This window comes from Anoplopoma fimbria, chromosome 1, assembly GCF_027596085.1.
Source record: "Anoplopoma fimbria isolate UVic2021 breed Golden Eagle Sablefish chromosome 1, Afim_UVic_2022, whole genome shotgun sequence".
In the NCBI taxonomy this organism is placed as follows: Eukaryota; Metazoa; Chordata; class Actinopteri; order Perciformes; family Anoplopomatidae; genus Anoplopoma; species Anoplopoma fimbria.
In genome coordinates, this window is record NC_072449.1 from 18,756,308 (window position 1) to 19,042,755 (window position 286,448).

Sequence of the window (286,448 nt, forward strand, 5' to 3'; positions counted from 1 at the left end):
AGCCAGACGCCATATGCACGCCTCCACTAGACAGCCCAGTTTGGACTGGACTGCCTCTATCCTTTTTTCCAGGGTTTGAAAATCTCTAAAGTCTGAATCTCGTTTGTAGGCTACTTGATTTTAGGACTAATTGTGCATCACAACCGGGTGAACATGTAGAAATGGATTTTATGAAGCTGTTTGGCACCGTTATCGCCGTTTTGTTCCACCCTGGATCCGCGTCTAAATTAAATGGTAAGAATTTACTTCGGAGGAACGAAAACTCGAGAACTTTTCAAACTCTGCCGAGACAATGTAATGTTGTGTTATTTTTTTTTTTTATTCAAAGGTTGGACTCCAGCTTGTTTGTTTGTGTGAGTGGATTAAGTTAACGAGGTTGATACCAGATCGACCGTAAAGAAGCCTGAAGCAAACAGTGTGTACGGTACTGTAATTATAAACAGGCTGCAGACACACAGCAGCACGTGATGTGGTGGAAAATGAACATCAACAGGGGGTTTGCGATTCAGATCACTGATTTGAAGTCAAGGGCTCGCAAAGTTTTTCTAAATGTAATGCTAAAGTACAATATATATGCCTTTTAGACAGGCTATAATGATATTAATGGCCTTACTAACTAAACCCAATCTTCAGCATTAAAAAACAGACGCCCTAATCGTTAAAGTGGCACTATTTTTCTATTATCTGTAAGATGAAAATATACATGATAGAAGCATTTTACAGAGAAAGCTGTCTGAAGTTTTTTTTTTTTTTTTTTTTTTTTTTTTTTTTTTTTTTTTATTCTTTATATGATTTTTTTGGGGAAAAAATAAATCGGTTCTCTCACATCATAAACTCAAATGTCTTAAACTCTAATGTGATTTTCTGTTAATGAGTCACAAGCAATACAACAGTATGGAACCAACTGGTTAAATCTATTACCTGTCTGCTTATAAGTTGGCATATTTTTTGGGGGAAAAAAACTGTAAATGAGGTGCCTTTAGACAATCAAGATGCATTGTGTAAAGCCATAATTGTGCTCTGCAAACCACTTCAGATGTGTTCAAACTCACATATTTATAAATCTGTCACAGTGCACCACAGCATCAAAACTATTTTGAATGAAACATGACCAATCCAGAAAAAACAAACGCATCTTTTTTTAGCCCTTAAAAATAAAGATTTTACACTGCAATTCATCTACCATATGGTTTACCCAACCAACATTGCAGGAAAATGTGGGCTTTGGCAAACAAATTCTGGTTTCTTATTTTTCTTCGATGCTGCAGGTTGCTTATAGTCTTCCTGTCACGGTGCGATGGGAATTCTTCCGAAAACAAAACAAAACTTCACTTATCATGTTGTTATCTCCCTGATGCTGACTGTTGTGTCCAGGACAAATGATCTGTCGGCGCGGGACAGAGCGCCCATGCTACAAGGTGTCCTACATCCAGGACAGCAGGCGGAGGCTGACCTTTGAGGAGGCCAGGAAGGCCTGCAGGACGGATGGAGGCGACTTGCTCAGCATTGAAACAGAAAGCGAGCAGCGACTGATGGAGAGGTTCATACAACAGCTGCAGGCTGGAGATGGAGACTTCTGGATCGGGCTCCACCGCAGCCCACAGCTCTACAGGGCAGGGACCACAAACCCAGGTTGCCCTTCGCAGTACTATTGGCTGGATGGAAGCAAGGCCAAGTTCAGGTCCTTCCCATTTTAGAAAATATTATTGGATTAAATTGTGCCTGTGTGGGAGTGATGGAATCTGTGCAGTTCTTTGCACGAATTTGAGAATGAGAATTCAGATTTGAAGTAAAACTGCATGCAATAATGTAAATTGTCCCATTTAAATGCAATACCAGTTTAAATTTGTGCATATTTTTTGCTGTAGGAACTGGCATTGGGACGAGCCATCGTGTGGTGTTGAAATGTGTGTGGTTCTGTACCACCAGCCCTCTGCACCACCCGACGAAGAAGGTCATTTCCTGTTCCAGTGGAACGATGACAACTGTAACTCCAAGAACAACTTTGTCTGCAAATACCCAGAAGGTGAACCAGGAGATCAGAGACACTGTGCTTTTGTACACGGCTACACAGTGCTGGGAATTATTGACAGTTGGCCCTTTTTGCTTTTATTTGGTTCTTGAATCCACAAAATCTGAATTTTGTCTTCTAAAAAACAACTGAAATAGGGTCAATCGCTGTCAACCACATGCACTAAACAAGTAAAATACAATTTTAAAATTGGTTGCCTGTATTACTGTAATACATTTAAACATTTAAAACCACTGAATATTGTCAGGGCTAATTTTTATGTTGTTGAATATAATTTTTCTTTAAAGATTCTTCCTGTTGTTTGTCTTTTCTCTCTATTTTGGATGGGAAGCAGTTATCAAATGCTTGCCTATATTAATCTTTTTTTCTTTTTGAGCAGAGTGAAGTAGCATTAATTACATAATTTTACAATGATTGAATGGCTGAATGAACGTACTTTTTTCTTTCTTTTGCAGAAAAACAACCAGTATTTACTGAGAAATGGAACAAAGCACATGCAGGTACAACACATACTTGACTATCCCACACATACTGTCCTTGCATGATGTTTCTATGGGGTATAAATAACAAGTGTCTGCAGATGCGTTTATACTAAGATCACGAAAAGTCCGCCTAAACCATCACACCACTTTTCAATCACATACTTTTAACTTCCCTGTTGTGTATTGGGGGGGGGTATTCCAATGAGCCTGCATGCGACATAAAAAAGAGAGTTAATAGCTTGTTGAATCACATGTTTTCTGATCAAGTCAGCCAACAAAGAACTCGGTTGTCTTATTCCAGAGTTTGTGGGATGGTAAGCACTTCAGATTCCCAAATGTGTGTGCACAAGCATGTCACTTTAGGGTTTTGGTTGTTTACTTAATATAATCTGCAGGTAGTACAGTACAGAACATGTATAATATATTTACTTTTGTAGCCAATCATTTTCTGTTTACATTAAACATTGATAACTTATCATTCAGGAAAAAAGTAGTCAAAATCCTACAAAAGTGAATCAACACATATTTAATTCTTATACAACACATGTATTCACATACATTATAAAAATGTTTAAATAGGCTACTTAACTAAATGTGCTTAGAAATGCATTTGACGAAATCATCTAACAACAAGGACATTTAAACAGGGTCATTCAAACAATTACGCACAGTACATGTCATTTGTAAAACATAATGATTTTAATATTTCAAATCATACTCTCACATATTTGTTTACTGTTTATTTTAATCAGTTAGAAATCTGCAATGATTAGACGCCATGTGTCAAAGTTTTTCTTTTTATACGAAACTGATTATGTTAATTTGTTTTCTGATTGTTCCAGTTCCATCTCTGAGGCCAAATGTGTTCTCAACTACAGAAAGTGCTGAGAGGATAAAAATAGGACTATCTGAGTCATCAGGTAAGAAAAGAAAAGAAAACTTTGTGTTAAAGCCCCTTATGCTTCAGGGAAACTTCTAAAAAAACTATGCTTTAAGTAGCAACAGAATTGTGCTGTGCCCTAACTATTTCATGATAAAGTTATATTAAGGGGAGTTATATGCCATTAATATCCTGTCCTTTGCAGTATCTTTCTCAGACAACAACCTGTATGTTTCCTACATCCTTTATGCAACTATTCCGGCTCTGCTGCTGCTGCTGTTCGCTGCTGCTGGGTTTTTCTGCTACAAACATCATGCTAAGAGGTAAAAGAAGTACACGATTCTGCATGCGAAGCAATAAAATTGTATATTAAAAAGCATTTTTGAAGAGATAATGTCCTTTTTCTTTTACAGAACTTCATTATTTTTCTTGAAGAGTTAATATATCTTTGTAAAATGCATTCATTTAATATTTATTTATTAATATGGCAAATCAATGCAGCTCTTCCATGTGCACACATTTCCTATTTTACTTATATACTTCTTGTATCTTTGGTCTTTGAAAAGTTTGTGGTCCAAAACATGTAGGGGAAATGGGTTTTCTTACTTTATGTGACCTTTACAGAGGTCATTTCACTGATGAGCAGCATGTTGTGATGATTGCATTGAGCTCTTTAACGTTATGTCTTTCGTATTTAGGAGGAAAACAGAAACAGAAAGCTACCCCAGCAGATCAAAACCATGGATGTCACAAACAGCTTCACCTTATGCCGTACAAGGACCTTACGCCTTTAGTGACATTACCAAACTGCCTCACACTGCTCTGGACAGCAGCATGCCGGCAGACATCGTGACAAAGTACTCCTGTGCTCCTTCCGAGGACTTCCAGTGTGACGATTATGAGAATGTGTCATGCGTGATCAGGGAGAGCGGCTTTGTGACCAATGACATCTATGAGACCTGCAAAGCTCAGAACCGGCAGGCTGGTTGGGTGGAAAATGAGATCTATGGATAACACTGTTGATGCCTAACTGATCTCTGTGAGTGTCTGTCTGCCTCATACCAGCTATCGAATAGGACGCAGTTAGACAGAGGAATACATTTTTCTCCACCCCTTTCTTCTTGTACACACTAATGGTTACTTGTGTTGTGCAGGATTACTTAACACATGGCTGTGTCGGCCTGGACTTAGACTTATATTCCAATAACTTCTCACCTGTCTGTATCTTCAGTTTGGCATCCTGAGCATCCAGCATCCAGTTTGTTAAATGCTTAAAGCAGGGTTTCCCAAAGTTTTTCACCTGTAAGACAACATTTAGGCCCCAAACTTCCCAGAACCCCACCAATAGAGAATCTGAGCGCGGCATATTTTGGATACAAGAGTAGTAGATGAGTTGTATAAAAAGTATAACAATTATATAACAAGACCTTAAATCTGCAGCTCTGTGAGGCTTTGCTAAGGCCCAGCAGTGCTTTTAGCTGAATGCTAACGTCAGCATGCTAACATGCTCACAAAGGCCAATGAAAACATGTTGATCTTTAGCAGGCATTACGTTTACCGTGTTCACCATCATAGCTTTGTGCATTAGCATGCTAACAATTGCTTAACATAGAGTACAGATGAGGCTGATGGGAGTGTCATTTGTTTTGCAGACTTATGGTTTTAAGTATTAAATGATGTTTAAGCTAGGGGAAGGCAGGAGTAAGGGGATCCAATCCGATAGTTGTTAAGACACTTCAATCAAAACAACAAATGCCAACCTTGACGCCATAACATTAATATGTTTTATCCTGAGCAAACTCTTTGACAAATTATGTAACTTCACTGCAGCACAAAGGCTTTGGTTTCAAAGAAGGATTCATGAATTAAAATAAGCATTACTGAGTCAGGTCAGGTAAGCGGTGCAGCAGTGCTGCTATATTTGGCACAGTGGATTTCACTTTTAACCCTGAGAATTAGTACAAGTTTTGAGGACTCACGCAAGGTTTACTCATCTTGTAAACAATCCAAAATGAAAAAGCCCTTTTCCAATCACGTCACTAGATATTACGAGACACAAGGACAAAACGATCCTGTTGTCCTATTCGGGGACTATTCTCACCCTTACTCTAAACCTGAAGAGTGCTGTCAGCCAAGTGTAAGGTTTCCTGTTTGGACTCTGATGTCAGGGAACAGGACTGTACATGCGGAAACACTGATGACAGAACTCTGCTGACCCCAGTAAACCTCAAAGCTGTGGCCTTTCACCGACTCCACCTGACTGTGGGAAACTCAACCCTTACACAGATGTGACAGTACAGAGATTTTTTAGGAGCAACCAGTTTTGAATATGTAATAGATTCATTTAACAGTGTTTGCTTTTAAAAGCGTATGCATACCTTGTAAATCTGTAAAATAATAGTGGATATACATTGCTGAACACAAATGCCTGTGTTATTTCTGAGTGGGCTGCTGGGTCTTGGAAAGATGTAGCAAGCCCAGTAAGGAGAGGCTGAGCGTGTTCTTGGAGAATGTTAGACAGGAAATGCCAAAAGCACATCTGGAACTCTTACATTCAGGAAGTCGATGCGTGACAACCGAGGCCTTCGGTGCGCTGCTCTCCCTGCCCGCTTAGTAATCCACTGCTAAACTGTCACTGCATGAGCAGAAGAGAACAACTACTTTGCGCTGAATCTTAAAACATGGCATGATCTTTGGGAGTCACATAAAGTTTTGTGGTTTCATTCCTCATTTAATAATAATATGAGTATATTCAAATGTGTTTGTATTCTTCTAAGTGACATTAGATGTGTGTGAATGAAAAATGCCTGTTACTAAAGCACAAAACTGACTGTACTGGGAACAGTATGTGTAGCCTTGCTTCAATTTTCTATGTTTTCCAACAGATGGCGCTGTTATGTAGCTGACCAACATGTCTTTGTTGCTTATAATATGTCTAGTTTCACATACGGTTTTGCTTTGTCACATTATATAATGTTATATGATAATATGTGGGATTTGTAATGGCAGTTGCACATTTTTATGGATTATATCACTGAAAGTAGACATGCTGTGAAATGTATTTTTCTTTGAAATGTTTAATACTTCCATTTAATTTTGTTTAAATATTCTTTCCTTTCATTCTCGCAAAGCACATTACTGTGTGCAAGTCTAATGGGCAGTTTCAGTCTGATATAGAATTAATTTAATTATTATTTTTTCAATCGCAGCCTATGAAACACCTGCAGGAGGAAACTTCAAAGTTGCCTAAGCGTGCAATCAAGCAGGACAGGCAAGCAAACAGATTTCAGAATAGCAATTTCACCGGTTGACGTAAGAGGTGGGTCTGGTTGTCCTGGCAACCAATTGGCACTGAAGTGTGGAGCGGCCTCGTGGCCCCGCCCCCTGTACAAATACCCCTATGGCTTTGACGTCAATACACGTCAACCGGAGAACATGATGCCTCTTTGCGAGTCAGCTCGTGCGCTCTGTAGCCGATAGAGGTAGTAGCGCGAGCTGAAATATTATATAGCTCCATTGTATTTGGAGAACGTGGTGTGTGTGTGTGTGTGTGTGTGAGTGTGTGTGACAGCCCCTACCCCCCCCCCACCCCCCACGGGTTCAGCAAATGGCCTGCTTCGTACCGCCGCGCTGACGGGAGAGTGTCGCCACGTTTTAGGGCGACACAGAAAACAACTTTGTCTGTTTTTAATGGACACGCTTCGGGCGGCGGCGGCGGCGGCAGCAGTGGGCGGTTTGTTTTCCTTTCGTCTTTATCTGTAGCCCCCCCCCCCCCCCGTGTGTGTGTGTGTGTGTGTGTGTGTGTGTGTGTCCCCTCTGCTCGTCCACACAGCCAGTCCCACCAGGAACAGCATGGTCATGGCTGACAGTGTGCAGAAACCGCTGATCCGGGGTCCGGTCCGAGTGGGCTTCTACGACATCGAGCGCACTTTAGGAAAGGGCAATTTCGCAGTCGTGAAGCTGGCTAGACACCGAATAACCAAGACTGAGGTGAGTGTGTTGCATGAACTCGTTAGCCTGAAAAGCTAACTTGAGCTACTGTTCGGCTGAGTTACATAACTTTTATTGCACTAGTTGACACCCCCAGATACCGAAATACTGTCCCACACATCGTGCAGTAATAGGAACTTGGATCAGGGAGCTGTTAACTGCCCGGTGCCGCTTGGCTGCTCCGGTGCGAGGAGCAACAGCTGGTGTGTTTGAATACCTGCAGGTACGGGAGAGACGTCTCCCTGCACGTTCAAACCCCCCTCCTCTCTCAGCCAACATCGGTGCCTGTAAGAGGTCTGACCACCGGTGCTGCTGGGAAACACAAACTGTAAATATCCACCAGACCAGCATCATATACACCTGCACTCCGGCACTTTGGTGCCACAATGTACCGACTCCCAAAGTCTGGATTGCTGTTATCGTCTGCTGTATCTGGGGCACGCATGCAGCATGGGTCGGTGGTCCCGTTATGTAATCCAAATAATGATTTGATTTAGTGGTTTCTTGTGCCAGCAGTGCCGAGAGCTTTGTGAGGAGCAGGATGTGCCAGCCAGAGCTCTGTAATTGGAAAGCAAAGTGTTCTGCACGCATGCATGCAGACAGCAATTCACTGACACTGCTTTTGGGGTTTCTTCACTTAGTTTGGAGAAGGTTTGATATTGCAAACACTGAAAAATGTGAGGCGATGCAGCGTGAGCACAACAGGAACAGGGCTTGGATTTGTCTAATGGTTTTATGTCAGCTCTGTACAGAGAGGCCTTTCTTGACCAGTACCACTGAGTGCCATGCCTTTTCTATTGTCATGACGGAAGACACGGGGAGTAAATGTGAAGAGTGTCCAGTCTGTGTGTGAAGAAGACAGAGGGAGTGCTAGAAAAATAGGCGAGGGAAATACTGTTGTACACTTTTATCTTTGACCTCACAGAGCCTCAAACTGTTTATCGTTTTGAACTTGAGCAATCGTGCCATACAGGAAAAACAGAAGATTTACATCATCCAGACGATGCCCCTGGTTTAATCAAAGTTTAATGAATAACACGTAAATGCCTCTTAAGACTGTATTCGTGTTAATCTTGTTATAAGAGCCTGAGAAGTGGCGCAGCGTTAGTCTAGCCGGGTAATCTGCAACCGTGTGATACTAAAAGCTATGTGAATGCAGGTTTTAATTTACGCCAAACATGACACCAGGTGATCTCACTAAGTGGCTGCAGCTCTCCCTCAGCTGGTGTGGTATTTGCGCTGAATGAAAACATGCATGTTGATGCTGTTTTGTTTTTTTCTTCAGGCAACTGGTTTGGTAGAGGTCACTCGGTGCTGGTCGCTACAGAGAGCCACTGCAGCGGCTTAGCTCAGACAGGCCAATGGCCAGAGCCAAGCTGTTTGTTTAAGTGGCCAAGGTCAGCTGGAGAGGCAGGCTATCAACTTTATGTGATGCCATCTGCCTTGTGAAATTGCCAGGGTCAAAAAAGGAGATGTTAACCTGGAACGTGTGTGTAAAGAAAAGCGGAGTTTAATGACACATGAAACAGCAGATCTGATGTGTCTCTGTGCATATTCCTAGATAGGTGTATCTGTGTGCATAACCTACTTTTTCTACTCATAGCCCCGGCGTGTTATACTGACCCATTCATCCCATTATGTACATACTGCAGCCTGTGGGTTCACATAGTGCTGGCTCATTCCCGTGGGGTCCTGCCTGTCAGCTCAGTGGGTCATACTTTTATCCATTCCTGTCCACAGTATTGTCCAGCCTTTCTGCTCTCATTACTTAATGTATGAGCTAAATTCCCCCCGTAACTCATTGTCCTCAAATGACCTTGTGCCAGCAGCGTACACAAGAAATCTTATGTTGTGTGTATGTGTGTGTGCGTAAAAGTATTGTTGACAATGTAATCAGTTGGTTGGCTCAGATCTTTTCATGCTAACTACCCTGTAATCCAGTCGGCTGGCGATTTTAAAGTTTATGCCCTAGAGGTCTCGACTTGTAGCTGGAGTGCCATTAAAAGATTTAGATTTCTTTACAAGATATGATGGCAAAATTGCATACCTGTTTGTACTGTTGGCAGGGAGATGTTAATGGATTATTGAATTTAATTATTTAAACAGCCATTACTGCACATCTAAAAGTGCTAATTACAAATATGCTCAATAGGATTAAACACGGTGTCAGTGAGATTGAGGTGTCCGATTAAACTTTTAAGATTAAAACCAAACATAAGGCTGTTTTCAGACTATTTATACTACTGCAAATATACAGGACCTGGCTCCACTTTGCTGCAATACAGTGCGAGATCAGCTGACGTCAACGCACTGTAGCCAGTCAAACACACGCAACCTCACACTGTAACTTGAACAGGGTAATTCTGCATTTTTTGTGACGTAAAGATGGAGGATAAAATCATTGTCTCTAGTTTCTAGAAGGAAATCGTGTGTCACAGACGGTATTGCATTATATGTTTTTGTGTATTGGCAACCAACAAACCTTCAAACTCATGGGTCTATTAATCAAACCTGCCTTCCTGGATCCTGTTTTATTATGTGACCTGGGGCTGCAGCTAATGATTATTTTCATAATTGATTTTGCAACTTCCCAAAAGCCTATTCAAACAGGTTGTTTTATCTGACCGAATGGTCCAAAAGTGAAAGACATTCAGTGTATCACAGAAGACACAGAAAACCATTAAATATTTACAAAGCTGGAACCAACTGTTTCTTTAAAAAATCTATCCAAATAGTTGTGGATTAATTTTATGTTGATCGACTCATTTATTAAGTGATTATTTCAGCTCAAGTCTCACCAGCAACTGAAACAACAAAGCCCCCCTGTTTTCAGTCTGAACGCTCTCAGTAAGTTCTCTAACTTTATCTAAAAGTGGTGCAATTGCTGGGAGGCGAACTGGGGTCTCCTGTTGTTTACTCCTCCGGCTCGGCTCACAGACGCTTGGAAACACTTCAGATCACACTGATGAAATGTTGTTTATGAGACAGTCTGAAGGAGAGATGTTAATATTGCCTTGTTACCCACCGGACATCATTAATCAAAGCCAAGAGTGTTGAAAGTTTGAGTGTGCGATTTGCACATGTACGTGTCATTTTGGGTGTTTGTGTATATCCAACGAGGCCTGCGTCTGTGTCTGCTGTACCCTTTTTATGTGACATTTCATCTTGGCTCAAATTTCAAGAGTGTTTATAATGAAGGACGTCCGCACGATCTGTATTTAAGTATTTATCTTGTGTCTCAGAAGCAGTTCTCTGAGAAGAACAGACTCCCAGTCTGGTTCTTGGAGAATATTAAATTCCTATCTCTACTAGTGTGTATGTGAGTGTGGGGAGTGTGTTTATTTTTTTCCAATGAAGTCTGATGAGCCTTAACAATGATTCTATTGTATTGTATTGAGAAACTGACTGATTGGAGCTGTATTGTTCTGCAGGTGGCCATTAAGATCATCGACAAGACCCAACTGGATGCTGTCAATCTGGAGAAGATCTACAGAGAGGTTCAGATCATGAAGATGCTGGATCACCCCCACATCATCAAGCTGTACCAGGTGAGTCGCTAGCTTCAGTACCTGTTATCTTTAGACTGTCTAGTACAACAGATGTGGACAAACTAATCTTTTTAGTGGGGCTGACTTGGTCTCTCAGCTTTCACTGATTTAGACTGCAGTACGTCATGGTTTTTTCTGGGCTCTTGTGCATTTTTTGTCTATCTGTAATGGTTATATTGTGTAACTTGTTATTCCCCATGTTGTAATGCTGTGTAAAGATTAAATGGTTGAGTCTGGTTTTGGTTTTGTTCTTATTTTCTGTCCCTTGTCAATCAAGAGATTTTCAGGAGATTTATTTCTGTCCAGGGTGCTTCAAATCGAAATTTTCCTTTGACCCATCCCATGACAACTGCTTGTAGTCTGTCTATGTCAATGTAGCAGTGATGTTGGAAAAATGTCTCCATACTATATATTTAATATAGATGAAAGTTTGTGCAAATTAGTAAAATCAATAATGTCTCAAAAAATGACAGAGATTGTAATTTTGTTTGTAATTGTAATTTGTGTTTCTTACACTGATTTGGCCTATCTTAGGTTTGACAAGATCATTTGAAAAAAATATATTAATTTGCCAGAAATTCATTGAAAAGTAATCCAGTTTAAGACTATTTTAACTGCACAGGTTTGTGCAAAATATGAATGTAGATGTCATTTTTAAGTAAGATCTTTGTATTTCAGTCTTTATGAAACCAGCCCGTGGTCAAAGTAGGCCCTGCAGAGAGCAGGGGCAATAATGTAATGTGTAACTACATTGCAGTGGGGACCCAAAGTAACATCTGTTGAGGGGACCTAGAATTAGCCAGGCCTCTCTGGCTAATCTGTGAGCAAATCAGTTTCCTGCAGCACAATTTCCCGCTGCTCCTTGTTGATCTTCTTTTCTGGTTCTTTAGCAGTCGAGGTGTTTAAGCGCAAGACCATGCCAGGTCATTTTCTAATGCATTAGCAAACAACTGCTGCCTAGCAGATCCTGCCACCCCTGGATAGTTTAAGATACGAGAGCAAAGTTAATGACTGACTGACATTCAGCGCTGTGTTCATCCGTGTGTGTGCGCTTTACCATGTGAAGTTTCTGCTGTTATGATTCAAACTAAATGTTAGTTGTTTGAGGTATAAATTAAATCTTTAATTATTGTTCTGGGACATCAGATCTGACCTGTACTGCAACATCAGGCTCTATTTTAGCCTGCATTTTAAATCAGATATTGATCTATTCTACACTACACTTTTTATGGACTTAAGACATCTAATTTAGGCCAGAATGGAGCCATTGCATGTTAGAAACAATTATTATTTCTTGTCAGTGCCCCTGACCTTATGGGACCTTCAAAAAGTATTTATTTGAATGTGGGTACACCATATCCATGTTTATTTGCACAATGATTTAGCTAAAAATGACCCAACGTGATAGTCATATGTTAATGCCTGAAAGACATCTTCTAGTTTTTAAGGATGTTATGGTTTCTAATGTGTATTGAACTTAAGGGCTCTGTTTTTTGTGGCTGTACATCAACCACAACAAGAACTGCTATAGCATGACCAGTGTCCTTTGGTCTTTTCCTGCCCTGAGTTACAATCTGATGGGAGTTTGATGCAGATGAATCAGTGCAAAGCAAGTTTAAAACATAAAATTGATAGTATGTAGATTTTGTGTATGTGAGAAATGTATACTAGATTAGCAAGAATTTCTGCGCATGAAGAGTGAGCATAATGGACACACTCATTCGCCCCAAAATGCATTGCGGCTCTTCAGACTGTCCAATGCCTGAATGGGGAACAGACGCTTTTAATAATTAACTGTTGGATATATTAATTACAAACGACGGTGAGTGATGTTAAGGTACCAATTAAGGAAAAACTCAGAAGCTCACATACAAAACTTCCTTTAGAAAAACACATTTAACACTTAAATATAAAATTATTTGAATTTGCACTAAAATTAGACGGGAAAATAAAAAAATTGAGAGGAAAAGGTAATGTTGATTTACATTTGTGATAAACAATTTTCATTAAACATTAGCTTGGACTGTTGACGTCATGATCGATAGTCATATAATGCAGAGAAGACATATCGCTTAAGTTTACTCGTTATGGTAGTATGTTAGTATAAGATTTCAGACAGACCCATAGTCTTTCTCTTATCCCAAAATGCATTGCACACCATGGTTTCTTTCCAAACTGCAAAGATGTGTATCATGGCTAATTCTTAAAATGTATTTTTGTGATATGATTTCATGCAGCAGAAATGTGTTTGGATTTCTTAAGGTAAAGAAAATAATCTGGCTGTTTTGGTGGACCTTACACATGTGCTATGGAAATAAGGCCCATCGTCGGTAGTATGACGTGTGCCAAAGGCATTGTCAAGCCACCATGAAACCTTTTTTATAGTAGTTGTATGCATGTCCAGTTGTGCAAGGGCAAGTTCACATATATTTCTACGTGACTCAAAAATAAACTTTTATCACTTTGTTGCCGTGATGTCTGCTGTCTGGCACAAAACAGCCTAACTGTCAATAACTCAACAATTTTGGCGATTCCGTTGTATTACATAAGCCTTGGGGGTCCTGTTAGTTTGTTTAGGAAAAGTAAATGAGTGTTCATTATCATTACACAACCCTGTGGCACTGCTCCAGCTTTCTGCTGTGTTATTTTGGTTTGTATCATTATTTCCAACAGCCCATCCATCCAATCAGCTCAGGTCAATTAGTGATTTCCTTTCTAGTTTCATGAACTAGGGTTGGCCCAAAGATAAGCCTTAGCTTATGAGTACACACAGAGACAACCCAACTGTGTTGTATGAACTCTTCGCTCACAGTCTGCAGTCATTTTCTTCACATCTGTTCCGCTTTTGCAACTCCCCATCATCTGACTCTCTTAGGTGGTCAGCTTTTCACTCTTATTCTAGTTTCTCTACAAGAACAAAGATTTTTAACAGTCAAAATCACCACTAGATATATTGTTTGGATAATAACAAAACCACTCTCTGTCTATCAATACTTTTCAATACAAAATGAAGGCCCCGTTTGAATATCAACCATGTTACAAAAAACGCTTGTATAAATTGAGGATATTGGATGAACCATGACCCTAATTTTGATAACGTCCACACTACAGTTAATGCCTACATTGTTAAAACCATTAACCAGTATTGAATTGAAACGTATACAGCATGTGTTTCACTACCGGGACTACAGCTACTCTTCCCCATGACCTGATATTCAGACTGGATCTTTCGAAAATACATGTTACTTTAGATGCTCTTCAAACCTTCTCATCGGCAGTGACAGACCCATGAAGAGCTCAACACAAAGTGATGCTTTCATTTCCTGGTATCTGGAATTCAGACTGTGTATTCACTTCTATTATGATTTACTACATGACAAAGACTTTGCTTCAGTTGTTTCCCTCATAGCAGTTATTCACAACTACTATGGCAGAAATGCTTAATTTGGAGCCAGAACATACTTGCAGTATAATACCGTATACAATGAATTATATCTTCTGTATTAAAGTGGTGTAGTGATAATCAGTGGTGGAGGATAGCAAATCTGTTAAACATTTTTGGGTATCTCATTTGTTGATAGGAAAGTTACAGATTAAAATAATAATGATTCCAAATTTTTTCCTTCGATTTGGCAAGGTTCTCGTGCAGCTGCTTGTGTTTTGACTACAACTTTGGCTTCTTTTGTTAAATGAAAAGAGTGTTCTGTAATGTAATGAAAAAAGTGTTGCAAAGGGATTGACCAAAACTGTCAATCTTATATCATATCGATGTCAATTAATGTGTGTTGTCCGTGATAAAGAAATGAATAAAGTAAAAGTAAAGAAACTCTGGTATTGACATTAGTATAAAAAAATGTCAAACAACACCCAGCAATACTTCAAAGCTGCAGTACTGGACTTTTACATTTCTCAAGAACACCTGGAGGTTTTTTTCAAATATACATAAATGTCCACCTGCATTCAAAAATGAACTGATTTTTGGTGGTAAAAGGTCAAGGTCACTGTGATCTCACATTCATCCACTTCTTACGATATCTCAAGATTGCTTGGAGGGGATTTCTTCACACAACCATCCAGATAAATGCAGTTAATGTGATACTATAGTCAAATGCAGCTGAAATCAAGAAATGTAACAGCAACCAAACTCATGGTTAAAACATTAACCAGCACAAAACAAGCTCATCTAGTGAACTTGCTTTCAGCTCAGCTAGTCGAAGCTCGAAGCACATCAAAATAGGTGCAATGCTGAAACTGTGGACTATGGCCATCCTTTTCCTACACAGTTGAGACTAACACTAGGCTAAGAAAGACAGTTTAGACCTAAGGTTACTATTTTGTTGAAATTGTCCGTTTATTTAGCCTATATCTTCCCATTACTGTGGATGGGGGAGAAAGAGAGCACTCTGACAGCTTCTAGCTGCTCTGAGCAGCAGGATCAGCCTCTTGGAGAGCGCTGCGGATCTCAGTCTTTACAATTGTGCTACTATGACATTGGTCGTTTGCGGGTGGGGGTTCTCATAAGGGTTTTGGTGAGTGCAGGTATAAAAAAAAAACCCTGATCTGCACATCACCACAGCACACTCTGCTTCACCGGTTGCAAAATGTGGATAGATAAATCATTTTTTTTATGCGCATATTATCAAAAAGTCTTGAAACGTAAATGGTTACGTGAGACACATTGGAGAATTAGCAGCACAGACTCACACAAACTAAAATGTGAGTGTATCTGTAGAAGAGCAAGTAAAAAACACTTATGACATGCACGGGCTGGACAGTAATGATTTTTTTACTGTTTTACAAAATAGTTACAATAATTGCGACTTAAAAAGAAAGTGGGATAAGGCTTTAAACTGGTGGCCCTTGGCTCCTCTACTTCAGGTGCCCATGTCTGGCATACACATCAATTTGGATTGAAGGATTAAATGATTAGGATTTGGTTATCACAAATTTTACACAAATGTCTATTTGGATAAAATGATACAGAGATGACATTTTTGACAGACATGGATGTAAATGGCGGAGGCATAAAACTGCGAGTTTGTAATTTTATTTTGACTTTAATCCTTCCTCTGAATGCCAAGTTTATTTTCTTTATCTGGAGCATTCACTCAAGAAACTCTTATTGTGCACTTCTAATGATTTTGCACCATTACTCCTGCCATACTCCCAGCTGATGTTCCATCGCTACAGTCTCTCTTATATGGTAATTACTCTCCCCTTCCAGAGGGGGAAGAAATGCTGCCCAAAATATCTGCCATGTCTCCCTGATTTTTACCCCAACCTTCCCAGAACTTTATATCAAACGTATGAAGGAACAATTTATGAAAGCTAATAGATCCATGTCAGACAACATATGACGCTAGTGAGCATGTAGCTGACTGTAAGAACAACAAACAATAGAAAGATATCCACCATGAATTAAAGATAGACCTCTCTCGTGGTGGATATTTTGTCTTGTCAAACTCGGGGTTAATTAATAACATTAATAATGGCTGCCTTCTACTCAGGTGTGCCAGTGCCAGGGACCTGCTATTGTCCATGCTGGTTTACTGGCACGACTTAATGAAACAGAGCCATCGTTAATACTATTAGTTACACCTGTGTTTTTCCTGCTGTGACAAGTCAAAATGTCCGCTGTGAGAAAGGTGCATTTCCCAGATTAGATGCTGTATTGGCTCACAATGCTACTAGTTTTAATTGATGAATTAAGCCTGGGTATAGGAACTCTGTATCATTCAATCAGTTGTATTCCAGCTTCACAATACAGAGAGGACAAAATGTGCTTATTACACAACCCCCCCCCCCCAAAAAAAAACAACAACTGGCTTTCATTTCCTAAATCCATGAATCGGTCAATGTAACAGATGGAAAATTGATCACAAACAATGAGCGTGGGATTTCTACTGTGAACGTCTGGCTCGCTGTGTCTGATTCATCCTCCGCTCTCCAACTGATTCTCCCCTCCGCATTTAATTCTATTCATCTCCTGAGTGTTTCTGCTTCTAAATCGGTTCTCCTCCTCCTACACAACACAGCGCCGTGTGAGGGCTGAAAGGTTTTAAGTACCATTCAGATATACTCGGCAACACCAACTGTCCACCTCCATTCTCTTACATGGATACCATATTTAGACCCTGGGCCATTCATGCATTTTGTTTTGCTCATGACTCTGTTGATGCTAGACTCTGCAGTTGAACCTCAGAAAACCATGTGGAGAATTGTGTAATATTTGGGTCATTTGTATGTGTTACAGTTTTTTTTTCTTCCTTTTCTTCTAATTTTTTCTTGTTGCAGGGGACTGTAAAATCAAATCATATTGCTATTGATATTGCTACTTAAAAGTGGTCTTATGTCTGTATTCACTCTCCCACTCTTTTCTCCCCTCCCTCGACCCCTGTTCTTTCGTCCTCTCCCTCTCTCAGGTGATGGAGACAAAGAACATGCTTTACTTAGTGACGGAGTATGCCAAGAATGGGGAAATCTTCGGTGAGTGATCTTTTCAAGTACAGGATCAAACTGACCTCAATGTCTTTAAAACATCGCCCCACCCAATTCATAAATGTCCTCTTCTTATCAGTTGGACAGAAAAATGCTGCACTCTTATGACGTAAAAGGACCAAAGTCTTAATTGAGTTTGCTTTGTTCTTACACTTGTGCCAGCCACAATCTCAAAGGTCACATGATTGAAGGATTGATCCTGATGTGGGCCTTGTTATGTGCTGCTAGTGATTGCTGTTTGAAATGTGCTGACACCCCCTACTTGTGTAAAATTACATCAATGAAGCATTGAGTCAACCTCAAAGAGAAAAAAAAAAAAGATTTATGACGGTAAGTGGTGCAGAATCACTTTCAATTCAATTCAGTTTATTTTGTATAGCCCAGAATCACAAATTACAAATTTGCCTCAGAGGGCTTTACAATCTGTACACATGCGACATCCTCTGTCCTTCCCTCACATCGGCACAGGAAAAACTCCCCTAAAAAAACCCTTTAACAGGGAGAAAAAAGGAAGAAACCTATGGGAGAACGACAGAGGAGGGATCCTTCTCCCAGGATGGACAGAATGCAATAGATGTCATGTGTACAGAATGAGCAGCATAACAGAGATACAACACATTCAATGTATATGACATAAATGATTCATATAATAAGACTACTTATAATAACAGCAGCAATTATTATAGTAGAATTATAATTATGAAAATAGGGATAGTAATGTGATTAATAATAATAATCGAAGTAGCAGTGGGTGTCAGTCGGCTCACAGCAGGAGGCACGACTACGGTCCAGGTACCACAACGATTCATGGAAACCTGCAGAGCGAGAAAGCAAAAAGGGCTTCAGGGTGGAAGTAAAGCTAAAATGCTTAATGGTACAGGTAATAGTAATGTGACTAGTAATAATAATAGTGGTAGCAGTCGGTGTCAGCAGGGCCGTAGCAGGATGCATGACCACGGTCCAGGTACAGCCACGATTTATAGAAGCCTGCGAAGCGAGAAAGCACAAAGACTCCAGGGTACAAGCAAGTCAATAAGCGTAATAGTACAGGCAATAATAATAGTAATGTGACTAATAATGATAGTGGTAGTAGTAGTGGGTGTCAGCAGGTGGCACGATGACAGTCCAAATATAACCCCGATTCCTGGGAACCTGCGAGGCGAGAAAGCACAAGAACTCCGGGGAAGAAGCAAAATCAGTAATGTGCATAAATAGGAGATTAATACATAAAGAGGGAGTGAGAGAAGAGGAGAGAGGAGCTCAGTGTATCCTAGGTAGTCCCCCGGCTGTCTAAGCATATAGCAGCATATCTAGGGGCTGGACCAAGGCGAACCTGAGCCAGCCCTAACTATAAGCGCTATCAAAAAGGAAGGTCTTAAGCCTGCTCTTAAAAGTGGTGAGTGTGTCTGCCCCCCGGACTGAAACTGGAACCTGGTTCCACAGAAGAGGAGCCTGATAACTGAAGGCTCTGGCTCCCATCCTACTTTTATAAACTCTAGGAACCACAGGTAACCCTGCATTGATTGAGCGCAGCTTTCTAGTTGGGTAATATGGAACTATAAGTTCCTTAAGATAAGACGGTGCCTGGCCAGTTAGAGCTTTGTAGGTAAGTAAAATAATTTTAAATTCTATTCTTGATTTAACAGGGAGCCAGTGCAGAGAAGCTAATACTGGAGTAATATGATCTCTTTTCTTAGTTTTTGTTAGAACACGTGCTGCAGCATTCTGGATCAACTGTAAAGATCTAAGAGACCTATTAGAGCAGCCTGATAATAAGGAGTTACAGTAATCTAGCCTAGAGGTAACAAATGCATGAACTAGTTTTTCTGCATCGCTTTGAGACAGGATTTGCCTGATTTTCGCAATGTTGCGTAAATGAAAAAAGGCTGTCCTTGAGATCTGTTTTATATAAGAGTTAAAAGACAGATCCGGATCAAAGATAACTTCAAGGTTCTTAACGGTAGTGCTGGATGCTAGAGCAATGCCATCTAGAGAAACTATATCGTTAGATAATTGATTTCGAAGGTGATCTGGGCCTAGTAGGATAACTTCTGTTTTTTCAGAGTTTAACATTAAGAAGTTACAGGTCATCCAGGTTTTTATGTCCGTAAGACATGCTTGAAGTTTAGAGAACTGGTTAGTTTCGTCTGGCTTAATTGATAGATATAACTGGGTCTCATCTGCATAACAATGAAAGTTTACTGAGTGTTTTCTGATAATATTCCCCAAGGGAAACATATATAAGGTAAATAAAATAGGTCCAAGAACAGACCCCTGTGGAACTCCGTGACTGACCCTGGTTTTCATCAAGCTTTCATTGTTTACATATACAAACTGAGATCGGTCTGATAAAGTGCGGTTCCTTTAATGCCTATTAGATGCTCCAATCTCTGTAATAGGATTTGATGATCAATGGTATCAAATGCAGCACTAAGGTCTAGCAATACAAGTACAGAGACAAGTCCTTTGTCTGAAGCTATTAGAAGGTCATTGGTAATTTTCACCAGTGCCGTCTCTGTGCTATGATTCACTCTAAATCCTGACTGAAAATCCTCAAATAAACTATTGTTATGCATAAAGTCACACAGCTGATTTGCTACTGCTTTCTCAAGGATCTTAGAGAGGAACGGAAGGTTAGATATAGGTCTATAGTTAGCCAACACCTCTGGATCAAGAGTAGGTTTCTTAAGAAGAGGTTTAATTACAGCTAGTTTGAAGGCCTGTGGTACATGGCCCGTTAGTAAAGACAGATTGATAATTTCTAATAAAGAATTGCTAATTAAAGGTAAAACTTCCTTAAGCAGCCTAGTCGGAATCGGGTCTAAGAGACAGGTGGAAGGTTTAGACTTAGAAATAGTTAAAGTCAATTGTTGAAGGTCGATGGGCGAAAAGCCATCTAAATATATTTCAGGTTCTACAGCTGTGGATCGATCGGTACTGGTTGAGGGCAGTAGATTATAATTTTTTTCTCTAGTAGTTAGAATCTTATCATTAAAGAAGTTCATGAAGTCACTACTACTGAGGTTTATAGGAATACACGGCTCAACAGAGCTGTGACTCTCTGTCAGCCTGGCTACAGTGCTGAAGAGAACCCTGGGGTTGTTCTTATTTTTCTCTATTAATGCTGAATAATAGGCTGCTCTAGCATTACGGAGTGCCTTCTTATATATTTTAAGACTGTCTCGCCAGACTAACCGCGCTTCATCCACATTGGTGGAACGCCATATCCTTTCAAGTTTTTGCGATATTTGCTTTAAATCGCAGGTTTGAGGATTATACCATGGAGCAAACCTCCTTTCTTTTATTAGCTTCTTTTTTAGAGGAGCTATAGAGTCTAGTGGCATTCGCAGTGAGCATGCAGCACTATCAACAAGATGGTCAATCTGAGCAGCTTTCTGCTCACCGGTTTATTACTCAGATTATACAAGATTACTTTCCATATGCTGGTGAACAAGGTCATTCCTTATTTTCATTGACAGTTACCGAGCAATTTGAGTCAACTCTCAATATCGTCAGTTAAACTTTTGTTTCGCTTTTAAGAGCAGATCTCCAAAAAGTAGCAATAAAAAGGACCGCTCTTTTTAGCCACCATTTCAAAAACACATTTGACATTTTCTTGGACAGTTACAGCCATTAGTTTACTTTACTTTACTTACATTTGAACTGTACAAAAAGCGTTAGAACCCATAACAGACATGAAACAGGTGACAGGAAGAGTCTAGAAATTGTAGGCTTATGGGGTGGACCTTTTACACAAATCATGAGTTTAAAAAGTATATGTGGAATAAAATGAGTTGACAAAATAAGTCCAAGAAAGTCAAGAGAAAACATTAGGCAGAACAAATCTGATTGTAATCAAAAGGAAGAAAAAGATAAATTAGAGATCATCAAGAAGCTCTGGTCCAAACCTGCACACATTATAGTAAGTTCCTAATATGTAAGCGCTCCCTTTCAGTGCAGCATATGTGTTTATTAGAATTTAGGGCTGTAACTATAACAAATATTTATTTTCATTATAAATTAATGTGCCTATTTTCTTGATTAATCAACTAATAGTTTGCTCTTAAATGCCAGTCATGATTTGTTTTGTCCAACCACCACAAAAATCCAAGGATAGTCAATTTAATATCTCAGCATATCTTCACATTTCGAAGCTTGAATAAGGGAATGTTTGCCAGTTTGACTTAAGAAATGACTTAAATGATTAATCAACATCTAAATGTTTGCCAAATAATTTACCTGACGATTAATTTGTCGATTTAGGATTAAAACAGATTGGGTTAAAAGGAGAACACCACAAATCAAGCTGAAGGCATGAAAACTTATTTCAGTATTCTTGACTTTCCACAACAATCACATTAAACGGTATTCTTGAACTCACTAAATAAGCAGTGAGCACTCCAAAGGCAGCCGTCCTAATAGGAGCCAAATACAAACATAATCAAAGCATCTATGATTCATCCTGGCTGCCTGAAGGTCTGTCATAATATTTTTTTTAATTACTAAAAAGGACCAGATGTTGCATCTTTGGTGGGAGTAGATCAGAGAGAAAAACACACCTTGCCTTTTTTTAACCTTCGGGACAGATAAAGGGAAAAAAATATTCCTTTGGTATACACAATAATTTCCAGTCAGTCATTTACCAGGCTTTTATCAGTCAAAACCTAAACTATAAGGAAGTAGGCTCAGACTTGCAATATAAACATAATACAAGTTTCTAAGTTGTTTTGAACATTGGTTTGCACACTGCCTAACAGTAAAGCCCAAATGAAGACACTTGTGCTAGAAAGGACAGAAAAGTCAGAACATAGCAAAAAAAGTACATGAAGATAAGAAATTATCTTAGACTGCCATAGCACTGCATGCGCTCTATCGCTACTTCACAACACACTAAATGTGTAAGATGTGTACACACTGCGCTCTCAATCCAGTACAGTGGACATGAGCCAAAAGAAAAAGCCTTTGAGCTGCACTTTAAAGAAACATATTTATTAAATATATCAGGATTACTCCAGTTCTGAAAATTCTGACACAAACTGCACCATACATTCAAAAATGTAAAGAATTTATAACTCAAGTATAGACCTGTCTGATGTGGACAAGTGGCCTCCCCTATTAGACAGTCTAAGAATGTTTGCGCTTAGCCTACTCCCAGACACAGTATCCGAAAGGTTTACTCTGGTAATTAGTCTACAGCAAACCTAATGGGCATATGTGTGTGTGCGTTTTGTTTGTATCCGTTTGTGTGCGTCTTTGTGATTCTGAGGCCAGTGTTCCACTTGTGATGTTGATTCAGCAGCAGCAACTCCTGCTCCTGTGACCCAGAGAGAGCTGTGAAGCAGAAGCAAGAAAAAATTTATGAGAAAAGAATGTGGTTAAATATGAGAAGGAAGTACAGAAGCACACAGAGATAAAACGGAAAGACTCATCTGTACCCATGCATATGCTACTGCCACTACAGCTTATTGTGGTTAGACCAACTAGCAGCTTTTGTTAGCCTCCCACTGTGCAGTATACTCTTAAAGGTAAAGTTCGACATTATGGGAAATATGCTTATGTGTTTTCATGCAGGGAATTAGAAAAGCGATGCCGCTCTCATAATTTTCTTATATCACTTTTTTAAAGTTTTGAACAGATCTTTGCTAGATGTGTCCCCCTGTGTCCAGTCTTTTTGCTACAATAAGTCAACTGTTCCATGGCTGTGGCTTTGTACTTAACAGATATTTATGAAAGCTTGATTGATCTCATCATTTAACTTTTGGCAAAGTCTATTTTGTATTTTTTCCCAAAATGTCAAGCTATTCCTTTTAAATAACCAATCATGATTGGTGAACCTCATTTTCCATAATACATAGATTTTTCCTCATAAACCCATTGTGTCCTGATTCCTCAGAACCCTCTGCCCTGATTGCACAATGTAATGCAGTTATGTAAGACATTTATATGCCATCATCAGCTGCAGCAGGAGAAGCTTTGACTAAGCCAGACAGACAGCGACTGTTAGCTGCAGCACTAGACAAGTGTTTCAGTATTCAATCTTACAAATTTAACAATCATTTCTGATTTCCAAATATGCTGTCTGGAGATGGATCAAGTTGCACTCAGACTAGATGGATATTCTGCCAAGCCAGATCTCCAGCATCTTCCTCCACTATCGCCCTCCAGAGAGTTGCCTCTGCTTTTCTGACATGATGAATTTCTCATGTCTGCTCCTGGCCATAGGTTACAAAGAGCGGAGGATGTGAAGTTGTTGTGGATGCTCAGCAGCCCACCCTGTTTCAGTGTATCAGTGAGACAATGGATGAGCCTCCGATTCCCTCTTCAGACCAAACCTTGAATAGAGTTTGTGTGTGTGTGTGTGTGTGTGTGTGTGTGTGTGTGTGTGTGTGTGTGTGTGTGTGTGTGTGTGTGTGTGTGTGTGTGTGTGTGTGTGTGTGTGTGTGTGTGTGTGTGTGTGTGTGTGTGTGTGTGTGTGTGTGTGTGTGTGTGTGTGTGTGTGTGTGTGTGTGTGTGTGTGTCTTGCAGCCGTAAAGACAAAGAAGCAGAGCTGGGTTCGGCACAAGGAGGCGGAGAGTGACTGGTTCATTTTTACGAAGGGGTGGGTGGGCACAGTAATGGGCACAGCAGAGGCATCCATGCCAGCTTGTTGATGTGCCTTTGTGTCTGTCTGTCTGCCTCAACACCGCAGTATGGATCAAACCTGGAAATTGGGTCAACCGCAAATAAATCGGAGATGCAGAGAGGAGAGCAGAGGCAGGAGGGGAGAGGAGGCAGAAGAGAATAGAGGCGAGAGCAGGGGGACATCCATTTGATTTTGGAAGGTGGTTGGGAAATGTAGGGCATGCATATTTAAGAAAGCACTGCTGGAGAGAGGGGAGTATTATAGCTGGCAGTGAGTAGAGTCACTCATGCAGATCTCTTGTCTGACTGATGGGAATGAAATGAGACAGGGAGACTGTTGACTTCAAAGAAATACTTTGAGACACATTCTTATTTACTTAGGCTGTCAGCTTCTGCTTCACCACAAACCATCCATCATATTTACTGGGTGAGTTTTCCGCAGATTGGTCAGTCGCCAAGGTGGGGCTGCTTTGACTTTGATGACCAGCATAAACGTTTCCATGACTCACCAAATCCCAAGAGATAAAGTTGATATCTTTTTTTTGGTGATGAAGGGAGCAGATTTCCTCCCTTTTTAATATCGACATAACATGTTTTCAGTGGAGCCAAATGCAGCATTTTACATGGCAGCTTTCAAGGATCCACCTGCTGAAGGAAAAATTGCAAGAATCAGGATGATTAGATTTATGCATTCCTACAGTATAATAGTCAAATTAAAGTGAATAGGTAAACAGAGCCATAGCCATCCTGAAATGTCATAACATGTCATTAATTCTATGTAAATATTTCTTAACCACCTCCCTGGTTAATCTACTGGCTCCTGGTTGTCTTCTGCAATCACCTCATATAGTATTAAGAAAGCTAAAGAGTTTTAAACCAAATAAATCTATTTGCTAACCAGGGAAATGTAATCTACATCAGTGGTTTTCAAGGACCCCGGATTTGTTTCTTGTTGGGTCACAGACCCCCATTTGTTAGGATTTTGCCTCAGGGACATCCATCTGAAAAATTATTTTGGTTGTTAGATACGGTCAAGACCAGAGCTCTGTAGTTGTCAACTAGAGTTCAGGAGAGGAAATCTATGAACACAGTAGACACTCTTCTGAATGTTACACAGATTGGACTCCCTGTTGTACTATCACACCCACAATAGACATGAGGAGGAGATTATCACATAACCTGATTGCCCTTTTTTCACCTAGAAAAAAAAGTTGAAATGTCTGTCTCTCCAACAAATCCACTAAATGCACAGTTAATTGCACTTATGTTTAAAATAAGTAATTAAAAAACATTCATAAGCCAAAATGATAGCCTCCACTACCCAGTGTGACAGACGCTGGTGAGATGGAGTCTCTCCTCTATGAAAAGAGGCCTAAGATTCAAAGAGATAAGATGCAAATAGATAAGAATAAGTGAATTAAGCCGTCTATCGCTCACTTTGGCAAAAGGCAGGTGGTAAAATGCTGGCGGCTCCAGTGTGGGACAGCTGTAAGAAAACTTACTAACTGCCAGTTAGAGCGTAACATCACCCTGGATACATTCACAGACAAAGCATCTCATTCACTTATCCGCTTGGCTGATGTCAATGCCAGCAACAGGATAGTTTTAAGAGAAAGCAGCTTTAAGTCTGCACACTCCAGTGGCTCAAAAGATGAACTTAGAGTGCCTCCAGAACAATGGGCCCAACAGGGAACTTAACATTTACATACAGGCTGCAGCCGGCCGGCACCCTTCATAAACCTCATTATGAGGGAGTGTTGACCAACTGGTGCATTACCAAAGTCCACATGGCAGGCTAAAAATGGAGCAAAATTAACCTTAATAGTGGAAACTCTTCCCTTTGTCCAGCAAATCCTGTTGGAAGCATCACAAACATTGAAAGTAACTCATGCCTCACAGCGTCTCTCAAACACGCTGTACTGCAATACGGCCAGTTGATAGCCAACCTGGCTGCAGCCTACCTGCACACCTCGTCCAGGATCAACCTCAAGGGGTGCAGGCAAAGCCTCCCTGCTGATGGGGTTGCTCAGTGTATCCCTGGGTTTTTGGGGGTACAACAGGATTGGTGTCTGAAATGACGGCTGGGCATGCTTTACTCCAATACACGCGATACAGATATCATGGGGGTCTTCACCAGAGATGGGGAAAAAACCCCAAGCGGCTGTGCAAGGGAGTTACACAACATCCATAACCTTACCAGTGTTCCCCTGATACATTGGTAGCCATGGTAGCTAATGATTTACCTTGAAAGCTAGCAGTAGCTGCAAACACACAATCTCCACTTGACGTGCTAACTTCTCAGTTAAGGTAGTATGAACAAGGTAAAAGTCCACACTATGAAAATATATAGTTATCCTGACACCAGATAATCCAAGTTCGGAGACTACCCTGATTGCTGCATCTGTGCACGGCTAAGTGGAAAATCCATAAAACAGGACAGCTGGAGACTTAAAGGGATCTTCACAGGAAACCATGCAATAATTCTACTTTTGGAAAAACTTTTGTTTTATTTTGAGTACCTCATGAATTGATACTTATCCCATGGAAGAGAAAACTGTCACAAGCTGCAGCTAATCCTTGGCATGATATAACTTGGATGAAAGGGCAGTGTGCACCTCTAGCTGGCTCCCGCCTAATTTAACCCTAGAGGGTGTCGGTGTTACCACCATTAAATCACCACCAACAGCTATCAACATTCACATGGACGTGACTTTTACTATGGCTGCTGTATTTAAGTGGTTTTGGTATCGGTTACTGATGTGGAAACAGTGTGTGTGTGTTTGCCCCTTGTCCTCTCTCACACACACACACACACACACACACACACACACACACACACACACACACACACACACACACACACACACACACACACACACATTAATTCACTCCCCATGCCTGCCCCACGGTGTTATCTCAAGTCCAGCCAGAGGTCTAGCCAACAAGCCAGTTTGTACCCATGATGTTTGTCCCCTCCAAACCTGAGCAGCTGCTAAGAGACTTCGGTCATCACCAAGCTCTCAGAAGTGGAACACAGGGATTGTTGAGCTGTTTCCTAATACCCCTATGATTCATACTTGTTCTGCTCGCTTTCCCAGAATGCTGCTTTGCATGCCTCTCTGTGCTGAGGTCCTTGCCATAGCCAACATTGTATCAGTGGATTACTCATCCCTCCACTGGGGCAACATACTGCATTGTGCGTCTTTGTGCATGTGTTTGTGTGTGTGTGTGTGTGTGTGTGTGTGTGTGTGTGTGTATATATGTGTGTCTGGGTGTGTGTGAGTCGCTGTGCAGTGTTCATTGCTTTGACAGTAATGGCTTGCTACTGTGTAACAATCTGTAGTGCTGCTGTTTATACAGAATTTAGTTTAGTTGTTTTGTTCAGCCTTTGTTTTGTTGAGCATTTATGTGTTTACAGTGTTTAATCAGTCAGGCAGGATTCTTTTAATAGCTGAAAAAAATAGAATTAGTCAAGTTAGTCAACAATTTTAATAATTTATTAATCTGTTAAGTTTTTAAGCCAAACTGGTTCTTGCTCCTCGAAATTGAATATTTGCTATTTTTTAACCTTGTATAGAAGCAAACTAAATATCTTTGGGTTTTGAGCTGTTGGTTAGACCAAACCGGCAGTATGAATTTGGCAAACTAAACTCTTGGAAGTCGTGAATTTGTAAACCAAATGATTTATTTAAAAAAAAAAAGAGTGTGCAGTTAAATTAATAACCAGTTGCAGCCCTAGATTTCTTATTTTACATTACATTACATTACAGTCATTTAGCAGACGCTTTTATCCAAAGCGACTTACAATCAGTAGTATATTACATATCATTCACCCATTCACACACTGATGACAGGCTACCATGCAAGGTGCCACCATCAGACTCTAACTAACATTCATGCAACATCTTGGGGTTAAGTATCTTGCCCAAGGACACATCGACTGCCGAAGCCGGGTATCGAACCACTGATCCTCTGAATGGAGAACTACCTTGCTCTCCACTACGCCACAGCCGCCCCCCGACATCTTTTATACTCAAGATGTCCCTCTAGTTATGTCTGTAGAGAATAACTGCACATGCAAGTAAGTAAATGTTTTGGTCAGATGTGGTCGGACAACGTGACCAAGAAAAGGAAAAGTTTGATCCCAGAAGGGTTTATTACTTTAGAGTCTTCTTCTCCTCACAGGTGCATACTTGGACCTCCGTGATACATTCCCCTCCCCAGTGTGTTTTTTGATTAGCAGCGTTGCATGAAAGCTGTCCTGGTCACTGAATTGCCTACTCTGTGGAATTTGCCAGCCACTATCTAATCAGGTTTTCTCACTCTGTCAGATGTTAGTTATTGATCAACCACGCTGTTGACGACAGAACGGCATCATCTACCTTAGAAGAAGCTTAATAGTGCAGCTTATCGGCCTTTAGTCATTTTTTATTGTACAGTCTTTTTCCCAACACACAGATGTCCCTTTGGTCAACCCTGAGTTGAGACAATATAGAGTTGTTAAAATGAGGTGTTTACAACGTCATGATTGTCACTGACCTCAGGGATTATGTTGCTCTACTTTTAAATATCTTATGTTGAGGCAGAATGTTTTTGATGTTAATGGGCTGTGAAATTTGCTTAGTGTGACTTCTCTGTGCATCTTGACAGAGGCCTAGTTTAAAAAATTCTGTCGGCAATCTTATCTTTACATAAATGTGTGTGCAAACCAGGGAAATCAAAGCAAAAATAATGTGTAAAAAAAAAAAAAAAAAAGAAAAGGAAGAGATGTATGGTATTTCTAACAAATGCAAAGACGAGGCAAAAAGTTGTTTTTTTTAATGTCTCTAACAAATTTAGCTGCAAGTCCCTTTCAGCTTTGTGAGTACAAAAATGCTCTTTTATGAGATTGACCTTATGGGTCTCCATATATTTGTGTTCCTTATACTTTGCACACCTAGTTTGCTAGTATATGAAGTTTTGTTAGCTGGGTTTGTTGTGGTTGTTTTGCATTGTCGCTAGGTTTGGTCGGTGGTCTGTATCCATGCCAGCTGGAAGGAAAAGCCACCACTCAGTGTCCTATCTTGTTTGCCACAGAGTGTGAATTGAAGAGTTAGCAAGCTATCTGGACAAAGAGGTGTGAAGAGGAACCCTGCCGACAGCAACAAACAACACACCTCCCAAAGTTCACAGGGCTGCAAAAAATCATGCGTCATGTAGAATAATCTGTCACCAACTTTGCAAAAATAAGTGAACGCTGTGTGTGAAAGGTTAGAAAAACTGAAAGGACGGTGTGGGAGCTGGCCATGAGAGAAAGGTCAGTGATCTGGATGCTTGGAGAAAGAAGACAATAAAATGTATGACTTAACCAGCCGGAGACTACATAGACCTTGGTTTAATGCGTCTTTCAGAACATCCACAAACTCAGTCTGTCTTAATGCTCTGTGCACAGCAGATAAACGGATCAATCAGATTTAGTTCATTCTCATTGGTTGAGAATCAAGGTTAATATTAAGACTTGTATATTGTTTTTTTCCTATTAATTGTCAAGTGTGTTTGTATGTCTATGTGTACACTGCAATCGTACACCGAGAACCTCCCATTAACCCCCAAACTCACACCCTGTTCGAACTTGTACTAGTGTGGACAAAATGTAGCAGAAGACCAGTTCTCAGAAATCCCGTCCTCCTCCGGCTATGACAACACAGGTTCACCACTGCCCACTCACACAAGCGCACACACACACACACACACACACACACACACACACACACACACACACACACACACACACACACACACACACACACACACACACACACACAGGGTTTCCGAAGAAAAATTACATTGTTCATCTTGCACGGAATGACTTCACAAAGCATGCTGTAATGTAGAGCAGCTGTGAACTCCTATTGGCACCAGGCATGCACCTCATCAACAGTAGAGTATCCTTTCAACACAACCACCAACCAACACTTTGTACACCTGAAAAGAATGCAGCCGTTTTTCATTACACTTTACTACTCATACTGATTTGATATATAAGTCGATGTTTAATATGACTTGCTAATACTTCTAACATGATTAATCACCCCTATCCACCATCTTTGTTGCTCTCTCTCTCTCTCTCTCTCTCTCTCTGTCTGGCTACAGACTACCTGGCAAAGCATGGCCGTCTCAGTGAGCTCGAAGCCAGGAGGAAGTTCTGGCAGATCCTGTCAGCGGTGGAGTATTGTCACAACCGCAACATCGTCCACAGGGACCTGAAGGCGGAGAATCTGCTGCTGGATGGCCACATGAATATCAAGATTGCAGGTACCGTAACAGCTTTGTGCAGGAGAAGCCATATACTCATTAATGGATGAGAAATGCAAGATGTCGGATTAGAATGATTCATTTTTGATCTATTGCCTGCCATGATCTCAGTGCCGGCGTAGTTCAGAAATGTCTTAACTACCTGCCCAGGCCATTTGCACGGTGTTGAGAAGTGGTTGGAGGTTGTTTGCGAGATAGCTGCTGGCTGAAAGATGCCAGGTCTGACGTCTTAAAATCCAAACCAAAATCCAAAGGCATGTGCCTCCTTTTTCAACTTATGATCAGAGGAGATCAAACATCCCTCCCCAATTACCCGTTGCTTTAATTTTGAGGAGGATAATTTAAGATTGTGGACGAAAGAAAGGAAGAAACCCAGAGGTAGATAGTTGAGACTAAGCTGGAGGTCTGTAGTACAAGCTTCAAAGTGAGATTATTAAGCAACTGGCATTTAGAACTAGCTAGTGAGAATGTCAACCTACCGCTGTTTCACAGAGTGGAGGAGGGGGAGGCTTGGGGGGAGAGAGGGGGATGAGTTTGGGTTTAATTGGAAGGAGAGGGCAGGTGATGTATTGGATTGGCTACTTTGGAGACGGAGTAGGGGGTGAGAGGATGAAGGGAGAATGATGAGGAGCGGTGCGTAGCAGGGTGGCAGGGCTGCAGCTGTGACAATGCTCTGAAAGAGGCCGAGGTTTATCTAAGGCTTTAGTCAGAGCTGATACTCAGATCCATCTAAGGTGAGCTGATCACATGAGGAAGGCTAAAAATACAGGTGTGAAAAGATAACAGACCAACTGAGTGTGAATGAGTGCTACTGGGAAAATGGCCTCTTGTCCTCAGAGGACTTAATGTCATGGACTCCAAATAGAGATTAAAGTCATTGTTTATTGGTTTGATGAATGTTACTTAATGGGGGTAAAATGACAGATGAGCATCCTAGTTAACCCTCATACAGGTCATGGCCAGTGTCTTTTCTTTGTTCAAAAAGGTAAAATCAAATATAAAAACAAATTAGACAGAGAGCTGAGTGTTTCACCTGCATCATTACCCTGCATCATCCTGTCCACTGTTTCTCCGAAGAGTCCTAGATGATAACCTGGAGATGTTATTACCACAGCAGTAATTTTCATAAACATGTCTGACTCACAGCCGATTGTCCGAACGGCAGATTAGATTTGAAGACAATGAACAGAACATTACCTGTTTTGTGATTAGAGAAAACGTCTCTGGGGAGGACATCAGCAGCATTCTGTACTTATCTTAGTCACAACAAGCACTGACTAATTTGCTAAAAGGAACATGAAGTTTAGATTTGTGCAGGACACAAGGAAGACAGTCCTCACTTCAAATGTCCTTAATGCATCAGTAACATTGATGTCAGTAAAGATCATCCATTCAGCCTTTGTGAAAGAAAGGTAATTATCTCCCTTGTTTTGTATTCATGCATGGTTGGCTAATTTGCAACTAGAGCTGCATCTGGTGAATATTTTATTATCAATTAGATGGTTGATACATTTTTTAACTTAAAGGTTTTTATAGTAAACACACAAATCTGTGCTTAAACTGGCATATGAACGTTTATACTCACAAATCTGGGATTCATTAATATTTTCTTACCTGAATTTGTTCTTACACTGCAATCAGATTTAGAACTGCCTCAGACCATGCATACACACAAATTATGAAGGCCTGGACAGCTTTCTTTAAGTAAACACACACATTATAACTAAATGCATATTTTCATATTACAACCACATTCACTACAAAATGTTTACTAATGCATTGACCAATTGTATTAAGTTACAATTTTAATTTAACTATTAAATTGTTACCATTTCATCCTAATCAATTAATGTTATAATTAAGATATATTATTCAAGTTTCTATTAAGGATATTGAATGCAGCTTTAAATGTCTGTCGTCATATATTATGTAGCCACCGCCCTGAAAAGGAAAAAGTTATTTGATTTTATTGTTCTGATACAAATATAATTCATGGTGCTGTTAGATTGCTGCAAGATTACCCAGTTATTACAGAAGAGGGATAAGAGGGAGAGCAAACTGTTTTTTAACCGCAGTGAAAATATACATTTTTGAAATGTTAACCACCAACAAATGTGGATTGCAAAAGAATGTTTCGTTCGATAAAACATGTTGTGAATTTTAGAAATGATAACATCCCGGAGATAACATCCCACACACCACTGGCATCTAATTGTACAAATAGTATACTAATAATATACGTGTATATATATTCAATTTACCTGTTGTGTAAAAAATGTAAAAACATCAAACCTCACAAAATTTTAACCCAGCACCGGTGAATGTTTTGGGGTGTTTGCTTGGTGAATGACTTGACCAGTTAATAAAGTATTAAACATTTTCTAATAGTTTTCTGTTTCTTGACTTATTAGCTAAACGCTTCAGCTAGTCTTTATATGCGTGTTCTGACAGAGCAACTATGCTTCTGGGTTTTTCCTGCCGTCCAGCGATGTCTTCCTGTTTTCTAAAGGCCACCTCTGGTCAGTCTGTATGAGGATTTACCAAGCAGCCAGTCAAAGAAAGGTCATGCTCATGGTGGCTGCAGAGGAGAGGGAAAGTGGCAGCAGGGGGTGCCCTTCATGTTTTTACTTCAAACAGCCCCATTACGTTGGAGTTGACGGATTGAAGGGGATGGAAAGAGAGGAGGAGAAATAACCAAAAACAAAAGCGAGTTGCTGAATCGGAAGAGGAAGGGAGAATGTCTTTGTGGCTTAGAAGAAAATGTATATTATGTGTTTTGTGTTGTGTTGTGTGTCTATGGTAAAAGTAAATAAATTAATAAACAGCGCAAAAAGGTTTTAGGACAAACACGCTCAAAAACATCCCTTTTGTCATACATTCTCACATCACCAAATAGTTTACAGGATTTTTGGGTTCGTTAATTTATATTTTTCAAGTTGAAACCGTCCACAGAGTGATGTCATTGGAAATGCACCAAACCCTAAAGGTGTTTCATGCTCAATTAAATGATGTACAAACAATCTCCAAATCAAGGACATCTGTTGGAGAACAGTTTCTAATTCGTTTTTGTATACACAATAGGTTGTTATTAAAATCTAGTAGGGGGGGGGTGAGGAGGTTGGCGTCAGTGGATCTAAGGTTGCGGGTGGGAGTGTGTTGGTGTAGGAGGTCAGAAAGGTATGAAGAGCCCAGGTTGTGAAGGGCTTTGTATGTAATGAGGAGAATCTTGAAATGTATTATTTGTTGTATGGGGAGTCAGTGGAGGTTTTGAAGGACTGGGGTGATGTGTTCTCTGGTGCGGGAGTAGGAGAGCAGACCAGCAGCGGATTTTTGAATGATTTGTAGTTTGTTAATGATTTTTTCGGATATGCCGTACAGGATGCTGTTGCAGTAGTCCAGTCGAGAGGTGATGAAGGTGTGGATGAGGAGGAGAGGGAGGATGGGAGACGGGCGATGTGTTTTAGATGAAAGAAGGCGGTTTTCGTGATGTGATTGATGTGGCGTTCGAAGGAGAGGGTTTGAACAAAAATGATACCAAGGTTACAGACATTTGTGGAAGCAGGAACAGTGACGCCATTGATGCATGGGGGGGGGGGTGCATCTTTTCATACCAATTATTGCATTATGACTGCAGAGAAGAAAAAATACATTCACCATGGGCTCATGTGACAACAATGTGATAATGGTAAATATCACATTGAGTTCAAAAGAGTAAGTTCAAAAGAAACAAATAGAGAATAGTCCCCAAGTCAGCAAAATAACTTGGTTATAAAATATCCAACTCACCGTTTGCTAGCATTAGCCACCACTGTCAAGTACATACCAAACACCAAGTAAGGTTTTATCGCAAAAAACTGAGTGTATTTTCCTGAGAAAGTTTATTGCTTACAGATGAAATTAATTTGTAAGAGAAAGAATTGGCAAATTCCTTTTTAAAAAGTAACATAGTGTCGCTTTGATCAGTCAAATGGCCCTCCTTCCTAAGAGCTGAGGTCTAATGCATATGAGGAAACCGACAAGCGTTAGAGAAGAGACGGTTCGCATGGTGAGAGTGAATCCCAGGGCAATGCATCCTGAGCGGCACCCATTATTATATCAATGCTCATACCTTATTGGAAATGACACTGTTACATTGTGACTGCGGATACTGTTCTCTTACTGCGTCACCATGATATCACTAATACAGTTGTCATATCCACACAGGTTCATAAGACGTTTGCTGCAGTGTGACATGTTTAGGAGAATATTACGCTAATACTTTTGTATGCGACATACACACACAGACGCAGAAAGAAACGCTTCCCCACCCCCATCCCACCCTTTCTGTTGAGCTATGAGTGCAGTTAGTCGCCTGCAGCGTGCCGAAGCCTTTGACGTCAACCAGTCTGCTCAGTATTCAGCTCCATGAAATGGGTCACAGCTTCTGACGCTAAACCAACTGCACTGCTCCGCACTGCTCTGCCTGCATCTCACATCTCACCTTCACAGCAGCATCAGACAGTAAACATACTTGTAACAAACCCCACTGTGACGCTCCGCATTACCCTCCACTTTATGTCAGCCACACCTGCTGCCAACCGCACTGCAGTAATTAATCGGATTCAATACATGCACTCCCATACAGTGTCAAACCTGCCATTTCAGTGTGCACAAATCTCTCCAACCCAATTCCTAGAGGTATTTTCCAGTGAACAAAAAATCCCTGCAACTTTTTCTGTATTGCATTAACTGACTGGTGTTTCTGCTATTTTGTCCAAAATACCAAACTCTTCTCTGTATAACAAAGTGCAATTCAACTGCAGACTCCAAAATGACCATAAGCTTGAGTCATCATCTCTCCAAAAACAGTTCCAATAAAATTTAAACATTATGACCTACAACAAGGTGGAATTAATTGCATGAATGTTGTACTAGACTGCATTATCATTTAGCATTAGCGTGTTGTACCTAATGAAACGGCCAAGGGGGGGGTCAGCTGAATATCTTTAGGGTTCTGTCTGGATTGGCTTTGTTCATCAGACAAAGTGAGAAATTTTAAGTGGACACCTTGTCATTCAAGAAATTGAGTTTTCACTCTTTTCTGGCATTTTGTAAACTACACAGTTATAAAAAAAAAAAAAAGAAATCTACAGATTTTTTGTAAATGAAAAGCTGATGAATGCAGCCATGTGAAATGTGTGGCTGCTAGTTGCCTGTGTAGATTGTTCCTTGTTAATTGTGAATCATCATGATGCAGAACAGATTATAGAAAAGGAATTGCTTCTAAACACTTTTTGTGTGTGTGTGTGTGTGTGTGTGTGTGTGTGTGTGTGTGTGTGTGTGTGTGTGTGTGTGTGTGTGTGTGTGTGTGTGTGTGTGTGTGTGTGTGTGTGTGTGTGTGTGTGTGTGTGTGTGTGTGTGTGTGTGAGAGAGAGATAACTCTCATCCCCTCCAGCCCCATTATGTAAGCAGGATCTTGTTTTTTTTATATCAGTGTTATTTATTTGTTTTGCAATAAAAATATTCTGTTTATGTAACTGTGTCGAATTATGGAGGGTTGGTGGGGGTGGAGGGTTAAGTGAGCCTGATTGTCTGCTCCTGTAGCTGTAAGGTCCCATGACATCATCAGAGTGCCCCATTGATGATGAACAAACCAAGCATGGAATTATTTTCCTTACCCTTGAACTGTCGATTCATTTTTTTTAATTCATCAGTTAATCAATTAGGCTATAAAATGTCACAAATTGAAAAAATTCCATTCACAATTGTCACGATGCAGAGAAAACCATCACATACTCATTCTTTAGAATCTAAAACCAGCAAGTTTTAAGGGGTTTTGAAATAAATATATATAAATGACTAAGAATTATGAATTCATTGATGCACTGATGGATTAATCATCCCAGCACAAAGAGTAAACACCAGCAGCAAGAGGAGGGGAGGTGAAGGATCATTTACTGGAGAGGGTTTGAGAAAGAGGGAGGTGGGATGGGCTGAGTAATTGCAAGTGTGATTTGGCAGATATTACTGTAGCTCTTAGTTGGATTTTAATGAAAGGCATAAGTGAACTTCTCACCATTTTGTGTGTCATTGTGCTAATTCAAGTCAGACTTTTCTCTCTTGTTATTAAGTATCAAATCTGAGTTTTAGTCGGTGTACAGACCAATCAGGGCACAGCATTGATGACCTCATGCCAGTCTCCTGGGGAGGAAACCTCATACAAAGACCCGTTTCCTCAGCCTACAAATATGTGGATCACATATTACATGCAGACCCCATGTAGACAACCCTCAGTCATAAGGCATAACCCACCTTGGTTCTAGACCAAGATCTTTTTGCAGTTAACCACATCAATCATCACAGATGCACTGGACATATTCACAATGGGCCTTACCTTTTCCCTTTTACAGTCACAATTAATACTAACAGTTACAGGTTGCCTTTGGTTACAGCAAAAGGCCTTTACAAGGACTTGACAGTTTAATGAATTTTGCCTTTCCTCCCAACCCCCCCTACCACCTCCCTGCTGTTTTGCACTGTGTAGATTTTGGATTTGGGAACTTTTTCCAGCCTGGGGAGCCTCTGGCCACATGGTGCGGCAGCCCACCTTACGCTGCTCCAGAGGTCTTTGAGGGCCAACAGTATGAGGGTCCACAGCTAGACATCTGGGTAAGATGAGTATTTACATGAAGTAGACAATTGTACCTAATTCTTTTTAATATTTTTAACTAAATACAATGAGAAATGCATTTAACTCGAGTGTCTATCTCTCGTTCTGTGCAATATTTACTTTACTAAGCCACAGTTAATCAGCTGATGCGATTCACTTTTTCTTATATCGTATTTGATATACTATATCTGACAATGGTGATTGCCCAACCAGTTTGTAGTCTGTTGTAAATTGCAAACATTTACCATATATTTCTGTGTTTGTGTGTCTTTGAGTGTGGAGGACTATGCTTTTGTGTGTGTAGTATCTATGTTTGTGACTGCAATAATCTTTTAACCTTATATACATCCAGACAACCCTGTTTGATTAATCTACTGCCCTGACCTTGTTCTCTGTGTGTGCATCTTTTCATGTTCACAGAGTATGGGGGTGGTGCTATATGTGCTGGTGTGTGGTGCGTTGCCCTTCGATGGTCCCACTCTGCCTGTACTTCGACAGAGAGTCCTAGAAGGAAGGTTTCGCATCCCCTACTTCATGACTGAAGGTAAGAAGAGACTCCCTGGGATACTGAACACAAAATAAAATTAAAACAATGCCCACCAACTCCCACCCCGCCGAACCTTAACATTCCTGTAAATGTACCCGCTTGCAACGTATTTGTGAGATAGATCTCCTGTGCTGCCGGGTTGAAGATATGTGTGTGGGGTTCATGTTTTAGAATTTGTAGCATTTTTGCTGAGAAAGCCATATTTTAAGCATTGTCTACTGTCATTGTGATGACAGAAGTGATTTGCCAAGCATGTGAACACATACAGGGAATTTGACTCTGTTTTTGTCTCTCACGATGAACTTCTACACTTATAGACATGTAGCAGAACATGAAGAACAAAGCTTTATAAATTTGCCTCAAGGGGCTTCACAATCTGTACAACAAACAACAAGTCTTTACTACAAAGCACATATATAATGTGTTTGGACAAACATGGATGTAAACTGCAACTTGGCTGGTTGTCGGAGTTTATCACGGTATGTAGTCTAATGGAGGCAAAAATCTGATGAAAATTCCTGCGATGGACACTGCTGCTCAGATGAATAGATCACGCTTTACTATTTGAGTCACCATACTGTTGAATGTCCGCTGCAATCAGTCAGGGCGGCATTTCATTAACGAGAGAGCATCACGCTCATTTGAAGGGGACACAGTAGAAGACACTCTGTCATTGTCGTCTGTAATGTGTGTGTGTATATACGTGCGTCACTGTGTATGTGTGTGCATGCTGGCTGCAGGGTGAGTCAGGTTGGCTAACCGTCTCAAAGCAGCCCTGCTGTTAGCGGCTGTGCTAGCTAGCTGGCAGCAGATTAATTCCAGAGCTGGAGCCGTTTATGTAACCTAGGTAGGAGCCAGTGAAGCCTTCCAGCAGCTCGCCTGTCTGTCTCTCTGAGCAGACTCTGCCTGTCTTTGTGTATGTCTGACTCAAGCTATCTATGTGTGGTACATCTTCCTGTCCGTCTGTTTTTCTTGTCTTGTTTCTCTGTGACCCATCTGCAAGTCTATAGCACTTTCTCCACAGGGGTTGTGGTGAGGGAGAGTCGACCAAATTTGCTCTGGACCTTGAAACAATTAAGAAGTAAGGGGAATGTAGGAGTGTAATGTCATCTCCGTGGCCAGATTGACACTCAAACCCGCCTCCCCACCCCCAGTCCAGCCCCTGTTCCCTGAAAAAGGAGAACAGAGTGTGCTGATTACTTAATCCAGAAACAGTCCATCTCATCCTCTCACCGGCCAACGCTGTGGTACACAGCACAGCCTAGCACCGAACGGTGAACTCTCACTGGAACATCTCCGCTTTGTAAACGTTTTGGTCTCCTCCCAACTTACTGACTAAGTAACAACAGTAGATGTTGTCCCATGTCTCCCTTGCTGTTGCATATTACGCAGACCAGGAAGCCAGTCATACTGAATAGCCTAGAGTCATATTATCCAGAATCATTTGGTCTACAAAATGTCGAAATAGAAAATATCACAAGTCCAAGGTTTATGTCCTCAAACATCCAAAATATATTCAATTAACAAAATAGCCTTCTGTGATTATAAACTTGATTATCTGCTACTTTATTCTAGTCCAATTTACTCCTATTTGAAAATAAAAATCCACACTTTGCCTTGTGAAGCTCAGCTGCTTGTGGCATTTTCTTCTGTCCTGTGTTGCAGAAGTACACCTAGCCAATCAACGCCCACACAAACAATATAGGGTGTTGTTTTTAAAATTCAAGTCTAATCAGGTGATGTTTGAAAGGCTTGAATTGCAGTTTGTGTTGCATTTCATTTATAACTGTCTGTATTTAGGGTAATGTTCATATTCACAGTCATACATTATGGTTACATTTTATTTGTATTGGTTACAGTTATTTTTTAGCTGATGTGTCTGATAAAGTCAATGAAATGGAAAGAATAAAGTCAGCCACAGCACTTACTCTCTGCTTTCCAACTCCTTGCAACAGAGTGCTGTTCTCCTTCATTGGGGGACTTGCTGCAACTCTACACCACTGGGACATTGCAAGTGTTAACTGGGATAGTTTTGTGGTTAAGTCATGATGGTGTAATGTACTGGCCAAGAACAGTGTGTCAATCAATCAGCTGGCCAGCCGGCTAGACGGTTATGCAGTGCCGACCCTTTTACATAGTGCAACCTTCCCTGGTGGTTCATAGCTTTGAAAAATGTATTCAGCTTAAACTGTTGCTATAAACATGGTAGTAGTAACTTCTTGGTCAAACAAATTGTAATGTATTGTACTGTATTGTATTTTAAGCATGTTGTAACTTAGCAGCTGCCAATATGCTGAAATGCCACCGCATGGGGCGAAAGTGCACCAAAGGGCAAACTGGTTTTCTACATAATGGAGATAAAATTTAGGTGGCTGAACCGCCAGGCACGAGGTAGAAAATATGTGGTAGCAGCAGCTGGGAAGAGTCAAAGCAGGAAGTTGCTGTATGCAATCTTTGATGATTAATCTGATGATTATTTTCTCTATTAATAGATTTTTGGTTTGGTCTATAAAACGTCAGAAAATAGTGAAAAATCTAATAAATCAGTGTTTCAAAAAGCCAAAGATGACATGCTCAAATGTCTTCTTTTGTCCACAACTCAAAGACATACAGTTTACTGTCACAAAGACGAAAGAAACCAGAAAAAACATTATTTAATTTAATAGCTAAAATCAGAGAATTCTGACTTTTTTTCTTTTAAAGAAAAATTACTCAAACTGATTTGATTATCAAAGTGGTTGCTTATTTATTTTTTAGTTTACAACTTATCCAATTGTTCCAGCTGTATTATGAACTGCTCACTCTCTATTATGGGACAGAAGAAAGGATGTCTGTGTCTGTGTGAGAAGGAGAATAAGGGATTCCAATGTATATAGACAACTCTTTGTAAACTCTAAGATCTCTAAAAGTTTAATACCATTTACCATAAATGACTGACCTGTGAAGTTTATTCTTGTGACTGTAAAATTTCAAAATGTATACAAAACTAAAGACGATATTGTGATTCAATTTTCAAATATATTACAAAAAGTGAATGAGCCTCATGAGTTTCATTTTCAATCAGAATAAAAAAGAGGTGATTCATTTCAAATACATATTTTATATAAGTATTTTAGATTAAAATAAATAACCAACAGCAGGACCTATTTTTGAGAACACACCTGTTTTACTTTCAGATTTTAGCAGCAGGGTATATGGGTAAAGACGTATGTGGTGGGCAGGAATGCAGTACGAGTGCAGGCAGGCCAAAGAGGCACAGCCATGGGAACTATAATCCTGTTAAGAACCCAGCTGTGTCTGACGTCAAACTCATCTAGCCACAAACTAGAGGTGAGGAGCTCTCATTAGGAGGGGAGGAAAGTTAAAAGGAGTCTAGATGTGCTGCTCAGAATTGACGTCAGAGGAAACAGAGAAAAGGATTCAGCAGACTTTAAGCTCCAAATTGTTATTTCTGCCCCACTTCTTCTGGGCTAATTTGACAAGGACATAGTGCTTTACGGCTCAGTTTGCTTCATCATAGCTTATACAAGAAGTGCTCTGCGTTATCGAACATAAACAACCTCTACTTCTAAAAAGTGGTGATCCTAGAACCTAAATGGCTATAAAAACCTTTTCACATCCTCTGATTTTTCTCTCCCACCACTCGCAGACTGTGAGCACCTGATCCGCAGGATGTTGGTACTGGACCCATCAAAGCGTCTCTCTGTGGCCCAGATCAAGGAGCACAAGTGGATGGCCCTGTACGCTCCCGTACAGAGGCCTGTTCTGTACCAACAGCCTCTGTCTGCTGAAGGCGAGGCAGGTGTGGGAGAATACAGCGAACAGGTCCTTCGCCTGATGCACAGCCTTGGCATCGACCAGCACAAGACCATAGATGTGAGGACTTAGCTGGTTCTATTTATTCAACAGGGATATGATGGAATGAGTTTTAAGGTCAGAGCCTCAGACTGTGACAAAGAAACGGTTATACTATATGCGTCCAAGCAGCATGGTGAAAATGTCCAGGGGAACAACATAAAAACAGATACAAATATACAAATATGTGGAATACGGTCCTCATTTACTAGATCAGCCAGTGGGGAAAAGAAACAAATCAAAATTAGTTCAAATTGAAAGTTCTTGTAGTTGAGTATGCCTATTTTAACCCACTTTTACACAACTACTACTTTGCTAAATTTCAGGGACAAATACTGTTCATATAGCTTCACTTCATTTTTTGACAGCTATAGATACTTTGCAGAATGAGGTTTTACACACAAAAGATCTGATTCGTTATCTGCATCATTGAAATGCTGGTTACATGTTAAAGCAGCAGCAATTATCCATGTACATTGAAAAAAGGTATGAATAAAATGTAGACTAGGAACATCATTTTAAATGTGTTAGATCTGAACCACATACTGTATAATAGGGGTATATATATATATATATATATATATATATATATTACATTACAGTCATTTTTAGCAGACGCTTTTATCCAAAGCGACTTACAATCAGTAGTATATTACATATCATTCACCCATTCGCACACTGATGACAGGCTACCATGCAAGGTGCCACCATCCGACTCTAACTAACATTCATGCAACATCCAGTCCACACCGATGGCAAGCCTTCGGGAGCAACTTGGGGTTAAGTGTCTTGCCCAAGGACACATCGACTGCCGAAGCCGGGTATCGAACCACCGACCCTCTGATTGGAGAACTACTTTGCTCTCCACTACGCCACAGCCGCCCCCTATATATAAAAACACATATATGCTCTTATTGGGGGCCATGGTAGTTGGGTGCCCCAGACATTTGCCCGCCTTGCCTAAAAAGTAAAGTCTGCTCCTGGGTGGAGCTTTGAGTGCTGTATTGCAGACCTCACATCATGTGCCTCTATTGCTCTGTAAGAAATGGGGCCAAAAAGATACTGAAATAAAACAGATAAATTGCAACACTGGAGAAAAAAAGGCCCTGCACTCTTCTGGTCTGTGTGCTAATCAGTCAGTGGACAGAAGAGGATTCACATTCTTATACTGACATCAAATAGTGCACCTTTGTGATTGATCATTATGTGCAGTGATTTCCTGTCTATTTATCTATTTGTTTGTTTATTTTTGTGGTTCTTCTGTTTATTATTCTTTTCTGATCAAAGATATACCAACATGTAATGATGGATTACAAATACATTTTAATAAAATGTCTGTAATCGGGGCGCACATTTTAGCCATTGAATTGATTTAATACTAAATTAATTTAATTAATTCATGACTGAATCACAAAAATAATTTTGTAATATACAGCAATATACTTGTATAATTATATATTAAAATGTATCTACTCCTAACAGTATTTCAGTCAGTGTGAAGAAGAGGCTGTAATTCATATGTAGTATATTCTTTGTACTGACTTTTCTTTTGATTTATTCTGTGTATTGTATTTCTTATCTATGCTCTGCTCTTAAGCTGCTGCATTAATTTCACACAGGGAAAGAAATGAAGTATTTTCTCAGCATATCTTAAGAGCTGTCAAATTGAAGTAATCCACAATGGAAGGTGTGGTTTTGTAATGACTTCGATTAGAGACACCGCCTTTTATCTTGTCTGTCATATTTCAGTCTCTTCAGAACAAAAGCTACAACCACTTTGCTGCTATCTACTACCTGCTGGTGGAGCGGCTCAAGGCCCATCGCTGCAGCTTCCCCGTTGAACAGCGGCTTGATGCTCGCCAGCGACGGCCCAGCACCATTGCCGAACAGACTGTCGTCAAGGTAGCCACAGGGCATCACAGCGACGCGGGGGTTCTGAATAATGTGAACAGAGATTACCATCCACGCCTCCCTGATCAAAGCTCTTTTATTCACACCTGCACCCACGAACAAACAAATGGACAGACAAGACCCTTTCAGTTATTTATACAGCCATGTTCTGTTTTCATCTGCTTTCTCCCAGTATTTTAACGCCAAGCCTTGATCTTAACGTGTACCCCTCAGTTACATTATTCATTATTTTATTTTCTTTGCACACTCTTTTCTCAGCAACACTTTGCAACTCTATTCATTTCCTTCACAATCTCGGATCCGGCCTTTTTGTCTCCTTTGGATTACAAAGTCAAATTCACAGCAGCTAGATTTAGTCGTAATTACATTATTATCAAGGGTGATGTTAAGTATTGGCCATGAATTTGAGCAGGCTTTTTTTTTTTAATGTAATGTCAAAGTCTCTGTTTTCTCCCTCTCTGCAGTCGAACAGTGGTTCAGCCCAGGTGGGTTTGCTCCCGCAGGGTGTTCGTCTGTTGCGCTCCCCTGCTGTGCCCCAAGCCTCCCCCGATGCTTTCACCTTCCCCCAGACTGCATGTCCCCTGGAGCAGAATTTCCTGGTGGAGGATGTCAACACACCCAAAGTAAGTCCAATACCAGGGAAAACAGCCCAAGGTTTCAGGGTGTCTTTTTGTTTGCGTGTTCGTCCTCAGCTCACATCCAGCTTTTTCGGTAAATGCAGTTATTACGGTCATTATCAACTTTCAAGTATGTCCAGAAAAATTATCCCTTTGAGCTTGACAGTGATACACTTTGATAAGCATACCCACTTACATTTAATCAAAAGTGTGTGTGTGTGTGTGTGTGTGTGTGTGTGTGTGTGTGTGTGTGTGTGTGTGTGTGTGTGTGTGTGTGTGTGTGTGTGTGTGTGTGTGTGTGTGTGTGTGTGTGTGTGTGTGTGTGTGTGTGTGTGTGTGTGTGTATGCACACTCCTTTGAGGTTTCAAGCGCAGGGTTACCCTGTCAAACTGCCAGAGAGCAGCTGACTTGTTCTCTTATGTAAGATCTCAGCTCGCACTCACATCAGACAGGACAGCTGCCTGTCCTGCATGGCTTCCCCACACACACACACACACACACACACAGTGCTCTCACTCTCTCTTTTTATTTGTGCCAACCAGCACAGTTTCCTTCAGGCCTGTTGTTGAGCTGACCGACAATTACAGAACACAGACACCAGTGGTCTGAGTTGGCAGCCTCACTCACCTGCAGAGCTACACACACACACACACACACACACACACACACACACACTATCATTCTTCAACATTGTTTTTTCATTCCCACCTCTTCTCCTGGCTCCAATAAAGCGCGATGTGTACGTTGTGTATGAATCCTGAGTGTGTGTACAGAGACAGAGTGTGCGTTATCTGCGTAAATGGAGCCTGGTTATGTAAGCGGTCCTGTGATGATGATATGACCTAATGCGAAGCTGAGTGAACACACATGGACAGGAAGCTGCTGTGTTGCTCGAGCAATCTCGCCGCTGTGACCTCTTAACCATAAGCCCAACAGCTCATCTTTTCTTTTTTTGTTTTTGGCTTTCTTTATCCTTTTTCTTCTCCGTTCAGCTTCTTCTCTCTGCACTTCTTCATCCTCTAACCTCACTTTCCCCTTATGACCCCCACCCCTTTTCATCGTCTATTTCTCAAAGTTGTTTTCCCCTCCTGTCCTCTGTGTCTGTGTGTGTCAGTCAATTGAGTAACAGCATTCCTATCCCAGCACACTACAGAAAACAGATGGAGAATTGGGCAAAGTTGCTCTTTCTATACCAACACCAGGCTTTCCGGTTACTTCGGCCACTCATGCAGATGATCTTTGTCTGTCTCTGTGTGTCTGTATCTGTGTGTGTGAGTGTGTGAGTGTTAATGTGTGTGTCAGTCACACAGCCCTTTCAGTCAAAACTCACTTCCTGGCCCTGCATTCCTTTATCCCCACCCTCCACCTCTACGCCAACACACACAGGCCTGCATGCTCTAGCAGACACACACACTCCCAGTATGAAACCAACTGTGATGAGTGGAGGGAAAACAGAGGGAGGAGAGCAACTAATGGATCCCATGTTCTCAGTGTGGTGGTCGCCTTTGTGCATGTGTGTTTAAGAAGCCTGGTTTCACCAACGGTGTTTGATTCCTTTAGCTTGGAGCTGTTTTCTGCAGTCAGTTTTTAATGTATAGTCAGCTGTCTCTCTTTCTGTCCCTTTTTATTGCTGCCACTCGTCTAGGTTAACGGCTGTCTGCTGGACCCCTTGCCTCCCCCCACTGTCCTCCGCAAGTCCTCCACCTCGTCGCCTAGCAACATGATGGAGACGTCTATCGATGAGGGCATCGAGACCGAGGAGCCCGACACAGAGGATGAGCCGCCCCACCTCCTCTCGGCCTATCAAACAGCACGGTTTGGCCAGCGGCGACACACCCTCTCTGAGGTGACCAATCAGCCCGGGCCCTCCAACCAAGGTTTGATGTCATCTTTTCAAATACACACATTTAGGGTCCTTCACATGCATCTAATGCTAAAACGAAGCTGTTTAATAAAAACAATTTTGTCCCCCAGGTAAATTATTTGCTATAGGCCACAACCCCTCCATGGGCAGCATGGATTCGGACATGGGCTACGACATGGGCTCCATGCAAAGTGACCTCGGCCTGTTGGAGGATCCCCCATCTCTCAGTGACGGGTTACCGAGCAACACCATTACCCCAACGCCTTTCTTGAGCACCCGGCCCGCAAACCCAGCAATGGCTGTCCTGACTTCTCAGCACAGGGAGACGCACAATCGATCCCCCATCAGCTTCAGAGAAGGACGCCGAGCCTCCGACACCTCTCTCACCCAAGGTCAGAACCCCCAGTGTTAATTTGTCGTCTCTTTCCTCTATATTCATCAATTCTTCACTTTGGACACTCTTTCAAATCACACACACTATGCGCTTAGTCTATATTGACTTCATAATGGGTTAAGTGCAGGGGTGTAAGTAGATTGAAGTTTTTGCCGATAATACCCCCTAAACCTTCTTTGCTTCATATTGTTTTCCTCCCGCCTCTAGCTTCATGCGTCACTGAACACACACATTTAATTGTTTACCGCCTTAATTGTGTAGAAAGAAATTAGAAAGGCTTAAATAATGTATAGCAACTCATTGATTAAACCTTATCCTACCAACTGGGGCCACTGAAGACCCCTTAGGTATATTTTTTGTTATATCTCACAGGTGCTTTATTCTTTCATTCCAATTGTTCATGACTTTCAATTGATTTGTTCCTCAATACTTAATATCATATTTTTTTCTGTTGCTATTTTGATTACTACATTTAAAATGATAATTTTAAATACCATTGGTTTGGGCTCCTAGGGGACCCTAGTCAAAAGCACCCAATTGCAGACTATGCCGTTTTATTAGATACTATAGAATATATAGATAAAATGTTTGTCATGGGTCCTGAAGTAAATTATTAGACAATATCCAAGGGGTGGTTGAGCACGTTGTCAGTCATTTTAAAGGGGGCAGTCAAATTTACAGCAGACACAGATTTCCTTGTGTGATCCACCTGTTTTTTATATATATATATATATATATATATATATATATATCTCTCAGCCCTGTCTTTCACACACTTTTTTTCTTCCTGTCTCTTCTTCCTCTCCAGTCTCTCGATGACTAGGACGGTGATGATTCACGTTATGAATCACAGACAGATATTTTTGAAGGTTTCAGCCCACATATCTCACTCTCTTCCCCCATCTCTCTCTCTCTCTCCCCCTCTCTCCCTATCCATCTCTTTTTCACTCACTCTGCCTCTGTAAATGATCATTCTCTGTCTTGCTTTTCTTTCTCTTTAAAGTTTTCGTCTGTGGTAAAATAAATAAAAAGATTTGAGGAAGAAAGTTTCAGTCTGTGGTTGGCAGGATTTGTCTTCACTCCACATCAGAGAGAAAAAGGAGACAAAATATAAGAGTGAATGTTAAACAACCTCCCTACCATTTTTTTCCTTTACAGCTACATTATTCTGTGCCTGCTGGTTGTGAATCACCTGTGCTTAGGCCAAGTAGAAACTATAATTAAAGATTAAAAATGCTACTTCCCTAGCACTACATTGACAGCCTGCACTGTGCACTCCCAGTTGGTATTTGTGGTTATTCTTTTTGCGTCAGACTGCTGACTATGGTTTTAAATAACTCCCACCATCACGGTGAGTCAGGTCCTATCGTTCACAGCAACAGCTCGTCACCACTGGATGGGTCTTATCAGAGCTTCTTGCTGTTGCGCACACACACACAGACCTGTCACATGTGCACACACCCCCACACACACACCCCCACAGTGGCCAATGACGTACATCCAGCCAGATTGTCAGTAGGGGCGATGAGAAGTGCTAACCGGTCAGTCAATTTGCTTACGTCAGTGAGGATTAAGCCTGACTTCCTGGGAGGATAGAGCAGCAGATATCCTATAATGAAGAGAGGGTGATTTTATTGATCAGCTGCAAGAATCAAAACTGACTTTATTGTATGGATTTTTTTATGCTCTTAGGTCTGGTTGCGTTTAGGCAGCACCTTCAGAACCTTGCGAGGACCAAAGGCATCCTAGAGCTGAACAAAGTCCAGATGCTGGTGGAGCAGATGGGGTCCGGGGAAGGGGCCTCCATGGGCCCCCTGGGACCACAGCACCACTTGCACAACCTCCTGGAGGTCAGTCTCACTGCATAATCACAAAAAAAAAAAACACACACACACACATATCCTTCACTTCACAAAATCGTTCTCTTCTCAAACGCGTTCTCAGTCAGCATCAGTCCCTATACTATCCTCACCCGTGTGGCCCAGAAAAAAAATTATTAAAAAAACGGCACCCAGTCTGTTGTGTAACCCGGGGAGAGGCAGCCAACGTTGGCTTGTTTACTGTCTCCCGTCCTCCTGCGGCCTCGAGCCTAGGCCAAAGTGAATGCAGCCATTGTTGAAGTCAGTCAGACTTACCCATAGTAGTGACTGGTACTCAATGGGCCCAAGCTGCAATCACACACAAAGACAGGCACACACATACACAAAATGTTACACACACAGAAACACTGCAAGGGCCATTTCTAGGCTTTCCTGTAAAAATGAACACAAAATCAATGGTAGAAGCAGACAACATTTAGTTGTTTTCCTTTTGTCCATCTCTCATAATGCAATAACGCAGCTCTTTGTTGGATATGATGATCTGGCTCCATCATCCTTTTAATTTGCTTTCATTTCATTTAACTACTGTGTAATCCCTGTGGTACATGCCATTTAGAGAAAAGCATCTGGCTGATCAGTAACAACACAGGCATTTGGGCAGGAGACAACATGGATAATCCAGTTAGACCCCACGATGAAGCACCCAGACCCTGACACAGCTCTATTAGCCGACAGGGGATTTGGGATAAATGTGTCCACATGCATGTGTGTACATGAGCATAAACATCCCTTGTTCTAACGCTTTATGTTTTTAATTGAAGGGTGAGGCGTCCAAGCAGCAGGAGGGTCTAGCTTTATACCAAGGTGGGCCGCAGCCGCCTCTCCTGTCCCGCAGACAGAGTTTAGAGACACAGTACCTCACTCATAGACTACAGGTACAGTCTAACACAGTCTGTCTTCCTCATTTAAGCCAAACGGCTGTTTTGAAAAACATTCTGTGATATTTTTGGAAATGAAATGGTTATGGGATCTGCCATGATGCAACAATAATGAAACGGTTTGTAGCCATTGTCACCATGGTAATTATCCTGAACATAGTCATCAGTCCAGATCTCTCTTTTCCCCTAAAGGCCAACGTCTTGGCAAACAGTCCTGCTAGCTGCCAACTTTTCTGTAAGGACACTCGGAGTTTAGAGCAACAGCTGCAGGAACACAGGTAAACAACACGGTATATGTTTGCTCCACACATTTCCTTTTCAGTACTTTTCTCTTTTGTTCATTTAGCTGTGGTGACGTTTCACTGCTGAAAGATTGTATTCAGAGCAAAAATGCATTTGCTTTAATTCAAATAAATCCAATTAAAAACAGTTGGTTATAGATTGCACTCCACTGACAGAGCTGAACTTTTTTAAACGCCCAGGAATGCAACTACAGTAGGTGTCAGATCAAAGCTTGTTGGCACTTCCTTGTTTGCTTTATTTCTCTTTACTTGCCCTATTGGGTAATTGGTAGCAGCAGTCAACGCTTTCACATTGATCATAGCAACATGTCAATTTAAGATTTGTTATTTCTGTACAGCTGCGTCAATCTCATCCATGCTTTTCACCATTTCTATGTTGCTATTTTTCTTGGATGTAGCGTTGTGGCAAGCTAGCTATGTAGGAACATGGTATCCCCAGTCTTAATGCCATCTACTAAGCTCTGATTGGTTGACTGTTTCTCCAACTGTCAATGCGCAAAACAGGCATATTGCTATTGCTGAACAAATTGACAGCGATCATACCGGACAGAAAGTACCATGTTTGAATCTGTCATTTTTGCAAGCTTTTTCTTAGTCCTTGTGTTGATTTAATGTGTTGTTTTGATCTAAGTGGGATCTACTGCGCTCCCCACAGACTGAACCAGAAGAGGATGTACCTGCAGCAGTCGCAAGGCATGGGGCTGCCGGTCTACTTCAACCAGATGCAAATAGCTGAAGGATCCTACCCGACAGGAGGACCTGCTCTGGACCCGGCGGTGTCTCAAAGTTCCCCCCAGGGTCCCTCCATGTCAGCTGCCCACCAGCCTCAGCCCCAGCAGCAGGGCAGTCCTCAGGCCTCGCCTCCCTTCAGCCACCCCCATAACCTGAGCCCCTTTATGGAACCTGGCGAGGGCCTAGTTTATGATCCCTACATGAGCCACCACCACTACACCCAACACCTGCCTCCTGGATCTCACCTCCACCACCAGCTCCACCAATCCATGCCTCATGAAGCCTCTGTAAGCAGCCTGGGCTTCAGCTACCCTGCAGGCTGTGAGCAGCAGGCCTTGGGGCTTCCCTATGAGGGTCTTCACCCAGAGCAGTATGAGTTCCCACTGGACCCCACCCTGTTGCCCCTGCCTGCTCCAGGAGAGGCTGTGGCTGGGATTTTGGCTGGTCCGGGCCAGTCAGACGGCCTGGGCCTGCCTGAGCTGCAGGGCTCTCTCCTGGACAGCGAGATGATGGAGACCGTGGACTCCCAGCATGGCTTTGTAATGGTCAACTAAAGCCAGCTGAAGGGGTTAATAGAAAGCAGTATTAAGCAATGAGAACCTAAGCATCACTAAGGGCAGAGAGAATGGAGATATAAGTGGAGGCCACAAGCGTAGCAACAGGGAAGGAAAAGTGTTAATTTCTCTACGACTAATACAAACTTTATTTCTTAGTTGTGATGAACCTCAGACAACCTTTCCACTGCGATCCTCCCTTATCCAACTTCCCTTTCTCCTTCTTATCCTCTGTTCTTGTTCTCATCAGCTCTGTGAGGCAGGAACAGGTCCGATATGTGGCTCAATGTGCGCTTCGCCGTACTAACTTGGCGAGGCTGCTGTTGTCATGGACGTTGTGACACCTGTGAAGATTGGGCCGTACAGCCCGGGGAGGTGCTGCCAGAGTGCAGCATTTCACCTAGAAAGGGTTTGGAAGTGAACTTATTTAGGACTAACTGTCAGGCAACCATAAGGAAAATGGCTGGCAGTGTTTTTTTTTTGTATTTAAAATAGGACACCATCAACATCAATAGACTGGTTCTCAAAACACTTCTGTGGATTTTCTTTTATTATTTCAGTAGATTAAAAAACAACAGAAAAATGGCCCTCATTTATCATGGTACCATGGATATCACCGCAAATTCAAGTGTTAAAAGTATTTTTTGTCCATTTTATAGAAATGATGTTACAAACTAATGTGGTGGCAAATGCTAATGTCATGGCCATATTTATGAGTGCACTGGTTTCAACACAAACATAGACAGAACAACAGGTAACTTTAGTTTGTCATTTGCCTTAATAAATATGCTAAACATGCAGAATAAAGCACCAGATTGGGGAGTTATGCACCATTTGTTAAGCATGTGCTTTTAACAGTGCTAAACTCTATCCAAGCAATTTTTGTAGTTAATTGATGATTGAAAATAATAAATTCAACATAACTCTGTAGCTGCAGGCTTTTGTGTGGGCCACCTGACATAAATAATATTTTTTGTTTTCTTTGTAAATTGTAACTACTGATCCTGATTTATTTCTTACACTACTGAACTGCTTTTTTCCAACTTTACATCCAATTGCACACACTTGCCAGGTGGCAAGTGGCCACACTTCTATTTAACAGTTGAATTGTGGGTCATACGTTTGCCTGATAAATGAGGGCTGATGTAATTAACGTGTGTTTGGTTAAGAAGTTGTGGTGTTTTAGACAGTCAATATTATTCTATTTTTGTGGCAATACTGAAGCAATATTAATCCTTAATGTTGAGGGGTTATGGATGGAAGCCTCACCTGTACAGCCAACTCTGATTGGTTCCCGGGGATCTGCATCGTCAGCAGTGACATCACTTGGGCTGATGATGTAACCAGGACATAATCTCCCCCTCACTCGCCCTGGAAGTGCAGGGACAAGCCTGGAAACAGAGAGTGAGTGTGATAATGTTTGTTTGCACAACTCGTACTGCAACTTTTCATCCTCCATGACATCATTTGTTGGACAAAGACAAAACACTGTATTGACGTCTCCATTCAAAATAACACAAACTGTGCTTTCCCCCTCAGTGCACAGTCGTAGCTTTTAGAATAATTCTGGTTTACATCCTCGATGCTCCAGTCATGCCTCTGTGTTGTGTTAATGATGAATCATGTTTATGATAGTGGAGTGACCCCTTAAAGATTCCTGCATTAGACTTCATGAAAGAATGTTTTTTCTCTCTGACATTGTGGCGGCTGTGAGACAAAGACCAACAGAACATCAGTCACCTGACACTGGATTTTGACTAAATGCTCACCACTGCTCCTTGACTCTTTTTTTTTTTTTACAGCACTTAAACTGTGTTCAAACTACTTGAAGCGCACAGATGTATTCTCTCTGACAGATGATGATGATTTAAAAAGGAAAAAAAGTTCTTTCCATTGGAATAACAGGACAGCGAACGTCAGAATGTTACGACGGGATTATTGGAATGTGACCATCTGCCAAACTGCCTGACCTTCAGTGATCTTGGGTTAAACTCTACAAGTGTTTTTGTCTGATTAGCCTTCAAAACAAGACCATCTCTCTCTGTCTGTAGATTGGACTGAACAGATCATTTAGAGTTCACAATCAGACTCTAAAGTACAGATGTGGTTTCACTAGAAGGCTTTAGAGTTGCAGTTAACGGTCTTAAAATGATGGCTGGAAAATGTGGACCAACTGTTGTTGCAGTCCTGTGCAAGACTTAAAGGAAAAATCCACCCTAAAATGTTTTTAACACGATCTCACAACAGATTGAGCCTGCAACTAATGATCAGATTATATGCTGATTTATTTATTTCATTAATCATGTATTTGTTTGGTCTTTAAAGTGTCAGAAAAATGTGAAAAACGACCATAACAATGTCTCAGGGCCCACGTTGACATATTCTGTTTGGTCTGACCAACAGTCCAAAATCATTTTTAGGCTTATTTGGGAAATTTTTAAAAATGACGTTAACAAAATGTTGATTATCAAATCAAATTGCTGAAGATTTTAAGTATACTTGCGTCAGCTCTACAACAGAACAATTTTTCAGTCTTCAGTTTATAATCTAATTATCATTTTTAGTATAATTGATCAATATGACATCACATCAGATATTTCTCGCATATAACACATCTATCAAGGAAACACCAAGTTTTGATCTCAGGATCCGAGAGTAAATGCTTAGTAACTCACCTTTTAGCTCTGACATTGAACAGTCAAAAGGACAGAGATACTAATAATTCAACAACAATGTCCTTGATGGACCAGAGTGCACCGCAGCCACAAGACATGTTGCTAAACAGGTCCTGTGGCTGCATTAATAGTTCCACCCTTAGATTTATAAATGCTGGATATGTTTATATGGTCATACACCCACATTTTTTTGACAGGAATGAGCTCACACCCAGTATGTGGGGCATGTTGAAAATGTCCTTTAGAAAGAGAAGGAGCTCAAGTATGAGTTAGAGGCGGGTTCAACATGAAATGATAATTTTGAAATTTGAAATTTGAAATTGTCAATACATGATAGTATAAGAGTGTCACAGGTTGGATTTTGCCTTTAAGTGAATATCTTGATTGATTTTTGCTTTCATTTTGTCAATGGTCAGGCTAGGACAGCTACAGGATGATCTGTGGAGGTTGATTACTGGAGCACTTTGACAACAAGGGGAAGAAGAGATGTAGCGAGAGAGGAGGAGGTGGGAAAAGGTTTGTATCGCTCTGCTGTTTCTTGGCAGATGAAACAAACCGAAATCTGTAGGAAACACCTTTCTCCTCTCTCTTCCCCACCAATAATGGACGCAAAACAAATTTCTTTCAAAGAAAGACCAGACACAGTTATACTTTAGCTTATTGTTGATTTTAATCCAAGAAAGAGAAACACATGTCAGTTTACGACGGGTGTTCTTTGTACAAATTAGTGGTGTAGTGAATCTTCGGTGCACCGAGGTGAATTTTGTGTTGAACGTGTAAAAGTGTTCAGTGTGCCTTTTTACTTTTCCGTATTTTCAATCTAAATTAAGATTTTGAATAGCACTATTATTTCTGGTTGAACCCTTCTATGATTTTTTTTTTTTTCTGATTTCTTTTTTTTTCCCAGAAAATAAGTAGAGCCGGGTTTTACAAAGGTACAAAACCAAAGTCCCTCAGAAGTTTCCCTGTACAACCCACCGTGTGGAGTTTTGGAGCTTCTTTGTCAGCTTCTCTACCATGCTTTTTCTTGTTGGTCAATCAGTGTATGCCATTTAAAAGTATTATAGCAATATTTCTCTAGTTGAAGACTAAAGTCATGACGATTCTAGTGGATGTTTCCAAGTATCATAATTTCACCTCCTGCTGATAAAACAAAACATCAATCTATCAATAGAAATCCAGTTTTATATTTACCTTCATTGATGTTGACCACACATAAGCTAACTTGCTGTTGAGATTAAAAAAGATTTATTGAACATAAAAATATTTTGCAGGTGTGTGTTTTCTTTTGTGTCTCGTCAAGTCACATTAGTTGTCAGTGTGTTGTGACAATACTTAAAAATCATGCTTTTGTGTTCATAGGGTTATTGAAACATGGTTACAGAGCTGACGCTTAAGTATTTTCTACCACACTCACTCTGCTATCTTCTCCACATAATCCAATTGTCCTGCAACTACAAACAGCAGCCGTCTGATAGCGCCCCAGGGTTGCATGGTGTAGGCGTTGGTTAATGACCTGGAAAAATGAATCGCACCAAGTGCCTCATATAAACTGTTGAGTCATAACTGAACCTGAAGTCATTTCAACCAGAACGAAAAGCTCCCGAGGCGGTCAATCAAGCAGGAGCTCAAGGACTGGTTCTGTTGCATCGTTCAAAGACTATGATTTTCAAACTAAAAATTTTGTTGACAAGGTTTATGCTGTCACAAATGTGTTACATATTTCCTGTCTGACTATAGAGGAGTTGACAGTTGTGTAGTTCTCCACTCAATACAAAATATTAAGCTGTCAAGAGGAAGTGATTAAAAGATAATGTGTTAAACTGTCAGCAAAATAAAGCGTACCTGGACAGAATTAACCCAAGGCAGTGAAATCTACCCAACCCTAAAGTATAATATGCCTTAAAAAGTTGAATGAAAATGTCTTAGTATAGTATGACAAAATCAATGAAATGTGATAGTAAATTACACTATATAAAATGTCATTGTATAGTATGACATACAAACCATTAAATAAAATACTATATTATACCACAAAAAACATTAAAATTCATAGCATAGTATGCCTTAAAAATGTCATAGTTTTGTATGCCATAAAATAATTTAAAGTATCCAACTAAATTGTGCAGTATGACATCAATAGCATGCCATAAAAAGTCACAAAAATGACATAGTATGGTATGCCGTAAAAAATATTAGTCATAAAAAAAGATTAAAAATGAAATAGTTTAGAATACCATAAAACTGCCATATTATAGTATGCCATAAAAAACATTTAAAATGTCAAGAATAGTTTGCCATTAAAAAAGTCATTTCATAGTATAGTTTGCTATAAAACAAAACAAAAAAATGTCACAGTATAGTATGTTATAAAAATTATTTAGAGATGTCATTATGTAGTATGCGATGAAAATTATCAAAATATTGTCAATAGTATATTACGCATGAAAAAACAAACTAATAAACTGAAAAGATCCACTCAGTAGAGTAGAGCTCTCCATCCAGGTGTGTCTTTAACAACCACTGCTGTATTGTGTGATTGAATTAATGCAACCCACAACTGTCTAGTCTTCTGTCTAGATTGCAAGTGCATCAGATGGGTTTTTCATTTGCATGTCGCACACAACAGATACATTTCATTCAATCAAACAAAGGTAAACTCACCAAGCTGTCTGGTCACAGTCACAGTCACACACACAACCAATTGCATGATCTTCCCAGTATAGAATGCACATAAAATATATTTGTGTAGTATGCCTTAAAGACATTTTTTAAATATCATAGTACTTTCTTTTGTACACCCAGATGTGATCTTTTGTACCCTCTTTTTACAAGCAGGATGAGGGACTGAATAATTCATCCCCACTGATAGCCCTGACCGGTGGTTAAGATCAATGATCTGATCACCATTTAGTTCATCTCCATGGCAATCGCCTGTCAATATTTATCAAACAACAAGAAACTCAAATACCTTTTTCCGGTAGTAAAGTGCGGGTAAAAGGGGGCCTCTGCCTAGCCGATCTCTGATTGGTTGACCTCAGTTTCACATCTGCGAAAAAGACTGCAGACTGAAAATACATCCAGAGCAAAATATGCTACTAGAAAGGCACTTTGCAATGCTGTTTGAGAGCATAGGTTTGTCCCTGTTGTGTGGAAAGGATCATGTAGAGAGAACATGTCAATCCAATCAGCCCCCTCAGACAGAGAACCGCTAATCCCACTAATACACCACCAGAGGTAGGTGAGGAGAGGAGAGGTCAGTCTGTTCATAGAAACCAGGGTCTCACTTCTATTCTTTGAATCAGACGATTTTACAACACACTGTTTGGTACTGCTGATCCAAACTGATCTTTCTGAATGGGTCACTAATACTGACCAGATTTCTCGACGTAGCCTCACATTTTGCATGTGTTGCCTTCAATGCAAAGTTAATTTGATTCTGTGAAAAGAGCTACAATACAGACGGCTAATATAGGATCCACCTATGAGCCTTCTCAACACCTCTTGCTCTGGTATGAGAGAAAAAAAACTCAGATAAAACTAGATAAAAGGGAAATGTTGACACACTTTCCTTCTATATTTGAAAAGTGCCACAGAGCAGCATATATCCCTCAAAGACAGCAGCATTTTCCGCTTAAATGTAGTTATTTATAGTATGTATTCAGTGCCATTGTCTGCCATGTAGACCTTCAGCTGGCTGTCTGTGACAGACTCTTGGGGGAAGAAAAGAAAGCTGATACGAGGACAGACAGTGGTAATCTTCTTTTTTTCAGTAAAATATCTCAATATCAGAGGCCTATTCACTCGTAAGGGGCAAAGTATTCTGTAATGACATCAATGGTTGCCATGACAACAAAAGGAGGGTGGATGACAACATCCTACTGCGTCTTTTTTAAAGCAGGAGATCACAGCCCTGTTCAGGATTAGAGCTGCACACAAAAATAAGTACATTTTTATTTTTTTAAATTAGCTTGGAGACAAATGCTCGAGCTCTGAATGCAGAGAGAAAATGTACTTTTTGTAACATTCTGTGATATTCACCATGCAATACACACCAAAGCCTCGTGCAGCATATGGGCTGACGTAAATGCTGTAGCTCTGCATGGCGTGTGTTTTGTCCCCCATTATTCAGCTTCAATCTTGTATCGCTGAGTTCACGCAGAATCCATGCTGGCCAGCAGATGGACAGAGTCTAAAATCCCAGTACAGATGACCCAGTAGTGCCTGGAAAAATCAGCTCCTGCAGGCTGTGGGCTGGATGTTACAGCCAAGCCAAGACTCACACACTTGAGTGAACCTCATGTTTGCTCCGATTTTATCTGGAGAAATTTTGTATGGTTTATAAACCTTTGCTGCATCGCCCAAATATGAGCTAAAGTGACAAGGTGACTTAAAGAAAATGTGTGGGCCCAGACTGATGTTTGTCATTTGTCACCTTGAGAGCATCTGACCTCACTGTGTGTGTGTGTGTGTGTGTGTGTGTGTGTGTGTGTGTGTGTGTGTGTGTGTGTGTGTGTGTGTGTGTGTGTGTGTGTGTGTGTGTGTGCGTGTGCGTGTGCGTGTGCTGTGCAGTGTGGGGGCTTTGCTTGACTCCTTTCATTATAAATGACACAGTCCTGGGAGGCAGCTGCATTGACGTCAGGGCTCTCAGCGCTGTCAAGGGCTCTGGCTGCTGAAAATCCCCCCCAAATAACAGGATCTAAATAGAAAGAAATAGGTTGCTGCTGTTTCATTACTGCCTCGTGAACTTGAGTGGATTTAAGGGGGCCCTCGCCCTCAAGTAATCATGTTTTAATGAAGATTTTTGGCTGTAGAAAAAATGTAGTTCAAATCTTTGGCAGGTTACTCCTGAGTCTTGATCACCAGCTTAAAAAAAACGTATCTAATATGGCATACGTGAGGAAAAGGCAAAGTATTGTTTTGTAATCTCAAAGGATCAATAACAAGTTTCCTACTTCACATATTGCTATAGCTCTCAAGGTGGTCTCGCTGTAGCAGAATGTGCTGACACATAGCAGCTGTACAAACCTGTGCATTACAGTATTTGTGCATAATGTGCTCTGGCTATCAGGTATATACAGTCAAAGGGCTGGGTGGAGGATTGGGAGGGCACATGGCTCAGAGGAGGGGTGATGGGAGATTTGAGGAGATTAAAAAAGGAGAGATTCACATAAAGAGTCCTGCCATGTGATTTATTGCCCTAATCATATGTTGATTGCTCATTTGGAATTAACAGAACGATGTCTGGTGCATGTGGCCCAAATCAAAGAGCAGCTCAATTTGCTGATTTAATATTGCTTTAAGACCCTGAAAAATAAGATGTAAACTTGTTTTTCATACATTCAAACTACACATGGTTGAGAAAGACAAATATTATTTCTCAGCCCAGCCTGTATTTTGCTGTGTTACTCTCCCCGGCAGTAGTCAGGCTGGAAGCAGGTGTCAGCTGCAGATCCTGCCCTGCTCTGCATGGTTCCCTGTGGACAAAACAGCCCAAAGGACCGGCGCTTTCATCTCTACAGAAGCAGTCGACCAGGTTAGAGCTGACCAAACAAGAGACCAGAACATGTGAAATTAATCCCAGATTTTATGTTACAGGCTGGGAAGATAAACTGTGCGCTTAAAATTATATTGTTACAAAGCGGACAAAGAGTATTTAATATTCCTGGACTTCAGGCTTTATATCACAAAGTCACAGAGGATATAGTTAGGCCTTTCATGATAATAAACATTGATACGCGATTGTCCAACATGATGTAGTATGCCATAAAAATCATGCAAAATGTAATAGTACAGTATGACTAAAAAAACATTTAAAAAAAAAAAACAACCCACTAAATTTGCTGAAAGCAAATCACCAGAAACCCATCATCTCAATGATGAAGCCTGGTGGTGGCATCATCATGCTTTGGGGACACTTCTCTACAGCAGTCCCTAGTAATTCTTGTGAAGGTAGATGAGAAAATGAATGCAGTAAAGGACAGGGAAATGCTCGCGGAAACCCTGCTGTAGTCTGCAAGACAACTGTTGCTCAGGAAATGTATTCCCCAGCACGAAAATGAGCCCAAACATAAAGTGAGAGCTACATGGAAATGGCTTCAAACAACATTGTTAAATCTTAGATTAGTTTAGTCCGAGTCGAGACCTCAAGCAAATCGAGAACAGTTGGCAGAACTTAAAATGTGTTGTGCACTCTTGGTCACCGTGTAGCTTGACTAAACTTAAGCAGTTGCAAAAATAATGGTAATAATAATAATAATAATAATAATAATAATAATAATAATAATAATAACAATAATACCAAAGCAGCCCTTTGTCTTTAAATATTGAAGGAAAGGGGGTGAATATTTCTACAGTTATGAAGAAATAATAGTATAGTTTGCAATAAAAAAAAGTCATGAAAAAGTCATGAAAAGGTCATACTTAAGCATGCCCTAAAAATATATATGTATAGTATGCCAAAAAAAAGTAACGTTAAATCTTACTCAGATTTAGGTATGCTATAAAAAAGTTATGTCATAGTATAGTACATCATGGAAATGTAAAGGTATAGTATGTGATAAATAAGAAATAGAATTGTGTGTCATGAAAAATGTAATTTCATGAAAAGTCAAAACAAGTAATAGCATTTTTTTATCATAAAAAACAAAAAATGTCATAAAATAATGTCATAAAATAATGTCAAAAAAGGTTGTAGTAAGGTATGTCATCAAAGTCATAAAACGTCAGAGGATAGTATGTCTAAAGAGGTCATAGTTTATGTCAAAAAAGTGATAGTACAAAATGTTAAAAAAAAAGTCATAGTATAGTATGTGGAAAAAAAGTCATAGTATAGTATGTCGAATAAAAGTCATAGTACAGTATGTCGAAAAAAATTCATGGTATAGTATGTTGAAATAAATGTCATAGTATAGTATGTTGAAAAAAAGTCATTGTATAGTATGTTGAAAAAAAGTCATAGTATAGTATGTCGAAAAAAAGTTATAATATAGTATGTCGAAAAAAGTCATAGTATAATATGTTGAATAAAGTCATAGTATAGTATGTCAAAAAAAGGCATAGTATAGTACGTCGAAAAAAAGACCGTATAGTATGTTGAAAAAAAGTCAGTATATTATATCGAAAAAAAAGTCATAGTGTGTCGAAAAAAAGTCATAGTATAGTATATCGTATAAAAAAAGTCATAGTATGTATGTCGAAAAAAAGTCATAGTATAGTATCTCGAAAAAGTTAGTATAGTACGTCGAAAAAAAGTCATGATATAATATGTCGAAAAAAAATGAAGTCACAAAGTCTAATATAGTCATTTGGAAAGAAAGGTCATTTTAAAGTATGTAAGTAAAGTACAGAAAAGACTATGTCAGGGAGAACAGATTCAGCAATGTATCCTAACCCAGCCTTGCACATGGGTCTTTTGGGTCAGTTATCACTTCCCTAACCTGTTGAGCTAAACAAGCACTCAACATTAAGTTAAATATGTTTTTCATAGTATAGTAGATATAGTAGCCCGGAGCCCCGGCGTCGGCCATCAGACCTCTGGAGCTTGTCCAGAAAGCTGCAGCTCGTCTGGTGTTCAATCGCCCCAAGTTCTCCCACACAACTTCCCTTCTCCGTTCTCTACACTGGCTCCCTGTAAGAGCTCGCATCCAGTTTAAGACTCTGGTGCTAGCCTACAGGGCAGTGAAAGGAACAGCTCCTTCCTATCTCCAGGCCTTGGTCAAGCCCTACACCCCCGCCCGACCACTTCGCTCTGCTGCCCCGTCGCTCAGAGGTCCCTGCGGCCGATCCACCCGGTCACAGCTTTTTTCTGTCCTGGCCCCTCAGTGGTGGAATGAACTCCCCACTGACGTCAGGACAGCAGAGTCGCTGCCCATCTTTAGGCGCAGGCTGAAAACTCACCTCTTCATGAAATACTACCCTGAGCCTTCCTCGTAGCACTTATTTGCATTCGTATCACTTCGTTGCACTTAATGTATTCGTATTAATTTGTTGCACTTATTGTTTTCGTAGTCATTTGCTTCTGCACTATACTTTTGCTCTGGTTTATGCTTTTACATGCTTGTTTAAGAAAGGAGATGCACTTATGACTTCTGGTGACTAGTAGTTCTCTTGAATACCTATGTTGAATACACTTATTGTAAGTCGCTTTGGATAAAAGCATCTGCTAAATGACTGTAATGTAATGTAATAGTATAGTTTGTTGAAAAAAAGTCAGTATATATCAAAAAAAAAGTCATAGTATTGTATGTTGAAAAAAAGTCAGTATATAGTATGTCGAAAAAAGGTCATAGTATAATATGTCGAAAGAAAATGAAGTCACAAAGTCTAATCTAGTCATTTTAAAGTATGTAAGTAAAGTACAGAAAAGACATCATGAGTGAGAACAGAATCAGCAAACTGTCCTAACCAAGCCTTGAACATGAGTCTTATAAGTTTCAGTTTTCACTTAACCTGTTGAGCTAAACAAGCAGAAATTAAGTTAAATGTTTTTCATAGTACAGTAGACATAGTATAGTATGTTGAAAAAAAAGTCATAGTATAGTATGTCGGAAAAGATGTCATAGTATAGTTTGTCTTCAATTTCATAAAAATACTTCCAAGCAACACATTAACTTGACAGAATATCATAATAATATAATATAATAACTAATTATACAAGCCGGCTACATTGGTTCCTTTGTTTATTCAGATCAAGATACAGTAGTACAGCATCCCAAATGTGGAGGGAATTCAAAATAAAAGCATACAGGACAATTAATCAAGGTTTATTGAAGAACAAAATGAGGGGAGGGGGTGGAGAAGGGAACAGCGGGAGTAGTTCGAGGAAAGACAGAAGTTTATTTTATCAACACAGAAGATACATTTATTCAACCGGCCCATAACCACCCCAGCTAATAACCCTTTAAAACATTATGCAGCCTTACGTACACATTCTCCATGTCCCCAATCCCACTTTCTTTGAAAGCATGCATTTGTTCTCCATCGTGTTGAGATTTGTAAGCAAGAATCCTCGGATGACCGTTTACATTCGCTGACCTTATGCTTCTAAATCTCATTTACAGGGAAGGACTTAGCATGGATTTAAGGGGAAAACTTGATGGCTCTAGGACAGAAATAGGACTGGTTTTGTTAATCCCATGGTCTTCATTAGCTGTAGTCAAGTTAGTTTTACCCTCCTATTAACATCCAAGGAATAAAGTGTCCCTTCAAGAAAAAAGGACATTGTAGTCTCTTTACAGGAAAACTAGTTACCCAGGCATACTAAAAGAAAACACCACTGCTTATCAAAGTCATTGGCACAAAGATTAAGAGCAACGCAGAGACTATTTTGAAGAAAATCACTACTGACAACCATTTCCCACCCTAGCACATCAACAAAATCATTGAAGATTTAGAGGAGGGATAATTATGAGCTCCACTTCCTGACGTAGCTGGTCTCTATAGGCTCTTTTCACAGCAGTCATTTTGACGCGTCATTGCAGAGTAAACGCAGGTGGAATTAATAACATTAATTATGGCCGTGCTGCATTTAAGGTGTGCCAGGGACCTGGTATTTTGCAAGCTGGCTCACTGGAATGACTGTGACACTAAATAGAATGAGACATCATTCATTTCATCAATTACACCCATGTTTACCCTGCTATGACATGTCAAAATAGATGCCGTGAAAAGGGCCTATTGCAATGGGCCGATGTTATTCAATTGTTTGATCAATTAAATCTGCGTTGCTGCGGAGGGGTGTGTCAGTCTGGTTGATAGGGTTGGGAAAGGACAGTTTGAGATTGATTAGTAGATGCAATCATCGAGAGTTCATCGGATTACATGCAGTAATGGACACCCCATCATTTCTTTGTCAGAGCTTTGTATAGAACAATCCTGTGAACCATTTAGGAAACAACAAGTTTGGTCAGGTGGGAAAAAAAAAAAAAAAAAAAAAAAAAAGACAGCCTAGTAGACCTGCACAGACTTCTCAATCAGTTCTCTGGAGAGCTACAAGGAGTGTCTCGTGGAAAAGACAACTATCAGAAGGCAGGAAGCTCAGCTCAATAAACAGCTTGCTGCACCATCTGCTGCTCAAAGTTTGCATCTAGCAATGAGATAAAAGCGCAGCAGTACGGAGAGCTAGCTCAGCCTTGCGTTCTAGGTAGCGATCATAGACATGTGGTAAGCTGCACCGACTGTGGCTAAAGAAAACAGTGGCCGAGGATTTAAAGGAAGGAATGTGAGGAGGGGTTCTGGATAGTGATGCTTAGCTAGAACAGTAGCACATTAGTCAGCATGCATTACCAAATGCAATTTCATCACACTTTGCCTTTGTTAAAGCACCCATTTACAGCAAAGAGGGTTAACGAAGAAGCCTGTGATAGGCCTGGACATAGTCTACTATTGGACAGTAAACAAGAGGAAAAAAGAAAAATGGATAAAACAATTGTTAACAGATTTCTCTATACATTTACCAGTTGTTCCTGAACATCAATAAATATCTTGTAAAAGTGTTTGCGTTGCTGTCTTGGGTGGTTGTCTGTTGAAGCCATGTTGGATTGGTTATGCGAGGGCCAGAACTGTGTGAAAAAAAGAAGGAGAAAACAAGAATAAGAATTTCTTACTGCCTTAAGCATTAAATGACATGACAATGATGAAAGAAGAAGGAAATGCGTACCACTGATGGCCTCCTGGGCAAAGTACTTGACATCCATGTCTGTGTCTGTGGCAAGCTTCTCCAGCACAGGCTTCACTTCTGTTTGAAGGGCACTTTAGGACAAAGAGGATGACAATTATTAAACACATTGTCATTTATAGTTCTTGATTTTAGTGTAATGGCACGTTTCTGTCACTCTGCAGAGAAAAAACATCTGAAGCCAAAATTACAAAAACAACATACTTGCTGTCAAGGACCGGGCCAATCTTCTGAAGGGATTTGGCCACGTTGAAGCGTACGTTAGCCACCTGGTCATTGGACATCTTGAGGACCACTGGTAGCATCTGCTTTGTGGTGATGTCCTGGCCACACGCCTCTGACAACGCCTGAGACACACAATACAGATGGTCACCAGCAGTACACAGCATTTACAAAGGATGGACAAATACTTTATTTAAAGACAGACTGATAAATGGTATGAAATAAAAAAAAATAAGTGCCATAAAACCATTATGGGACGTTAACCCCTTCAGAGTAACCAAGGACCTAAACATGAGAGCAGTTAATGAGAGCAGTGGACTTACATTGATGCAGAATAGAGTGGTCATCCTGTGGAGGTAATTGGGGTCGTTGGCCATGCCCAGCACTTTGGGCACAATGGTGTTCTGCGCCCACTCCGCTCCAAACTTCTCCACCAGCTTCATGAGGTTACAGGTGGCCGCCTCACGGATGGCATACACTAGAATAGGACAGTGACAACATTCTTTGTGAAAGGTATTCCTGAGTTTGTCCATTTACCTGAATGTGTTCAGTGACCTTGAGGATCACATTCTTCATATACACAGTCATTGTTTGCTTTACAGCTCGTAAAATCCACTTGAGGCAAATTCGTGGCAAGAGGCTATGTAAACAATATTCACTTTACTTGCAATGAATATATTTAAATGATTGAAAATCTTATTTAAAAAAAAAGAAAAAAGAAAAAAAAAAAAAAAAAAGAAAAAAGAAAAAAAAAAGAAAATCACTCAATATATTGGGTGAATACACCGATATTGACTTTCAGAACTCATGAAATTTGCATGTGTAATGTTAAAATGAGTCAGGAAGGGAAAGATTCTGGGCTGTTTTCTCTAGTCCTTTTTTAGATTTTTTTCTAAGGGGCTTACGCAAGGGTGGCACAGCCCTAACCCCAGCCGTGGCAAAAAAACAAACACACACACACACGGTAACTCACACCAACACCAGCAGCATTCCAATGATGTAACCCCGTTGGCCCTTTGTCCTTAATACCGTGTGTGTGTGTCTCACTAATTGGAAACTTGATTCGGAGTGAAAAATGTACCCAAAAGACAATGTCCAGAGTTATAAAATGGAGCACGTGTGTTGTGAATCTCTACGGGTACACAGCTCTTCCAGAAATTGATTATGGGCGATAGTCTCACAGAGCAGTTTAAACCAGAGAGAAGACTCTAGGGCAAACCAGCACAGATATTGCCATATATCACCTTCCTTAGCCCTCAAATTTCTCACTTTCACTAATAACACAGTATCAGGAGACCTGTCTGCCAACTGGCCGAGCTCAGGGGTGTAAGACAATATATATAGCCAAGAAATGAATAGTCAAATAGAACAGTATTGGTACTAATGCAACATTGCCCCTATGTGTATGGAATATAAGCAGTTAATTTAAAAAGGACTAGCTAGTGTATTATACAAAGTGTCTCAGGGTGCTGCGGAGCACTAAGGGCCAGAGCAAATAAAACTATCACAACTGGAAAATGACGAGGGATGGGGGCTCCTTCCTCAGAAAGTAACGTGATTTTTGGGAGGTTTTTTGGGTTGCAAGAACGGAAATAAAACTCGGACAATATCTGAATTCAAATATTGCCAAACTTTTAAGCAACCACTTGTAAAATGCATGTACCATGTCATACCACAAAACAGTAGGTTTTTATTAGTACTTTCAATCTGTTCATTTCTTGTAAAACTTTAACCCATAAAAGTGCCTTACCGTGGTCAATAAGCCAGGCCATACAAAGGGTGTTGAGCTTCTCGTCAAAGAATTCCACTCCCTGAGAAAACAGACACATTTCAATTAGATTGCTTTCCTGGATGTTTACAGTCAGGCTTGATTTGGCTGCATATTGCCAATATTTTTGGTTTGGAGATGGTGCTAATAAAAAAAGACCTTCAAAACATTCTATAAAAGTTTCAGTTGAGTTCCTAGACCCCATGACTTACCAGCTGTCCTGCCAACAGAGGCATGTACTCTATGATGGCTAGGCGGACCCTCCACTTTGCATCCTCTGCCAGCTCCACAATGGCCGGCAGCAGTGACTGGGAGAGCTGACGGATGCCAATCACCTCGTTCACACAGTCTAGGTTGGAGATGATGTTGAGACGCACCTCGGGGCACTGTGACAGAAAAAACAAGAGGAGAGTGTTAAGCACATGGCAGCAAGCCTTTATCACAACAAAGTATTTTGATATTTAACAAATCTCACTGTAGTAACAATGGGTCTTAAATTAGGGTTATAAGGATCTTTATGTTCCTTAAAGAGCCCTTATATTACAGGAAGTATAGGATATGGAACCTGCATACAGCCCAATGCAACTTGCAGCATTTGATCAATCTTTGATTTATGGAAATCCAGTGTGAGGAGTTGTTGCTGATAATGTTGAATATTGTGGAACTGTTGTAGGAAGAATCCAAGATCACAGTAGTCCTTTATTAGCAGGCTTGATTGTGATATTTTATTGTCAAATCTAATAGGATGGGCCTTTATCCTTTTCTAGCAACTCAAAGTATTTTAAGCTTTATATTGAACAACTCTAGCACTGTTTTTACCATCTCCCAAGTGTTATTGTCTACAGCCAAGTTACTTGAGTCACAGTAAACAAAACAGACTTCCAAGTAGTTTAGTCTAGAACAATGTAACCCAGGTTTATATAAAATTGGCTTAAATGTAGATCTGCAACAGAACAACTGGAACAGCTAAAGAAAACTTTTTATCCTCATCCCTCCCAAAAAGGAAACCCTGAACTGCACAATGATTGAACACTCTCACTCAGGCTTGTTAACTAAGTGGGAACATGTAGCCAAATAAGGCATAGTAACAATTTGGAATAAATTGGCTTTTAAATCTGCAGAACATTCTCCTTCTTGCTCCCTTTAAACTGTCCTCAGCACCTTGAATTACTGAAATTTGCAAGTCAAATCTGTCAGTTTGGACATAAATCTAATTAGACACTCTTAGTCTTGTCTTTGCGCTGTGAGCAAATGGGGCCATCTTTAAATAGGACTAAGGAAAGAAGCAGTGGAAGAAATGACAGACTCAAACCTTCCAAAACAATATAATTGTGTGTCTAAGCTGTCAAACTGATGTGATTAATCTCAATATGCAAACTTGTGTCATTGAAATGTATTCATAGGACAAGATTCCTTTGGGCCATAGTTTTCGTTGAACCTGTTACTTTAGCTGAGGAATGCCACTGTACGTTCTTCCTCTAGAATCCAGCCCATTGTAACATTTTGCAGACTCACTTAACACATTGCTCTACAAATTTGTTTCTGTACCAGCCCCAGGAACAAACCATTTCAAAAAGGTATGTCTAATACCGACAGGAACAAAAATAACTGAAATACATTTTGCAATATCATATCTAGTTGCACTGTGTCCAGCTTTTGTTTATGCTTCACTCAAGACACTGCAATCCGGTCTTCTAATTGTAAGGCCTGGTTGGCAACTGCATATTTAATCCTCCCACCCAGCCAGGTGGCAGCCAGGTACATCTGGTGTCTGCAGCTAAGTTGGTTTACCCTGTCTCAGAGGTGCTGATCCCCAAAGGCCAAAGAAGTCGGTCAAAGTCAGGAGCTTCACATGAAGCTTTTGTTGTGCATGTTACCAAACTAAATACTGCCTCAAGGATTTTAAAAGCTAGCTGTGTAAAATGTCATCAAGAAATTCAGGCCGGTAATGACAAGTCTGCATTCCCTTTACCTCGTCCTTGAGCTGAGCCAAGAAGAGAGGCAGTAAGTGCTCTATTGTGTTGTCCTTTCCCAGGATGGTGGAAAGGCCCATAATGACGGAGGCCAAGGCTGACTTCACATGCTGATTGGTGTCTGAAACAAGTTCCTGGTCAGAGACGGGACACACAGGAGACAGAGAGATCAGACAAACAAATGGTTAAGACAGAATGTATGCAATTAAACATATAAAACTACTGCTATGGGTAATATATACACAACACACTACAGAGAGGGAGGCTATAATCTGCTGGTGTGTAATACACAGTACGGCTTGAAAACGCGAAAAATGAAGTTTGAATATTATAAACATAACACAATATGTCCTATCATTTTTCAAAGATAACTGATCAAACCAATATCATACAGAGCTACAGAGTAAAACGAAATAAGTACTAAAGAACTGTATGACTTAACAGCGTTCTGGGGTTGTTTGTCAGTTTTTTGCTACCTGTGTAGCTTTGTTCCACAGTTGATATGTTAACAGGATAAGCAAAATCACCCTTTGTGACATGGGCTGTACCTTTTGCATGAAATATATATAGGCTACAGATCCAGGAATTTTGATACAGGTCTACCTTAACTGCCACTTCTATTAGTATAAGGTTTTGTAATCAGTAGCACTACAACTGAACTTATTGTTGGACAAAAACAACAGTGCCACCTGCTGTTCAAAAACAACTGGTACATAGACAATGTCTTACTCAATGTCAAACATTGTATAACATGCCCCCATTAAAAGCCCTTTATGGTTAGGGTACCTTTAGGGGGCATCTTCATGGCTCAGGAGGTAGAGCAGGACGCCCACTAATCGGTTGATAAACCCCTCGCTCCTCTAGTGTGCATGTCTAAGTGTTCATGGGCATGAGACAAAACCTCAAATTGCTCTCGAAGGCTATGCCATCGATGTTTTAAGAAGCATTGGATTAAATCCTGACAGGTAGTTTTGCACCCTCTGCCATCAGTGTGTGAATATGTGCATGATTGGTGGATGTTGACTAGTAGTGCAGTTTGAGTCGACGGAAGACTAGAAAATAGCTTTGTAACCATTTGCATTTACCTTCTTTGGATATCTAAATGTTTTAAGTGTGTGTATGTGAATGCTGTCAACTTTCGTGGGTGATGATATACTTTACTCTTATCAAGAACCACAAATCAAAACACATAGTTTATCAGTGTAGCACTGTGGAAATATCTCTATTCCTGAAAATTTGCCAATATGAGGTTTCATCCAAGATATTATTCATCATTTATTTTAACATCTCAGTTCTTATCTTAATAGTTTTGGCCAGTTTAAATATTTTATGTATCAACTGCTGATATCTGGGAGGATCTGGGCAAATGAAGTCAAGGAAACAATGTATAGCTTGTTAGCAAAACCCCAGCTTCACCCGAAGATAATACCTAAATAATTTGAAACTTAAATCATAACTGTGTGTTGTAAATGTGCATTAAATTTGACAGAGCAGCTTTCTGGCTGAACCTACTGTACTTAGTCTAGTCAACTGGCAATTGTATAATAGACATAGTTAGTGTCCACACTCCCAGTTTCATATTTTTATGAGTAGTTTGTGTACTGATGTTAAAATGTTTTGACAACTTCTGTTGCTAATCAGCAAATAAGATTTAAAGTGAGTTCTGTTCAACTGAGAAGAGTAGCAGCAGAGAAATGTGGTGATATGGTGAAAAAAATGGTTTTTTTTACCTTGACACAGGGCAGAATATGAGTCATGATGATTTGCTCACGATTGTCCTCTGGGAGGTTCTCACAGAACTCTAACAAAAAGGAAGAGAACACAGTCAAACACTAAAACAAGTTGTTCAATTTAACACAATTTTAGCTATTCTCGCTCTAGTATTAAGGCTTAAGTTATCGGTGTTCATGTTCTTACCTTTGACTTTGTTGGCCGCAGCAGCACGGACCTCAGCTTCACAGTCCTTCAAAAGATTCTGGAAGGCCGGCACCAGATCATTCTTGGTGATCTCAGGCCCAACTGCTTTCTGGAGCTACATTTGGACAGAAATCAAAATGTCTCAATATCCAAATAAGCATGTGGGGAAAATATCAATACAAGACATTGATGAAGAATCAAAAATAAAAGTCGGGTAATTAAAGCTATTTTACAGGTGACAAAACAACTATGATGATTTACAAAGTTTAGGCTGTCATTTAATTAGGTTGGGAGATTGGCTCCTACAAGAAGCGTACTTACATGCAGATAAATCTGCCAATAATTTATTTCCTAATCATTTGAATCAAAATAACAATAAGTATATTGAATTTTTGATGGTTTACAGCGACTTCGGGACAGTTGGATTATTATCAACAGTGTTGGAAAAAGTCTGTCTGGACCCTTGCTGTTAATTAAAGTTCTTAGAAAGAAAAACGCAAGGTCAAACTTTAAAAAAAATAAAATAATAATAATTGGCCAAAAATATTGCTATTGATGAATCTCCAATTCCGAGAAATTGAAACCCAGTGAAGGATTCTATTGTCCATTAAATAGGTTACTATTTTATGTAACAATTTTTCAGCGCTCTTTTTTTGGGTAACTGTCTGCAACTGAACAGCTTCATGGATACATTTTGGTGCCAATATAAAGCCTGAAAGTATAGTAAGTACTCTATACTCTTAAAAAGCTAAATGCTGAGAAACATTGAGGGCAAAAGTATGTCACTTAGTAACTGAGTGATAAAGTTGCTGAGTGATGAAGTTATACTGTAGGTCAAAGTGAGTGATGTTACATCATCAACTTTGCAAACTTTATTTCTGCTGGTAACGTCTTCTTTGCCATCAATCAGCTGATCCACTACCTCAATACATCATAGTGTGGTAATAGCTGTGTGGTCAAGCGACAGAGAGAGAGGCACTCAGAGCAGACAGGGTGTCAAGTGGTAGTAAATGAACAGTGTAAGTGTCGTCAGGGGATGCAACCGAGGCCAGGTTTGGTCTGATTAACAAAGATAGTTCAATTACAGAAAAACACTTTAGTTGAATAATCCTGAACATTGTTATAAATAGCATGATTATATTGTTGAATTCTAGCAGCCCTCGGTTACTTATCTGAAACGCACCTTTACGATGTCATATGATATCTGTTGTAATAAAAGTGGTTGTGACATCTCACATGTTTTGACTTACAACTAAACATTTAGCAGTCAATGGTAGAAAACACCAACATATTTACTGCGTATTGCCATTCAGCCTAAAATATGATATGATTTTTGGTCTAAATTACCAGGACCTACATCAGCCACGATAGCAATAAACCAACATTCCTACCAGACTCATGTAACCAACAGTTGGCTTAACAAAGTGGAACATCACATTTTGAAAAATGATATAAACCTACAAAAATCTGAAATAAATAGAAAATATTTTTGGTTAAGATTAACTGAAATGAGCTAGATCCATTGGATTGACTGAGTTTCATCAAAGTGCTGTCCAGTCAGAGGGATGACCTTTTATAAGACTTTTAATTACCTCTATATAGATATCAATGCTCATCTATATACTAATTATCAATCCTATTTGGAGAGATGGATAATACAAACTGTTTTTATTGCTTCATTTTAGTTTTCCTTACAGTTGCAAAATATTCAATTTAACCCTTTTAAAATTTCAATTGTGCATTTATTTTACAATAGAGGGCAAAAAAACAAACCAAACTACCAACAATTTTGTAACCAATAATATTATGACAACCATTAGCAACCTTTAGCAATAAGAGAGGTGAGTGTGAAGCCTAGGGATGGGACAATATAGGATTTTATCTCAGAGGGTAATTAAAAAAACACAAAAAAAAACAAACACCATGGGTTGATCGTGGTGAATTTCAATTATCGGGATAATTATGAATAAAGATAGGTCTGAGTCATGCTTTTCCCAGCGTTGCACATGATCATAGAGGATCAGAACCATTAAGCCTAACTCTGTCAAAGACATAGCTCCAATTTAAAAAAAAGACCGCAAACAAGAGACTGTTGTGCACCTGGGAATGCATGTAATCTCTGTTCATAAGAGCCGACAAATGAAATTCCAACATTCAATTTATCTAGCAATTGGTAGCAAATTAGTTTAAATGTCTAGGTTTCTCACACTCCAACTTGTGCATGGCCTCTTTTTCTTGCTCAATCAAAAGACAAATATGGTCGATTCATCAATTATGTTATTGAAAAAAGCATCCGCAACAGCAAAACCAATTAATTAAGATAATGAAAAAAGTTCCATTTGCCAAAGCTGAAGTACCAGCTTTCTGGAAGTACTTGTTGCAGCCCGACTCTGAATCCAATGTTATGAAAGAGTCAAACTGGGGCAATACTAAGCTACAATGCATCCACTGTTTTCTTTCTTCAAAAAAGGCATTGATATTCAGGAATCCTTCAGCAATCTTAACTGATAAGATTTTCAAATTAAATTTGACCTAAGGTCATAGGTATACTTGTACCATCTTGAGGGAAAACGTCACATTCATGTATTTCATAGGGTGCATTGTTCAATAATTACATTGTAATGTATTTTGCCCTTACCCTTCACAATAAAATGTGCCCACACATTCAAACATAATTGTGTCACTGACTTGGAGCATGTATGCGCCTTGGAAAATAAATCATGACCACATGTCAATATTGTTCGAGTTCAATGGTTGTTAGGAACTAGACAACTCTAAATATGACTTGTTTCTCAATAGAATTTTTTTGAAAAATCAACATTTAACCAGCATGCCAGTAACGGAAGGAAAAATTTGGAAATAAGTCTGCTTCTTACCTCAGAGAATTTGTCAGCAACCATGTAGCGGACCCTCCAGGATTTATCTTCTGCAGCTTGGCGCAGTGTTGGCATCACCAGGGACTCAAGGTCCTCCTGAGGCAGCAGTGTGGCAATGCTGACACAAGCTTCCACAGCAAGCAGACGTACAGAGTCCTGATTGATAAAGGTAAAGTAATTAATTTGGCCATTCCTGGGTTTAACAGATTTAGGGGAATGCAGAACACAGAGTACAACAGCAGTTTAAATTGAGAAGAACAAAGACAACCGCACATACCTGCTCATCAGAGGCCAGAGCGGTGAAGAGGGAAATTATGTCACTTTTTACATAATCCAGCTCCAGGACTTTGGCAAACTCTCCAAGTTTAGAAGCTGCAGCACGACGCACCATAGGAGTGTCATCTGAGCACAATGTGCGGAAATGCCTAGAGATAACCAAAGTCATTTTATTAGAGAAAACTGAATAATCAAACCTGCTGAGCCTAAAAGATCACCTCAGGTATTAAATTACTTGCCTGATATCAATTCAAAACATAATCAACAACACTGCAAATAAGTATTTGACGCACTATAAAAAGTATTTTTAAATTTTTGTTAAGTCGTCACTTACTGGCGGATCTCTGCCTTGACAGTGCTGGAGACACGAGGATAACAGACACTAAAGAGACCACAGGCAGATGTGCGAGAAGTGAACCAGTCACCACTGGCCAGACGCTTGACCAAAGGCTCAAAATGCACCTCTAGGTCAACTGGAGAATGCTCCTGAGAGATCTTCCGCAGGGACTCAACAGCTTTATCTCTGACTACAGTCTCCTCAACTGTAGCAAGGCTCTCCAGAGGAGGCTGTGTGTCAAAAAGAAAGAAGGTTAGATAGGGTTATTGTTCAACTATTCACAAATACAAGACATTTACATTTCAGAAATGTCCATAACTAAATCAACAAGACCAAACCCAAAACTGAATTCCTTATAAATACAAGTAATGTCTGCAAGCCACAGACTGATATCTAAAAAAACAAAAACAAAAAAAAACCTCTCAGATGACTTACCAAGAGACAGTGGACATACTCTGGCCCTCCCACCAACATAGTGAAATTGCCAAGCTGCTCAGCCAAGGCCAAGAGCACCTCATCTTCGTCATAGATGGTGTCTAAGGGATTACAGGAAGACTTGTGAACATTTATATTTATGTAATACAAAGACTGATGCTTAGGGAGTTAGTGTCAGTACAACACAGTCAGTAGGAGGATTCATGTTGTTACCTGTGAGGAAAGGAAGGAGCTCAGTGCGAGTCCTCTCAACACCAAGAGCCAAGGCGATAGTAGACAGCTTCTTGATGCTGTTCAGTCGTAACTGTACACAAAAAGGGCATTAAGCAATCACAATACAGTGTAAGAACATTTCATTAACAGTCACAATGGTTAATGTTGAGCTTCATTATATCCAGCTAATCAGGTCTACCCACTGCGGCCTGGGACGCCCTGCTGTTGTGACGCCTGACCCGAATCTATCAGCTAGCATACTGTGCTAACGCTAGCTGCTAACCCGACTGGCCGGGTTAGTTTGTATTAAAACCTGACGTCAATGCACAGCTTTGACTTGTTAAGTTCACATAGGTGGCGAAAAGACCATTAAAGGTGTCTCCAGTTCACCAGGTAACGTGTTAAACCAAGAAGGAAACCCGACTATATTGTCGCCCGTTCTTGATAGGCCTCGGCCGGGAGCGTCAGCTAGCCTATGTGCTAGCTAGTTAGCTAGCGTTAGCTGCTAATCACGGGCGACTAGAAATAATGTTACGTAAAAAATATATTTGAAGAAGAATATAAATGCCGATTCAAGTCGAAACTGGTGTTACTAACGTACCTGGACATCCTCATTTCGCAGTTCATCAATGAGAACTGCGATGGGGTAGAGAGAGTCGTCTCCATCAGCTCCTGCCATTTTGGATTTTGTTGCGGTTAGAATGGCGCTGCTGTGTTGCGCTACGGGGTTTCTGCGTTCGAAGAGCGGCTGCAGGGCCCTGCCTTCTCCCATTCTGCTGCCTTCAAGAACCCACCGAGAAAACCGTCAAGGAACAACAACAACAACAACAACAACAACAACAATTAAATACTTTATGAAAAACAAAAAAAACAAGCAGACAGTACCAGTCAAAAGTTTGGACACACCTTCTCATTCAATGGTTTTTCTTTATTTTTATTTTTATTTTTTTCTACATTGTAGATTGATATTGAAGACATCCAAACTATGAAGGAACACATATGGAATTATGTGGTAAACAAACAAATGCTCAACAAACCAGAATAGGTTTTATATTTTAGATTCTTCAAAGTAGTTGAATGAGAAGGTGTGTACAAACTTTTGACTGGTACTATACGTTCAAGAATGGTAGAACCAACGAAATGTTTATTAATCAAGCATTGCAATAGTTACAGCTGTTAAAGTATGAAATTATCTATTTACAGCCCAATAAGTGAATTTAGAACGATAGTTTATTCACATTTCACCATATGATTAAGCAGTTTACAGGAAAAGTAGGGCCACACTGGAAAATAACGACTTACAATGATTCAACATGAACACATGTATCTGTAACCAATGAGGAGAATATTTTAATTGATAAAATGCAAAAATAATAATAATATTGAATACAATGTATTATAGTATTACAATGCATGATTATACAATGAAAAGTCGTGGTAGTTCCAACATGAAACACATATTAACTGTATAACGTTAAATATGACAAACAAGTTCAATTCAACATATATATATATATATATACAGTACCAGTCAAAAGTTTGGACACACCTTCTCATTCAACTACTTTGAAGAATCTAAAATATAAAACATATTCTGGTTTGTTGAGCATTTGTTTGTTTACCACATAATACCATATGTGTTCCTTCATAGTTTGGATGTCTTCAATATTAATCTACAATGTAGAATAAAAAATAAAAAAAATAGATAAAAAGCATTGAATGAGAAGGTGTGTCCAAACTTTTGACTGGTACTGTATATATATATATATATATATATATATATATATATATATATATATATAGTATTTATATAGTCTATGAAACTATAGTCTATGGCAGGGGTGCCCAAATTCTTCCCTCTGGAGGGCCAAAATTTAATCGGGTGGAGGCTCGTGGGCCAAAATTGTAATTTTTCAGTATATTAGGTTAAATATGGGTATAAATATATATATATATATGAATATATATATATATATATATATATATATAAATAAATTTGGCAAGTAGTATTTCCAAGAAACAAAGTATTGGTTGGAATGGGTGGGAAGGGGTTTGTACTTGCACGAGTAAACATCAATATTCATATTCGAAACTATATAGTCTATGGTTTGAAACACAGGTTTGAAAGTGTGCGATGTAGTTACCAAAACGCTTTTATTTTGAAAAACGACCGACCGGATATTAAACTCAGCTTCCTGTTTTTGCACAGTAGCCGGTCAAGATGGCGTCTCAGCAGCAGCAGCAGCCTGGCGGGCCGATGTCTCAACCCGGGTTACAGCCTACTTCTTTACAACAACAACAACAGCAGCAGTTGAACCAGCAGCAGGACTTTGATCCAGTGCATAGATTTAAAATGCTTATTCCGCAGCTGAAAGAGAGTCTGCAGGTAACTGAGCCCCGAGCATCTGATCACAACAGCTGGAGTTAAACATCTGTCGCAATGTGCCTTAAACATGCTGCTTTATTTGTCTCTTTCAGAATGTCATGAAGATCGCATCCCTGAATTTGGCCCACAACACCACGATTGACAACGGCATGTAAGTGGACCGGTATAGTAGCAGTGGTACTGAAGATCCTTCATTCCTGCTGCTGTCAGGTTGCACAACCAGCTCTGCTCCCAGTAGACCACATGCCACTTAAAACCTGTGCAATACAAATACTCTGTGCAATACAATAGTTATAATAGTTTATGTCTGTATATATAGTATTTCAGTTACTGTGGATTCTTTACTGTTTTTTTATTGCTCATTTGCTTATTTATAATACTTATTTTTGATCTTGTTTTTACTATGTCTCTTGTTTGCACTATCCTCTATGCTACTGTAATCCTGTAAATGTCCCCGCTGCGGGACTAATAAAGGATTATTTTATCCTATCTTATCTTATCTTATCTTAAGATGTTTCTGTCAGCCAGGTCTCTGATTCTGCAGCGTGTCTTTTTGTTTCTTGTGGTTCAGCAAAAGCAGCGACACATCTGTTCAGCGCTTTGACAAGAGCCTGGAGGAGTTTTATGCCCTCTGCGATCAGCTGGAGCTGTGTTTGGTAAGACTTCAACACAATACACACTCACGACCCAAATGTTGTCCACGTACCAGGACTGATGTGTCAAGGCGTTCATTTGTCAACACAGATCATATTAAGGAAGCTGACTGCATTATTTTATTTCTACTTATATTTTCTGTTTCTTTCTGTACATACAGTACCAGTCAAAAGTTTGGACACACCTTCTCATTCAATGGTTTTTCTTTATTTTTATTTTTTTTCTTTACCAACTTTACCATTTAGTTGATGTGGGAATTTAGTAACTATCCTATAAGACCAACCTCACAAGGAACATTGGAAAGGTATTTGAATCAACACTACTACGTGGAATACAGCACTGCTTTAAATGAGCATAGATAAATGCAGTAATGTAAACACTGTAGTCACAACACACTGTGCCTACTGCATCAATATTAGATTGTATACAAGTGAGATAGTCCTTTGAAGAATTTCATTAACGGTGGTTCAAGTTTTCCTGTCCAATTGTCCACATGTTGATTGAAAGTGTTTTTCACCTTGTAAAGAACAATACACAGCAGCACAAGTGTCCGTCTTTGTGTAACAAAAACTCACGTTTTGTCTCCCCTGTGCAGCGGCTGGCATACGAGTGCCTCTCCCAGAGCATTGACAGCGCCAAACATTCACCCAACCTGGTCCCAACCGCCACCAAGCCGGACACGGTGCAGACGGAGTCCATGTCTTACGCCCAATACCTCGGCATGATCAAGTCTCAGATCTCCTGTGCCAAAGACATACACAACGCTCTGCTGGAGTGCTCCAAGAAGATCTCAGGGAAGGGACAGCCTCAGGGAATCATGTAGACCTGAATCAACTATCCCAAGTCTTTCTACATCTGGTGACATTTTTGAGAAGGATGATGGATTTCATATATGGGCCCTTCCCATATTTAGATCTTAGTATGGTCAAGATACTGTTTCATTTCTCAAGATCCTGTATATTTGGTTATGATCTTTTTTAAGCAAGTTATGTCTCCTGTAAACTCTATGTAAATATGTTCCAGATAAAAAGTCATGTTCCAAGATGACCAGAAGGTGGTGGCAGAGATGTAACTGCCAACTCAATATTCACAAGTCTTTTGTAGCTTATTTGTATTGACTATTAAAACCTTTTTTACTGCTTCCTATGTTGAAAAAAAAAGAGTAAATTAATATTTGTTAAACTATACAGGTCAATTACAACACAGTTCAGTTTTCCATTAAATTTGTTTACCAGAAGCGGATGGATAATAAGTTTAAAGACTTTATGCTGGAAGTAGTCAAAGAGAAGGAATGTCAGACTCTACAGAGGCAGTAGAATAAAGTATCTTTACAATAAAATCGGTCACATGCTTTGAGTAATAGCCGCACTCTTTGTGCTTGGAGGATCCTTTAAAATATTTAACTCCTATTGAAGCTGAAGTGTTGATATAGTGGGGCAACAGAACAGTCGCCTGGGGGATTTAAAGAGAAGACTTCTTGAAGGGTGGGGTGATTTTTAAGTGTGCAATCCGTTTCAAGGATTCATTCTTTATAAGTGCCTATACCAGTATAAATTATTCCTTTTTACCATGAATGACCCATTTAAGTGTGCTCCCTCCTGTCACATGACTCATCAGAGAGGCATTGGATGGTTCAACACCCTGAGAAGTTCTCTTGAGTGACTCCCCTTCCATGTTAGAAAAACATACTAAGGAGAAAGGAAACCAAGGATACAGGTTACACTTGCATCCCTCTTGAGCTATATATTGTATCTTGGTCCCTTCCTATCTGTATGTTGAAGCTACGGGATTAATGAAGTCTGAAACACAGGCTTGTGAGAGGGGAGCCTGGTGGGCTTGCAGCTGTGCAACATCTCAGATCAATCTGAGGCACTGACAAGTTCTTAGATCCCAAAATAAAACTGTGGGTCACTACCAAACACAAAACACACTTGGGCTCTCATAGACCCTCTGCAGGCCTGCAGTTACATAAAATACAAAATTTAAACAGATTTGCACACTAAGTAGCTCCTATTAGAAGGATTTGTATTGCTGTGTGGAAGAGATCCTCTGAGGGAGTGTCAAAACGTTACACAGCAATAAAAACCCTTCGAATAGGAGCTACACAGTGAGCGGATCCATCTGTTGTAATTATGCTAGACTAGTATCTTTCTTACATTTATCATCGATGGAAAACAAAACACCAGATTCATCTTTATATTTTTATTTTCAGACCATAATGTGTGTTGACACAATTTATTTTTAAAGCTTGAAAAAATATACAATAAAAAAGTTAGAATTATTGAGAATAATCCAGACTTTTTCAAGATATCGTGCTATGCAGCACAAAGAATCAGATGAAAAACAAGAGAAACCAAAGTAACATATAAAAAGCGAAAAGTATTATTTTTCTTTTTACAAAGATTACAGCAGATAAAATACATATATTTAGAGCATCATGTTCTAGACAATATAATTAAAAAAAGTGAATTCAGACATTGTCTAAGTGCATTAGTGGATTTCAAACAGTCAATAAGTCACTAAATTGTGTGCCTTGTTGCATTATGAAAATGGCAATGATAAAAAACAGATGGTATCATCCGAATGCCATACATAAATATATTCTATGAATCTGATGCCAAATCATATAAATGAATTGCTCTTAGACTGTTAATGTGTTATGATATAAGTAATGCCAACCACCCCTACATCCATAGCAATACTAATGACCCTTTCAGCTTCCTGGTCGTAGTGAAAGATTAAGGACCTGTTTGTAACTTTATTGTGATATTCTATAAGCATAGAAAAGAGGTAAAGGATTGCTGCTGGTTTGCATGCTGTACAACCAACACGCTTCAGATTCCTGATTCTTTCTGTTAATGTTTTCGAATTCAAATGTGAGCCATGCTAGTAATTTGACCCATGAAAAAGCAGAAAATGTTCACGGTAATTGGGCAGCCGTCTTCTTCGGGTTTCAATTCCTATTGTTTAGTATGCTTTGGAAAATGGGGAGCAGAAATGTCAAACGTATAGTCTTATATATGTCCCAAAATCTGGGTCAGTGTCTTCTGATTCTGTCCATATGATGACAGGGGTGTGTGTGTGTGTGTGTGTGTGTGTGTGTGTGTGTGTGTGTGTGTGTGTGTGTGTGTGTGTGTGTGTGTGTGTGTGTGTGTGAGAGAGAGGGGCCACAGAGCATCCAAGTGTATTGCATGATTCTTCAAAGACTTTAATAAGCACACAAACAGATTTTTCACTGCTTTGTCGAGCCTGAGCCTTTCATGTTGCTTTTACCCTCAGCCTTGCCTTTTGATTGGTCACTGTGGAAAATACAAAACGTAGTAAATAATCACAGTTCAATAACAGTGAATTAACTACAGTATAATAACATGATAACAATATACTTAACAAAGCACACTGTGTGTATTTGCTATCAGCGCCTCCCACTTGTTTGTCATTTGATCCTGAACTGCAGATCCAGGCCTGTCTTCAACACCACATGGGGTCTGAGATTGTTGTACTGACCTGTGCTCCTGCTCAGAACCTGTGAGGGCAGCCTGGTGAACACCACAGGGTCGGGGTTCCTTCAGAGAATCCATTGGGCCCTTGGACACCTCCTGCTGCCACTCATCGTCAAAAGTCTGTGCTTCAGCTGGGGGAAGAGGATCAGGGTCATGTTAGGTCTGTCTGTGGACTGATGGCCTAGAAATACATACAAATCATGTTGTGTTCCACTGGCCGGTCTACTTAACAAGTCCACTGGCTTTATCAAAACACATAAACATGTATGATCCACATATTTCATGTTTAACTAACATTATAATGGTGCCTTGTTTTTTGAATATTGTGAAAAATGGTACATTCTTCCATTGACAAAATTTGTGAAATAGCTACTACATACATTTAAATTGTTTAATGGTGCAACAAATATGGCCGTCCCCTCTACATTTACAGAACAGCCATGCGTAGCTACTGCAACAACTCTATAACAGTCCATCATTTGACATACATTCATCCATATTCTGAAAGTCCTGGTTGAACTCCTTCTGTCCTGTTTTCTTGTTGTATTTCTTCTCAACAACATGTCCCCTGTCCTGGATGTGGTGACCAATGGACATCTTCTCCAGACCGCTCTCAGAGTCTTTAACTGCTTGCCGGGTCTCCTTGATCTGGTGATGAAACCCATCAGACACATCAGTTGGTCATTGAGCCATTGACATATTCATTTCCTTCATTCCTTACATAAAAGAGTCCAGTCAGAAAGTAGACAATGGAACAGTTTGACCAGTCAAACACAAGTGTAGCTTATAATAGTAGTAATGTCTGCAATCCATTTAGGAGTACCTGTTCCAGGGCCCTGGTATTGTGTATTGTCTATGACAACAATATCTTTACAGCATACCTCCACTCTAAGCATCGCTCCTGTGCTTATTATTATCTATTCAGGATATCTAGTTGTTTGTTTTTTCACCTCGAGCACCAAACGGAGGATGTCTGCTTTATATTTGGTATAGATGAGCTTGTCGCCACTCACAGCTGTAACGTTAGAGCAAGGCCACACAAGGCGTACGGTAACAAAAGCACAACACCCACCACTAACATTCAGTGTGCGCCTTGCGGATCTGCTTTCACAAATGGGCGTCTTGGTCTGCCCCAAAGTTAGACAGACACGGTCAAAACAAGCTTCTCCTCCATTTACTACACTGAGATCACCATAGCTTTACTGAAAAGTTCAGAGATTTTCACCTTGAAGCGTTCTGAGCGGTCTCACAAACAAGGCAGAGCGCTCAGAGACATGATGCTGAATACAGCGCATTTTCTGTAGGTGGCTGCATCTGGCCACTATCTCCTCATTGGGAACAATTAAAAAAAGATGCTTGCGCTATTCGGACACAGGGCCTTACATGATTTCTGGAACACCTTATTGGAACAGAGGCATCTATGTCGCTGTGAGAAAAGTTTGCTTGCGCTAATGTTTTTGTAAGGAAAGGCCAGGGGGAAGTTGTCACCATGATCACTTATCTACCGACAGTTTTACTTCTCTGAGCTCAATGTACTGAACTGTATTCTAATGTACTGTGATATGATGTAGTAACACATCTGATGGAGTGCTTACCCCTCCAGGGGCACGGCGTGTCGATGAGCTCGCCTGGAAGACCTTGGGAGGCTCATTTCCAGCCTTTGAATATGTCATGACTGATGAGGAGCTAAATGAGTAGGTGTTTGAATCCATGTTTTCCTGAAACACACAAAAAGTTTCTGTTAAGCAGCTACAGTTAATGTACCACAACAGTCTCAAAAAGCAGCAAAACACAAGGAAGAGAACACAAAATGACTAACTCACAAAGTTTTTGTGCATCTCCTGCATCCTGTTTTTCATGCTGGACATCATGTTGTCGAACATGCCGAAAGGGTTCCTGGTCATTTCCTGCACCAACACAAAGGGAAAAGAACAGCTAAAGGTCAGAGGGGTTGGATGGTTGGGCGTGCATGCCGCGTGGTCGCAAAGCATTATCAGCTCATAAACGATTCCATCATGTATACAAACATACAAACACAGAGTACAGTGAGCTAAATGTGGCTTACATGTGTTCCATGGGACATTGTAACCAGTACATTCACATTTTATCACCTCACCATCTGTGACACGGATTAATAACAGTCATTGTAAAACTACTAGACAAGTCCAGCATGCAAGTATGTCTTTATTTAGTATTTTATTTCTTTCTGTAAGGATCATTTAAAGGTTGCCAACTTGCTCCAATGCTGTGTTGCTTTTACCGAAAACATACCAAGTTCATTTTTTCTGAGTTAAATGCATCAACTTGACTGCACGTTTAAGGTTGGCTTTATTGCAGAACATTAAACAGATAAGATTACCTGGAAAATAAATCTTGCTTATAACATGTGGTAACAGCCATGTAAACTGTATTATTAAAACAATAAAAGCCCCTTTTAATCACGGTCATCCTTATATAAATGTAAAGCACCGCATATAACTGGGTGGTGACTCAAACTTTTCTCAATTCTTGAGAACCTGTGCACGTTCACATTTTCCTAACAAATAAATAAATTAAATGTCTGTAGGTCACAGTTGAGGTACCACCTTTGCCTCAGTCTCAAGACTTTGACTCAAGTCAGTCATGCATGTTGCAGTGAGATGCCATCATTTACCATGCCTTCAAATGAGTTTGCATTAGATATTCTGTATGGGTGCAGCCACAAAAAAGACAAACTTGCAGACACTGCCGATCTCTACACTTTCATTCTTGTATTGCAAAAGCAGCTAAAGATATAAATCTTTCTCTTGTCAAAGGAACAAGGGTGACGATGCTGCACTTAAGGACAGCACATATAAGATTACAAACCTAAGAAAGTAACTCACTGGTCCTTCCTTATACTGGTCACAGTGTTTCCACAATAATTATTTCTTAAGTGTCTCAGTAGTGTATGTGCTTTTTGGAGTAAGTTAATTGTAGGGTGCATTCAAAAATATTCCCTAAATTCTTCAAATTAATGTTATTATCATTGTAAATGTTTATTATTGTTACGTAAACTTTGTTTCACAGATAAACTTGATGCCCCATTATACTGTTTATTGAACAGGCATTTTGCTTGTAATGCCATTTTTGCCTATGGAGTACAGTAAAAGTAACATGTCTGTCCAGTACCTGTAAAAAGTAATCCTGATGTTGGGTGATAAGTAACTTTACTTACCACTTCACACAGTGTCTGTGGAGGGATGAAATTTAATATTTAGTATTTTATTAGCATTTCGCAAACAGTATTTTAGATAGGACTCTTTCCATTCAGTATAGTTTCTACTATACCAGTGCTCTGGTACAGCCTGTACATGCTGAGGGTGAAGTGTTGGTGCCCTCAAAGAGAACAGATAAGAAGAGAGCAATGGGTTCAGGTTAAACCTTACTGTACCTGAGTCAAAAGGATTGCTGGCAATATGATAATGAAAAATATCGCAGTCTCGTGTACATGGATTGGCCTGATGGTTTAGAATAGATATAATGTAGAGGAATACACTGTGACACTTTTAGTGACCGCTTCTAGTCAATAAGCGACGGGCAGAGTCAGTTATGAAGTTAGAGCATGCACTTCAAAGTATTTGGATTAGAAACTCATACGTTAATGCAGTTGAAGAGCAGAATAATCTACTGACCGTGCTGTCAATACTGCCAAAGGGCAACAATGACCGGCTCATGTCCTGAGGATTCAAACAATATCAGTTTAGCAACATAGCATATATCGTATTTGTAGAGCATGTTACACACACGTACACACGTTAAGCAATTTGTTGAGGTCGTTGCCAGTTAGCTGTTCGTTTGTCTTACATCAGTCACTAAGCCCGTGACAAACAGCTACACAGAGCTCTCCCCACGGCCTTAAGCACCACCCTTCACGGCCATGAACCTTCTCCGAGTGAGGAGGGAGCGGCCTGCAGCCTTCAGTCCGACCCTGTGTTCTCTGGTCCAAAACCGCAGGTGTTTATGACCTCTGCAGCTTTGGCTAAGCATCTGAACAGCCGTCGCTATGCGGGTGTGTGTATTTTCTTGGGGTTTGATGCACTGGGGTATTGTGGGTAATCAGTGGGGTGTTGAATGACTTGTGTTCCATGTTTAATTGGGTCGCATTGCCAGAGATTAGCAAGGGCTCAACACTGAAACTGAGCTTCATTCTAGGAAGGTTGGATGGAGCAGTCAGGACAGGGATCTAGCAGGGGTCAAAGAGTCCAAGGCTGCTCTCTCAGCTCTTTTCAAATGTCAAGCTGATGTAAAACGCTCCTGACCAGTATCCATGAAGCCTCACAGCCCATTTTATCCCAGAGTGGCATCTATGAACTAATAAACGCCTGTTACATATCTACCAGCATTATATTTAGACTGGGGGTTGAGCAGGGGAGAGATTGAGGGTGCAAGATGAGGAATGTAGACCCAGTGGTCTTAAACACATTATTTTGAGCTGTCTGGACTACTGCAGATTTGCAGTCTCTATCTGTTTCTGAATCGGATATTGATCTGCCACTGTGCCCTCTGAGGCAGGCTGCTCCTGAGGGGGCTTTGAGTTACACCTTAGGGGACATGGGTTGTGGATTCGATTCATACTTTAAAGTAAAAAGTGAAAGTTTTGCTGCAAATGCATTGCTCCCATGAAGTGCTGCATCACCAGAAAAATGAAAGTCATTGTGTTAAATTTATGCTCAAAGTACTAGAAGACCAAAGAGAAGGAGGCATTGATTCTGATCGGGGGGACTGTGATATTTCTAAAGCTGCTGTGGGTGAAAAGGGGGTGTAGGAACTGCTCAATTTCACATTGCCACACATGTTATTTTTGTGCCAGTGCAAGAGGAAAATCTTTCATAAGGCATTATCATATTCCAACCCAGTCATAAACCATAGAGTCAAAGTAACTACACTACTACTACCACTACTGTAATACACAACTGCCCTGCTGAATGAGTGCCTTGGTAGGTGATATGAACCAAGAAGTGGACATTGGCAAGAAACTGTGAAATATCAGAACCCATAGCAGCCTTAAAAGGAAAGATAAGGCTTATTGTATTATTGGGAATCTAATGCTCAACAAGTTCATACAAGACATACAAGCCTTCCAGCATCATGCGGGCCATATCGTCACCTTCCTAAAATAATGGCCTAAGTCATTTTTTGACAAAATGATTTTGTTGCCTAAGTCATCTCCTCATGATGCTGGCCACCTCTGGTAAAATCGCCTACATCCTCAGTTGAACAGATCATGCGATTCTACCCCTGTAGTATAATGGCCATTTTTTTTTGTGTTTTCTGAAAAACCTGAAAAAATTACTTGGGCCCTTATTTTAGGAAGGTGATGATATGTATGTGCATTTCTTTGTATTTGCATGCCAGCGTGTCCGTCTTATTTTGCATGCTGTGACTGTGTGTAACTTTACTTGTGTTTTAATACTGTATGTGTCTGTCTATGTATGTATTTTTGTGTGCACACTTGTGCCTGTGATATTGGAGAGCAGTGTGAGGGTGAGCTGTCTGTCATCTAGCTGCACCAGCACTGCCAAGGCATGCTCTGCCAAACAGATGGACCAAAAGAGCAACAATGAGAAAACAGAGTGTCCATGACATCCGCACACATGCCTTTCCAAAGCCAACAACACAGCGGCAGAGCTTCAGCCCTCTGACCACTGCGACTGCTCCTCGTCTTTAGATAAATGAGTGTGTGTGGGAGTTAGAGTGCAGAGTTGTGTGAGAAAAAACTGTGAATTCTTATGGTAATTCAGTTAACCTTAGTTTCATGTATCTTAATAGAGAGTAGGTATTCTGTTTATTGTTTGTGACAAACAAAGCAGCCTAGGGATCGGGTTTGGCTATAAAAAATGTTTTTCTATCAAAACCACAAAGATCTCACATCTGCATCTCCTATCCAAATGTCTGTGTATGAATCAAGAAAAAAAAAGATCATATGTTTGACATGATCCTTCTTCATATCACAGAGAGACCTCACCAATGATTATTGTGCTAATTGCTATTGACGCAACTCAACAGAACCCCAACTCCTCATATCTTATAGTTCCCTTTAAAAAAGAAAATAAAACGATATCTGGACAGACTAGTCCAACAACGTTTGAGACGTATACAAAACAGTATGTTATTCCTAATATTAGATTAAATAATTAGTTTGGATATACATTCTGCAGTGTAGCTCCATTTCACCCACTGTCACTGAGGTCATTAGTCAAGTACGCATTGCTCCTCCTCAGCTGGCATTAGCTAGTTAATGGCATGATGCTAATAAAGAGAAACGCAAGCTGCTGGCTATTGAGGCCAAGCTTCCGATGAAAGTCTTTATCAAGGATATATATATATATACAGGCTATCATGAGATAGTGGGATTAAAAGCAGGTGACAGGGACTAAATTTGACTTAGCAAGGATATAGCAGTACAGGGGCTGATTTTTGAAAGGTGAACGGGTGCAAAACATGGCAGACCAAACTATCACCCTGCCTTCCTGCCTTTTTCATTATTATGCTGCACAAATTACATCGAAATTTTTCAGAAGCAAATAATTATTGAAAAAGTTCATTATTACAAATACTGAATGGCTACAGCGTTTAAAGCCTTATTCATATCCAATAACACAGAAGTTGTTATATTTGGTTAACATGACAACTGGGCCATTTAGAATGATATCATATAATAAACTGTTATTTTTAGCAACAGCTCATCTCAGGAGAGCGAAGCAGAATTCTCTGGGGTCCTATTGGTTTGAGTGTTAAAGAAGTCTGTGTGTGTATTCACAAAAAAACAGTGTGTCAGTGGAACAATGCACTATAAATAGGGCTCCTAAGGGCTGGATATAACTGTCCAGAGAGGCCAAGGGGGTTGCCCTTCTACTAAACCAACGACTCACATGGCCCCATACCTTAGTGAGCGGGGCTCCAGTTACACTGCTAGTGGCCAGCTTCCACTATAACCTTAGTAAACTTAGCACTTCCTGCAAACACTAACCTTCTGTGGTTATACGCCTATGAGCAGCTTAATTGTACGAGCAAAATGCTGAAGCAGGGCCTTCATCTTTCTTCCCTCTTAGACCCAAAATGATATATGTATGTAGGTTAGTCAGTCATGTGTCTGTACACTGGGTGAAACTTTATTTCTTATCACTGAGGTCAACAAGCAGACAAACCACTCATGATTGTAAGAGGTGTGCTTTTTAAATTGCATGTTCTCACCCTGTGTTCGCCCCTCAGTGCCAGGGACGAGCTTGGCTGTTCTGACATGTCACGACCACAGTTTCTCCCATCCGTCATACTGGGAACTACGGGCCCACCGTATGGCTCCGAGAAGCTACGCATCATCTGCCTCATATGATCCCTGTGAGCCCGAAATGGATCCCTAAGGCGGAGGAAGAGGAAGCAAAGACAAAGTCAATCTCAACATCCACTAAAGAATTCTTAGCAAATCTCCATGATGATAATTTCGATGGACCGCAAAAACCATCATTAAGGTTCCTGGAGAGGAAAATGAAAACGCCTCTACACCAGACACAGGACGCCCTGTAAATCCTTTGCCACCTTGGAGCAATGGAGATATATTCTTAAATAAACACAATAAATTGAAACAAGAGGCACACCTAACTCAGAAGTCAGGTCAAGTGTGGCCACACTAACTCTGCAGGTGTTTACTCATGCAATAAGTCTTATTTCTTAAAATAAGATCAAGTATTATTGATGACTTTCTCTCATTTGTACTGGAAAGCCTCTCACTAAAAACTGTGCTTTTTATTTTCTTCCTAAAACGATGCAAACATGAAACTACATTTTAAGTAGCCTGTATGGATGGAAACGCTGGAATCTCTTGCAAAAAAATACAAGGTACATAAAAAAACAGTGTCAGTGTCAGTCGTTGCTAGGTAACCGTTTACTCAAACCCCTACAGAAATGGTTCGAATTCGGTGTAATCTCGCGATAACAAGTTATGAACGCGTGATTCCCGTTAACTTCGGTCCAATTGATTTACTGTTAACTTGCTTTTTATCTGTGCAGGCAGAAATATTTAATTATTTCAAATGTTACAAATCTGGTGAGCAACATTACCTTTCAATGTTTTAAAATGCCTCTTGACCGGAATATAACTGTAGTTACGTTACCATTTTAAATGCAAACGATCCCCCTTGATAAACAATATAATAAACAATAACTATAATAGATTTAATTCAACAATTAATCTTAGTTACTCACGAGAAGAACGGATCCTCATCAAACTCCCTGCGATTACTGTTGAACATTTCCACGGATTTTGAGGCTGTTAACAAAATATAAGATTGTGATTTTTCAAAAAAATAATATTCCGTTCAGCCACAGGTGTCCCAGCAACACCACTCAGCCTCGGTTCAAATGCTACCATAGGGGGAGGTCGCAATATGATTCGGACCCAAACTCACCGTGACACCAGCCACGTGATGCGAACCTGGCCGTTTGATTGGCTGGTTATTTGGAGCGTTGGACAGCTCCTATGTGTGTGTGTGTGTGTGTGTGTGTGTGTGTGTGTGTGTGTGTGTGTGTGTGTGTGTGTGTGTGTGTGTGTGTGTGTGTGTGTGTGTGTGTGTGTGTGTGTGTGTGTGTGTGTGTGTGTGTGTGTGTGTGTGTGTGTGTGTGGCTTCAAAACGTCTCCCAAGACATTTCTGAAACTCAAATGTTCGTATGTTGCGCTTGTGCAATGACGTCACTACGACATGAGCGTACCTTCACAAGGGCTGTGTTATTAATGGCTTTTATGGTGAAGGCAACTCTCTATTTTGTTTCTAAAGTGATTCTTGGTTTGGTTATTGTAGCTGGTTTAGACATTTGGTGACCCCCCCTGTCAGGAGGGCATTCACACAAATGTCAGTTTAATTTGTGTGCTTTCCTTAGCAAATATTTTTGTACATTCTGATTAAATTTTTTCAATACAACACAGACTATTTGGAGGGTGCTGGAGTGACATACCGTGTCCCAGACTCGGTATAGATTTCCCATCTGGCTGTTCCATAAATAGGCCGAGTGTGGACTCGACACTGCCTTGACTCCCTCTCAAACAGGGACCCAGCATTCAGTAAACATAAACCTTGTTTATATATTTAAGAAGAGAGAAAAGTTAAGGAAAAGTGACATTAAGTCCAGTCTTGTGTCAATCCTGATGCATAACAATAAGATAAGGGGACCTAAGAGTGAGTGAGGCTACTTTTAAGTTACTGGATGGCAGGGTGACTCATTTATCTATATCTATCTGTAGATATGGCTTATTTACTTTAAAAGGTGTCACAGGTTTTTGGTGAAGAGACAGATTCTGTTTCTATCAATTACTCCCACTTTAAGGTTTATTGATATCATTCACCCACAAAAGCACAAGACAGTTTTCACACAAAAAAATCTACCACCTTTATTGAACTAGTTGATTACAAAAGACAAAATGTATAAATGCTACATCTAAATAGTAAAACTTATCACCATATCTGACTGTTAGATCTCTCCATCATTAAAAATAAATGAAGTCAGATTAAGAAAGGCAGATAATTTAATTGAACTACATTAATAAAATAATAAGCACATCAGGACCAAAATCTGTTCATTTGCTCAAGTCACTCTCCTTAGTTTTTACAAAAGGAGGAGAAGTTCGATGAATGGTAAAGTAATAAACATTGTGATGTGCTAAAACAAGACTGAGATAAAATAAAAGCAGCATAAACTGCTCCGGTGAACATGGCGGATCTTCTGATGTCCATCAGGTCACAAGGTCACAGGACTTCCCATGAGCCTCTCCTGCCGCAGAAATATCAATCTGTTGTGCCACAGCTCCTCTGCCTTCTCCTTGTCCATGAACAACTGCAAGACAGCGAGATAGGACATGTTAGTGCGCGTACAGACAAAGATACTAATATGGACAGACTGTAGTTTAGAGTGCTGTTCAACATCGGGCCCTGCATTTAAGAACCAGTGTCGCTTTATTTTGTTTAGAGTGCATTAAGATAGACATAAAAACAGCTATGGGTGGATAAATCTAATCAGAACAAACCAGAAGTATCAAAATCATTACATTTTACATCATCGGGCATGGTATTTGTAAAAAAAGTAGTCTACTGAAAAAGAACAAAATTAAAATTGCATTTCTGGTAAGTGAAGGTACTGTATAAAATCTAAATCTGAAACCATACAATACAAGATCAAATATTGTTTTATAAATTCATTATCAAAATAGTTTTGATCAATGTTTTTAACTAGCTTGCAGCCAGTTCATAACATGTTAATGATCTTTGTCTTTGTAGCCCTCTGAAAGCAAACGTGTGTTGTTTTTTTAATTTCACTGCCTATCTAAATAATGGTACACAGAAATACATTATACACACATTCTGTATATTGTAAAGATTGAAAAGCACTTTGTAGCAAATTTGTAATCTTCTACTGCTCCACAGTCTTCTCTGGAACTTGAGTCATTAACAAAGTCCCCGTGACTGAGTGTTACTAGTGTTACCTTACAAAACATGTTAGGTCAAGAATGGGACAGAAATGAACGAGCCATGCTTCCTAGGGAGTTCATGAGTCTGGAACAGAGTTGTCAGTACGGCCCATTGACACCCATGTGACCTTGATGTGAACTTGAGTCACAGTTATGACGCTCTAATAGCTGTGGTATCTTATATGTCATATAAGTCTTTCCCTGTCTGCTCACTTCAAAATGCACATTAGAAAAACACTTTATTTAAAAAAAAGAAAACGTGGGCCTAGCAGGGTGTTGATAGAAAAGGCCTACACATGTGACTTATATTCATCGCAGTACATCACCAGCGGTAATGATATTGATTGTACGAGGGCTATAAAACTGCTGCTGCAAGTGTCTGATGAATGAAGGCATCTGTTTATTAGGAAGTAACATAATGACTGTGAGACCGAGCAGCAAGGCGTATCTCTGTTTTCACAATGTGTTTTTGTGTGAGGGTGAGAGATAACGTTGACATGATGCTGGCTATGTGTACATACTGTATATCTGTGTGATGATGTGTGTCTATTATTATGCAGATTGGAGAGCAGAGACGGCCGCCTCGATCCTTCATTCCTAACCTACGCTGCTTACAGCTGCACCGCATGTTATCTGTGTGTTAGATTCAACACCAGTGAGTTCTTGTCTGTCGGCAGTGCACTGGTGTCATGGTGCTAATGAGGCTGTGTGTGTGGGATGACAGTATCTGGGCTGGGCTAATGGGACTCATCTGTTCTAATTGGAAGCGGAGCTGGAGCTGAAGCTGATGTCGGGGCCCGCCTGGGGCATATTGCTACCATACATCAGCCTGTCTGAGGGGGTGTATGTGTGTGCATTTGAGCTGGGGGGCAGTGTGTGTTTGAATGCGTGTGTTTATTTGAGGGGGTTATCTGCATACGTCAGGGCATAACTTAGTTTCCCCCAGTGGAGATAGATGACTGGGAAGCCCCAGGGAGCGTTATTGGAGTTTAAAGTTTTCCTTCTCGTTTTTCATCATTCGTCTGCAGGCAGGGGGAGGAGGTGATGTTAGGAGGCTGTAATCTACTAGACGAGGCACAGTGTCAGAATGTGCAGGAATGGTGTAAATAGCGGTGGTGGTGTGAGTAGCAGCAGAGGGTTTTTTAAAGTTTTTCTAACATCATATTCATAAAAACAAGATGGTAGCAAAAGTTAAAATGCCAAGAAGCAGGATCAACTTGAGCTGTCTCCGCAGTTTGGAAGTTGTTCATTGGTGCAGGGGGTGTTTAAAAAGTCTGCAGTAAAGCATACAGTTAAAGGGTGAAAGGGTTTGCCGGATGAGAACTTACACTGGGATGGGCGAGCGTGTCATTGTCATTGTAGACTATGGACAGGGGAATAGCGACGTCCTGAGTATCTGCACCCTCTGGCTCCTGTTTAACCTCAGCTGGTTCAGTCTGTGCTCACAGAAATACACAAAAATGACTACACAATTGCGACACAATCAAATTAATTTGAGCACATTTAAATAAGCCACAAAAGAGAACTAAAACATTTACTTATAAAGAAACACGATTAAATAGAAGCATATGAATTGTAGATGCAAATCGTTTTGAAAAAGAAGAAAAAATACTATTAGAATACATTAGTGGAAGCAACAGTATAAACATATACATCAGTTGAGCCACAAAAGAGAAAAGGAAAATGGAGGCACTACTCATGAATGCAAAATATCAAAAATGTTTTTCCTTACATTCAAAATAAAAAATATAGTCAAGAATGGTATATATTACATACACACAGAAAAGAAAAGCAACATGACATTTGTCCAGCAGATGGCAGTGAAAGTCAGGATCATGAAATGGAAAGCAGTGTATTTATCGGAATCCGCTTGTATTCTGAATCTAACTTTAATGTCTCATTTGCCTCATACATCTATCTGTGTATGTGTTTTTCTACCTTCATATACTCCACCCTATATTTTCTGGAAGTGAGTCTTAATTGTGCTAAACCACTAACTGCAGTGTGAGTGCTTGTGTAAATATTCAAACACTTAAAGGAATCAGCTTGCTTGGTCAGTGGCGCGCCACGTTTTATTACAATTAAAGGAAATTTATCTTAAAGTAAAGACGAGGGTTCTCTGTTCTCCTTCGTGTTTACATCTGTAGAGTCCAAGCTGATAGAAGAAAATGTGATATTTAGAAGTGATTCTTCCTCCATCCCTTGAGGTATTACTTAAAAAATATAATAAGCCCCTTATTTGGAGGGATGGTCTGTTCTCCTTGTTGTACTTGATTAAGAAGAAATATAAAAATCAACACTTTTCCAAGTCCATTAATGTCTCAAACACTCCTAAAACCAGCCCCAGTGAAAATGTTTACCCAGCTGGAAAGATTTATTCAAAATTCATTTGGCAGGATACAAAAAGTAAGCCAGATAGAAAACACTCTGGCTAATAAGTAAGTTGATGTGCCAAATACACAATTATTGGTAATAAAAGCTGAATGTACATCACATTTTAAATAATGCGGCTTGCATGAAAAAATAAAATAAAATAAAAGATATACTGTATCAGATATCAAAAGTTTCACTGGGTTCTCCTGATAAACAGTGGCTTAAAAATCATTTAAGGTCACAACTGTTGGCTAAATGGTTATTAATACTAAAACCAAACAAACATACATCTAAAATAAATACTTTGTAGGCATGTATTCTCACACAATATTATGTGAATTTATGTCAGCTATATTTAGTTATTTTGGTTAAAAATGTCACATTAAACAACAAATCACCCAAATATATCTACTGCAGAGTTGTACATTTTTTATAAAATGTACAGTTTATTCAACCTTTATTCTCTTCATTGCAGCCAGAGATGTGATGTAGCTAAAAGACTATGAAATCTTCCGAACTAAGGACCAATCGTCTGGATATGTTAAGTATTATTTGACTACTGATGAGGACAACAACCAGGAGATTAATCTAAAAACCAATGAAGAGCCGCTATAAAAATGTGTGAAATTGAATTTGTATTTCATTGAAGCACTTCTGTTCTCAAAAAGCAACTGATTCAAATAAATCGAAGTTATATTTTTAAAGAAAATATATTCTTCTACATTATATTTTGTGCAGTGATTTTATTGTATGGATCTAACTGGATACACATGCTAGAGCAGATCTGACATGTGGGTGTAACAATGAAAGCTACTACCCAGCTGGATAGTAGGACCTGTTTAACTTAAGAAAGGTAAATTAACACTCTTCAGCAGAGAAGGCAGATTACACTGTGCTTGTGCAAACTGTGCAGTCCGAGCTGCCGCCATGTTGGTCTTGACCTTTGTCAGACTCGGCAGGATGTGTCCCAAAAGTCTGTGCAGGTTTTGCCGTCACAAGTTGTCGCCTATCTTTTCAAAACAGCCCTGAGCCCCAACAAATCTAATTCCTGCTCCTTCAGAGACGGGGACATTTCAATAATGACTTCTGTGTTTTGTCTGCATCTGCACAACCAGAGGGGGGAGAGAGAGAGAGAGACAGAGAGACAGAGAGAGGGAGACAGAGGATGGCTGTTGCCTGCTGTGGCTTTTGTGTGGGTGCTGCCGCTTTGGAGGCGGCGAACAGTGGAGCGTCTGATGAAACCGTCTCAGGTCGGAACAAACGGTGCTGAATGAATGTTTGATTTGGTCTGGGCTGTCTCTGGACAGACGGCGCAGCGTTGCAGCGAGGGAAATTCAATAAGAGACAGAGTGAAAAGATGGAGAGAGTGAGGGGTAGGGAGAGAAAGAGGGACAGAACGCACCTTTATATCATCCCTGGATGATTTGAAAGCCTGAGGAACAAAGGAATCACTCTCGATAGCCTCAATGTCCTTTATCCTTCGCACTTGCTCCTCCAGAGAAGTTCCCTCTGAAACACATGTTACACAGAAGAGAGGTTATGAACAAAAATGTGCATGCATGTCCAGAAACACACACACCTACACACGTGCACAGACACACAGAGGGTCAGCCATCCCTTGTCATTTTCTGAAAGGCACCAGATTTCATTTGGACTGGGCTTAGTTGATTATATGTTATCTCTCTGTATAATGCCCCTTGACACATACAATACAAACTATCTCATATTCCCCTATTTTAATCTTGGGCTTCTTTAAAAAAAGGACTCTTGCTAAGCCAAGGGCATAGAGTCACTACAAAAGGAAAGTTAGAAAGGAAGAAATACTAACAAGATCATAGCCAGACAGTGAATTACACTCAGATAATGCATTCTAAAATAATCAAAATATGAACACAAACTCACTGCAGTGTAATTTCATTATGGAGACTAAATGTGATTAGGTGTCATACACTTTTCATGTATCAGAAAGTATTTTGCTCCGGCTTGTCCAATCAAACAAAAAGACAGAAAGGGTTTCCAGTAAATTACTGTTGGATATAAACACATCAGGATTGTGCATATCAGATAACAAATCACTTCAAGAAATTCAAGAGCAGTCTTTCGTAGCGTAGGAGGGCAAAAAATAGGTGTGCCAGGAAAGTTAGCAACAGCAGTCTGAATGCTCCCATTCTTCTCTGGCTGTCAATCTCTCCACTGATCAGTCAATATTCATCCCTCTCTCCCACATCCATCCGTCCTCTCCTGCACTCTCCCATCTCTCTAACTGTCAATCCAGCAGACATCCATGTTTCTCTGCTCCAGTGATGTAGGCTGGTGTCATGAAAACAAGTACACAAATCGGAATAGACACACACACACACACACACACACACACACACACACAAAAAGAGCATCGGGATGCGATACAACTCCTCCCACATGTAGACGTGTGTTTGCAAACTTACATACTTTGCACTCACGAGTGCCATAAACAAGTACATGCGGCATACCCCAACACACACACACACGCACGCATGCACGCACGCACCCACACACACACACACACACACAAACACAGACATAGCCTGCAATTGGAGCTAATAGCAGGAATTAATTCAATACATTAGTGGCTACAGAGAGGGTGTCACAACAGATCTTCATGGCCCTGGTGTTTAATGAATAAATGAATATTTGTTCCGGCTTTCACAGCAAAGCATCACATGCTAGCTTACACACACACACACACACACACACACACACACACACACACACACACACACACACACACACACACACACACACACACACACACACACACACACACACACACACACACACACACACTAAAGGCCCACACAACCTATTATAGTTCATAATAGCACTCAAACAAACTCGGTTTTGATTTAAATGCACTGCAGAATTGGACAACTGAGTGACAAGTGGAATTAAGCCATCCTATGTGACAGATTATCAGCTTGTCATCCTGTGCTGGGAAGACGCGAGCAGAGACGCATTGCACAGTGGCTCCAAAAATAGTCATTACCTTGACTGGGCTGCTAGATGAAGTCTGTACGCCGGACCAATATCCTCCTGGAGACTGTGGCCTGTCCTTCACACCACTATCACCACCGCTCACTGCACACAGCTGCATGAGCGGTGCAGGCGTTCCAATGAAAACTGAAACGCCTGTGACTGGCCGACAATTAATTCAGCACAATTTAATTCACTTTTTCAATTACCCCTTCTCTGCTGTCCTTTGAGCATGAATGCCCTACATGAAAAACTACCACACAAACTGGCACACTGGCATGTATTGCACACACACACACACACACACACACACACACACACACACACACACACACACACACACACACACACACACACACACACACACACACGCCACATATCTGCAAGCATCTCCTTGGCAGGCCCGTCTGTTTATGGGATGTCCGTGTGCACTGCAGGAATCCATTAAGACCTCAGAGTTTTTGACAAACACATTATTGGTAGATAAAATGACTTCCATATGCTGTTTGTCAGATGTCAGAGGGAAAAGATATGTATTTCATGAGAAAATCAAAAATAATGGACTTTGAGTGCAGGCCTAGCGAGCTTAGAGACAGACAAAAATCAATACTCTAGCTGGGCGAGCGTACTCCGCAGCTCGGCGAGGTCAAAGTTGATATTTAATATTGACACATTATCCGGCAAATTAATTTAACAGACCAACTCAATTGTCACTGCATTAGGAACGCATCTCTGTCAGTGATGAGAGGAGGATGAAGTGAAAGCTGAGAGAAAGAAAACAGACACAAAATAGACACAATTAAATGTTTGTACTGTATGTACTGCTTTCAATGACATCATTTGGCTCTCTATGGCGCTTGTGTCTGCATACTGAAATGCATTAGAACATTACTGTGAATCAGGATATTGGATCAAACTCAATCAACAAACATTTTTTTTGTGACTGCTGATGAGCACAATGGTGACTGAGCAATGTATGTTAAAGTGTATATTGCATAGCCTTGCATGTTAACATCTGTGTTTGTCTACGTGTATAAAAGAGGCAGTCAGAAAACTCACCTGCCGTCTCATTACTGAAATTAGTTGGACGGACAGCACTGCTGATGAGTGGCTCAGAATCAATAGGCTATTGTTCTCTCTAAATAGCTGTTTGTCCACTTCATTGATTAAGACCAGAGGACGAGGAGAGAAAATCAAACCAGCCAATGAAAACAGATTTCTGCTCATCTTCTTAAGCCTTGAAGACGAGAGCGTTATGCAGCAGATACACTTCCCCACCAGAAGAGGGAGCTGTTCAACAACACATGTCTATACACCAGCAGAGGCCTCTGGCTATGGCAGCATTGTCTTTGTAAACTTGACTTTGGTCTACAGTTTGTCAATCAAGACCAGCGGAGCTGAATATATTGCTGCCGCTGATTAATTCCAGTAATTGAGTGCACTAGCGTGCCAGCTAAATTACCGCAGCACTTGTTGTTGTTGTGTGGAGGAAAATAAATAAGGAGAACTGACTGCTTGTTTTATTGAGGTCAAGCAAATTGTGGCAAATCTTTGACTATGTTTTGTAATTATATGGCAAAAAGAGAGCATTTAATACATTTATTAAAAATGAAGAAAGGGCAAACTCTGCTGCAGTATTTATGGTGGGTGGTTGGCTCCAGCACGATAAAGAAATATACATTTCTGACAGGTTGTGTCAGAAAAAGTATGACTACCGTTTTAATTCAGCCAGTTTAATCAGAGAATATAATATTCTTAAATTTGTCAAAGAAAGGGATTGAAATTCACAAGGTTTTTGTTTTAAATGTAATTTTTGAATATATTTTGAGTTGTTTTCTCTACGTGTTTCTACGAGCATCACATCAATGACACACGGAGTAGTGTGAACCAACAATGATATAAACTCCAGTTCTTAAAATACATGAGGATAAACATTTATCTAACTTTTGTAATCGATGCCCGGCTTTCACATGTCCACACACACACACACACACACACACACACACACACACACACACACACACACACACACACACACACACACACACACACACACACACACTCTTGGTTTCCCAGGTTTCAATAATGTGCTCTCCCCTCCTCTGCCCCATCTCTCTCCCTGCACCGCGGTAAAGATGTGTAATTCAATGCTCAATTTAGGCCCGTCTCAGTGGAGATTTTTTTGCCTGCTAATTGATAGAAATTAAGCCATTAATCAAGCCACTAGCCATCATTCAACCCAGGGAAGATGAATACAAACTTTCATAATAACCACCTTCCCCATTTTAGCCCTCATTAGCATTAATTTTTAATGTAATTATGCTATTCTTTTACACTGAGCTCATAAATTACTGCTCTTTTGTTGCTGGCTGGCCTTGTAAAATCCAAAGTAATGCTTTGTAGTCTGATCTTTAAGGCAATTACTGGCTTCTTCACTCTTTTATCTCCCTGCATTTCCAATAACCTGCTCTCTAATGATTTATCTCCGCTGTACCCCCCCCTCCAATCCCCTTCCCCGCTCTTTCTCTCTCTGCACCAGCGGCCAACTGCCCCGCTGCCAGCCTCCGCCTCCAATCCCCCATCCGCCCACATTCTCCCCATCTCTTTACAGCAGCCCCAGATACATCAGGGATGCACACAAACACATGCACGGATGCTTGCCTCCACCAAGTTAACTATATTAACACACACACGCGTGTATGAGTGTATTCAATGTCGGTCTTTGTCTGTGTGTGTGTGTGTGTATGTGCAGTAACTTTGTTTACTATCTCCTTTAGTCATTTTCCAGCTCGCCCTTCATTAGTGAATATCCAGCTCCAGCAATGGCGACAACACCGGGGGAATGCCAAGGTAAGAGACCGGCGCTCCATCTCTCTCTCTTTCTCTCTCCTGGCTGGTCTCCTGTGGGTCTTACCTGTAGGCTAGCTGCTCTTGTTTATGTAACCCCTGAGCTGGGTAAACACACACACATACACGCATGCACGCACACAGGCACACACTCGCAGAGCTTGGCATCAAACAGCTGAGTTAAGCTTAGCAGGGATGCGTGCTAGGGGCGATAGAGGGGCTCCGGTCTGGCCCTGTACTCAGCAGCAGCATCCTGGCTGCATCAAAGTCTTTACCGTACCATTCTCCAGGCCCAAACAACAGGCTGCTCCAAAGCATGCCTGAGAATTGGACTGAACAATAAGCAGGAGAAAAATGAAACAATAGGTTACATATTAAATTCCGACTGATGGGATTTCATTATCACCACCAAATGACTCTCTGTGAGACATTTTGTTTTTTTGCGGATGAGATTTCCGTTACACTTTCACTAAAACAAATAAATAATTAAACCTAATGTGTCTGCTTGGAGTCTAGGAATGTTGCTGCTAATGAGATATTTAGTTGATATGACATAGAGGTTTAAGCTTGTCCTACTGAGGCCCAGAGCCATTGAGTTAGACCCCTTCTTGCCCACAGATAGCCAGACATTCATCCTGCGTTGTTAAAAAGCCGTCTGTTGTGGGCCTTGGTTAGGTAATACTTTTAGACTGTATTGATTAGGGGCCGCTGACAGGTTCTGATGTTAGCCCTGGAAATGCATCAAGTGGCTAATGAGCAGCTATTAGTCCCATTGATTTGCTGATTTCAATTGATAGCTAGCAGGCCAAAGCAGCACGTCAATATTTGCATAACTAATACCCGGCAGCTTAAGGCATTGAAAAATGAGACCTCGATGAGTAAGTGAGACAGAAAAGAAAGAGAGAAACATTCTAAGAGAGAAAGAGAGGAGATGTGGATAATGAGAGCAACCCAGAGGTAGGAGTAGGAGAAACACCTGAACCATCAAACAATCCAAATGTCAAGAATAGCTCAACCACACTCCTCTGCACAGATCGGTGGGTTGTCTGTAACGCTGCGAACAGCCAATGGTGCCGCTGCATCAATGACAAGATGTGACGCTCATGCCTGTCTGACGCCTGTGGCTGCCGGGGTCAACAGGTCACACCAAATGAAGGGGAAATTCTGACAGGCTGAGCCAGATGTCCCGAGTGTTTCCCTGAGGAGTGTGCGTATCTGTATGTATGTGTTTGTAAGTGCGTGTGCGAGCGGGGAGATGTCCAATGACAGAGCAGGTGGCTAAGTCTAATGCACGTTCCCACGAGACCACGCAAGCACATAATACGCACAGTCCCCCCACCTCCAAAAAAAAGCCACATGTCTCCATAACCCGTGTCTCCAAACAATGCACCTTCAACCACAAATACATTGGCGGGCCGAGTGATCCCCTGCGGTGGTCACCTTGTTATCGTAGTGTCAACTGGTCTCCGCGGAGTTTGCGTCCCGTCGACTCCGGTCGCTGCCATCAGGGGCCTGTCACACATCACTAACGCTCAGCTGTCTCCCCTTAACCTCTTATATTTGATAGTCAGGTCTATAGGTTCTCTGGAACTCATGCAGAATACCATATTTGATCAAATTCTCTGGATAATGTAGCCTTCAGCATTAGTTGACCCTAGCAGATTGAGGCATGCGATATGTTTTTGTTATATCTTATGTGATATCTATTTGGCATCAGGAAATGAAGAGCAGCTGGTGACTGAGTGTCACACACGCGCTCGCTCTTCTAGTGTCTCCCAGTGATAGTGATCTCCCACTCTCCAGTCAATAAAGGTCTGAATGATGAATTAAAGACCCAAACAACCTGCTAATGACAGGATGACATGGCAGCCACGCGCTGTGCTCCACTATCTTCTTCCACATCTTTGCCTACCCCCCCATTCTTCTCTCACCCCTTCTCTCTCTTCTGTCATTTAACCCCTTTCTACTCATCTATCCTCTCAACTTCCTCTCCTCGACTGACCCCAGTTCAACTACTCTACAGTATATTCTCCCCATGTGTACTAACAAATCCTGGTACTAAAATTAACTGCATGTGTTTAGACTCCGTCTGTCTGCGTCCATTATGAAATCATAGGGAGGACCAATAGATTGGCCCTGATCTATCCTTACATACCTCTATCTATCATGCACACGAAATGAAGGCTGATGATGCATGTAAGTGCTTGATTCTGCCATCAAAACTGCACTCACTCATCTAAAGATTTGCTTCAGTATTTATTTGTTCATATAAGTGTCACGCAAACCCTCAGACATAACTTATGAGACTTTGATGAAACAAATCTTTCAGGAAAATGCTTTCAAATACAGAGTTTTCATTACAGCTAAAAAAAAAAGTAACATACAGTATTTACTCGCAATTGACGGCGGTAGAATTTACCATTCATCAAGGATGACATGTTTATTGTTGCGTTGTTGACATTATACCTATCACTATCACGTGTATAAATAATGCATTCATTGCCAAAAAAACAAGCGTCTACCTTTTCGGAAAATGAGTACAAACAAAGCTTAAAAGCATCTACTGTATATTTACTGCATATAAGTCAGCTATTTATCTGAAATCCTAGCTAAGACCTGTCTGCTCCTGCTGACCTGACTGCACAGCGCTAACTGCAAACATAGTGGGCTAACCAAAACCAGGTGGATGTGTTTCCCTCACTGTGTGTGTGTGTGTGTGTGTGTGTGTGTGTGTGTGTGTGTGTGTGTGTGTGTGTGTGTGTGTGTGTGTGTGTGTGTGTGTGTGTGTGTGTGTGTGTGTGTGTGTGTGTGTGAGGGGGAGAAAGAGAGCAGTATGAGTGTTAGCCGATGTCCTGTGTCTGGGCAGCATCACAGAATCTCATTAAATAGTGAAGCTTTCACAGGCTGAGTGGTGAGATCTTCAAGATCACAGCCACTTTCTCTGTCGACGGGCTTGAAAGGGGACTGGTGGCATTCTTAGCATTTTGTATTCTATTTAGCATCCTTATAATCTATCAAATTCTGAGCAGAGTACATAGTTCTGCTTTTGTTGATGTTGTTATTTCAGGACTCATATTTAAGATTGTGACAGCTTGCTGCAAGAGCCACATATATCAAGGTCAATTTTCAAGTATATTGGTGAGAGCTGGTTTATTAAACACTTTCCACACACTGAATACCGAAGGAGTGCTTTCATTTACTGTTATATATGAGAGGCTTTGAAAGAAAACGGAAAAGTGTGGTATAAAACACAACAGAACAGAGATAAAGGAACAAGAACCTGAATCTCTCCCCCTCCCAACTGTACAGTAACCTGGAGTACAATAACAGCTTGTCTGTCTGTGAGACTCAGGGAGCTCTTTATTAAGTGCAGTGCTGTTTTAGTGTGATTAGAATATAGAGTCCTTCACTGCCCTTTACCAGAAATAACAAGCATTTGACTGCATTAACTTGATGTTGAACTAGGCGTGTGTGCGTACGGGAAGAAAGTGCAGCGGTCTCCATTTTTCGATTCCCGGTCTGGTCAGCAGCTCTTTTATGCACAACTCTTTAATTAGAGAAACACCAAGCAGCTAATTACTTAATTGGAGCAAGGTCTTTAAAATGAAAATGATGTAATCTGAATCCAGGAAACAGGCTCGATTTTCACGTATGCTAATACATGAATGTCAACCCACAAACAGGCACGTACACACACACACACAACACACACACACACACACACACACACACACACACACACACACACACACACACACACACACACACACACACACACACACACACACACACACACACACACACACACACACACACACACAACATGTGACCTACAGTCTTCTTCTTGACGTGGAGCCATCAAGAAACTGAGTCTAACCCCTTAGTCGGGTTGTAATTGATTCTCCCTTTCCCTCTGCTGGCTCCTGACAGTGTGTGGGGACAGACCGTGTCCTGTTTGTGTGGTCTGCTACAAACTATATTAGTAAAGGTCATGGCTGTGTTGAGTGCATGTGTGTCTGAGCAGTAATTAATTAGGCAAACGCCCCCACCTCCTCCTCTCCTGACCTCAGTTGTACGTAGACTAATAACCTTGGCACTGTGTAATACATTACACTTTTTTTTTTCTATTGCTTTCGGCCTCTTTGGAGGGAATCATGCAAAAAATAACATATCAAGAGTGACATCATCATTTGCATGTAAATCAAAATCATCCTTCATGGCCTAAATTACAGGAATGAAATGCATGAGTAGTTGTGTGACTTTAATGTCCAGTGAGTCCTGATATGTTTGATTTCTGTCAGCTGTACTGGAGTGAGAAGGGGGGGGGGGGGGGGGTTGTATCTCACTGCACACTGATTATGTGTTGGCACACAAATACAATAACACACTGCTCAATGCAGTGACCCTTCCCCTACACATTCTCTCACTGCCACCCTATCGCACACTTACCACACCAAACATCGCCAATTTTCCTCAAAATACTCTTCCCTCTCCAGTCTGGGATCACCGGACCTGCGCTGATGTCACATGCATGTCCGTGAATGAGTTGCAAAAGAATATGACATAAGATATTCTACATACGTCCATGAACATCATGTGATTGTTATCAGGCTTTGTGACAATACTCCCAACCAGTGTCAGGCACATACCTGGCTGTATAAAAGGGTTACCAAATCAAGAACAACACAAATTATGCCACGGCATTTACTTAGAAAACTGAACGCTGTGAGTTTGAGTTAGTGATAAATACCCAGTCTGTCAACTATGTATGCAGATAGTTGTAAATCTGGGTCCCATGTGACTGCATGTACAGTACAGTGACATGTGTAAATTTAAAATTGCTATGCTTGCTAAGCTATGCTTATACTAGTATGTATTTTTTTGCAACTCTTTCCAAACAATACACTCTGGTAAATTTAAATGAAGTATTGGCATTATATGCTGTGCAAATAACTTATTTCTATGTGTGAACATGTACACTTTCTTTTACGAAGCCGAGTAAAAAAGGCAATACCTTCATGACACAGTGTTGTGCCACCAGATCACACACACACACGCACACGCACACGCACACACAAATATAGGGGACTTTCCTACAACCTCACTTCAAGCATTCCAACAACACACTCGTCACACACACCACATTTAAAAAAAAAAAGAACATATCACTCCCCCCTAATACAGACACATGCACACACACATTCAGAGTGACCTCTGATGTCTAATGACAAACCTTATGGGAGCCACCACATGGCCAGAGCCACCCATGATGCCAGCACTTTGACCTGCAACAGTCTGCGGGTGTGTCTAATCACAGCAGTCTGACCACCCTGTTAGACTGCACCAAGTACACTAATGCTGTGTATGATCATGTCCAGACATACGCAAGTGTGTGTGTGTGTGTGTGTGTTTGTCAGTCACTTTCACATACTGGGAATGTTTTCAGTTAGAGCGGCAAACTACTACCCTACCTTTAATCTTTTAATAGTAAAGTAGGGTTAAAGTTGAAACAGTCACACTGATTATTAAGCTATAATTATTTTTTAAAGTGTAAGTAAAATTTTGTAAATTACATTTCAACTATTAATTGCAAAAAGTATTTGCAAAAAAATATTTGTCGCTATGTGTAGCTCTTGCCAAAAACATTTGTTTGAAACATTAATTGAATTATGACAAATTTGCACATTCAATATGTAATTTAAAACCAGTTTGCTTGACACAATCCTTAACCTAATAGGATGGACGGGAAATCTTGAAAACAAATCACCCTGGTGACTCAGGCGAGGTTGCTGAACACCACGTCTACTGGTAGCAGGTTAATTGATTAGGGTGACCCAAGAAACGATTACCAATCATGGAGGGTAAAAGGTTGCTGTCAATCATCTGTCCACTCGACCTGAATGAACACAGGCTGGAAGCTTGCATGGTCAATCTCTGCGTAATCTCGGCTATGGCAGAGATTGCTCGGCTGCTATCGGGTCAAACATGTCGTTCCATAGATATCCTTATAGAAATGATTATGCTATAGGCTCCATTGCGGCAGCAGTGACAGCCACACTGGGCGGCATCAGCATCCCATTACCCCGGGACAACAAAGGGTCACGTGGGGTTAGCAGAATTCGGCATGCGCCTCCACTCGTTCACAGGACCAGCAGCGCTTGGGACAGGAGGTCACCTAATCACCTTGCAGAGCCATCTCCGTGGGAGGAAAGGGGACGCGAGAGGTGGGGGGGGAATCAACTTTAAATCTGCAGTGATGAAAAATCAATAAAGCAGTAATTGCTTGGCTTATCACTGTGCAATGAAACAAATTGGGAGGAGAAGGGAGGCAAGGAGAAGGCTGGCTTCCATGCTGCACGCCAGGTTTTTTTTTTGGCTGCAGCGTGTGGAGCTGAGCATATCACCAAAAGGGGAAGAGAGAGAGAGAGAGAGAGAGAGAGAGAGGGGAAAAGGAGAGGAGAGGAGTTTGGGCTTCAGTGGTCCAAGGCAAGGAAAAAAGGTCTCCTCGTGATAATTAAATCTTCTCACACTGATTTTCTGCCAAATTTATTTCCCCGGGGACCATAACTCTGATTCAGTGCTTACAAGCCTTGCATAACTAATCATTTCAACGTGGGGGGAACCACCAACCTGAATGAATTGGGAGGAGAGAGGAGAAAATAAAAAAAGAGGAATGGCTAGACCAAATGTGTGGCACTATTCATCTCTAAATGAATCATTATTTAGGCAGGACAAAAATCAGAAATAAGTGTGGAATGTCTTCAGATTCAGTTTGAAACAGACTTTCAAAGTGAAGGTGTAATTGATTGTCAATGTACTCTCATTACACTGTTTTTTGCAGAGCTATACGAGCAGAAAACATCCTTTAATTCCTGGAACAAATGGAAACAATAAAGCCAATGAAGTGTCGGCTCAATATTCCTCTGACTGTTCCTGGCATGATTGTGTTGAACATAATAACACAACAAATAAGGCCATTTATCTGAAGTAACGACAGGAGATGAGGCTAACTCCGCTAATCAATACAGAATCAATACAAACCAGATTTTCTTACATCAAAATCACTGAGACAGATCTTTCTTCAGCGCAGAGTGCACAAGAGCAATACAGTGCCTCCCTGGAGCCCGGGGGGTGGATCATATAGCCGGTGAAAAGAATACAGCTTTAAAAAAAAAAGTATAATGCTCTGCCCTGAGAGAGGATGCTGGGAACGATAATTATAGCTGGGTATAATTCAGACACTCTCCTTATTGAATCCTCATGTTTTAGTTAATGTGATGAGATCATGGACACCAGATCAGTCGTGTTTACCAGCGGATGAATTTCACCGCTTGTCCTTCAAGTGGCAGCCTGAGCAGCGGCGATGCTGCTCAGCGAGGTAGCGTGGCACGCCACACCATGGCCCCGGTAATTAAAACATTTAAAGCAGAGCCAGCCCCCGTGTGCTCCCGGGGTGTGATATGGGGGTCACGCGCCTGTAGATTCTAATTTGCGCACCATTTGTATTCATGACAGGCACGTGCTAAATATTTAACAGCAGCCCGGCAGGAGTTTTGTATTGTTAGGCTTTCCAGGTCAAATAATTTGATTTCAAGGCAGATTACATTAAGCGTCAATGTCCAAGCCACTACTCTCACTTGCCTCTCATTTCCTGTCTTTTATTACAACCGAGATAGGCCAGAACTGAAGGGATATGGCTTTGGATAATACAAGAGCTTGTTATCCGTGGATTAGTTATTATTTTCAATTAGAAAAGGGATCACATCGTTTATTATGGACGCACACACCCACAACGGTATATGCAGACACTTGCAGGCAGAGCGGAAATTTTAGCTGACTGAGAAATGGTTCAGTGGAGCATGTAATCACACCTAACAAGATAAATATAATTTCAAACAAATGACGGCGCGGGCACATGCGCCCTTAATAATATTTAATTTGTATTGATTTAACCGAGGCATCCTAAGTATGTGTATTCTCTCTTTTTCTGTATGTTGAACAAGAAGGCAAGAAACCAAATCCAGACATTTTCTGTTTCAGCCAAGGCCCTGTGGTGATTGACAACAGGGCTAGTTAAACGGTGATGAGGCGTTAATGGATGCTAGGTCGAGGAAGTGAGGGAGGGGGGGTGGTTGGATCTGCGGCTGAATATTTAATGGTCATATAATTCCTGAACACAGACACACACAGACAGGTACACACCGAACCTGTGACCTGTCCTACACACCGCGTAATTAGGGAAACAGTCCTTTCGTTTAACTGCCAAAAGAGCACACGGTAGGTATATATCCCCTTAATGATATGGGTTAAAGAGCTATTATACGTCTCATTAAAATATATGATCTCCCAATCTGGTGGTGGTTTGAGGTAATGGGGAAAGTGCAGCATAAGGTCTAAAATACCATCTGCATGCTTTAGGCAAGTTCCAATCCATATCTACATAATTCGGTGTGTTGGAGAGTGGCTGCACAAATGAAAAGATGTTTCTGTCAGCGCCTCGAGAACGACACATCAACGACTGTGAGGGAATGAACTGGGGTTATCAAGCATTTGACATCAATTTTCATGTCAACTGGTTAATGCGTTACCTTTTTCTTTAACTCTGATGAACATTAAGAAAATATATTTAAAGAAAAGCAGGAGGAAATAATACGATTATTAAAGCCTTAAACAAACTGACCCCTGACACATTTATTCAATGTAAGTGAGAAGGGTGTCATGGAGACATATCTCTTTCTAATCATAGTTTAAATTATCTCTCTTAATTTCTGGCCATTAAACTTTGTCATTCCCAGTTGTGCTGTTATTGAAAAATCTTAAACTGACATGCTTCTGAGAAATAAGCAAAAAGAAAAATACCACTTGGGCTGAACAACATGATGTAACATCTATTTTGTTGTTGAGAGCCGTTGAGAGGCAATCAAAATGTTTCCAATCTCGTATTTTGCACCTTTAATAACAACAGATACAACTTTTTTTTTTTAAACGGTTAGATGATTAATTATGTTTGTGAATCGACAGAAAATTAAACAGCAACTATTTTGATAATCAATTATTATAAAATTAGTATTTTGTTCATGTAAAAAAGCCAAACATTCACTGGCACCAGCATCATTGTAAATGTGAGAATTTTAATATAGCACTACTTGCTGACAGTAATAAAACACAAAGCAGGTTCTCCATATGAACAGGTAACAAAAAAGAGAAATATGACTACGCTTAGGTCAGATATTTGATATGTTTGGTTCACATCCAGTCCTACAGTAAAACAGTACCACCACACACAGTAACTCTGGTTATGCTTTGCCTTCAGTTAAGTGCCAGGAGTCAGTACGGTCCACACAAACAGACTGTGTTACACTGGCAGTCAGTCCATCTTATTATAGCTGGACACACTATGTTAGCTAAAAGCCTCCTGGGCACACAAACAACATCTCTCAGCTTTAATAGCCTAAACAAGGCATGTTGTTAACAAAGGCACCATCCTCCCCTCTCATTCTCGCACCCTTTCATATCACTTGTTTCCTTTTTCAACCACTAGCATCATCTGGCTGCCCTTAACCAGGGAGCCAAACACTCTTTTTAAGTGGAAACTACTTTGTTAACTGATGACCACAGGGTCAGTTATTGATCCTCTCCTTTCTCTCTCTGAGTAAACCCTGCTGATAAAACCCCCACTATCCTCGCAGGGCTCTGCAGAACTCAGCCACAGTTCGCTACTATAATAGATTGCATATCATAGCATTCACATGAATCAGATCTCGGTGGTTTCGATTAGGGCTAAACTAACTCAAACGCATTGCCAGTCAAGGACGTGAATCTATTTATGAACGAGGAGTGTAGGTGGTAATGTTCTTCGCTTCTCCCCTCCATTCTCTTTAAAGCTTTTTCTCATTTCAGTTGACTTAGCGGTTCAAGTGTAAACTTTCTAGTTGTGTTGACCTCTAAAAGACCCTGCGGGGAATAAGGAGACCCCTGGTGATCTGCTGTTTAGCAGCAGCAGTGGCCCTCCTCCTCCATTTCAGTTGTGCTGGGAGGAAGGGCAGAAGAGGATGGAGCTAGCTCACTCTGCTTGTGTCTATGTGTGTAGATGTGGTGTTCGTGTGTATTTGTGACTGTGCCACTGGCGTCTCTTACTACCAAGACAGGGGAAAGTCATCAGGGCCACTTTGATGCCCCTTTCTGATCTCACTCCATGTGTCCCCATGCAGGGAAAGGAATAAGATGATCATCCTCGAAGGCAGCGGCTGCACAGCATGCTGTATTGCACCGCTCCACCACACAATCAAGCACAACACCTTATTTCACGCAGATCGAACAGTTGGATTGAGGGAGCTTTGAGCAAAAGAGTCAGCTGAAACCAAAAAGAGGCAACGGTGCAGTGTGAACTTAGCTTAAGGAAAGCTATTTGATTGGTAGACTTGCTCTGTTGCCCCAAGCGAGGCACTTAGTCACCACTTTGGCAATGCTTTCCACTCAGAGCAGAGAGAAGCGGGAGAAAGGGAAAAGAGTAAGACAGACACAGACGAGGGCAGGGAAGATGTGGAAATTGTTGATGAGGACAAATGGTAGTGAGAAGAAAGAAAGTATGTTGGACGGAACGTAGGAGGAGAAAACAGACAGACAGAGCATTAAGACCAAGAAAATTGAATAATATAAATGTGAGAATGGTGGAGAGGCTGAAAAGAAAAGCACCAAAAAACAACAGGGCGATATAGAAAAGGAGGGAATAAATTCTTCCCAGTACTGGGGGACCAAAGCAAGAGTGCAGGGCTAATTAGTTTCTGATGGCTGGACTTTCATTTGGCTAAAAGGTCAGCTAACTTTAAAGGTCACACTGCCATCCCTGCTCGATGCACACAAAAAACACACAAAAAGAGTGGAGAGAGAATCCAGCGATATAAACACACACACACACACACACACACACACACACACACACACACACACACACACACACACACACACACACACACACACACACACACACACACACACACACACACACACACACACACTATTTAATAACAGCACATTTCATGTCCTCATTTATGTCATGCTCTGGTCAGAGCAAGGACCAGGGTCATTATTCCATCTAAAGACTTTTATTACTGCTAGACCATCCACTGAAAATAACTATATGAATGTTCATAGAGCTCATCTTTGTGTGTATGTGTGTGTCTGCATGTCCTATGTTGACAGGATAAATTTACTGCCTGCAAAGCTAAGCACATTTCCACCTATGCATCTTTATGTAGATTACAGCTGTCCTAATAAAAACTAAGAAGTGTAATCAGCATCTCTAAGTTCATGTTTTGCAAAGTATATATGAACTGCGAAGGAAGATTTCTCGTTTACAAGACAAGGGCACTTTCGCTCATGTGTTAATGTAAACATATTAGATGTGTTTAAGTCTGTATAAATCACTTAAATTGCGGAGAGGGCATTGACTACAAAATAGACAAGAAGCAGGAGCATAGCAAGAGTTTTCTAAAAACCAATACACAATTTTTGTTTTACTCACGTTCACATTCATGGTATGGGAGTTTTAGAAAACTGGATAAAGTTTTATTTTTGTTTTTAGAAACACATCCTACAGTTTATTTAAGACAGACATTTTGCAACGAAAATACTATTTATGTACGTATATACAGTTCCTTACCATCCTCTAGTTTCTTCCGGGCCTCCTCCTCCCTCTTTGCTACTTTGGCTTTCAGCACCTCGTCCGTCTTAGCTAAAAAAGAAAGACAGCAGTGTTAGGAGCAAAGCAGAACTTCAGGAACATCATAAAAGTTTTATTAACGGAAAACAATTTAAAAGTGTTAGATTCATAGCTATTAAGGAATGCATTATTAATTATGATACATGATTATATATCTGTACTGAAAATAAAATGAACACAAATAATAAAAAAATATATTTCAATTTGATGTTCCCATTTAAAAAACACACATTTGTACGCACAAGTCACAAATGCTCTTTCTGTGGGAGATACTGTGCTTTGATACTCATCACAATGCAGAAAAAATCAGAGAATCATTGGATCAACAGTAAACGTACAAATCAACAAAAATATGCATCATGTCTTCTTCTTCTTTCCCTACCAGACAGCATCCTTCTCTGCTTTCCCTTCATTCCCCTGTAAAAGCCAGCGAGTCTTCCTGAGAGGTGTTTATCGTTTCGGCATAATGAAAAGCTTAAGAGAAAGTGAGGCTGCGGGAGTAAACACTCGTCAGGGCATTTTAAGCATCTCTCATTGTGAGCCGTGTTGTCTCGGCTCCCTTTTCCTCCGCCTTTCCCCCTGAATAATCAAGATGTTAAGCCACATTAAAAAATATAATGCCATGTATGGCAGGACTATCAATACTGCCTCTAAATTAATTACATTTCCGTTGCGGCGCATCATTTATTTTGCAGCGTTAAGGCCTCGGCGGAGCCATTCGCCTTTATTGCTATCTCACTTGGTTGATGAGTGAGCTATGTAAAATTGAGTCTCCAATATCATTACACTTAATGAGTTTAAACTTTGGGAGGAAAAAAAAAAAAAACAGACACCGAAGAAGAGAGCGAGCAGAAGGGGGAGGATGAGAATGAGAACACTGCACTGTTTTGGGGAAGTTAATACAATATAAGAGTGGGTGTAAGTGTTTGTGAGCGCTTACAGAATGTTTGTGTTAGGGCACAGCTGTGGGTGTCCAAATGTGGTTTTATTGCACCACTTGAGATGAATGCATGTGTGTGTTTTGTGTACACTCCCGGTTTTGTGTCTGATTGTGTGTTAGACTTTTCACTGCAAGCAAATATGTTACATAAAAATACATACATCATCTGTGTGTGTGTGTGTGTGTGTTTGGATGCAGGAGGCCATGGGTTGCGCTAGTCTCTCTGTGACTGCTCTGCTGTTTTTGTTCAGTAATTGGCGTAGACAAAGAACCGTCACACTGCTGTTACGGCTGGTTAAGTCTGGAGGTTCCGCATCTTTACTAACAATGACTTTACATGGATGGCTGAACCTTCCTCTACCTCCCTCAGCTGTGTGTGTGTGTGTGTGTGTAGGAGCATGCCTAACCAAACAAGCCCTAATCAATCAATCTCTCTTAGTTAACAAAACCATAATGTAGTAAGTTTGTGTGTATGTACCGAAAAATAAACTACAGGCTGCAACATCCGTGCATCTCTTTGCAACTACATTCATGACTTTTCTTGTTTGTATGCACAGATGTGGATGTCTGTGCATACACCTGTGTGTGTGTGTGTGTGTGTGTGTGTGTGTGTGTGTGTGTGTGTGTGTGTGTGTGTGTGTGTGTGTGTGTGTGTGTGTGTGTGTGTGTGTGTTTGTTTTTGTGCAAGTTAGTGAACTCCTCTCTGTGTTCTCCAGTTCCCTCTTTGCTGGGGGCTACCGAGAGGCAGGTAGGAGACGGTATTGGTGGTGAAATGGAGCTGGGATGGAGAAGGGGGAAGGAGGAGGAGGGGGATAAAAAGGGAAAGGCAGAGAGATGGGGGCCATGTAGGAAAACGGAAGAACTGACAGCGAGGGGAACGGATCAAAAATAAGAGAAAAAGCCTCGCCTGCCGTGCACACAAACAACAGGAGTGATTTGTCGCCTCTTTTTGTTTGCATGTTTATCCTCCACCTCTATCACTCCCCCCCCCCCTCCCCCCTCCCAACAGGTTCTCTTATCCTCTCGCTCTCTCTTCTCTCTTTCTGTTTTGCCCTCTCCCACCCCTCCCCGTTTTTTTTTTTTATGCTTTCTCTTCCTTCTCTTGCTCATCTCTCTAGTACACTGCGCCTGGGGGCGATAGCAGCAAATCAAACTGTTTATCCATCTCTCATCAGTGCGCTGCCTCTCGGGGTTCCTGCCCCCTCAAAACAATGAAAGTAGGCCTGAGCACTGAGCCAGGGATACGATTTAATTACATCAATAAAGAGCTCTGCTTTAAAAAAAAAAAAAAAAAAAAGATAAACTACAAAACAATACATTACAGCAAAACACTTTGCCACACTATCATGAATAGCCTGTTAACATTACAGTTGCATGTAAAAAGAATTAAGCCTCACAGCTGTGCCCATCTAGAAATAAAGGCATATCTGTGCGAAGGGGCTGCTTATTGGAAGTATATTTCTTGGCAACTTAGTGGCTCCAGTTCATTGTAGGATAATTCTGTGATGGACTTTTATTAAAGCGGGTAATAAACGGCCGGGTGTTGGGGAGAGGAGAGGCCTTTCACTTCATTTACACTTCGTTCAGTCTTGGCTGCAGGGGCGGAGGGAAAGAGGAGCGATGGCAGCAGGAAGGGGCGGCGAGCGTCACCGAAATCGCATTGTGATTATGAGTGTAATTGCAGCTCAGGGGCCCAGGGGCCATGTAGCTCTGATGGCGCTAGAAGATGTTTTATGCACAGCAACAGAGAGGAAGAAAGTGAGAGAGAGGAAGAGTGGGAGCGAGAGGCAGGCTGCCAGAATGTTTGCTGTTTTCTCTTTACAGACTCTCCTCTTTTCTCCTCCCTTCTTTTTCTCCTTTTCTTCTCCTCCCCTCCCAAACGTCCTCCTTTACTCCTCTCCTATTCTCCTCTCTCCTCCTCTCGCTTTCTTTCTGTCCTCCTCCCCTTGGCAGGATTAGCTGGGTCTCGTTAGAGGGGAAATGTAATAATGCTCCCACCAGGTGGAATCGGGCCCGCTCCATTATCAGCCGGGAGATGGATGGGCCGTGTAGGGCCGGCGGGGGCCACGCGCGCACGCAATTTAGATTCAATAAACTGGCAAAGCAAGACCCCCAATCTGATTTATCTCTTACACGCCGCCAATGCTTGCTGCTACGATGCTGATTCCCTATTACCACTCAGAGAGGGACTATTCATTGGATGTAAGGCACGGCAGTAAGAGAGGCTTGTCGGGCCCCCGGGACGGCAGCAAAACAGATACAGCAGTGGGTTAATACGTTTACACACAGATAAGCAATTAAATCTAAGGCTGAGGTGAGTTATAGAGTTATTAAGGAGGGATTGGAGGGGGAAGGAAGGGAGGGATAGGGGGTGAGAAAAAGAAGGAGGGAGATGTTATTCAGCACAGTGGTGTGGTAGCTTGGGCCTTAGGCTGGGTACAGTAAGTATTAGAAGTGAGAAAGGCTACCATATTATAGAGTTCATGAGGTGAGAGAACAACAGAAGAGCAGCAGCCTGCCCACGTCGTTCAATAAACTCAATACAACACTTACAAACTAGCAATGCTGGAGACAGAGGTCAAAACAACAGTTATCCACTTAGTCTGTGCGTTTGTGTGAGTTTATGAGAATATATATATATATATATATGCAAGTGCATTTCTTCCTGTCTAAATGTTAGCTGGTATGTGTTGGCGTAATAGGCATATTCATATCCAGTGTAGAGCCGCAGTGATGTTAGCGGTGTTGGTAGTGGTGGGTGTCATTCCAGTAAAGCCGCCAATCAAAGCGAATCTGAATGTCAGCAGGAGAGGAGGTGTGATAAATCAGCCTCACACCCAACGACAAACAGAATATTAGAGGCAGCGCAGCGCCATTGGAAAAATGTCCCTTCCAATCAGCCGAGCACTTTAAAGTGAAGCTCAACAGCCGGGGCCTCCGACCAACACTGAATAACAGAGAGACGGATAAGACAATTAAATAAATAAATAAGATGGAGACAGGATGACTGGATGCTGCTTCAGGTTGTTACCAATGAGGGATTCAAAAGAAGGCTTAAACCTACACCAACACATGCCATACCATATCCTCAAACAGCTTTTCATTTTTTAAAGGTTGCCAATTTAAACTTTACATTTAGTGTGAGGCAAACATTGATTTATGGATGAAAAAGGTAAATAATTGACCAAATAACTGAAAAACTGCAGCGGTTTAAATAAAAACCAGCCTAATCAAAGATATCCCAATGTGATTTATTTTCAAATATAATTTAGTCCTATAGGACAAGACAGACAGGTCAGATGCAGCTCGACTCCACAGCTGCTCCACCAATAAGAAGAACTTCAGGGATCATTCATTTTTCAAGTTTGAATGCAGCATGTATGAAGGTAAGAGTTACTACTTTACTCTTTGTTAACACAACGTATAATATTGTCAGAAAGAGACAGAGAGAGAGACAGTGGTGGACTTAAATCAGAAGCTTGCTAGCCTTCTTGGTTTCCACAAACAAAGCTGGGATCACATTATGTGTAGTTAATGTCACACCAACATGGGGGACAAAGTTTAGCTAAACTGGCATTGCACTTTTTGTAATGGTACTTAACTTACAAATGTATTAAATGCTACCCATTATTACCACTGCATCATTCTGAACTGATAAATGATCCTCATCTGACCAGACCAGGGTGTCTTAAGATCGATACAGTACTTGCTCAAAAAGTTTCCGCTTGTTCAGGTGAAAAAAAGTTGAACCTTGAGACAGAAACCCACAGTATCTGCTGGTGCAGAGGTTAAATGAATCATGGGAAGAAGCACCACTCAAAGCGACCACTAGGTGGCACAGCACACAGACAACACAAGCAGGAGGCTGCAGCCAGGCCTTGCTTTTATATGTGTGTGTTTAAGTACAAGTGCCTGTGTGTTTGTACAGGACCCTCCATCAAAACCTGCTAATCCAGACCTTGTAGTTGTAAAGTAGAACTTGACACAGGACAAATCACAAATATACATGCATGCTGGTTGGATGGGCCGACATGAAGAGGGTACAACATGAAGTCATTTACATATTTAGCAGTAGAAATACATAAAAAACATCCAAGGACAAGCCTGCATTACAGTCACAGTTAATGTTTGACATGTTGCGTCTTGTGTTGCAGAAGAAAGTCTATTGACTGAAAAAAAAAAAAAAAAATGTTCACAAAAGTATCGTATATAAATCAGTGCGTCTCATCCATAGGAGTGAATTCCTTTAGGCAGAAGACCGGAGACCTGAACTTGAATGATCTTTATCGCAAGCTGCCCTCTGCATCTGTCATCAGGCTGATTTAACATCAACCCATGAAATATTTACAAACCAAACAATTAGAGAGAGATATCTTACAAAATTAATCAATTATTCATTGGCAATCGTCTGAAAAAGCTTTTGTTTTGTTTCGTGGCTATATTCTGATGCTTGGGGGGGGGTGCATCAATTAGGGCCTGTACTCCTGTGGTGTTATGGATGCTTCAGAGCGGAGTGATTGCCTAGATGAAGGAGCCAGATGCAAGTTGCCAGTACTGCATGCTGACACAGTGTTGTGGCAGATGAGCTTGATAAAAAACAACAACACTCTACACGGTGCTATACATGAACACAGAGGAACAATCTGGATTATGCATCTGAATGTGTGAAGAAATTAGTTTCCCTACTTACACTGGCTATATCAGAACATCCAAAAAACTCTGGAGCCTTGCTCATCCAACATTTGTTCTATTCATTTTTAAAACGACCTCTTAACTCTCGACACCTGGGCTCCGTGTTTGCATTTTTCCTTCTCAGTGATCATGCTGAGATTGCATCTGTCAAACTCAAAGAGGTGAGGAATTAAGAAGGCATTTTCTTATTTATAGGAAAAACAGGAAGTAACTCTCTCCAGAGTTTATCTTCTCTGCAAACTACAAACACAGACTCATTTGATTCACATTGTCTGTTCAGTATGTCTCAGTAAGTCCAGTATAACTGGAGAATGGATCTCTGCACATAAAACAAGTTGTCAAAGTTGCTATCGGTGAATATGTCAAAATATAAAGTTTGCCTTTCTCCGTGCTCACACTCTAACTACTCTAACTAATCAATGAGTTGATTTAACTTAAACTTAATTTAAACAGTTTTTCCAGCATTGTCAACCAGATAGGCAAATGTGGTCATGTTATTGGATCTATTTTAGCGCTGAAACAATTCGCCAACCAAAAATAAATTGCATTATCATAATTCATTGTTATTTCACAGGCAAAAATGCAGAACCAACTGCTGCTTCCAGTCTCTGAAAAACTCTTCCATGCTCTTCTCTGTCATGACAGTAGATATTTGAACTGTTGCTCGGCAAAAACAAGAAATTTGATGTCATCACCTTGGGCTCTTACTTTTTAACTATTATCCTGCATCAAAAGGTATTATGCAGATGTATTGCAAATAATTGTATTACTGTAGTTTGTTTCTTCCCCAATCTGTTGAGATCTTATTGTGCTTCTTAAAGGCTAAGCATTTCCTTAATGTTTTTGCAAAGGCAGAGATGGGATTCCAGTTCCTAAAAGTAATGACTAATCACTAAAAGCTTGTTCCCATGAAGACAAAAACACTAACTGGCTAAAATAAATCTCAGTAGATAAAGACCCTTATGACAAATTAGTCAACTACGTGACCAAGCAAAGACAGCTCAATAACTTTAACGCATTACATTGTGATGTGTGTAGTCATCCAATTACGCAGCTTCCTCTGAGTTGTTGGTCCTGATTTAAGAGTCTGACTCTAAATAACACATTTCCAATCACTTCACAGTGAGAGTGAAGAATAAGAAAGATCAGCACAATGATCCTCAGCTCCATGTTTCAAACCACTCTGCACCACACAACGCTTGGCTCAAGACAACACACCGGGGTCTGGGTTCTTATTTCCTTTGGGCAAAACCTTGCATAGGAGGTCTGAGGTGGGGAACAGGTTTCATGTTGGGCAATAAGCAGCTGAGCAGTGGGGTCGTTCGTGGTGCATGTGGGTGGCTCGGGCCAGCACCTCAACCTACCCTTTAGACCCAAGGGCAAAAAATGCTCAGAGAGATGGAGGACCTGGACCCTGGGCCGGATAGAAGAATTCAGAAGAGGTGGGGAGGAGCAGAGGCCTCCAGCGGTCAGGGGGATCAGAGAGGGAGGTTACTCTGAGGACCATGCACTGCCATGGGCTGTGCACACACATGCACACATAAACACACCCGAGGAACACACATGAATGTCCAAATATTCGCATAAGAGCACTACATACACACACGCACACGCACACACACACACACACAGACACAGACACACACAAAAGCCTGAGGGGTAAAGCCAACAACAAAGTCGCTATAATGCAGCCACAAGGTCACACAAAGTTCAACCCTGAAACCTTGAAATATCATATGTAAATTGTAAATGCCTTTACAGTAGATATTGAAACGTTACATTAATGTGTGTACGAATGTTAGCAGTAATAGTTATTTTATTGGTTTGGTGAGAGAATGCTGCCTTTGACATGAATGAAAAAGTTCTGACATGAGAACTTATTCCCTTAGAAGGTAAGGGAATAACAAAGGTCTTGAGAGGGCAATCAGACCAAATCCATAATGCAGGGATCACATGGTGAAATATTAAGCATCTTGGGGCCTCTGAATGACATCTCATCCTCAACTTCACCCCTGTCATGTCTCCAAATGGCACTGTCTCTTTCTTGTGCCCCTTGATTTAAAAAAACCAAAAAAAACCTTTTTCACTTTAGACACTCACCTGCTTCTTTGCATCCTTTTTCTATCTTGTAAACTTGGAACAAGTTTGTATGCTAGGTGCTAGAGAAACACCATTTACAGACAAATCCCTTGTAGGAAGATAAAAATAGGTTCAGCACACATTTGGCCATTAATGCCTGGCTAACTGGCATTAATAGTAGCCCGCTATAGTACTGTACTTACAATGGTGGGTAAACAATGCATGACTTCAGTGTAAAAGGTTGTAAAATAAGTTTGCATATGTTACTATGTTACACATTTAATTGGTTATCATGTGCTAAGACAAGTGACAACTTTGTGTCACCGAAACAGCATGTAGTAGTCTCTTGTGGTGAGAGTCTGCTCTCACTTGTTTGCCTTTTTGAGGTGGAGAACAAACCAGATTCAATTGTTGTAGCTCTAAATTGTTGGTAAATGTCTGGAAAAATCAATTTAGACTATATTTATTTCATCTGAAATGTTATTTACCATGTTCTTAGTGACCATATTCATGTTGCATTGTTTGGTGAAAAACCTCAACAGGGATATTTATCCAAATTAAGAGCTGAGGACACACAGGCAAAGGGGAGAGCAGTTTTTCTCAGATTTTATGACTGAAAGGCACAGGCTCATAGGGAATAAAGCCAGAAGTGTAACAACAGAAGAACATAAGGTCACACACCCTTCATTGCCTTCAAATCTGAGATCTCTCCACCAGCTGTCGCTCCGCTCTCTCTGATGCTTTCACTCTCTGATGCTTCGTGTCTCACATCGCCCTTTGGAAAATGAAGTAAGTACCACTTGCTCTGCCTCTGCACGTGAGAGTTAGCAGTTAAGCTGGCTAGTTTCCATCAAGGTGCCCCTAGTTGTACCACCATATATGTCTCCTGTACAGGAACTGATTATAGTTCAGTGTAGTATTTCACCCAACACCACATGGGTGGGTTGTACATTATCAGGCGGTGAACAGTGAAGTAATCGTGCTTACAATCTGTCATTCATATGATGAAGTATCCTTGTGACTAACCAAATCAATTTGTTTAAATTGGATACATATTGAAAAGACAAGCTTGACAAAATACTTCCCTTTCCCAAACGAGCAAATCCGAGTTAGAACATAAGTATAAGTTCAAATAATAAAGTTGGGTACACGGATCAAACACAAGCATTCTATTCATTCATTCATTCATTCATGTCATATTTACCTAAAAATACTTTCTGTACCATTAAGATATATATTTGATGTCCTCTAACTAATTCAAATGTAATAATTATTGGTAAGTTATTCCAAATTTAACAAGAATGTTCCGCATTTTAGGCCACAATAATCAAACTGTGCAATCCCTGTTAGAATGAAATGTATATGTGCTGCAATTTCTGTGCAAAAAAAAATGCTGGCCTAGTGTGTGTGTGTGTGTGTGTGTGTGTGTGTGTGTGTGTGTGCATGTGTGCATGTGTGTGTATCTGCTCATCTGTTTCAGAGTGAATGCACTTGAGCGTGTTGTTGAATGGGGGAGAATAGGCTCTGGTTCCCCCGCTGAAAGCCTGTTGGATGCCATTGTGATGGCACACCACTGAGTGTGTGTATCATGTGTGTGTGGTGGTGGTGGTGGTGGTGGTGGTGTTGTGGGTGGTGGGGGGTGGGTAGATGGGGCTAAGTCTATCAGGACCCCCGCACATGAAAGGTAAACTGGAGCCGCTAATCGCAGCGCTGACACAAGGAGGTTCAGGAGGGCGGCCACTTAGAAAAGAAAGGCAGGAGAGCCGGGACCCTGGCAGCGTCTACAGGGCTCAGCACAGCTGACCACATTACAGGAACAAACACACACCGCAGAACAGACACACAAACTTGGTGGTCCCTGCCTGCTCTTTTGGCGTGGACTTCACAAATGGCGGGTCGAGTGTGTGTATGTGTTCATGTGCATGTAATACTAACCCAAAAGACTGTATTCATTTTCTTTGACATATTTCTTGAGACACAGCCCGCACTGCCGACAATGTATTTGAATAAAAGTGTTTGATCTATTTTATTTCTTAAGGATAAAAAACAAAAGAAATGAATATGTGATTGAATTCTAACATAACACACTCTGAGGGACAAGGTGATTAACGCAGGGCCTGATAACAAGGTTCAGAAAAAGAACATCAAATGCAAGAGAGTAAAGGAATAAATAAAGCAAAGCATTACAAAATTAATACAAGTTCATGGACATATTTGGCAATTAACGCTAAAATGTCAGCTCACGAGAAATGATGAAGGAAAATAGAGAGACGGTATGCATGACAGAGGGAGAGGGCAGGCTATGAGTGACACCGGGGAGAGGGGGGAAACGGCCTGGCCCGCAGGAGGAGAAGAAGCACGGGGGGGGGGGCAGGCAGAGCGAGGGAGATTGTACAAATGACAGCCCCCCTTCCCCTCGAAGGTAGTGTTGTGCACTCCCTTTCTCTCTTCCCTCTTCCTCATCTCTTAATGCTTATTTTCATCACTTTGCTTAAAATATTGATAATCAATTAGCACTACGTCTGTTTTGCTACAGAATCTGTGTCACGGTCTATCGCTCTGTCAGAGCCAATTCGCCGCTCATTCAAAGTTCATTTTTCCTTGGCGGCTCTGTGCCTTTGGAGGAGTCATTACGCGGGGAACATAGCCCGGGGTGCAATCACCTATTCTCTTTCATTACTGGGGAGATGGAGAAGGTGAGAGAGATTATTAGAACTTTGGAATGATCACAAAGCTCCACACCGCCTGTCAGATCCCCCTACGTGTAATTCATCTGGCCTCACTGCCTCCCCCTACCCCCCTTCCCCTCCTACTCCTCTCCCTCATCCCCCCCCTCCTCCCCCCCAGCCTCAGCCAGGGGTTTGGCCACAGACATTATTCATGAACATCTGCAGCGCGCTGAATATTCCACAGCCTCCGCCGTGATGAAAAGGGAGCTGCCCCTTTGACTTGAAAATTAACATGCCGGCACAGAGATTATGGACGCGCCCGTTTCATTCCAAGCCGAGCCGGTGGTACGGGCTGGGCTGAGCGAGGCAGGGTGAGCCGGACAGGTGAAAGGATTTGCTCTTTGTAACGGCGAGGTGTCTGTTTCAGTGGGTAACGGGGGAATAATCAAGTTAATAAAGATATTGTATTTCAAAGCAATGGGAGTGACCATGGTGCATCAACCGTCAGGCATCAAAACACAGTCAAATGAGACGTTCCTGATGTGGTATGGTTTCATCCGCTGTGGACTTACTTATCTGATTGAGGACACTATCACTGCAATTGAGTGCTCAGATTATTGCGTGAAGGGATAAAACATTTCTTTGTCTGTACATGTTAATAAAAATAATTTCACAGTTGCAGCTGTAACTAATCTATATTTTCATTGTACATTAGTCGGACAATCATTGTTTCACAATAAATTGATCATTTTTCTAAAAATGGCCCAACAACAAATGTGACAAAAGTGACTAATGTCTGATACAGACATAGTTATTTAGTTAACTATGTCTGATACAGAAAAGCTTTAAATCCTCACATTTGAGAAGCTGGAAACAGACTACACACATTTTCCAATCCTCAAAATACTTGCAGATTCATTTCCTGTAGATTGATTGATCAAATAAATCCTTGCAGCTCTATTTCAAAGACTGTTGGAAGTAAGGCTTATAATGTTTCCCCGCAAACATCTCATTGCGCCCTCTCACCTGCGTGTGCATCTCTCTCTTTCATTCTCTCCTGGGCGTCTCTACATGAAAGCCCAGCCAGAGAATGGAGACTCTTCCTCTCTCACACCAGGAGCACCACTGCTGGAGAGAAGCCAAGCATCCTCCCTCTCTCCCTATCTCTCTGTCTCCATCAGCTGTGTGGTGTCCCTCTCAAAGCTCCCTGTGTCCTCAGAGACACTCATTGGACTGTGACGTACTTCACAGAGAAATAAAGTAATTTATATATAAGAGAAACTACGAAGAAAAGTACATTAATCGTGTGCGTTGAACATACTCAAAATATAAACAAAATATAAAACAACATGATGGTCTGTTTGCAACTGCAGTAATGTCAATGAGTACTACTTTGACTCATAGAAGAATTCGCTGTATTTGAATGAGAGGCAAATATTTAAAGGATGATTCAGTATATTAATAATCTGGTCCTTATTTTTATGGTGGGCGTGGAAGTACCGCTCCACTCCCAGTGGAACAAAGTTTTAAGCCAAAAACATGATTTACCGACAGCCTTACAATATCATGAAGATGCACACTATTAAGATCTTCCAACACTTGCGACTGTCTAAGATTTGCATAATGGTTTGATATAAGATGTTTGCCTTCCAAGAGTTAATTGGCTGTTAAACCATTCACATAAAAAACAGCTATAATTACTACTAAGAACTTCAAATCGACCTCCTCACAGTGATTAGAAATCCATATACTACTTGGAGACAAAATAAATAAATAAAAAAAAAGAAAAGAAATACAAGCAGACAGACGTACTGTGAATAGAAAAAGAAAGGGAGAGAATACACTTTAATGCCTCTGGAAAGGGGAGCAGTTGGAGGGTTCTGACACGGGCTGGAGCGGGACTTTGCGCCGCCTCTTGTTGATTGTAAATGGCAGAGCAAGTTTACTCTGGCAGTTGGAGCCAAAATGGAGTCTGACAGCTTTGTCAGAGAGTTTGAGCGGCTCAGTGGCAGGGCAGGAATCGGGATGATTCCATTCCTTTCATCTCCAAATCGCCGATGTACGCCTGTGAAACCTCCATGGCAATAAAAAAATGAGAAAGAAAAAAACCCAGCCTGGCATAGTTAGAGAGCTGGATGCAGAACAAACATGTCAGAAGATGTTAGCATTCTCTCTGAAAGACACAAATATTAATAATCCTAGCACTCTTTCTCACCGTTTTCCCTCTCTTATCTCTTTATAAATTATTCTACAACATATCGCTACATTACAACCCACTCAGGATCTTGACCTCTGAGTTTTTCTAACTGCAGCCTCTATATATTATTCTGGACATTTCTGCAACCTTTGCCACTATAAGACTTCTCTCACAACAGACCTAAATATATGAACACTGGCAGCAACTTTATGTGCATTCCCGGCCTATTTATGTTCCCCTTTCATTCCATAAACAGTCCTCTTCTTAAACTCTTTACTTTTCTTAGGGAGAGTCTGAGAGGAGACCACTAAGAAACGTAAAGACAAGTCTATAGTGTGTGTTGGAGAGGAGGGATTGACAGAATAAAGGAAGCTTTACTAGCACTGCTTTGTAATGTTACACTCCCATAGCTTTATCCCTGTGATCCCTTCTACCTCTATCTGCTTGCCTCGTTTTTTTTTTTTTTTCTATTTCAATTTACAGGATTTGTTTCTGTGTCTCTGACAGTGTGGAGGATGAGGTATAAAATTAATCTTTATCCCGGTTTTGTTGTTTTTCCTCCTCCTTGACAATGCATGTCAGTAATTAGCCGGCCAGTTTGGTTCCAGGCTTTTCAGTGGGTGTCTCCGTTTGCCAACTTTCGCCTTTTGTTCTTGCCACACAATACCGCCCACTCGCCCTCTGTGTCTCTCTCTCCCTCTCTTTCCTCTCCGCTCTCCGCCTCACACCCACACAGGGCGTTACACAATCTATCCAAATGTGCTTCGCTTTAAAACCCCATTACTTAGCCCCTGTTGTTGCGTTCAACACAATTAAAAAGAACAGGCCCTTCATGAGAATTCAGAGAGCCTCGCTCATTCACTCCCTTCATCTCCCTCGCTCTCCCATCTTCTGTGGTTCAGCGTTGGCCGAGGAGTTACTGTGAACAGGCCGGCTTAGCTCCCCTAATTCCTTGGGTTTTGTTTGCATATAGGCTTAGTTTGGTGCCATTTGAAACTACTCAATGCCATGCTTCATCCCCTGGCTGTAACCAGACTTGTGAGCAACTTTAAAAATTGGTCAGCCAAATGGAAACAGAGAAGTCACACACACACACACACACACACACACACACACACACACACACACACACACACACACACACACACACACACACACACACACACACACACACACACACACACACACACACACAGCCAAAGAGCCTGACAAGGTCAAAGGGCATTGGTATTGTTATCTCTCTAAGTACTGACACACTTCAAAAGGGTAAAAAACTTGAAGGCTTTTCCAGTAATGACTACCTGGTTGGGCTTTAGCAGAGGGTCTGGTGGTAATTTCAGGCTCCGGCCTTCCACACAAGCGTGTAAGCCCTGCAGGATGGGCTTAGTTCAAAAGAAAGTCAGGTAAATGAGAGACAAGGCTACTAGTCAGTAATAATGACCACAAGGTCGCTGTCAGGGAGGTGTGAAGAGGGAATAGACATGTCTAATCTTAGAGAATTATCCCTCAAGTCTGAAATAACGACATCTCTCATGGGGTTTGTGCAATACCTATTGCATGCAGAATTGGAATGACCACTCACTCACCAAGAAATACATAAAATTGACACTTAAAATTCAGATGTGGATGAAATGGAATAATGAGTCAATCGACAGAAAACTAACCGGCAAAAACTGAATTTAAATGTTTCGATCAATTTATTTTGGGAAAAATACCAAAAAAGTTCTGGCTGCAACATCCCGAATGCGAGGATTTTATGCTTTTTTTTTTATCATTTTTTTTAAAGATGACACCTTGGGCTTTTATTACATTTTTCACTTTCTTCGGACATTTTGGAGACAAAACACCTCATTAATAGAGAATGTACTCAGTTGATTATTTGATAATGAAAATCATTAGTTGAAGTCAAGAAGTCTGCCAAATTATTCCACCAAATCTTTTTGGCACAATCATTTCTGGCATCTAACATCTTAGTTGATTTTAAAATTGTGTTAAATTTGAAAAATTTAAATGTTTTTTTTAAACCACATCCATTAAAACTGAGGGGCCAAGAGATTAATCTCTTTTTAACAAATTGCAGACAGCTGCTGATGTTTTAACAACAATGATGCAAAAACTCACTGACGGATATCTAATTAAACTCTTAAGTCTTTCTTTGCTACATACTGCACAGTTTTCAAACCATGCATATCTTATTTAACATGTACTCAGCACAAATTAAAGCAATCAACCTAATGCTTGGCCATTGTGCTTCTAGTTAATGCCTTAATGGAGTTATGTCATGCAGTTTACTGACATCATCAGAGCCTGTGTGTGCATAAACACACACACAGGTCTGTATTTAGCCAGTGGTCTCTGACAGAACTGTCTACACCACTCCGCCCTAAAAACAAAGACATTCACATTGGACAAGACTTTTAAGAACAAACACACAATGGCTTTAAAGTGTACCAGGAAACTGTTAAGTCGTGAGCACGTGTCTGACCGTGAGCCTAGCAAACCGCAGCAAAAAGGCAGTACATTCATTTAAATATACTCTGTATGATGCTGAGTAGAATCAGCCATATTCAGACGTATCATTACCATTTATAATCAGACATTTGAGCCATGCTTTTCCCTGTTGCATTACAGTCCACAAACAAAGTTAATTAATTCAACCTCTGACACCCGCCAATATCAATGCTACTACAGCGTGTATAACAGCCAAAATGTGGTACAGCAATGCTTTATGCAATACAGCTTGGCTGCAATTCTCCTCACTGGTGGCAAGGTCTTTAATGTGCTCATAAAACTAATTTATACTGAGGATTTAAAAGCACTCGGTCATTAGTGACTTCACAACAATTGTTTGTTTTAGTAATTTGACCATTTGCAATCAGGCCACTCTTCTAAAGCAAAACACTTAATCAAGTTAATTAATAAAAACAACCCTTTGTTAATAGGTTAATATCTATATATTCATTTGATGAATCATGCATAAGAGCAGGAACTGTTTAGGGGAGGATTCTAACTGTTTTGACTGTTCTTTTTCATAGATTTGTGTTTTCCAGTCTATAAGACTATGACTACTACTACACACACAAAACACACACACACACTTTACTGTGCTCATATGTTCATGTAACCCTCTGTTGGGGTTGATATTGATCTCTCTTTAAATGACAGACAGATAAGGGCCCAAAACTGGCTTAAACCCCACTAATTACATCAGCGCTGAAAAGAAATCATTGATCAACGGCATTATGGGAAATTACACTATCCCCCGAAACAGGATCAAAGTGAATGAAGTGGCTTAGCAGGGGGTTTCACTGGGGCTCTGCAGACGGGGACAGGATTATCACCCCTGGACACACACACACACACACACACACACACACACACACACACACACACACACACACACACACACACACACACACACACACACACACACACACACACACACACACACACACACACACACACACACACACACACACACACACCCCTCATTAAGACGATACAGTAGTATGTTACAGGACTTATATGTTACAGACACACATGATTTTGTTGTTCACAGTAGCACACAAAACCATATCTGCTGTCTTTTACCCAACTTGAGCCCCGTCAGTCAATGTCAAACCATTTAAACACTTCAAGCCCTTAACTTAAAGTGTTTCACATGCTCTATTATAACAATTATTTCAACTAAATGTTCTACACAAAAATAACTGTTTTATAATGCAGTCCTGGCCTAATGTAAGCGGGCCTCATGTCCAGGACCTGTGGAGGGGTCCACTGGGGGAATGAATAAAAGAAAGGGGCCCCTGCTGGTTCATCTGGCCATCTATTGGTGCCCCGAGACCGCTGTTTCGCCCGTCCCACCAGCCCCACCACTGGCCCCTTAGGGCTCCCGGCCTGCTGCTAGGGGACCCCTTCGTGTGTCATTAACAGTTCCCAAGCTGCAATACACACCCATGCACACACACATACAAACACAAACACACACGCACGGGCAAACATACAAAAGAAAAGCTGTGGTGCTTTCAGAGCAGTGATTACGTTTAGATGGCCATTTCTCCAATAAGAACTCAATTAAGACAATCAAGTCAATTTGCGATGTACTGAGCTTGTTCTGATCATTACCGACGCTCAATTCTAGTCACATTATTAACAGATATTGGATGTATACACCTTAATCTAAGTACTGGAGTAAAAACATGAATTTGAATACTGGAGGGAACCAGTAATGTTTAAATGTATTATGGTTGGGGAGTCGTTGTTTCTATTTATTACCATTGGCCACTGAACAACTTAACCGCTCAGGTTAGGGGTTAAATGGCTTGTTCATACTTTCAAACAAGGAGATGATGGGGTCTTTTTTATGAGCAGCACCATATTTGAAAGGGAAATTACTTTATCTTGCTTAAAGACCGATCCAATCAGCTGCAAAGTGATTCTGGCCTTGACCAAACAACAATGCAACTAACTAAATGAAATGCCTGCCGAACCTCAGTAGACCAGTTACGTTCTGTACAATCGTTTAATCTGGAAAATTACCATCACAACTAAATGTTAAGGAGGGAAGTTTACACATAAACAGTTAAAAGTTTAAGGGCAAAAGCATTCTGTGTCAAAACAGAATTGTTTATATGTTTCTTTCCACTTTTAAGAATCGTTTGCAGCCGAAACACAATTGTTAGATGAACAAACACAATCACCAGTAAACAAAACAACCTACAGGTACGTCATCTTTGCTGTTGCAGCCAGTTTGTTACTGAAAGCTCTACACACTCTACAAATGCCTGAGAGCAGCACTCACTAAGACACAGCAAGCTGCCACTTAGTACAAAGTTAGCGACATCAACTCCACTTGTACTTACATTGTGCTCCAATCTACTTACACGGGCAAATCCAGGGCTTACATTACACTGAAATAAGCAGCGGATATTGGCAGAATGGGCTTACCCAGGCATTGTTTTAACTGGGGTTTTCTGAGGGAATTTTCTGGCCTTCTGAATATTGAGGACAGAAATAAAGTAGTTGTTGTTGGCCATCGTCTTCAGCAGGAGTTCAGAGGGATTCAGGGGGGTGTTAAGATGATTTGTAGGCCTTTTCTCCTATCAGATCATCTAAAATGTGAGTGATTTCACCGGTAATCAGCTGCAAGCCGACTCTGGCACAGTCTGTGTTTAGGAGATAAAGGGCGAGAGACAGAGTTAAGAATGGAGAGAGAGAGAGAGAGAGACCTGTGAGAGACAACAGAAAGAAGGAGAAAAGGCGGAAGAAGGTGGCAGATTATTTCTCGATATTATCACATGCCAGGACGGCCATTCTCCCTCTCCTTCAGCTTTCTCCCTCTCTCTTCCTCGTACACTCTTTTCTATTCAGAGATCCATTTGTGCTTGGCCAAACAAATAGCTGACACTGCCTCATCAAAGCTTGGGATTGGCAGCCCGGGCCAAGTGGGGCTGTTGACAAGCGAGGGCAGTGAAAGAAGAGGAGGAGAGGAAAGAGCAAGACAGAAAGAGAGACAACAGAAATCCCTGCCGTAATTCCCCAAACTGTAATCCACTGGGCTTAATGATGTGTGTGCGTGTATGTGTGTGTGTGTGTGTGTGTGTGTGTGTGTGGGGGGGGGGATTATATATTTATCATCAATGCTCATCCTTGCTCCCATACTAGTGTGTGTGTCAGGGTGTGTGTGTGTGTGTGCGTGTGTGAGGAGAAAAGCCAGCTTGTATAGACGGCCCAACAATGCCGGCTGAGGGATTTAAACCCTCGCTCTCTATCATATCACCACATATCCTGGCCAATTCAGAATAACGACTACCCTATTCACTGCGGCTGATCCTACCGATTAGTCCTGATCTGGAGACGCCCCCAACACACACACACACACACACACACACACACACACACACACACACACACACACACACACACACACACACACACACACACACACACACACACACACACACACACACACACACACACACACACACACACACACACACACACACACACTTTCTTCCCCCTACTTCTACCACTTGTCAAACATGCTGTACATTTCGTCAAAATTGTAGATCCCCTTGTTACTGTTGCCAGCAGGAGTAATCAAGACCCCCCCCCCACAAAAGCTTTTTGTAATTACTTGAACTCTATCAACTCAAGGTCAAAGGTCATACCTGGTCCTGTAAAACCCTGGCAGGTTTTAATGTAGAATGGGGATTTAAAGGTTAGTCACGATAACAAACAAGATTACACATCTAATTCCCTACTGAAGATCAACTAATCTCAGATAGATTTCACCTAGATATAATCCGGATACATACAGAGAGGTGTTTCCCCTCGTTGATATGATGGTACAAAATAATAGAAACACCTGTCATTATGAGGCAATACAATCCAAGTTTAACCTGGACAGGTCACCAGATTATCGCAAGTCACATAGAGATAGACATTTTTGCTCACATTCACATCTAAAAAGGTAATTTAGAGTCCTCAATTCACCTAAGATTCATGTCTTTTGACTGTTGGATGAAGCCGGAGAACCCGGAGAGAACCCACGCTGCACAGGGAGAACATGCAAACTCCACACAGAAGGGGCCGTCCAGCCTGTGATCAAACGAGAGTGCTAGACACTACACCGCCGTGAATCCCGACACTGATACAACATTTCAATTTGAAATTTATGTCGGACTGCAGTTAGCAATGACAGGACTACAAAGTCATGAAGACAGATTTTTTTTTAAGGATTAGCCTGCAAACCGACCGTAACACTGAGTGAAACAAACGACTGACATTCATTTGAATGAGGCTCCTGCCAACGCAGAGGGCTCCTGCAAAACAAAAATGCAAAACCTCACTCATAGAAGTTTAACCTGGCTCCACTTTTATCTTGAGGCAACTGCACATTCCTGGTAGATTATTCTGTAACATGAACGTCATATTTCAACTCCCCATTGTCAAGACAAAAGATAACCTTCTAGAGCAGTAAAATCCTTCCACGTAATATCATAAAAAAGCTGTGTAATGTTTTGATGTTGGATAAGCCTTTATACTTATCAATATATTCAATCTAATCTAACCAAACCAGATCTATTTTATACTCAAACACTTGACATCCTAAATAGTATTTCATCACCGCTACCTGAAACAACAAGCCCCCAACAAATGTCTGATAGAAATAACTGCTTTGATTGTTAAATTAACTTAAAGAAAATCTTATCGTTCTTGCTCAAAGTAAAAAAATAAAAATACCGCTGCAAAACTCAATGTCTGACAGACCCATCGGAGGACAGCACAACTTGAAGAGAAAAAACTGTTGAAAATCTGATTAGCGTCTTATATTACAAAATGCTGTATTGAATAAATCCCCAATGAAGGACATTTAGACCGAAATTATCTATGAAATATGTAATCCAGCAGTAAGCAAGACAAATGTTCACCGATATTAAGGATAAACTCCCTTTTTAGAATTTTAAAAACTAAGGCATCAGCTCAACAGTTCAAAAGATGACCCATGGCCGTTGTGATATTTCAGGTATGCAACTGTCACTATTAACGCAAGTCCACTTGTGGAGCCTGGACCTGGCCTCTAAAGTGTCCACAAAGCCGCAGATCATGACAGGTTTATTCTGAGTATGACCAGAGCTGATCGCATCAATCTCTGCCCTGGAGTCTGCAGCAGCCTGGTTGAGCTTTGGCTCCGTCCATTGGCTCTAAAAAGACATGAATCAAACTGCGAGAGACTGATTAGCCTTTGGTAACAAGAAATAATGTTCAAGACATGGGAAAAACATACTTTCACCATCAGCAGATACGGGCCTGGACATCTTTCTTTTAAGCTGACACACACTAATTCATGGTGCACAGACGCTCACACAAACGTACATTACTGAACATGTGTCCTGCAGATGTAGTAGCTATGAAAAAAGCCCTGTTCTGTGTGTGTATATGAGAGAGAGAGAGAGAGAGAGAGAGACTGAGTGAGTGAGGGAAACATGGAGAGACAAGAAATACCTGAAGAATCCAAATATATGAGCAGAAGAAAGAAGGGAAATTAAATGAACATTAATTCACCCACTGCAATTCCCCGCTTCTCAGCACGAGGAGATGAAAGAGGAGTAATGTACTTTCTGATATTTATTTCTCCCTAAATACACAGCTGGAGTGCTGGTCTGGGAGACGGGGCCCTATTTTGGGAGGGGACGGGTACCCCTTATTGCCTGGTTTACTAATTAGGCAGAAATATGCACAATTGAGCCAATGGAGGATTAATTAACTGTTTATTTCTCTTCACTCCTCTACTGGAAACACTAGGTTTGGACTGAGGGATGCAGAGGGAGAGAGAGGAAGAAAGTGTTGGGAATCTTGGACAAAGCAGATGAGTGCAAATGTGTGTGTGTGTGTGTGTGTGTGTGTGTGTGTGTGTGTGTGTGTGTGTGTGTGTGTGTGTGTGTGTGTGTGTGTGTGTGTGTGTGTGTGTGTGTGTGTGTGTGTGTGCGTGTGGCCTACTGTAAATAATGTGGCAGTGCCGCCCTTTTGAATGAGTGTGGGTGGATGTCTCTGTCATCAGCCCCCTGCGCCACACAGAGGAGGGCTGTTGGAGTTGTTATGTCTGAGTGTGGACAGCACAAGCAATGCCAAGATGGAATGAAAAAGACATGAAGGGACACTGTAAGGGAACGGAGACATTTGAAGTCAGGGGACAAAAGCACTAAGAATACAGTACGTGTTGGGAGGAAGTGACCACATGGGATCACAGCCAATACAGATGAATCCAGCAGCTCTCTATTGACAGTGCAGTAGTAGAGTCAAGCAGTTAAAAATAGAGTGAAAGTATGAATGTTTGGTTTAATCATGGGCGGGAATCACCCCTTACGACTTATGAACAATGTGAAAATTGTGAAAATTATTCTCAAAACGCTAGTGTGAAATTGGTTATGACACACACTTTGTGAATTGTTTTTTTGTCCATCCTCCACTGTTGTGTAATTAGCCACTAATGATTATAAATCAACACATTTTAAATCCATAATTGATTTCCTGCATTGTAATAAGCTCATGTCAATGCCTCATTTAATAAAAATCTGAAACACACAATATGTAAATGGTGAATTACACCCTGGAAACACAGAGAGTAGCAAGCTAGCAAGAGTTCAGTGGCACACCACAGGCTTTATGGTCTTCAGCGGTCCCTGGATGGTCTGTTATCAGCATGCCGCTCAGAGTGCAAAAGTAAGGATTAAATGGAAATTAATTAAAGTGAAATTTATGTATTTTACAAAGTATGAGTTTCTTATTGGATTATTCAGTGGAAAGACATCTAATTTTAGGTTTTTTTTTTAAATTCTCACCTGTTTCTTAATGAACTCTGTTGACAACATTTTAATAATTTAATATGTTCTACAAGATCCCCTGAAATATATTTCTGGTCAAAAGCCAATACAGAGTGAAATCCTTTATAGAGATCACAGAGTTAATGCTCGGATTTACCAGTGAGATGCCCCCGCAGTAATGGTGGTTTGTTTACTTCTGCCTACAACCCGGATACATCTATACTGTTAGTCTAAAAAAACTTAAAAAGAAAGGCTGAAAAAGGAAGCAGGAGATTGGGAGTGGGAGACAGAAGCATGTAACAGGAGGGAGAACAGAGAGCTAATAAATTGAGCGTGTGTGTGTGTGTGTGTGTGTGTGTGTGTGTGTGTGTGTGTGTGTGTGCATGTGTGCATGTGTGCATGTGTGTTTGTATGGGTAGGGTAACAGCGCAATCTGTACGAAATTAGGACTCCATTAGAAGTTTGAAACAACTCATGACTTCCATCTGTTCCAGAGGCCTGGAACGTGAGATTGGAGACGACAGGTGTCTAAATGTTTATCAGCCGTGTTGCGTTTATTCCTGAGTCTCTGAGTTAGGAGGAAAAATGACCCACACTAATCTAATTCAAACTAACATTCACTTTGAAAGGTTGCTGGTGTGACAAGAATGAAACACATGCTGTTCAAATCCATTGGAGTCAGTACAGCATGTGCTCACTTGGCATGTAGAATTAAACTCGTCAGCCCCATGAGTATACAAACAAATGTAAGCATGAGCATGCACACATGCTAATGCATCAATCTTACAAAAGAAGGTTGTCATACTTAACTTAAATAATCAAGGAGTTAAAAGGATGTTGAAACCAAATTAATTCCAGATCTGAAATAAGATAAAATGTTAATAACCATTAATAAGTATAATACGTTATTCCAGTCCAGGGCCGCTTTTATTAAATTGTGTATATAGAGACAAAAAACAGAAAAGAAATGTGCAGCTGATTTTTCAGCCCTTCTGGAAGGTCAGTATGCCTTTTAGTATATTACAACATTGCAGGTGGTTCATGGTGATGATGAAATTGATGACTCAAATAAGAAATGTTCATTGAAACTAAAACAACCTTTTATTTCTCAGGTATAGATTATAGACTCAGTGAAATAAACCTGAATTAGTTCCAAGAGATTGGTTTAGTATTATAAACAACTGGTCGTTCCTAAGCGTTTTTTTTCCCTTTCTTTTTCTTGAAACATTTTAATTTAATATAAAACTAACTAAAAACTGAATTAAGCATAATGTCAGTATCTGAAACAAAGCTAAAAACAAAGCCATACTCTCTATTACAGCGAGAAATAGTCACCAACCAAGTCATTTAGCTTTTCCTCCTAAATAAAAACAAAACAGAAAAAAAAAAAAAACCTTGTGATCGGAAATAATTTCACATCTGGAAAACACTTGTCATTGTTGCACTTTTCTTCTGTTAACAGTTATCTTCACGTTTTAAACAGCAATTCATCAGTTCAACCATATTTTGTTTTAGCCAGTATGTAGTCTGAAGCCAGAGCATTAAACAGGAGACGTCATGTTGGAGTGAAGCTTGTCGTGATTAAACTGGTCTTAAGTCGGGACTTGAACATTAATGCCAACGACGTGCTCCTCATTTCTCATCATCTCAAATTATTGTTTATCAGTAGCTGCTGTAAGACATCAGCCTGTGCCACAAAATCTACCAGTTATATCATAATCTTCATCTGCCACAGCAACGTTTTAACCCCTCCCTCTCCTAACCTGTAAATCAGCCCCATTCCCAGATCCACCTCCACATTTCAGCCCCTCGGGGAAGCAATCGCTCACTGTTGAGGTGTTTTTTACACAGATTTGTTGCCAATTTGTCGCTTTCCAGTGGAAAAGGTAAATGTAATAATGAGGGGGGAGAAATTCATTAAACATGTGTATGAAATACTTTTCAAGTGCGAGAGGAAGATTCATTGGGATGTTCATACGGCGCATAATCATGCCTCCGTCTGCTCAGCCCGCGATGGCATAAAACATTTAATCTGGGATGAACACTTTCTGTCGCTTTCTCTCTCTTTGGACCCTCTCCCTCTAAACGCCCCCCCCCATCTTCCTTTCTCTCTCCCGATCTCTCTCTGTGACTGCCAGAAACCACAATCATAAAATTATTAAAATGCTGTTTGGCTGCCATTAATCAGTGGTGGTGATAAATCCTTGTGTGGGAAGTGACAGAGCATTAGTCACATACCTCTTGGCCTCAACCGACAGAGAATAATGAGCCACGAGCCGGACCGGGTCAATCATAAACTCATCAAATGCGTCATTTAATTTCTTCATTTAGACAAACACAATTTGTTTATGGGAAAGATATCAGGTGTTGTGGAATGAGAAACGGCGCTGAAACGCTGGTACATTAATCAGGGCTTGATTACACGCGACTCTGCGGTTGTTTATCCTAATTTCATTCATTTCCATCAACAAAGCAAACACAGACGAACACAGCCATTAGTGATGGTTGGGGATGGCACAATTACAGCCGTATATTAAATAAAGTGATGATAAATGGTCCAATACAAACTAAAACAAAGGGGTTTTTATTACTTCAATTCCATCCCAGCCCTCGCTTTCCTCTGTGTGTGTGTCTGTGGAGCCTCGCTGATGTGAAAGGAGAGAAGAAGAGACTGTTTTAACTTTACTACTGGTGGAGGACAGATTGACGAGGGGGAAAACAGAGAAAAAACACAAACTTTTGAGAGTATTGACTCCTTTGAAATGACAGTTGGTTATATATGATACCAATAAGGCAGCCTTGTACATGAAAACTTTTGTTACAGTTACATTTCTAATTGAATTCAGTGGGCGAGCTTGTTACAAAAGCAGCTAAACCTGTGAATGTAACACATATAAACACACATATAATCCATTTACCTACATGCACACAGGCTGTAAACACAAACACTGGAGCATTACTTGCACCCCCCCCACACACTGAGAAACGGATAAAGATGAAAAAATAACAGCAACGTCTGATAAATATGCTTTTTGATCATGTAAAGACTCAAGTGTGTTTGCCGCTTTCTGATTCAGTTCAGCAGTCGGCTACAGAACTGCACAGAGTATCTGCATTTTCTTCATACCGCTGACTTTTAGCCATAACAACATACGACACTGCTTTAAATAGAGCTGTAAAATGGACCATTTCTAATTGTATAACATGACAATTTATTTTCTTTTATAGCTTCACATGTTGTATGTCCAGGGATCCTTAAAGTAAAAGTTGAACATTTTTGGAAATGTGCTTATTCTCTTTCTTGCCTGGTCCTGGCCAAGAAAATGTCTGGCACATTTTTACCTCTTGTAAAACACAACGTGTTTTACACTTAGCTGTCTGTACAGATCATAAAAAAAAGAGACATAACATGTTAATGAGTGAGCTTTAGAGGTGCTGGTAGGCAGATGTTGTTGCCTTTGGACACAGCCAGGCTATCTGATGAGAGTGGTATCAAACCTCTCATCAAACTCTCAGCAAGAAAGAGAATATGCATATTTCCTAAAATATTTCCTTAAGGTGCTCTCGAGTGATCACAGAAAAAAAAAAGATTTTTGGGTGATTTTATTATGTGAGTGGGACATTGTTTTCAGTGTGTTGTCCATAAAGAACAAGATGTAATCTGTCTGTGTGTGTATCCTTGAGGATGAACAAACGTGTTGAATGCATACAAACAAAACAGGGAATCGAACAAACGACCCTGTAATGTCCCCCCTTCAAACACCGAACTATCTTGAGCACTTAAGCACTCCTCTACTTTTTACATGAAGCACTGCAAGCAATTACTTGTCTAATGTCTTGGCTACATGATATATCCCATTTGTCTGCGTTTACATCTGCCATCCCTGTGACTCAATCATGCATGGATGTAGCACAACAAGCCATGGAGCACATTAAGGTATCATGAGGCAAAATATGTGCAACTAAGGACCTGATCTGCATTAAAAAAATCTGTCTTAAACTGATTAGGATACAAGGACCTTATCAGTCAAAATGTTGGATATAATTAAAAAGAAAAAAAAACAACTAGTTAGAAAAAGCCAAAATGTGTTAAGTGTCTTTGAAGATGTTTCAATTGTAGACTAAGTGACACCAAACAAGCCTTGGAGCTGTTGTTGCCTTTTAAAGTCAAACAACCAATCAATCGAATCACCTAAAGAGCCATTAGAAGAATCTAGTGTGATGAGTGCACGAAGGCCAAGGTTGCAGCAGCAACCCATCCTCCTCCATCTATAACCAGAACGATGAACATCCATCCATCCATCAATTTCTCTGTACCTGCTAATTCTTATTCAGGGTCACAGGGGGAGGCTGGGGATGGTCCCAGTGTTGCACTGGGTGAAAGGTGGGTAAACAAGCAACCAGTCTATTACAGCACATAGAGACACAATCCAACCTTCAAGCAAATTTGAATTTCAAATTCAACTCGACTGAACTTATTACATGACTCGTAAAACCAACTGGCTGTCCCAGCCATGATTAAGGTGTGTCTTACGACAGGGGGTGATCATATTTGTGATTCAATCAGTCTGTTGAGATGTGTTCACTTTGTCAGGAAAATATGTTTTTTCCGTGTAAAAAACAAAAAAAAGCCACAAAAATCGAATTTGATTCAATGTTGTAAATCAATAACACATGAAAACTACCAAGGCAGGAATATTTAGCAAAAAGACAGCAAATATGTTTCCAAAGAGGCACTGTACATTTTGACATAAAATTACGGATTTTAATCATGATTAAAAACCATGACCACAGTATTAGGCTAAATGCCATTACATCTTTTGGCATTATTGTGCAGCCCTGGCCTAAGAATAATGTGTCAGAGGGTAGAAATGATCACAATTCATGAATGCAGGAATGAGCAGGTTCACACTTTGCTGCAATCCACTTATGTCGACTCCAGGGCCAATAAGACAGCTACATCCATTAGAGACATTTACAAACACACAAACTTAAGAGACGGTCCAATCATTCCCCGCCTCTCCCTTGCAAAGGTGCCCAAGCAACAAAAATCTTTATATCTTCCACATGGAGAGAATTCAATAACACTGCTGTTAGCAGTACACACTGTCTTTACTCTCTTCTTCTCATTTCACTCACTCTGCATTCTTTGCATTCAACCTCCCTCTCACGCCCCTCCTGAAAAGCCCCGAGCGCCTGCCAGCGGTCCAAGGTAATTAAATTACTTAGCAAAGTTTACTTAACAGTAAATGGTTAGCAAAATTTAAGGTGATTGCAAATTTGCTTTCATTCCACTTCAATGGCTGGCCTATTTAAGGCTCGTCTGCAAATAATTAGCACATACATTTGCATCAAAATCGTTTATACCATATGTTGCAAAATTATGGAAAGCAGCAAATTAAAAATATCTTTTTCTGTTATGGAAATGTCTACATGTGGAGAGCAGAGAGAGAGAGAGAGAGAGAGAGAGAGAGAGAGAGAGAGGAAAGGAGGAGGGAAAGATTTCACCATGTGTCTCCAAACGCCGACAACAAGGAGGAGAGAAAAAAGAGAGGGAGGAGGAAGGAGGGCGCACAAAATGATTCAGTTTGTATTTGAACATACTCATGACGGTCTTTTTCAAGCGCTCACCAGATGCTGTTTGAAATCTGCCCACAGAAGAAAAACAAAGCCGTCTCAATCTCTGACTCTCACACACATACACATAAACAGAATCAGAGAATTTCCTCTAAGTGGCTCTCTCTAGTACAGCAAATATTGTTCACTGGAGATTCACAGATTGCAATTTTTGCCACATTTTTCAATTCTAGTTTACAGATTTTTTAGAAGTTTGACCTGCCGAATCAGATTTTTGCCGTTAATAATTTTCTTTGATAGACCAGCAATGGGCAGCAAAGCTCCCGCTAAGGTTTTTTACCACAGTCCCAAAAAAGGGACGTTTTTTCTTTTCCAACCTTCCCTTAATGAGCGTTAACTTCAGCAATTCTAAATTTCACCCTTTTACTTTGCTATCTATAGGGGTTACTTGAATAAAAACCCACAATTCAAGTGATTAGGAAACTTTTTTTAGTATTAGTATTTATTTAAATACTTGCTTTGGTAAAAAAAAAAAAAAATCTTGGCTTTAGTAGCTTTAATTTGATAAATTGTATTATTAGTTGCTTAGAGATAGTGTGAGGAAGTTCATTATACAGGTCTTAATTCCTCTGTAATATACATTATATATTGCTGTGAAAACATCTCCTTCAAACATCTGTATTATTCAAGTTTCTCACTAAAAACTAGAGCTTGAACGCATCATAATCAAGTCAGTGTCACCTCCCTCAAGTTTAGCTGTTAGGTCCATTATAAGCAGGACTCTGCTAGAGAGAGGGACTGTGCCGTCAGCAGACGAGCCAGTCACTGCATGGGAATGTATTCCAATAGTAAAGTGTCTGATTAAGTTAGAAGTAAGAATGTTTTTAAGGCTGATTTGCAGTTCTGACAATTTGTGAGCTTTATGTCTTTATGTCAAGTCCAAGCCAAGGCTGACCTGAGAACTAAACGTCTTAGATTGGTAGCCAATCGATTGGTGAATCGCTATTGTGAACAAAGGGCACTGAAACACTATAACACTTTCAAAGGTCTCAGATTACTGATCACATTACATTACTCTCAGTCTAACAATTGGGTATATTGTTTTTTGGGGGTTTTGCACATTCGGCAACAGGGGCTCCCACATTAGAAGACATTTCACTTAAAGGACTCCCAGAAAAGTCTGTTTGGTCTCCAAACAATTTTAAGTCAATAAAACACATAAGAGAAGTGATACGGGAAGAGCTGCAAACAATGCTCAAGACAGGAGTTCTTCCTCCAAAATGGATGCCCTTAAGAAGTTAACGATTGTACTAGTATGTGCGGTGATTTGCAGCAAAAAACAAAGGAAGAATTGTAAATATATAGAGAGAAGGGGGGGACGCAAGCAGCAAGAATCGTCTGTTCTGCAGAATGAGTTGGAGGTATACAAGTCATTTTGCAATGGACGCAGTTAGCTGCGGATGCCATGTTGTGGCTTGTTCTTTGTTTTTGTTTCAATATAATTTTTCTACATTTCTTTGATCCAAGCACATTAAGGAGCCTTTCTCATAGCCATGCTTGCTGATGTTCTGTTGCAGGTGTTTTGGTTATTGCTGCTGTCATTGCAAGTCAAACTACAGGATTTGGACTCACAGACAGGTCCAGATATTCATTCTGATAGCAATCAACGCTCAACAGAATGGGCGTCGAAACAACACCTACTCATGCATTGAATATAGTAATTGACGATAATTTGTCAACCACTTGATTCATTGTTTGCTCTATGAAATGTCAGACAATAGGAGAATTTCCCAAGTAGATGTCTTCAAATGTCTTGTTTTACCTAACCGACAGTCTGAACCCAAATATATTCAATCTACAATTATATAAATGGAGAAAAAAATGCTAATGTGAGAAGCTGGAACCAGAGAGTGTTTGACATCACTGTTTGCTATATGACCAAAAAGATCATCAGTCAGTTATCAAAAAAGCTGCCCAATGATTTTCTGTTGACCTTTATCAATGAATTAACAAATAATTTCAACTCTTTTAATTAGGGTCACAACTAACACTATTTTTCCCATAAGCAATTAATCAAAAAGGCCAACGTTGACATATACAAATGTTAAATTTAGTTGGAACAGTATAAAATCCCAAAATACTGTAAAAACCTGTCATATTCTGATTTGAGAAGCTGGAAACTATTTAAGTTAAGAAAAAAAATGCCATTAATTATGTGAACACTAATTTCAACATTAATCAGTTATACAAATAGTTGAAGATTAATCTCCTGTTGATGAACTATTATCATTAACTTTTTCAGCTTTTATTATTATTTTCGTGTCAAATTTGCAAAACAGCAGTACATAGTGGAAGGTAGGAGGATGAGAAGACTGGCTAATAGCAAAAAGAAAACCAGGGCGGAGCACGACCTGTGTTTATTATACCCATAAAACAAACCAAAAATCAATTGTACATAAAACTCTGATCCATACAGTCCTTAGGTCACTCAGTCCGCCCCGCAATTGACAGACACCTTTGACTTGGAAGGCTTATTTCTTACCAAAATAAATAAAATCCAGTTGTAGGTGTAGAGGACCACAGAGATCTGTCTCGAACACATCCGTTCTTTAAGCTCACATGCACATTTTAAGGCGTAAACAGACTTTTAGAACAACAGCTTCAGGCACAGGGCTCTTACTGTGAGGTATGGCTCTCTAACGGAGCCTGACAAACCCTTCCATCCATCCATCCATCCATCCATCCATCCATCCATCCATCCATCCATCCACCCCTCTCATCGGGAGGTCAGTCGGTCCACCACCAGTGTCAATCTGCTATTAAGTGAGCGGCGGGGGCTGTTTGATAAAAGCTTATTCAGGTATTTGTGTCCTGTGTTACTGGAGGTCTCTCTCTCTCTCTCTGTCTCTCTCTCTGAGACATAATTACGACTGTTGACTGGAACAGTGAGGTAATGGCACATAAATCCAGCTGATCAATGGTTACAGAGACTAAATTACAGGACATCCCTGCGCCATTATCCTTCCAAAGGACGTCAGGAGACACATTCCTGCACTGATGCAAAGGGGATTTCTGTCGTGTAATTGTTTCTTTTGTTTGAATATGGTGGAGGCTATGTTGCTACAATTATAGCTTTATGCTTGAAGACAAAAAAGTTCAACCAACAAAAACAGAAAAAGGAGACCAGAATGAATGTATTAAACTAAATCCCTCTAATGCAGCTAACCTCTCTGCTGATTTGTTAAGTTGAGGCCTTTATAACTGGTGTTTAAAAAGTGCTGCAGGGTAAACATTAGCCAATTTCACAATGGACCAGGATGTTTTAATCATTAAACTCTTTGAGTCATGATTAGCCGTTTTATTCAAAATCTCCTTTTTTCTTGCTCTTTCTGATCTTTAACTGAACCTTCATGGTTACATTAACAAATCCAAATTCAGCCGCAGTAATATTGCAAGACGAAGCAGAACATTAAAAATAACCCCCCGAACCTTACAACAAAATAACCATATTATTAAAAAGAAAAGCTGTTATCAAGTTGTTTACCATCTTATGACTTAAAAAAACCTCCACAGCAAAAGCCCTCATTTTAGTTCAAACTCCCCAAAGTCTGTATTTGATGTGTTGTTGTTACAATTACACCTTTAGCGAAGACAACATGTGGTTAGGAGTTATTACCGGGTAATTCCCTTGTGTTTTCCAGAAAAATCCCCTTTGAGATGAAGGTCACTGCTAAGTGATGTTTGTGACAATCACCTTAGTCATGTCATACAAAAAGTGGTGCTACAACCAGAGTGAGGTTGCTATGATGAAGATGGATAATGTCTGATAACTGTTATTCACTGCCTAACAAATCCTGTACTGCATACCAGCGACGGTTGCTGAAAGCTTATGGAGATGATGATGAAAGTACAGAGATGGCACAAAGACAAATTGGAAGAATGAGAAAGGAGGAAAGTTTATAGAGAGAAGAAAAAAAAATGCAGACAGGCCAGGGAAATAAAGGAGGAGATTTAGGCCATGTAAAGCGCTGGGTCTTGTCTCAGTCTCCCCATCCCCGTCACCTCTTATCCCGGCAGAACAAAGGGCGGCAGCCTCCTAAATGTGGCGCATTAGCCCTTTAGTTCCAGAGGGGGTAAGGTGACACCCTCCATGTATGTGGTCTGCTCAGCACACATCTGTCAGGGCCTAAGGGGGTGGGCCTGAGCGGTGGGAGGGATGGAGGGTACTGGAAGCACAAGGAAGACAGAGGAAAGAAGCAGAGAGCTCCAGAGAAAGGGTGTGTGTGTGTGTGTGTGTGGTGTGTGTGTGGTGTGTGTGTGTGTGTGTGTGTGTGTGTGTGTGTGTGTGTGTGTGTGTGTGTGTGTGTGTGTGTGTGTGTGTGTGTGTGTGTGTTTCTTGAGGATCCCTGCTGTGACAGAGAAGCCTAATACCCTGTATTTACTGTGGAAGAATTAGTCCTAACGCATGATGCTGCTAAGCTTGGCTGGTCCCCCACCCACCCTTGCCTCTTTATGTCAGTCACTCGATCAGAGAGCAGAAATAATTAGACAGAAAAGTTAGAGACACAAACAAGCACAAACATGCACCATAACATTGGGTGCTGATGATATACGTGATGTATTTAATAAAAACACCCCTGTTCATTTCTGACTATGGGAACATTTGGCGTTTCTCTGTATTTTTTCTAGTCATTCTCTCCTCATAATTTCACACAGTTGAACGGGAGTCACCGGTGCCAGAAAACAAGATAAAGCTAAATAATGTACTATGTAATATTTGTTTTTTAACATGATATTGAAACCTTTGCTTGATTTGCTTATTTATCTTTTTATTTTACAAATGTACAAGTTTTCCTAAAAGTGAGAGATTCAAAGCTTTTCAATAATGGTTTCATAAAAAAAAAAAAAAAAAAAAAAAAATCAATTACACAATTACCTTGAATTGTACACCCTGAAACAACATTTTAACAAACTTACAAAATTTGCAAGCAACTACATTTTTTTAATTGATTGAGCTAAATAGTAGCTGTGAATTGCACCACTCATTAATACTGCTGGGAACTGCAACAGTCAATGTTTTAAACTTTAATTTTGTAGCTTCAGCTATAAACCAAATACTGGGTTGATGTACATTATTAAAATGAGGTAGGAGTAGGGCTGTCCTTGACTAAAGAAATTCTAAGTCGACTAACACCCATATGATTTTGATTACTAATCGATTAGTATGAAAAAGCTTTTAAAAAATGACTAATTGACTAAAGAAATCTTAGTTGACTAAGTTTAAAACAACCTGTTAATCGAAAAGAGAAAACATCTCTCTACCAATTTCCAGCCAAGTGTCAAACTTAGACAAACCAAATAAAGGAAGTTAATTCGGACCAGTAAGACCCTGCCAAGTTCAAGCCTCTGATGAGATCTTAAGGATTGTTTGTTTTGCTGCTGTCAAAGGTTCAAATAGGGAGAGGACGGAGGTTTTGATGACCCCTGGCCCTCGGGTCCTTAGTGGGTGTTCTGCAAACACTCCCTATTGACGTGTGGATAAGGAGAGGCCCGCTGCCGCACACAGTGCTAATGCTCATTTGAGTAAAAATGGACGACGCTCTGAAAAGAGCCAAGAACCTAGCAAGTGGCTGAAAACAAGAATATAATGCATATGTAAGTGTGTTTTGGGTGTGTGTGTGTGTGTGTGTGTGTGTGTGTGTGTGTGTGTGTGTGTGTGTGTGTGTGTGTGTGTGTGTGTGTGTGTGTGTGTGTGTGTGTGTGTGTGTGTGCGCATGGAAGTATATATGAATGAAAGTACTTTCATTTTAAAGTGCCTTGGTTTTGAATGTAGGAAGACTGCTTCCGTACATGTACATTTGTGATGTATGTAGAGAGCAGACACCGATAAGTCAGACATCCTGGAGATGCCAGATAGTACACTGCTGCTTTTTGCTATGACATAACCTTTATACCTTTATATACAGTCCAACTATATCCAGCTGAACTTCCCCACACTGTGCATGAGGATTCCCTGCATCTGGTCAATGCATGCTGGGATAAAAAATGAAATAAACTGGGTTCACTGCCATTTCCTAATGGCCATCTTTGAAAGTCAAATATTTCAGAATGAATGATCAATATCATAATGTTTTTTATTCAAAAGTCAACATCTTATGTATGTAGTTAATGAGCATTATGACAATAATAGGGTCTGTTTTATTAACCTAAAAGTGATAAGAATCATTAAAGTTACAAATAATGGTATTGTGAGAATGATCCTATTTTTGATGAAATTAGCAATTGAATTTGTTTTGAAAATATGGGGTGTAATGTGTGTATGTGTGTGTGTGTGTGTGTGTGTGTGTGTGTGTGTGTGTGTGTGTGTGTGTGTGTGTGTGTGTGTGTGTGTGTGATATGTAGGCCAAGCAGGAAGTGACCCATAAACATATCCATCCAGCCCTTTCATTGGGGGCCAGTGTTGCCCTCCTCCTCTCACCTCCTCATCCCACTCAACACACACACACACACACACACACACACACACACACACACACACACACACACACACACACACACACACACACACACACACACACACACACACACACACACACACACACACACACACGCACACACGCACACACGCACACACGCACGCTCTCAAAGCCCCCAGTGAGCGCTAAGCAGGCCAGCGGGCCAGCCGACGGGGCTCATTACAGGTCCACAGAGCCTCCCAACACAAAGGCCTGAGCCGCTTTAGCCATGGGATGATCTGCTCTCTACTGACTAGAGAGAGTCCATAGACGGACAAAAGGAGGGAGGAGGGAGGGGATGGGAGAGAAAGAGGTGGAGGAGAGAGAAGAGGAGAGGAGAGCCACGGGCTTTAAGGATGTCAGGAGACCCCGAGAGAGAAAGCCTGGCGGGCGCTCAGAGAGAAACAGAGGCAAGAAGGAGGAGGAGGAGGAGGAGGAGGAGGAGAGGGAGGACGCTTAAGCTCCACGGCTACGTCAGGACATTAACATTCACACAACCTCCCAACATCTGCTGCTTCCTTCTCGCCCTCCATCCCTCCCTCTTTCTATCCCTATCTCCCTGTGTCCGCTAAAAACGGCGGAACAAAGACAGTGAGGGGACAGATAGATGGAGAGGGACGAGAGGAAAGCAAATGGAGAGAATCTGAAGAGATGTGACAGGGATGAATTTAGAAGATTTGGCGGCTTAGCAGCTGCAGGGTGAGAAGACTTCAGAAAAAAATAAAAAGATTTCCCTGATATTTCAAATTATAAAAACATGATTTCAATTAGCGAGGGCACTCAATGGTTAATCACAAAACAGAGGAAAGGCAGCAGAAACAAAATGATAAAAATCAGTTCAAGTAGCAAATATAAACTGCTTTATATGTAAAACTCAGTTGTCCCAATGTATTTTACTGTAAATCATCAGAGTTATTATCTAGCACTTGAAGGCCTGATAAAGGCCAGAATGGGCTCTCTGGTTAAGACAATCTTTGACTGAGCCATAAACCTGTTCTACTGGAAGCCTCTAGGAAAGAGAAGAAAACCAGAGACATGTCCAGTGCATTAAACCCTCTCCACTAGTCCCACGTTTGGCCCTGGGCCTGAGTCTGCACCAGTCTGGCCCGCCGCACTCAGAGCCACATGCTCGGTTTTATGATGCTTCCCCACCATTAGTGCAACATTAGCCTTGAGGTACTCGGGAGTGTCCAATGTACAATTGGGAAAATAATTAAGCAACGGAAAAACAGAAGCCCAATTGTCCTCCACTTCCAAATACTCCACATTCCCACATGTGAACTATGTTTCAAAGTATGAAGAAGTATTTAAAATATGCTTCAGGAAGTTCAAAATCTGTAAAACCAATGACAGAAATTGCAGCGTTGATCTGTGGCGTAGTCTTTAGTGGAGTTGGTGTGTGGCTGCTGGGTGCTTTATAGATGATGTATAGATGCCAGGTTCTTTCATATATTTCCTGTGGTGAAATCAGAGCTCTGTTCTGAAGTCCTGGGACTGTGTGTGTGTGTGTGTGTGTGTGTGTGTGTGTGTGTGTGTGTGTGTGTGTGTGTGTGTGTGTGTGTGTGTGTGTGTGTGTGTGTGTGTGTGTGTGTGTGTGTGTGTGTGTGTGTGTGTGCGCACATGACTGTAAACATGAAGACATCTTTCTCCACAGTCAATCTCTGCTTGTCACATCTGGCTCGCAACTCTACCCCTCGAATACACACTGGGATATATACACCGCGTGCATGGTGACAACTATGACTTATGTACTGGGAGGAGTGTTTGAAATTAAGCTGCAGTGAATATGGGCCCAGAAGCACTCAGAGCGGAGAGCAGGAGAGTCTGTGTATTCATTTGTCTGCGTGTGTGTGTGTGGTAGTGTGTGTGTGTGTGTGTGTGTGTGTGTGTGTGTGTGTGTGTGTGTGTGTGTGTGTGTGTGTGTGTGTGTGTGTGTGTGTGTGTGTGTGTGTGTGTGTGTGTGTGTGTGTGTGTGTGGAGAGGGGTGCTGTGACTCTCTGTGTGGGATAACAAGTGCGAAACCTGTCCAGGTCCACAGTGAAGAGTGCATACATGAGACTGTGGCTCCTTTCGAGCTCGGATATGCGATATTGTTATTCCCTTGTATAAAATATCAATATGTCTTGATATTCACACTAATATTAATAATGTTGCTTTCAAATTAGGTTTTTCTAATCAAAACAGTAGCGATATTAACAAGGTTTTAAACCATTAAACATGAACAGACAAATGCAAAAATGATCACTTGAACATTGTGCACATTGTGCAGCACAAAGTAGTTGGGTCAGATGAAACCTCAGCCTCAAGATGAAAGTCAGCACCTTTAAGTCTAAGGCCGTGTTACTAAGGGTGTAAATCACAAGTTTTATCATGATAAGATATTTTGTCAATATCACAATATATCACAAAGTCCCTTCCAATGCTATTTTAATTTGATTCAATTAGGTGGGCAATATTATATGGCCATTAAACACAGTCAGTTACATTTATATCATTTTGACAAGTTTATTACTGGGCTCTGTAGGAAGGAGGTGCCTTTGGATGGATTTGATGACATCCACGTGCCATGGGAATTTGAAAATAAATATATCTTAAAGATGATGACACAAATGGATGTTTTCTTTGCATCGATAATATTCGATCGTTGATCATAGGACTGATACATCGATGGATCAATACACTTGTACATGTTGCTCTGCCGGTGTCACTCTTTCACCAAATGAAACAGCTCGACACGTTTCCTGTCATCTACATGCATACATGTAAATAATCATCAACAGTGTCCTGCTGTTATGATGGTTAACAGTTATATTGACAAGAAAGCGATCTCTAACAGTGAGGCAGATTACAGACTGAGGCTGTGCTCCACACAGTATTCTCACTTACTGCCTTCAAGTTAGCATCCCTGAATGAGTGAGTGACCACAACTGGAAAGTGTCACACCACTGCAACAGCTCTGAACCGGATTGAAACAAAACATTTTGAAAAATGGGAAGAGAAACAGAAAAATCATTCCATCTTACCTGCAGCCTCCAGGACCAATTGCATTCGGACTTTAGCCTGCTCCGCTGGAGTCTGCAGAAGAGTAACCGACAATGAAAACAGAAAATTAGTTTCTCACTCAAGACAACTAAAGAATAAAGCCTTGAGCTGGTAGGCGCCCAGTATGTTCAGAAGGAAGAGAAAACCACTCATTAACACAAAATATCATCTATCCTGCTGCCTGAGTTATCCCAAAAGACATTTCATAACAGGACAGACAGCCTCCACACTGACACAACGTTATATATGTAATCTGTAAAACTGTTGTGTCCCTTAGGCTTTTATATATTTTACCCATGATAATCTTTAACTGCAACCATTAGAGTGAAAGTTCCCCGTTAAACTGTCCTCACGGAGCACCGGGGGACAACTTCACCAATCTACTAGTCTAATCATCTGTATAAAAAAAATAAAAAAAACCTGCTGGTGAAAAACAGAAAGCAACAACACTCTCTGACACACCAGGGAGAATCAATGAGGAAGAGATGAAGAGAAATTTAGAGACAAAGAGAGAGAGTGAGAGGAGAAGAGAGAAAACAAAAGCTGCTGTAACAAGTCTTTGGAGAGTTGGATAAGAGGGCACAGAGAGCACATTTTACAAAGATCACAGCCAAAGACTCAACATATTCCCCATCCTGTGTGTGTGTGAGTGTGTGTGTGTGTGTGTGTGTGTGTGTGTGTGTGTGTGTGTGTGTGTGTGTGTGTGTGTGTGTGTGTGTGTGTGTGTGTGAGTGTGAGTGCATCTGAATCTGAAACGCTTAGCGGGCATGATCATGGGGGGGCGACTTGTGCTTTGACAGCTGTATTGGGAGGAGCAGCCCATTTTCCTGACATGCCCTCAAAAGGGTCCTGCTGTAATTCCAATATCACTGCTATTAGATTTGAGGGTCTTAATTGTCAAGGAAGAATGATGGCTACGACAGGGCTGTAAAAGGCGAGCAGGCTGCAGATTGCTCTCGGAGGTTGTTTTTTTTTTTTCCCGGCGCTGCCGTGGCACGTCGGCCCTCGTTACCATGCAGCGGTGGAGACTGTGTGTAGGATTAGAGAGAAATTAAATGCTAATGGGGATGGGATCTGAATCTGCTGCCTGGGAGCATCATTTAGACGACAGGGCCGGGCGTCGCTGACAGGCAGCACTTCCTCCCTCCCTCCTCCTCCTCCTCCTCCACCTCCGCCACAGACAACCTGTCTCTCCCTCACACCATCCCTTCTGCCGGGTACCAACCCCACCCACAGCAAAAAAAAATCTGATTTATCAAACTGTAAACTTGTCACTTTGTAAAAACGTCACCTTTCGGTGGCAGCCAGGGAAATATAATGACCCCCTTTAATGTAGCGATGTCAGGGTGCTGTATTCTAGATGGAACGCACATCAAGGCACTGCAGACAGACTGACGCACACTTAATGCAGCATCGTGTGTGTGTGTGTGTGTGTGTGTGTGTGTGTGTGTGTGTGTGTGTGTGTGTGTGTGTCCCCTGTAGCAGGTGACATAGTGGATCATGCTCACACTGACTGGCACTGCTTGACAGCTGAAATTACTAATCACTATTATGCTGAGAAGAGGAGGAACACTTGAGGCCTTCACACACACACACACACACACACACACACACACACACACACACACACACACACACACACACACACACACACACACACACACACACACACACACACACACACACACACACACACACACACACACACACACACACACACACACACACGTTTTCTATTACCCCTCATGAAAAAGTGATTCGGACTAAAATCAGCCCTTTTTTTTTTTTTTTGCTTTTAAGCATCTTCTTTACAGCAAAAGCATGATTACATGCCATAAAATAAAAGTCCTGGCCTGGGAAGGATGCGAACCCAATTAAATGGTAAAGGGCTTAGCCTGCTGAACAATTAGAACCACACAGGAATAATTCTTGGTACAAACTAGTCTTTTAAAGCAACAACACATCACATCTTAACTAACCTGATCATTGTGTGCTGTGCAATCATCTTAGTTACAGTTTTTCCACAACGCCCCCGTCAGTAATTACATTAGCATTTGTTTACATAGGCCTTAAGGCATGTGTGAGTCCATGCGTCCTCAATGCAGACACACACACACACACACACACACACACACACACACACACACACACACACACACACACACACACACACACACACACACACACACACACACACACACACACACACCGCGGGTAATACAACATTAAATCCCACAGAATAGAAAACTACTGCTGCGTTGTCTTCCGCCGTTAAAACTTTCAAGCAACTTGTTGTCCTCACGACACAAATCAGTGATGTCAAAGCGCTCATTTCCTGTCACCCTGTAAATGAAAAAAAAAAAACACCTGCTTTAACATCAATGATTGGCATGTGACCAGCAATGTGTAACATTCCTAAATGTCTTAGTATTGAGCTTCACAGAAGTGTTCTTCCATGTGTGATTTTGCATTTAATTATTCTTGTTTAAATGCAGAAAAGACAATAAGAAAAAAGGATAAATCAGGACAAGCGTGTGCTTCCTGCCTAAAGAACTAAATGAAGGCGGAAACAGGCCAATTAATATCAAATTATCAAGGGATGTAAAAGATACTTAGAAGTCAACGCACAACTAAGCAAACATTATGATACAAAACCCACACACAAGCACAACGTTGCATGTATTAGCTTCCCAACAAACTCACACACACGCTCCGCTTCCTCTGTGTGTAATTCATTAGTAAACAATAAAAAGGCATTAATTGTGCTCCCCAGAGGCAGATCTGTGTTCCCCCCACTGGGACAGAGGCACCCGCTGCATCTGAAGTGGCTTCGCCCCTCAATTAGAACTGCGCCTTTCCTCACACAAACAAACATGAGACTCAGAGGGAGGACTGAAAATATGGGGTGTAATGTGTGTGTGTGTGTGTGTGTGTGTGTGTGTGTGTGTGTGTGTGTGTGTGTGTGTGTGTGTGTGTGTGTGTGTGTGTGTGTGTGTGTGTGTGTGTGTGTGTGCATTTAGAGGGAGTAAGGTGGGAGTGTTTGTTGGAAATGAGCAGCACAGGGGCTTTAGATTATCACACTGCGACCAGGAGGAAAGGTGAGAAAGAATTTAAAAGACAGGATCAGATTTAACCATAAGGGAGGAGGTTTAGAAAGTAGAAATATAAGGACTAACGTATCGTCACAGAGCCATTCGTATAGATTCGAGGCATCTCAATTCAGTGGCTTGCTGAAGGTCACTTTGACATTCAAACAAGGAGAACCAAACCACAAAACCCACGATTGATTGATCATCTGTTGTAACTAACCGAGCCACGGCTGTCTTCAAGGAGCGGGAGAATGAAAACAACTTAAGCATCATACAACATGTCATCAAGCCACATTGGATGCCAAAGCCTTCATGGTTGTTCTGAACAGCCACATTTAAAGGCGGGGTGACAAGTGAGCCATCATAGAGAGGGGTAAGATAACATAATTGTTTACATATAAGAATAACGGCGCATACTTTTGGAAAATGTGATCCTGGTGGGAATTTATAGTGTTGATCTTCGTTAGTCTTGTAAAGAATAAGTAAGGGCCTACTAGAGAAGTTAAAATGCTGGCTTCTTTCCTTTCCTCCATCCACCTGGCAAACCACTTCCACTCTCTGACCAACCAAATTTTTCAACAACATATCAGTAGGAAATGTATTTTTTCTCTCCCTCGAGGTGTAAAGGAAGGCCTTTTTTTTTTTTTTTTTTTTTTTTTAAATAAACATCCTCCTTTTAAAGTAGCTGTCGTAAATTAACCTACTATTATTGGGATATTATTGCCAGCACTGACACCCACACCCGCTTGACTCAGCCTGACTCCTGCCCGAAATGTGACAGGAAGTCCTGTATGCTCGCTGCAGGCCTCCAGCTTGTTCCCTTACCTCACCACAGCGACGACAGACACACTGAGACACGCTTAGCTGAGCCTAAGTGCCCAGCGTCTGTCCCATTAGTCAAAAATAAACACGTCCCATTAGAAAAATAAATAACCCCTCACTCGGCTTGGTAAAAACAATGCTGCACAGTGTATAATGAGGCACTGCATGCAGGAAACTTCATCTATTTGTAGTCATGGACTGGCCAAAGGGACTATTATCATTATTGGGCCCAGAGGCCGACCAGACAAAGCAAAGTATGGAGGGTCAGCAAATGAATAAATGTCTGATAGGGTGGCCAAACAAAGGTCAGGTAGGCCGTATATGACTGTGGTCGGATTGTTAGACCGATTTGTCACCAAATGATTAACCTCCTCTATTGTACGTAACTAATTATTTATGACTGTGTAGGAAGAGACACATAAAAAAGGGAAAGACTTGAAAAAGTAAGGTTTAATAGCCTCATACCTCGAGACTCATGCGAGCAGACGAGCAACACTTTCGGATACTTTTAATCATCCTTCATTTTTTTGTAATCATTCACTCAAGCAGAGACTACCATATTCAGTTCCAGGCTCAGGTGTGTCTTGGAAAAAAAACTGAGCTGGAGACCAAGGGAGAGTGAAGGATAAAGAAGCAATGAAGGGTTAGCTAGATACTGTAGGTCAGAGAATCACAGCGAAGCAATGCTGGTCTTCCTGATCATTTGTTGAGGACTTGTTTCAGTGCATGTGAGAGAACCCCACTGGTCAGCTCACAGCCGCTGCTCTGCACTGCTTTTCATATGGCGGTTTGCCGTCCCGACTGCCAGCGCTGTCACAGAAACATAGCACCCACCCTACTGCTCCCCCTCAGGTAAACATTCTTAGCTCTGTCAGCATTTTTGACCTTGTTTGCACTGTTAACACTGTTAGCTACGAGCCGCCGGCTTGCTGTCGACATGTTGAGAGTTTTTGAGAGGCGATCGAAATGCTCCCAATCTCGGATCTGGCACCTTTAATGCCATCAACGTTTCTGGATTACTGTTGAAATGACAACATAACAAATTTAGTTATTTATCATCTAACTATAAACTTGCATTTAAATATTATACAAATATAAACATGATGCCATAGATATAGCAGGTGCAACTTTTTTAAGATATCTGAGGTGAGCAAACACATAATCATCCACTGCTCGGAGACTTAATTGTTCAGTCCTTTATAACCCTTTAAGTACATTTTCACTGCAAGATACTCAATATAAAAACAAAATCGTTGGGTCATTTCAAACATTAATTTTGACATAATTGGCCTTAATAGCCATGAATATTATTAGTTTTAAAGATAATGCAAATAATAATTTTCTTAGTGCTGAGATAAACCAAATTACATAAATTTATCGAATGGTGTATGCCGACAAAGCACAAAAATAGTGACGGATAAGTGACTTTGTCTATGTAAGTTTACCAAAGAGCCAGCCTACTGGAAAAAAAACTACTTTACATTTTTATAAATAATATTAGCATTTGAAGCAAAGTTTAATAGAAGTAAATGCTCAAGGTCACCAGATAAAATGCTGTATTGTGAACATGCTGATTGGTTATCACACATTATCCAGCAACACTCTGGACTCAAACAGAGTTTGTCACCTTTGTCACAGTTATCTGCTCTTTCCTGCTCCCTATATTCTACCCAAAAGTAAAGAATCTAAATGATAAATGAATCCAAATATTAATTCAATGTGGGTTGGAGTAAACTCACCTGACAGTTTCAAATGTCTCCAAAACACTATCTTGAGTCCATCTACTGTAACATTAATCTTAATTGCAGCACTGTGGCCATTATTATCTGTCAATAAACAGTTTCAATATACGCTCTCTCTAACTCTCTTTACGCTGGAGTTGATATGCTCAATATTCATCTCATTGTATTTTTAAAGTCTTCATCTGTTTCCATTTTCTTTCATTTGTTGCATTCTCCTCATCTACTCCTCTTCCTCCACGCCTCCCTCCCACTCCCCCTAAACAAACACACTGATATATCCCAAACCCAAAAGAGGACAGGGGAAAACAGAGCCCCTAGAAAATGCAATATTTCTGTTTTTAATATCGAGGTCTATAAGATCAGGGCAGAGATGGGTTCCATGGCAATATGTTTATTTATATATTTTATAAGGAGGGGGGAAAAAAATCTGCCTATCAGTGTATGTATTTGGGGGGCCTGGGCCACTGTATCGCAGCTCATCTTATATGAAAAATAATGTTGTGTATGGCTATACTTTTATATATAATGGCAATATGGGATCAGGGCTCTTTTACAATGTGCCATACTTCAGGCTAGGGCTAACAGCATTTTATGGCCCGCCAGCAGTTCATCTTCATGTCTCAGGCAGGCAGGAGCACTGCATAATAATGTCGTTTCCTGCCCCCAAATGCTATTTCACAGGCCGGGGCTCATTTCTCAAACTTCACCACTTTTACAATTTCCCAAACTTTTATTCCCGTCATTATTACCAACAAGATTTCATTACGTATTTAGAATGTAAACAAGTCTGAGTAATGACACTCCCCCTTCTCCCTGGAATCATTCCCGCTGATGGCTCTGCTGCTATCTCACTGTTTGTGTGTGTGTGTGTGTGTGTGTGTGTGTGTGTGTGTGTGTGTTCATACAAACACATACACTAAAACATGCACGTGCACACAAATACACAAAAAAAAACCCACACACTGAAGTTTGCCCACATACAACCATACAAGAAGTACACATACAAATATAAACTGCCCCAGCCAAGATACAACTCAAAGGCATTAATTTACTACCCCGTGTTCATGTCTGTGTGTGCGTGGGTGCGCATGCATGTATGTGTTCCTGATAAAAGGGGGAGGCGGTGGGGGGAGAAGACGGAGAGAGTTTTATACTCAACTCACATAAATCATGTAGAAGAAAAATGAGCAAATGTGCAGGCTAACTCATCTTCTCCCCATCCGGAGAAAATGAAATTCACTGGAATACCTATCAAAACTGCAATCATCCAGAGATAATATCTTCTTTGGTCTATCTGCACTTTCCGATTTAATTTCCTCCATGCCCTTGACATCCAGCGATACCATTAAGATGAAGCACATACAGTAAGGGAGTAGTTCTCACGTTTTGATATATGAGATCTCCACGCTTAATGTAATATCATCATTTGAAAATTAATGCAATCTTTCTTTTGTTTGGGGGAGGAGGGGGGGAAAGGGGGTGTTTTTTTGGAAACACTCAAGGAAAGGAGCGAGGCCAACGTGAGACAGGCAAGAAGATGGAGAGGGAGACAGTGATGAGGACACATGGAAAGGAGACAGAAAAAAACAAGTGATATGCGAGACAGGAGGGAAAGACCGGGGAATACTTTGTATTTTGTGGAGCCCCCCCCCCCTGCCCCTTCTCCCCCTCCCTCCGTGCCAGAGTGACATGCAATTACGTCTGGGCCTGCCCCGAGTCAGAGGTCACTCAAATTACTCCATCATTTAGCCGCGCCGTGGAGATGAGAGAGAGAAAGAGACCACCCCACCCCACCCACATCCTCCCCCACCCCCGCCGCCACATCAAATATCATGAAATCATTAGTGTAATAAGCATGGAAATCTGTTTGCAGATTATCAACACCCCCCGCCTCCCCTCGCTCTCCTTTATCTGCCCAGAATCTCTCTCTCTCTCTCTCTCTCTCTCTCTCTCTGAGCGGTTTGCACCTCTTTATCCTATACGATCATATTAGAGAGGAAGAAAGACAGACGGAGACAAAGACATACAAAGAAAGAGGAAAGAGATACAGTGAGAGATAAAGGGTGAGTGTTTAATGAGACAATTAAGGACGGAGAGAGAATAAAGAAAATAAATGATCATTTTAACATTCTGAACTCCGAACTGTCCTCGACTTCTTGTATTTAACACTAAGACAGCTCAAAGTCAACTCACTGGCATATTCAGTGGGACATATTCAGGAGGGTTTGTCACATTCTTGGGGTGGGAGTGTGTTGTCCTCCTAACCACAGCTGCTGTTGCCTATCTGTCAGTTGGCCAACAAGGCTATTTGCCTCCGTAAACTCTTCAACTCGCCAAGGGACACTGGGGCGACATCAGCCATCCCTGAAGAAAGGCATGTCTAATGCAGGCTGGTGACGCCACATTTCAGATCGAACAAAAACACACTTTGTGATGCAGAGCACCTTTGCATTAATACTTTGTCGATGCAGCACAAGATTTTCACATAAAACTATGTAGAGGGCAGCTCCAACAGAATCAGAGTGTCCAACTGTCGAAGACACAAAGCCCCAAAAACTCCCCTCATAACGGAAGTTACGGAATGGCTGGAAATAAAACAAGTATTTTTTGGTATCTGAGCATATTCCTGTGTCAACATGACGTTAAAAATAATCTGGAGCAACTTGAACACAGTTTTTAATACTTTGCTCCACTGAGGGTGAACCCATTTATTGTATCCCTGGATTACTTTAGTCAACAAGTACATTTTTACCATCCGGCTGAAACTGACATAAAGTAAAGCAAAATAAATAGCTAACCTCGGCTAGCAATTCTGATATAGTCTCAGGAAAGGATTAAAGGTAATTTAAGTAACAGTGGATTGAAGAATTAGTTAGTGACAAAATGACCTTATATCATTAGAAGAGGGACAACTACTCAAAACAGTGATTACTGATTGTTTAAACTATAGGTACGACATTCTGCAGGAAAAATGAGGGTTTGCTGCACAACTTTTTTGACTTAAGGGATCAATTATAGCTTCTGAATGGTGCAGAAACACCTCAGGGTTGGGTTACAAGATAACTCTATGACTAAATTTAATACTGGTAAAGATTCACGATGGATACTGAACTGGCAATATACGGACTATAATTTAATTTGTCATTTAATACTGAGACCTATTTTTGCCCAAAAAAAGAGATCACAAAGCGTTTGATGATTACTTAATCAATTTGAAGTAACCAAGTTCCATTTAAACAATATGTCTGTTATTAATATGATTAAAATCCCAATCTTTAAAAGGACCTTCTCAATGCTTTAACAAAAGGTCTCCTTTGTCCCATCAAGACTTAACGCAAATTCTCCAACGACCACACAGATGTGTCATTTCAGTTTTCTGCAAATCGTGACCTCAACCTCAAACCCCAGACCGATCCGCCTTTTCTGCTCTCTTTTTTCAGTTCCCCTCAGTTCTCCCTCTACCCCTCTCTTCTTCTATCCTTCCCGGGGCAGTGTGTGTGGTACAACGATGAGTACAGCTGCTGATTGAGCCAGTAATCCTGATGAGGCTGATTCCTCACGTATTGATTGAGCTGCTGGCTCTCCCCTACTTCGCTCTTAGAAGCTCTGCATCTGGACTGATTAGCTGCTGTAGGCCACCTCTTTCACTATCGCTCCATTTCTCCCACAGCAAGGAATAGCCCAACTAAAACTTGTGTGTGCATGTGTGTGTGCGTGTGTGTGTAGGTGTGTGCACTTGGATGTTTATGTGCCTGTGTACAAAAGCAGAAACTAACACAGAGCACTGGGAGCAATTAACTTCAGTCTTTTTTCTCTGCCGCTACTGATCGCGTTCAGTCAATCTGCTGAAATACGAAAAACAAAACAAACATGAACAATAAAACGAACCTCAGACCACATAAATCCTAATTGCACACCTAATTACTGCACCAGTCATCCGCTCATAGAGTTAACTTAACAGGAGGAGGCAACGTCAGTATTCATCATGAAAAAAATCAAGGGCAATAATTATTTAAACAGAAGCTTGATTGTTACATCAGTCTGAAAGTTTCCTTTTGTTTGTGTTATTAGTAAACAACAGAATAGTTTATGACTGCTATTGCAAATAATTTAAATCAATTAAAAGCAATTCCTTGATAGAGACCCTGTCCAAGGTAGTTTCTTGAAAGTATCACATGACGTAAGCTTGGTGACACCACGATAAGTGTCAATATGGTTAATGCACTAATCTTAAGAGCAGTACATCATATGAGAGTCATAAATGCCTGTTTAGAAATCTACAGGGATATATGTTCCAGGTACAGGGGGAAACAGCATTTTCGAGCCCTGCAACTCTATCTCAGAGGGAGACGAGCTCCATTATTTACAGTTCTCTGTCCCGAATCGTAATCAGAGTCTTGCGCTCCCCAGGCAGCCGACTACTGGGGTGCAATCTCCCCATAAGCATAAACACACCCATAAATTCAAACACTCAGTATTCAGGTATTCAAATTCCCAGATATATATATATATATATATATATATATATATATATATATATATATATATATATATATATATATATGTATTCAAAAAAACACACTGGTAAACATGCCAATGTGTGTTTGCATGTGTGTGTAAATGTGTAACGTTAAACTCTGAGCTGATCCTGATAAAGACTAAGAATCAAATCTAAACATGTTCTAATCTGTTAGTCCACTACACACTACAAACTACACAAAACACACGTGCAACCAGGCTGCACTAAAACTTGCCGAGAAACATTAACACAAACATACTTGCACGTGCAATACTAATCCTAACTGTGAATACGAGATTCTAGTTTACATTTCTTAGCAGTACTACTGTTCTGTGTGTCTTAAACAAATTAGTATAAAATTATAATATGGTACTAATTTACAATTCAAGTCAAATTTGGCCTGATGTAAGTGAGAAAACGTGAAAATTCTGTCCATGCATATACAGTACATATTATTTGTCTGCAATATATACCGACCCATTATGACTTACGTCTTATGGAAATTAGTTTACATTCCTCCACTTGCCTTTAAGAGGAAGACTCATCTCAACATGAGACACGCATTACCTAATGTTTGCCAAGATGTAACTGCCAATACGCATATTGATTAATACTGTTTATGCAAGTAATCCTCTCTTGAATAATTCAGCTCCCCCCTTTATGGAGTACCACATCAATCACACCTGCAGACCTGACCATAGACATCTCCTAAACCATTACTATATCGTGCACTATATTTAATGTCCGTCATTGTATTTAATGGCTGAACTTAACGATAATTTCTATGCACTATATAGTGCCCTAAAAAAAATTCCCACAGTAGAACAAAAAGTAGGGAGAGGTGAATTAGAAGCGAGGGAGTCTTTGAAGAGAGGCCGCTGTACTCAAACAGTGCTTCTCCATCTCACATGTCATAAATGCAGCACACGCTTTAGATTAAGAATTAATGACTGTATTATAGTTGTACCCTTAATGATACCTTTGATAGCAGTTTTTATATAATCTGTGAGCAAAATACAGGTAAAATCCCTCCACTCTTAAGTCTTTTCCCACTTCGATGAGAGTTCCGACAACAGTCAATAACGTGGAACTATTCTGCGACTGAGCTTGAAGATGTTGAAATCGGAGGTCAACTTTTTCAGCCCTGCCGCTCGCTCAAGTGGAGAGTCGCTGCGAACTGTTGGAATTTCGGGGTCAGTCATTTGTGTGGCATATTCAGGGTCATTTGCGTGGCGCGTGGTGGGGCGGGGGGGGGGGGGGGGGGTTCATTTGCGTAAGGTGTTGGGAGCTGCAGGTTTAGTATGCAGGGAGGCGAGGGAGGGAGGGCATGTGACATCCACAGAGAGCCAGGACCCTCGCTGACCCCTGTCTATAATTCATCCCCTGGAATACGGGGCACATCAAACCTCAGTTCCTTTCCCACCCAAAAATAGGAGAGAGAACCTTTTCACTTTGTTGCACGGCTCTCTGACCCCGTATTAAAGAGAGTAGCAAGAAAAAAAAAAACCTGGAAAAACGTTGGCTATTAAATTTTCAGGGCTGTCCCGGGAGAGCGTTTTTTCAGCAGGCTCCCGATTCATGGATGGGAGAAGTCTGAGGAAAGGCCCCATGCTGACAGGAGGAGGGAGACGGAGGAGGAGAGAGGGAGGGAATGCGGGTCTAAAAGGTATAAAAAAAAAAAAAAAAAAAAGACTCTCCTTTCATTCATCCATGTGAAAACAGGTATACATATATGCTAAAATCCTGCAAATATCCATAACTAAATGCAATAAGCATATAATAACCTGTCTGTGTGTTGGGTAGAATTTGCATTAAATTAAACGCTAATATAAAAGGTGGACGAGGCCCTAGGGGGCACGCTCCCCGCCCTCTATCTCTGTTTTCTATGTTTTTTCTGTGTCTCTCTCTTCCTGCCTGTAACTGCAGGTATTCAGCTCCAATGGCGGAGGTTTCATTAGGAATGCAGATATCAAAGTGTGTGAGTGCGTCTGTGTGTGTGTCTCTGTGTGTGTACTGCGGGGGTTAAAAGAAAGGGGTTGTCAAATAGAACTTACCAGATGTTCTAATCTTGCTTTGATGTTCGCGGCGTCCCTGAAACACAACAACACATTTCCACAGCTGTAAATAAAGCGCAGATACAAAACGTCAGATTTTTTCTGCAGATGCATGCACACATCCACGGAAAAATATACACATGTATAAATACATACAAGGGAGACCGAAGAAGAAACTCCATTCAAGTTAGTGTGAATGAACATTTCACGAACAAATCATAGTTTAACCATTTTGTGCAACAATACCTGAGGCTAATTTTGACAAGCTTGAATTTATATTTTCATTATTGATTAATCTACCCATTATTTTTTTTTCTCAATCAAAAGATGCATTGTTTAGTTCATATTATGTCAGAAAATAGCAAAAAAAAAACTGCTTATCACAAGTTCCCAGAGCCCAAGATTATGTAATTAACTTAAAATGGCAAATATCGAATTGATTCATTATTTGAGAGGCTGAAACCAGTGGGTTTTTTTAATACAATTTTGCTTGAAAAATTATGTTTTATTTAGCCGATAATTGTTTCAGCTCTTGTTGAAAAACGGTCAGCAATGGTCATAACCATGTTATTGATTTTCCTTTCAGTTATGAACTGATGGAAATGGTTGTGCAATAAATTGATCTTCATGACATCAAATGGCTTTTGTAAAGCAGAAGAATAAATAAATAAATAAGGAAGAATTATCCTAATTGTATCCTTTCAGAGTGAAGTTCTGTGTGTGTGTGTGTGTGTGTGTGTGTGTGTGTGTGTGTGTGTGTGTGTGTGTGTGTGTGTGTGTGTGTGTGTGTGTGTGTGTGTGTGTGTGTTTGCATACACACCACAAAGAGGTTAGCTAATATTGTCGCCGCACTGTTGGCAGTCATAATAATAATAATAATTTCAAAGTACAGAGAAAGAAGCAGAGTTTATTATCTGTGAATTATTAAAAAAAATGTGTGTATGATTATCAGGATGGCAATGGCAGAATGGCGAGCCATGGAAGTGGAAGAAGAGACGGGGGGGGGGGGGGGGGGAGCAGTCGGTTTTTAAAAAGAGCAAATTGGCAGTAAATAATAGATGCCATTTTGGCACATTTCAAATTTGCAGCAGTGGAAATCAACAGATCAAGAGAACACAAACAGCCCCGTCCCCGATCCCTGCACTGCACCCCCCATCCAACTCTGGCCCCCATTACTGACAACTCCACCCTGGCCGTGGTGTTTCACAGTGTGTGTGTGTGTGTGTGTGTGTGTGTGTGTGTGTGTGTGTGTGTGTGTGTGTGTGTGTGTGTGTGTGTGTGTGTGTGTGTGTGTGTGTGTGTGTGCATGCGCTGAGAAAGAGGAAGGCTTATCGACAGGCTTCAGTTGCTAATGCAGCCAGCAGCATCACAGTGTAAATCTACACCATCTCTAAAATTACATACTGTCTAATCCATCCCACCCTCCACCCCCCTCCCCTCTCCCTCCATCCATCCATCCATCAGTCCAGGTCCCATACCCAGTGTGACCACCAACCTAGGCCGTTCTCTCACCAGCACCATCTCTAACCCATGGTATGCAGGAATGACTGAAATGCTAAACTGAAATATTTACAAAAGTACGAAACAACAGAAGAAAAGAAGTCACGAAGAAAGGATGTTTGCTGAGCCACATGCCGACAAGTCAACCACTTAAGGCAAACTTCATCTAGCTGTAATTACATTACATTCTGACAAACATCCCGCCACATTCATTATACATGACGGGCGCCCGGCAACCAGACAGCAAGACATTTGTTACCGTGGTGACAGTGTGTGTAATCCGCTAATGAAGCGCAATTAGTGAGAAACAATCTAACACAGGGGAGACGCAGCGCTGGATCCCTCCTCCTCCACTCATTTCCCGTCGCTTATTCTTCACCCTCTCTCACTCCTATTCATAACCACGTCTTTTTTTTTTCCCCCTCTTCTTTTATTTTTGTGATCCAACCTTTATTAAGCTCTTCACTCGCATTTAATCCACCACTCTGTCATCTGTTGTCTTGACTTTATCAAGGGCAAGCTGTCCAGCACTGTCCGCACCAGGGCCGCAGGGATCACTCCATCCATTAGATGCACACAGCTGGCACACACACACACACACACACACACACACACACACACACACACACACACACACACACACACACACACACACACACACACACACACACACACACACACACACACACACACACACACACACACACACACACACACACACACACAACATTTTACATCCTCATCTCTCTTTTCAAAACATCATATAATCTGCTGAGGTCTTCAGGGACAGAGCTTTCCTTTTCTCCTTATCCCTCCCTCCCTCCCTCCCTCCCTCCCTCCCCCTCCCTGCGCTCTCTGTGCCTTCAACGCAGAGGCAGCATCGATTTCTGAATTACACCACAATATTAAATAATTAATATACTTGCCATGATTGATGTTTTGCATTAGGCCAATATTAGGTTATCAATCAAAATCCACTTGGTTTAATGTAATAATATTGAAAATGTGTCAGTGCCTGTTCATCCAATTTGTAGTGGAGGCAAGCCAGATAGTAATGGTGGTGTAGCACAAGGCCTCAGAGACACTGTGGCCTGCTTACTACAACCATAGGAGCACATTATAGCCCTGGCACACAGCGGGAGGGAGGGAGGGAGGGGGGGAGTGATGGAGGGAGAGATGAAGTGAAGACATGGAACGACAGGGATGATGCGGACAGACAGACAAGACAGTGATCCGTGATACGATGTGACGGGCGTGACAGTCACATTGTTTATTTAAGTTAGACCTCAATCAAGAAACTTAACTTGTGGCACATAATAAAATCGTCCTTATGGTGCGCTTACATCAGGTGGCGGTACAAGGAAAACCGGATATCATGTTAGTGGACGAGCAATCTCAAACCCGTTGGCTATCGGTCTCACGACGGATAAGCTTTTGGGGACAAATGACTGTATTCCTGGGGTCGTTGTAGCGAGCAGGTATCTGGGCCATGATTTATTTTTCTTGTTCAAAGTCTGATTAGCATCTTGAGATGTGAAACTATCACAAGTAGCCAGTTAACAAGCTGATTTCTAACTATTAAAAATCTAATTCATCATCAGTCGATTGCATTTCAGCCAATGCACTCGGCCTCTTTTGCACACACAGACCGTTTACCTGCGTTCAAATAAAGAATGCTCAAATGTGATTGGTCAATACCACTCGCACTACAGACGGAAGCCAGAAGGCTTCCGATTGCCAAAGTTGTGTGACGTTGTATATAGATTCTTAATATAAAGATGAGTAGACAAAAGCAGAATGGAAAAATTAGGTGAGGTCGGCAGAGAACGCCGGCTTTTATAACGGTAGAGTTCATAAGTTAAATATTTTCACTTTTTGCTGTCCTCCGCGAAGGACTTACGACCGGAAGTTATGTAGCTCCATCACACCAGAGAAAGTTGTTTATCGTTTGCAATTGAATATTAAGAGAAAGCTGCATTTTATAGCAACAAGCGTAAATAGAAGGATTACATTAAATAGTAGACACAAAATAATTTCATTTTCTATATTCTATTCAATCACCATAGCAACAAATTGTCTTGCCATTCCGTCTGTTTGTTTCTCCCATGTTGTCAAGAAGGTCTTCTCCTTCTCGAGATACAGCCAGACAGTCAAAATCTTGTAATTCCATGTATGACAACATGAACAATTGTTCAAATGCACAATCAAAAGCTAGTTTGATGAACACTGATCCTGGACCTGAGCTCTATGAAATGGCAAACTTAAGAAAGAAATTTCACCATTGCTAAACATTGCGCGCGTTCGGAAATTTTATGACGCACCTTTGATGTCCAGCAATATAGACAGTTGCCAGTCATCCCTTTCTGCATTTCGTGCACAGGTTTCCTCTCTTTTACCATCAAAATAGCTACAAGACAGAAAGAGAAAGAAAGCCAGACAAATAATGGCCTGTGGGGGGAGAGGGAGGGGTCAGCGAATGAGAGAGAGAGAGTAATGTACTGTTGTTCCAGGAAATGGTAATTAGTTATCTGAGGTCAATTAAGTAAAACAAGACAAACAAGTGAGTGTTAAACTGAGCCCTGGCAAGGTCAATATAACCAATTTAAAATGGTCACTGGATCCATCACAGGGTGCACTTTTCTGCTTTCTCATTTTTTCCACCCTCATCTCTCCTTCTGTTAATCTTATTTAATCCACTTCTTTTTTTACTCTTTTCGTCTCATCCGCGTACTCACAAGTCACAGTACATGTTTTGTGTGTGTGTGTGTGTGTGTCCAAACCCTTTTCTCTCTTTAAAGAGGGTCTTTAAGCTGTTGCCTCGTCTTCCCTCTTGTCCTTCTCTGTCTCTCCACATCTCATTTTGCCCTCTCCCAATCACCCCCTCTCCCCCTCTCCCCCCCCAAACCCCTGCACTCCTGCTAGAAGACAATTAATTACAGAGCAGGCATCAGAAGAGTTGTCATTTGTGGTCAAGTTTCTAATAATTGCATTAGGGGTCTTCAGGTTTTTCTAAGATGCCCTCCACTTCTTTCCCCCCCCCCCCCCCTCCCCCTCTTTCTCTTCCTCTCCTTACTTGAACCCTCCTCCTCTCCACCCCTTGACACGGAGAAGATAAATATCTTCAGTCAGTCAATGGAGGCGACAGAGGGACTTAAAATGCAGAGGCAGTCATTTTATTTCCAGCTAACAGAGCTGCCCATTAGCCCAGCACTCATCAGCCATGCATTACCTCTCAGGCCTGAGTGTGGAAGCGTTAACCCTTTCACTGTCCACTACTTGCCAGGTTTATCACTTCATATGCGGCTCTCTTCCACTGGCCCTATTAAGCCCTTTTTTTTTTGTCGCCTATTTGTGGCAGCAACAACTTGTCCTTTACTAGTAATGGTATTGTCGGGGAGCAGGTCAATCACAATGATTGCCATTTCTGCATCCAGCACTGTATGAAGGTGATGAAATATACTTTATTTTAGGGTAAAAAAAAAAGTGTTTGTTTCACTGTAATTGCTCCATCATACTCTATATATAATGTATGGAGAGTTTATAGTCTTAAACACTGTTGAACCAGAAAGTATTACGCTGTCCTTTAAGCAACATTTAAAGCATACCTTTAAAACTATTAGCACATCTTAACTCACCCATATGCTGAAAATGTACTGATCAAAACTGCAAAAAATATTTGCTTACCTGTCAATCTGACAGTCAATGTAGCAAGACTTCTTTTAAACTGACATGTTTGACAAAATCCTTTTAGTTCCCCATTAAGAGGTGCTACTATCATTATGTCCATCAGCGATTCATCTGAGAATGGCATAACATTGCTCAATCTGTCTAAAAACTGTCTATTGAAACAATCAATATTCAGTGTAGGGAATGGTTGGCATTACTGCTTCAAATACAAGACATAATTCATCAAACAGATTATCAAAATAGCTAAACATGAATTATTTGTTGTTTGGTTTTGGTTTAACCTTAAAATAGATCACATGGATGCCAATGTGTTAACTGTAATCATTTTCATTTAAAACAGTTGTGAAGTTGTCTTTAAGTTTTAATCAGTAGGGGTCCAGAATGAAGCTGTGCAGGACCATATAGAACTTTTTACTGGGGAAAGAATACAAACCTAACACCACGTTGTAAGCACTACTCAGTTTTTTTCTTTTTTAAGAGTACATATATGTTTTTGTTACACACCGTAGCTGCAGAAATAACATTTTGGCCGACAGCAGCCTCTCAGCCCTCTGCCTGATATCAGTCAGAGATAGTGAGCAAATTGAAGACAGGACACTGTAACGCTATGAAAGAGACATCACTCATAAGATTTTGTGTGTGTGTACGTGTGTGTGTGTGTGTGTGTACGTGTGTGTGTGTGTGTGTGTGTGTGTGTGTGTGTGCGCGCACCCCATTTGCCACAGTTGCATGCCTTGTCAAGCGTGTCATTGAGCATTCATATGTTGTTTGACTGCTGATAGAATGGCAGGCATATTTATTAAAGAGTCAATGTGATGGGGACACCAGAGCAAGAATACTCACACTCACACTCACACACACACACACACACACACACACACACACACACACACACACATAAATACAGCACACAATGCACTAATACACAGTCCACATCAGTGACATCTGCCTGTTTAACTAATAGAAGGAAAAAGCTTGATATTAAGTAGTCGAGGGACACACACACACACACACACACACACACACACACACACACACAAACACTAATACAGGGAGCTCAGCTTTCCCCCAGGCCTGATTGCCATCTCCATAGCTCCTTTTTAACAGGGCTGCCAATTGAAATTGAAATTGTATTCTTGTGTGTGTACTATCAGAGCTACCTCTCAGGGTTTTATACAGCTAAGAGGAGGGCTGGGGGGGGGGCACGCACACACTCTCAGGAAGGGATAATGCAAGGGTAAGTCAGGGGCTGTCACTCTTCCACGCAGAACACACGCGAGGGAACAAAACACAGACTTATGCTTCTATGCTTTCTATGTAATTCCGCACGCGCACACACACACACACACACACACACACACACACACACACACACACACACACACACACACACACACACACACACACACACACACACACACACACACACACACACACACACACACACACACACACACACACACACACACACACACACACACACACACACACCTTCCCAATGGAGGGGCTTTACTTTAGCATAATCCCAAAATGGTGGAGAAAAGCAGTCCATTAAAAATGGGCTAACAAATTCACCACTTTATGTTTCTCTGAAGGGAGGGTTAAGTGCAGTCAATAAAAAAGTCAGAAAAAGGAGGAAGAAGAAAGGAAGAAGCTGATTTATGCCTGGCCTCTCTGCTTTCTGTGATAAACACACACACACACCTGTTCATACGTGGCCCATATCTGACACCTGGTCATGGATAATGCGAGAGCGAGAGAGAGAGAGAGAGAGAGAGAGAGAGAGAGAGAGAGAGAGAGAGAGAGAGAGAGAGAGAGAGAGAGAGTGTGTGTGTGTTTGAAACACTTGTGGAGCAAGAATTTAAGGCGTACATTTCTTTTAAAAGTTGCAAGATTATTACTTTAACAGACAAGAATGGAACTCGTGATTACTAAACATCGTCACCTCTATAAAGAAACAGGTGTTTTTTCATTTTGACATAACTTTTTATTAATAAGCACTTTTATGGCTAAAGTTTAAGCAGTACCTCCAAAGCTAACGGCACTTGTATATCTTACACAGACAATTTGACTTTTGACAATTTGACCTTCATTTTGTGCCACCTTTACACGGAGGGGACTGTGTCAGCAATAACAAGACCCTTTTTTTAAACACCACCGGCTTGCTTGTTGAATAAAGTGGACGTTAGTAGCATAATTTAAATTAATAAAGAAGGGAAGGGCAGAAGGGGCCAATTATTGAGATCAGAGTCACAGTGTTACAGATTAAACCGTTTGTGTGTGTACTGGTGACTTTCTGTCCTTGTGAATACTTTATTATTGTCTTTTTAGCTAGATGTCTTAATCTGCCAGGCCAATATATCAGTATCGCTATTTATGTCGGTGGATAAGAAGACATTGCAATTCGCAGAAATGCCAAATTAGGTTTAAGGTATTTTAGAAACATTTCCACGTTACATAGTTTGTCACCAGAGAGCACTGATAACTTTATTTTCTCATCTTTAAATGTCTCGCTTAAACTACCAAACATCAAAATCACTGCAAAAAATAAAATACAATTTCACAACATACCAATCTATATCTTGTATGAAACCTGGTCATCAAAACGATGTTTTCTGTCAAATTTTGAATATGGAAAAAAACAAACTGTGAGCCTACTTTAGGCAGAAGGGCCCTATAGGCCGAGTGCGTCTCCCCACAGACTGTCCCTCTTCCCAGCCTACACATACAAACCCTGTGCTGAAGAGAATTGAATGCTGGGGCCAAGTTTTGAAGTAAATTGACTTATTTTTAGTGTGTTACATAGAGGGCGAGTGAGACAAAGACAGAGAGAGACATGGAGAGCAATCAATTTCCCCCTCGGTTTCCTCAATAGCCGGTGGTCCTTTTCATACCTCCCAATTAGAACCTTTCCTAATCAGAAAAATAGCTCTCCGTTATTGAATCGGAGACAATGACACTCCCCAACATTTCCGCCTGCTCCAAAACTCTATAGATTGCTACTACCGGTACACAAAGAATAAAGCGCCGGGCTATACGGCAGGGAGGGTGGGGGTGGGGGGGGACGCTTGGGTTAAAATCACATGTGGAAATCTTTTGGCTCTCCTCGTGGCCCCAGAAAAACTGATGGGGAACAATGGCAGCCCGGCACAGCATCTGTCATGGCACAATATAAAAAGATGATCTTGGCACAGAATGGACAACAAAAAAAAGAAAAAGAACGGGGGAGAGGGAGGAAGACGGGGGGAATGGAGAGGAGGCGAAGGGGAGGGGGTAATTCATTTGCAAATCAGGCCCTGGCGCTCAGGTCTATTTCAAGCTGCCAGTGGGTGCCAGGAGTTAACAAGGTAATCAGTTTCAATCCTGCCCTTCAATTGTACATCACACCCTCATCCAGAGAATACCCGGGCCTTTCTATAGGGGCAGAGGGGGGAAATAGCAATCTGGCTGCCGGCTGGCTGCACAGCCAAAACACACGCACGCACACACACCTGAAGACAAGTGTGTACACATATACAAGCAGCCACGTATTTGCACACACACACATTTACATAGACAGTTTATTAATAGCCATGTATCCACAACATGTCCTTACAAGCAAATACTTAATCTTGATAATTGTTTCAGTCTTTTAATCAGGCATAAATGCCACATATCTGTTTGTTTAACCCTCTCAAACATAAGGATTTAATGTTTTTCCGTATTTTATATTAAATTCATTTGAATGCCTTTGATATTTTGACTGCTGGTGGGGCAAAAAAAGTAATTTGAAGATGTCTCGATGGGCTCACGTAACTTGCGAGAGAAATAATCAACAGATTAATCAATAATGAAAAAGTTTAGTTTGAGCATGAAAAAAGCACTGAGAAATGTTTATTTATTACAGTCTTTCTGTTTCTCTCCTCTTATCTTGTTTCTCACTGAATATATGAAGATGTCTCAGTACAAGTCTCGGTTTTTTGTTTTTAAATTGTATGAATGCCATCAAAGCCATATTTCAAATTGCTGCTGACCATCATGTCACAAAACCTAAAAAATATAAAATGATGCGCCTTTTTCTAGCAATATAAATTGTTACAAAGGGACCTGGAATTATTTGTAGGTCAGGTTCCTCATGTTTACTGTAACTCGCTAATTTAAATTAGTTATTAGAATCTTCCTTTTCCAAAAAAAAAAGCTCTCTATACACACAAAGGGTAACAAGGCTTTTCTCAACCTAAAACAAGACAAGCAATACGTTAGAAAGAAAAAAAAAAGAAAAAAAAGCAAGCTAAATGTGACCTAATCCTTTCTTCCTCTCTCTTTAGTCTGTGTCAGCTGTAACCGGCTGGCCGAGATGCAGTTAGCCCCGGTTAGTCCCTCATCTGCATAATCAATATGACAACCTTATTTTTTCTGATGCAAACAGGATTTTACTGCTGAGCTGTGTTTGTTGATGTGTGTGTGTGTGTGTGTGTGTGTGTGTGAGCGAGTGTGCCCAGTCTGCTCCTGGCCAGCCTCAGTCATGCCCCTCTTTAGCCTTAATTAGATTAGGTGCGATTATCCCGGCTCTACCTTACAAGTGTACAGGCGGGATAAAGTGGCCACAAAGGCCGGCCTGTCACAGGGACCGGGCTCTGGTGTGCAGGTTATCGGGGTCCGGGGAGACACACGGCGTACATTGTTATTCATATCATCTCCACACCGTTTTCTACGCTGCCTTTTTCACAACTCCCACTGACTGTGGTGTCAAACGGGCGTAATCACTGGCCAGGCTAAGTCTCTCTTTTCTCTCTCTGTCTGTCTGTCTGTCTGTCCGTCAGAAGACAAAACAACATGGCCCCGAGCGCTCTGCAGTCTGGCCTACAGGGAGAGATGTCAGGAAAGGGAGGAGAGGGTGTGTGTGTGTGTGTGTGTGTGTGTGTGTGTGTGTGTGTGTGTGTGTGTGTGTGTGTGTGTGTGACTGTAGACTTCAAGGAAAAGCGGTAGAAAAAAAGAAAAAGGTTAACCTAAGTTTCACACTAATGCAAATAGACGAATGAGCACAGCACAGACTTACATGCCCATACAGATGCAAAGGACAGAGTTTTAGCTACAGCAAGGGATGCACCGACTCAATTTTTTCAGGCCCAATACCAATACCTGGATACAGAGTACCAAACAGATACCAGTGTTCAATGAATAAGCTGTATGCCTCACTGTGTGGAAGAAGCTGGGATAATTACTATATACCTGTAAGGAAACATCAGGCTTGACTTAAACGTTACTTTCCTAACTTTATACTAAATGAAAACCTTGATATACATTTACTGAATTGTTATTTATTCACAGAATAGTATCGATATATCAGTATATCCATAGGTACTGCTTGCATGCAGGTAACACAATCTTACTCTATGTATAATATGTACGGTTTCAAAAAGTATCGGTATTGGTATACTACATTTGAAAATGATACCCTGCCCTACTCAAGACTGCATTCATAAACAATCTATGAATCAGAGATGCCAACATACAGTGTGACCACATAAAAACACTCCTGAAGTGCACACTCAATTTAACAGTGGCGTATGTTTACCTGCTAAAATGTGCGTGCCATAACATTGGCTCCAACAGCATTATTCCTTTTGATTAATGTGAATTTGCTATGATTTTCTGAAACATTTCTCCATTTTCTCTAAAAATGTTTTCCATAGAGCTCAGAACTAAAGGATTCCAGTAGGTCAGCATTGATGAATGCGTATGTGGAGAAAAGAGAAGGGAATTATTCACTCACTGTTGATTAGACAGCAGTGCCCAAAATATTTATACACAAATGTGCATACTTTCCATGCTGTCAGATGTGGGCAGAAAAAGGTAGGGGTACTTAAAAATGAGTTAAAAAAAGGCTCAATGATAGTAATATATGTAGAGGAAAGAAAGATGGATGAAAACCTGTAAAGTGAGAAAAGTGCATGGGAGCGGAGAGAAAGAGAAAAGTTTCTGACTGAGACTTAAATACTAGAAACAAAATGAAAGAGCGTACGCTGATGGTATGTTAATTGTGCTATTAGGGAATCTTTTTAATATATTCCCAAACAAATGATTATTGTACAAATTAATACTTCCAAGCAAAACATAATTAAAAGCTAAAAATACACATTTGCCATATTGTGACGCATCATTATCTTAAAATCTACATTATAATATTCTAAGAGGGATTTTAACCATGTTGTTCAACCACCAAATAAAGCTGACAAATCATGTAAAACGTGACACTTTTTTTTCCTTACTTGCAAAAAATGGAAGAAGAAAGAGTCATTAGTGTGAAGCGTGTGTGTGTGTGTGTGTGTGTGTGTGTGTGTGTGTGTGTGTGTGTGTGTGTGTGTGTGTGTGTGTGTGTGTGTGTGTGTGTGTGTGTGTGTGTGTGTGTGTGTGTGTGTGTGTGTGCCAGTGAGTGAGGCACAAGGTAAAATAACTCTATTAGAGAACCACAGGGACCAGGCTGGTGAGACAGAGCACATGAGAGTGAAGGAGAGCTAGAGTGAGCGAGACATTAGTACAAATGAATTAAACATTGGCCCGGAGATCTAAACTTCGGCTGAAAAAGTGGCAGGCTAAATGGGTGGGAGGGGGAGGGGGAGGGGAGGGAGAGAATGAGAGAGAAAGAGAGAGGAGGGAGGCTTCATGACTTTCCCGTGGCTACTCAATGATCAATATGAGCTTTGTCTCGGTGACACAAATAAGTACTCCCATCCCTCAGTCATCACAATCAAGCACACACACACACACACACACACACACACACACACACACACACACACACACACACACACACACACACACACACACACACACACACACACACACACACACACACACACACACACACACACACACTTGTATGATTGGTAACTGCACTCATAACTCTTTTGTTTCATTTCTGTGTGAAAGAAAATGAAGAAAAAAAAAAATGGCTGCCGATCGGAAACCTCCACTGAGATTGATTGTTATATGCTCCTCTCAGGCCATATTTACTTCCACAACTGAGTCTTGGTACTTAACTGTGTGTCTGGAGCGCTGTTTACCCGGTCCGAAGAAGGTATTCTTGTAATGATCAATGCCATTAGGCAAGACCTGCAGAGCTGTATTTCTGTCTCAGAGCAGCAGAGGTCATGACGAAAGCTACTCGCTGCTATCCGAAAAAACTCTACCTCTACTCTGTCTATCTTTCTCTCTCTATGTTACTTTGTCTGAACATCTCTCTATATAATGTCTTCTCAATCTCAGCCTTTCCCCCATAAAGACTTCAGTCAACACCTTTCCTTGCCCCTAGTGCAGATGAATAAATACTGGATACTAGAGAAAATAAAACATTAACGCCAGTGTACACATCATTCTCCATAACAATCTTCTCTTTTAGCTCCACTCCGATTACTCCGACCAAAACGATCTGGCTTTTTTCACCGCGAAAGAGAGAGAGAGAGAGAGAGAAAATACTGAGGGCAGAAAAACATATTTTGTCGACAAGCACATTTACATAACCCTCCTAAATCGGAGCTGGCCTGTCATGTTTGCTGCTCATAACCTGCTGCTTATAATCCTGCCTGCATCCTCCTCTGATCCATAAAGCTCGAGCAGCCAGCCACTTCAACAGCAGCCAGGACTGCCATCACTTGCTGCTGCTACTGCTAAGACAGGGCTGTAAAAAAAGAGGAGTGGAGAAGGGAGGAGAAAATAAAAGAGAGGAACAGGGTAATTGGATTGGGGGGGATCTTCTATTTGGCCGGGTCTGGTCTCTGTCATCACGCTCCAGGCCTGGCTCCTCTCAGTGGCTACAGCAGGTCTCAAACTCAAACACATCAACACACACACACACACACACACACACACACACACACACACACACACACACACACACACACACACACACACACACACACACACACACACACACACACACACACACACACACACACACACACACACACACACACACACACACACACACACACACCTGAACAGCCATGAATCGCGACCCAGTTCAGGTGGCAGACTGTCCTGTTCACTGCTAAAGCCTGCAAGGTGTCTAGTGCTTTTTTTCATAATGTGTGTGAGTGTTTGCATACTCCTCTAACAACTCACTAAATGGTTAAACAGATTACAGAGCGCACTAAGTGGATTGTCACAGCTCTCTATCGCTTGCTCAGTGTGTCTCTCCCACGATTAAAAGTGGCCAGAATTTTCTCTCTCTCTCCCTCTCACACACACACACACACACACACACACACACACACACACACACACACACACACACACACACACACACACACACACACACACACACACACACACACACACACACACACACACACACACACACACACACACACAAATCTGCACACACACACACAAATCTGCACAGTGTAACACACACACACACAAATCTGCACAGTGCAGAGAGAGAGGTCATTCTCAGACATAGACATTATTAAACTTTATAATAATAATCACGATCATACAGCATTCATCTTTCCTCAAACTCCAATTAAAATTCTAGTAAACTGGAATAAGGATAATCCCTTCCTCCACTAACAATACTCAAAGGACTGCTATTTATCCTCCAGAAATTGTAACAAACCTTTAACAGCAGGTAACTTTACTCTAACTATCATGGATTATGTTTCAGATTCTGCCTTTTACTCTTCTTGCCTCGACTTCCTGTACTCGCGTCCGCATTTCGTCATTGAGAATTTTTTTTTTCTTGAATTAAAGGTGAGATGTTTTTTCCACCTATTATTTTTCATAAATAAATAAAGGGCTAATGTGCTGTAGGTGCGAGAGTCCACGTGACATAAATGTTGTCATTTGGCCACGTCCATAGATCGTATGCACCATCGCCACAGCAGCATGCTGGCATATGCCATGTTTGCTGTCTATGTCCTCATCTGTTTTGGGGTTTATCTGGCATGTAAGAGCCATTAGAAGTCACGTCTACAGACTGGCAGATTGGACAGAAACAACAACCCCCTCACATTACAGGGAGTTGTTTGGTTGAATACTGAAATAAAGATTACTTAAGCTTTTATTTAAAATGTGTGGTCTAGGGCTTGAAGTTGCATATGTATTCTTTAACATTAGACGATAAACCTACAGTTGCAGTTCTTACATCGTTCACCCCCTCCTGCCTTAACCTCATGTTTTGAGCGGGATCATGGAGAAGGTCAGATGACCCACATTCAGACCAATGAAAAAACAGGTTTATCCTGCATCACTGTGTAGGTCTTAACAAGGTATTCATCTTCTTGTGTGCGTGTGCGTGTGCGTGCGTGTGTGCGTGTGTGAAAATAAATGTCAATCTCGTCAAGATCGGGTTCATGTGGCCAGGCGATTTTTCCTATGCAATCTATGCTCATTATCTGTGTGGAAAAAAGCAGCTAATGACTACATACAGCCATGGGCCAAGAAACACTACAGCTGCACCGCTCTGTGTGCGCATGTGTTTGTCTATTGGGACCTATGAGTGTGTGTGTCTGTGTGTGGGTGTGTGTGTGTGTGTGTGTGTGTGTGCGCGCGCTTGTCCACCCTTCGCATGTAGGCATCACTCCTATTTCCACCCAGCCTCATCCAACCACCCTGCCCCCACCCCACAACTACACACAGACACACAAACACATGCACACCCACTCCTCTTCAGCTTCGCCCATGTCTCGTCTTGCTCCTGGCCACTAGGCTACCCCCCTTGACGCACACACAAATAATACACACACTTACAGCTCATTGATTTAAGTCAATGTGAGTGTATCCTAACCTTCCGAGGACGGCGTTTGAAGTCTCTCTTACCTCCCCAGACCCGCTCCCAGAGCCAGACACAGCCTAGAGTCCTGCAAGAGTGCAGACTAACACACACACAAACACATAAACACATACAAATGCACAACGCAGCAGCCAGTGGTCCCATCCACACCACCCATACACACACTCCCAACAGGCTGAGAGGATGCCGCGGGCAGGGGCTACATATGCGCAAACACACACACACACAAACACACTTACTTTCTCTGTGTATTATCAACACTAATGAGCTGATAGATGTTCAACAGAGGCAAAGAAGCAGACAATCATTTCCTCAGAGTGAAGCAAGGAGGTAGAGGAAAATCAACAGCAGTGAGTGTGAATGTGTGTGTGTGCTTGTGTCTAGGGTCTTGTTTTATTTTTCTCTTTTCCTCACAGCCTCTAGGCTTCCAGAGGTTAAGGCTGAGCGATGGAGCAACGCTAGCCAAACTGAGGCCTGCGGGTCCGGCTGGGAACCTCTGTGGTGAGGCCGGGTTCTGTTTAGCTTGTCAGGGGAAAACACGGTAATGAGAGGAATTACTAAACAATCACATTCACAGAGAGAGATGGGAATGGGTGGGTTGGTGGGGACGGCTCTGTGGACAAAAGTGTCAAGAAAACACCGTTTATTTTAAAGACTTAAAAAGAGGAACTCCACCCTCAAACAATAAGCTGTTTTACAAGTGCGAACTGTTGGAAGTGCTGCTCTCGCTAGCAGAGTAAAAACTCCCAAATGATTCTTTCATAGACAAAGACATCAAAAAAGGCTTTAATGAAAGGTGGTCATTTCATTTCTTTAACCCTAAGCTCATTATACCGACTGCAGTTTTACATGCACAGGGAAAAGACGGCTGTCTGATGCCATGAGAGGTCTCCACGCTGCCCTCTGTGCCTCCGCTGCCCAGCCTCTGCCCATTCCACACTGAAATTACATGAAATTGAGTCAGATTGACCGAGCACAGGCAAGGAGTTCAGCCTAATTGGACAGACCTCTCTGATTGAGGATGTGGAGTATAAGGCAGCCAGTCCACGTTCTCCAACTACCTCCATGATCCGTTAAAGAGGAAAGCTAAGAGGTCCACACCGCCAAAGGGAAAGGGTGAAGACTCCTCTTGAAAGCAGACAAATTCTTTGACGAAGGAGTAAACTTTGAGGAGCGTGACGGAGATGGAAATGGAAGGGAAAAGAGTGAGAGTTTGCATACCTGTGTGTGTTTGTGTGCATTATGAGCGATAGCCCCAAAAACTGGGCCCAGACTTTACTCCACATATAATAAAATTCCTTCAAGCTTGATCAAAGCCGGACCTCAGCAGCCTAGTTATGCCTAAACCTTTTAAAATACTAACAAATATTCTGAAAAACCTGTCACTTTCTGTGGAGAAACAGCCGTCTGATAACTGATTTCTGCTTATCAATTACAGGAGGGAGTCAAGTCTAAACATCGGGTGAAGAATGCGGTTACATTCAATACTTCTGTCAATGATCTGCCTTGGGGCAGGTGAGCACTTGTCAACACAACACACTGATTGTTCCTCCTGCTCTGATTTAGGGAAAACACTAGAAGGGCACTCAGAGAGCACAGACCTTCGCCAAGGTCGCATCTTGTACATGCGCTGTGATTTGAATCTGCTCCAAAATTTGATTTCATGCTACACCCTTCTACAAAGTTACATAAAAATCGGGCCAATAGTTTTTTCCATAAACATAACCTCGTTGGAGGAGGTAATAACATTCATGAAATAAAACCTGACCTCACTCAAGCCACGCAGAGTTAAGGAAAAGTATCAGATCCACATGAGTGCAGATCAAAGCTATGTGTGTGTGTGTGTGTGTGTGTGTGTGTGTGTGTGTGTGTGTGTGTGTGTGTGTGTGTGTGTGTGTGTGTGTGTGTGTGTGTGTGTGTGTGTGTGTGTGTGTTCAATCATTCTAACAGTTTTTGAGGAGGGATAAATATGTTATATATTATACTCCATTGATTCCCACAGGGACCAGAGAGATTGCTGAGTGGTCTAGCTAATACAAATAAAAGTAATATATAATAATTTGATATATATATATTTTTTTTTTAAATCAACATATTTGTGTTAAGGTGCAAAAATAAACATACAAATAGATTACAAATTTATGAGAGGCTGATCTTCAATAAATGTATTGTGTCACAACAACCAATTAATTGCCAGCATGCCTCAGTTAACCCCCAACATCCGTCAGTTGTAACACGTTTACACCAAATTCTGCAATTAAGAGTAAGTGAAAACTAGCGAGAAAACCTGCATAGAATTAAAAATAGATCCCTAAAACTAATGCATAAATTGTGTTAGTGTCTTACACTCCAAGTGGAAATAAAATGATTGCAAACCTAACTAAACCAACAAAAAAGATTGTAACTCCAATAAGTTATATCTTATTGTGTAAAATGACATCTAGTTTCATATCAATTACAATAAATATATTTGAACATGACGAGTGGTGCTGATTAAGGGGTCCATGTGCAAATCTGATAAGGCTGGGATCCACTCGAATACTTAACACAAAGTTAAATTAACAATGTAGATAAAACACAAGTAAACCCTTCCTGTTGATAAATCTATCAAAGACAAACACAAGCAAACAAACTGTTTCAGGGCCGGTTAAATACTTAAATTAACCTCTTATGTTCTCTCTGTAAATACGAAGCCAGAGGATTACACAGAGCAAAGCTGACCTTCTGACCCTGTACACTAGTCTGGGTAAACACACACACACACACACACAGAGAGACACACACACACAGAGAGACACACAGACACACACACACACACACACACACACACACACACACACACACACACACACACACACACACACACACACACACACCCTACAATCACCCACTTAGCCTTTGCCACTGGTGAAAGGCAACAAGATCTCTTAACAACAGCTCGTCTTTTTCAATAAATTTTGCATGAAAACATGCCGCTGGAGCACCAAGTTGCCTGCTGTCATACTAGAGGAGTGTTAAATGTTTAATGACGACAACACCACACACAAGCGTGCACGCACACAGAGTCGGTGTCAGGGTGCCGCTCCGAGGGGCCCCTCTTTCATCCTGACAGACACTATAAAGCTCCTGAGCCTCTTCCCCACCCCGCCATCAACATCGCACCGCTTTACTCCTCTCCTACCACCCAGCAAGGAAACATGGATGTAAATGAGGTTGGTGTGTGTGTGTGTGTGTGTGTGTGTGTGTGTGTGTGTGTGTGTGTGTGTGTGTGTGTGTGTGTGTGTGTGTGTGTGTGTGTGTGTGTGTGTGTGTGTGTTGAGGATCAGGGGCTTACATAAAGACCCTACCCCCATCACCATTAAGGGTAGAAGAAGAAGAATGGAGAAAAAAAAAAGGAAGTGGCTTGTCATCGACAGGAAATACTGCAGAAAGCTGTGTTTTACATATTCCTGAAACCTCTCACTCCTTGTGCCTTTCTTCTGCTGAAGAAACTCTAAACTCCTGTGGGAGCCACTGGGGAATAACAGGAACATCCATGTCAGTCACTTTCTGGACGATGATAACATCATATCAACGTCCACAGATAGACCGACGTAGCTAGAATTTTACACATGCATTTTACTGCAAGTGTGGTGATGGAGACAATTAAAGTCAAAATAAAGTGGGAAAAAATGTATCTTGCATCATGTCCCAACATATTAATTAATCTAAAATGAACCACACATTGCAATATAGTGTACTTTTATGTAATCACCACAATACTTTGACATGTTTACTGATTACGCTACAGTGTTAAAGTGAATGTAAAATTAATGTTTAAAAAAAAAAAAAAGTTTCTACAATGTTACCTCAACCTAATGTGTTTCTTTCTCTAACTGATGCGTTGATTACAGAAGCAAGATCCTCAAAATGAATTGTGAGCAAAAAAAAAAAAAAACTGTATGCAATACATTGTTATGAAGATTATTGTTAAATTTCCCAAACCTAAAGAGCGTGGTGCATGTAGCAAACAGTCAAGAAACAATCTTCAATACTCAGATTTAAGGAAACCAATGCATTTATTTGTGCGTATGTGTCATCTGGTATGATGGCAGGTCAGCACCACATGGTTTAGTCAAAATGGTTCCATCATCACACCTCCGGAGTTAAATTGGAAGGCCAGATAGGAGGATAGGCAGTTTGAGATATATTAACGCTGCCACAGGTGAAAATGCATACACGCACACACACAAACCCACAAACTTACTACGTATATCACAAACTTACACACACACACACACACACACACACACACACACACAAGCACACAGACAAGCTAAAGCGGGGTCAGAGATAAAGGAAGAGATTCCTATCGATGCTGAAGGATATTGAAGCCTTAATAAGAAAATAGATATAGTCGGCTGGCCGTACATTTCACTGTTAGCTTTATTTGTTTTCCTGATACAGATCTAAGGAAAGGCAATATGTAATAGTTTCAAATAAATGGAGCACTTTTCCTTTAAAAAAAAAAAATCTCCATGTTCGGTTCACACAGAGAAGTCTTGAGCCCCAAGGTCTTCATTGATGACCAATAAAGCCTCCATAAGAATGAAAGAAAGTAGTGGTAAATATATTATGAATATCAACACATCTGTTCTATCTTCTAGTGTACTAAACTTACAAATCATTATTTAAAGATCATTTACATTTACAAATTGTGTAAATCTAAATAAACAAGAAGCCATAGCTTGAATAATATGTGAAAGCTTAACCCTTATTTATTATCCTGTGAATGTTTCCCTCGGTTGTATCTGTGCATAGTACTTGCAAAATACATTAAATGAGTTGGGTTAAAAAAAATATCAGTTAAGATTCACTGTCAAAGTTTCATTTTTTCTCAATAATTTGCATTTACTTAGCTTAATGAGATGCAGCACAAACACATTTTCCAGAACAAGTGCTGTGACAGTTTGACAGTGGTGCACAAGCAAAGTTTAAAAAGTGTCCTTAGATGTACTGCATTTTTTGTCTCACGACCGATGCTACAGTGATGAGTTTCATCATCAGATTGCACAGTTGCATCCAGAATACATCTGAGGAATGGAGATCATTTTCAGTCGGATCAAACATTTATGAAATCCTAAATTGACATTTTGCTATTACTGCATATTTCTGTTCGTAAAATTCAATGAAATGTTTTCTCTCAGATAAGTTTATGTGCAAAGTATTCAAAGTTTCATTTGTTTGAAAAACCAAATAGCAGCGTTATCAACCTGTGTTGACCTTTGGATGTGAATTTACACTTTACAATCTGTGAATTTAATTGTAAAATAATCTGTTTACTGACGAGGGCCAAACATAGACTGTACTATGACTTTCGATGCAGTTCACCTGGGAGGCTTAAAGCTCTTAAATGTACGTGTTTTAGCACAGCAGCAGGTCTGCACCACTCATGGGATCCACAGTCTGATACACACATCTGTGCCATTCGATATGACAGACAACAACTGGGTTCCAGTCATATTACAGTGGCCTCAAATCACATTAGAGCACCCCGCACTGGGGAGGTATTGAGGGTGCTATTCCGGTAGAAGCAAAGAGAGGCCTCTAAGGTAGTTAGACCTGTAGTCGAGTGTACCACTGTTTAAACATCCACTCCTCTAAACCTGTTTCTTGTGAGTATTACAGCCTTTTGAAGACATAAACTTGCAAGTGGAGATGTCATACGCCAACATTTCTCACCTCAATAAGGAGGTCTCATTTATTGTTTTCCTTCTTGGTATAAGCACCAAAGAGATCAGAGATGCATATGATATTGTTATGTTTCTAGACTTATTGCAGCGGGGTGAAAAGTGGAGTTAAAGTCATCAGACGTCATCTGGTGACCCAAACATTCTCTTAAAGCTCAACCTGTGCAGCACTCCTACCTGCCATCTATCCTTATTTCCCCAAGACGTCTTCTCTTACAAGAGGGAATCATATCGCATCACTAGGCCACTGTAGGCTGGTGCTTGATTGCAAGGGGGAATGTAGGAAGAAAGGGGAATGATGGATTGATGGATGGAAGGATCAAGTGATGGATGGACAGATGGAGGGGCTGAGACCGAGCTCCATATTTAAGTCTGTATTATACTGACCAACATATTCTGTACCTATAGTTGAGATTGAGCTGTGCCAACCCAAAGCTTGTTTGGTGTGTTCATGTATGCATCCGTGTAAAAAGTCGTTTGTCACTTACGCCTTTTTGACTGCTTTGTCCTTCCTCTTGTCCTCTCTGTCCTTGTCCTTGTCTCTGTCTCTTCCTCTGTCCCTCTCCTTGTCTTTCTCCCTCTCCCGGTCGCGGCCCTTGCGCCGGCTCCGGTCCCGATCTTTGCTGTGGCTCCGGCTCCTCCGGCGACTGCGGCTGCTGCTTCTTTTGCGGCTTTGGGTGCCTCGTCGGCCGCGACTGCCGCTCTTACTGCGAGACCGCCGGTGGCGAGAATGAGACCTAGAAGAGAGATAAAAGACAAAACATAGAACCACAGATATTTAAACACATTTGTTACTTTTTCCTCAACAAATAAGAAGTAAAATGCTGGTAGTTTTTTCTCACAATTGAGCCTTCAAATACTAATGCAGTTTTAAACATCTCCAATCTGTTGGTGAGCCCACATTGGCTTAGAGCAAATCTGTTCTGAGCCAATGTGGCTGAGAATGTTTTACTTAGCTGTCAGTTAAGCATGTGTGCGACAACAGTGATAGGAAGCGGGCATAGTGGGAACAATGGAGTGTGTTCCCACTGAGGAGAACACATTTTGTGGATGCATTGCAGTGCAGGTGATTCAGTTCATTGTTTGGAGACATACATCTATTGCTATTTTATTGTAAAATAGTCACAATACACAAGAATCAGCTAATGCTAGCTTCCAACTGAAGAAAAAGTTTCAGTAAACTGCAAACTTTTATTCCTAAATTAATATAGCATTTATCTTTTTATCGCTGCCTAAATCTGCTGAAAATGTGTATTTTTGCCCTCACCATATTGAATTCTTGTTCAAAAGACTTGCATACCCTTTGAATCATCTGCAAATGAGTTCCATCCCGATGTGAGACCAACTTTCTGGAGACGGTGACTTTACATCAACACGTACTAAAATTGGAATGTTCTAATTGGTTAACAGAGCTTAAAATAAAACTCACTAGGATCAAATTTTCCTTGAGTGAACAAATTCATCCTTCATTGGATGGACAGTTATGTACAATCACACACACACACACACACACACACACACACACACACACACACACACACACACACACACACACACACACACACACACACACACACACACACACACACACACACACACACACACACACACACACACACACACACACACACACACACACACTAGAAATGGAGCCAATTAGAGGCGGGCTCAGAGGAAAGCCTGTCCTCGGTATTGATCCTGACACTGGCCCTCTGGTCTCAAAAAGATTAACAGTGGGAGATTAACTTTGTTAGTTATGACACACAAACACACACAGTAACACACACGTCATTTAAACATCAACAAAAAGTGAATTGAAAGTGTAACTCATGCTTCAATATTGTGCCATACACAGAAACACAAATTACCAAAACATAACCGCTCATTTATGTGTCAGTGCACATGCCTCTATTAACTCAGACAGGATCCTTCAACATATTCCGCTTGTGTGCGTGACTGTGTGTGTGTGTGTGTGTGTGTGTGTGTGTGTGTGTGTGTGTGTGTGTGTGTGTGTGACGGCATCTTGTGTCAGTGTACATGAACGTGTGTGTGTGGGAAGGACCATGATTTGAAACCCCAGTAGAAATCGGCAGCTGAGATGCCGTTATTTTCCATCATCTATCATTTTATTGATTTGTCTATAAAAACAGTCAAACCTGCTGTCCACGAGCTTTATTGCTTTCCCCCCTTTATTAGTTTGCAGTTTGGGACATCCAGAGCTGTCTCACTCCCGACAGAAAACTAATCATTTTCTTCAGACGCCTGTCACCATCCTAACAGACAACACTCTGACAACTGTTGCAATCAATTAGGCCGGGGCAATCCTGATCACTGGAGACTAGCTAGCTCGTTGAAGTTTTTTTTTTCTTCCAAAACCACAGTGGTTCAATGTGCAGTGAGTAAACCTATTTCATAAGCAAAGGTCAGACACTAACCACTAGCATTAAAACAACACCTGTAATGCATACAGTACACAGGCAACTCTGAAAGTTTAGTTTTGTGTTCTGGTTACAATCGGGTCTTCAACCTGTGATTTTTTCATTAGTGGTTAGTCTGCAGATTGTCAATCATTCAATAAAGGAAAAGAAAATAGTGCCAAAATGTGCAGCCCGTTGTCCAAACCCAAATCATTTCAACTGTCACCGGAAAACAAAAAAAAACACATTTTAAATTTCTGAAAGTCAAAAATAGGGCTGCAACTTATCGATTATAAAGCCAGTTATTTTCTTGATTAATAATTTTCTCTATAGAATGTCAGAGAATTGTGAAAAGTGCCTGCTATGGATTCAAAAAGTTTAAGATTCTATATTCAAATAGTTTTGTTTAACCAAAAGTCCAAAGTCCAAATATATACAGTTTATAATCAGATATGACAAGAAAACAAAGTCATTACATTTGAGAAGCTTTAACCAGCTAATGTTTTAAATTAGCTTTTTTTTTTTAATGACTTCATGGATTAGATAATAGTTGAAGACTCATTGATTAGTCTCAGCACTCCTCTTTTATCTGTATTAATAACTTAACTCATAAATAACTTTTCCCAGAGAAAAGCCAGTCTCATTGCATTGTGCAGAACAAATACTAAAGCAGGAACCGTGGAGTGATGATCAAAAATAATCATTATGGCATCTGATTCAGAGGCAGAGGTGAAAGCAGCCATCAGTTACGGGACCATTTGATTTAGCATGTTTAATATTGTTTACTGGAGCTACGATAAGGCTTGTCAGAGAATCACAGCTAATGGGGGGAAAAAAAGCAAAGGAAAAACATTGGCATTTTGGGGGTTTGGAGTCTCCAAGTGAGATAATCCATCAATGGTCCAGACAGACCTTGGAATGAGCGAATCTATGTGTTGACAATGCCTGCGTATGTTTGTAATCAACAGTACATGAGGGGAAATACAACAGAGTTGCAGTGTTCCAAACCAAAGTCTTATATTTAGAGCCAAGCAAATTGTGGCCAGAAGCAGCAGATGCAATAAACACAATCTCACCCCTCTCTCTCTCTCTCTCTCTCTCTCTCTCTGTCTGTCCCCCTCTCTCTTTCTCCCTCTGATGGCAGAGAAAACAGCCCACTTCTGGGGTGTGCAGCAAATTAAATTTACTGTAGTTAATAGAGTGAGCCTATGCTGCTAAATGTCAATTTCCTGACCAAGTCCTTCCCCTTGGAGAATGATTAGCTAATTTGGGCTGGGGATAAATGGGCTAATGCAGGACACACACAGATAAACAGACACAGTTGGACCCCATGCCAAGCCCTTTCCCTGCTTTACATTTTATTGGCCTTATTATCTCCAGGGGAAAATGGGTCTCCCTATGGCCTAAACATATTTTCATTTCTAATAAAAAGCCCTTGCTGGTTGCCCCCTCGTACAAACCTCCCCCCCTCACCCACCCACCCACACACACACACATACACACACACACATATGCTGCCCCCTCACAGCCTCCTTCCTCCATTCCCTCGTTTCACAGTCCAATCCATTAAATCGGAGCTCTGCAATTGGCCGGGACAGTCTTCCTGGTGAATTATCAATAGAGTAATTATGCTGCATGTTGGGAGCCGGGCTGAAGCTTATCGCCGCTGACCCCCCCGGTGCGCGCCAGGATATGATCCCTCACCACAGCCCATTGGGGTAATTATGTGGTTGGGTGTGAAGCTGGATGGTGTGTTACCCTTATCAGTCTGTATTCTATTTCTGTTTTCATTGAAAATTGGACATTAATGGCGGCTACGCGATACCACTAGTGTCAGATACAGGTGAGCGTCTCCAATGGAATCTGACCCCATTTAAATCATTATTCATACTACGCAGCGTAGGGACGGGGAACACATGAACACACACACACACACACACACACACACAAAAAGACCAATTATCCTCACTGTTCCTTTAACCTTATCTTCCACATATTCATATTGTTTATTGTTTCTTCGTTTCCCCGACCAACACCCTCTGTCAGGAGGACAAAAACAAAGTTCATGTCCATATTGTATTTGTCCTGTGGCAGAAAACACCAGACAGCGAGGGATTTTCTCAGTAACCCCCCCGAGCGGAGTCCCTGTCTATGAGGCCAGTGTGGCACAGCAGTGATTAATGACAATGTAACTTTAACCCTATCGTGTTTCAGTGGACGCTGAGGGCCGTGACCCCGGTCTGACCAGAGTCTTTCTTACCCCAAAAAGCTAGAGAAGAGGGCATACAGGTGTATTATTATGTTGCAAAATGGCCATCTGTTTTCTGTCTAGATATTGTAATGATGATAAAGAGTACATATTATCATAATAACAGGGGTAGGATTACATGTTGGGAGTGCTTAGTTGAATTTTAGCATCTTACCATCAAGGCCAGCCTCTAAACCACCACGCTTCACTGTACAATTGGTCGTTTTTCATTATTCTTTCTAAAAACCTGAAACATGACTCTGCAGTTGTCTGTGCATAATTCATTTTAAGCTTAAGTCTAGGAATGTAAAGTGAAAATGTATCAATTGTCATTCTAACAAAATGATTTATTTAACAACTACAATTTATGAGTCGCCACCCAACGTTCTAGGTGCACTTACCCAATCATTATCTAATATTTGTAAAATAATGTGGTAGTCAATCTTCACAAGAGAGTACAGCAGCAGGCACACAGCTTAAAGAATGGAAAGAAAATGGCAATATTATGTTTCAGCTTTCAGCCAGGGGAACAGGTGTACAAGACGGATGCAACTATTAAATGTAACTAAAATCACAATATGCCTTTAAACGATATTAATGTAGAAAAATACAATGCAAAATTATAGCAGTTTTCTGGTTAACTTCTTGTGGATAGTGTTTTATAACTACTAAGAAGTCGTTTTGAGACCCTCAAAATTATTTAAAATCTTTTAATCTTTTAATCTGTTATTTATTCTTTGTATCAACAAAATACTGTACTGCACAGCCTCAACCAACCCACCCTGCTGTGGTACCTATCAAGCAAAGGTAAAACCTTGGATTTGAGCACTCTCCAGTCCCCCCCCCCCCACACACACACACACACACACACACACACACACACACACACACACACACACACACACACACACACACACACACACACACACACACACACACACACACACAAAGACTACAAAAAAGCTTGCCAGTGGACTTTTCCAAAGCAATAGACAGATTAAAAAAAGAAACGGGCCTATTGAAAGTGAGAAGATCCATATTTGAAGAACTTCATTAATGCGCTGTTCCCCGCAGAGTTATTTCCAGTGACAGAGCACACAGCAGCAGCTTCATGTTCAAGTTAAAAGTCACTTTTTCTTTTTTTCTGCCATTTCAATGTGTCTAAAAGCACCTTGAGTGAGCAATGTGCATTTCCTGCTGCCAAAAGACGTGGAAAACAGCTGTTCCTGCCCGACGCTGCCTGCTGAATGGAATGCAAATATGTTAACCATCCAGAATTTATTACTTTTGAGTGCTCTTCAAACGCAACGGCAGACACAAGTTTAATTTATGATATTCCTCTAATTATGAGAGCTGTTGAAATCATTTCCCAAGCTGCTTCCTCCTTCCAAGCAGCCACAGTATCTGTTCCCTCGGTTCACAGTACAGGCACACACACACACACACACACACACACACACACACACACACACACACACACACACACACACACACACACACACACACACACACACACACACACAGACTCAGTCATCCACCATTCACACCCACACTAAAACAGAAATCACACACACTAAAACACACACACACACACACACACTAAATACCACACACAAGCAATCGCTGTAAAAGTCTCTGATTGTGAGCACAATTAACACAGCAAAGACAGAGCATGAAAGATTTGCAGAAATGTTTTTTCTCCGTCTCCCTCTGCTTCATAAAAGCAATGTTTAGATTTTTCATAATCTTCAGTTTGCTTTTAATTTAGCAGTCGTCAACACAAACGTCTGCAATGCCCTGCTACGCTGTGAAGCAGAAATGAGACCCCATGCAGGCCACCCACTCACTACACCCCCCCAGCGCAGTACCCACCCACCCACCCACACCCACACACACACACACACACAGTTACAGCCACAAGCCACAAGGTCAAGTCATTTAGCAGAGTTCAAAGGCCTTCACAGACCCCTCAGATCTATATGAACCTACAACGGCCAGCCGCCGATGAGGGAAAAGATGGCTTTCTGCAGCAAGACGTGGTCTCCCTGTGTGTCCATGCACGTGTGTGTATGTGCATGGACGTGTGTGTGCGTCGCTGCATGCCCATGTGTTGATTACCCGATGTCTTCATTGGCGCATATGCCCAGTGTCACTCAGCCTCCTCATCGCAATCCTAAACTTGGCCGTCTGGTGTGCGCCGGCGACCTTTGACCCCCACGCAGCCGAAGCTCGACATGACACCCATTAGCAGCTGGAGCCGAGGGGGCCCTGGCTCAGTCACTCAGCCCAGACACAAGGTCAAGTGAAGGTCACACTTAGACTAGGTGCTAACCTGCCAACTCGCTCACAGCCACTCAGGCTATTGAAACCCACACTTTTCCCTCCTTTCCATCCATCACGGCCCCGGAACAATTAGTTACGCAGAGTAAAGAGAGAGTTGTTTTTGGTTGTCATTGCCTCCATCTGTAAGAGGGTGGAAAAGCAGGGAGGGAGGAAAAAGTTGAAGGACTGTTGGAGGAGGAGAGGGAGTGCAGAATAGACGAGGGAGGACAATAAGTGAAGGACAACAGGAGACTGTGGTGGGAGAAGTAACACTAAGATAAAAGAGAAAAAAAAAGTAGGGGGTTTAAGAACAAACAGGGTAACAAAAAAGGGGGATAATGAAAAAGAAAAGACTGGGGACTTATGGAGAGGACAGAGCAGACAGCCGAGCTTCACATCAAGCTGGCTCCAATTAGCAGGTGTGCTCTCAGACGCTCGCTCTCCCTCTCTCTCTCTGGTCAGGGAAGATGTATTTTTCTGCCTTTTATACGCACGTATTTATGAAGTGGTAGGAGATCTGAGGGCCCTTAGCATAACAGCCTTTTATTGTTTAAATGTGGACTGCTCGGCCCCGTGTGCTTAAGTGATTTAGGAACCTCACAACTCCAGTATAAGAAAAATCATAAACGCTGAGACAAACCATGTGGGTGGACTGTAAAAAGGCACCGAGGAACGGGCCGACAAAAAGCAGACACACATTCCACTACTAAAGGGAAACTACACTTAATTAAACACCCAAGTCACAACTGGAATAGCGCCCTGTAAAAAACTATAAGTTTCCCCCTCTTCAGTGGAATAACATTAAGTTGTCTTCTGACAGAACAGAGGCTTGTCTCATAAAGAAGTTTCTAAAAATCTTTTTTTTTCTTTTTTTTAAGAACTCCTGTCAAGATTGAACAAGGAGGAGTGTGTGAGAGAGAGAGACGAACACGGGAAAGAGAGATCAAGAAATGAATAAAAAGAGAAACACTTCACCCTCTGAGGGGGAAAAAGCCTCTCCCCTCCACTACATCTGTCGCTTCTCGAGGTCTACGTGTCCCATGCACGCAGTTAGAAGTAGCCCACAAAGAGTCAAATTTTACCTTTTTTTTGCGAAGCATAACACCACTTTGACACTGACCAGTTTTTGAAACAATAAACACCGACATATAGAGCTTTTCTGGCCAACACTCTTGGAAAACTGTCACAGAAAATCCCTGCATTCATAGGTTACATGTTATGGGATCACAATATATTGGAAGCTGCTTTAAAAACATCCAAAAATCTTTAATCTCTCCAGAAAGTTACTGCTGATGATTTAACCTGCTCTGCGCTGTTGTAAGCTGGATCCAAATTATGCCACATGTTACAGTGATGGCATAAATTGTCATTAATTACACATGTGCAATAGCACATGAGAGACAGGCTGCACACTTTGTTATCCCACAATCTGTGAATGTCGATATCCAACAGAGTTAACTGAGAAATCTGGCAAACTTCCACGCTAACAAAACTGTTGACTGCATTTAAAATAATGACATTTTTTTCCTGCTTTGATTTCAAGCCAAAACTGCTACGTCGGGTTCTCTGTTCAACCCGTCACAGAAGTCTGCTCTTTGTTCAGCCAATCGTACGACAGTTGGCCACGTATCCTTTGGGCGATCCATCTATCTCCACTTCATCCTCATGTCCTCGACTCTGCCAAAACCCGAATGGATAGACGGAACAAAAAAAGGAAGACAAATTTCAAATAGAAAAACTCATGCGCATGCTGAGAAAGTGTTTCATTACTTTCAAAAAGATTGTCAAGGTTTCAGTCAAGGCGCACATGATCCTTGTTTCATTTCTCCGCCATTCTCTCTCATTTTTCTCATCTTTTTCCACAAATAAATTACTAAACGTGTGAGTGAAACCACATGCTTGTGTGCGTGCGTCAGTGTGTGTGTGTGTGTGTGTGTGTGTGTGTGTGTGTGTGTGTGTGTGTGTGTGTGTGTGTGTGTGTGTGTGTGTGTGTGTGTGTGTGTGTGTGTGTGTGTGTGTGTGGGTTCCTTTGCTTGTCCAAAGTGAACTGACAAGTGCAGGCAGTGGTTCCATTAGCTGGCAATTTGCTCTCAAGTTGTCTGGGAGGGAGAAGAGGAATGAAGGAGTGTTTTTTTGGCAGGACAACGCACATGGCTCTGCTTAGGACGAGTTAAGTGAGGTGCTCACACACATAATCCTAGGCCATGATTCAAACACATATTCGTAAAACATACACTCTCAAAAATGTATATATGACCACAGCCTTAACGGAGATCAATGCCTCAAAATCCTAAAAAAGTTCCATTTATTGTAAACATGCACATATTTACTGATAAACCCACTGATAAATGTGTGCTAAAAAGTCAACGCTACGTGTTTAATTATGAGTGTACAAGCATATTGTTAAGCAGACAAACTATATAAGTCCACACACGCTTCCTCTGAGACCCAGAGAACGATGGTGTCCATATTGTTTGAGCCAGAGCATAAGTAGAGTACAAGGTAAACACGTCTGACTGAGGTTTGTCCATGCATGCTCTCTTAGCATGTGTCTCTACGGACCGGCTCAAAACCTGGCCACTGAATCAGACACAGCACATAAACATACCTCCCCCCCTTTTGTGTGTGTGTGTGTGTGTGTGTGTGTGTGTGTTGTGTGTGTGTGTGTGTGTGTGTGTGTGTGTGTGTGTGTGTGTGTGTGTGTGTGTGTGTGTGTGTGTGTAGCATGTTTTGAGAGTTTTGAAAAGAAGAACTGTGGACAGACGGTTGCGTTTCTCCGTGCATAAATTAAGAGCAGAAGCACTTAATTAAAAAGGGGAAAAATAAGCAGAGATAAAATATAACTTTGCTAATCGGCTACTTTGCAAGGTGACCTCTGAGCGCACCGGGTGTCATTCTAGGACCTGCTGTCCTGCTGGGCGACTCGTACGGGGGGGGCAAATGTGCAGGTCCGGCTATGAGCAGCAGGCAACTGGTAGACCCCCTCCCCCTCCTCTTTCTGCTCTCTCTCTTTCTATGTATCACTGTCTCTCTATCTCCCCCCCCCCCCCCCCTCCTTCTCCGCCCAGAGTGTTAGTAGACCCAGGGCTCCTCTGCCGCTCCAAACAGTTCAATGACAACACACAGGGCCTGCCAATTAGAAATAATTAGACAGTCATTTCAGTGGCAAGTCTTTTTAAGTGCATATATAACGATGCAATGATGCTTATTAGCCGGCCTGAGCCGGCGAGGACCGGGGCCTCAAACGCTTTGGCGCGGGAGAAAATAATTATGCCAGTGATCACAAAGCGGGCTGCACATCTCTGTACTTCACCTCCACGCGTTTCAAAAATCCACTTCATTAGCTCCCGTAATTAATCCTCCATTAATTGCAGGAAAAGCCCAGTTTACCTCCCTTCGTTTCTAATTATCATCTTATAAATAGTTATGGTTCTAATTAATGTGTTCATTAGGCAGGATATTTCTCTCAAAGCCTCGCTGGGAGCCAAAGGTCCGGCTCGGCTCTCTCTGAAGCCTAACCAGCCAGAAGGTGAGGCCATCCTGCCTGCATTTGCTTTTATTTTACTACATTCAACCTCCTAATTGGCATTTAAAACCCAATTTGGAAGAACTTCAAGAAGCTTAAATAGGAGAGAGAGACAGAGAGAAGGCAGGAAGGAAAGAGAGAGAGATACATTTGGTGCTCATTTTCCTATGCCAGAGCTGAAAGCGTTTCTGTCTCCGTCTCACTCCTGGTCTGGCCAGACGGATGAGGCTTTCCACCGTCATAAAGTCAACACAATGAGGGCTGGTTGGATGTTTTAGTCTTTAGCATTATAGAGATTTTATTTGCAAAACATTGCAAGTGTGTCTGTACCAAAGAAATAACAGTGGGAGTGTCATACTTCTACTGGGTTCAGTCATCAAACAAAACAACATTCTGTCTTTCCGATATAAAGTGACTAGTCTGCTCTCTATGATACTAATATTAACCATAAAGATATGAATTCATACAAACAGCTTTTAAAAAAGGATATTACCCAGCGCTCTCAATGATTAGGGCTGGAAACTTCAAACAAACTTTTTTTTTAGTCAACCCTGAATTCCAAAATAGAAATGTGAAGAATTTATACCGTAATAAGAATTTATTTTTAAGAGTTTATTTGGAAACACTGAATCATGCATCTGCAAATATGCTTGTGTTCTTGATAAGAATGGCATTTATTGCAATATTTAGTGAAAAAAGGTTGAATTGAATTAGCAAATTGTTGCCATCCTTGGCCCCAGTATATCACCATAAGTGGCCATCTGCTAAAACATGTAATGAAGAGCAAAAAAGCAAACAAAACAAAAGAAGATGCATTTCCATCCGCCTATTTTACCAACATATTAAATCCTCATAACACGACAGTTTAAGGACCTTCTCAGAGAAAACAGGTTTTATCTTCCCACCTCTACACTAAAATGTAAAAAAGAGAAAATAAAGACACAAATAGCCAGAAAAGAAAAGCTGTTACCTTTTTTTATTACACAAAATTCAGATTCTCTGCTTCTTTATGGTGATTAATAGTCACAATATTGGCATTTAGCAACTACCAATTTCATCAGTTAGTTCATCTGGATGAACAGGTAAGAAAATATGCGACTTCACATGCCTATGACGTCTGCAGAAAACGCTGTTTGGCTGCACCATTCGAAATGGAAGTATAGCAATGAATTTTTTCCCTATATTATTAAATACGTGAGTTATGACAAATACAGAATTACTTCTCTTTACAACCATATTTTTGAGAATGTTGAATGTTCTTTCCTACTTCTGAAATTACTTTACTTAATTCAACACAAATCAGTGTGCTTGAGTCATTTATGATAAGCCAGCTGATGCCCGAGAGATTCCCACCTTCCTACTTTTCCAGTCCAGGCTATAACATAACAGGATTCAAGTGTTATTACTCCTAGTTTGTTAAACAGATGGCAGGGGAACTTTCTGATGTTATAATAGTGTTTGTTTGGGACCATTGGACTGACTCCCTCATTTGATCGTCCATGCGAGAGGACCGGTGTGATGCCTTTATGCGAGGTGAATTTGGTGAGAGTGTTCGCAGTGCAGACTCTACAGCTAGGTTGCTGCCCAGGGGAGCGGGCTAGTGTGTTGTGAGCCTGTAGGATGGAGGAGTGCAGTGGGGTGGGGGTGGGTGGAGGACGGCTTGGCAGGAGTGAGGGGTGAGGGTGGGGGGGGGGTTTCCTCTGGCGTTAGAGGGGAACACTGCTTGCGGCGAGGCGCGGATGAAAGAGGCTGTCTGTGTCAGTCACTTATTCCTCCCTTTGGTAAATAAAGGTTTCTGACAACAAAGCCGAGCAGCGCTTGACTGGCCTTTACATCAGATAAATAGAAAGAAGACAACACAGGGAAAGAGAGTAAGACAGAGAGACAGCGAGAGAGAGGGAGAGAGAGGAGATACACAACAACAAACGCGTTCAGATCTCACAACTGGAAGCGTGTTGATTTTTATGGAGTAGGGAAGACGCAGCCAAACTAAACCAGGTCATCTTTCAGTTTAAATCAACACTTTGCGAGTCCGGTAATAGGGGAAGAAGGAAGAAAGGGCTGAATGTCATCCTGCAGAGGAGGGACAAGAAAAGGTGTTGAGAGTCCACGGGATAACAGATAGATGGATGAACAAACAGCCAGGAGCCTGCTCTTAAAATCCAGCATGGTATACTCTCTCGACTAACCTGAGACCACTCAGAAACGGTGACAACAGAAAGTGAGATACTGCAACTTGAGGTTTGTTTGCAGTCTTCCTCTTCTTATTCCCCATCCGTCAGCACCGTCGTTCGTGCCTTATGGTTCTCTCATAACGGCAACATCTCAGCGGTTTGTTGAGCAAACGAGATTTTAGTTGTCATGTCCTCAAAAACACACTCGTGGCCGCCTCCCTTATGAAGCCGGCTACACCCAAAACCACCTGCTACATCACACGCAGGCTAAACTGTGTGAATAAATATATGTTGGACACAAATGTGCGGAGCAATTTCCACCCTGTCACTTGACAGGGGAATTGCTGATCCAGGTGCAATAAAAAAAAAAATAAAAAAAAGCTGGGAGGCCACGCTGCTCACCCAAAATAAAAGTCCCTGATTTTCCTCACCCCACCTCTGTCTCCTTGCACTCAACTGCCCTACCTTTTTGCTTTCCCTTTCCCCTCTAAGACCCTTCCCCTCCTCCCATCAGCTCCTCACCTCAACCCTCCCTGTTCCAGAGCTGCCTGGATGACCTTGCGCGAGCTCCGTGTCGGTGCGAGGCAGGAAAAGCTATCTAGCAGATGTACGACACCTCATCTCATACAGAGGAAAATTGCTGTGTGAAATAAATACGGGGCCATCGCTCAACCCCTGGGCGCGCGCACACGCACACACACACGCACACGCACACGCACACGCACACACACACACACACACACATATACACACACACACACATATATATATACACACACACACCACACACACAGAGTCCTTCTGTGATCTCCAGTGCAGAAAGCACAGCTAAGGAGCTAAAACCTCTATATTACCTCGTTCTAGGTGGCCTGGCGGTTGACTAGGTCCAACGCTATGATAGTAGCTAGCTGTGGTTGCTGGTCTTTAGTCAACCCTGACCTCTGACCTCTCTGAAGTAAGACATCAGAATGTGCCTAAGGGGATTACTGAAGTGTCTCCTTGTTGTTATTATTATGATTACATCCATGTTTCATGTCAGCATTAATGCAGGACACCAGATCGGGTGCCTATTCCACACTAGCAGGTAAACCTTGGGGCTTATTCGTAACATGCCCTTTGAACTTCTGTATTATACTGAAGCACTGCAATGCCGTCTTGTGTAAAACTGCGAGTGATCGACAGTTAATGATAACTTGCTTTACACCACAAAAACCTTTTCGTCACATTTGTTAACTGTTAAGATGCGGCCCCTGTCTGTCTGACTGTCTGTCTGTCTAGGCCCGACTCATGTACCAGCCTCAGTCCTTTCCCCTTGCTTTAGCTAAGCACCAGTTTTAACTCATTCCGAACTCTGCGGCTGAAGTAATCCTGTCTCTGGTCTGCTAACCTAGCTTGCGCTCCATCTCCTTTTAGCGGGAGAGACATAATTAGAGGTCTCGCTCTCCTCACAGTCATGACAGCAGCCCGGTAATGAAGCCGCTCCAGTGTTAGCGGGGTTAAACCCTGACGCTAGCACTCTGCCCTGCTAACTCAACAAACACCTGAAATATTAATGAGGAAAATGTAAGCATTCCTGTGTGTGCGCCCTGCAGTGTGCGCTCACCTATGTGAGTGCATGCACACATGCATGAATGAAACGCTCTGCTTCTCTTTGATGGGTCGAGTGGTGGAGATGTCGCACCTGCCATCCCTCCATGTCTTCTAACGGTGCCTCTAAAGGGAACTGTTGAGTCACTGAAGGACTGACAGGAATGACTGACTGAGCCACACACATGTACTACGCCGCTCCGCCGAGCTCACCTAAAGACGCGCCTGTGATCCGGCTGTGATGAGAGTCTTTGTTGGACCGGGTACACATCAGATCACTGAACGCTGCTGCTGCCATGCTCCACTCTGCTCTCCCCCAGTGGACTAGGCCGTGACACCCCCACCTTCGCCATGAACATGCATTCACGCAAAATCTGCACATACATGCATACGCTCACCTAATCAACCTCACACAAGCTGGTGCGCACACACACACACACACACACACACACACACACACACACACACACACACACACACACACACACACACACACACACACACACACACACACACACACACACACACACACACACACACACACACACACACACACACACACACACACACACACACACACACACACTGATATGCCTGCTCACATCAAAGAGAATAAACATTAATGGCAAATAGGTAATCTGCTCCTCTTGTCTGTTTTACATTTCAGGGCAAGATTGACTGCCTCTGGGGGACCTGGCCCTTTCTCTGATTGAGGACGGGAGGGGGGGAAAAAGGAGAAAGAGAGAACGAGAGAAGAGAAGGAGGAAGCAGCGATAGATGGTAAACACATGATAGAGCATTATTCTTATTTCATGTATCTCTTTATTTTTTATTTATACATGAGAGATTGAAAAGAAGGTAATAATACCCCTTCCCTTCAACCCACGACCGCCCCACTATGGTCCTAATCTTCTCCCCTGCAATATTCTGATGCCGACGTTATTATTCTCATTTCTTCTGAATAATATCCCTCTCTTGGGCTCTGTTCTCTCTGCCGGCGCTCGCTTTTGTCTCTCCTCTTCATTTTCCTCCTCCAGGATCTCTTCGCCCTCGCCCTCTACGGCACTAACTCAACCTATTCTCGCCACACTTTTCCATTCTCCTCTAACTTCTCGTCTCTCCAGTCGGTGCACTCGGCCTCTTCTTGCTTCTCTCTTTCATATTCCGAAGGTGGTGCCGGGTTGGCGTGGCGGGGCGGTGTGGGGTGGCGGGCAGCACCTCATATCCTATCTGCGTATCAATCATGAGGTCTGTCCACTCAATGCTCCTCTGATCCATCAGCCAGCCTCTCAGCCGGCTCAGGCAGCCTCATCCCGACACACACACTCCCACACACACACACACACACACACACACACACACACACACACACGCGCACACACACACGCACACACACGCGCACACACACACGCCACTGACTAATGGCAGTCAGGGCACCTGTGCACACCAACCTGCTTTCATTCCACACAGTGGATGCAGAATGTGCAGTATCCCCCACCCAAGCTATACAGTACAGCACTATAATACTACAGTCGATAGTAGTACTGCAGTAAATACTTGAAATACTGAATATTCAAATGGTCTTAATTTGTTCCATTTAGGGCATCAACTAACAATTATCTTTATTATCGAATAACCTTGCCAATTCATTATTGATAAACATATCATTCATATGTTCTATAAAATGGCGAAATGGTGAAATGATGCCTTTCACAGAGCCGAAAGCTTGCTTTTCAATTATTATTCCAAATAATAATCAGTTTAAACAAAAATAACACAAAAAGAAGCAAATGCTCACATTTGAGGAGCTGGAACTACAAAAAAATTGGCTTAAAAAATGTCTAAAACAATGAATCGATTATCCAAAACGATTGACAAACCAATAACCCGACTAATCATGTCGGCTTTAATCCCTTTTTGTTATATTACACAACAAAATTTCCACTGGATTGTTCTAAGGAGCATACATGTGGCTGCCGCCGCCAACAAAGTTTTTAGAGACATAAATTGCAGCTGCCATCACATAACTGAATAAATTCATAATCAATGCCATCATTTTGCACATCCCCACCTCCAACACCGCCTCCGTCTCGTAACACCCCACCACGCACTCCCACCAGCACCAGCCCAACCCACCTGCTCCTCGCTCACCGCTAAGCCGATTACACAACGCAACCCTCCTAATCACAGTGCAGCATTTGTAAACACCGATGTCATCGACTGTAGTTGTAAATCTCCCAAATCCCCTCCACCCTTCATCTCACACCACACCAGTAATGCCATTTTCGACTGATGTTTTAATCACCAGTGCCGCTGTGAGTGACTGCTACTGAGGAAAAAGGGAGAAAATGTGAGAAAACCGTTCGGAGAAAGTCCATAAATGGTCTCAGCTCACATTGCAAAACAGAAATCTGCTGCTTGTTCCAATGCCACAAAATGTTCTGTGACCATTAGGGTGGAGAGTGCACGTGTGGTGTCTTTTTATGGCACCATCAACCACTCTTATGTCCAAACAACTCGGTTGGGTCATCAATTTATCCTGACACCTCTGTAATAAAGATATTAAAACTCTTTTTCCTTTGTGATTAAAATGATCTCTGCTCTCCCCCACAGCCATACACAAGTAAACAAAGGGCCTCGCTCGCGCATATATTATGAGAACCTTTCTTCAATTGTGCGTCTGTGCATGTTTTTCTGTGTGTGTCTGTGTGTCAATATGTGTGTGTGTGTGTGTGTCTGAGGGATTTAAAAACAGCACAGTTTACTGGTTCATTAGCACCAGATTAGCTATGCTAATGACATGGACCACCACACACAGAGACGTTGCCTTTATGTTTCTGAAAGGGATACACCACTCACTATGACTGTGTGTGTGTGTGTGTGTGTGTGTGTGTGTGTGTGTGTGTGTGTGTGTGTGTGTGTGTGTGTGTGTGTGTGTGTGTGTGTGTGTGTGTGTGCAAGAAGTGTGGTGCAGGTGTGTACACATTAGCCTTGCATGAATAAGTTAGTCCCTTGCTAAAAAATACACCAATCATAATCATAGTTTAACAGGGTATTTATGGGTAATGATGTTTAAATTGCCTTCATGAGTGAAAAGAGAGCTGCTGCCAGAAGACATTTGCGAAGAATTGAAGTGGTGTTGCAATTTGACCTGCTGTTTCTGCGAGTGTTTCATTATTACTCATAAAGTAGAAAGACAGTCGGGACAAACTGAGACATGAGTATGATGCACTTTATTGCCACACACTAATCCAGAACTAAGACGCAAGTTTCCATGTGGCTCTATCTGATGACATAAGACATAAATAGGAAACTATGTGTTTGGCTACACTGAAGTAAACTTGCAAAGGGCTTTTTTTTTAATAAGAAACGTCTGCAAAGGCATTCGTCATACTGATTTGTAATACAAACATCCAAAGATCTTCAAGGCGAGTTTCTTTGGTCATTGCTAAATGATGTAACAATTGCTAATCACTCATTCTCTTCAGGTAATATAAACTTTGCTTCAGTGCAGATTAAACATATTGTTTTGTATTTAAACTTACTTTCATTTTGTTTATTTTTACTTTTTAAAATCTTATTTATGTGTCTTTTATATTGTCCTGTGTTCCTTTTATATATTTTCTTAATGCCTTTATATCTCATTTATATATCTTATATATTCTTAAATACATATTCAGAAAGTATTATTATTATATTATTCATTATTATTATTACTAACATAATTCTGATGCAAAGACTATGTTGCAGAAACTTAATGAATTAATCCAAACAAGATTGTCGGTAAGATTCCAATACTTTGGGTTGTATAGTCATACTTAATATGAATCATGAAATATTCACAGCAAAATCCACCAAAGCGTCAAAACTAAAAATAAAGTGTGTGTGTGTGTGTGTGTTGTGATGTTACCTCCTGTCTCGGCTGCGGGACCTATGTGAGCGGTGGCTCCTCCCTTTGTCTCTCTCTTTGCTGCGACTCCTCCTCTTGCGAGACGAACTGTGGGATGAACTGCTGCTGGAACGTCTCCTTCTCCTGGGGCACAAGGAGCAAAAACATACACATTCAAGTCTATTGTTGGCAGGACCCTTTAAACAAAACATTAATCAGGCAGCAAGCTTGTGGACTATGAATCATTTGGGGATTTTGGCAAATCAGACAGTGAAGTACGGAATTTGTTTTGAATGCTCAGTGTGGTTCATAAAAAAAAAAATGTGGTTCTCATAATCATTCAGAATAAACATTTGTTGTTAGTAATCTTGAGTCCTTCTCTTCTGAATGATCATTCAGCATCATTTTGTAGTTTTTCATAGGTTACTATCGATAAAGCAAACCGACAAATCCAAAATCAAACACTTCTCATATCAGCTCCCTCCTCATTCCACCCTAAGGCTCCACCCAACCACAACCAGAACCATTTCTGTTATTGTCTGTGTTCATTCACCATCATCTGAAATGCTTCCCTCTCCTGCATTCGTGAATGCTGTATCCCTAATTTGTTTTGCTGTTCATTTCAAGAGCAAATATGTCCTTGTGTCCCAGACAACCTCACCTGCTATGAGCATCTCTGACGGCTACTTTGCATTAGTGAACACGCTCGGCTACGGCCGAGAGCGGCAGAGCCACGCAGGCTGCCCTGCAGTTCCTCCACGGGGGCCCTTTGGTGCTCTCTCGCTCTTTAATGTGGCTACAGCAGTGTGTGTAGCGTCTATTTTCCAAACACCACTCACACCGCGTGCTTATTGATATCATGTAGCAGGAGGCATTTATGGCGGTGAATGTAAATGCAGAAACCCCCCCTTCTTCTACTGCGCAAACAGTTTGAGCAATATTCATTATTTAAAATCTCTTCTTTTCTTTCACCAAAGCCAAAAATACCCAAATCTTTTAGCACACACAAAAGAAAAAAACACATACGCTGTCCTATGGGAGCTCTGCAAGATAGAGGAGAAGAGAGGTAAAAGCAAAGCAATTCAAATAACACAGAGGCTGAACTATCAAACCAGATTTGTACCACTTAGAGCAGCACAGGAAAGATCCATTAGTATTCCAAAGGCTGGATCCCATGAGCAGGGCCTTATGAAATAACTTCCACAGCCCGCGTACAACCACTTCACACATTACACAGAAGAAACACACAGTAGTGAGCTGAAGGGTTTTTGGAATGCGGCGTCAGCTCACATATTTTCTCAGAAGCCCGCGCAAATGTAACGTAATAAAACCATAATGGCTCAAACACATGGGAAAAGGAAGCGCTGGTTAACACAGAATCCTTTCACGTGAATACAGCACCTAGAAAGTTGGATTTAATGTCTCCTGTACACTTAAACACACTCTTTTTTTCCTGTCTTGCTTGTGCTTTTTATCTCAAACACATAGCCATGGACACACTTACTTTCTTTACGCAAACACATTGATTATGTGGTCATGATGTCACCAACCTAGAGCATTAGCACTCATCGGTTTAACCACATGTTAGGTCTCTTTACCCTGTATGTATGCAGGTTGAATAGCCACAGAATGTGTGTAGTCTTTCATATGAGCCTATTTGAGGAACTAGTTTCATGCAAACACACACACACACCATGTTTTAATTGATTAAAACGTATGGCTTATAGATGAGGGACTGTGATCCCGGGGTTTGCACTATCCACTGAGCCCCATCCCGTTCAGACAGGCAATGACTTCCAATCAGCAGTAATGGACCTTGACCAAGCCTCATAAATAATTACCATCAACTGGCCTTGCCTGAGCGGCCACACACAGCCAGTGGCAGCTGTGGATGGATGGAGGAGGCCAGTTCCAGCCACTGGACACTTGTAAAGATGTCTGATTATTACTGAACCCCCCACCAAGACCCGTTCCTCTGAGACTGCTTGAGAAGTGTGCCATTTTGGAAACATGAGGAGAAACTCAGATTGTTTTTTTCTGTGACTTAAAACAGCCATATCTAACCTATAGCTGTGTTTCATCTCTAAAATGACCTTTAGCTATAACACAAAATTAAAAGCGCTGGTTACATTTTTTATTATAGCGATCACATATTTATTTTTGTGGAATCATACGACCAACTAAAACAATGAAGGCTAGAGATTTGACTGTTACTTTTCATATTTGGGTCCTCTTAGCAAAGTCCTTATCTGGCATTCATTGTAAACAGTACAGGGGTCCGTCACTGTCGACCGTTTCAGTTGAATCATTATTGAAAATAAAAATCCCATCTTCAATTATCCTGCGCAAAGAACAAAACTAACACCGGATAGCATTCTTATATACGCCACATTGAAAGGTGGAAAACAACCGTCCACTTTACCTACACGGGTTTACCCTAGGGATTGACAGGTATGTTTTTGAAGCTAAACAAAACCATACCCATATTGTTGCTGAAAACAGTCACATACATGCCAGAAACCACAAAAGGCCAGAATGTTATTGAATGTAGGGCTATTAGATCTGTACTGATAATGCTCTTTAAATGTCTTAAAAGCCACTAGAATGGTGAGATCTCAACTAGAACTGTTTTCATTACAATAAAAACACATCACACTCCTGAAGTTCAACCACTTATATAGACTTTGGCTACAAAGTACGAGGGTTAGTCTCTACACAGGGACCGAACACTTCAGCCTCTGATGAGCTGTGTAACGAAAGCAAGCCACATGTAATATAACAAGCCAACAGACTCAGTTTCCAGTCTTTGATTCACTTGTGCAAACACAGAGGAGATGAGCCATCTAAAGCCAGGGTGCTGTGCTGCAGGGGAACTCACAGCACCACCACCACCACCACCACCACCAGCACCACCACTACTGCAGCCCTGCAGATAAGAATCTACCTTTTGCACAAGGACACTTCAGCAGAGAGTCGTGCTTGTTGTTGCCCTCTCACCTCCTGTCTTTGTCCTTGTCCTTGTCTCTGGAGCGAGAACGACGACTCGACCTTCGACTCCTGCTGCTGACCACCTTGCTGTTGGAGGATGAGGACGAAGAAGAGGAAGAGGAGGATGACCGGCGACGCTGTTTTTTCTTCCTCCTGCTCCGACTGTCATCCTCGCTGTCCGATGAGCGCCGACCCATGCTGTCTGTCTTCCAGCTGGCCTGACACACACACACACACAGACACACACACACACACACACACACACACACACACACACACACACACACACACACACACACACACACACCATATAACACACATAAGAGTAGTGTTACTGATGAGCTCTCTGACGTATTTTAGCAACAATTTCATTCAAGACAACATGTAACGTTACCTAAGCTTATCAACGTAGTAACAGTCATGCAGACTAAGTCACCATTACAGCTCTAACAACACTGTTAACAACGAATGAGCCGCTCATATAAAAGATGGATTTTAAATGGCTGTTTTCTGTGGAGGCTAACTCTCAAGCTAACTGTGCTAACTCCACCAGCGTTTAACTGAATGCTAGTTCTTGTTTTGACTACACAGCCTTCTAGCCGCCGTACAGCCACCAAGCACCGCAGTCACTAAACGTTACGTGGAAGGCGACATAAACAAAGAAGTGGGCTTGAAATGAAAATCCCGCTCCTCACCTTTAAACCGGTGTGAAGCTCCACAACTCAGCCATGCACTGCTGAGGAGCCCCGAGTCATCGAACCCGGAAAACATCGATCGAGCGCAGGAAAAAGAATCGAACACAGAGCAATGGATGGAGAGGCTGCTCTGCTCTCATCTGCTCTCAGCATGGGTTTGAATTACGTGCTCATTGTTTTGCTTTAAATGATATATTTTTGCCTTATATAATGCAGTATTTTTAAAGTAGCCTGTAGTCTAAAGCAGTTTGAAATGTATAGTAATATAAGCCCACATAAAAACATATAGCTTGATGTTATTTGGCGATATGTTTAAGGGTGCATTTTGATGGAGTAGGAGAAAAAGTAAGCTATATTTCCATTATTGCATGACTTATGTCAGCTATTAAACAGTTTTGGACGTTTGCTTATTTCAGCATGGCCACTTTTGACACAGACACTCTTTCATATATCTATGAGGTTAATTGATGGAGCAACATTTCTTCTGCACTAATTCGTGTGTCTGTGTCTGCCGTTGTTTTTGTTTTTTTTCTTTCTATTTAAATCTCCAGTCAATTGAAAACAATCCTAAATGAATATAGCTATAATGTGTATTTGTTTGGGTTACTTATATTAATTTGTGATCTGACACGCACACTATAAATTACAACACAAGCAGATGCATGTGCGAGTTGTCAGTGACAATTTGCATGAGGTCATTCTCTGAAATAATAAGGTTTTACACCAGCATATACACAGAGAGCTGAAAGGGCAGGCAGAGCATCCAGACAATTTGCAGCAGAGCAGAATTATTAATTACTTCATGAAATTCAACGAAATTCAAAAACACATATGGGGAGTGAAGGTGAAACGACCACTGTTTCACTGGCAACATGAATGAGTGAGTGAATCAATAATATGCATATGGAGGATAGAAACAAGTTAATGGGGTTTCCACTGCAAATAGATACAAGTGGCTGCTCGTCAGTGCGATTAGGAATCCACCCTTTGCTTTTAGCTGCAGCAGAAATAATAGTAATTAATGCCTAAGGTCCGAGCTGTAACATCGTTAATATTTAATTAGAGAAATTGTGTGAGCTATGGTGTAGAAACGGAACTGTATATAGATCATCAATAAAGATGTTTGCGCATCAAATTCATCCCGACGTTTTCCAAATCCCGCTGTATCTCGTTCCTTGTCTGCCTTTATGCGTCCTCCTCTTCTCTCTTAATTGCTCTCTCCGCGGTGTTACTTTTCACCATTGTTTATTTATTTTTTTGCAAATATAGGCAATCATTTCAGCGGGAAAAAGGCGAGTTGAAAACGTTAATTAGTGAGCCCAGTGGCAACACATCGCGAGAGGCATTATAATTAAACGTTTAGCTGCTATTTAACATCCTAATGACTTAAAAAGTCCGCTGAGAATGAATATTAAGCGATATAGTCCCACTAATGACGACTATTTAAAATACATAATTGCTGATTAGAAACATAAAGCAACGCTGCAAATAGCGTGAAACCGTAAATGATTTGTCTCACAGGGTCCCAAACTTTCATGTCAGGTTTTTGGTTTTTTTCCCCACATTTTAATAGACTACTGTCGAGCATGTGCATTAACATTGTTACAAGATAATAATAATAATAATAATAATAATAATAATAATAATAATAATAATAATAATAATAATCTTTATTATTCGTATGATTCTTATATCGTTCATCATTATTGTTAGAATATCAAATTAGGCTTCAAACCACTGCAATTATTTTATAATATGAAAACTTTCTCACATTATTTCAAAATTGTATTTCTATTTTATTTATTTTTTGCAGCGAAATTTGTTTCAAATTAAAAGCGACAACGTGTTTTTTTTTTTTTTATATATATATAAACACGTCGAAACCCTACAGATACATGTATCAGGCCTGAAGCCAACTGTATGCATCTGGGGGTTTTAGCCATAGATGGTCACTTGAGCTTCCTATAACAGCTCCATGTATTGGGTCGTTGCTGCTCCTCTTGGCATCCCAGCTGGTCCGCTTTTCTTTTCTTTTCTTTTTTTTTCCTTTTTCTTTTTGTTCACCCCTTTCCTCTCCGTGTCATCGTTGTGACTTATTTTTCCCCCAGATCACAGAGATATACTGAGGAAGGACTCCTCACCCATGTGCTTCCCTCTCACTCTTGTCATTTTCAGATTTTTAAGCCACACCCCTGCAGAGAGAGAGGGAGGAGAGAGAGAGAGAGAGAGAGAGAGAAAAGAGAGAGAGAGAGATCCATGACCATCTCCCGGGTGTTTAAAAACTAACTCAGGACAATAGCAGCGAATGAGCGCTTAATTAAATTAATTAGTCCTTCTTGTCAATCTTGGATTAATGGCCAATAGCGACGGTGCTGCTCCTTTTTTTTTTTTTTTAAACTTTCTAAACTCTCTCTCTCTCTCTCTCTCTCTCTCTCTCTCTCTCTCTCTCTCTCGCTCTCCCATATCAGTGGAGGGGAAGGGGGGCTCATCCCGGCATCCTGAGGGGAGGTAATTTGCACGGATCAAGGGGGCAAGGCGCCGCAAAGTATAAATACTGTGACTTCAATAGAGGTCCACCAGCAGGTTCCCAACTCCGCTACCAAAGGAGGGAGGAATTGGCTGAGAAGATATATTCTTCATATATTTTTCACATTTTCTTCCAGAGTTGGCAGCATCATCTCGTAGGCTCAACATTTTTTTTTTTACCAAGGGGGTCGACTTTAAAACGAGCCACACCATTGATGTCTTAAGCTGTCGTGGAGCAAAAGGGGAGAGAGTGTGTGTGAGTGAGAGAGTGAGAGAGTGTGTGTGTGTGTGTGTGTGTGTGTGTGTGTGTGTGTGTGTGTGTGTGTGTGTGTGTGTGTGGTGATGTTGTTTTTTTTTTTTTTTTTTTTTTTTTTTTTTAAGAGGAGAGAAGGTAGTGATGGAAGAGCTCACCGCGTTCGTGTCTAAGTCTTTCGATCAGAAAGTGAAGGAGAAGAAGGAAGTGATAACCTACAGGGAGGTGTTGGAGACCGGGTCGACGCGAGCAGGAAGCAGGGAGTCTTTAACCGCGGAGCAGCCCGGGAGCCGAGAGGAGGCTGCGGCCGTCACCCGGAACGGTGCGCTCTCGCCGGGCAGGGAAACGGACATGCTCGGCCCGGAGAGAATCAGGGATGCCGGGAGCCCCAAACTAATAGACGGTAGGACTGCGATGTGGTACGCTAGTCTGTAGGCTACAGTCTGTATCTGCAGGGAGACAGGACACCAGTATTTGGCCCATCGAACAAATACGGATCATAACACGTTTTGTTTTTTATATATATATATTTGCGAAATGCTGTTTAAACATCTTCGTTTTAGTTTATGATCCAAGCAGAGGCTGCTGCAGATTTGTATCCCAATAGTCGATGTAAGTTGCAGGATGATCGGGACCTGTAAGGGGAGTCATTCACTGGTGCTTTCTGAAAGTATCTTTTATGTATTTCGGCATGTTAGTTGTTTGCCATATGCACCGTCAAAACCACCCTTCTTCTGGAGCTTTTTACAACCATTATTGCTCATAACAACTCCCATTTGAATCAGATGATCGCAGCTTGGTAAAGTATTGCTGTGGCACAGTTTCAAAAAGTTGTATTAATCTGAAAAGGCTTACCCCAGAACTATAATAAACAACAAGGCCTCCTGTGGCAAACTAATAACTAAGCTATTATAATATGAAAGGACTTAAGTCCATTGTCATGCTTTTTTTTTTTATATATATATATCACACGTTTATTAAAGTAACATAGTTGCATTCTGATCCTGGATTTCCCTTAAGTCTTAAAAAAAAAAACGCTGCAGTTTAGCCAACTTTAAAATGATTAGCAGCCTTGTACAAATGCACGTTATATTAATTCATGTCGTAATCGTCATTGATGTCAGTTGCCTCAGAGAGCTTTATATATATTTAATAATAATCTTTCAACTAAAAGGAGGCGCATCAAAGACCTGACATACAGACATCACTGCACATGAAAGGTGGCAATCAAGTCCTGTCATTTCTGTAGTCACCCAGTGCACATAGATGTCTGTTTCCAGGTGTGAAAGCAGGTCAAATTGTTGGCTAGGTGGATTTAATAAAAACCTGATGATCTCATATTATAAAAAAAAAAAATTAAAAAAAATATATCTAATAGACTTTAGGTGGAAGAATTGTTTTTCGTGCTTGTACTCAATAATTCAGTGTTTTTTTCCTATACTTTCATAACGAAAAAAGACCCAATAAAAAAAAACGTTATTACAGACAGCATAAAAGAATACTTTAAACGGTTAATATTTAATTAATTACAAAATATTACTTTTGTGTTTAATGCTTCCGTACCGATCAGTTCCAATTGTGTTAAAAATAATGTATATGTTTACATTTTAATTTAAATTTCAATTGAAGCAGCTGTTCAGTGTATTTTATGAAACACGGACAAAATATGACAACACACAGGACAAGATATCTTAGAGTTGGGTGGCTTGTATAAAAAAAAATTAAAAAAAATGACATCTGTTCGTCATGGGCAGCGTGGTTAAAAGCGGAACTGCGACAAGCATGTATCAGACATCCAACAGTGGGCACAGCGTTGCATATTTATAAGCAGTTAATAATTAAAGAGCTTTATGTAGCTCTACAAAACATCCGAGGTCTGATAGCTCTGTGATATCTGAGGGCTGGGAGGGCATGTCTCTCTGTCTGTCTTATCATCTAGGTTTTTATTACAATTGGTGAAGATAATCACGTATGTAGTGCACGTTATTTCAGATATGCCTTTAATCTGTGGGTAGAGTTGCACATCCGTTAGTCTGGCTCATTTCATTTTTTATTTTTTTTAAAATCTGTCTTTCCTCTCGTGTTTCCAGAGTAAAGACAAAATTAAAAATATTTCATAAATATGTGATACGATGAAGGCCGATGATGAGCACAGATTGGAGGGTCACAGTTCAGCCTCACGGTGTTGATGTCTCCCTCTCTCTCCTCCTGTGCAACAACAACAACACAGGCAACACGGACGTGAAGGAGAGGAAAGAGGACTCCAAGCCTCTGGAGGACGAGGCACAGACGAAAATCAAACAGAGGAGAAGTCGGACTAACTTCACGCTGGAGCAGCTCAACGAGCTGGAGCGGCTCTTCGACGAGACCCACTACCCGGACGCCTTCATGCGGGAGGAGCTCAGCCAGAGACTGGGACTGTCGGAGGCCCGAGTACAGGTAGGGAAGGGTCCTCTTGACTGGGGGGGTCAAATATAATAACCAATAATAATTATATCAATATTGAGGCAGCATTAATACGTATCTGGTTGGACAAAGTGTAACGTGGGGAGCCCTTCAATTTAAGTAAATTAATAATAATAATAATAATAATAATAATAATTATAATTTAAAATCAATAATGATATCACTGTGTGTGGGCTAAAAACAATGGACAAGAAAGAGACCCATATGCTTAAGTATGACAGTTTAATAATAACAAATAATAACATAATGATAATAGAAGAACAACTAATTATAAATGCAACAATGTTTTTCCAATGTTCTCTCTTTTTGCCAGGAAGGATTATAATAACACCTTTACATATTTTTGATATGATAAGATGGATATAACGCATAAGTCTGATAATATTTTTGGTTTTAATGGAGGTTTTCATGTAGAAGGGAGACTAAACATGCTCAGACATATTTACAGCAGTAGGCCTGGATTCAACAAAACAGTTCAGAGGAAACCCCCCCCCCCCATGGGTGTGTGTAGGTTTTAATAAATTGAACAAGATTTCAGAGTTCACCATCAAAATGTTATTTTGACACAGTTTTCTAAATAGATCGTTTGTCTCTCAGCTTGTTTAAGATGAGTTAATTTGTGTAAGTGATCTCAATTATGCCTTTGTTTTGTATCACGAGACTCGTTTTAATCTTTGTGTCTTAATCCACCGAAACAAATAAGCCTTCAAATATTTGCCGTCGGTTTCTGGGTGTATGTTACCAAGGCCCCTGTTTGAGAGAGATGCTGTCGTTTTTCATGGGGACAGACCATCTGCGCAGAAACCCAGTAAGGCTTCAGCCAGTCAGTGAGGATGGGAGGAGGAGGAGGAGGAGGGGGGGGGTGCTCAGACATGCCCTGTGTAACGGGAGCAGGGGGGACAATGAACATATAGATATAACTCCTCTCATCTGATTTATCAAAACTCTGTAATATCTTATTCCAGGCTCTCTCTCTCTCTCTCTCTGTTATCCCGTAGCTCCGGCTCAGGGGAGGACTGAGCATTTGTCTCCATATTGAATATTTCGGTCGTGGCGAAAGAAAGAAATCAGCCCAAAAGACCCCCATCACAAACTCACCCTTTAACCCCCCCCCCCTCCCCTCCCTTCTCCCCCCCCAGCAAAAAAAAAAAAAAAAAAAAAAGTTAAAGCCAGCTTTTCGCAGGGCTCTCCCGGCCTGAACTGGAATCTCACCAATAAGGCGTATTGTATCCCCAACAAGGAGCACAGCTCGGGGATTTGCATAAATTATGTATTATTTTCTTCCCAAATCAAGAGCAGCTCTCCCCCTCTCTCTCTCTGTGAGAGCATTATATCGTTGTTTTTTTTTTACCAGTTGCATTCACAGGCCAAACATTTATTTTGATTTTATAAAAACATATCTGCCTCAATCGATAACAGCAGAGCATTTGCTTTTTATGATCGCGATGAATTATAGCTGAAGCGTGCACAAAAGGATTTCCGATTGACATACATTGTGGTCAATAAATGAGGCCAGTTGACAGACAAATCAATATGATATTTCAATCACGCTTGTGTGTATATGGACCTAATGTAAGGGAGACTGCAGACTGACATGTCGTATTGTGGGCTAATTTAGCCCTAGCTTTGTCTGGGAGATTCAGAGCAGATTATCATAGAAATAAATCGTTTAATCTGGCTTCCAAGGCGTTTCTGTGAAATTGACGCTTGTCGATTTCAACAGAAGGGAAAAAGGAAAAAGTGAGCTGTCTTTGAAGCGTTGTTTTTTTTTTTTTTTGTGTGTGCAAGTGTGTGTTATGGCGGTGATTAGACAAAACTGCGAGGCATTTAAGCAGTTTCTCTGACATGGATTTTTCAGCAGATAAGGGTAATTAATTTCAGCGGTCATTTAATGAGTGGGAGATGGAAAGAGAAAAGGGGGAGATGCTCTCAGATCGCCTTGCTCTGATGTCCAAAACCGTAATAGCATGGCTGCTATTCGATATCTGAGAGTCCATTCAACTCTTCGGGGACACTAATCTATAGAAAGATGAAACCACCGCTGACAAGGTTATTTATTATAGTCCAGTGGTCCTGCGCATTTCCAACAAGGGTGTTTCTATTCTCCTAATAATGTTTTTTTAATGTCCCTCTTTTCCTAGATTTACTACTTTCTATTTTCGCTCCACTCTCTGCTCCAACTCCCCCCCCCAACTCCCTCCCTTGTTGTAGGCTAAACGTAATAATTCAAATCTGGGGTTAAGCAGTGCCATTAATATTTCAGTGCTCCATGGGGATATTGTTTTGGTTTTTTTTTCCTGCGGTTGTTGTCACTTTGAGAGGAATTACACATGGCCTCACAAGCAGCTGCCAATCAGTAGGTCTCTAATTAATTTCTGTCCCTGCAGGTTTGGTTCCAGAACAGAAGAGCCAAATGCAGAAAGCAGGAGAACCAGTTACATAAAGGTACGCTTTTTATCCACTACAATTTATATTCTATTTTATTTCTAGGTCTATTCTAGTCCTAGGCACGCTCAAATGCATGCAGCATCCTTAATAATATTTATGCACTGTTACTATTTGGGACGTGGTTTCCATTTTCAGTTAATTAAGCCATCAAAAGAAGTGTGATTTATTTAGTGCCTGTTTGTCTTGGACGTTATTAAAGTTCACTCCGACAAGCAACTCACAACTTGTCATTCAGCACCAGTTTTTTTTTGTTTGAATATCATCCTCACAATTAAGCTATCATCTTTTTTTTTTTTTTTTTTTTTTTTTTTTTGTCCTGCAGGAGTCCTGATTGGAGCAGCGAATCAGTTTGAAGCTTGTCGTGTTGCGCCATATGTCAACGTGGGGGCTTTGCGGATGCCATTCCAACAGGCAAGTTACTTTGAAGCGTCTAGTCTTAAAAACCAGACCAATCCCAGGACTGCTGTCTTGGCACATGGCTCTGCCCGAGTGCTATGCAGAGACTCCAGTTCCAATGTAGGGGGTGACTAAACTCTTATTACCACACTGGCAAAAAAAACCACACTGAGCCAACAACAGTGTACAACCTAATTGGAAAATTCCCTCTATTGTGTTATGGCTCATTTATAGGCCTACTTTACTGAAGTAAACACAGGCCAGGAGTCCCATAATGTTTTCCTACCTTATACAAAAGCATACCCTAATGTGGTTGATTGTTTTGTTTTTTTTCTTTGATAACTGTGTGTCTGGTTGTGGTGAGAGTCTAGACAGAATAGAATAAAAATATGTAAACAATTTATATTGCATTACATTTTCAGTGAAGTCCAGACCTACACTTTGAGCAGCACTGGTCTTGTCTGGGTTTATTATCTTCTAGGCAAAAGGCCCAAGATTCCCAAAGGAGATGACTTGAGATTAGATTTCATGCTATTGATGTCCAAATAAAAACTCAAATGTGACCTTTGATTCACGAGAGTTGCAGCAGTCAATAATAGCCCTGTAACTGTAGGCCGTCCTGTGCTATCTATCGCCCAATGACACGTCAGGAGAAGAGTCCAGCTGAGCGGTGACAGACAGTGGTCGCCCTGCCTCCTCCATAGTGTACTATTCAACATCTGGACCGCATCTGCAACGGTGACACTAGTGAAATGACCCTTCAGACGAGCCACAAGTTAACGCATGTTCTCCCCCCCCCTTCTCCCGTCCCGTAGGATAGTCATTGCAACGTGCCGCCCTTCTCCTTTCAGGTGCAGGCGCAACTGCAGCTGGACAGCGCCGTGGCCCACGCGCAGCACCACCTGCACTCTCACCTGGCGGCGCACGCGCCCTACATGATGTTCCCCGCGCCGCCGTTCGGGCTGCCGCTGGCGACGCTCGCGGCAGAGTCCGCGTCCGCCGCCTCCGTCGTGGCCGCCGCCGCCGCCGCCAAGAACACCAGCAAGAACTCCAGCATCGCCGACCTGAGACTGAAGGCCAAGAAGCACACGGCCGCGCTGGGACTGTGACGCCAGGCGGACTGGTGGACACGAGGCGCCCACGCGCTCCTCGGCCAGTCGTCGCGAGCGAGTGACGCTGATCACGAACGCTTTGAAAGTGAAGGAAAAGGACAAAGTGAGAAGAAACTATCCAAGGACGATATTTATGTTTTCTTTTATAAATGAAAGGACGACGAGTATAACTATATATATATAAAAAAATATATATATATATAGGTTATTTATGAGACAAGGACAAGACAATAAATAAAAAAAAGAGAGACTGTGACGTGATAGCCTACACAGATGTGATCTTTGTCGGATGGGATGGATAGCGAGGCTACCCGGGGCCCTCTCTGCAGCCACGTGGCTCCGGGGAGAGGGCCACCCCGAGGAGGAGCAGGACGATGCAGCTGGGACGGTCGATACTTTGTCAAACAAGGCGAACCATTCTGCAGTTGTTCTGATTTAATATTATATTATTATTGTTTCATTTTGAACCTATATAGAGGCTGGCCTCGTTGTGAAACACGTTCTCTGTAAAAAAAAAAAAAAAAAAAAAAAAAGGACAGAGCGGGACTTCTTTGACAAAACAGAGACAATATTCGAAGTGGTTGTTTTTTTGTTTTTTTTCCTCCCTCTTTTGTTTCTTGTCCAAAAATTTTTAAACAAACAAACAAACAAAACAAACAAAAAAATGCCCAAGCAGTGTTTGCATGAGTTTGCCTTCACGGATGACGTGATGTGAGCCACCCCCCCCCCCCCCTCTTTCTCCCTCTCTTCCTCCCCTCCCTTAAGGAAAGCGTAACTCTCACTTGAATGTTTGGCCTGTATTTGACCTTTGTTTGGACCTCCTCTGGTAAAGGTGAAACTACAGGCGACGCACCAGAAATGTGAGATTATAATATATGTGTCATAGGCTATGCTGAACTTTTTTTTGTGTCAGGATAACCCGATCTATAGTGTCCATATGTGATAAATATGTCATCTTTAACACAGTGAACACAAGAATAAATGACAGCAACACGAGGACTGTATGCGATCCGGTACGGGCACGTGTAAAATATGTTTATACACAAGAAACATGCATTATTTTTTATCATTTAGTGGCTGTATGCCTTGTGGGGAATTTGTTCATTTTGTATTTTACTTTATTTCCGTGTATTAAAAAAAAATCATGTGCTTTCTGTATGTAATTTTGATGTTTTTATAACAGTGAAAGTGAACTTACCTGAGGCACGGGTTTCTTAAAAAAAAAAAAAGAGAATACTCATGAAATTGTTTTACTTTTTCCATCACATGTGAAACGTGAATCCACCTAAACAAAATGTTTTTCGTTCCTATAATAAATTAACAAAAGTTTCTTTAATGAGTTGACATTATTTTAACATTGTTAATTGGCCGTTGGCCCAATTATTATTATTGTTATTATCATTGCTACCGGTAAACCTTTGAGGGCAATAGGTTTTTAATAATTCATGCCTGTAGCTATAGGTCTTTTGATAACGTCACAGTTGTGACAGGCCCGTTTAGTCAGGAACATGGCTGTCTGTTGCTGCTCCCTTGCCAAACCGATGCATTATTCATAATTTGGTTATGGAGCGTTTGGAGAGGAGGACTGGCAATTTCCAGTACAAGCTAGAAAAACTGGCAGATAAAGGATAAAGAGAACGGGGCCGTTTAGAAGGCTCAAAGATAAAGTTTTGCAGCACTTGAAATGTACATAATATATTTTTTTCTGACGTTTAGATTTGAAACCACTCTGTTATTCTTGCAATAATTAGCCTAAATAAACGAGCCCCAACAGCCTATTAATTATATAAAACAAAGAACCATTTCAATTATTTAATTATAGCATCAGTGTGTTTGTTTATATATATATATATATATATATATATATATATATATATATATATATATATATATATATATATATATATATATATATATATAAAGAGAGAGAGAGAGAGACGATATAACTTCGTTATTTTAACATACTATAATAAAAGGTATTCGATTTCGATGTTATTCCAGTTGTGAATCCTAATGATCCTTCTTGAATCTGCCTATCTTCGCTGAATTAAAATGTTGCCGGTTTATGTGTCGTGACCTTACGTTTTGCATTATGCATAAAAATACACAGGCAGCTCATAAAGTTAAACAAAGCCAAGGCCTTTGTAAAAAAAAAAATAATCATTTACTAACGCCTGCCTCACTTGACTTACAAATTTGCCTGATTCATTTCCTGACATCTTAACCGCCTCTTATTGAACATTTAATAAACACCTGACACGGGATCCTATAATTATAGGAATCCGGATCGCATTACCCCCTTCCGATATTTCCACACAAAACACAATGTCTTTAGCTATTAATTAATACTGATCTCACAGAGTCTGCACTAGAGTCTGGAGTGTTTGTGTATCTCGCCGTTTGGGGCAGGATTTAGACGCCAAAACTATTGAATTATTGATTCACAGCCTCGCCAGTAATGGAGGAGACGGAACTGGGAAACTGCTGAGCCGGGAGCGTGCACGGCTATCCTGCGAAGGAACAGGAACACCGGGGTCGGGGGCGCGCACCTGTCCTGTGACTGGAGGAGTGTGTGACCGGCTGTGTTTCTTTTTACTTAGACCGCAGAGTGAGGTCAAGTTCATCAGAGTGGTTATGTCAAATTAATGACATTGTTCAGACATGATTATTCAGTTATTTCATACAGAACAATTGGGTCTAAGGCATCTCATTTTGTTTTCAGACATGACAAATCCTAGTTTGGAATTAAAAAAAAAAGGTGATTTAAAGGTTGGGGAATTATTTTCTAATATCATGCATCATTATAGAAGTATGAGATTGAATAAAATGCCATAAACTACAAGTGTCACTATTCATTACTGAGTACACCACAAGGACATTCCTGTATGGTGAAATAATGAAAACAACAGTGATTTTATGAAGGGAGATAATTCAATTCAGTAATACTTAGTGTCACCTGAAGGACGTCTGTGCATTTACTGCTGTCTCAATTTTTTTTTTGACCGTTTCCACAACAGAGTTTTAAACATTTTTCCTCTTTGCTTTCTTCTTCATGACCACAATCTAGAGCCTTGATCTCCTGCTCTTGCGGCTTGGACCGGCAGCTATCAGCATGTCCCGAGGTGCAGCGGTGGAGTGGAGGGCCTCTCCGCCCGGAGGGGCCCAGGAGACAATGAGACGGGGACACACAAGTGTTCTCCTGATTAGACATGGAGACGACCAGTGCTCTCACTCTCCTCTCAACACACTCTTAAGACACACACACCCCCACGCAGCCAGCCGGGAGCCGACCACGCAGGCTCTCTCGCTCCGGCTTCTCCTCACTGTCTTCCCCCTCTCGCCCTGCTCTGTGCTGTCCTCTGGCCTCTCCCTCCTTCCTCAACTCAAACAAACTCTATCTCTCTGTTATAATGGATTGTTGTACACCATGTCGGAGGAGTCGAGAGTTGGCCAATTCTATTCAAGTTTATCAAATGAATGAAAACAGCACTGGGCATGTATAAACCAAATGCTTAAACACACACACACACACACACACACACACACACACACACACACACACACACACACACACACACACACACACACACACACACACACACACACACACACACACACACAGAGAGAGATCTTCATAGCCTGGTGAGTCACAACAGCACTCCACACCATGGAATCCTTCATATCAACTGGTGCTGTCTTGTTGCTATATTTACCCCACTACAACCCCGGAGACAAATACACTCTCTCATTTCCCGCACTTGGCCCTTTATCAAATTAGGGCACGTTAAACAATCCCACAGAGCAGTTATTTTTTTTTTTTTTACTGACAGCCGAGGCACTTTTTTTTTTCTGCATGTGAAGAGGCTGTGGCTGAATGTGATCGTCTACACTGTTTGTATCCAGGCTTTGTGCGTGTATGGATCCATGTGAGAAAGTATGTGAGAAAGCTCCCCTTTTCTCTTCTTCACTCTCTAAGGGCTCGCCTTTGTTACATGTGAGGAGTGCTCAAAGAGCGGGGCGCACACAGCACCGCACCAAAGACAACAGCCATCAGGAGCAACGGCAGATAAAAAAAGAGCAACTTCAAAGGCATCAAATGGAGCGAAAGTGGAAAAAAGAAACCTGCTGAAAACTCCCTCCAATAGCACTCAGGCCAGCAATTAGGACGCCATATCGCTGCCTGTTATCACATGCGTGCACCGCACAGGCCTGGGTGGCTAACCGCAGCACTCGGTGTGGGTTGCAGTCAGCGGAGAATTACAGCATTCATAGAGCTCGACTGTAACACTGTATTTAATTTCACTGTAGAATGAAAAAGTGGGTGTTCACACAGATTTGACCCCTTCTATGACCAGGGAGGCTTAACCGTGGTGATTACAGACGGAGAAAAACAACAGTCTCTATCTCCAGCTCCTTCTATTCAGCAGCTAAGTAGAACAAAACAAAACGGAGGTCAGAACAAAACAAGAAGTCTAATTGTTTCACTGTTTCCTGTTTAGGTGCCCCAGGGCAATCTACACATTTTTATGTACTGGGTGCATTTTATTTGTTATTAATTCGTTTCCAGTTGCAGCTGGTTTGCAGATTAGGGATATACCATAATGTATAACTCCCTGCCCCGGGGAAGAAGACATAACAAGGGTGTATGTGTTGAGACCCGTGGGCATTAGTAGCTCTGAGGGGATTTCATTGTTTCCACTGAAAAAAAGGGGACATTTAGCGCATTGTGGAAGCAATGTGGTGCTAGTTTATGTGCATTTTTCTGTGTGTATTGTGATCTCAAAGAAAAAGAGGAAAAAGTGAAATGCAAGGACCCAGAGAGAGAGAAAGAGAGAGAGAAGAGGGGCACACAGTAAATGTTAAATATTTGGCCTGTGCCGCTCTGTATTTACAAGCTAGTAAGATCCAATCATCTTTGTGTGAGTATAATCGAGTACTTGCTTTTCAATCATCAGATGTTTGTACACAGACTCTTAAATTACAAAAAGCCTCTTGGAAACACAGGCCTAACTCATCTCATATTGATTGTATTCACGCTGTCTGAAGTTTACAAAATGTCATTTTAGAAATGTCACGATAGGACAAGAAGGCCGACAAATCACCCAATATTTATATCAGGATGCTCAAGTGTCTTTTTAATGTGGCTAGATCTGGGGAGGTCCAGCATCATCCATTCTGGGGTTAAATGCTTTTTCAACATTCTGTCCAGGGAAGCATTTATGAACATTTATGTATATCTGTCGACCGCATTTTGAATGCTCTTTGAAACTGGCTACAGACGTGTGTGTGGTCAAAGCAAAGTTTAGATGTGATGGAAAATAGCCCCTGGTTTTCAGTAGAAGCATCAATCACCTGCCTACTGTAAATGTTATACTCATAAAGCCGTTAGTTGTTTTCACATGGCCATAAACCTGAGCATGTGCAGTACAAAAATCAATTCATCTTAGTGATGTTAGAAAACATACAACTCCATGATGGATATGCTGGCTGCAATCTACTTACATTTTTTCATTCGGTAGTTTCCTTCAAACACATCATAAGTTCATTAGAAATGCCTTGTGACTGTGTCAGAATGTGACCTATAGGGATCTGTAAACATTAACAATATGCTACAATTATTATATGAAATTGCCCAGAACTATTGGCAATCTTGTCAATAGGCAAAGTTTATTATGGGAAGCATCCAATGGAACTTGAAAATGTGACATAATTATCATAATGTTAAAAAGTTGATGGTTTATGATTTGGACTCTTTAGTTTTAGTTACAGTATTGTTAAAAGTAGCAATGTACTACAAAATCACAAAATACTCTACTTGCATCGAAATCTCATTTTTGTAAAAGTATGAATTCATAATCAGCAAAGTAAAAGCTCTCTTAATGCATGAACATAACCAATGTACTGTTATTCCTTTATTATTTATGATATTATGTGTTAGTAGCATTCTACTGTTTTTGGTCGAGTTGGAGCCATTTTTACTCTAATCTTATTTTATCTTAATCAATGCATCATATAAGCTCATTGCACGTAAAATATTAAGCAGTAACATAAGTATAATGTAGCATCAAATGGAGCTTCTCAAGTCAAATTTATGTAATTATACCTAGTTACATTCTCCATCTAAGTTCCATCAGATGTTTGAATGAACTCCTATATGATTAAAAATATAAGACTGGGTTGTCAATGTCACCTGAGATTGTAACATTGGACTAAGTAATTATGCACTCACTTACTATATGTATCCTTTAATTCATTCTTAAAGCATCATCCACGAACATTAAAGTTTACCTGAGTGCCCTCCTGTAATCTTAATAAGTCTTTGGGGCAGCAGAATATGGGGAGTGAGAGGTCAAGTGCTTGAGCAGTAATAGAATTTTAAAGCAGGAAAGTCGTCCGGGGCATCTTATTCAGATGTTTTCATTGATCCTGCCACTTGTGTCCCTCCACTGATACAGCAGTATTGACAGCTGTATTGCTATGGTAATTTACTCCTCAGGCAAGTGCATGGAAGTCATCGTCCCCAGGCCGGAAGATAAATATATACGAGAACCACACACAGGCACGCACACATGTACACACGCCTTATTATAGGCTAATAAGATGAGCATGAAAGGTAATGTATAATGGTGGGGGACCATGTCAAGTTCAACTGGAAGGAGTAGGTTGAGTGGGCTGTGTGTGTGTCAGTGTGTGTGTGTGTTTGGGTGAGTCACTGGTGGGAAGAATGCATCTTGTTTCAATGCGGGCTAATGTAAATTGATGTCACAAGCTGAGAGAAGGGCAGACAAAATGCGAAGAGCTGACTGAGCTGCATTATGGGGGCCAAGGAGGCATTGGAGGAGGCAGGACCCCGTAGTGGTGCGACGTTCTATTGGATTACAGTGTTGGCTCAACAATCTGCCAGCGTCTAATTAAATAGGCCTGCATTAGCTTTCCTCCACAGCGGGAGGTGTGAGAGAAGGACACTATCTCATTCTGAAATGGGATGTAAAAATAGATCTCGCAACTTGGCCCTCACTCACACTCCCTCTCTCCCTACCTTCCTCCCTCCCTCCCTCCCTCCCTCCTGTGATATCGCTACTTCTCAGTGTGTGACAGCCTCTCCCTGTCTCTTTGAGTTTCTCACACTCTTGTTTATCTGAGTCTTTATATTATTCCTCTAGACATCAACCAAAGTAAGTGGCTGTTAGTATTTGTCAGTGTATTTGTTGGTATTACTACATTTAATGCAAGGTGGTGTTTACTCAGTGGTTTCCTCGATGACTTCCAAAGCATACAGTTGCAAGAATGGGAAACTATTTCGGATTGCGGTGTGTGCAGGGAGTAAAACTTTTTTCATTCCCATTTTGTTTTGCAATGTAACAAAAATTCAAGGAAGTGACAGACGTATAGAGAATGAATATCGCATGCATCCTGAAATAGCTGACACTTTTCTGTGGCAGATAACCGGGCGTGTTATAGAGAGGAAGGAAGCGAGCTGATCGAAAAAAACAACTACATCTCCCAACCGGCAGTGATATTCACATAACTAGATTTGAAATTGTGACCTGAATCCTTGTTGGGAAATTCCCAGTCTGACTGACATTGAATTTGGACTTCAGTGGACTAAAGAGCGAGGAATGTGGAGGGGTGGGGGGGTGGGGGGCAGACGTAAAGAAAGTCCCACAGAAAGAGACGGCGGAGTTAAGAGGACAAGAGCGGTGATACGAGCAGAACAGATAGAGGGATGGAGTATGTTGGAGAGAGTAGACGGAGGTGCAAAAGACATGAGTGCGCCAAAGAGGCAGCACTTTGTTGAGCTGAAGCATGTTTGAGAGTCTGCCTCTTATCTTAATGATGACAGGGACCCTTTTAAAGGGTCACATGTGACACACGGTGTGCTGGAAGTGCTCTTGTAGGACCACCAGAGAGACTCTGAGGACAGGAGCTGGTTTGAATTAAATACATGCCAGCAAATCTCAAGCTTGAAATGTAATGACTCATAGAGCTGCAAGGGTTGATGACAACAACTCCTGTAACCCATGACTCAAAGAAAGTCCACAGCCCAAGCAATACATCTGGAAACTGGAGAGACAGTCAGAGAGATGTTGACTTAAATCTGACAGAATCTTTGAGCCACAAGTTTGTGGTATTGTTATATTATGTTGCATTATATCGTTAGATGAATCAAGTATCCACTTTGAATCCACTATTTTACATACAACGGAAGGTGGTTGAATAACAGCAATAGTCAAGGGAATGTTAAAGAAATACTTCAACATATTGGGAAAGACTATTATATGCTTTCTGGTAGAGAATTAGATGAGAAGATCGGTACCACTTCCATGTCTGTAAGATTAATATAAGGCTATTGACAGAAGCCGGTTTGCTTAGCTTAGCACAAGACTGGAAACAGCTAGACTGGTTCTGTCCAAAGGTATTTAAATCCACCAACTAGACCTTCCAAAACTCAATGTTTATTAAAACTCATTCCACGTTATTACGTACAAAAATGAAAGGGTAAAGCGACAATTCGCTGGAGTATTTCCCGGCTCTGGGCAGTTGCCCGGCAACCAGTTTAGACTACAGGAAGTCACTGCATCTGGCACATGACCTCCCGAAATATGGCAATTTTTAATTCTCACACTTTTTTGGGGATGGATTCAACAAACAAAATGCATTACGTTAATCAGATTAAAGATTCTGGTAGGTGTATTTTCTTATATAAGCCAGGCTCGCTGATTAAATAAACAATATTACACGTTATTGGTCTATATGAGGTGGCAGTTAACATGGAAGAACTTAAGCAATATGATATTCTAGGCCTGCAGAGCACCGTATACACAGACCTGCACCACTGCTAATAAAAGCATTACTATAATCTTTTTCTGCGGTAACTTGGTTTGGGGACTTGTTTAACATGTTTTATGTTACATGCAAGATTGAAAATTCTAAATGACAGATATTATATTTAGATTGTTTTTCTGCTGAGCCTTGCATGTTCATAAAAACATGAATGCATTCACATAAGCGTTTTCAGTAACATCCAGCATTTTTCACTCATACAGTAGCATCCTTTACGAGGTATAATTGTGATCACCGCGCTGCTGCTAACGTCAACACTTCTTCATATTAGTCGCGTTTGTTTACTTTATTTCCTAAAAGCCTTTTTTTTGTGAGTGGGTTGGATAAATATAGTACTGCCTCTCTGTGAGAGGTTTTAGAAGCGTGTGATTCAGAAAATGTAATGTATCTTTATAAAATTTCCTTTGGGTGATATTGACAATCCCAACACTCATATCAAAGTGATTTTCTCTAAATACTATTAGAAATAATTTGGGGAAAACAGCAACATGCTGGAGCAACTGAACTTATCAGAGCCGCTCGCTCAACTGGCTCTATGACCAGAATGTGAAATTAAAACCTGAGTTGGGAGCCCGCAGACACCAGAGAGGCAGTGTAGTGTGGTCTGGAGGGGGTGTGTGGACACAGAAGAGATCTGAGCACTGTAAAAACATATCCCTCCGGCACCATTATATAAGCATACATATGGGACAGTAAAAATGGAAGTCGACACTTTAAATGACATTATTATAAAATGCAATACTCCTGGAATGATCCCTTATTAAATTAGGCCCTATGATCCAAGATGAATTTCCCGCTTCCCTAATCCATCAAGAGGGGAATATTAAAAGATAGGCCTCAACTGGCATTAGAAGCTCACTCTGTCTTGACTTTCATTATTCTGCATTAGGGTGCTGCTGGGGGAGAGCCTCTTAATGAGAATTACAATGATTCACTGGCCCCGGCCCCACTTCTGACAAGTCAAATATTAACTCCTCAGTCACAGCTGTCGGAATTAAAATACTTTGTAGCCGCGGACGTGCTAAATTAAATTGGCCTTTTATGTTCCTTACATGGCTGACCCCCGTGGGGCTCCGCCGCCTCGGTCGCCACTGAGACGGCTATGACAGAGCAAGAGGAAGAGACAGAGAGTGTACACACACACACACAGGAGTGTGTATACTCACACACACAGGAGTGTGTACACTCACACACACAGGCAGGCTCACGCGCAAAAACAAACATGTCCGTCCCCTGTGTGTCATTCTGTCATCTTATCTCGCTATCACTCTATTCTCCCGCTTTTTCCTTCATTCTGTGTTTCTCACCAGAGGCTGTTTCCTTGGCAGACATCTTCTCTGGGCTGTTTGTTTGATAGCCAGTGTCAGCTACTGTCGACTGTGTTTCGCTACGGTCTCTCTCTCTATCTATCTGCAGGGGCAACAGACGCACACATAAAGGCTCCTCACCTGTTGCCCACCCGTCATGTTTAACAGCCAAATAGATTAACATAACGGAGCAACCATTTTAAAAGAGCAGGGGAACTTTGTTCTAATGTTATTAACTTTCACGTGTTGACAACAAATCAAATTTATATTGACCTTTAAAAGTTTTATTTCAGTTAATTTGCACTCACTTAAGTAGAGGGCTAGGGCTCGCAAACCCGCACTCCACTCTGCCTCCCAAATTCCTCTGTGTGTGCACCAACGCATGCTGGGCGGTTCCTTTGCCCACTCGCCCGCTCGCTCGCTCTGGCCCTAAGGTCATGTGCGCTGACGGTGAGAGTGGCGAGGTTTTCTGACTTTTGCTGGCCTCTTTCCCCAGCAGCTTTTTTTCTGGCAATGGGTTGCCAGCAGAGCTCTAAATCCTTCTGCCGCTCTGTTTGAGCTCTTTACAAACAAACAATCAATATCACAGAGAGAGAGAGAGAGAGAGAGAGAGAGAGAGAGAGAGGAGGGAGAGGGAAAATATAACTGCCAGTGACCCTGCAGTCTGCAAATGTTACACTTGAAATTGCTGGATTTTTTTTTTTTTTAAACACATACATGCCCCGGGACATGTCACCTCTCCCCTTTCAAAAGTCAACTGAATGAATAAAGAAATGGATGGAGCTGATAAAGAAAACAAAAAAAACAGCCAAATGGAAGAGAGTGGAGGATTAATTCAGTGGGCAGATGGGTCTTGGTGTCAATTTGAGCTATTCTGATCCACTGAATTGAAACCAGAGCTTCAACCAAGCCCCAAACAAGTCACCTTTGACCCTCATGACAGACACAATACTGATACTCTATATTCATTCACTTCCTCTGCACGCTTTGTTTTGACTAAAACCACTTTTCCCTTTACTACTCTGGCCTTACTTTAAAACTCTGCACCGGAGGTCAAATGATTAGCATGCAGCAATATACAATGGGCTGCAATAGACAGCTTGCCCACTGCTGGCTATAAGGTACAGTGGTTCTATAGTGGAAGTGCTTTGTACTACTTTGTAACACTTTAAATAACTTTTAACTTCTTAATTAAAAGTATCAATGCATTATTGACCCGGGGTTACCATTAAAGTTATTAATTACCACCCAGAAAGTAATTACTTCCTGTTGAAAGCATATTTCTTTTAGTATCGAGTTTCTCCGTGCCTTTGGGGAAAAAAGTATCCCATATTAAGTAAGCTATTAGAGTTAAAAACTGTTCTGACCTTAAGATTGAATATCGAACATTTTCATGGTTCTCATTATCTAGTTATAATTAGCTTCAAGTGTTAGTAGTAGAATTCAAGTGTTGAGATCAAAAGTAAGCAGTGCGTCGTATTAGAATCCACCAAATCAATGTTTCCTGAAGAGATGTGCATAAATCTCTCCATTACTGTGTTTAGAGGCTTCAGTGGGAAGTGATTTAGACGATGCACCTGAAGTCTACCATCAGTCACTCTTTTAGAGTTAAATAAGCCATGTGAAGGACTGTTATCCTTACTGGCTTAAGCCCCCATTAATCAGTCCACTTCACCTGTCAATACAGCCACTGGCTCCCAATCAAACAGCCATTGCAGCAGAGAGCAGCCCAATAAGGGAGATCTTTGTTTTTTATTGAGTTAATCACCCAGCGTATACACACACACACACACACACACACACACACACACACACACACACACACACACACACACACACACACACACACACACACACACACACACACACACACACACACTGTCTTTCTACAGACTGGCACCGGCAGCGTATATTGCTCTCCTTGTGTGTGGAGGATTGCAGAGTTCAGGCTCAACACACATTGTGACAAGGAATGTGGAGGAGGCGTAGGATGAAATTATATTATGCGATCGCTTTGCAATTAGGAGACGGATCATTGTTTGAGTTTGCCCTCGGAAGGTGTAGCGTTGATCGATGCAAATTGATAGCCAATGAAAATAGCACCTGCTCATTGTGATTGTTATTATCTCCCGATTTATGCCAACAGTGGTAAACGAGGCAGATGCGTGGGAAGGATTTGAACGAAGTGATGTGATGGACTGATGTGTCATCTGCAGCCTTGGAGTCGGAGGATATAGCCCTGAGCAGGTGGGAGTGAACAACCCTCTGACAGCCCTTTTCAAAATTACAAAATCCATCCTTTGGTATTGATCAGTTATTCTTCTGCCTTTCATCGGGCATCTTCAGACCCTCCCGTCCTCCTGTTCATCCCTCCCCAACCTGCCCAGCCGCTCCCTATTGATCCTCGCCGGTGATTGGTTGAGGTGTAATTTGAGATGGACATTGACGGATGAGTGCAAACTGTTTTTCTTTCCCTTTCTTCCTCTTCTCTCGAGGGTGATGAAGTCATAATGCTAGTGACAGAGCCAGACGGGGACCAATTGCAATGGAGTGCTGGCCCGGATAACCTTTAGAGCCGTTGCATGATGTCGCCGGGTCTGTCCCAATGCCTCCTGGGTGATCTGCAGTCACAGGACTCATATACAGGCAGCCCAAGTGGACTGAGTGGACGGAGAGAAGAGTGGCTGTACTTTAGCTGGATAACTGAAATTTTGGATTGGCAAAAGTATGTAGAACAACTTGCAAAATGTAAAACTTAGGATTTGGATAATTTTGATTTGCATACCAGAGCAGTCCAACTCTATCTAACATTTATATTAGACAATTCTGCAATACCCCTGAATATTTTCAATGACAGAGTCTTTTATATCAATTGCCAACATTTTTTAAATACTTGTTTTCAACAGTATCAGCGCATGGCTATACTGCACTATGTTGTTAAAGTAAAATCAACATTTGTATTGTAACAAGGTATTAGAAACACTTTGTTGTGTCCAACAATGGATCAAAATAACCATATTTAGTGTAGTAATATAAAAAATAACACTAACACTCGGTAAATGGTGCTAGGTAAAGGAAAGGATTTATTGCAAGGCTTTTGTATTAGATTGAATTAGTTTGACCTAAATGTACCTCATAAACTGGTTGTTTAAAAGCATAGAGACATTTTCCTTAACCCTGTCAAGAAGATGTTGTCCCCAGGGAGTGGGGCTGTAAATCACATGTTTCATTGAGATATGCTATTATATTGATTACTTGGACGATATTATATTTCCCACAATATATTTTTGATTCAAATCTATTCAAGGGCCTGCAAGAGTCAATATCATAAGCCCATTTAACACAATTATTTATATCAAGCAACTAAAATGTGATTGTCAATTTTTTTCTGGACTCTGTAGGCAATTAAATAAAAAAACAATGTATTATTCACATTTCACATCCACATTTCACATTTCTCATGTTTGCACTGTTTGAATGTTTAGGAAGGAGGTACGCTTGGACGGAAATGGTGACACAGACGAGCCATGGGAATACAAAAAAAGGCTTGACTTAAATATGGCAATATGTTTAGATTTTTTCACTGTGCATTGATGATATTGGATAGTTGATTATTTAATCAATATGGATCTATGTATTGCTACACCCCAACATTACATTTACATTTACATTACAGTCATTTAGCAGACGCTTTTATCCAAAGCGACTTACAGGAAGTGTATTCAACATAGGTATTCAAGAGAACTACTAGTCACCAGAAGTCATAAGTGCATCTCCTTTCTTAAACAAGCATCTAAAAGCATAAACCAGAGCAAAAGTATAGTGCAGAGGCAAATTACTACGAAAACAATAATTGCAACAGACTAATACGAATACATTAAGTGCTACAAACTAATACGAATAGGATAAGTGCAATAAACGAATACGAATACATTAAGTGCAACAAACTAATACGAATGCAATAAGTGCTACGAGGAAGGCTCAGGGTAGTATTTCATGAAGAGGTGAGTTTTCAGCCTGCGCCGAAAGATGGGCAGCGACTCTGCTGTCCTGACGTCAGTGGGAAGTTCATTCCACCACTGTGGGGCCAGGACAGAAAAAAGCTGTGACTGGGTGGATCGGCCGCAGGGACCTCTGAGCGACGGGGCAACCAATCGCCCCGAGGCAGCAGAGCGAAGTGGTCGGGCGGGGGTGTAGGGCTTGACCAAGGCCTGGAGATAGGAAGGAGCTGTTCCTTTCACTGCCCTGTAGGCTAGCACCAGAGTCTTAAACTGGATGCGAGCTCTTACAGGGAGCCAGTGTAGAGAACGGAGAAGGGAAGTTGTGTGGGAGAACTTGGGGCGATTGAACACCAGACGAGCTGCAGCTTTCTGGACAAGCTCCAGAGGTCTGATGGCCGACGCCGGGGCTCCGGCAAGTAGTGAGTTGCAGTAGTCCAGGCGGGAGATGACCAGAGCCTGGATGAGCACCTGCGCCGTCTCCTCAGTGAGGAAGGGGCGAATCCTCCTGATGTTGTAGAGGAGGAATCTGCAGGAGCGTGTGACCGATGCAATGTTTGCTGAGAATGACAGTTGGTCGTCCAGGGTCACACCCAGATTCCTCACAGTCCGAGTTGGCGTCACCACGGCATCATCAATGGTGATGGACAGGTCTCGGAGTGGGCAACCCTTCCCCGGGAGGAACAGTAGCTCGGTTTTGTCCAGGTTGAGCTTCAGGTGGTGTGTCGCCATCCACTTCGAGATGTCAGCCAAGCACGCAGCAATGCGTGCCTCCACTTGGGTGTCACCGGGAGGAAATGACAAGACCAGCTGGGTGTCATCGGCATAACAATGGTAAGAGAAGTCATGGGAGCGAATAACAGAACCCAGAGATGTTGTGTAGAGCGAGAAGAGAAGGGGGCCCAGAACTGAACCTTGTGGACATGGGGGGCGGCTAGGATGTTTGGTTTCACTTTTGGGGGCAGTCAAATTATCCATCTCTATGGTTACGTTGCTAACAAAGCAGTGTGTGAACAGTGTGTTAGCTGTCATACTAACACACTGTGATGACTTATTAGTGCAAGCTAATAAGTCATCGCAGCATTTTTCTTTATGTATCAAGTCATAAGAATTACAAATTCAACTGGAGATAAGTGACAGCGTGATGATATGCTTTTTTAACTGAAGATTGTGAATTGTCATAAAAGTGTTAATTAAAAAGGGAAACTTTTCAGATTTTCAACCGACTTCACATTTCTGCATTGTAGGAGGTATATGTGCAAACAAACAAAGCTCCCCACTCACTGACTGGAGAAAGTCCGCCCTTACCGTCAAGTGAACGTGGGAGCTCCGAGCGCCGGTATAACAAAGAGGGAAGTTTGCTATATGCGAATAAAATAAGTAACCAAAATGCTTTATTCATGCCATTTTAGCAGATTTCTTAAAGTGGCGTGTCTTAAAATGGCCTTCTCTGTCTGCCATTACAGCCAGACATCCCGTTTTAACAGCATCACTGTCTCTGTAATTGCATGCATATTGGATTTTAATAATGGTGTAGAATATTATCAGACAGTGAACACGCTGATAACGAGCCTTGTGCTTTGACTGTTTGACAACTCAATCTTTCACTGCCGTTTACTCTGCCTAATGTCATTACAGACGGAAGAAGGAGGAGTGATGGCTACATTTAGAAAAGAAATCATTGTTTGACTGCATGTTATACCCTCTATTTCTTCTTTCCTTCATTTCTCAACAGTCTTTTTCATTTCATTTAACCTGCAACACCATGTGACCACATGGTAGTAGAGCAATCATTCTTCTATAAAGAATTGCTTGTGCCAGTGGTTAAACAGGAGACATTTTGATTAATATTTTCCATTTGTTTAGCAGGCTTTGAGCTAAAATTAGATGGCCACCTAGACAGGACAGCAGTGACTTTGGTTTCCCCGCCAGGCCAGTCCGATGTGCACACACACCGGTTCCAGGGAGGAGAAGGAGGGAGGGAGGGGAGGGCTGGCGCGGGAGTAATTTCAGTGGATTGTGAGCGGACAGTAGCTCCGCTGGGAGAGCTGGCAATCATGGGGGAAACAATGTTTACATCGATCAGCTGTCAGGAAGATTTATGGCCTCATTTTGCTGTAATGGAGAATTAGTGGGGAGATTATCAGCGACTCAACACCACCGCTTGTTACCCATGTCCAGGCCTGGCAATTTGTCTCTCCCCAGGAGCAGACCAAACACTTGTGACAGCACCAGCACTTGCCCTAATTCAATCAAGAGAAAATGTTGGAATTAATTTGTTACAAGAAAATTTAAATATGTTCCAGTTGAGCAGTGGCCTATAGCCACTTGAAAAAAAGCAAAAGGAGGAAATGGGAGAAGGGGAGAGAGAAAGCGTCTGATTTATTGTGCTGGGCAAGATATTGATCCAGTTCGATCCTGGCCTGCGCGCAGAGGGTTTAATGTGTAATAATTTCCAATTTAAAGCTCCTTCTCAAGATCACGGCTGTGAGGAGGGAAGAGGAGAAGGCAGGTCGGCGGTGCGCAGCCAGCCCGCTGATTAAGGAGCCTGTTGCTAAGGCTTTGCCAAAAGCTCTGTTTGAATGTAAATGTGAGGTTATCTGTCCCGGCATCTCCCATGTGCCTAACACAGACTTTATTTGTCTGTCATGAAGACGGGCACAGGGACAGGCTGGATGCTCAGGCCGGGTAATAACACACGAGTAGGAATGATTCAAGATGTGTCTAGTAATTTACACGGCCGGATCACAGAGGGTGAAATGCAAACTGTCGATGGGCGAAGATAAACAATATAGGTTTTATGTATTAAAGTCTTGCCTATATAGTAAATAAATCATATGGATGATGATATGGCTGATTAGAATGACATTACAAAGCAGAAGATAAGAATTTCATCGTGTTTTCCCGTGACCTTTTGCAAGCCTGTTGATTCAGGTTTTGACATAACGGTACAAGAGCAGAGTACTTAGGGTGGTTTGGGTTGGGGTCATCTATTAAGTGAATGTTTTGCGGGTTTTGTTCACCTTGCTTAGGCCCCCCCTTGTGTCTGCAGGATACATGATCACCCTTAACTACCCCCTTTCCTCAACCCACCCAGTCTCTCCCTCTACTAGGACCCTAAGGTCTGCTGTCAGCACACTGACCTATTGATCAAGCTGTCGGTATGCTGCTAAGAGTCCTCAGTGTGAGCAGGCTGAGGTTAACAGAACACAGCAAGATAGCAAGATAACCGTCGGATATATCAGCAGTCAGATGACACTGGGCATGTTACTCGATGCTAGACGTTGGATTTTGTTTCACCTAGCAATTTGCTGTGGTCTGTGCTGTGCTTTATTTTTCAGTCCTATTCGGAATACTTCTACTATTGACGAAAAAGCAAGCCAAAGAGAGATGTAATTGTATTTGCTTGATGACAATAACAAGTGTAGAAGTTTAAAATGTCTATGGAGTATGTGAAAAGGATGCATTAAGTGGTTAATGTTATGTCTTTCTTTATCTCCCCATACATACTGTACCTGTACCCGTATAAGAATGCATATTTGATCCCTTGAGTTTTCTCTATGAGCCAGATAACAAGTGTTCTTTGCTGTTGAAGCAGCTAGCCCACTATTAACACAAGAGCTGTTGGAAACCTCCTGGCAAAAGAGAGCGCAGAGACAGCGGGCTCAAAACACACACACACACACACACACACACACACACACACACACACACACACACACACACACACACACACACACACACACACACACACACACACACACACACACAACACACACACACACACACACACACACACGCTTTCTCTGAACTCTACCTTTGGGGGTTCCGTGCCGAACCAGCAGCCTGTTAAGAGCGAAGCAACAAATAAACGCCTCACTTCCCTTTCCTCTCCCTCCGTCTCACTTTCTCACTCTCTCTGTCTTTCTATGAATGTGTGTGTGTATGTGTGTGTGTGTGTGTGTGTGTGTGTGTGTGTGTGTGTGTGTGTGTGTGTGTGTGTGTGTGTGTGTGTGTGTGTGTATATCTTGAAGGCCATTCCTGGCCAGGGACACAGTTAAATGAAAAGGAGAAGCCTTCTGCAGCGCTGTGACCTCTGCAGGCCACATTCTCCTCCTCCTCCAGCTTTGTTTATTAACTTCTCAAGGCTTTTCTCTATTCCACTCTGATTTCATATTTTTCTCTGTGTATGAGAAAATAGCCTACAAGACACTGTCTGTTCCCGACTGTTGACGTTTTCTGTGAAACAGTTTTTACAAATTAGTTAACAGGCGGGCCCTTAAAAAAAATTCAATGCATACACATTAGCATGAGTTAAATGATGCCTAATTAATTTCCGCTGCCATGCATAAATTTGGGCTGCCTTCCCTTGCTGCCACAGGAGACCAAGACAAGGGCGATGATTTCCAGGCTTCCCATAAATAAATGAATAAACATCGAGAAGGGCCAGAGAGAAGCTGGTCTCGCAGAGCAGCCAGGTGTGCAAGGTTAAAGACCAACTATGTGGGCGTACACACACACCTACACACACACACACACACACACACACACACACACACACACACACACACACACACACACACACACACACACACACACACACACACACACACACACACACACACACACACACACACACACACACACACAGGAGGAGCAGGTGCAAATACAAATGATCTTTGAAACTCACTAGAGGTGCCAGGCTAAAGCGCCGCGGCACAGCTCTAAGTGCACAGCACGGCAACACATACACAATGTTAACAGCATCCTCTCTGAACATCACATCTCCAGAAATACAAAATGCTAGTCACTGTCACGTTCTTTTTTTTTTGTGTTTCTCATTATTTATTCTACCTGAGCGTCCCGCTACATCCAAATCCCACAGAAGTGTTGAGAAGAGTGGACAGAGTGGATGATAGCAGTGGCCTCTCTCTCGCCTAATTTGTAGTAATTGGTAGCTCATTAGGTGAAGCAGGTCAGTGTCACAGGGAGCAGGCTGTCAGGGCGTGAGGTTAATAACAGAGAGGAGACAGACAGATAGATTAAAAAACTCTGCTGTCTGCCATGCCTCTCCTCTGCTGGCTTGTCTCTAGCCAAAGGTCCAGCTGTCCACCATATGCAGAGCTCTCAGAAATATCTATCCCGGCACTCATTTGAAAACGTCATCTCAACGAGCCTTCTTTATGGTGAGATGATGGTGATGCTCATTACACTGTTGTTTGTGAGATACAGTAGAGCTTCTTATAAAGCCAATCCGTTTTTTTAACTATCCATAAGTGTGACGTTGAATTCAGTATGTAATGCGTTACCACTGCATGGTATGTGGATTTTGTGTAGGGGAGAAATGCCCGGATGTATAATTCATTAGCCAGAATTTCTGAGTTATAGACATACTAAACTGCCCCACAATGCATTGCGACCATGCAGACATGAGAGTGGTATCGAATCATCTAACACAAGAATGCCAATATGGGTCTTTCCCAAAATGTCAAACTATTTCTTAACTGGTTCAAATATCCTGTGTAGCATGATATAAGTAGGTAATTAAGGATATTTACCATTTATTTGGCGTTATAAAGCTAGCGATGATGACAACCATCTTGGAATAAATGCTCCCAAGTTGACATAACAGGAGTTTCTTTATCCCGTAGCGTTCAGTGATAGGAAGAGTGATGTCACATTGAGTCACCGCATACCTGGTGTCCGCATGCTCATGTTTGAATACGTGAGACAGCAGGAATGGGTTTGGGCGGCTATTCATTTCTCCAGAAAATGACCACAGGATGCATTAAGTGAGATCTACTAAAACAAAGCAGCATTGACCTGATAGTGAGAGGACAGTAAGATATAGAGACCTGAGGCTGCACTTAGCGTGTGGCCTGGGAGGACAGCGGACGGCACATCCACATCCAGGTGGTTTGAACATGAGACAGAGTCCTACCAGTCCTACTGTAGCGTGTGTGTGTGTGTGTGTGTGTGTGGTCACTCTGTGAAGAAAACAGCTCCTAATGGATCACATTAAGAGAGTAACTGTGTAACTCAAGAGTGATGGCTAAATGAGTGAAACTGAGCTTGTAAGAGCTCTTATTGTTATGTAAATCTAACCCAAGAATCTTTTATTTATACACCTTACATAGGCCTTTTCCCATCATAACTTGGAATGGATTACTGTACCTAATTTAGATTGTGTTTCATCAATTTTGCTTTTGCAAAGATTCAAACCTCGGGCATGAATTGTGGGTAATTATCAGCTGCCAGTTTCCCCAGACATAATCGGGTACTTTTGACAGGTGAGTTATTAAATTGTCCTCTGTACCTGATAAACATATTAATTTATTTCAAGATAGATAATTTCATCAATGCAGGAGTCATATCATATATGGGGTAGACGGTACCCTCTCCTTTTTAATTATACAAATATCACAGTCGTCAAAAATGACAGATTTTTAGACATTTAGATTCTTCAACGCCTATTCTCCTCAGTGAAGTTTTCATTAAAATAGAGTAACATTGCTCACACAGTAGTGTTGGTTCACAGAATCAGAACAGGCATATTTGCCTGTGTATTTTTATTCAAAATACCCAACAGCTGTTCACAAAGAAAACTGTCCTGAATCAGATCTCAGCCAATGATTGATGAATGATTAAGCCTTCAGCCAGCCCTCACATATACCGGCTCTTACAATTTAAACAATAGTGCACTCAAACATGATTCTAGTCTGAATCTATTTAACTTGAAATGATTGTATGCTGGTAATGAAATTACTCATGATGTGCGCTACACATTGCTAAATTAGTCATACATCTTTAAAGATGCAAGTATAAAAATGCATCCACTAAAAACCATTAATGCAAACAAAAAGGTTGTATGTCAGTCACAATAGGCTGTTGTTTACAATGACAGGGAGGCCTTTTGAAGCCCTTACTCACCAACAGATTGTGTGTATGCTCTCTACATAAATATTGCTACCAGGATTAAATTTAACTGCCGTTGTTGTTGATGGTCTTTAGATGAGAAGTCGATATGTATCTGTGACAGAGGTGAGAGATCTATGAACGATGGTAGATCTCTGGGTTCAAACTCATGGCACAGCTTTGATATGCTTGTTAATTCTGCTACTTCTGAGTTTTCCAACCAATTGACAGGTTTCAAGGTATTAAACCATGTGGACCATGGCAAAAATGCATCATGAAGCTAAAGAAAGCTACCTCTGGTATCTTATTTGAGATACACTGTACAGGATTTCCACCTCACAGTGACGTTAGGTATAGTCAGTAAAATGTATAAGATGTTCTTGCCGTTATCTCAATCAGGTTAGCTCTAATAGAGTATCTGTTCAGGGAGAGAAAGAGAAGGAGAGACTTACTGAGAGAAAAGACAATTCCCTCTGGTAGATCCAAATGGCCCACACTGTAAAACAGCCATCCCATCACAGCAGTATGTGTGAGCGCGTTTGTGTCTTTTTAGCACAGCACACAAGCATATTAGAAACATACAGCTCATATGCATCCAACCCACAGTTTGCATCTTTATTCTTGACTCACTCTTGAAGTCACAACCACAGATGGGCTGCTTTACATTCAAGGTTTAGCATTTTTGCAGAAAGCTAATCAGTGTTGACATACACACATTACAACATTCAGCTTGCATCTCATATAGAGAAGAACAAGACCATTCACTAAACATGCTGATTTTGTACAGAACGTTGACAAAATGAGAAGAGAATTAAATCCCAAAAATGGCAGGAAAATTATCATTTTCCTGGTGTGGAGCTACTGTCTTCCTGTTGTTAAGTGTTTCTGGCGACTGCAAGCTGTGTTTTGAGTATGATGACCCTGTGGAGATGGACCTCGGTGTGTGTGTATACACACAGCTGTGTCGCCCCTGTGCAGGCATTGTTCTACAGATTTAAATGTTGTTCCTGGACAAAAAGATATCTGGGATCAGCTCAGATATTTACACAGCTCATCAGCTGTGTTAGTTTTAGTAGAAACAGACAGACGTCCCGGCAAACACACGCACAAGCAGCAGTCGGTCACGTCCAAAGGACTGTCAGCCAAATGACATGAAGTTTTAAAGGAGTAGTTTGGGAAATAAGCTTATTGGCTTTCTGGACGGCAGTTAGATGAGAAGGTCTTTACCACTCTAATATCTCACTGTTAAGTATAAGGCTATACAGCCAACAGCTGCTAAACTTAGATTAGCATAAAGACTGGAAGCAGTGGGAAATCGCTAGCCTGGCTTTGTCCAGAGGCAACAAAATTGACCTACAAGCACCTCAAAAGTCACTTATAAACACAATATATCTCTTTTGGTTAATCCATACAAAAACAAAGTGCAAAATCGTCACTTTGCTGTTTTAAGATGGACAATCTTATGGCTATGAGCAGTTTAAAAGGCAACTGTGGAAACTGGAATATTTATTTTTACACTTTTGTTTTTGTACAAATAAAGTGTAAATAAGTGTATTTTCCAAGAATTCCAAAAAAGTCCACTACCGAGTCAGTATCACAGCACTCATACTATTTTGATTGGATGATCAGATTTCACATATTGTCTGTCAACACACCCGAGTGTCATTCCATCACAGGGCTCTCGGGAATAAACTAGAGCCCAGATTAATTAATAGTTTCATCGAATAATTTGTAGCTTTGTTGGTTAACACAATGCCGTGCTCTGACAAATTCTTATATTGGGTCCTTTTCATCCAATAGTCTTTCCAATTTGGAGGTCTGGGGGTTTGGGATTCCCTGCTCGATGTGACCCCAGCAGACCAGGCCCTGGCCCGGAGCAGTGTGATTGACGGCTCGGGCTGACCTTATCTGTGGAGGTGGGTCCCTGAAGACTGATCACTATCACACAACATGGAAGAGATCTGATGGAACACTCACTAACAACACCATTGATGGAACGTCGCAACACCTCAAGGATTCCTCTTTCTCTCTTTTTTACTTTCTTTCTCTCCTGTCAGCGCTTTTCTTTGGTTCTCTTGAATTCTTTCTGGGTAGCTCCTACTTTGTTTAATTCCTCGATCAATAGTTTCTTCTCTTTAAGATAATTTCCACAAGCCTTTACATGCTCATACAAAGCAAAGCACCTCTATGCATCATGCATTTGAGACCTTTACATACTGATACAAGCCAAATACCTCTTCACATCAAACATCTGAAGCCTGTGCATACCAAGAGGCGATAAAACACCTCACATCCCACATCTTATGGCTCCTGAAAACTCATTTGAATACATCACGTCACTTTCTGCTGCAAACACACACAAGTTGCAGGCAATAACTTGATAATAAGTTGTCAAGTTTTAAATGAAAGTAGAACATAAGGTCCACGCTGATCATTAGGTATCAATTAATCACTCAATTATCTTAATGGTTCAGTGCGTGTGTTGAGGAAGACAGGATCTAAGAAAGCAACATCAGTTAAAACAGTCTAATGAACCGAGCTGAATTCATCATGAAACGGCAAATAATTAGCAACCATGTCTTCGGGGAATACTTCAAAAGGAACCTCAAAGTGGTTCGGCTCAATGAAGCTTTCCCCTTCAAAAGCAGAACATAAACACACCGCTTAAGACTACACAGGCAGAAAAAAGCTGTCCCCCGTGCCTTTCATTTACAGCAATAAATAATGATTCATCACCAAAAAAGTTTAGAGAGGCTGTATTTGTTTGCATCAGAAGACGGTGACCTTTTGAGGTGCTTTTTCGGAGATTAAAGTGACACAGCAGCCAAACATGCTCAGAATCAACAAATTAACATTAACCCGCGGCCTGTCACAGCTTTGGTTGACAGGAAGGAGAGTTCAGTTTGTTGATTTTTTTATTGGTAAAGCTCTCTGCTGGGACTCCGGGTGCCGTAGCGTGCGTGGCAGCCGAGCTAAGAGACTGAAGGATCACTGGTGGCTCCGGAGCTGGGGACCACAACGTAATTAAAATGACACAAACAAAGTGAATCTAATTAGGAATCCCTCCGCTCTGGCTCGTTAGTGCCCGACACTGCTAAATTATTTTCCTCCACGGAAATAAATGAGGCCACTTGTCTTTGCAGATTTGGGGGCTGCGAGGTGCTCAGGGATGGAGCACACGCACTGAAAGTAATTATTGAAGTGTAACTAGCGCAGCCGAGTGCCTCCACGCAAAGTCTTATGCACTCACATATGCTGACATCTACATCGGTCAGCTGAGGCGCACGTCAGAGCAAGTACACACCTGAAAACACGTGTTTTGGTGGCGGGGTCATGCGCATTCATGTGAGCTTGATGAGTAGGTGGCTGTGAGAACGTAGGACTTCCAGCTCTCCCATCCACCGTCTGCATGTCGTTACACAAAAAACACATAGATCATCGGAAACAGTTGGACCACCTCTGTGTGTTTCTGTCTGTCTGTCTGTCTGTCTGTCGTCTGGCTTTCTGTCTGCCACCTACAGTCCTTCACACACATACGCACACTTTCTTCGCAGTATGCCACGTCCACACCACTCAGACCCCCCACACACACCCTGGTTGGTGTAGTGAGGTAAGTGAATCCAGTGGCGGATAGTTTTGAGGGAGCCAGGGGAGCCATTGAGAGCCCATTAGGAGGTTAAGTAGAGGAAGCTCTCCATTGTTCTGCAGTTTGATTCCTGCCCTGTGACCCACTCTCTCCTGGCCAGAGCCTGGGAAACCCTGTTAGTGATGATGAGGGGGGATAAAAGATGATCACACACACACATAAACACATGTGCACACACACACACACACACACACACACACACACACACACCGATCACACACACACAGCCGATATACACACGTACAGAGCACTGACAGTTGGATGACTCTCTGTGGACCGCTGGCTGTGTGTAAGGGCGGAGAGGTTTCCGGCCAGACGACAGTAGCGGTGCATAAGGCCAGCAAATGGGCAAACTCTAGACTCACTGTTTACACAAAGAACCGCTCTAATAAGGGAGCATTTATAAAAGTTGTTTATTAATGGTTAATGAATTAAGAAAGCTTTCTACATACATTTTTAGCCAATAGTAAGACCGACTTTTGGGTTGGTCAGGTCAAGGATTATCCCTTTGACTGATAATTATTATCCTCCACTATGACCAGTTCTTATTATTGACTATAAATGCTAACATCAGCATGCTAACATGCTTACAGTTGCACTGCTAGCATGCTTATGTTTAATGTTTACCATCTTATCCATCTTAGTTTAGCACTTTTTAAAAAATGTTAAATAAAATTGTATTAAATAATATTGTTATTATTAATCATTATCATTATCAGCATTAATATCATCATAATTATTAGCAGTAAACACAGTGCACCTGAATGTCATTTATTTTAAGTATCGGGAAAAAATAAAACATTTGGCCTGATTATTGCGCTGAAAGTTAAGGGTTCACCAAAGTCATTATGATACATCATCTGGGAACTATTAATCTTGTTGCCAAGTGCCATGATTATTTATTCAATAGCTTCAGTCTCAGTCTGGACCAAAGTGGTGGAGCCACTGACGGACTGACCAACGAGCCACTAACAGCCATAGTAATACAGCTAGCTATTAAGACAAAACAATTGTCATGCTGAAGGAGGATAAAAAAAGACAGACATTTTTTAACAAACTGCCAACCCAAAAGTGGTTCCTATTAACAGCTTATAACCTTAAACCTCTCACAGCTGAGGTAGGTCTTCTTTAAGGGACAACAGTGGAAGTGTAGCTCAGCAGGAGGAGGTGATGGGTAGCTACCACAGGGTGGAGGAACACAGGAGGTGGAGGTTTCTTCAGTGAATGGGAAGAGAGAAGGCAACAGCAGAGAACGAGGGGGACCGGAGGGGTAATGTGGAGGATGGCAGTGGAGTGGGTGGAGGAGGGAGGAGGTAGTGGGGGAGAAAGGGGGAGGAGGCGAGGCTGGATGTCTTGTTTGGCTGATAGTAATCTGACAGCTATTAGAGAGGGGAGAGTTAGAGACCTGCTGGCTTGGGGTGGTGGCCGGTGGTGGGGTTTCGGGTGGGGGGGGGGGGGGGGGGGGTTGTAATGGTGGTGCTGGGGTGATGTGATATATGCTCCCCTTCACACTGAAACCGGCCCGAGTGTGTGTGTGTGTGTGTGTGTGTGTCTATATTACTTCATTCTTCTACATTCAATCCTCTCTCTCTCTCATCTCTTTACCCCCCCCCCCCCCATCTCTCGCTCTCTCTTCCCCTCACCATTTGCTCCCCCAATCTCCCCTCTTCCTCTGGTGTAGCGGGTGCCACTGTACATTTCGGTGTCTCGCCGCGTTACAAGGCTTGCCCTTAATTTGACAGTGTCACGGGGATCCATCTTCATTCTCTCACTCTTTTCATAATCTGATCCTCTTCCTCTAGCATGCAATTAGTGCCCCTCCCCTTTTCCCCCTCCACCCATCGCTCCGTCCCCGGTCCCCTCGTGGCCCACGAGCAGCGTGCCGCTGCCCCCGCAGAGCGGCCCCGGATGATTGCTACAGCTTTCCCTGTGCAATCCATTTAGAGCCGGGGCCCCGTAATGAATATGTACATTGAGAGGGACCTCGGCGGGGGGAGGGTCACGAGCAATCAACCTTGAATTCAATTATGCCAGTGAAGGTTAATGACTGTGCTCAGTGGTCAGAGGCACGCGCCACATCGCCCATTAAAGCAGCTTGTCAGAACTGACAACGTGGGGGCAGGGATGCACTCGCTTGAAGGGAGAGTGTGGGTGGGTGGGTGAGAAGGAGCTGTGAGAAAAGAGAGAGAGAGAGAGAGGGTGGGTGGGTGGGTGGGGGAAGGGGGGGGTGAGTAGAGAAAACAAGCGAGAGGAAGGGATGCGAAAGAGTTTACAGCTTGGATGTGTGCTGAAGAGGTAGAGGGGGAGATAGGGGGAGCCTGTGAGCGCGAGGGGGGTAGAGTCATGTGACGCGTGCAGCCAGATAGATGGACACATAGATAAAACGGTGTCAGTTGGAGGTGCTAGATTACATCGAATTCTCCCGGACAAATCAGATGGTAAAGTTCTCCAAACCTCCACCGCTGCTGCTTCTCTCTCTTCCCCCTGTCTCCCCCCGGGGTGAAGCTGAGCGCGCTGGCTGTAATATGATTAGTCTACATAAAGACGTGTCTGGAGTGTAATTCACTGCTCACTAATGAGGCCCTGTCTGAACCCAGGACAGATGAATCCCCCTCGGTTGCACACGCTCACCTGCTGCCTGACTCACCCCCCTCCCACCCTGTCTCTCAGTCAGACCCTTCAGTCTTCTGTAGGCCTGCTTCCTCACACCTTATTTCTCCCAGTGTCTCACCTGCACCTCACCCACAAAAGTCCACCCAAGTGTCTGGTTCATCATCTAGTGCCTTTTTCTAACTGAAGTATCGTTTCATGTGCTTTTCTCTCACCGATTGTCTTGAAAGAGCTGCTTTAAAGAAGCCCAAGTCAAGATCAAAGTTTAAAAGTTTAAATCTCTCAATGAATCCTAACCTTAAACGTGTATTTTACATAGCTGCCGCCATTTAATGTATAAACCTAACAATTGAACAATCAAGGTGTGTGGCGATGCAAAACCTGTCTGTTGCTTCCCGATTTGTTTTTATTGTCAAGTAAAGCTCTGCATCTTCTACACTTACCTACTTCCTCCTTTTTAAAGTCTCACCCACCATCTCACCCATGCCTCACCCATATTTCTCCTCACATTGTTACTATGGGAATTGGTATTGCAATTATGCATTTTGGCATTCATTGCTAAATGACCCAGCGACTTGATTCGTTAGCACAAACACTCAGTGTTTTCCAATAAAATGTGCTTTTTTTCATATACAAGCAATTAAATGAAACAGAAAATTTGCATTAATAAAAACAAAATGAAGTTAAAAGAATATAACATGCAGAACATATGATGAAAGAGATTTTTAAAATGGACTTTCAGAAGTGAAATGCTAAACCAGCCTAAACTTTGCAGACTTTGTAGAGTTCAGAAGGTCTGATATTGAAACCCTAGCTCACCTTTTGTCCTTAGCCTAGAATTGGAAGCAGCCAAGAGAGCTCTGCCTGAGGATCTGGAGCTGAGCTCTGGCTCATAAGGGGTTAAATGTCAGAGAGGTAGCCAAGAGCATGGCCTTGATAACCCTTAAAACTTTACATTAAAATTCAAAAATCCATTTCAAAGCTGACAACCAAGTGTGCAGATGCCAAAATGGGTGCAACGTGGTCACTTCACCTTCTTTGCATGCTGGTCAAAGTCTTCTTCTGGAAACATGCCATGGCTACTCTGTATCACTGACTGACAATCTAATTCCCTCAATATCTTTGGGTGGGTTAAATAACTACAATGCAAACACAAGCCCCATACAGTGTGAGCATCTCCACACACAAACACAGCCTATTGTTGGTGGGGGTAGCAGCAGGTTGGGGGCCATCTGGACGTAGATGCTTGTAGAGAGATAATGACATTCTTAGGGATGGAGGTCTTTGATGGTGATACAATACAGTCCTGCTGTACTGTTTTCAGCCTTCTTCACACTAGGCTGTATCAACATCTAACCATTCGCGCCTAACGTGGCTGTCATTTAAGACATATCAATGTAAGGTGCTATTACATAGATCTAATTCTCATCATAAGATGTGTGCTTATTATGCCAAATCATCATTCATCAGATGCAACAAAGAGAAATGATGTGTGCCGCATGTTGACACTGGAAACAGATTCAACACAAATGAGGGCAGAAAAGTAACAATTGGTTGTTTTTACAAATGCTTCACACAGTCTACTGTATGTTTGGATCTATATCTGTTTCAAATAATGACTGTCCTTACACAGAAACCAAGACATAAGAGTTGCCACTGTTGATGGTTGGGGTCAACAAAGTGTGTAACCCCATTCTAACTCCGGCCAAAATCACAATTTTTACCCTTTTGTTAACCATGACCAAAAGACCTCTCCAACTTTAACCAAAAAAATTCTCGTTAGAAACAGCTACCTGCTGTGGCTTAAAACAAGTGAGAGTGGGGAGTGCAACAAACAAGTAAATCAACACTAAAAGGGTACTCAGAGAGCAAACATCCGCCAAGGCCAAGTGAAAAAAGAATGCACGTCTCAGCCCCGTGATTTCGGATAGGCTGCAAAATAATATAACGGGTTCTTCTTTGGCCCATGCAACGAACCTCCACCTAGTTTCATGAAAATATTTCCCTGACACTTCTGACAAACAGACAAATAAACCAATAAACTGAACAGAAACCATAACCTCCTCAACAAAACTAAATCACAACAATGAGCTGAAAGATGCTAAAAATCTCCGTAGAGCTGAATGGAACTATAAAGTCGGGTTACACCTCTAACATTACACTATTACATGGATAAAAATTTCACCCACTGTTCATATGAAAATGTTGATCAGTACATCTTTAACAATGACTACAAGCTTTCCCAAAATTTGAACCAAGTTGTAGTTGCCTAAACTTAAGCAAACATCTACCACAGAGTCGGCGGACGAAAACAATGCTCATATGAATGAATGATAAAAGAACAGTCATATGGACTGGTTTGTTGCCATTCTGCTGACAGGGATCTCAGATCAGGCATCGACTTTTTGGTCGATGTAGGTCAGAGGACTAGTAAAAGAGACAAGAAGTATCTTTAAGACGCAAGATAACAAACAGTAAACATCATTCTGGTCAGTAAGACAGCTGTGTTACTGCTAACTACTGCAATGTGTTTCATATTATGGACATGAAGCTCAGGCTAAAACAACAGGTTAAGTAGGTCAAACAGATGACTCAGCACTTGAAAGACAAACAGGGGACTTATTAGTACTATTTAATAATTAAATAGGTTAGTCTTTTAAGGGAGTTAGACCTGACGGATTAAGTAAATGATTTATGAATGTAACATCCAGGGTCATCGATGTTTTGATGATGCTTAAGCCATTTGGAGTATGGATGCATGTGTGTGTGTGTGTGTGGTACTCTGGCTGCCCAATTTGTGAATCCCTCCCACACTGGCTCCCGCCGTATCCATCACGAGGGAATATCCAAAAGCAAATTTAAGGACGGGGAGGAAAAGTTTGCCACACCAGCATCCTCTTTAAATAGTTTATGTTGTTCGCCGATGAAAAAAATATCAAATTCCAGATGAAAATTTATGGAAATTAGATCAATGCTATTACGGCGCCGACTTTTTAAAGCAATATATTCTTTGCAGCGACAGTCTATGTGCAGATGATAAATAGAAGGTAGTCAGAGAGAGTTGCGAGGGTCTTTCCTCCTGCGGAGCGGACCTACGATTCTGTTATTGCATTTCAGCCTAACAGGATCAACATGCATACTAAAAAATGCAGCTTCCTAAGAAAAGCCCCATCCCAACATTCCCGTCATTCTCTACCTCTCTTCCTCACTCTCCTTATTTGTCATCAGGAATCTAATAGCATTTTCACCACAGTGGAGTGTCAGGTTATTGTAAATAAGATGAGATTTTCCTGGGGAGTGTGTGTGAGTGTGTGTGTGTGTGTGTGTGTGTTCACAAAAAGGAGACAGTAAAGCTTTATAATGTTGATTTATCAGCTTGTCAGCATCAAGTATCTTTTAGACACTAATGCGTCTGTGCATGTGTGTGGGTGTGCGTGTGTGTGTGTGTTTGAGTGACAGCGCCTCATACGCACTTCTTGTGCACTTGCTCTGATCCTGTCACAGTCCCACAGTTTTTACCGTGTTGATGGTCGGTTCAGTCCCATCAAACCAGCTTTAATTCTGACAATTTCTCTCCAGATTGTCGGCCCGGCTGTGTGGTATTGGCTTTCCAATCAATGTGCTGATTCTTATATTTATTCATAACTGATTGTTTTATCTTACAACCTCCTTTGAAGGCCCGGCATTGATTTTGTATTCCTCACAATCAGCTGTTAAGATTCTTCTTTCACAAACAAATAGATGTTCAAGTAGAAATCATATAACCATTGGAAGAGAGGCCTTCATTCTATGACAGTATCGTCACTTATGGTTTGTTTGCTACTGTGTACTTTTCTGTAGTTACAATCTGGATATTATCCTGTGACCTAACTGTTGGAAAAGAGGTTTTACAGAGATGTTAGATATGGTGTTTCTGTGAGAGTGTTCACCTCCTAAGGTTGACTGCACAGCTGGCTAGAAAATGACTTGAATGCATGCAGATAACTTTTTGTTGGCGATGGACTACAATATTAAATGCAGATTTTAATTAAACAATTTTGTTATCCACCTCCCTTTCATAATTTTTGCAAATAGAAGGGTAAAAATAATAATCTGTTTGCTAATTGAAGCAGTGATCTTCCTCCCTTTGTATTTTTCTTTCTTACATTGTATTGCAGTAATGTGAAAAGTGATTTTCTTTTTCAGGAATAGGTATTCATTGTAACCATCACATGTTGAAGCCAACAGCAGGTGTTGTGTCTGTGAAGGACAAACCATACACCACCATCTAACCTTTCAAATCAACAAGTGATCATTTTATAGTAAAAATACATATTTGGGTGGAATACGAGTACTGGAATCCCCCCAAAAAACGAGTTTTAGTTTTGTGTAAACCACAAACAACTGTGATGAAGTTTTCTTTCTATTTGAAGGGTTATGTGGTCCTCTGGTTTGAGAATTCAGATGGACATTACTGTCTGAAAAGTTTCTTTCTTCCTCTTTCACTCTTTGTTTTTCTCTCTTCTTCTGTGTACTCTGTAGATACAACATCTAAAGCATGTCTGTTCCCTTATCTGAATCATGGTTTTACACACAAACATACAGTATATAAGCATCAAATACACAATTGAACGACCAAACTGACAAGAATACGTCACCAGCAACAGTTGCCTGCCGGCTAGCTGTCCGGGACAATGAGGTCCAGCCAAATGAATGCAGGGAAGTGTGATAATTACTGCTATTCTGAGAAGCAGACACAGAAGGCAGGAGAAGGAGGGAATTATTGTTCTGGAGCTAGGGAGGGGAAATACATGCTTCCTTTCCGAGACCTAAATATTTACCCTCCTCTACAGCCAGCTGATTCACGCTTAGACGACAGCGCACACGGAGCCGGAAAAGCCCCTCGCCGGGGTCAAAGTGATGCCTAAAACGACTGCCATTCCTGCTCTGCTGAGTTTATCACACACACACACACACACACACACACACACACACACACACACACACACACACACACACACACACACACACACACACACACACACACACATTTCCCTTTCCGAGACTCGCACACCCAACTTCCTGATCTGATTAGCGGACTGCGGTGCCCTGTTAGCCTGATGATAGCCCACTTCCCATTTTCCCATCAGGCCACTGTCGTGCCCTTGTCCTGCATGGGGCGACTGTTGCAGCAGGTGATAAAAGATTGTAGGAAGTGAGACAGCGTGTGTGTGCCATGTGCGTTACAAACTGCTTGTTTTAAAAAAAAAAAAATGTAGATGAGCAACACCATTTGGCATTTTGTTGCCCACTTAAAATTCTAATTCTTGTGTGTTTTTTAATTTGTATTTTAGACAACTTGTTGTTTTTCTCAATGCAAGTTTCCCAAGAAGAAAAACAAGTTTTAACGATATGCACTCCTGTACAGAATCCCGCTGACCTCTTGAATTCAGACAATCTGGGGAACAGGTGGTCAGATATTTTCCTCACAGTATGAAGCAACCTTATGCAGAACTTGTATTGTAATATTAGTAGGTGGTGACTGAATTTAACAATAGAAGAAGGGCTTTGTGTTGGCCCTTAAGGACTTAAAAGTTGTGGTCCTTCTGCTACCTATATTTGGGGTTTTCATGTTTTTCTTTTTTCTGCCTCGAGTGTGTGGTCAAGCTGTTCTTCATGGCCCCAACACAAACACACACACACAAACACACACGCTTTGCTGTACAATATTCCAAGACCTACCGCCTCCTCTCCTTAAGCCTTCGCAGTAACTCAGATGTCAGATAGGTTGCAAAGAAAGAGCCATGATCCCAAACCATTATCTTTTCCTCAGCCTGACAAAGTACCTTTGTTGTCAAAAACTAACCATGCAACCTAAAAACTAACTAAAAACTGCCACTTGATCGGTACATAGTACGTGATCGTTAGAAGCATAGGGCCACTGACCAAGCTGCAACATTTTACGAGAAGGAAGTGAGATTGTGTTGATTGAGTGAAACACCAAATGACTTCTACAACTTGTGTACAGATTTATTGACAAAATAAGGAACTTCTGTGTGGCAGTAGTAGGAATAATTTATTTGTATGAGGGGAGGACATTTCTTGTAATGTATTGTACAGTTAAAAACAAATTGGGTTGTTGGCTTCATGACTAGCTTAAAAAGAGACAGAGAGAGAGCTATAATAGCAAGTGAGGGGGGTGGAGATGAGACAAGAAAGCAAGTGAACGGTATTTGCTAAAAGTTTCATCACCATGAGGCAGAAAAAAAGAACAAAAAAACACTCTGCAGGTTGTCAACTTTGTCAACACGCATTTATTTTGTTTTTCTCAACTCTGCATTTCTCATTTTCATTCATTCATTGCATCCCATTCAAACAGTCACATAACAGTAAATACATAAAAACAACAGGACATCTCTTTCATTTTTAATCAGTTATCTGTCTAACATTGGAAAACAGGAATGGCCCAAAAGAGACTTTTTTTATTGTATTTCATGAGTTTAGTTCCTTGCTTCTATAGTTCCTTGAATATCTGGTCTTTAAAGACCTCAACTTAACACTGAGAGTGCAGCATGTCGGTTTGGTTTGAAGTGGAGGAGACAATCTTAGCAGGTTTGAGAAACGTGCAGCAGAGCATCCTAACCTGCTAAAATCACATTTAAAAAAACCTTGAAAAGCCATTACCTCTGTTCTGTAGGTATATGAGAGAAAGGGAGTGAAAGAGAAAGAGGCGAGAAAGACAAGATTTTTCTGGGCATCACCCACTCAAAGGGTGAAATGCACTCCTAACTGCGCTGCTAAGCAAATAGCATCTTGGTGCTGCAGTGGTATTTGTATGTAATTTGGTAGTATGCATCATTTAATGCAAAATAGGCCCTTTTCTATGTAAATGACCCACCTTGCTAATAGCCACACACAGTTATAGTGAAACTATTAGTGTCTTCAGAGAGTTGGTGGTAACAGAAGTGCACAATGGTTTGTCACGTATTTTGGGATGCAGTCACTACATCGCAGTGACCGGATGCAATGTAAGTTGTGTAATGAAAATAAAATAATAAAAGCTCCCCTACATGTCATTTTTGAAAATACATGTTAATCAATAAAGTTACGCTTCTGTAAATATATAATATGTGTTATGTATGTACAGTTTAGCTCTTCAATACCTGCTGCGCTGGGATTGCTGCAGGTATTTCTTAAACTCAAAAATTGTCTCTTAAAACAAGAGAATGTATTCATGGTGCTATCAGTGGCCGCAAAACATTATTTTTATGCCCTTTTTGTCTTTTTCCACAGACAAGCTGAATGTCTGCGCTTCAGTGAATCCATCTTTTTCCACAAGTGTAACACCCTCACTTTAAAGCATAGCCGTTTGAAAGCTCATGGCAGAGCTAACGCTAACTGCTGTGTTCACTGCTGCAATCCCGAGTGAAAACAAAAGAGACAATAAATAATAAATGGTGCTCTTTAAGCTGTGTTCCTAGCATCAAAAAGTAATGCCTCTAATATGCATCTAATATCCCATATTTTGTCCTCAGTGGAATCTAATGAATAACAGAGCTATACCAATTAGGTGCATGGAGTTACTGTTAATTGCATTTCTAAGTTCTATTATGTAGTTAGCATGCATTAATCAAAATGTTATTTTTCCTAATGCTATTTGTGGTTAAAGCAGAGTCAAAGTGTATTTGGAGTGGATTACGGCTCAACTACAGAATGTAAAGTCCTCAGATAAACTGCAATGGACTGTGATACATAAAAAACACATTCTTAGAGCACCATGATTCAATAATATGCATTCAGATTAATATTGTTACAGTTTAAATACAGAATTATAAAAGCAAAGGCCAGACGAGACAAAGTCCCTTATAATTGGGGACAGAATAAGGCACCACTTTGACTAAACTAACAGAATTTTTTGTGACCATGTATGCATATTTAATGAAACTGAAATGTTGACGCTAGATGAATAGTTAAGGGACCGCCAAAGTTATTGCAATACTTACTGTTGGGAATATTAATATGTTTAACACATTTTATGTTAATCTATCCAATGGTTGTTAAAATATTTCAATAAAAAAATCACAAAGTATTTAGTCAGTCTTATGGTGTTGCTAGAGGAAACATACGGGGATCACGAAAGTCATTGGGATCAGGAGCAATGAATATCTGTACACACTTTTGTGGCAGTGCATCTTGTAGCTTTTGAGAAATTTCATAGGAGAAGGGAAAAGTTTGACCTGTAGGTACAGATAAAGAGTTGGGGAATCACCAAAGTCAGTAGGATTCATCCTCTGGGAACTATAAATGCCTGCACAATCCATGGAAATCCATCCCATAGATATCCTAGTCTGGACCAAATTGGTTGGACTGAGTAACAGACTGACGTTGCCATCCATAGAGCCATGCTGCTTGCTAGAAAAGGCAAGAATGTAATCATAACTATATAACAATTACAACATTGGACACACTGAGGAAAGTGACATGTGGACGAGGGCTGGACGGGGACAATAATTGTTTTCCTGAGGTCAGAGAGAGAGTGTATAGAGACACACTTCCTTCTAATCAAACCCAGTACAACAGTCTCCCGTTTCCTCCTCTCCACTCTGTGTACACCAGAAGAAGGAAATGCATAACTAAACAGGAAATGTTAGATTATAAAACCCGGAGGTAAAAGTTAGATTATCAAATCACAGAGGAAGAGAAAGTTTAAAAACTATGAGATATTCTGACTCTTTTGTCCTGCACACCCAAGTTCTGCTTGGGTTCAGATTCTAGTTTTCCTTCAACAGTGCCAGCCTGTGCATCCATCCATTAACATTCAGCCCTCTTTCACCACCCCGTCATCGGACATTTGAAAGAGCTCCAGTTCGACTGTGCAGTTAAACTCAGACGCCCGCAGGAAGAACAAACCAACAAACAACATGCATTTGCCAAAACAAATGGTGGGGACAAAAAAGGGACTTGTGATGCACAATAGAGCTTGTCAACATCTGGACTATTTCTGGCCATGCGGTCCCAATAAATAGACAAAAGCATTACCAAGAGGAAGAAGTGATTTAGGGGCAGGAGGTGGTGAAGGAAGTGGAGGACTGTATCAGTGTAACAATCTTCTCTGACCCTAATCCGTTATTCAAGAACCAAGACAACCTATTGGCATCCATTAATCCTGAATTGGTTTACAATCAATGAGCTCTTCAATAACTCCTTATTCATTCATTCATCAATAGCTAAAGACTGCAACCTCGTCCCAATGTGTCCCACCTGTCACATGCTTGTCCCCACTGCACAAGTGCCATCCCTTTGTTTCAATTTTTATTTAAGACATATTGCCAATAATGGTGAGTTGGTTGGTCCACACAAAGAACAAAATATATCATGAAATACTGGATGGATTTTACAAGATTTTGTACAGATGTTCATTGTTCTCAGAGGATGAATCCTAATGAATTTGCTGATCCTGACTATGTAGCCTAATTTGATGAATATTTTCAGTTAAGATCAAATCCCTTCAAATGAATGCCATTCTCATCAGCCTAAGCTGCACTTTGTGTTTAGTACTAATTAGCAAACACTTGCATGCTAACACACTATTGAAAGATGGAGAACATGGTAAATATAACTTGTTTAAAATTGCATGTTAGCATAGAACAGCCTCACAGAGCTGCTAGCATGGCTGCAGACTTTTAGTCTTGTTGAGATAAATTTAATTACGCTTTCATATTTTGTTGTTTTATTCATTTCTTCATTCCTAATAATAAAAAGAAAAACTGTGATGGCTTTGAGATCTGCCTATTTCTCCTGTCATGTCACAGCTGATGACCCATCCATGATTGTGATTTAATGTGTGTATGTGTGTGTGTATGCGTGTGGGGGTTAAAGAGAGCGGGGCTCCCAGCGCGTCACACTGACACTGACTGACTCGGTGATCACATGCGCGTGTGAATGGGCGTGTCATTGTGCACAAAGTAAATCAATTAAGCAGAGGGAATCTCGAGGGAGAGAAGGAGAGGTGCTGCTTCCTGTCTCCAACTCCCCAAAGACCCTTAAAATGCACACATAATTTAAAATGTAATCTGTGTTTCCGTCACAAAGCGTCTTGCAAACCCCATAATACCGCCTCCCACAGCAAGAAATCAGCTCCAAATATATTTCCATTGCTTCTACTTGAGCATCAAACCAATGTTGTTTAATCAACTCCATCTTTAATCACATTAGGTTATGATGAACCATAAAGTCTAATCCAGTCTCCTGCTGCCTCAGGTGTTTGAGTCCGATAGACAGCAAACACATTTCTGAGCCTTTAGCTTAGGCTGAAGACACAGGGCATGAAAACCTCCATTCCATGTTGGATTCATGGGTTATTTATGTACATCACCAATTATTGTAAAGAAAGACAAATATTTCAGTGATGCTTTACACTGAAACCGCTGCCGTGTTATGTAGAGGGTTAAGAAGCCAAACCCCGGCACTCAAAGGTTGAATTGACCCTGTGGGGGGGGGGGCAGGGTTACGGCCTGTGATGGGAGAGTGCATGTGGTGTGAATGGGGGTGAGGCGAGCATCTAGGGTACGCTTAGCCTCTGCAGGAGATAATCCCAAACCCGGCCTCTAAAAAGGAAGGTCCACAGGGACAGACTCAGGCCTATTTTATTAGAAATTCATGAATGAATCAAGCTCCTGTGTTCAACCTGTGTGTGCATAATAAAAACATAATAAATGCAATAAATAGGGGCACTGTTTAAAGCGTGAGATGCTGATTGGATCTTTGTATTTACTCACAACAATTCAGCTTTAATCAAACATCCTGGAGCAGTCCACCCCTCACCTTCTCTCTCTCTCTCTCACTCTCACCCACCTCCAATCTCACCCTTAACCTTAACTCCCTGAGAGGCAAAAGGGGTGCAGGAGGGAGGGAGGGGGGTGTGTGTGATAGATAAGGGCAGAGAGAAAGAGCAGCGTTTTAATTGACACCCTTTAAGTTATCAGCAAGATAATTATGGCCAACAGCTGTAGACGGTGCAACATGCAACAATGGGACTTATTTGTATGCTGGAGGTTCTTGTCAGAGAGCGCCAAGCCACGTGAATGACACTTAAACAATGGAGATACGTAGTATAGTCACACACAAATATGTACACATTAACACAGAGTGGAAATTCATACACACAAGCATGTATTGACACACAAAAGTCTCCCGCTGCTTTGAAATTAGTGGGAAAACGGTTGAAAAGAAGCCGCAGCTGATGACTTCTGTTATCTTGTTTCATCGAGGGGGTCAGGGCTCTTTAAAACCCACAATCTGCCTCAAAACAACACCGGACCCCACTGAGCTTAAGAGTATGCGTTCCTCATTTTAGTCCTAATGCAAGAATTAATTATGAATTAATTAACATTACACTTAGGATAGGATACTTTTAAATCTCCCGTCTTTTTTTTTTGTCTCTTTTTCTGTGTAGTCAGGAATAATAGGAGCCGGAGCTGGAAAAAAAAGACAAAGAGGAGGGATGGAGATATGGATGCATTGTATGTGTAAGACTATCTCCGGGTTATGAATTAGAGAATGTGTGTAGAGTTTGTTTCTCCCGGCGAGCCATTAAATATTTCATGGAGGGGGATAAATACTAGGAGAATGCCGCCCCCTCCCAACCTGATCCGCACTGCAATTAGAGGCCCATTATCCCTCTCTCAACCCTCACGCTCTGTACAAACTCAGCCTCAAAAGCAGCAATAAAAGAGCACTGTGATGAGATATGATAACAGTGATGATGAACAGAATACTTATCTTTAGGATTTATAATGAAATCACACAGTCTTACTAACCTGTGTATTTTTTATAGGTCATTTCTCTCTAAATATCATCCAAAAAAAAAAAAGAAAGAAAGAGGAAAACCCTCCAGCTTCACACTATTGGGTTTTATTCATTTCATTTGATTTGACATATCATGCTTCTGTGCTCTGGCAATAAGGACACAACATTGCAGCATATTGGCAGGCTCATTTGCTTTTCATAGTGAGCGTTGTGTCCAAAAAAAAAGTGCCCCCTGGGATAAACACGTGTACGGGGACTGCGGGCTCGCCGCCCCAGCAGCAGGTGGCCCATTGCTGCCTAATGAACACCGCAATCTGTTACTATCGCAGCGGTGCTTTTCACCAGACAATTAGGCGACTAAGCATGTCATTATTCCAGGCCAACAAGAAGAGCCTCTTCTCTAATTTCATCTTTTCATTCCTGTTTACTCACCCACACTCCCCTCATTAACGAGAGATTTTCCAGTCCATGCTAATTGGTTTCAATAACATTCATTTTAGTTGAAAGGAAACGATTCTGTTAATTGAGGAGCGCAGAGAGAGGGAGAGAGGGAGCGAGGGGGGGGGGGGGGAGAGAGAGAGAGAGAGGGGAGAGGGGGCTTCTTTTCATTTTCAAGTGCGTCCATGAGATGACGCCTTTGAAAAAAGCGCTCTACAGGTTCAGAGCTAATGAAATTAAGTGATGCCGGCCGTGGTAAAAAGGGAAGCCCAAATTAAAAGCAATTTATTTTCATTGAGGCATGTGGCAGTGATCGGGCACAATTAATGGGCTGAGCATAGACACAGAGATATGGAGGGGGAGAACAAAAAAGAGACAAAGATACAAAGAGATGACTGGTGGCACAGATGAGCAAAGAGAGAGCAAAGTCTAGACCTGGACAGATTGACTGTAATGATTTCTATTGTTGTATCTCTATTTCTTTTTTTTTTTAAGTTTAAATAGGAAATTCAGGGGCTGGCTGCTCAAATATTTAAAATAATCTCAAACACTGTAGATGTTGGTCTAACTCAGAATATGGCATTCTTTCAGAATACTAAAAAACAGACTAATTCAAATTACAAAATAATGGGTTTGCCTGCAGAGATAATGACTTAAATAATCAACTACTTTAATCATGTTTTGTTCAAAAATGTTTATGCAACCTTTTTGCACTTTTCCCATTAATGATATAAATAATTTATATATAGAATTCCCCTTTTTTGAGCAATTAAAGTATTAATTTATTTCACTGATTAAGACTTTTTTGTATTATTCTCAATTTAAAAAAAAAAAAATCTGAACATGTAAAATTCAATTACAACTGGGCAAAAAACATCCGCTGATTATGATTGAAAGCTTGAAGAGATCCTAAATGGACAACGGTGTGATTGTTTTCTCAACTCAGGATGAGAACCTTGTGGTGTTTTCTGAATCGGTGTTTCCAAGGTCAAGAATGAACTTCATGACGCTCTTACATTTGAATGTCAGCTATCGTACACAAACTTATAGAATGACCAAGTTTATTAGATCATAATCGACCCTCCTATCCTATGCAAGAATTGGAATTCTTTGCAATTTTACGCTCCTCCAGTTTCATAAATATGGACAGTTGTACACATGCATTTATTAGGATTACATCACGTATGATCAAAAACTTCAAAGTCATTGACCCATTGACACAGTCAAACATAAAGCAAGAATTAAAAACAATTCCCAGCCTGGCCGGGCAGCTTAACCAAAGCCTGTGAAATGAATCTGTAATTCTTCTGGGAAGTATATCAAGTGTTAGAGCCTGACGTCACTGCCAACAGCAGAGCCACTTTCAGGGCCATAACCCCTCCAACAGCATTCAGATACGGTCAGTCAGCTGCCTAACCAGCCGTTGTATGGCTGCTTAGTGACGGCAGAGTGAGCGTGTTAATGGCCTGCCTAAACAGCCTCAGCTGGGGGCCGAAGTAAAGGGGGGTGTTGTCATCCCTCTGTCTGCGCTACAGGCTGGAGGTGTAGCAGGTTTGAAGCCTGTAAAGGCATCTGGAGACCACAGGAAGACGAGACAGAAGGGTTGACTCAAGCAGCTATAATCATTACGGATCAATATGTTGTCAACATTGAGACAGGGAGGAGGCACTTTGGGATGGGAAACAATTAAAAGAATTATTTGCAGCCTACTGTGCTGTCTGTTTCCTAGCGGAACCATCAATATATCCGTCCCTGCCTGTGTTTCAGCCAATGAGAAAACCAAACTAGTATAAAGTATGACTAAATGCCCTGCGAGTCTCCGAGGAGCTCTGAGTGCGGAGCTAGCGGGAGATCAGTGCAGTTAATTTACATAGCATTTGCATTATGTCAGGACATGAGCTACAAATAGGTATGAGTGTGTGGCTTAATTAGAAATGAGCCAGGCTTTTCAAAAACACCCTTTTGCATCATAATTGAGTCAGCTCGGCACCGGAGTAAATGGCAGTGAGTGGGGGAAAAAGATGCCTGTTTGTGAACGCACTCGGAGATGATTGTTAATTAAGATACACCTACCTAGGCTCAGAGCAACTTGTATTATTTTTTACACAAAAACATTAGTGTGTGCTTTGAACAACAGCAGAGGAAACTGCCCTATAATATCCGGGTCAGAACAATTAAATAAACGATAAATACTGAATAGAAATGCTGTGCATCCTGAGGGGGTTGTGACTGGAGGGTTGCTTGTGTTTTGATATGTGGGCGGTTTTTGATCAACAACGTGCAGAGGTGTGTTAAGGACTTTTTAATTTTTTTTTACCATTGAGAACCATTGCTTGTATCAGAATGTCCAAAGAACAAGAGTAAATACAAGGGGGAAAGGTAAAATCAAAACACAAATAATAAAAACAGTGTGATTCTTTTAGTAATTGTATTAGACTTAAAAAGTTTATGCAAGGAATTATTTATCTTATACTGTTATTCATGAAAAAGGGAAACTATGGGCTGGACTTAGAAATATCTGGAAAGAATGAAATACTGCATCAGCTACATACTAAAGCTTTGTTTCTATCAAATTCATTTCTGTTAATTTCTTTTTTGCAACTCTAGTTTAATCAAACTACAGCAGAGGATAGCATTATCAGGAATTATTTCCATTGGCCAACAATTTTCACAGACATGGCCTTGACCAAGCCCCAGACAGCCCCATATGACCGTTTGAGGCTGATCTGTGGCCAAGGGGTCAATAACATCAGTCGTCCAAGCATCCATCCATCTCTGCAAACCTTAATGACCTCTCCGATTCTCAGTAACTGCAGCTTTATTTTCACACTGTATGCTCATGTGTTGAAATAAACATTTGAACATTTCAGTATTTGTGTGTTTACGCCCAGCTTTAATTGCGTAATGTCTTTGTTTTTTTATCTTTTAAGTATTTTAACTTGCTAAGTGATGTGCCAAAATGTGTTGGGGAGCCAGGGGTGTTCAGGGAGTACCTGGGGTTACCAAGGTTACCAAATTGAATCGTCCCCTCAGACATGGCTGATCTACATAATTTGGTGGTATCATTCACAGTGTCTCACGGCCCGAGTGATGAATGGCACCCGCAGAAGATAATATTTCTGCTTGGATGTAATAAATCTTATGTAAAGTGCTCCAACGCTTATAAAGCAATGGCAGAGATGTGTTGGAGAAAGAAAAAAAAAGACACACTTGCACACTTTTTTACTCTTCCCTCCATTTCGTATTTTTCCACCCTCGCTATCTTTTGACTCAGTGACTCAGTCAGTTTAAACTCTTAGAATTTAGCGATTATCAGCAATGTTAGTCAATAAGTGTGATGGTTACACTACAATCAGTTGGAGAAATTTCACTTAAGCTGTTGTAAGTTTAAATGTAAACAATAAATGTACTTTCTGATGTCGATGATCTCCGCAGAGACGCCCTTCTCTGTGCTTCCTCTCCTGCTGCTCCTGTACCTGTTGTATCGATCGAAGCATCCTCCAGCCCCTCACAGCCAGCCTGCAGTGTCCTGCTATTACTAAATCAGCCCCTGGGTCGTTAACTCGTGACCCCCCCCCCGCTTAGTGCTGCTCGGTGAGAGGGCTTGACCCCCACAAGGGGCTGGGTGGCCAGGGAGACTCCGTAAAGATGTGCGTGTTATTCATAGCATCCCGATCATCATGTTTTTTGCATGCGTTTATCATGCATTAACACTCATTTAGAAACACTATAAACAGTGAGAACAGCTTGGTGAGATCCAGAATAAATGTGAAGCGGTTTCCTATATATCTAGACTGCATAGTTAGTTTATCCGTGTAGAAGCATGGGCGTATATGCAAATGAAATGCCAACTGTGTGTTTCTTTTAGTTTAATTTGATACATGATAACATTGTTCGAAGAAAATGTCCATTTATTCCAAAGGTTACCAATCACAATTGTTTACTAATTAAGTTTTTCGATCTCCTTCCTCCTATTATGCCTGTTTTTAATAAGCTGATAGTCAGGTGTACTTGACAGTAATGAATGAGTGATTTTAGCTGATCGTTATTGCTGCCCTGCTCTCGCCTGCGATTGCACCGCCTGTGTGTGTGTACCCGTGCGTGTGTGTGTGTGCGCGCGTGCTGTGGCTGCCTAATAAAAGGGATAATTGTTCCATCTTTGCTTGCAGACACATAAAGCAGTGTGTATTGACTGCTTGACAGGCTGTGATTCCAGTAAAGCTAATGGCTTTCTCAATTCTCCTGCTCCATCCATCAGGCCCCGAGAGCACCCCGTCATGTTTTCAATTAATGAAGAGAAAACCATAAAAAGTTAAAAGGCATCGTGACACAGTGGACGACAGCATGTACACACACTCAGACAAGGGCACACGCACACAATTTGTAATCACCAATATGAAACATGCACACACAGAGTTGTGGTTTGAAAATAAAACAAGCAAACTTGAGAATAGAAAGCTCTCCCAGCTTTTTTAACGGTAACACAAACGGACAGCCAAGCAGTGCTATCTGTTGTTTGCTGTTGGTTTGAAGCTTGCATGTGTCTCAACTTCACACCCTCTGCTTGTGATCATAATGTATATGTGGCCTGCTTAGTTTAGGTGCAGCTTGCTGGCTTTATGTAGCAGATAAAGGGAAACTTCCGATCTGCCTGGGTGAGCGATAGTAAAGCCCTCCAATTCGGGCAGGAAATTATGGAGTAAGTGGCTTTGTGGCTGATAGTCAAATGAAGCCAGGGCGGCTGGATGCCGGCTCTAATTAACCGGCTGGCAGGTTGCAGCGATATCAGGAATCCTACCGGCTAACCTGATGACAAGACCAGGGTGTGCAGAGGGGGAACACACAGGCACTTGTCCAGAAATATACAGGATAATGCACACACACACAGACACACAAATGATTATCTCAAACCATACTTTGCAAACTCAAAACCCATTGAGAAATACATTTCAGACCTTTGACCTTGAATTGTGTGTCCACCAAATTCAGAACAGTAAGATGTTTTCCTAACAAACACACATTCCTCATTACCACCAAATAATCACAAAACTTCCACTCAACATTTTCTCCAGCGCATTCAGCAGAAGAAACCAATTTCTATAAACAACTCCCTCTGTTGCCTAATGACCGTTCCTGTCTGAAGATATGCGATCTAACAATCACATCATCAGACCCTTTACAGAATTAATTTAAAATGATTGACAGTCTGTTATATGCATATCACTAATCTCTGTAATTCTGCATTACCTTATTGGATGGAAAAATTGAAAGAAAATGGTGAAAATACTGTTAGCAGTGCACAATGAACTGAGAGGAAAACAACAAAAAAATGTAAATGTGGAGAATTCACTGATGATCAATCATACATGAAAACATATGCATGTTTCAAGGCACCTGCTGCAATATCTAATCACTCTGATCAATTAATTTGTGACTAAAGTATATACTGTTACAATAATCGGGAAAATGAGACTCACAGAAGGTGTGTTTAGGCCGCCAAGCAAGAGATTTATGCCTCTTCTTATATTTGATTTGCTGGTCTAAATCACCAGTGATGTGATGTGAAGGTAAGCTACAAAATAAATGTCACAGTGACAAGAGTGCCTGCTGGGAAATGTTCAACATGACTGCCATACTCGTGAAGTCTGCTGGCAGTGTTTACTCCACATAGCCATATAAAAACATTCATCTCCACTGATGATTTCGCTGAAATGAATCAGGAGAAATCCTTACAGAGGAGACCTGCTACATTGCAAGCACATCATTTACTGAAAGGGGAATATTTCTAGATTTTTCTTGCATGTACTGACATTCCCTTACTGCATGTGTGCATATTTCTAATGGGAGTTCACACCCTATGCCCCTCTGTGTTCTGACCAGTAATAAAACTAACAAGATGAACATTTCAAGCGGGGGAAAGAGAAGTTAACTTGGTGAGAATTACTTCATAGAAATCACATGAGTGTCTTGTGCTGCGCCTGCACGCCTCTTCACTTTAACCAAACAGAGCTGAAGGTGAGAGAGCTACTGGAGGAGAGATGAAGACGGCGTAATCATGCGTGGGAGTGAGATATAACCAATGCTTGTCAATCATCATCAAGAGCCCTTCTTGATGCTGGCAGTTTGACTTTCCCCGTCGTTCAGGATAAGTTCCAACTCAAGGCTTTTTTATTTTATTTTGATGAAGTTATCTTTCACTTTGCTTGTGCATGTTAAATGTGACACATACCTTATTCTGGCTCACTAACACACATGCATTTTCATAGCATTTGTTTTGGGGTTTTTCAGAAGGGAGAGAAAGGAGGAATGGTAGCTGAGGATAAATGCATTTTTCATTATTATAGATTCTCTCCACTTTCTCCGCTGGCAGCGATAGCAACCTCTGCTTAAACATCTCCTTTCTGCCCCTCGGCGCTTCCCCGCGCTTGGACGCCGGCCAAGCAGAAAGTAATTTAAACATTACAGGGAATTAAATCTCACATTTCCAATTTTTACCCCTAAAGTTTAAGTACAATGAAAATGTCACCCATGAATTATGGAATCAAGCTGAATTTCTCCTCCAAACTTTAAACCGTGAATGTAAATGTCCTTGACAACAAGGGGGGCACTTGGAGGCGCCATCACTCCCTCCCCCTGATGTGCTGCTACAACCAATCAGAAGGACATGAAGCAGGAGACAGGATAATACTATTTTGCTGGGCTGTGTTTTTCTGCTTGGAAATGGAAAAAAAAGATCAGATGAAAGTGAGATGCAGTTATCACTGTTGGTATACATGTTTACATCCCATTTGTATTTTTCTGCAGTGGTGAGAATCTTTAACTTACAGTTCAACATCATGTCTTTGTGATATTTCATTCTCTAAGCACAGCATTACTGCAAAGATAATACATCCACTTGATATGTCTCACACCCAGACCAAATTATATTTACTGCTAAATCACATTTCTGATGGCGCTGCGTTATTAGAAAATTGCATGTTGTACGTTTGATTTATGTCCCAGTATATCTAGAGGAAGAGAAAAAAAAAAAAGCATCCACCCTCCCACGCTTGCAGGTGAGATGAGTTCGTGCAGATTGCTGTTAGTGTCATCCTCCGGGCTAAGTGTTGTATATTAAAGAGACATCGCAGTGGATTGTCACCCTGGTGCCCGACCACCTAGCAATGGGCCAGCTTTAATTATGGTCCCACGGAGGTGAATGCGTCAGAAAAGGCCTGACAGAGCGACCAGTGTGTAGATTATTTTAATTTGCGCCCCGCCCCTAAGTGAGCGATGCGGCCGGCCTTGACCCTCCTCTGACTGCATGGATTAATGCCTGGTAATGACTGCTGAGGCTATCATTGCGGCGGGCATCATTAATTATCCTTATTGATTGTTGCTCTCAGAGATAAAGCGTTTTGCTGACTGGAAAATACCGTCCACACGCAAGGTCAAGGTAAAAAAAAAAAAAAAAAAGAGAGGAACCTAGATAATCGCATAGGGGGCCACCACACCTACAATAGAAGATAAATATGGCTGCAGCATCTCATACCACTAATGTATCTCTCTCTGTCCTGTCCTTCGCTCCTGTCCCCCTCTTCTCCTCATCTCTTCCTCAATCTATCTGTCTCACCATTTCCTGCCGTCCTGTCATTTTCTCCCAGCAGGGACCGTAAGAGAGTCCAATAAGAAACCTAAGCAGTTTGTGCGTATGTGTGCAAAGACTAATGATATGACGGAAGAACTGGTGAGAAATGAGGTAGTGTAAGTGAAGGAAGCTGAGAGAGAGAGAGAGGGAGAGAGAGAGAGAGAGGAGAGAGAGAGAGAGAGAGAGAGAGAGAGAGAGAGAGAGAGAGGAAACAGTTGGAGGAAAGAAGTGCAGTGAGTAAAGGGAGACAGTAGTGAAGTAGGCTGGCAGGCAGCTGTAGTGCTCATGCAGATTGAGTTTCCTCGGCTGCCATAATGGAGGAGACAGCAGGAAGTCAGGGTTTTATATTTACACTACTCTACATCACCATGCCCTCATATACACGGGAAAAGGCACACACACACACACACACACACACACACACACACACACACACACACACACACACACACACACACACACACACACACACACACACACACACACACACACACACACACACACACACACACACACACAGACTCTTGTTAAAAATGTTCAACCAAGAAGTCCTGCACATAACCCCGAGTAAAACCGCAAACTCGTTTTTTACACTTTGGTTTTGTACAGATTAAACAAATGAGATATATTATGTTAATGAGTGAGCTTTATGTGCTGGTAGGCAGATTTTTTTTCTTACTTTGAACAGAACTAGGGCACCTGTCTCCTCCTCTTTTAGTCTTTGTGCTAGGCTAATTTAAGAAGCTTCATATTTGCTGTACAGACATGAGATCTGTATTGATCTTCTCGTCAAACTCTCGGCACTAAAGGGGATTAACTGTGGTTATGGTAAATAAACTATTCTTGAGGTGTGGTTAAGGTTAGGCCCATCTATTTTACGTCCCTTCTCGCTACATGCAAAGCACACTTCTTCCTGCATAGGCATGGAAAACGTGAATTGTCCAATTATGGACGTTATTTTTAGGGATATACTCAGCTGCATGTTCACAGTATGAGAGTAGGCTCGTTTTAAGCCTACCACCTCCATGAGATGCCTGGTGTGTGTGTAGTATTGTGTATGTGTCTGTGTGTGTCTCCTCTTACAGACTCAAACAGGCTGATCCGGCAGACGGGAAGTGAGTATGACAGAAATGTATTCTCTTTTCAAACGCTGGTTGGAGAGGGTTGCCGTAGCACCTTGCTTGTCCTCTCTCTTCTCTAAGCCTGTGATTGGCATGTCTTCATATGTGAATCCTGTTCTTCCTGTGACTCGCTTCTTTGTATGACTAGCCAGTGTGAAACAACAAATAAGAAAAGTAAATCCCTCCCAAAGCTGGGGACAGGAAGAGAGGTAGCCACATGAAGACTATAGATTATACAAACACTCGTTTATAAACGTTTCTGTCCTACAAAAGACCATTCAGTTTTTTTCATGTTCTTAAAATTGATGTAACAGATAAATAGGAGCACACTGCTGGTTTTGGTGGTCTTGATCCATAAATGCACTTTGTCTGGGTTTCATAAGGCGATAGAGAACGCAGACGGTGGAGGTAGGGCAAGATGAAGGAGTAGTCTGTCTTTTTTTGTTAGTACCTGTTTGAAGTGTATCAGAAGGAGCTTTCCAAGGTCTGGAAATTCATTACTGGACAGCAGCTTTGAAAGAGGTCTGTTGGATGTATATGGGTTTCTGTGTGTGTGTGTGTGTGTGTGTGTGTGTGTGTGTGTGTGTGTGTGTGTGTGTGTGTGTGTGTGTGTGTGTGTGTGTGTGTGTGTGTGTGTGTGTGTGTGTGTGTGTGTGTGCAAGCCTGCAGCCCATTGTATTCAGAGTGGAATTACTAAGCAGTAGCCCGAGGCCATGAGCAGCCAGCTATGGCCAGGTATGGCTAGCCATTACTGCAGGGCATCAGACTATCAGAGTCTCTGGAGAGAAGATCATACACACCCATACAGTGTGTGTCTATTTGGGAGTGTGTGTGCATGCATTTGTGCGACGAACACAGACAGAAGAAACACACAATCTATGTCTACAGTGTAAAGCTTTATAGGATCCAGAGGTTTTTTTTAACTCGGATTGTGATCTTATTCAGAGACAAAATGACATGTTTGATCTGGATCAGATGACCCTGAGCGTGTGTGCATGTATGCAGGCATAGAAAACAGAAGCGCAAAAAAAAACTGAGAAAGAGAAGTCGGACTGTGTTGTTGTACAACTGTCGGTGAATCAATACACGACCACAACGCTGACAGGAGAACCCAATCAGAGGCCAAAGGCTGGAGATACGGCTTCCATGCTTACAGTGCAAACACGTTTGTACACAGCAAACTGCTGTGGTGTCGTGTTTCTTCTTTTCCTCTTTTTTTTTCCCTTTTCTTATAACTTTAACCAAACATTCAATTACAGCTAAAAGGGCCTGTAGTTTTGATCAGGCGAGAGGATCCGTGGGTCAATCAGAAAGACTCTCAGGACAGAGATCAGTGAGACAGGCTCGACAGCTACTAGAGTCTCATTGGGCATCAGTCGTGCGTAGTATTTAATCAAAAGCTAAGACAAGACAATCATGTCACACGTATGTTTTTGATAATATGATATGAACTTCCTTTTCTTTTTGTTCAGTATTTAAAACAAATGCGACCGATAAAATGTTCTGGATTCACATGTGGGTAGATGGGATGCATTATGTGAGCATGCATGTATAGTAAACACACTAACACACATGCAAAACAATTTGAGGGGTGTGTGTGTGTATGTGTGTGTGTGTGTGTGTGTGTGTGTGTGTGTGTGGGGGGGGGGGGTCGTAGCATGATGCCCATCTATCTTTCTGACATCTCCTAACCCAATCCCACTGGGGCTAACTGAATTCAATCCTCAACATTAGATAAGCACATACCCCCTCCCCTCTACACGTGTGTGTGTATGTGTGTGTATGTGTGTGTGAACATGTCACACACACATGGCAGCAGGTTTAGATTGTTTCTACAGTCAAGTGTTGGTGTGCAGGTCACATAGGAAGAGGTTGAACAAGGCAGAAATCAAGAGAAAAAAGCTAACAGGCCCAGCAGACAAAGAGAGACCCCGGCAGAGACAGAGAGAGAGAAAGAGGTTTGACGTTTGCCTGTCCGGTGGGAGTCCATCCTCTGTTTTTTATCCCCTCACCCTTTCTCCCCACGCTACCTCCCTCTCTCTCTACCCCCTGCCTTGCAACCCGCCCTCCCCACCCCTCCGGTTCTCCCCTCTCAGCAGCTCTCTGCTGATTGTTTGGGCTTCTTGGTGCCTATCAGGCCCATCGCTCTATGTTTCCATCAAACGCAGCATTTATCTTATCATTGCCTTGACAACTGCCTATTAGTCCAAAAGAGTCTGCAGGCTCTGTGTTCCCATGGCGATGACATGGTGACATTGCCGGGCAGCTCTGAACCGCCTGCTGAGATAGTGGACCCTTTTTCCTCTCCGCCTCTCACCCTGCCCGTCCCTTTGCCTCCCTTTTACTCCTCCTTTGGCAGCGACCCACATCCCTTTACAACTCTTTGAGGGTGTGAGCATGAGTGTGCAAACTTCTCCTCTGTGTGTGTTGTTTTACTGTGACCAACGAGGGGGAGACTAGATGCTCAAGAAATGTTGAACGGACACCTGGTGAGGACATCTACGTCTCTGCGTTTTTCGTGTTCTGTATCTGTGTGTATACGTGGTGTATGACCTCATTAGTGAGGGGTCTGGAGACTGTGAAACATCTGACACAGATTTATGCTTTCTCTTCTGGAAAAAAAAGATTCTGCAATCACATAAAGATGAATCACATACAGAGAGAAATGACTAATGCAAGTGAGACATGCGGAGACTGAGAGACCAAGTGGCCTTAAAGCTGCATGACCCTGTCCTGGAGCTCCCACTGCTCCTGATACTTGTCACCTTTGTGGTATAATGTGTAATTTACGGGGAACACAACAATAAACAACAACCACAGCCATATGAACAGCAGACCTGCAGAGCGGGTGGAAGGAGAAAAAAAAAAAGAAAGAATACACTTATATGTCTAGAAAAAACTATATTTAGCCCGGTCCTCCAGCCCTGACCTTATCTTGCCTCTTACTGCCTGCCAGTATTATTTTAAGAATAGTGGTGATCAGATGGCAACCTGGTGAGTATTTTCATGTGGAGCACAGACAAAGATGAGTAATGAAAAGGAACAGAATAAATGCAATGTTGGAACATGCATTGTGCTGACTAGACCTGGTATGTAACATTCCTCTTTGCATCCTCTTGTCTCTTTTACTGATCTGCTAAGTGTTCTTATGAGTGTTTAACAGCACTTTATGGGGTCTGCACATACATGTTTTTTTATGAGGAGCAGTAAAACAGAATTACATCTTGTAATCTGGCATTTTAATTTTGGATTCTTCAAAAGTACTGGTGGGATGAAGACACAGTCACAGTGACACACACACACACACACACACACACACACACACACACACACACACACACACACACACACACACACACACACACACACACACACACACACACACACACACACACAAACACTTTTGAAAACATTGTAATTTTACCTCTTATCAGCATGCTATCATGTGGCTGGTGATTCAGTGCATTAGCTGTGATCTGTGCTCTGCCTCTCTTGCTGGATCTGGATGAGAGAGGAAGGGGTCTCCGAGGGCAGCTCAAAGGGGCCCAGCTCTAATAATAGAGTGTAAATCTCAGTCATTACTGCTCTGACAGCACACTGTGTCATCATTGTCTGGCGCAGAACTCCTCTCGAGTGGAGGGGCTTCAAGTTAACTACTGTTTTTATTGTGGGCAGCCCAGAATCCTGTGTAGTTTGGTAAATGACAGAGTGTGTGGGGAGTTATGAGCACAGCATAGTCACCACAGGATGTTTGATTCAAGATTTTATATAGAACTTTGACTTGCCGGCTATCGATCCAGACAGCTACCATGACACCAAAAAACTGTTGCACTATTGAAAGATTTCCTGCTTACAAAAGTCAGGCAGAGTTGCCCCAACAAATTTTAAAACTACTGTTACTACACCAGCTCTTTATAAGAGCGCTTTCCGCTGTTGATACAGCACACCAGCGGGACTGACATTCCATATCCTGTTAAGCAGGAAATCATCATTGGTCTCAATAACGGCGGGCCATAAAATCACATTTCAACATCCATCGATTTTATTTCATAGTAAATGGCAGGTAACAAACTGCGGGGCCGCCGAGCGGGTGCAGTGTAAATGCGCCGCTGATAAACAGTTAAAGAAGTTCATCCACTCTGCTGAACTGCGGCAGAAAAATCAACACTAATCTGATGAGAGGCAGCAAAACAAATTCTACTGTTGTGCTCTCAACACTGAACTCAAGGGAGAGGAGAGGAGGGGAGAGGAGAGGAGAAGAGAAGAGAAGAGAAGAGAAGAGAAGAGAAGAGAAGAGAAGAGAAGAGAAGAGAAGAGAAGAGAAGAGAAGAGAAGAGAGACATGAAAGGAAGAATGGAACAGGATTAAAAGACAAAAGACAGAAACTAAAGATAAAGTGGAAAGGCAACAAAAATGACTAAGTAGGAAAGAAGTAAGGGAAATGAAAAAAGGTGAAAGGTAGATACAACATTGGATAAAAGATAAGCATGAGAAGAAGTTGGGGGGAAAAAAGAGGAAATGGTCTTGAACAATATAATTAATCTATAGATTTTGCTTATTAAATAACTTGGTTAGCTTTTGTCCTTCAATCTCGAATGGCTATGATGTTTGAAAGACTAAACCATGTTGTAGCCCCATAGCTAGAAATGATATAGCCTCTGTATTCCATTAAATAGTGATCATTTCTCAGACCTACCATTCATTTCTACTTTAAGCCACTACCTTCTGTACAGCCATTGTTTTCAGTGTACTTCAGTACTGTATAGGAATCCACTTGCACACCTAAAACTTGAAAAAGTAGGCCTAATCCATCATAATGAACAGTTAGCTCTGTTTCATTTTAAAATGCCAGTATCATGTATATTCTCCGTGATAGATTACTTATTTAAAGTAGATTTCTAAGTCTATGAAAGTTGATATTCTCCACTGGCAAGAAGTCAAACAAATGGCCGCCAAAAAAGCAGGAAATCCAGCCAGAGCTCATGGTTTGCTTTGTAAATTGGATGGCGGTAAGTGCTGCTGTAATGGTTTGTAGACTACAGTATGCAGGTTGTGGGTAATGGCTTGAAAACACAAGTTTAAACATATCTGCCTCTCTTTTCCTGTTTCCAGTTTTTTTTCTCTCTCTTGTAGTCTCTTGTCTTTGTGCTCTTTTTGGAGGAAAATGCCAGATCAACAGAAACGTCACATCCAGGATAAGGGGCTTACTTTTGTATCTTCTAATTGAAGTGCCTTGCTACCTTAGTGTCTGACAGCTCCTTTTGACAAGTGATGTGTTTTTTGAAAGTGAATCAGCTTTCTTTGGCTCTGAGTGCTATAGACAGCAGAGATCAGTGAGGGTCAAGCTGAATGCTGGTCTCTATACTGACTTACTGCTGCCTCCTGCCATCACCAGGCTTGTCATTCATCTCATCGTTAATCCTGCCTTCTTCTTTCAGCGGATACATTCTCCTCAGCGTATTTTTTCCTCCCTCAAGTAGCAAACAAGCCAACCACACATTCAGTTCACCAGCCTGTGTTGTTTAACAGATGTTTAAAGCTGCATTAATCACTATCTTTATAGTATCAACGGATCACATGACTATGTGTTATGCATGAGGTACTATCACCTGACTCCCCTCAGCGCTATGTGGTGCTTTAGCATCTTTCAGCTCGTTGTTTTGGTTTTATGGCTCGTAGCTTACATTTTTGTTGTGATTCTCTCTCACTGTTTCATAGCATCGTTTTCAGCTCCAGCAGGCAGCTGTTTTCGGTAAAAAAAAATCCAATAAACCTGCTGAACTTTACTTGCCCAGCATCAATCAGTAGACAGACACAGTTAGCGGCTGGCTGGTGAATATAATGAAGCATTAGGGAGCTAATGTTGCTCAGTGTCTCCTAGATGGGTAAATAGTCAACTCTTTCTGATAGGTTTGTCACAATAACTTATATGGTAACATGTTATGTTGGGTTCGCTTTTGTAAGGGGTCTAAAAAATTAAAACCTCTTTTGGTGGCGCGCATAATAACTCTGAGGAGAAAGGAGATGGTTATGGTGCCTTAAAACCTCTACCGGGTGGATTTCTGGATGAATAGTTGGGTCTATAATGCATGCGACATTGACATCAGAGGAAACAATTTGCATCCTGTCTCCTACCAACTGTAAGCTTTGTTTCTTTTAACCATAACCACAATCTTGCCCAATGCGAACCAAATAATTTTAATCACCTCAACACAAGCAAACCTTTAAATACATACCATGCACATAAAAAATGTTAATGAATCACTTTTGGAACAGCCATTAAAAATCAGAACTGACAAAATAACTATTTTGTCATTTAGCTATGGAGACTATGAGGATTCAGTCACACAACAGACAGTTAGTGGCTCTTTTTCCCTGCCCTTAACATAAAATACCACAGTACTGTGCTGCTAATGGATTGCATTTTCAGTTCCACCACATCATGCCATGATCCTGGTGGGTTTATATTTAAGAACATGATGTCTCAGGCAGTAGCTCTTCATTGGTCTATGCGTTGGGGTTGCGGTGGTGCAGCACAAAGCTCATCCACCCTGCAGCTTCTGTATAATCCCATCTTTGCCTGTACCATTTAGCACTGCTCCATCAACAGCCAGAGAGTGAACCTTCAATTATATCTTTGACCAACACACACACACAGCCAGTGCTCATCATTGGAAGCCAGCCACGTCCACATGGAATGGAAATATGGTTAGAATCAAGTCTGAAAAAATTCCTAAATTCCTCTCCTTGGCGTCTTCCCACTTTCCCACTCCAGCTCTGTGTGTGATATTATGAAGAACAGATTTTCCAGAAAAGGAAATGAAAGGGCTTGTTAGCGGAGGAGAGAGAGGGAGAGTAAGAGAAGGAGATCAGAGGGCCAGCGTTGAGGCTGACAACAGCCCAGTCTCCCGGCATCATGAACCGACCCACCCAGCAGCTAGCCGGCCTTCACAGGGCTGCTTAAATCCACACGCAGGTCACATTACTGCTCGCCTTCATCAATGTTTACTGGCATGTTAGAGATTGTAATAACATCGGTCAGGACAGAGATTTTTAATTTAGATGTTTTTTCGAAAGACTTTGTAAGCCAGCTGTGGCGAGGAGAGAAAGAGTCAGAAAGAGACAGATGCTGGCACAGAGGTGTAACCACATTTGGATCGAGATGAGAACGAGGCCTGCAAGGTCATGCTCTATAAACACTCTTCAAATCAGGATGCTAGACTTTTGTTATACATACTAGGTTCAGTCAACAATTTGTGCATGTCCTCATGTTTTCAGTGGTCATTTGAGGTAAAATAATAAACACGGTTTTGAGTCATGACAGTAAACATTCAGCTACAGCAAATAAAATAACCCACGGAAACGACTGTGCACGGGCAAATATGAAATTTCTGCGATTTATGCAATCGCCAACATCTCTTTCCGTCTCTCTCTCTTTCTCTCGTGCTTTAACTTCTGTGTAAAGGCTTGAAGCTGAAACACAGTTTGTCAGTGTATTTTCTTTGGGTAGTGGGCTGTACTTTTAGCTCTGCTTTACTTAGATTTATGGGATTTTGATCAAATACTTGAAATGTGGCACAAGGACTCTGTGCTTATTTAAACTGTAATGATGAATACACAAATCAGAATGGGCGCTGTGATGACAAAGACACACACACACACACACACACACACACACACACACACACACACACACACACACACACACACACACACACACACACACACACACACACACACACACACACACACACTTCCCTATAGATTGTTGCTGGGCTGAGGCTTGAAGAGCCTTGCCTTGTTCAAGGTTATACACCCACTGTTCTGTTCCAGTGAGCTGTGTAACCATAACAGTTTAATGACATGCTATTACAGGGCTATCACACTTACAGCAGCATGTTAACACCACAACCACTGCCCCAGTCCCACACAGACAGTAGGCTATATCAGATTTAGGCCCTAATCCTACTTATTTGGCTCATTTCCTTGTACTTTTACACAGACCTTGGTTCTTCCTTTTCTTCTCCTTTTCTTTTCTTTTCTTCATTGTCTTTCTTTCTTTCTTTTATACTTGTGAGTCTTTCTTCACCATGATAGAAAATAAATGAGAACATTTGTAACAAGTACAGTACTTAAGCAAAATTCTGAGGTAGTATTACATTTTGGCCTACTATAAAAACCTCAATTCCCTTTCATTTCAGTGGAAAAAATGCTTTCTCTTTGGCTCTCCTGCATCTATTTGAAAGTGATAACTAATACATTTTCAGATTAATATTTGAAACCTACTTGACCATATAAACTAGGATGCATTTTATATGGTACATTTAGGTTCCCAACAGTATATACAATAATTATCATACACCCCAACATGCTACAGCATTAAAGCTGTACATTTAGTTATCCCACATATATAATAATCCAATAATATATAATAATTAAATACTGACGGGGGCCATTTTCTTAATGAGGACTGATACTTTTACTACATTAAAGCTGTACAAGTAATACGTTAAATTCAGGACTTTTACTTGTATTGTATGAATATGAGTATTTGTTCATTGTGGTATTACTACTTTTACATAAGAAAAGTAACTGAATACTCTTCATCACTGGGCACATCTCTTCTCACAGCATCATCAGCAAGAGACAAAATATTTCTTGTGTAGTCTGTTGCCACTAACAAACAAAGCTGTTCTGACATGTTTATTTTGATGCATTAAACCTGACCCTCAGAATCGGCCACAACGGCCAATCCATGCCAACCCTCGAAGCAGAGCCAGTCACTTGTGATATATTTCATATTTCCATTTGATTGGGGGCTGTTTAGGGGTAATCAGGCTCTGACAGTGGGCCCTGTGCTGTGGCTGAGCTGTTTACATAGCTCTGCTGGAGACATGTTGACACTGAGGAGGGCTGAGACGCAGAGTCGAGCTGCTCTCAAGGTCTGGACAGTGTGACGATCTGAGTTGGCCTGTAGAAGACAGGGCAACAAGGGCAAAGAAAGGGGATGAAAACAGGTTCGACAAAAGAAAGGAAGAAAGAGGAAACTTGAGCAGAAAGATCCACCCTAATTTAACCACCCTGCATTGTATTTCTTGGACCAGTTTGCAGTTACTCTTGATAACTGGTTGATGTTAAAACATCATTGTCATCAGAACAGTCATGCAGGGAGAATGCTATCAGAAAAAGGCAGGAATATACATTTATTTACTGGCAATGACCCCCGGACTGAAGCAGAAGACAATACAGGTAGAATTACAGTGAGAACATTAAAAAGGTCACTGATGTAAAATATGGAGCAACACCAGCTTGAATGAAATGGGCTGAACAGAACCAGAGAAAACTATAAAACTGAACTGGGAGTAAACATCACATGCAGGATTATCAATTCTTCAAGTGTCCTGACCTGACAGAAATGATGTTAAATGAACGCCCGCAATAAGTTTTAAAAAGTTAAATGAGCCTGAGATAGAAGATACAGAAGGAACTGTCACACAAGCATCTCTTTTCCTCAAGAGTAAAAAAACCCCAGTAGAAAAAAAGTCAACAGCCCCCTCTGCACCTGCCCTAGCAGAAGGCCCCGAGTCACTGACGGGAGAAAAAAGGGAGACAAAGAGACATGTTTCACTTTTTCAGTTCGAGTGAGTGGAATATTGAACTTTTCACATTGAGTTGCATCAAAAACCTGAAAAGTTTGGAGAGCCTAATCAATTTACCAAAGGTTTTTGTTTGACTGCAGAGCAAGAGTCAAATCTTTGTAAAGCAAAGGCTGACAGCCTTGAAAAAAAACACAAAAAATAAAGCATGCACTGAACCCACGCCTTTGTGTTCTTTTGGTCTTTGTTTGTAGAAGGTTCGTACATGGAGGAGGAGGTAGTTGGCTCTGAGTATCAACCTCAAGTAATATCACACTCACACACACACGCACGCACGCACGCACACACATTTGTTCAGTCTTTAAAAGAAATGTATAATGCTGTTAGATATTATTTTAAGTCGAGGTACTGATTTAAATGCCAAATGTCAAATCAGATGTAGATGACTGGGAGGGTTTTTTATGCTAATAAGGTGGTTAATATTCTGATGATATGTCTACATGAAGCCCGAGTGTGTTTTAATATCCCAGAGAAGGTGTGTGTCTACCTCCACATGGAGACGGGGATGGTGCACCCAGGGGCGAGCCAACGCACCAGCTAGCCTGTGTTGGCTCGACTGGAGCGCCTTGCTGTTTTTACCGCAGGAAGTAACACAAAAGAGCAGCAGGAATGTTTACGAACACCTCGAATCCCAGAGGACCTGCGGGCTGACCTGATTATCGCCTGTCTGTAATTCCACAGTCGGCAAGGTGCTGCTGCTCCTGGAGGGGTTTGGAAGGGTGCGGGTGTATGTCTGTGTGTGTGTGTGTGTGTGTGTGTGTGTGTATTCCATCACTGATAGGTATCATTAAACATCATTAGAGGGTTGGAAGAGTCTCAAGCTGCTTTGGTTTTTGTGTGTAAGACTGTTTCTGTCAGACGCACTCTAGGAAGATCACTAACAGCGCAGCCCTGAAGATATACACACACGTTTAAAACACACACACACAAACACACACACTGAAAAGAGGGTATTTATCAGTCAAGCTTGTTTTGTTATTGCATGCATTCTTTTGACATGAGCTCTGACTGTGGCCTTTGTAAAAGAGGAAATCAAATAACAGGGCCAACAGGAGCAGAGCTACAACCCCCTCCAGCATATACAAACAGAAATAAACCTTGGCTGTCTATATCTAACAATAGGACGACAACTTTTACTTCAAGGCTATTGCAAAGTTTGAGCAGTCATTTGAAAGGTTTGTGTATATTTGTCAACTTGTGTATTCGGAGAAATCTGGAATCTTCTCATTCATTTCCCCAGACAACTATTTGTTAAATTATGTTTAGTATTCACTACCAGGATGTGTCATGAGTGATTCTGTTGATCAGCTGTTGATACGCGGGCCGATCCAGGAACGCCACGGTTAACTGGTTCAGCATGTTTAAATGTAGCGAGCGGCGGCGAGGACCAGGCCCCCAATCAGCCCGGTGACCTACACTCTGTAGCGAGTGAGTGCAGCCACGAGAAACATCTCTATCCATCATTGGACACAGCACATCCGTGAAGAGGGCCGGTGGACACAATAGAGATCAGAGGAGGCCGAAGCATAGCTGGGTGCTGCCATCTTCTGGCCGGGCGCCACATGAGGCTGGAAAACTCATCTTGTGGTAAGTATCATACATATTTTGTACATTTAAACTCCCTGACTATTTTGCAGTTTAAACAATCATGCATGAATACCAGTGAGGTAGACGCTGCAACACTTTCAGTAATCTAACATCCGCCATTAAAACCTATATTTGTTGCAACTTAAAAGCACATTTTTAGACTTCTCTCCCTTCCTGCTTCAAACAGATAAACACAGACTTTAATCTTTTGCGTACCAAGCGATCCACAATGAACAACTTATAAAACTTCAAAGCTTCAATAAGCTGCATTTCTTTACGGCGGAACAAGCTGTATCTCCTCAGGTGATTGTATAGAACTACAGAATGGCTTGGAAAGAAAGCTCCTGGCTACCTCTCTCCACCGCGGCTGAACGCGTCAAGCTAATACGTGGTGACGCGAGGTGAGTTATTGCACTGAGTACCAGGCCGCTGGTTCTGCTCACAGGCCTGGTTTGATCTTTTATTTACACTCCTTTTTGCTCAAGATTTCAGGACAATTTTCCCAGCTCTTTACAGTCAACAAACTACAAAGCAAGGCCCCCGTCCGTCTCTGGGAGGCATGTTGAATAGAGAAAAAAAAAAAAAAGACCCCTGGTTTGGCTGCTTGCTTCAGAAACAAAAAACTACACGGGTTCAGCCACTTTGGACTTCATGTTGGCCCGGCAAATAGGTTGATCTGAGCGTGACAGCTTGGGAGAGAAAAGGTGGATGGATGGAGCTGTGAATGAAGTAAGCATACGGACAAACAGGCCCACAGGCCCGCAGACTGAGAAACAGACACATACCGAGGACAGACAGACCATTACATAGTCAAGGTGGAGGACAAACCATTTTGACTGCGAGTACAGTTGCATATTCACTCAAGTGGCTGTCTGCATCAAAGAAATAGAGCCAGTACCTAAAACTATTATTCCGCCATTAGTTTTCTGCAGGTCACGATTGTGGCATAATGCAATAGCATTCATCTATTTCATTCATTTTAGTTCTTAGAGAGCGACACACAATTTAATTATCCATCCTCCTCTTTGGCTGCGGGAGCGGGAGCAAGCGCCTCGCCCCCCTCCCTCCGCTCACTCACTTCTCGTAAAGGATCGAGGGTGCCGAAACAATGATGGATAGAGTCTGAAAAGTGCATTATTTCTGATGCATTTTTGATTATTTCTACCCTTTCCCTTTTTTTTCTGGTAATGCAATAAGCCTGATACGCCCTGAGTTCTGTCAGAGACATGGATATTGCAACAGCTCAGGCATCGCTTTCTATCGGCAGGAAAGTCATTGTTTCTGAAACAAGGAGTTCTCTGTTTTTTTTTTATAGCTCTTTTACTCTTTTTCTCCCTTTTTTCTTTTTTGTCTGTGTCTGTCTGTCTTTTTTTTTAACAGCCTTTGTGATTTTGTCTGTCTATCTGTCTCCAGCTTGGAGACATTCTCATTTGGACCGGTGCCTTGGATGCCCCAATAGACTGCCACAATAGTTCCTCATCGAAACAATTTCAAGGACCTCTTCAAAGTGAATGAATCAATAGTGCTCATATGTGGGGTTAAAGCAGAGGTTACGCTGATACTGTTCAACTCCAGACACTCCCTTAGCCCCAACATGCTAGCCAGAGCCAGTGACCTCTTGTTTGGTTAATATAATTCATTCTGTAAATAGAGAATATCAATCTCTCTAAATATAACCCCACTTTGCCCTAAACAAATAAATATATATTTAAAAAAACACAAAGCACAGGGCGAACCTCAGGGCTAATACTCTTATGTCTAAACTTGGTTTACCCACAATCAAACAATGCAAATGTTTCTGATGTCTGAAATGTAGGTGCTGCCAACCAGAATTGATCCCACAGTCCTCAGAGCTGTTCTCAAACAAACCAATTGTGAGTGCAGTTCTCTTTTTACAGATCACTTTAACAATATGTATTTCACTCTCTAAACATTTTTAAAAAGAATAGGCACTGCTTCAAACCTATTGTTATTAGTTGCTACATTTTATTTTTCTTAATAAGCATAATACATGGCATCGGCCTCATGGCATTAATGACCTCCTATCTGCATTTTTTACACACAAAACACTGAAGGAGTTGGTCTGTGGTTTGAGTTTTGACAAAAATGCACAAATTAGTGTAGGTGCAGAAACACATTTTATGTCTTCCACCTTGTGTTAAAAAAGCCAAGAATGCAATTGACACATTCTTATAGCTGTTAGCTAAGTAGGTTTGGAGTATCAAAGTATTGGTTGTATTAATCTGTCCACTGCTATGTATCATCAGTGTTCCACAAATGAGGAAAACTAAACAAAAACAGTTCTCCAATAGGAGATGTTGTGAGGGAAGACATTTTGTCATCACTGTAGGAAAAGAACCGGTATATTTAATTAAATGAATGTGGGCTAATTTCCATAATGGTTTAATGATTTCCTACTGTGACCATTTTTGGGAGGCTTAAACTCTATGACTTTAGATTTATTTTCTAAACCTAACTTTATCAAACCAGTTCAGCCTATGTTCACTGCTTTACATCAGAAAATGTCAAAACAAAACCAATCAAAGCACTCTTTGCAGGTCTTTGTGGCTTTGAGGCAGTTGGAAGTTGCTCAGCCTCTGCTCTGATCCTTATTCATATTGTAACCTAACTGTTGCTATGTCTGCCTGCTCTATATTTATGATCTCCTCTGTAGCTCTACCTGGGTAACAAGTTCTCTGTGAGGTTTTTCCTCATCTGAATCGAGAGTCTTAGGATAAGGGGTGTCATTCGTTGTTAAAGCCTTGCCTTTTCAGGCAAATTTGTAAGCTACATTAATAAAACTAATAACAATAACTAACAATTATATATAAAAATAACTAAGTAAAGTATTTGCATTCATGGCAGAACAAAGCACTACATGTTAAACGTAATATTACATTATTTCCATTTCAAAAGTCATCCTTGAAATCAAAAAGAACAACCTAAAATACACCTGTTTTTATTTTGGATCGCAAGTGTCTCCAGATACTAACGAAAAAGACCCAGTTTTGATGTGTGACAGTACTCTGAACTGATGATTATGCTATACATAACTACAAGAAGGAGGGTCAGTGTTGCACCAAAAGCTCGCCAAAGAACCATCATTTGGCACCGTAGAGCTTCTCTTACTCTGCGAGATGTGTATGTCCTGCACCTCGCTAACCTTTTTCCTCACGCACCGGTGTAACACACCACTTCCCTTTGATTCAGCCAACAGCTCTACACATACAGAGCTGCACTGCACCACTGGGTCACCAGCACAGGTGAAGCCGTCCAGGTAAGCTTGGCAGGAGAACGCAGACGGCTGTCTGTAGGACGTGAGACTCAGATGGGCTCTGAAGCCTTGTCTTGGCATCCCACTTCAAACGGAAACACAATGTAACCCAGGTAAAGCGATAGTATACAGTACACAGCATTGGCCGGGCTCCATCCAGCTTTGGATTGGCCGGAGTCCTTTTTTTTGTAATAAACTGTGGAAAAAAATGATCAGTCATTGTTTAATTAGTGCAAGGGAAGCATAATCATTCAGGGTAAGACCAGAGTCTGCGGGATGTAAATTGATTTCCTGATGAATTAATGGAAGTATTAAAGCTGTATAGTGTTGCGTGACTGTTAGTTGGCTGTCACTCATGCAACCTATCAGGTGCTGCTCTTTCATTCTCGTGTGACGTGATGCCACTGTCTTCACAGCCTCCAGGGTGATCTCAATAGACAAAGCTGTACTGTTGCTTCGTAATACAAACGTTGCTGAAATACCAGCTGGTAATAAGGTTAGTCCGCCGTCTGTTGCTAAATGAGTTAAGAGGGTCAGAGTTTGAGTGAATCACAGAACTTAACTTTCTTGTTGCAACTACGCAAATAAATACACAATCCATATATACTCCTCCTTTCATCTGGAACCAGAATCTTCGAGATCTCTCTCACACACACACACACACACACACACACACACACACACACACACACACACACACACACAAACACACACTCAGACTCTTAACAGGCCCGAGGTCTCCTGACATAGCCTCTCTGGTGACATTTCGTCAGAGGGCGAGTGTGGCATCCCGGCCGTGTTGATGTGATTGGCTTTGTGCTTTGCTGTCGTAGTAACCGGGGGAAGATTGATCGTGGGGGTGTAGGTGTGTGTGTGTGTGTGTGTGTGTGTGTGTGTGTGTGTGTGTGTGTGTGTGTGTGTGTGTGTGTGTGTGTGTGTGTGTGTGTGTGTGCACACATAGGTAAGTGTGGTGGGGGGTCTTTTAGAGAGGGGACAGGCTGGAAAGGTCAAGCTCTGAGGTGAAGCCTCTGATATTGACTCTACAAAGGTTCGCTCTGATGAGAGTCTAACACCTGTGATTGCACAACTACACGGTGTAAACACACACGCGTGCACACACACCTACACACACAATGAGACATGCAGTCAAAATAATAATAGTGCTCTGGGGATTACTTTGAATTGGTTACAGCAATATTAAAGTGCAACATAAAAGCTAAGAGCCTGGATTAAACCACACACTATTTTCTCTCTGGTGTGTGTATTGCAGCAAGTTAAATGTCTCAAGTCATTTCATGCTTTAATGCTCAGAAAACACCCAAGAAATGTTTTCTAACACCATACTGATCTGTGCATGTTGACATTATCCTCTATGCATTCACGTATAGGAGCATGACATCATGCCAAATATTTAATTCTTGACCCTGTTGTTATTCTTTCTGAAGAAACCTAAAAGTCTGATGTCCAGTGGTGGAAAACGTATTCAGGTCTTTTACTTGAGTAAAAATAGCAATAACAATCTGTAAAAACACTCCTGTAGTAGCCAGACTATTAGGTAGACGTACTCATTAGTTAGCATGCACCCTTTGGAGTATTAAATCATTCTATTGCATACTACCTATGGAAACATGCATTTCATGTCACAGCTGGACAAGCTAGCAAGCTTGTTAACGGCAAGTAAGTCCAGACAGTTTATCAAAAGATGTCTATCTACCATCGACTAGAAGTGTTCCTCACATGTGCCAATGAACCTTTAGTGCAGAATCTCTCCTCACCGGTGACTGAGTGCATTGTTGTCACCTAAGAGGTGATACAAAATACATTACTAGCAACAAATAAAGTGATGTATTCTGTTGCGGCGTTATGAACAGGGATGTTTTCACTTACTGTTAAAAGTGAACATATCTACATCGTCAGTGACTACGAGCCTCTTTACTTAACTGAATTTAGCAAAGTGATTCATCATTTAAACATCTACCATCATCTCCGTTCTCATAACTGTCTTTCTACTCACTTGAAGGAGGGTAAAATAAAAGTGCAGCACAGGTAGAGCTATAATAGCTTCCTCCATTTTGCACTCTCCAGCTCCATGCTCCCTCAAAAGGTCAGCACTGTCACTGAGCATATTTTCTTGTCAAAGTTCACCAAAATCAAACTGGACATTCAAAATTTGCACAGATTTACTTTAACACAATGAAATAATCCACTGATTTGAGATTCCACAGTTTTTACAAGCTGGTGTGATCAGGCCTTTAATATGCAGGGTAAATGATAACTACAGTTGTTGGATGAATGTAACTAAATGTTCCCCCCTGAAATGTAGAATAAAATGAGTCGCCAAAAATGAGACTATTCAAGTAAACTAAGTACCTAAAATAAATACTTAAGCACAGTTCTTACTCCTCTTCCTTTCTTCCCGTTTCTTTTTCACCATCTTAACATTCTTCCATTTTTAATGCCTTAACCTTTCCTTCGTCTTAGTCTTCCATCACTCTCCTTTCCTCATTCCTCTCTCTTTCCAGACTACTTTCACCGCTGGCTGGTATGTTTTCTCCAGGACATTTCCTATCATTGTACTTCAGCTCGCAGCACCATGCCTCTATGTTTCCTGCCCCGTCTCAGTCTGTGCCCACGCCCATTCGTCTTATGGCCACCTGGCAGCGAGAGCTGCCTCTCAGCATTTCCTCGTCTGATGCTGCTCCATTGGGCCGGGGCCCTTCTCACTCGCTCAGCCCCGTGCCCAGGGAACCTGCCGGCTAATTAAAGGAAAACAAACTCTGCGCTTTCCACCCGCTCGTTGCAAAACACTGCTTATTAAGGAGTAAAAGGCAAACTTCATGATTCATTAAGAAGAGGAAGTCTGAGCAGGCTGGACAGATCAGCCAGACTGGAGGGACGGAGGGATGGAGGAAATGGGGGAGGGTTTAGTTAGCGTATGCGTCTCTGTATGTATAATGTTATTTAACGGGGAGGCAGAGACTGGGATCCACCCAGTGTACTTTTGATAATTCCCTTACACACCTGTCATGTAATAGCCTACTCTTATTTTAACTTTTTGAAAGAGGACACACACCTTCACTTTTTCTTATAATGTTAAAGGTCCTTAATGTCCTTACCACTTTGATGTGTATTTAACATACATCTTAAAACACATAATCTCTAAAGATTTTGAAGAAATAATCACATTAGCAATTAATGTGGGGTTTTTGCTGTTTCATCGATCAGCCTACTTGAAAATTTGAGCTAGTCCTGCCAAGATTAGTGCATGGCCAAATGTCAAGAAACTTACGATATGAGGATGAAAATGTCATAAATCCATCATCTGGTGATGACACTCCAACATGTGCTCTGGAATAAAAACACTAACTTTTAAAAGTGGTTGCCAGGCTGCTAACCAGGCATCAGATTTTGGTTGCCAAAATGACAATATGGTTGCCATTGTTCAGCAATTTAGATACTACAGAGTTATATGTTAGCCTAATCATGAAAATGTTTCAAAAAAGAATTACAGTTTTATTACGGTTAATCAGCTTTGCCATTGTCTCAAACAGTGTGCTAACAAAATATTTTAAATGAATGACATTATATTAATATATTTCAGGACTACCAAGGCTCCTATAGGGTTGAAAGTGTTAACTTAAATGCTCCATTTGTTATGTATATCATATACAGTCTCCAATATGAGGCAACAGTATTGAATATCTATGTGTGTGTACGTAACTGCTTTAGAGTGTCTATGTGTGCTGGCCTTCATATTTACATATGTCACCAACATTTTGGAGTAACAAAGTACTGCACATGTGTAGATGTGCGGCTAGCGTGGGTCTTTCAATGTGTGCGCCATACTGTATGTTACAGTGTATGAATGTGTGTGTGTGTGTGTGCGCCCCCATTCCTCCAGCTCCTCAGTGTGATGTTTTCCTTTGGCTCTAATGAGTTCTAAGTGGCCAATACTTTCTTCTGCAGGAAACTCGTGTCAAACTAATTAACTTTTAATGAGAGGAAACCCACTGATTAGAGTGTTTTTCTTGGCAAACGAGCCTATTAATTCTGTTGGTTTGAGCAGCAGGGCCGAGGAGTCGGTATAAGAAGAAGGCCTCTCTCTTCAACAGTCTGCACCACTCCCTCTCTCTCTCTTTTCCCACACACACACACACACACACACACACACACACACACACACACACACACACACACACACACACACACACACACACACACACACACACACACACACACACACACACACATTTACCCACACACAGATCCTGCCTGAACCCCTGCTCAGTCTGTTTGACCAGCTGCTGAAGCTTTTAGTGCACACACTCTTTTACATTCTCCATCTCCCTCTCTCTCTCCAACACACACACACACATGCACACACACACACGATTGGCATATCTCCTTTCTCATCGCTGCCCAATACTGCTCTCTAGTGACAGAAAAAGATTTTTGAAGATGCTCTGTGGTTTTTTGAATGAGTTTGTCTAATAGCACTTTTAGGGTGTATCCCTCGAAAGCGGACTCCTCTGCCTGTCTGAAGACATAAAGAGAGTAATCAAAGAAAACCATTATTTTATACCAACTTATCAAACTAACAAAACAATTCAGCAAAAGTGACATAATAGTTATTTTTTTCACATTTTATTTCCCCAGATCTGTTGTTGTGAAGGTATGAAACAATTTGTCAACGACCTGATCAGCAAACATTTTGATAAACAAGTAATCATTTTATACTTTTTTGAGCAAAAATGCCACAACTTCTCAATTGTGAGGAATTGCTTCTTTTCTTTGCCATTAAAAACATTGAATATCAAGATGACTTTGTTCTGTCATTTTATAAACAAGGCGATGAATCGATTGATCCAGAACAAAATCATCAGATTAATCAATATTAAAAATAACCATTAGTTGCAGCCCTTTTACTGTGTGAGGCACATTTTAGTCCTCTTTCTTGGTTTGATCTCTATCAGACAAGCACCAAAGAGAAAACTCAGATAATCATTATTGGTCCAGATGTGTACTGTAAAAAGTTAATCCTAAGCAATCCATTTATTATTTTTACATGCAATTATTTCATTAACAGACATTTATGGAAACCATGTGGAACTGTGATTGGATGAAAAGATAAAAGCTACAGTAGACTGATAACATAGGACTCGGGCAGTCATTTAAATTTCTTAAATGACACAGATGTCAGTTACTTCCTTTGTGGGGCAGCATGTGTCTGAATTAGGCTTTCAATATGAATCTGTGTAATGTTAAACTGGCAGTCACAGGAGGGCCTAACATAAGGGGGGCAATTTTTCGACGAGAGACACACTTTCATGATGGTAGTAGCTTTTTTTTTTTGAGAATCTGTGTGTTCGTGTGTAAGTGTGTATGTGTGTGTGTGCTTCGCTGGGATCAGCAGTGGGCCTATTTGACTTATATTTTCATATCAGAGTGGGTTTAACTGCCAATAGACCACATTATAGAGTACTAACATCTTATTACGACGGCATTTAGATCCAGTGGGAGCGGAGCGCCACTCTCTGCCATTCCCTGGAATCCCGAGTGAGAGCGTTTGATGTGCCGTTCGGAGTGGGCCTCTCAGAACCTGGGAAATGTGTCTGTTTCATCTCTCAATTACTGTCAGGGTTTGAAGTACTGATGTTCTACCGTTATCTGCCACAATATGGCTCAAGTTTGTTGAAGTATCTGTATTTAAAAAAAAAAAAAAAAAAAAAAAAAGGTACACCAACATGTCCAAAAGAGAAAGAAAGAGAGACGAGCAGGCCCGGCAGCTGGTGCTGTTTCAAAGCCTGCCCAAGCCCTTAAAGATGAAATCCATTTTGTTTCAAGTTCCGCAACCAGCTTGCCTGATGAGGGCTCTAGGGGTGAAGAGGAAGAGAGAGAGAGAAAGGGAGAGAAAGAGAGAGAAATCTGTTTGATTTGTCAGAAGTTCTTTAATATAATCTACAGCTGTCAGGATGCTGACGATCCAGACCTCATCACTGCCTTTTATCTGCCTGATTTCACCCCAGGCACCAGACACTCTTCTCTACACACACACACACACACACTGTACAGTCACACACACACACACACTGTACAGACACACACACACACACACACACACACACACACGTAGTAAGTGAATGAGAGAGAGGATAAGAGAGGATGAACACTTTTCATTTATTAAAGAACACAAAGAATAGCTAGAAAGTAAGAGTACAAAACATATAGAGAAGGGCATGTCATCTGGTATCTGGGAGTCTGTGTCGGACTCAGAGTGACGCCTCACAGATCTGGTTGACTTTGTAAACATCCAGTGAGTAGACAGAAAAAGAAGAAACTAAAAGATTAAAAACAAAAGCAGAGGATGATTGCCCTGTGGTAGATACTGAGGTGAGCATAGTAAGGTGTACATATTTACCAACAAATCAGTAAGCACACATGTAGGATCAATGTACATGGTCAAATAAATGGCATCCATTAGGTGTAAATTGTCAGATTTAATTTATGTCTGATCTTATATTTATCATTGCAGAGGTGAAACGGTCAGTGTATCAATTGGATGACTAATTAAATAAGCAATGAATCTTCATTTCTAAAGCAAAAATGCCAAACATTGTCAGGTTATCAAACGTGAGGACTTGCTGCTTTTCGTCATCTTATGTGAAAGTAAATTGATTCGGACTTTTGGTTGGGACCAAACGGACCACTTAATGACAATACCTTCAGCTTTAGGAAATTACAATGGGAATTTCTCACTAACAATTATCAGTTCATTGAAAAGTTAATGTCAAATGTAAGACAATGCTTTAGTTTTGGCACCTTTACTAAAACAATATTTATTTATTTAATATATATTTGTTCAGCGGTATGAGGCAAAATTTCTCAAATGTTGGGTGTAAATTCTGCAAAATAAAGATTTCAATCAGGAACTATCTGATCAAAGAATAAGCTAAGAAAAGTTCAACTCTAGCAAGACATGTTTTTTATATTACCAAAAAAGTATTTTATTACTTTAAAAAAAAGTACTGTTTTTGGCATTTTGGGAACATCTGTAAATTCTGTATATCATTCACTCCTTTGCCTCTCATTTTCTGCTTGCAATCTCAAAATATGTATTGCCTTTAACTTGCTGGAACTGTACTTCCTCACACATCTCTGTGTGTGTGTGTGTGTGTGTGTGTGTGTGTGTGTGTGTGTGTGTGTGTGTGTGTGTGTGTGTGTGTGTGTGTGTGTGTGTGTGTGTGTGTGTGTGTGTGTGTGTGTGTGTGTGTGTGTGTGGTGTGTGTACACTGAGTGGTTGTGCTGTCTGCTTCTGTTAGCCTTTATAATTCACCAACTGTGGTTTGGAAGGAATTCACTAGATGTATTACTATGTTACATTCCAACAGGCTCTGTATGAGCAGATTCATCTCTGACAAACACATCACCCATATCAATCCCGGATGAAAACACAAATGCTGCGGCTGCCATAAAGTATCATAGTTGGGGGTCAGATGTGATCCTTAGAGTGGATTGACAGGTCAAGGAACAATTCACGGTGCGTATGTGAGCAGTTAAATGAAAGAAAGTTCATTTGGATGGATAACAAAACATGAAGTTCGTTGTTAAAGCAGCTCCCGGCTTTGTTTCATGAAGGCATCACAGACTACAGCTTTTGTCCTCTGATGTTTTGCCTGTTGAAAGGTTTGCTGAAGTTCACATTGACTGAATTAACTGCCTGATGTGTTTAGAATAAAAAGAATATATATCTACAACTTGGGAGTTTCCTCTTGACATCACTTGTCCTCCACAGTTGGAGGCCCATATGTTCAAAACCCTAAAGTGTCCATATATAATTTCCAAACGTTCTGTTTTCAATTTCCTCCATGTTTGCCTCTGCAGCTACTTTTTATTATCACTGCACTTCTCCCTCTCTCTGTGGTTGTATATCCACCATCAGCTTCTCCTCTACTGGCAGAAGCTCTCATCTCCCATATACTCTCTCAATCTTACACAAGTCCAGTCACTAACGCTCCTACACATCGTATTCACATCTCTAAAAGATTCTCTCACACATGCAGCACACATGCAATCTTCAGGTCTACACACACACACACACACACACACACACCATTCTTGTCCTTCCCATCGGGGGACCCTATTACAGATGGACACACACTCTTTTGGTGTTAGCTTGTCAAAGAGGAAATTAGAATTAGACACTTGGGCAAAGTCTGGCCTGCAGAAATGTGATCCTGCTGCTCTCTCGAAAGGTTTCAAATGGTCTTTTTTCTTTCCTCTGTCCTCAAGATAGTCCTGAATTGAGGAACCTGTGGACGCTGGAGAGTGCTATCTTGTTATTGAATCTGAGGACTTGACAAGAAAAATAGTCTGCCTAAAGATGCACTATGTCCAACCCCTGCCAGAAGAGATCGGGCATTTCACCAGTCCTCTTCACTCTCCTTTTTTTTCTGTCTTGGCTGCTCTATTTTCTCTTTTCCATATCCCACTTTTCACGTTCGCCTCACAGTTAACCTTTACTGTCAGCCATACAGGGCTGGTATTGGGGTAGAACCCGCAGTGCATTCATAACTGTCTGGCTGTCGCATTATGAGATTAATTCATCATTTACAAGTACACCAGCACTTATTTCTTGACTGCTTTACTTGTCTTTTACATTTCTGCTGCTTTGCCTTTAACCCCCTCTTATACATCCACCCCTCCCTATCTGGCTGCCTCTGTCTACAGCTTCCAAGGTGAGCCTGGATGTCTGTCAGACCGCACATGATTTTGTCATGCATCCAAGCGGTATTTCTACATTCTGTGGTCACTTTAGTAGTTATACATTCTATGAGGCGGGACTGACTTGCCCGCAGCGCTGCAATGTTGCTCAAGTTCAATGTGCAAATCACTCATCATGTTTTGCACCTGGAAACAATAATCACATAAATGTACTGTTTTTCTGTTAGACAGGCAAGCCCCATCCAAGGCCATCACACCCACACGCACTTCTGTTTAGCACGAGTCCCATCCTCTCAGTGAAGCTTCACACAACCTTCAAACTTCGAGAAAAACTCCGCTGGATACAACAGTGGTTATCTAGCTAGCTAAGAAGTCATATCACGCAAGACAACTCTTGAGTTCCCTGAAGGCATTTTGGCCTATTTTGGCAGAAACTATCCTCCTGCACCATCATGAGCGTCCATGCTACATTAAGGACTATTACTGGGTTACATGTTTTTGAATAACGAATAATCACCCACCATTGGATTCAACGATATTTCCCAGTCATTTGGTACATGCTTACAAGGTGGTTTCATATCATTCCTTGGAATTCTTCTGGTCCGTTTATGATAGATCAAGACTTGGAGACTATTTTGGGTTCACAACATCTTTGATTTATAGTCTTCAGAGCTGAGGTGTCAAGCACTATTTATCAAGCAAAGGTCACATAAAAGGTGCAGTGTGTAGTATTTGGCGGCATCTAGCCCAGATTGCAACCAACTGAAACTTCTCCCGTGTGTGTGCTAAGCTGGTAGGAGAACCACAGTGGCCAAAGCAAAAACGGGAAAATGTGAATGGCCCTATCTAGTGCCAGTGCATGGTTTATTGGTTCTGGGCTACTGAAACATGGTGGCCGCCTCCATGAAGAGGACACACTCCCTATGAAGATATAAATAGCTCACTCTAAGGTAACAAAAACACAATGATTCTTATTTTCAGGTGATTTTACATTAAAGAATACTTTGTATTATTATATTCCATTCCTGCCAATAGATCCCCCTAAATACTACACACTGTTCCTTTAAGTGACTATTAACCTTTAGTCAAACAGTAACTGACCCACTCAACCCAGTGTGTGTGTGTTGTCTACTGAATTACATTTATTAAACTCAGATTACAGAAGTGGAAAGTCTACCTAAAGTTGCCAGTGAGTGTGTTTGCATGCATTTCACTCATTTGGATGCAAAATATATGTTTATCTATTCCAGATGGCTTCATTAGTATGATAGGATAAAGTTATGTTCCCAAAGTAGTTTTTTATGTTAAACATATTGTATGTGATGTATCATACATGGTTCATCAATAGTTTGTTTCGCTCAGATAAACACGCTCAGCTAAGGCAATGCCTGATGTGCTACTGCCACCCAGAGGTCATATTTGGTATAACAACTATATTAGCTGCATCCACCTTAAAAATCCCGCAATCAATCCTACCTCCATTCATCTAATACAGTTCAGTTTTTGTTGAATAAATTCTACCTTCATTTAGGTTACATTTTATGCTTTAGTGGGGTGTTGATTCAACTTAAGGGTCATTTTTAAGTCAACCGTTTTGCTGTTAAATTGTGTTTTGTTATGATGTCTTAAATATGTTGTCCAACCCATATATATATAAAAGAAAAATAGACAAAAAAATAGAAACACCTCTCAGTATGAAGTAACACAATACAAATCAACCGCACCACAAGCTACAGCCTCCAAAATGAATTTGAATTTGTTGCAGGAGTGTTGTATTATAAACTACAGTACATTAACTAATGAACTGGCAACTGAGTGTATACTTCCCATGGATTTGATCTCAAATGCAGGCCTCCAAATACACCATTGACCGCGCTCAACACCATTAAGTGTCTTCCTAAAAATAAGATAGATATGTTGCCCCAGGGGCCTCTGTCAATGCACATCACTATCAACATTCATTGTTCAAAGTCAAGGGCAGTCTATGAAGAACATCACTTTTAAGATTTCACAACAAAAATAATCCATCATGACGCTGTTGGGATTTGTGAGGGTGGGAGCTACATAAGAAGGTAAAACAAGGGTGTTGTATTAAGCACATGTGCCCAAGGGCCCATCCTGTGGCAGTACAGAAAACAACTAAGGCCAGACAAGGACCAGCTGTTCTCTTAGAGGGGCCCGTTGCATCAACTTTGGTTCAGAGGCCAAGTCAGGCAGATCATCTTAAGAAATAAGGTATAAAGTTTTATAATGTTATTTCACTATTGTGGTGAACAAACCACAGAGAATTCAATTGGTCAAATGCAGGGTGACAATCACTTAAAAGAAACAATGCACATATCATAGATACATGACTTACATACATTCTGTATTCTTATTTTAGCATACAAATACAGCAGGTAAAATAAGTATTGAACACGTCACCATTTCTCTCAGTAAATATATTTATAAAAGTGCTATTGACATGACATTTTCACCAGATGTCGGTAACAACCCAAGTAATCCATACATACAAAGAAAAGAAAACAAATACGTTCAGAAATTAAGTTATGTGTAATAAAATTGAATGACACAGGGAAAAAGTATCAGCATGGATTACTTGGGTTGTTACCGACATCTGGTGAAAATAGCATGTTAATAGCACCTTTAGAAATATATTGACTGAGAAAAATGGTGACCCGCTTTATATATATCTCATAACAAAAGCTTCAACCCTGATAACGTTACAGATACAGAATAGTTTCAAGTGAATGTATGACATGACTTTCTCAGTCTTATATATCAATGTGCTTGCCATTCAAAAGCAGCCTGCCACTATTAGAGCTGATGACTCACATCATATAGCACAGCTTAAACAGGCCAAAAATATGAATAGAAACTTCTGTGCAGACTTATCCACAAATCCCTCACAGTCAACGGTGAGTCAACAACAAATACACACTACAGTGGAGAAAGTGAGGCCATTAAAAGCCCTGCAGGCCCTTTCCCTGCTAACTGTGTCATACTATAGGTAACCTCCATCACATCGACAAGCCCACAGCATGAGACAT

General features: G+C 41.3%; 7 protein-coding genes across 10 annotated transcripts; 4 read left to right on the forward strand and 3 right to left on the reverse strand.

Moving 5' to 3' along the window:
• Nucleotides 1-21: 21 nt before the first annotated feature.
• laynb (layilin b) lies at nt 22-6,425 on the forward strand. The gene is made up of 7 exons (XM_054600646.1): nt 22-234; nt 1,375-1,681; nt 1,869-2,026; nt 2,488-2,532; nt 3,357-3,434; nt 3,600-3,717; nt 4,093-6,425. Exons 1-7 carry the CDS (start codon nt 162-164, stop codon nt 4,406-4,408), a joined length of 1,095 nt encoding a protein of 364 aa, XP_054456621.1. The 5' UTR covers nt 22-161; the 3' UTR covers nt 4,409-6,425.
• A 778-nt stretch (nt 6,426-7,203) lies between these two features.
• Nucleotides 7,204-54,458, forward strand: sik2b (salt-inducible kinase 2b). Of its 2 annotated transcripts, none has more exons than XM_054597174.1 (15): nt 7,204-7,384; nt 10,816-10,932; nt 17,355-17,418; nt 30,184-30,345; nt 36,869-36,993; nt 37,415-37,538; nt 41,191-41,417; nt 43,146-43,298; nt 43,772-43,930; nt 45,570-45,801; nt 45,899-46,180; nt 47,875-48,032; nt 48,824-48,937; nt 49,133-49,218; nt 49,874-54,458. In XM_054597174.1, the coding sequence occupies exons 1-15, from the start codon at nt 7,247-7,249 to the stop codon at nt 50,526-50,528; spliced, it is 2,796 nt and encodes a 931-aa protein (XP_054453149.1). In that variant the 5' UTR covers nt 7,204-7,246; the 3' UTR covers nt 50,529-54,458. The 2 variants fall into 2 exon arrangements, with proteins under 2 accessions (XP_054453149.1, XP_054453157.1); XM_054597182.1 differs by having other exon boundaries at nt 49,898-54,458.
• Nucleotides 54,459-61,952: 7,494 nt separating this feature from the next.
• Nucleotides 61,953-74,644, reverse strand: ppp2r1bb (protein phosphatase 2, regulatory subunit A, beta b). The gene is made up of 15 exons (XM_054609579.1): nt 74,500-74,644; nt 73,899-73,989; nt 73,686-73,786; nt 73,248-73,480; nt 72,915-73,062; nt 72,638-72,793; nt 69,762-69,876; nt 69,575-69,645; nt 67,844-67,978; nt 66,084-66,257; nt 65,854-65,914; nt 64,427-64,581; nt 64,086-64,228; nt 63,864-63,955; nt 61,953-63,765 (listed from the first exon to the last, which is right to left on the reverse strand). The coding sequence occupies exons 1-15, from the start codon at nt 74,575-74,577 to the stop codon at nt 63,749-63,751; spliced, it is 1,770 nt and encodes a 589-aa protein (XP_054465554.1). The 5' UTR covers nt 74,578-74,644; the 3' UTR covers nt 61,953-63,748.
• A 1,463-nt stretch (nt 74,645-76,107) lies between these two features.
• On the forward strand, nt 76,108-78,220 carry med29 (mediator complex subunit 29). Its single transcript, XM_054598519.1, has 4 exons — nt 76,108-76,284; nt 76,377-76,435; nt 76,856-76,940; nt 77,534-78,220. Exons 1-4 carry the CDS (start codon nt 76,120-76,122, stop codon nt 77,759-77,761), a joined length of 537 nt encoding a protein of 178 aa, XP_054454494.1. The 5' UTR covers nt 76,108-76,119; the 3' UTR covers nt 77,762-78,220.
• Nucleotides 78,221-79,428: 1,208 nt separating this feature from the next.
• Nucleotides 79,429-88,798, reverse strand: mlf1 (myeloid leukemia factor 1). Its single transcript, XM_054598505.1, has 7 exons — nt 88,662-88,798; nt 87,654-87,816; nt 82,262-82,345; nt 82,034-82,156; nt 80,927-81,086; nt 80,443-80,569; nt 79,429-80,237 (listed from the first exon to the last, which is right to left on the reverse strand). The coding sequence occupies exons 1-7, from the start codon at nt 88,706-88,708 to the stop codon at nt 80,171-80,173; spliced, it is 771 nt and encodes a 256-aa protein (XP_054454480.1). The 5' UTR covers nt 88,709-88,798; the 3' UTR covers nt 79,429-80,170.
• A 1,027-nt stretch (nt 88,799-89,825) lies between these two features.
• Nucleotides 89,826-202,761, reverse strand: rsrc1 (arginine/serine-rich coiled-coil 1). 2 transcript variants are annotated; one of them, XM_054603107.1, is made up of 10 exons: nt 202,667-202,761; nt 201,981-202,189; nt 199,005-199,127; nt 181,309-181,557; nt 160,130-160,166; nt 147,885-147,936; nt 110,807-110,878; nt 94,691-94,797; nt 92,244-92,351; nt 89,826-90,284 (listed from the first exon to the last, which is right to left on the reverse strand). In XM_054603107.1, exons 2-10 carry the CDS (start codon nt 202,166-202,168, stop codon nt 90,189-90,191), a joined length of 1,032 nt encoding a protein of 343 aa, XP_054459082.1. In that variant the 5' UTR covers nt 202,169-202,189; nt 202,667-202,761; the 3' UTR covers nt 89,826-90,188. The 2 variants fall into 2 exon arrangements, with proteins under 2 accessions (XP_054459082.1, XP_054459091.1); XM_054603116.1 differs by lacking the exon at nt 202,667-202,761 and adding an exon at nt 202,366-202,640.
• Nucleotides 202,762-205,589: 2,828 nt separating this feature from the next.
• Nucleotides 205,590-211,864, forward strand: shox2 (short stature homeobox 2). Of its 2 annotated transcripts, none has more exons than XM_054604191.1 (5): nt 205,590-205,848; nt 207,676-207,884; nt 210,299-210,356; nt 210,682-210,770; nt 211,571-211,864. In XM_054604191.1, exons 1-5 carry the CDS (start codon nt 205,590-205,592, stop codon nt 211,862-211,864), a joined length of 909 nt encoding a protein of 302 aa, XP_054460166.1. The 2 variants fall into 2 exon arrangements, with proteins under 2 accessions (XP_054460166.1, XP_054460176.1); XM_054604201.1 differs by having other exon boundaries at nt 211,607-211,864.
• Nucleotides 211,865-286,448: the final 74,584 nt, after the last annotated feature.

Excerpts from the sequence above, each read along its gene's own strand:
- shox2 (XM_054604191.1), top strand. The coding sequence starts at position 205,590 with ATGGAAGAGCTCACCGCGTTCGTGTCTAAGTCTTTCGATCAGAAAGTG. Across the intron at positions 205,849-207,675 it reads GAGCCCCAAACTAATAGACG|GCAACACGGACGTGAAGGAG; the intron begins GTAGGACTGCGA and ends ACAACAACACAG. Across the intron at positions 207,885-210,298 it reads TGTCGGAGGCCCGAGTACAG|GTTTGGTTCCAGAACAGAAG; the intron begins GTAGGGAAGGGT and ends CTGTCCCTGCAG.
- rsrc1 (XM_054603107.1), bottom strand. The coding sequence starts at position 202,168 with ATGGGTCGGCGCTCATCGGACAGCGAGGATGACAGTCGGAGCAGGAGG. Across the intron at positions 181,558-199,004 it reads TCCCGCAGCCGAGACAGGAG|GTCTCATTCTCGCCACCGGC; the intron begins GTAACATCACAA and ends TCTCTCTTCTAG. Across the intron at positions 90,285-92,243 it reads ACACGCTCGCCCATCCCAGT|TTGTTCATGGACAAGGAGAA; the intron begins GTAAGTTCTCAT and ends GCTGTCTTGCAG.
- mlf1 (XM_054598505.1), bottom strand. The coding sequence starts at position 88,708 with ATGTTCAACAGTAATCGCAGGGAGTTTGATGAGGATCCGTTCTTCTC. Across the intron at positions 87,817-88,661 it reads GATGAGGATCCGTTCTTCTC|GGATCCATTTCGGGCTCACA; the intron begins GTGAGTAACTAA and ends CCTCCGCCTTAG. Across the intron at positions 80,570-80,926 it reads CTTTCAGAATATGGATGAAT|CTGAAGCACAGACTTTTGAC; the intron begins GTATGTCAAATG and ends CTCTTCCCCCAG.
- sik2b (XM_054597174.1), top strand. The coding sequence starts at position 7,247 with ATGGTCATGGCTGACAGTGTGCAGAAACCGCTGATCCGGGGTCCGGTC. Across the intron at positions 43,931-45,569 it reads AGGATGTCAACACACCCAAA|GTTAACGGCTGTCTGCTGGA; the intron begins GTAAGTCCAATA and ends CCACTCGTCTAG. Across the intron at positions 48,938-49,132 it reads ACCTCACTCATAGACTACAG|GCCAACGTCTTGGCAAACAG; the intron begins GTACAGTCTAAC and ends TTTCCCCTAAAG.
- med29 (XM_054598519.1), top strand. The coding sequence starts at position 76,120 with ATGGCGTCTCAGCAGCAGCAGCAGCCTGGCGGGCCGATGTCTCAACCC. Across the intron at positions 76,285-76,376 it reads AGCTGAAAGAGAGTCTGCAG|AATGTCATGAAGATCGCATC; the intron begins GTAACTGAGCCC and ends TGTCTCTTTCAG. Across the intron at positions 76,436-76,855 it reads ACCACGATTGACAACGGCAT|CAAAAGCAGCGACACATCTG; the intron begins GTAAGTGGACCG and ends CTTGTGGTTCAG.
- laynb (XM_054600646.1), top strand. The coding sequence starts at position 162 with ATGGATTTTATGAAGCTGTTTGGCACCGTTATCGCCGTTTTGTTCCAC. Across the intron at positions 2,027-2,487 it reads TGTCTGCAAATACCCAGAAG|AAAAACAACCAGTATTTACT; the intron begins GTGAACCAGGAG and ends TTTCTTTTGCAG. Across the intron at positions 3,718-4,092 it reads TACAAACATCATGCTAAGAG|GAGGAAAACAGAAACAGAAA; the intron begins GTAAAAGAAGTA and ends TTTCGTATTTAG.
- ppp2r1bb (XM_054609579.1), bottom strand. The coding sequence starts at position 74,577 with ATGGCAGGAGCTGATGGAGACGACTCTCTCTACCCCATCGCAGTTCTC. Across the intron at positions 73,481-73,685 it reads AGTATGTCCACTGTCTCTTG|CCTCCTCTGGAGAGCCTTGC; the intron begins GTAAGTCATCTG and ends TTTGACACACAG. Across the intron at positions 64,582-65,853 it reads GGCCTGGCTTATTGACCACG|TGTATGCCATCCGTGAGGCG; the intron begins GTAAGGCACTTT and ends GTCCTATTCTAG.